The 288,358-nt window shown below is 37.5% G+C and overlaps 10 protein-coding genes across 17 annotated transcripts; 5 read left to right on the top strand and 5 right to left on the bottom strand.

Moving 5' to 3' along the window:
• Window positions 1-19,797: 19,797 nt before the first annotated feature.
• LOC109074718 (intermediate filament protein ON3) lies at window positions 19,798-24,522 on the bottom strand. The gene is made up of 9 exons (XM_042712867.1): window positions 24,028-24,522; window positions 22,654-22,862; window positions 21,979-22,039; window positions 21,780-21,875; window positions 21,517-21,681; window positions 21,271-21,396; window positions 20,950-21,170; window positions 20,789-20,832; window positions 19,798-20,605 (listed from the first exon to the last, which is right to left on the bottom strand). Exons 1-9 carry the CDS (start codon window positions 24,403-24,405, stop codon window positions 20,364-20,366), a joined length of 1,542 nt encoding a protein of 513 aa, XP_042568801.1. The 5' UTR covers window positions 24,406-24,522; the 3' UTR covers window positions 19,798-20,363.
• A 34,653-nt stretch (window positions 24,523-59,175) lies between these two features.
• LOC109047942 (keratin, type I cytoskeletal 18-like) lies at window positions 59,176-63,039 on the top strand. The gene is made up of 7 exons (XM_042712865.1): window positions 59,176-59,701; window positions 61,153-61,235; window positions 61,337-61,493; window positions 61,604-61,768; window positions 61,876-62,001; window positions 62,171-62,391; window positions 62,533-63,039. The coding sequence occupies exons 1-7, from the start codon at window positions 59,261-59,263 to the stop codon at window positions 62,645-62,647; spliced, it is 1,308 nt and encodes a 435-aa protein (XP_042568799.1). The 5' UTR covers window positions 59,176-59,260; the 3' UTR covers window positions 62,648-63,039.
• A 263-nt stretch (window positions 63,040-63,302) lies between these two features.
• Window positions 63,303-66,337, top strand: krt18a.2 (keratin 18a, tandem duplicate 2). The gene is given in 8 exon segments (XM_042712866.1): window positions 63,303-64,148; window positions 64,151-64,489; window positions 64,815-64,897; window positions 65,216-65,340; window positions 65,343-65,368; window positions 65,518-65,682; window positions 65,792-65,917; window positions 66,015-66,337. Coding segments are annotated over 8 exon segments (1,188 nt in total). The 5' UTR covers window positions 63,303-64,049; the 3' UTR covers window positions 66,240-66,337.
• A 21,508-nt stretch (window positions 66,338-87,845) lies between these two features.
• On the top strand, window positions 87,846-103,157 carry LOC109047945 (eukaryotic translation initiation factor 4Ba). Of its 3 annotated transcripts, XM_042712862.1 has the most exons (15): window positions 87,846-87,988; window positions 90,290-90,430; window positions 93,270-93,475; window positions 93,749-93,865; window positions 94,089-94,143; window positions 94,262-94,405; window positions 94,690-94,818; window positions 95,610-95,774; window positions 95,867-96,107; window positions 96,927-97,015; window positions 97,170-97,413; window positions 98,354-98,391; window positions 98,718-98,850; window positions 100,108-100,180; window positions 102,226-103,157. In XM_042712862.1, exons 1-15 carry the CDS (start codon window positions 87,892-87,894, stop codon window positions 102,301-102,303), a joined length of 1,950 nt encoding a protein of 649 aa, XP_042568796.1. In that variant the 5' UTR covers window positions 87,846-87,891; the 3' UTR covers window positions 102,304-103,157. The 3 variants fall into 3 exon arrangements, with proteins under 3 accessions (XP_042568796.1, XP_042568797.1, XP_042568798.1); XM_042712863.1 differs by lacking the exon at window positions 100,108-100,180; XM_042712864.1 differs by lacking the exons at window positions 98,718-98,850; window positions 100,108-100,180.
• Window positions 103,158-116,073: 12,916 nt separating this feature from the next.
• On the top strand, window positions 116,074-162,067 carry LOC109047946 (tensin-2-like). The gene is made up of 28 exons (XM_042712861.1): window positions 116,074-116,440; window positions 133,219-133,324; window positions 134,113-134,150; window positions 145,612-145,650; window positions 146,397-146,435; window positions 147,094-147,143; window positions 148,254-148,437; window positions 148,525-148,575; window positions 148,689-148,811; window positions 149,508-149,572; window positions 149,916-149,999; window positions 150,099-150,214; window positions 150,446-150,506; window positions 150,915-150,990; window positions 151,120-151,249; window positions 151,743-151,808; window positions 152,035-152,151; window positions 152,718-154,169; window positions 154,281-154,425; window positions 154,705-155,684; window positions 156,168-156,299; window positions 156,956-157,051; window positions 157,720-157,797; window positions 159,011-159,088; window positions 159,166-159,334; window positions 159,470-159,538; window positions 160,829-160,858; window positions 161,083-162,067. The coding sequence occupies exons 1-28, from the start codon at window positions 116,327-116,329 to the stop codon at window positions 161,222-161,224; spliced, it is 4,830 nt and encodes a 1,609-aa protein (XP_042568795.1). The 5' UTR covers window positions 116,074-116,326; the 3' UTR covers window positions 161,225-162,067.
• A 3,727-nt stretch (window positions 162,068-165,794) lies between these two features.
• LOC109047947 (forkhead box protein P1-B-like) lies at window positions 165,795-207,954 on the bottom strand. Of its 4 annotated transcripts, none has more exons than XM_042712856.1 (17): window positions 207,803-207,954; window positions 193,083-193,234; window positions 189,706-189,801; window positions 180,371-180,508; window positions 179,710-179,799; window positions 179,324-179,450; window positions 176,782-176,947; window positions 172,885-172,989; window positions 171,165-171,252; window positions 170,812-170,895; window positions 170,519-170,726; window positions 169,312-169,388; window positions 169,033-169,134; window positions 168,837-168,958; window positions 168,686-168,749; window positions 168,187-168,350; window positions 165,795-167,374 (listed from the first exon to the last, which is right to left on the bottom strand). In XM_042712856.1, the coding sequence occupies exons 2-17, from the start codon at window positions 193,218-193,220 to the stop codon at window positions 167,197-167,199; spliced, it is 1,947 nt and encodes a 648-aa protein (XP_042568790.1). In that variant the 5' UTR covers window positions 193,221-193,234; window positions 207,803-207,954; the 3' UTR covers window positions 165,795-167,196. The 4 variants fall into 4 exon arrangements, with proteins under 4 accessions (XP_042568790.1, XP_042568791.1, XP_042568789.1 ...); XM_042712857.1 differs by lacking the exon at window positions 207,803-207,954 and adding an exon at window positions 207,579-207,760 and having other exon boundaries at window positions 179,324-179,447; XM_042712855.1 differs by lacking the exon at window positions 207,803-207,954 and adding an exon at window positions 207,579-207,759.
• A 329-nt stretch (window positions 207,955-208,283) lies between these two features.
• Window positions 208,284-213,851, bottom strand: LOC109065495 (eukaryotic translation initiation factor 4E type 3-like). Its single transcript, XM_042712859.1, has 7 exons — window positions 213,480-213,851; window positions 212,196-212,268; window positions 211,470-211,564; window positions 210,845-210,905; window positions 210,623-210,689; window positions 210,359-210,514; window positions 208,284-210,112 (listed from the first exon to the last, which is right to left on the bottom strand). The coding sequence occupies exons 1-7, from the start codon at window positions 213,653-213,655 to the stop codon at window positions 210,066-210,068; spliced, it is 675 nt and encodes a 224-aa protein (XP_042568793.1). The 5' UTR covers window positions 213,656-213,851; the 3' UTR covers window positions 208,284-210,065.
• A 1,084-nt stretch (window positions 213,852-214,935) lies between these two features.
• Window positions 214,936-225,117, bottom strand: rybpa (RING1 and YY1 binding protein a). Of its 2 annotated transcripts, none has more exons than XM_042712852.1 (5): window positions 224,929-225,116; window positions 224,385-224,510; window positions 221,346-221,921; window positions 220,207-220,299; window positions 214,936-216,214 (listed from the first exon to the last, which is right to left on the bottom strand). In XM_042712852.1, exons 1-5 carry the CDS (start codon window positions 224,952-224,954, stop codon window positions 215,965-215,967), a joined length of 1,071 nt encoding a protein of 356 aa, XP_042568786.1. In that variant the 5' UTR covers window positions 224,955-225,116; the 3' UTR covers window positions 214,936-215,964. The 2 variants fall into 2 exon arrangements, with proteins under 2 accessions (XP_042568786.1, XP_042568787.1); XM_042712853.1 differs by lacking the exon at window positions 214,936-216,214 and adding an exon at window positions 219,731-220,080 and having other exon boundaries at window positions 224,929-225,117.
• An 870-nt stretch (window positions 225,118-225,987) lies between these two features.
• Window positions 225,988-235,622, top strand: ppp4r2a (protein phosphatase 4, regulatory subunit 2a). Of its 2 annotated transcripts, XM_042712850.1 has the most exons (10): window positions 225,989-226,145; window positions 226,917-227,114; window positions 227,250-227,299; window positions 227,999-228,169; window positions 228,247-228,340; window positions 228,466-228,503; window positions 228,643-228,717; window positions 228,895-229,032; window positions 232,259-232,557; window positions 234,137-235,622. In XM_042712850.1, exons 2-10 carry the CDS (start codon window positions 226,974-226,976, stop codon window positions 234,475-234,477), a joined length of 1,347 nt encoding a protein of 448 aa, XP_042568784.1. In that variant the 5' UTR covers window positions 225,989-226,145; window positions 226,917-226,973; the 3' UTR covers window positions 234,478-235,622. The 2 variants fall into 2 exon arrangements, with proteins under 2 accessions (XP_042568785.1, XP_042568784.1); XM_042712851.1 differs by lacking the exon at window positions 227,250-227,299 and having other exon boundaries at window positions 225,988-226,145; window positions 226,917-226,998.
• Window positions 234,801-267,540, bottom strand: pdzrn3a (PDZ domain containing RING finger 3a). The gene is made up of 10 exons (XM_042712854.1): window positions 266,675-267,540; window positions 263,776-263,862; window positions 262,015-262,122; window positions 241,203-241,465; window positions 240,984-241,074; window positions 240,608-240,703; window positions 240,374-240,436; window positions 240,185-240,286; window positions 239,859-239,969; window positions 234,801-237,546 (listed from the first exon to the last, which is right to left on the bottom strand). The coding sequence occupies exons 1-10, from the start codon at window positions 267,386-267,388 to the stop codon at window positions 236,056-236,058; spliced, it is 3,126 nt and encodes a 1,041-aa protein (XP_042568788.1). The 5' UTR covers window positions 267,389-267,540; the 3' UTR covers window positions 234,801-236,055.
• Window positions 267,541-288,358: the final 20,818 nt, after the last annotated feature.

Genomic DNA, 288,358 nt, shown 5'->3' with positions numbered 1-288,358 from the left:
ACAATATACGTTCTGTATTGAACTGTAAATTTCACTTTTCGCTGCATTCGTAAACTACAAGATACTCTCAATAACTAACAATATATTTGTACAGATCTTGCTTACTGTTGTTAATACTATGCATTTAGCATAATATTTGGCTTCAGAAAGATTCTCTTTTGGGTGTGCAATGCAATGCATGCTTGGTTTATTGTACTGAAAGATCTGCTACAGTATTACTACCACAGTTATCATGTCACTATCTGGGGCATAACGTCAATGAGATGTTCTACATTATTCACACATATCTTCAACACTACACAAAATAAAAATGGTAAACATGATTATTTTTAAGATTTGACATTATTGATCAGTGCAAATGAAGGCATGTCAACAAAAACACTGGAAAATATATACTATTTATATCATTACAGGGAACATGTCAGGAGTTATTTAATGAAGGACACAAATCTTTCTCTTTCTACACACATCTAGACTCCTACGTTGTATATGGTGTGATATAAACTCCAGTTCATGGTCTTAGGGGCAGCAGCTCTGAACACACCATCTCCGCTGGGATTCGAACCCACAACCATCTGTGTTCTTACAGCCTGAGCTAACATGCTGCTTACCAAAGGAGAACCCACAGGACTTTAAAGTCATCAGTGAGAATTCTTTGATAGTTAGATAGTTTGTTGGCACCAAAACGTAGTTGTCTGTACATGGAAATATAAACAAAATCCTGCATGGGGGCTTCTCAGTGGAGAAAATGGATGGTAATTCAAGATATTAATAAAAACTATAACAAAGTGTTTAAATAATACTAAGATAACACTGGTTATAACATGTATTTTTATGAATGCATGTGTATGTTTATTATCTTTTATAATTTTCTGTATACTATGGCTGGTCTTCATTACTGTATATTAAAAAAAAATAAAAAAAAGTTTAAAAATGTACCACTCCAACACATTAAGTTATCTAGCATTCTTGACACGGATCATAACTTGCCTTTGATAATTACTGTAAGCACTGTTTTGAGGGGCAAGGTCACAACAGTGCTTTTTACCTCTTGATACCAGATCAGACTGGCATGAGCCAGCTTGTAGTGAAAAATGCTAAACTAACAAGGGAGGCCTCTTTTTACTTTTCTGAATCATACTTTTGGCCTGAGCACCATAAGACTCACTAAACATCCTCAGTGAGAGTGTCAATTACCTCACAGTTGAGACATGTCCTCACAGAGTCATAAATGAATTGTTTGTTTTATGATGTATTTTGACTCTAAATATGTTGTTGCTTCTAGCTATTGGTGTATGAAGTGTCACTGACATCACCACATAATTCACAAAGTGTAAGTACATGCATAAAATTGCCGTTAAAATTAAACAGCGGTGTTTATTAAATTAGCTGTCTAGCTAGCTAATATTTATTAAATTGACAGATGGATGAATGAATGGCATTTTAAAACAATTAAATTACTGATGAATTAATTGAATTGTTCATAAACAATATATTGTTCATTTTCAGTTCATTGTTTATGCATTACGTGATACTAATCCTAACTATACTGTAAAAAACTATGTTTTACAGTATATACAACTTTTAGCATTAAAAAAGTATCAGTTTATGTAGAAATGAACATTTCTTAAAATAAAAAAAACAAACTGTAAATTATGTAAGCTTGTTGCTGCCACAGGATAAAAAAAATGTAACTGCTTCATTATTAAGTATTACCATTTTGTTTAATTTGAGTTCTTCAGTTTCACAGTAGGGCAGTGTCATAAAACTGCTGTCTGTGAAGTGATTTCTACCCTGCAGCACTTTTAGTACTCATACTACAATGACTGATTAGGATAACATGGATACACCTCTTCCACTTGGGCGTTTGAGTGTGTTTTCTGTCGGTGTGCTGTGTGAACATGTTGCCTTTTTATTGTAAGTGTAAGAGAATTTACTAGAATATTTAATTCACATAAAGAGCTTTAGTCAATAAAAACTAGGAATGATGTAGCTAGTGCTAAAAGACCATCTTGTGGATCTTGTCAAGTCTCGACAGATCAATCTTGATCTTGGCATCTTTGGTTCCATGAAGAGCCTTTAACATCCATGGAAACTTTTCTTTATATTGGAAAAAAGGCTGAACTGTTCACTGAATGGGGCTTTGGGAAACCCTAAATGGATTTTCTATGGCATGACTACGAAACCACTTTTATTAAAGAGTGTTTTTGAGTTGTTCACTGGCACTGGTTTCTGTAAAGCCACTCATTGAACAATATATTTTGTGAAAAGTGCTGCACAAATAAAAAAGCTGACAAACAAAAGCAGAGAATGTATGAATCAATGCAGGAGACATTAGCATAAACTGGAGTGGATGGGCTTGAAACTTGTTTTTAACCAGCATCGCTTCTCAATAGGTGTGGTCAGGATGATCTATGACATTGTTCTAATTCTTCATTATTATGTCCTGTGGGTAAGACTGAGAATGGACATCTGAGACTCTGGAAACCCTTGGGTCATATTGACCCTGAGGCGTGGTGGCCCGTATCTGTTCTGTGCTGGTTTTAGGATTCAGAAAGCATTCAAACCTGTAACTCTTGATGGTCCTGACAAGCACTTTTACTATGCAGAGAAAAGAGTGACAGGCAGATGTCCAAAAGGCATGTATGAACTCATACACTGCAGTATTACACCACTAACATCTGTTATATTTGTGTTTTTTGTGCATCTCACATTAGTCATATCACTCTGTAAAAGAATCGAAAATATGGATTCAAATATTTTGAGTTTCATCTTCTGGTTATGAGCTTGGTGGGCATGACTGAACCTGTGCAACAGCTGTATTGTTATATAAATTCTGTACTTTTCCCATGTTTCTGCGATGCATCTTTTTAATAATTGCAGTGACATGAGTGTTGATGCTGACCTAACAGCAGTGGCACAGCTTGACTTCTCAGTTTATGAGGGTGCAAGTGAGAAAGTAACATGATCTCATTAGTAAAACTACATAAAAAGTCATGCATTTGTGTAGATACTTATGTACATTATTATCGACAATGGTAAGACACCAGCATTTGACATATGAACAACTTTAGAAATTTACAAATGTTTACAGATCCCCTTTTGGGTCATAGTTTTATTTATTTTTATTTTTTTAATGTATATCAGATTTTGTCTGATTTTCACTGAAAAAAAAAAATGCTGTAAAAAAATTCCAGGAATTACTAGTAAATTTCACAAACAAGAACAAAGACACAAGTAACACATTGACTTAAATATCAAATTTTGAAGTAGAAAAACTGAAACAATATTTTCTTGTAAAACATCTTTAATTAAACCCTCAAAAAACTTTTTACACAGTACAGTAATGATTTTATTTCATTTATTGTATATATGACAGCTAAAAAGACAAATGCACTATAAAATTGTACAAAACTGCACAAAATATAAGTATAATGTAAAATATTCCAAAATATTTTTTACATTTCTAAAGCTGTGCATAATGGAAAACCGTCCACGTTTTAGATGCTGTTAATATGTTCATATCGTTTCAGTGCATATCCAAATATAAAAACACCTATAAATGCAGTAATAATGAGATCAGGCAGGAGAAAGTCTAAGCTTGAAAAATTGATTCTCTGAAATTATTAAAGCATTCATCCTGTACAATTGGAGAATTGGTCGTGCAAAGCTTTCTGTTGAACCTGTCTGGATGTTTGAAACATGAAGACATCACTTAGGAAGAGAAATGATATTTGCTGGAGCAAAGGGTTGTCTGGCTCCTGTTTGTTCTCAAACCTATCTGTGAAATATATAGACAGTGTGCAGAGAAAGTGTTATTTTCAGTGTTGGAGGAGGAGGAAATATCTCTCGATGTGTGAAATTTTAGCCTTAAGGCAAATGCTTATTTGGTAATATTTTTTTTTGCTGGAGACAATACATTAATTTTATTCAGATTAAATTGCATCTGTTCATTTGATCAGTGCCAAAGTGATTTATAGGTAGGCCATAACTTATCAGTGAATAGAAGTGGCTGTATTTTGGTTGATTTGGGATTGAGAAAGGTGTGTCAGTGTTTGTCCCACACCAAAAAGGATTTTAAAGGCACTAGTCTTATGGGTTTACACGATGGTTAATCATCTTACTAAAAGTAAACACAACATGCTTTAAACAGACAGAGGTGTTAAAAGGTTAATATTTAAGAATGTGGGTTGTGAATAGAGTTATTAAGCCATGTTCTGATTTGTTTGTTTTACATGAGAACGTGATTCATAGGTGGTTTTATGTTTTCTGTAATTGGAAATTGTCATTGTTTTCTCACACCAGAGAGAACATTTTCAGCAACACATGTGAACAAACATTTAAACGTGACATGAATTAATTTTTAACACTTTAAAATAAATTATTTAGTGAGTTACAGGATTCTGTATATCAAAATGTTCTCTTAATGTAAATGTATAGGGAACAGACAATGAGTTGTATTAGCAACACTTCAAAGTTTGAAAATACAACTTCCAACCGATCTTCATTACTTTGAATTAATTTTACAAAATGAAAAAAAAAATTGCTTAAGGCTTGAACAGCTCTGCTCCCAACCACTAGAATATGGAAATAAATTTTACTGTACTTCTGACTTCACTACAAAAAAAAAAAAAAACATGATTTATGATTAAGAAAGAACAAACATCTACCAACTGGCTCAGAAAAATCCACTTATATCAATAGGAAGACAAGTTTATTTCCCACTGACAGATAATCGTTCTTGTTTTAAGCATGAAATAAATTTTGTTTAATTTTTCAAGGCTTCATTTTACATATGCATCTCAAATAAATGTACCTTAAATATTTGTATTTGAATAAATGTAAATAAATGTATGTTTAAATATTTGCATTGGAAAACAAAACAATTATGAGGAAGATTTTTTTTTTTTTTGCAATGCATGCAATGTTTAATGCCATTTATGAATTAACATTTTTTTTTGAGTGTGTAAAGGCAAATTAAGACTTTTTTAAGACCCGCAAAAGCCCTACAATTTATTAGTGTCTATACATGCATATGACACAACTGCTATCTGAAAAGTGCTTAAGTTATTAAAAAAATATTTTTTTTTTAAACTGAAACTGTATTTATTAATTTATGAAGTATTTGTGTATTTAATCAAAAGAAATGAAATAAACTGAAATAAATGGTTGTTTTTGTGGTATCTGAAGTGTTTTTAGACGATAGTGGAGTCATCTGGTCTGTGTGTGCATATGGTGAAGCAACAGAGCGTGTGAAAACGGTTTGAGAGGTGTGCACAAATGACTCTTTATAGATGGATGGAGTACAGAAGATCTGACTGCATCACACCCAACACACACGATCAGTAAGCAGTGAAAAAAAAACTAAATAGTGTAGTTATCAATAATACACTGCAAAATAGCAAAATCAATAATAATGGGAGCTATTTTGTTTGGTTGAACTGCAAAACTGTTTAAACAGTAGAGCATCACACTAGTAAAACTAAGTTCAATTCCGGGGAAATGCATGAACTGGTAATCTTGAATGCAGTATATGTCACTTTGGATCAAAGCATCTGCTGCATGCATGAAATTACAAATATTTTAAGTATGGGTGATACAGGAACAACACACTTCAATCATAGGATTCTCAAGAGGCACACAGAAAAATGTCTTACTTGCACAACCTCAATTCTTCTAATAACATTATTAGTCTCAAGTTAAGTCCTGACATGAATCAGTTATCCCACCAATGTTACTGAGCGAAACTGTGAGGCCCAGAGGACATACATGAAAACCTGTGTGGCATAACCTGCCTGACAAGAAGCAGTTCCACTAGTTCCCTCTCTCACACTTTTCCACAGCTTTGCATGATATCTGTGTGCATGTTCTACTTTTGCATCATTTTAATCTGAATGTAAATGCACTGAATGCATTTGAATAAGGTGCTTCTATCAAGTACTCACTATATAAAAATAATGAACAGGAAAAAATATAGAATTTACCCTGAAAAGTCAAAATAAGTTAAAATGACAAAAACAGTTCAGTCCGACTACACTGCAGTTAAATAGCTGTAATTCATCAAACACAAGCAGATGCAAGAAGATTTTTCAAATCCCAGCATGTCAAATTAATGTATGTGTTGCTAGACACAAGTGTATTTCAAACATTTAGGTTCAAGCTTATTAGATGTAGTAGGTCATTCAAATAAAGAGCTAAAAATGAGCCATTCATTCCTATAATCCTTTAAAAGTGAATTCCCGTACTCACTGCGTTCCCCTCCCATCGTTTGCTCTCCTCCTTCTTTTCTCCACCTAATATTTCATTGTCCTGCCACATCCCAACCCTCTGGCTCTCTGCTCCTGTACCCAAGTGAGAGCCCTGTTGCCCAAGATATGCATCTGTGGCAGGCTTATCTCTGTTCATAACCAATGACCGCTTCATTTGAATGAATCCCCCTTTGGAATATTACTAATAATAAATACACGAATGCAGAGAAACACATTCATTCAAGGTACATTTACATCAGTGTGTTCCCTAGGAAGTAAACCCATGACCTTGTGATGAATTTGATGATAGACATACCATGATCTTTTTGTTTTGTAGACGATCACTTGCTTTGTCTGTTCAACTGTTTTTAATGATTATGCGGTCAAATTAAATTCTGTTATGAGTGGTTCTTGCTATTAATAGTGAGACTATTACTATTGCGCATAACTAGTTCAAAATTAGTATCACGCTTCAGCATTTAACTTATCCTACAAGATTTGTACAGTAGATAATAATAAGACCTCAAATTATGCAGTTTATTAAGGAGACATGCTATTACTGTTTTTTGTATTGATCATACTTATACACCATATACACTGAATATATGCACAATGCACAGTGAAAATGAATGTGAAACTTAAATTCAGCAATTACTCTTTATTTAGAAGACATGTTAGGGTTCTTAAGATATACAGTGGGTACGGAAAGTATTCAGACCCCCTTAAATTTTTCACTCTTTGTTATATTTCAGCCATTTGCTAAAATCATTTAAGTTCATTTTTTTTCCTCATTAATGTACACACAGCACCACATATTGACAGAAGAACACAGAATTGTTGACATTTTTGCAGATTTATTAAAAAAGAAAAACTGAAATATCACATGGTCCTAAGTATTCAGACCCTTTGCTGTGACACTCATATATTTAACGCAGGTGCTGTCCATTCCTTCTGATCATCCTTGAGATGGTTCTACACCTTCATTTGAGTCCAGCTGTGTTTGATTATACTGATTGGACTTGATTAGGAAAGCCACACACCTGTCTATATAAGACCTTACAGCTCACAGTGCATGTCAGAGCAAATGAGAATCATGAGGTCAAAGGAACTGCCTGAAGAGCTCAGAGACAGAATTGTGGCAAGGCACAGATCTGGCCAAGGTTACAAAAAAATTTCTGCTGCACTTAAGGTTCCTAAGAGTGGCCTCCATAATCCTTAAATGGAAGATGTTTGGGACGACCAGAACCCTTCCTAGAGCTGGCCGCCCGGCCAAACTGATCTATCGGGGGAGAAGAGCCTTGGTGAGAGAGGTAAAGAAGAACCCAAAGATCACTGTGGCTGAGCTCCAGAGATGCAATCGGGAGATGGGAGAAAGTTGTAGAAAGTCAACCATCACTGCCGCCCTCCACCAGTTGGGTGGTCTCAGTGCAAGACACATGAAAGCCCGCATGGAGTTTGCTAAAAAACAGAGAAATAAGATTCTCTGGTCTGATGAGACCAAGATAGAACTTTTTGGCCTTAATTCTAAGTGGTATGTGTGGAGATCAAGTCATGAGATCAAGTCAATCATCTAACAGGTGCTGCTAAAGGAGGAGTACACTGAGAAGTGCCTGGTTCCCACAGTGACGTTCAGTGGTAGTAAAGCTTTTATACGGGAAAGTATGAGTGCTGAAGGTGTGAGGGAGTTGTGCTTCATCAATGCTGTCATCAATTCATACACCACTGTGTGATGTAATACAAAAACCTGAAACAGAAGATGCTACCCTCTCCTTTTGTATTTATTCAGAGGGAGTGTACTCATTTATTTTTGCTTGATGGATGATAAAACATTTGAAACACCTTATAAATTAGTAAACACCCTGGTAAATGCATAGTAACATGATAACATAACTCAGAGCACAAGCAAATGTTGCACAAATCCTCTTTAGAATAAATGAAAATCTAGTTGATGTCCTTATAGAAAACTAGGACCAAACCTGATGAGGATCTAAAGGGGCCACCAATGGGTGAGATCTAATGCAAAGCTAATAAAAAAGGGTGAACTCAAAGAGGGTGTGTCCTTACTCCCTTGTTAAAAAGGAAACAAATAAAATACTTAATCTTCAAATCCACTGTGTTTAAACATATATTGCACAAGTACTATATAAAAACAACCATAGCATTCAAAATTACATCAACACTAGAACCTTTACTGGACATTTATAACAGTCATTGTTTCAGTGGCTGCAACAGATGCATAATGTACAATCAGTCTGAGACATGATCTGTTCAGAAACAGCAGCCTTATGTCTTGATTTAAGACCATGTGTCACTAACGTTTGTTATTCTAATGCTGGTGTCAGCAATGCAGCAACAACAACAGAGCTGTCAAGGTTTTGGCCTTTCTGAAACATATTTGGAAATAAAAGGTGTGTAGTTTCTCGAGCATGAAGCCCTGAGGATTTATGGCAGAGACTAACGCTTTTTAGTTTCCCACTGCCTAATTTGTGTGTTTGTAGCTACACAGGCACAGGCACATATCCATGATGGAATTTTCTCGTCCTTTAATAAAAGACCCCAGAGTACTGTAAGGTTAGGGTCTGTCATGTAAGAAGTGTGTGTGTATGTGGAAGCTTTTGCCTTAACCTGTCTTGCACTGCAGGGTATATGCTTCATCCTCTGCTTAATAAAAACATTTTTCCCCCTGTCTCTAACACTGACAGACTGCACTGTGCTTCATCACAGCTGTCAAACCTGCAAATCTGACTCCAGATCCATTTGCTCTCTTACATAGCATGAATGTTATATCATCACATATCTATGTAAACATGTCCTCAATGAATGCATGTATTCAGTGGGCCCATAATATGATTTCATCTTTATATGAGGTCAGTTATGTACATTAGCTCTAGTGTTAGAGGTCAAATTCATTGTGATTTTATTTAAATATTTTTATATTAAATGTTTTACATTAATTTAAATATTTTTAAATTAACTAAATAAAATTATACAATTAAATGAATGTAATTTATTTGTAATAATTTATTAATGTAAAAAATAAATTAATTTAAATTCCATCTGGATGTCTTCGGCTTCTGTCACAGCTTTTAGAAGTGCACTGAATGGAGAGGACCTGCCCACATCTCTAGTACAGGCTCCTGATAACCAGTGTAAAAAGAGGTCAAGTTAGTGGTGACCTTTGAGTGATAATCAATCAGCAGAACTTTTTTGAACAGCAGAGTTCTCCAATGGGACTGTAGCTCGTACAAGCAGTGCCACAGGCCAAATGTCAGTCATCTGTAACCAACAGCTTTCATCCCTACAGCATGACGCCAACAGCATTACGATCGAGTCTGCCAACTCAAATCCACCAGCAGTTATGGGAATCTGATAGTTTGAAGTTTGCATTTGATCTAAATATAAAATATTAAGACTTAATACATTTGTTAACAATTAAAGATATGGATGAAGTTCATAAACAATGTGTGTAATAGACAATTTTAAACATTTCTCATGCCGGTTTGCTATTGACTCTGTATGCTAAGCAAATGAACCACCAGATCTCACTGGTTATGAAAATAGACAACTGTTTGATGACAGACCGGTTTCAACTCATGAGATACAGTATGTGTAACAGTAAATTGGAGCTTGAACTGCTGATAGTGGGGGAAAAAAGCCAATAAAATACTGACATTTGTCATATGTCATTTATTATGAGATATTCTGGCATTCTGCCATTACAAATATTGCAGAGCACACACTTCTCCTCCAGGCTTGCACGCACCCCGTTTGGGAACCAGTGCAATTGAGTCCGAAGTCTTTTTGAAAGCAGTTACAATTGATAACAACACAGTCACTGAACACAAATGTTTTTTGTTGTAGTTGTTGTTGTTGTTTTTACAACATAGCATCTGTTCTAGTGTGAACAATTATTGTTGCTACAACTATGACTGAATAAATACATAAATTAATTAACATTAAGTTAATAACATTTATTTATCTGGGAGCTTTCATATAGATTATTCAACCACACAGAATTTTCATTGGAATAGAGTAAAAGCTTGACAGACAAGGATTTGTGGTCATTGACTTTTAAAATGAGGGTTAGCAAAGGGTAATTTGGCAAATTTAAAAGAATCACATTAAACATCATAAGCGTATTGATTTATGGAATTATTTATTTACACTTTATTAGGCCACTTTATTAGGTACACTTATTAAATTGCTTGGTAAAACAAATTGCTAATCAGCCAATCACATGGCAGCAACTCAATGCATTTAGGCATCTAGACGTGGTGAAGACGACTTGCTGAAGTGCAAACCGAGCATCAGAATGGGGAAGAAAGGGGATTTAAGTGACTTTGAACGTGGAATGGTTGTTGGTGCCAGACGGGCTGGTCTGAGTATTTCAAAAATTGCTGATCTACTGGGATTTTCACACACAACCATCTCTAGGGTTTAAAGAGAATGGTCCGAAAAAGAGAAAATATCCAGTGAGCAGCAGTTGTGTGGAAGAAAATGCCTTGTTGATGTCAGAGGACAGAGGAGAATGGGCAGACTGGTTAGAGATGATAGAAAGGCAACAGTATCTCAGTAACCACTCGTTACAACCAAGGTATGCAGAACACCATCTCTGAACACACAACACGTCGAACCCTGAAGCAGATGGGCTACAGCAGCAGAAGACCACACCGGGTGCCGCTCCTGTCAGCTAAGAACAGGAAACAGAGGCTACAATTCACACAGGCTCACCAAAATTGGACAATAGAAGATTGGAAAAACATTGTCTGGTCTGATGAGTCTCGATTTCTGCTGCAACATTCAGATGGTGGGGTCAGAATTTGGCGTAAAGAACATGAAAGCATGGATCCATCCTGCCTTGTCTCAACGGTTCAGGCTGCTGCTGGTGGTGTAATTGTGTGTGGGATATTTTCTTGGCACACTTTGGGCCCCTTAGTACCAACTGAGCATTGTTTAAATGCCACAGCCTACCTGAGTATTGTTGCTGATCATGTCCATCCCTTTATGACTACAGTGTATCCACCTTCTGATGGCTACTTCCAGCGGGATAATGCACCATGTCACAAAGCTCAAATAATCTCAGACTGGTTTCTTGAACATGACAATGAGTTCACTTTACTCAAAAGGCCTCCACAGTCACCAGATCTCAATCCAGTAGAGCAGCTTTGGGATGTGGTGGAACGGGAGACCATGGATGTGCAACCGACAAATCTGCAGCAACTGTGTGATGCTATCATGTCAATATGGACCAAAATCTCTAAAGAATGTTTCCAACACCTTGTTGAATCTATGAACGAAGAATTAAAGCAGTTCTGAAGGCAAAAGGGGGTCCAACCTGGTACTAGCAAGGTGTACCTAATAAAGTGGCCAGTGAGTGTATATATATATATATATATACTGTATATATATATATATATATATATATATATATATATAAAATGTATTTTTTTTGTTGGTTATAGCGCCCCCTAGAGCAAACTATAACAAAAATTTAGCATCTGTCCTACGTATGTCCTGGTTTAAAAGTTTAACAATTATAATCGAGCTTGGGCTTAGTGTTCAAAATTGGTCAAATGTTTTTTTTAGAGAATTCTATCCGTGAATAATAAATTGATGAACATGTTTTTGAGTATCTTTGCTAAATTATACACACTTTCTTTTAATTGTTCATGTGAAAAGACCTAAGACATGGGCGTCCTAGGCCATTTATAGGGGGGCTGACTACTCAGAGGCTTTGCTATTGGTTCCATAAACTGTACACGAATTCGTGATCACCTCAGTGCCCTTTAAATGTCTTATGAAAATGGCGGCAGACTAATATCGGCTCCTCCCTGTCTTTCAGCATATTCTTTTTCAGTCCGCAGCGCCGCAGACCGAGAAACAGAGAACAAGGTGTGTGTTTATCAATAGATTGTCATAATATCTGCATTGCATACAGTATGTGCAGTTCATTGTCATAAAAAACTTTATCTTTGACAATAAAGCAGACTTGTATTGACTTGATAAATACAGTTTACAAAATATCACCAGGGAGCAATCGGCTCCCCATCTACTGTAAGTTTCGCTGCGTTCACCCCTCATCACACAACAGGTTTATATACATTTTCTTTCTCTCTCTCTCTCTCTCTCTCTCTCTCTCTCTCTCTCTCTCTCTCTCTCTCTCTCTTTATATATATAATAGCTATATTATACCCTCATTGGGGGCTGAGCCCCCCTACAATAAAAATCCTGGAATCGCCCCTGACCTAAGACAAGTTAAAAAGAGACTTACTCAGACAACTTGCAATATCAGATATTATATTGACAGACAGAAAGCTTGTGATCATTGGATTCCATAGAAGTGATTTTTGAATTTTGATTTTAACCTTTACATTGCCAGAAAAAAAGGTATAGGCCTACAGCTGTCATGGGGGTGGAAAAACCAAAAGGTACATCTTTGTACCTTAAAGCTACATATTTGTATTTTAGAAGTGCATATTAGTTTCTAAAGTGTACATATCAGTACCTTTTTAAAGGGTACCTCCCCAGTGACAGTTTTGTACCATTTTTTTAAAAATAGAAATATAAATTGTTTTTATTATAGCACCACCTAGTGTCAGGTGGATGTCTGTTCACATTCATGAAAGTCACTCAAAGTTTGAATCTGTCCTAGTTATAGCATCTTAACAGAGAAACAGGAGCAGAGACTTTATTTAATAGAACTAGATTCAGGGCTGGATTGTGACTAAAAATCACTTTCCTGGTCTCCCTCGATTAAAATCTCTTTTCTGGATGGGGGATGTCATTCTCAGTTGAAATCGTGTCCTAGTCGAAGCGATATTTACCTTACCCCCTCTGGTTTGGTGCCCTGGGCACGTGCCCGGTAGGCCTGTGCGTTAATCCAGCCCTGATTGTAGGCCTATTTAATAAAATGTTAAAGTTGCTCTTTAGCCTATTAAGTTCGTGCTAACTCTTAAAAATAAAAATTCTGTATTGGCATCTGTGGTTTCATAAAGAATCTTTTACATTTATGTAATCTTTCCACTGCACAAACGTTCATAACAATGGAGAAAATGTACATTTTTAATAATTAAAAAAAAAATAATAATAATTAAATTATTAAAATAATGGTTCTTTAAAGAATGGATCACTGAAGTTCTCTGGGAAACCCAAAATTATTATTCTATGCCTATGGCATCACTGCAAAGCCCCCCTTCTAAACTATTGTTTTTAAAAAAGTGCATATTGTCCATCCATCCATTCCCCCAAATGATTATCCTCTGTAGGTTTGAGGGTACAATAGTTTTTGTGAGGAAGAGACTGAAATTTAAAGGGATAGTTCATGTTTATCTGCTTACCCCCAGGGCATCCAAGATGTAGGTGACTTTGTTTCTTCAGTAGAACACAAATGGAGATTTTTAACTCAAACCATTGCAGTCTATCAGTCTTATAATGTAAGTGGATGGGAATCACGGCTAAAACATACAATAAAAAAAAAAAAAAAAAAAAAAAAACACATACACAGACAAAACCAAATTAAAACCTGCGGCTCGTGACGATACATTGATATGTAAAGACACAAAACGATCGGTCTGTGCAAGAAACTGAACAGTTTTTACAGTATATCATTTTTTACCTTCACGCAATGTCCTTTTTGTTTGATCAGATGTTCTTTATTTCCTGTAGTTTCACGGTCCCTACGAGCTATGGTGATGTCATCCATATCATACACTCCCATCACATTTTTGAGCTTACAGGAGATGTGGCATGTGACGGAGAGCAACACTGTAGATTTTATGATAAAATATATATATATTTTCAGGAAAGAAAGTTATTTTTCATTAAGATAATTTTTTTGCCTAGCAATCATTGTGTTGTAGATTCAATAATTTTCTTACATAACCTAAAGTAGCTGTTTCTCTTGTTCAATTTGATGCTTTGCATTCATGCTAAATTCAAACCCACATGCTAAAACAGTTAGCTATGCTATGGTTGTAACATTTGTAACAGTTCATAAATACCCCTTATGATGATTCCAATGAGTCCAGTTATCACATCTTATGTTGAGGCACAGTAATTTGAGGTTTTTTGTTACGCATCGAGGGATAAAAAAAAGGAAAAATGGGTTTCTATCATAGTTTATGTGTACAAACCCGATTCCAAAAAAGTTGGGACTATTGTGAATAAAAACAAAATGCAATGATGTGGAAGTTTCGAATTTCAATATTTTTTTTTTCAGAAAACTACTTAGATGACATATCAAATGTTTTTAAGGGAAAAATAAGTTGATTTTAAATTTCATGGCATCAACACATCTCAAAAAAGTTGGGACACGGCCATGTTTACCACTGTGTGGCATCCCCTCTTCTTTTTATAACAGTCTGCAAACGTCTGGGGACTGAGGAGACAAGTTACTCAAGTTTAGGAATAGGAATGTTGTTCCATTCTTGTCTAATACAGGCTTCTAGTTGCTCAACAGTCTTAGGTCTTCTTTGTCGCATCTTCCTCTTTATGATGGCCAAATGTTTTCTATGGGTGAAAGATCTGGACTGCAGGCTGGCCATTTCAGTACCCGGATCCTTCATCTACACAGCGATGATGTTGTAATTGATGCAGTATGTGGTCTGGCATTGTCATGTTGGAAAATGCAAGGTCTTCCCTGAAAGAGACGACGTCTGGATGGGAGCATATATTGTTCTAGAACTTGGATATACCTTTCAGCATTGATGATGCCTTTCCAGATGTGTAAGCTGCCCATGCCACACGCACTCATGCATCCCCATACCATCAGAGATGCAGGCTTCTGAACTGAGTGCTGATAACAACTTGGGTTGTCCTTGTCCTCTTTAGTTGGATAACATGGTGTCCCAGTTTTCCAAAAAGAACTTCAAATTTTGATTTGTCTGACCACAGAACAGTTTTCCACTTTGCCACAGTCCATTTTAAATGAGCCTTGGCCCAGAGAAAACACCTGCGCTTCTGGATCATGTTTAGATATGGCTTCTTTATTGACCTATCGAGTTTTAGCCGGCAACGGCGAATGGCACGGTGGATTGTGTTCACCGACAATGTTTTCTGGAAGTATTCCTGAGCCCATGTTGTGATTTCCATTACAGTACCATTCCTGTATGTGATGCAGTGCCGTCTAAGGGCCCTAAGATCACGGGCATCCAGTATGGTTTTCCAGCCTTGACCCTTACGCACAGAGATTGTTCCAGATTCTCTGAATCTTTGGATGATATTATGCACTGTAGATGATGATAACTTCAAACTCTTTGAAATTTTTCTCTGAGAAACTCCTTTCTGATATTGCTCCACTATTTTTTCGCCGCAGCATTGGGGGAATTGGTGATCCTCTGCCCATCTTGACTTCTGAGAGACACTGCCACTGTGTTGTGCTGAAGATTACCCAAGAGTCTCCTGTTCATGGGTAATGTGTCCCGGCATTTGTACCCGGGTCGCTAGATTTTGCACTTTCACACTGCCAGTGATTACCCGGAATATGTGCGTGCGTTCACACACAACCCGTAAAGGTCCCGTAAAGACACATGACCTAAGGATGTTACGTGTAATGCGCGAGTCGAAAACGCTAGGCACTTTAACTTTCACTGAAGCTGGTGAACGATCTCAGCTTCAGCGCGGAAAGTGAGGAACTAACTGATCTCTGCTTCATTACAGTTTGCACATATTTGTTTCATCGCGAACATTGATCTGCCTTCAAAACACGCTAAAAGAGTCGCGCGATAACGCGTGTCATCCCTACGACACGGCATTAGTTCTGGCTTTTGTTCACACAGCGCTTGTTCCGGGACTGAACCCGGCAATTTTACTAGGTCCCCGACCCGGGTTCAATCCCGGAATCAATCCCGGGACGTGTTTGCTTTCACACAGAAGGCGACCCGGCAATGTTCCGGCAATTTGCCGGGTCCGACGTGCAGTGTGAAAGGGGCTTGAGAGGCTCTTTTTATACCCAATCATGTTGCCAATTGACCCAATAAGTTGCAAATTGGTCCTCCAGCTGTTCCTTATATGTACATTTAACTTTTCCGGCCTCTTATTGCTACCTGTCCCAACTTTTTTGGGATGTGTAGCTCTCATGAAATCCAAAATGAGCCAATATTTGGCATGACATTTCAAAATGTCTCACTTTCAACAGTGGAACTCTTTGTATTTGACATTAACTCACATAACCTGTAATTGTGTAGTACACGTCCAAGTGAGTTTTATTTGTAGTAGACAAATGTGGCTACTGGCTACCATTTATCAAAGTTTGAGAGATCAAACACAAACAATCACTGAATTACTAATGCTAAAAATGCTTCACAGCTACTAATACCAGGACAGCCAGGCAAAAGAACAGTTTCTTCCCCCAGGCAATCTACCCCATGAACAGTTAAATGTTCCCCATTAATGCAATAAAAATGTGCAATATCCTTATATTGTACCCCTCCATCCTAGCACTGTACATCCCTGCATCTCACTCTATTCTATTCCATTATCATCTATAGAACAACTGTTCATGCAATTTATTTATTTTCCGATTTATTTTGCAATATTTGTCTATTTTATTTAATTAATTAATTTATTTATTTTTTGTCTGTGTGTTGTTGATGTCTCTGTGTACTGGAAGCTTATGTCACTAAAACAAATTCCTCTAACTCAGATTAGACCTGAAAAACAAGGAATGTGTGTGAGTGAGTGAATGAATAAATAATATACATTAAACTGAGTAACAGTATAACCAATAATCTTTTATTCATAACTAATAAATAATAGGCTATTTTTCTGAGACTTTTTTTTTTTTTTTGGCCAGCTCTCCATAGAGACTTTAGGAGAAGATTTAGGAGAAGAGACATTATGAGAAACCTCCTCTGAAACTTGTTTTGGCTGGTTTTCCATTATGGAGACATAAGTGGAAGAGACTTAATGAGAACCCTATGAGAAGCCTTTTCTTTTGGTCAGTTTTCCACTATGCAGACCGTAGAAGAAGCCACTGATTGTTTTAATATAGTTTAGCTGGTGGTATTAGGCACTAAATAATTAGTGTGTAGACCCAATGAATCTATCTGAAATTGCTATCTTGGAACCGAAGGTTCTGGAGGTTATGTTGAGTGACATCAAACTGAATCAGCCTCCTCAAGCAGCTCCTCCGATCTTCCAGCTGAGTGAATCTGATGAAAATATTATGTCTGGGCATGTCGATGCTACTTGGGCTTCATTTAGTCTGTATAGATTTTCGTAGTTTTCTTATGTCACTTATTTTATTCGATTTTCTAACCATGTATGAATATTGTTTGTTTTGAATTTTCTATTTGTTTTAGTAGGGTTTTGTATAGCCATCAAAATCTAAATGTCGTCAATCATTCTCGTGCAGAAACGGTATATATCTTAAAGAAAAAAAAACAAAAGAAAAAAAAAAACGAAAGAAGCCTATTTTTAGGGGCATTATTTTTGTGACATAATCTTCCATTATATCTTATTCATGACAATTAAACAAATTACCACCCATATCCCATTATTTAACACGGTCAAGTTTTACTTTTTAACTCTGTAATTGTCATTATTCTTAAAATATAATTCTCTTTTTTTTTTGGTTCTTCATGATTCTTCACAAGCAATGTAGTTTATACCTATTATTTTAAAGAAATATATTACTAATTGTTTTAGTGAGTATAATTGGCACTAAGTAAAATTAACATTACATTTATAAATAAAATCTGTGATCCATCTATTTTAAACATATGCCCCAATCCTTTGACTTATTATATAGGAAAAGTTTGTATGAGCTTCATAAATGAATCATGGTATAACATTTTTTAAATTAATCACATTCAAAAAACTAATCAAGTTCCAATAATAATAATAATAATAATAATAATAATAATAATAATAATAATAATAATCATAATTTCAAGATAATGTTGGCTAGTTGAGTTTATGGTTTCATGCCATGCTTTTAAAACTCCTAAAAGGAAAAAAGAATAATATCTTACATTAATCCATAGACTTTTAACAACTGCAACCTCTTGATACAATACGTGCTTTTCATCCTTTTAACCACCAGATGTCCACAAAAGATTTGAATAATCAACACTTTTACCTTACAGTTGAAAGGAAAGCTTTATTGTTTCCCAACGCTTCACTTCACCAGAATTCCTCACTTTATTTTATTTTGTCAGCTAAGGACAGTTTTTTTTTTTTTATATTATATTATATTATATTATATTATATTATATTATATTATATTATATTATATTATATTATATTATATTATATTATATTATAGACATGCATTAGCTTATGCTGTTGAATAAACAAATTAATATATAAACTGATATATTACTCCATAATAAATTGTATTTAATAGTTATGATAGTAGACCTATAGTAATAATTATAAATTAGTTTATTTTAGCAATACAGATTTCTTAAAGCGATGAATGAATGCTATTGTTTGTTTAGATTTTTTTTTCAGTGGCAACCGTGCAGTAACTAGTTTTTGTTTAAGTACTTAGGTCACTACAGTTAACACAACTACACAAAAATGTGGTAATTTGGTATTAACCACCAGTTATAAAATGAAAATACAAATAAAGCAAAAAAGGGATCCTCAAAGTTTAAAATACAAATTTAATGTGTCTTATTGTAGTTGCAGAATCTTTGAAAGATATTAAAACGCTTTCATAATTAAACAACTGAATTCTTTTTTTTTTTTAATTTTTTTTTTTTTACTTAGGCTATTTTTAATCAGATGCTCTCTTGCCAAAATGTAGGCCCATCTGCTTTCCTGGAAATATACTGTGGCCTAATAGTGAGTCACTCTTTGAGTCAGACAGCACAAAGTCAAAATATCATGCATGAGTAAAAGGCGGCATTGCTGCACTAACTGAAAAAATGGTCCTGGGTTTCCCCAATTGTTGCCAGTTGAACCCTTATGATTTAAATTACTATCACAAGTAGACTAACTAACCTTCCAATACATATACTTAATAGCACATCTTGTATATAATGACAGTAAAAGGTTGGCTTGTTTTTACTAATTTTATTTGAAATATTATGCATTTCAGTTTAATTTTGCATTTGCATGTGTATCTGATTCTGCAGCTCACAAGCACCATGCAGTTCCGTCATGAATCTCTAGGGGTCACAAACGCATTGGGAATCAATTCCGTTTTTTTTTTTTAACAGGAACACTTGTATAAAGTACCTCATCCAGCAGAAAGACAATGTGAATCCTTGTGAGTTCTTGACAATGTGAGTTGTAAGCATTTTTTCCTCAGAATACCACACAAACCTTTTAATTTACTCAGAATAGTATTGACTGCTCGTTAATATTATTTCAGAGATATTTTGGTCTAGATGGTGTAGAGTAAGTAATCAGTCTATGATATCTGCCAGCAGGGACTAACTGAACCATGCTAACGAGCCAAATCGAGAGCCCTTAGCTTCCTGACATTTCTTTGAAGGGTGTGGGTTTTGTATAGAGGCTAGTTAGCTAACACACACACACACACACACACACACACACACACACACACAACCACACACACACACAAAGATATGACGACAAGTTTTAGGTAAAAACTTTATTTTTGGTAGCAAAAACAGCACCTCAGAAAACAGGATAAACAATGGACAACGTCTTTCTTCTTTGCCAGAGTACAATGAAATGACAGTCTCTACTAAATAGGCAAACCACATGGACCTGCCACTAACATGCTAGTAATTTAGCACAAACGCAAACATATCCCTTCATAGTTACTGTGGAAATCCGTTTCTTAGCATGTTGAGCAATTCAGCTAAATGGCTAGCTCATGTTAGTGGCACATCGAGGATTGTCCAGCCTACAGACGTGGCCATGTTGTGCAAGGTAAGATCTGAAGACAGTATTGTTGTGCAGTGGCCTGAGGGCGTGAGTTTTTAGTGATGTGGATTAAGGCACGACAAGAGCAGTGAGAGTATTTGGTCCCTCAGGATTTTTTTGTCAGAGTGAATGGTTTATTGCTTACAACCTGGTTTATGACTGCATTCCTCTCTAGTGCTTTGGACTGGCCGCAGTCATAATGGTTGAGAGGGAAGGGCAGGAATGCTTAAAAGGCGTGTGGTTTAGAGGACAGAATAGGGGAAGGGGACTCGCTCAATCTTGGACAACCTCAGAGGACTCAGACACAACTCTGCCATCCTTGGTCTCGATCATCTTAATCACAACGCTCTTCTTGGTCTGAGAGACGGTCTCACCGTAGCCGCTGCCAGAACTGTAGCCGCCACCAGAGCTGTAGCCGCCACCAGAGCTGTAGCCGCCACCGTAGCCGCTGGAATAACTAGAGTAGTTGCCGTAGCCGCTGCTTGCACTTTCCATGGGATAACCACCATAGCTCGCTATCAGGACAGAAACATGAAGATGTAAGATGAGGATCTCCTGATATCATATAGTTATAAGAATTGTCATGTGAAGAAAGAATCCTGAAAAGACCAGCACAAAATGTCCATGATACAAGAGCATACTAGAACCCCATGCTGGGCTTTTCAGTAGGGTTCTCTGTGATAAAGAGTCAAACTTACTGCTCTGTTTTGAGATATTGATGGACTTGATTCCACTTGCCATTCTGTTGGAAAAGAGCAAACAAGAAGTAATGAGACTCCTGCACAGAATGAGAAATCTGAACCTTGTCTCAAAAATAGAGTACTAGGTCTCACAGCAAGCATGCATTTCATTGCCTCACCTGTCCTCCTCTCCCTCCAGGAGCTTCCTGTATGTGGCGATCTCAATGTCCAGGGCGAGTTTGACGTTCATCAGGTCCTGATATTCTCTAATCTGGCGGGCCATATCCTGCTTGGCTCTCTGCAGGGCATCTTCCAGGTCCTTAATGCGGGCCTTGGCATCTCTCACGGCCAGCTCGCCACGTTCCTCTGCCTCTGCGATCTGGTTCTCCAGATTCGCGCGCTACCGAAACAAGAAATATTTGTGCTCAGTTTCACTCCTAATGTCTGTTGCCTACAAAACAAACTTTATATTCAAATATTTAGTTTGTGCAGTTGCATACCTGTCCTTTCACGGCATCGATCTCGGACTGCAGTCTCTGAATCATGCGGTTAAGATCAGCAATCTCTGTCTTTGTTGATCTAAGGTCATCACCGTATTTGGTTGCGGATGTCTGCATCTCTTCGTACTGAGGAATAGAACATACGATGTGTAAGATTTAATATCTCATGCACCTCAATAGTAAAATTTGCTTTGAACAACCAGATTAAGACTTTACAGTTTGGATGATACTCGAAAGATAACACACCTTGGACTTGTACCACATCTCAGCCTCAGCCCGGCTTCGGTTAGCGATGTCTTCATACTGAGCGCGGACCTCAGCGACGATGGCATCCATGTCGAGATTCCTGCTGTTGTCCATCTCCACAACAACTGATGTGTCCTTGATCTGAGACTGCAGCTCACGGATCTCCTACAAGTTCACAATGAGAGAGCAAAACATTATCAAAGTGTGTTTTGTCATACGTAAATGAACTATATGTTTAGTGGGAATCTCTAGCTGTAATTTACCTCCTCAAAGATCTGCCTGAGGAAATTGATCTCGTCAGTGAGGCTTTCCAGTCTGGCTTCCAGCTCAACCTTATTCATGTAGGCCTCATCGACATCCTACAAAAAGCAAACATAATTTAATCATCATTTAAGATAAAAGTAAGCGTTTGTGAATAGTTACATTGTTTTGAACTATGTGAGTAAAAGACAATCTACGAACCTTCTTGATAAGCACAAAATCATTCTCACACTCTGTGCGCTTGTTGATCTCATCCTCATACCTGAAGAGAAGTGAAGAAAATGACTTTGTTTAAAATCAGGAATGTTTTGAATTGTTTATGAATGGGTTTTGTACACTAGGGGGCAGCAATGCTCCATCTTTCGTATGAAACGCTTGTTCTTTTTCTGGATTCAGTTCAGTGTCACCCATGGGTTTTAGCATTAATCGGCCCATCAGATTTGAATGAATGAATGAATGGATGAATGATTTGTTTGGAGATCCATGAAAGGTGCTGCTTAGATGTTTGTTCAATAGCTGTAATCTATCTGACTCATGCTGATGCCCATTTAATCACTGAATTGCTGAAATTCTTATAATATGATTCAAATCTCAAAAAGGATGGACAATGGGCAAGTATACCAGGGAGAGACTAGAGCAACTATGCAGTTTCTGTATCAGTTACATAAGCAATGTTGGATAATGAATTGAGTTCATTCCCATCGGACCTTTAAAACATGTTTTCCCTCCATTTGAATTTATAGAGCCTCATTTATTCTGGGAAAACTTAAGTGCACCACAAAAGCCTCCTTTGAAAATACTTGGGCGCTGTCCATCCCCCAGACCAAACGTCCAGCCAAATTAAAATGAGGCTTTTGTGAAAGTCATTGTACGTACTTGTTTTTGAAGTCTTCAACAAGGCCTTGCATGTTGTGCAGGTCAGCCTCCAGCTTCATTTTGTCATTGCCAAGGCTGTCGAGCTGTCTGCGCAGATTGGTGATGTAGGCCTCGAACATGGCGTCAATGTTGGAGCGTGTGGCCGTCTGGTTCTGAAGGAGGCTCCATTTTGTCTCCAGCATCTTGTTTTGCTGCTCCAGGAAACGTACCTACATTGGCAAGATTAGAATAGAGGTTTTGTCTAAATCAAGGCACAAATGACAACCATACTTGGCAGCAAATGCAGCTTCGGAGAGCAACGCCCCCAGACCAATGTTGCAAAGTCATTTTGGAATCATGGTTCTGCGCCAGCTCACAGAAGTGAGACCATATGCCAACATAGTGCTTGTGGTTCATGATCTTCACAAAGGAAAGCACTGTTTTCCTTAAATAACGAGATAGGCACATGTTTTCAGTTTGTAACACTTTTTCCCCCTTGGAAATGATGACGCATATTCCAGTAGAACATCAGGAAGGGTGACTAGACCTGTACCTATCCTGTGGATGGGACTGTCTACATAGTTAATATTCAAGGGACGGCAGGAAGAGACCAGATCTGCTAGAGTCTCTTAAAAGAGTGTGCAAATGGTGGGCGGAGAGCAAATAATTCAGTGATAAAACTTTAACAGCTCAAGGTGAACATTGCACACACAATAAGGTTACAGTAAAGGTATCACTGAGCCAGCTGACATTACTAATCAGGTTTCTTATTCAAAACAGTGTGTTTTAAATAAATAATATAATGCAAAGCAGACTATTATAGTTAAGAGGAAGGGCACAAAGACTTAAAGGCTTTAAAGTGTGGCAGAATATTTCCTCTTCTCGTTGCTTTGAACGCTGTTACGTAACCTATCCAGTGCTATCCAGAACATGACCCCGGTTTTTGAAATTAAATATTAACTATCTAGATATGTGACTATCTTTTCTTCTGATATGGATATTTTTGTTTGGAAATGTAATAATACATAGTTTGTAATAATTTAACCAGGTTAATATGCAGATTACAGGTTTCATGTCCTTCAGCACATCCTTATTTGGGTGTGGACTCTCTACAAGGGTTTCAGAAGAGCTTCAAGGCATCCCATTCAAATGAAAAGCCATCACACTCTGACCATGTACACACCCTTTTCTCCACTTTCCATAAGACTCGTTTCTTTCCCTTTGATGAGAATGTATCCAACCCCATAAATATTTTCTGTGCCACACTAGATAAACTTCTAGAGATGTTTTATGCAAGAACATGCAGTCAGTTTCATCATCTTGTGGCATTTTTTTTGAGTTATTAGTTTGACTCTTCAACCAATAAAACTGCAAAGAAAGAAACTTTAAACCCACCTTATCAATGAAGGAAGCGAAACGGTTGTTGAGGGACTTCATCTGCTCCTTCTCCTGGGTGCGGACAACCTGGATGTTGGGGTCGATCTCCAGGTTCAGAGGTGCCAGGAGGCTCTTGTTGAAAGTGACCGCTTGAATGGGTGCTACGACACCGGTACCCATGCCCATGCCAAGACCATAGGCTGAAGAGCTGCTTAGGAAGCCACCACCTCCCATTCCAGCTCCCATGCCACGGTTGGCACCTCCATAGGAGCTGCGCACACTGTAGCTCTGCCGGCTGACGCTGGGGCCAGAGTAAGACATACTGCTGAAGCTGCGTGGAGCAGATCCAGAGGAAGAGGACTTCACAGTGTAGCTGGTTTTCTTGGTGAACGACATCCTGCTGATGTGTTTTCTGTCTTGTGCTGGTAGAGAATGACCTGGAGCAAGAGGGAGCAGCAGATTAAGCCTTGTCTGCTGTGCTGGAGAAACTCGAGCAGATAGAGAACAGCAGACTCTGCCTCCTACTATATGTGCTGCTGAGTGGGAGGAGCCAAAAGAAGGCTCTGATTGGCCGGTGCTTAGGTGTAGTAGGTGGGTGTGGTTGAAATTCAATGCTCATGTCCCTACATTCCTAGCCTAACCAGTACATGGATGTTTTTGTCATTTATTATGACTAGAAACAAAACAAAACAAAAAAAATATCTGGGAATATTAATGGTTTAAACAATAAAATTGCTTCTGTATTTCCCATTTTCTTTGTATATATTATTTGTTCTGTAAAAGAATGTGTCACTTTGATAAAAGCCAAAATACAGAGTGTGAACACACAATAATATGTCAATAATATTAAACACTAGTACTGAAGTACTCTAATGCAGCACAAGAATCTACAAGCCAATGTTTCACATCGAAACAGGTTGCAACTATGGATTTGCCTATACAAATAAGACATCTGGAAGGCTTTGAATTTCACTTTAAACCTGTGACAGCTGACATGTTTTATCTCTCAGCACTGGAAGCTACACAAAGTGGAGCATGTGAAGTCCCAGCTGTACTTTAGCATTACCAGCACCCAACTCACTTGTGATCTGATATAACGTTTAAATCCACACAAACGTTATATGGTGACCCAAACACTTGAAGTACTGTACATCTATAAATTTTAGCTGAACGTGGTGGAAATTAAGAATGCTACATACTATAATAGATACATCATAGAGGCCACCAACAGTTTCTCAGTTTCTCAATCTACCCCCTAAGGTCCTGAAACCCCCTGGAATCCAGAGACCTCCTAAAGTTAACCAGGTTTATAGTCTTTCTGGGTTTATGGTTAAATAACAAGAGGCCGGGTTTTATTTATTTATTTTTTTTTTACATGGCAATGGTAAGGTAATGAAGGTAATGGTAATGAAGGCTCTTTACAAAGCTTGAGTTTCGAGTTTTGGGAAATCCATAAGATAAGTTTAGGCTTTCTCCATTTTTAGTTTGTTATAAGTGATTTAATAGGTTTAAAATGGCACATTTTAAGATTTGGACTGTATCTTTACATACAGTATATGTGACTTTTTTTCTGTTACGATTCAATCGTTTTAGCCATTGGATATTCCAGATGCTTCTAGATGACCACACCAATGCACTGGAATTCTTGTAAATTCCCTAAGCTTTGCAGTAGCTGCTCAAACAAAAGTATATCTGCCTTGACCTGTTCCTCCAGCACAGTCCTTTCCATTGACCATCACCAGGTGTTTCGATGGTTGGGTCATAAGCTGAGGCTTGTGTTGTTACATTTAAAAGGCCTCATTACTGAAGTCAATAATGTTAGTCAGATAACAACTTAAAGCTCCTGAGCAGTTTCTGCTAAAGTGGGATGACCTGCTGTGGTGCACGTGTCAAATGTTCCTCTCTGGGTGACAAATCTTGGCATCTCAAACAATGTCTGCTGTCTTTCATTATTGGATAATGCTTAATGCAAGAGTGTTTAGAAAAGTTACTGATTTAATTAACAGTATCTTGAGATCCTGTCTGCTTTAATCTTCTTCACTGCTTTCCAGTCATAGAGTCATAATTTCTTTAGGTGCTAGCCTTTCCTAAGAATACAGAATCCCGGCTTTTGTTTTTGAGAGAAACCAGGGAAAACCTCATCAAATTTTCAAGTGGTTTCTAGCACCAGATTTTCAAAGTGACTTATTGAAGTTATTTAAAGAAAGCTCTGCAGGAAGCATTCATGCCACTAAAACTAAGATATTTTGTAAGGTTTGTAAACCAGCGTGCCTATGACTCACACTAGATGAAAATGCACATCAGAATTACAACAATGTCTCTCTCTATTGCAAAATGTGGTACATCTTTTGACTTGGACCCCCCTGAAATGAAATGAAATAAAATACACTTTATTGTCCCCAAAGGGAAATTTGTTTTGGACTCAAGGTGCATTGAACTAATGATGAACTAAGAACACAAAGTGGAGCATAACTAGCAGTTACTAGTGGAATGTTTTCTAACATTCTCTAAATGTAAAAACAGGTGTGTCAGTTCTGTTTTGAACTCTCCCAGGACATTTTGCTGCCATTCCCTGTATCTTATCTCATAATCAAGATGAAAACAAAACCAAGCTCAGAGTTATGAATCTGGAAGTCTCTGCCCAAAAGATTGGTTAATTATATGATTCCTCTTTTTACGCAGGTATGGTAGCGATGTCACCATTTGTGACAGCCAAACAAAAAACCGTCATTTAATGTCACATAGCGAACATGCCAACCCTTCCTCTAAGGCTCTTGTGTACATCTCTATGTGTTTGTGAATAATTATGGGGGTATCTTGCATGTTTTCATGCCGTTTAACAACAAGGGAGTGAACTAGAATTAAAGCTGTTAATTTCATCATGCACATTCTTTCTGCACAGAGTTAAGAGTTATGAATCATGTTGAATTAGGGTTTCATCACAGATTTGCAACCTGATATCCCTGCTGTACTTGACTCTGTATACACATTACAATTTAACTGAATCATATAATTTGAGCTTTGATTGTATCTGATCACATCAAGTGGTCACAAATCACTTCACACACCACCAGAGAACAAGTGTGAACTTTGTGTTCTGAGAATGTGATATTTGATGCTTACAAGGTTCAGATTTCAATGTTGTTTAATACTTTTAGTTTTGCTTCACTGGTAAATTGCTTTGCACATACTTTGATTATCTTTGTGAAATCAGAGACACCCCTCTACACCCAAAACACATACGCATATACGACCTGCTCACTGATCACGCCCTCAAGGTGTGTCACACTAGATTTCATGCTAAATAACTGACCCTGTGTTAAATGTGGTTGACAGGATATGATGCCACACTCTATGGCTTCTGTGTTAATAATTAGAATGAAGCACACAAGAAATAATGTTGCACTCTATAGCCTCTGTATAAGCAGCACAATTGTTTGATAATGCAATGTTGACAATAATAATAATTTAAAAAATGCTTCTTGAGCAGCAAATCAGTATATTAGAATGATTTCTGAAGGATCATGTGACGTAATGATGCTGAGAATTCAGCTTTTTTATTATTATTATAAAATATGTTTACAAAGAAAATAGTTATTTTAAATTGTAGTAATAGTAGTTTTCATTGATACTGATGTGTTAAAGAATATCGCAAGTTATTTTTGCAAATTTGATAAAACATCATCTATTCTTGCCCTCTATATAACATTATCTTGATGACGAATTAGCAATATACCACAGAAAACTAAATATGTGTCTGTCAGGTATTAAATTAAATAAAAAAATTGCAGAAAAGACAAATGACACATCTGTCAGCTGGCCCGAAACACTCTCGCCCGCTTACATGCCTGTGAATCGAAGTAAATGGGTACAAAGTCTCAGTGTGGCCACAGGTTCACTCGACATCGTGAAATGATTTTGGGTAAAAACTTATTCAGGCATATTTTCAGACAACCTCCAATCTCAGTGAGACTAAACAATTACAGCACAAAACATCTGCAGCATTTGTTCAAAAGCTGCAATCTGATAGCAGGACTGAGAAAGAATGGAGCGCAAGATTCCTCAGAGGTGAAATATTCTGTGGCTTTCAGTGGTTGAGTTCAGTGGTGTGTCTGCTCAGTACTTCCCCAATGACCGCCTGACCAGAGGCCACGCCCCTAGTTGTCATGGCAACAGGGTTACCACAGAACACAAAATACTACTGACACACATTCACATGTTTCCTGGCCCCTGCAACACAGTGGTCAGTTGTTGAAAGTTTGATACGTTACCATGGAGACTTTTAGAGACACCTTATGATTAGAAAGCTTATCATCAAGCAAAATATGTGTGGGAAGTGAGCAGTTCGTGCAAGTTTATCACGAGAATACGCTTGCATTACATGCTAAAAAGATACAAGAAAAGGCCATGATAATCACCATGAAATAACAATTCTTATCCTCTAAAAGAAAGTGTTTTTATTTTATTTTTAGTCTTTCTTTCTTTGCCAGTTTGTAAAACTAGACATGCATATTTACATAGTTATATATGTTGAAGTGTGCTGGTAAGAAAACGTTCAACACTCAACTCATAAATCTCGCACCTTGAATGTACTCTGCTATGTCAGATATGGCAAGAAGTTGCACTGAAATGTGCAAACCTTTAGGTAATTATTAATAGTAATTTTTTTTTATTCTTTTATACAGCTCTCTGAAATGCTTGATTCTGATTGGTCAGTCTTGACATTTTGAGGTTATTCCGAATAATGATCACGTCACCTATCCAACTATCCATCCTTACCTCCCTCCCTTTCACGCTCTTTTGCTCTGCACAGGGGGCGTATTACAGACTTTAAAATTTTATCTTGGTTATTTGGTAACCATGGTGATTTCAGTTAGGACCACATTTAGGGTAAAAGCTATAACAGAACAGCATTTCCTAAGTGTGTTATATTATCTTCAATACAGATAGGATGGGTGTGTTACAGAAACCTCCCAACTTGACAAAAAAATCTTAAAAACTGTCTTAACTTTAGGACAACCCCACAGCTGTCTTAACTTTAAAATATTTTGAAAGCTTACGGAAAAACTGCTTATAATGGTGCTGTCCAACAATGGTATTACATTTATTAATAATTGAAAATGAGGAACGGAGATGTTTAATGGTAGAAAGACTCTTGGATGACTCATTTTGATGTTAAAACACTTATAAGTAATTACAGGCTGCCGCACAACATTAGCACAGGAATGCAAACAGCATTACAGAGACCAACAAAAGCATCAGCATCACGTCAGCGTATATTTTTATAGTGCAAGTGACTAATGCCTTACGTTTTTTTTTGCAAAAGGCGATTTTCAAAGTGAAGTAGCTTCTGTGATTTTGTTTACCTCGTCAGCAGCTCACGCAGTGTTGGTTACTTGGTAACAGACCTGAGAGTGGATAGTTGAACTTGATTTCCTAACTAGATATAAGATACGATTTTGTAAGATAGGATAAGAATCCCAAATCAAGTTAAGAATTGCTTCTGTGATACGAATTTCTGAAAAATCCTAACTTAACATATCACATCTTAAGTTAGGACCTAAGATAAGAAACTTTCTATAATACACCCCCAGGTGCCCATTTTATCTCCTTCATCTCTCCCAAGCTTTGAGTGGTACATTGTGATCGTGCGAAGGGTTTAAGAGATTCCTTCCCTTAAGATTGAATTAAGGGCGCTTATGCTTGTTTTGAATGACACATACAGTACAACTGGATAAAAACGTTTGTAGAGACAAACATTGAAGTTGGCTTGAGAAAGCCAGCCAGGAAAGTTTTAAAAGTTTGACGGTTTTCAGTTTAAAATAGTTTAGATTAAAAGATTAAAGTCTGAATGGCAATACAGTTATATAGATAGATAGATAGATAGATAGATTGATAGATTGATTGATTCTAGGGTTGCTATGCCATTTCTAGGGTCCTCAGGGTGGTTACTAGGGTGTTGCTATGTGGTTGCTAGGGTACCCAAAGTGGTTTCTAGGGTGTTGCTATGCAGTTGCTAAGGCAACCGGGGCAGTTGCTAGGGTGTTGCTATGCGGTTGCTAGGGGACCCTGAGTGATTGCTAGGTTACCTGGGCTCATTGATAAGGTGTTACTATGCGGTTTGCTTTGTACCTGGGTGGTTGTTAGGGTGTTGCTATGTGGTACCTAGGGTCATTGCTAAGGTGTTGCTATGCAGTTGCTAGGGTACCCGGGCCAGTTGCTAGGGTATTGCTGTATGGTTGCTAGGGTTCCCAGGGTGGTTGCTAGGGTGTTGCTATGAGGTTGCGAGGGTACCCGGAGCGGTTGCTAGTGTGTTGTTATATGGTTGCTAAGGTACCCAGGGTGGTTGCTAGGGTACCTAGGGTCATTGCTAAGGTGTTGCTATGCAGTTGCTAGGGTACCTGGGCCAGTTGCTAGGGTGTTGCTATGTGGTTGCTAGGGTAGCCGGGCCAGTTGCTAGGGTGTTGCTATGCAGTTGCTAGGGTACCCAGGGTGGTTGCTAGGGTGTTGCTATGATGCAATGAATACCAAGCAAGTGCTTCAGATTAGGCAAAAGCTATGAAACGTAAGATGCAAAGTGCAATAGCGAAATGCATGGTTGGTGTCCACAGTAGTTTCTGTAAAGTTATGGAGGACATGTTAAGGAATAGAATATTACACATTTGTAATCAAGGGTGAACTGATTACTGCAAGACTTCATTTAAATGTGCTAATTTACTTATCTTGCAGATATCAATGACATATTTCCTATGGTTTTATTAAAAAATGAATTTTAATTTAGCCATCTATGAATTGTATTAGTGACAATTAAGAAAAAATATTTACTAAGACATTTTCCCTTTATGTAGCTTCAATGCAGTTACTTAAGCAACTATTTTAGCTGGTGTACTAACTACTTTTTCAAGAGACTAGCTTTGTTATTTATATTACTTAATTATGAGTAGTCTGTATTTTGGCAAGCTACACTGCAACTTTGATACAACTAACTGAAATATGTTTATACAAGGCCATTTTATGCAGTGTTTGGTTGTTGGGTGGAGATTTCTCACTCCTGACAATAGCAGACGTAATATCCTTCCCCTCTAAAATATCCTGCAGTGAATGTGACGGCAAATGCAGCCTCTCTCTGGTTAGGACCTGGATATTTTTGGATTGCATGGGAAATCCATGGAAGAATTTCGACCGTTGCATTATTATTGGAGCCTGTGTGTTCATGAATCAGAGTTTCTACAACTCAGAGCTATTTCTGCAGCCCATGCCTAGTTTGTGTGGGTGTGTCTAGAAAGAAAGAGGGGAAAAAGGTAAAAAAATCAAACAGAGTTGGAAGAGAAAAATCCATCTCTGTGGTATAATTGTTCAAATAAGTCCTCATAACTTAATTTAGTTCCAAACATAGGTTGTGACTTTTGTGAATTGCAGCTTTTTATTTCAGACTTCTTTCTTACAGTTCTGAGAAAAAAAATCTCAGAATTCAGAGATATAAAATCATAATTTTGAGAAAAAGTAGAAAATATAGAAAAGAAGAAAAGTCTAAAATCTGAAATATAATCTCTTTTTATTTTTTTATGTATAAGAGACAAAAAACTGAATCACGAAATGTAAACTTTGAATTCTGAGAAAAAATAATTATGAGATATACTGTAAAGTACAAAGTCCACTTTTTTTCTCAGAACTGTGAGTATATCTCACAATTCTGTGTTTATATCTGAGTTCTGACTTTTTTTTCTCAGAATTGCAAGAAACAAAGTCTGAATTGTGTGTTAAAAAGTCAAATTCAGTAGTGGAAACAGGCTTCCATACAAAATAGTGCAGAATACACCAATGTGCAATGGGACAAATTAACCGAATTGGCTATATTTTTTAAACTACAATTTCCTTCTTGACACTTTTTCAGACTGCAAAAATGTAAGACATTTTTACATAAAATAGGAATGAAAATGCTAAATAATAAAAAAAAAATGAATAACAAAGGCTGGAAATAATAATAATCGGGTCATGTGACAAAAACATATCATATTTTGTTTGAAATGTTTATTGTTCCATATTTTGTTGTTTAAAATGCTATTTTTTATTTTTTGAAAATAGCAAGCAGTATATGGAGTAAACAGTACATTAGTATTGCACAGCTAAAATGCCAGAACCTCCCTCAGCTCACAGTTGGAATGTTTCTCCTGTCATTTTTATCTTTGTCTTGTTCTTCATTCATCTCTGTATATCTCTCTGTCTCCTCCCTATTCACACAATCCACTCACACCTTCTGTAAATGAATCACCTGCTACTAACAGACAGGAATCTCTGGCAAACATCACACAAGTGTTTCCTACTGAGTGTATTCACTGTACCAACGCATCATAAGTTTTCAATTTCATAATTAACATATACACCCCTTTCTAACACTTAAGCAACACTTATCCTTTTACACTTTGATTAAGATCATTTAGATGTAGATTGCTGTTGTTGAGAATGCATATCTGTATTATGCCAGGTTATTTTGGTGGGCTTTCCCCAACCATTATGATTCAAATCAGTGAGCACACATCTGTCTGGCCACTAGTCAAACCTGTTTTGAGGGCGAGTGTAAAGCACTGTGTGTCCACCTCTTCCTGCGGGCTGCACCCTCCTGCTAATCAAACTGATATGCACCTGCATATCAGCTGGGCACATCATAGGTCACACCACACCTTCTGGACAGGTTTCTTAATAAATCAGTGCTAATTGGATTTAGTGACACTGGTCATAACCTGCTGAACCTGAATTCTTATCCTGCTGCTCATCAAGTGCTTTTAGAAAGTGAGTATTAAACTGAATTTCCAAATAATTGGGTTGGAGCTGAAGGAATGTGGGTGGGAGTGTTTTAGCACAGTAAAATCATATGACATCATGATCCACAGTGATTTGAGCCGTACCTCAGAGATGACCTCAGGCCTCATCTCTCCATTAAATATTTGTTTTTCTGCTTGCCAAGTCAAATGAAAGGATTTTTCTAAAGAAGTAACCTAATTCGTATTAATGTTGAAAGGCAGATGTCCTTAGATGTGTTCTCAATTAATAAATAAATATCTGAAAATTACTTAGGAGAGGTGCTCAATAATTTTGAGTAATCAGACCATGACCACACAGAATATGCTCACAAACCAGCAGATTTACGCAATGGATTTATTGGAGAAAAAGAAGAAAAAAAACAACTTTCACTCACAGTTGTGTAACACTCTCATATGATCTTCCCACACATTTTTCAAGACTTTACTAAAGACTTCTACAGAATCCACCCCCTCAAAACAAAACAAAACAAAACCCATTACCAGGTTCTATTTGGGCCAGAATGTTATCTTGAGAATTCAAAAAAAAATAAAAATTATCCAAAATCAGACCAGAAGAAACAAAGGAAAGCAAAGCAAAGCAAAAATAAATAAATAAATAAATAATAATAATAATAATAATAAAAACCCAGATTCTATCCAGGTCTGATTTTTCTCTTGAGAATTCTACAGTTTTTTTAATCTCCAAAACAATTTTGATTCCATTGGTGAAGAACTGCTTAACTTTAACCTACAGTAAATATAATTCCCTTCTCTTCCAGCTCATTTTCTCACACATTTCCAAGACTTTACCAAATAATTCTACAGATTTCTTCCCTAAAATCAGACCAGATGAGGCAACCAAAGCAAAGCAAACAAAAATATAAATCAAAAATCACCCACAGATTCCATTCGGGCCTGGATTTTGTCTTGACACCTTCATGTTGATTTTGAATCCATTGGTGATTATTAATTATTTAACTTTAACTTAAATATCACTCACTTTTTGAGGTAAAACAGCTCCAACAGCAGTCTAATTTAGTCCTGCTGTCATGGAGACCAAGAGACATCTTTATGGCCATGTAAGTTGGAGGAAAAAAAGCTGGGAGAAAATTATAAAACGGCTGGCAAAGTTTTGAACTTTCCTAAGAGCACTCTGACATCCAATGTAACCAAATGGAAAATACATAGCACAGCTCAGACCAGGCCATCCGACTAAATATGCAACTGTTCGAGAAGGGCTCAAATGTAAGAGAAATGATCATAAGGCCAGAAACTGATATGACTGTCCAGATGTCAACAATCTCTTTAGTTCTTGAGCTTTAGCTTCTAGAGTCACAGCTGGGTACAATCATAAGTGTATTGGATTTATTATGATATTGAAGGGAGAAACATTTGGATGTTTAACCGAAACAAAATGAAAAAAAGTAAGGGACTAAATCCTTTCTAAAGGCATTGTAACCTCAGTGTGCTATCCAGAAATACAGATATCCGCTTCTTTGTGTTTTGGTCATATAATTTATCCCACCTGCAGACATCAAACTATGACTGTTATAAAGGAACATATTAAGTAATTTTATGTGTTCCAGTCTTTGTGAATATGCACTTTGAAGCCCTGCAATTGTCTGGTACAAAATCAAAATATCCAGCGGCATTGTGACAGGTTTCCTGTTTCCACTCTAGCCAAACAGGTTACAAGGTGAATTACACGTCTACATGAATTAAAAGATGAACTCTAGTGACACCAGTACAGCTTTCATTTCATGATATATTTATAATTATTCTAATAAGGGTAATGAGTAACTCAAACTAATTCTCAAATTATTCACAGTATCTGTTTCTCTATACTTGTTTGAGCCTTATGCTCTTATCTGAAAAAGTAAAGAGGAACTTTAATTGGCTTTTTATCTAGATTGGACTAATCAGGTACAATTGTTTATAATTACAGTAATTAATCTAATTTAGTAGATGACTGTTTGACCATGTTTTGAACATTTAAGGCTTAAATTTAATACAAATTTGCTTAGTACAGTCTTTGCATGCATATATGATTCATGGCTCTCTCTCTCTCTCTCTCTCTCTCTCTCTCTCTCTCTCTCTCTCTCTCTATATATATATATATATAGTTATTTTACACTAAGCAATTTAGATGCCTTCAAAGCATATGTTCACACCAAAGCTGAATGTGACCCAGATTAGATATTTACCCACACAAACAGTATGGAACACTTGTGATACAGATTTTGGAAGAAAGTGTAGATAGTAAAAATCATATTAATTAATTAATTAATTTTAATTCTGATCTGATCTTTCATATGCCTTTTCCCCCTCCTTTTTCTTTCTTTTCTTTTCCTTTTTTTTTTTTTCTTTTTTTTTTTTTGCAGTGATGCAACAGAATGAATCAGCGTTTAATGCAATGTGGTCATGTGTTTTGAATATGGTTTGAAGGATGGAAACTCTGTTAATCTGTATTAAGAAATTGATTTTTGCAGTTTTACAGAGGCTGTTTACACATGATATTAACATTGTTTTTAGGTGATCCGATAACAAGTACATTACAACAAATGCTAATACTGTATTAGCTCTAAACAAAATCCTGTGAAAAATGTTCTTAACCATTATTTTGATGATAATTATGTTTTAGCTATTGATAATATTGTGTTAGATATGTTCTTAATCATTTTTTTGTTTTCTAATATAAAAAATAAAATATTATGATAAATGCTGATACTGTATTAGCTCTAAACAAAATCCTGTGAAAAATGTTCTTAACCATTATTTTGTTTTCTAATATAAAATTTAAATAAAAAAAAAACTATAGTAGATATATTATTTGAAAAAATATAATATAATTATTTATTGCATGTGATATTATTTATTTATTCATTTAAAGGATGAAAATGTTGATGAAGAATATATATATATATATATATATATATATATATATATATATATATATATATATATATATCATATATATATATATATATATATATATATATAAAATTTCAATGTAGGGTTTGAACCTACAGCGTTCTACTTACCAGCCCACCACACACACCCATGTGATTAAACTTGACAGATTTACTCAGTCAACTGATTTACAATATTTGCTAATATGCTGCTGAGATGAGCACAGACATGCAGCCTGTAAAAGTGTTATTGAAATCTTTATCACTTTGCACAGCCAAACTAAAAGTGTTATTGAAATCTTTATCACTTTGCACAGCCAAACGTGGTTTTGCTTCCACGTTTTACTTGCATATTAACTCTGAGACACTATTATGTGCTCTTGTTATAGTGGGCGGAGAGTGTTTGTCGGTGTATGTGTGTGCCAGGCAGCTCTAAAAGCACACATCCGTATTAGTGTGAGGTCTGTATACACAACTCGCAAGACAAAAACTATGTGTATCTGTGTGAGTGAGTGCACAACTGTTTGCCTGTATGTTGGCACAGTTTTAATACACTAGTGTTAAGTGAGTTGTAGCAGAGCAACTTGTTTGGTAGGACATCAACTGATATGCACTGAAAAGCAGTTTGGCACAGTGTTTTATCCCTCGTAAAAACCATGAGTGAAACATCTGAAGAATTTAAAGCTCACCTTTAAGAAGAAATATAAAAATGCTTGCTGTTTCCTCTCATTGTCTCTGCAGCCTTAGTGTCATCTTACAGTCATTATGCACATGATTAACGGCCGCAACATTTCCTAAGGCTATGTGCTATGCTATATGAGTTCACAAATATAGTCATTTAGTATAACTGTGCACATGGCAAAAACAAAGGAATGCTTGGGGTCATTTCTTACATAATCTAATACATCACTAATGTAGTAATCGTCAGATAGCAAACACCTCAGATGGACTCAGTGAGCTGTAGCTGGAGGATTTTATGACATTTCTGGTGTAGATTAGTAGCTTGTGGTTGGAAGTGAGTCAGTCTTCACCGAAGTGTGCACACATGTGGTTTCCGCACAGCCTATCACATTAGTATCTGCTGCTCTTGCTTCAATTAAATGTTCTCTTTGGGGAATGTAATCCTCACAGTGAATGCAGAACATAGTTGCTTACTTCTTTATGAACAGGAGAGACTGAGGATAAGAGGTTAGTCAACAAAATATTAAATCAGTTGAGCAATGCATCATTTACCATTCTTATTGTAAATGATCCTGCAAAGAACTCATCTTGCAGTGTTCATGCTAAGAACATGAATGAAACCTCAAATCAGGTTGATTATTTGTCGCATCGCATCGCTTTTTAATAAACAAGTAAACCGTGCAATAAATCACTCAGAAGTCCTTAGCAAATACATAACAATATGCAAAACAAAGAAAAAAAAAAAAACTAAGAATACCTTAGCAACTGTGTAGCAACATAAAAAAAAACTACAAACCTGATTCCAAAAAAGTTGGGACACTGTACAAATTGTAAGTAAAAAAGGAATGGAATAATTTACAAATCTCATAAACTTATATTTTATTCACAATAGAATATAGATAACATATCAAATGTTGAAAGTGAGTCATTTTGAAATGTCATGCCAAATATTGGCTCATTTTGGATTTAATGAGAGCTACACATTCCAAAAAAGTTGGGACAGGTAGCAATAAGAGGCTGGAAAAGTAAAATGTACATATAAGGAACAACTGGAGGACCATTTTGCAACTTATTAGGTCAATTGGCAACATGATTGGGTATAAAAAGAGCCTCTCAGAGTGGCAGTGCCTCTCAGAAGTCAAGATGGTCAGAGGATCACCAATTCCCCCAATGCTGCGGCGAAAATAAGTGGAGCAATATCAGAAAGGAGTTCCTCAGAGAAAAGTTGCAAAAAGTTTGAAGTTATCATCATCTACAGTGCATAATATCATCCAAAGATTCAGAGAATCTGGAACAATCTCTGTGCATAAGGGTCAAGGCGGGGAAAACCATACTGGATGCCTGTGATCTTCGGGCCCTTAGATGGCACTGCATCACATACAGGAATGCTACTGTAATGGAAATCACAACATGGGCTCAGGAATACTTCCAGAAAACATTGTCGGTGAACACAATCCACCGTGCCATTCGCCGTTGCCGGCTAAAACTTTATAGGTCAAAAAAGAAGCCATATCTATACATGATCCAGAAGCGCAGGCGTTTTCTCTGGGCCAAGGCTCATTTAAAATGGACTGTGGCAAAGTGGAAAACTGTTCTGTGGTCAGACAAATTAAAATTTGAAGTTCTTTTTGGAAAACTGGGACGCCATGTCATCCGGACTAAAGAGGACAAGGACAACCCAAGTTGTTATCAGCGCTCAGTTCAGAAGCCTGCATCTCTGATGGTATGGGGTTGAATGAGTGCGTGTGGCATGGGCAGCTTACTCATCTGGAAAGGCACCATCAATGCTGAAAGGTATATCCAAGTTCTAGAACAACATATGCTCCCATCCAGACGTCGTCTCTTTCAGTGAAGAACTTGCATTTTCCAACATGACAATGCCAGACCACATACTGCATCAATTACAACATCATCGCTGTGTAGAAGAAGGATCCGGGTACTGAAATGGCCAGCCTGCAGTCCAGATCTTTCACCCATAGAAAACATTTGGCGCATCATAAAGAGGAAGAAGCGACAAAGAAGACCTAAGACCGTTGAGCAACTAGAAGCCTGTATTAGACAAGAATGGGTCAACATTCCTATTCCTAAACTTGAGTAACTTGTCTCCTCAGTCCCCAGACTCAGTCTCACTGTTATAAAAAGAAGAGGGTATGCCACACAGTGGTAAACATGGCCTTGTCCCAACTTTTTTGAGATGTGTTGATGCCATGAAATTTAAAATCAACTTATTTTTCCCTTAAAATGATACATTTTCTCAGTTTAAACATTTGATATGTCATCTATGTTGTATTCTGAATAAAATATTGAAATTTGAAACTTCCACATCATTGCATTCTGTTTCACAATTTGTTCAGTGTCCTAACTTTTTTAGAATCGGGTTTGTAAACAACAACAACAAAAGACTGATTATCTTAGCAACTGCATAGCAATATGACAAACTGTTTAGAACACCTTAGCAACTACACAGTAACATGAAACAACATCTCAGAATACATTAGCAACTGCATAGCAACATTTAGAAAAACACTCCAATTATCTAAGCAACTGCATATCATCATGAAAAAACTACTCAGAACACCAAGCAACTGCATAGCAATGATAAAATACCCTGAACACCTTAGCAACTGCATAACAATATGAAAAAGAAATCACTCAGAATACCTTAGCAATTGATTGGCAACATACATAAAAACACACTGAATATCTTAGCAACTTGAAAAAATGCTCTGAACACCTTAGCATCTACGTAATAACATGAAATACATCTCATAATTCCTAGCAACTGCACAGCAATGTGAAAAACTACTCAGAATATCTAGCAACTGCATAACAATGCTAAAAACACATGGAACACCTCAGCAACTATATAGTAACATGAAATACATCTCAGAATACAATGCTAAAAACTACTCAGAACACCTAGCAACTGCATAGCAACCGTAAAATATCTTGAACACCTTAGCAACTGCATAGCAATGTGCAGGGGAAAAAAACACTCCTAACCACCTAGCAACTGCATAAAAATATAAGAAACAACACACACAGAATACCTAGCAACTGCATAGCAACGTGAAAAACTACTCACAACACCTAGCAACTGCATAGCAACGTGAAAAAACTACTAAGAACACCTAGCAACTGTATAAAAATGCTAAAAACACCCTGTTACTACATAGCAATAACGTGTTTAATTAGGGCTACTATGCTTAGTTAGCAACACTACCCAGCAACACATAGCAACTGCATAGCAACATACAGAAAGAACACCCTGAACACCAATTGCATAGCAATGCCCTGGTAACCATAAACAGCTCTCTACATGGGTAAGCAGTGCTCACTTTTTCTTCATCAAAAGTAAAACTCCAGTTTAAAACTTGCTGTGCTCTTCTCCTTTAAATGTGTACTGGAGCAGCATCAAAATCAACCAAAACTTTCAGTGGGCTGCATGAGTCACCACTTCTGATTATAGTGAACAAAAACAAGCCTTTTGTCTCGGACTCAGAAGGAAATGACAGATTTGGAGACCGCATGTGCATTATTAGTAGCCAGCAGATGTTGGAATGAGTTCCTCTTTTTTTGGTGTTTCCTTAATTTTGGTAACCATGGTGCCCATTTCGCTTGTTCCTGTGGCATGAATCATCTATCTGTCTGTTTTATCATGAGGGGAATTGAGTAGGGTGTGGACTCATCGTGAAAGTTGCACGTTTTGGGGCCTCAGGCTCTTATACAAGTGGATTGGTCCAGAGCCAACTTTACCAAAAAAATAAAACAAAAATTCCCTGATGGTCCAGAGAGAGGAAAACTCTGCCCCTTTCCCACTGTTTTCTTGTGTTAATATTTTCCTCCTGTTTTGAACATTGCCACCAATGTCCCCCCCTCCCCCCCAAAAAAAACCAGTGACAGCGAAGGTCTTTGTGAGCAGGTCTGCACATGATTGGTCAGCTCAGGAAGCGTGTGAAACAGCAGCAGGTATGATGGCATAGGATTGGAATGCTCTGGACAGGGCAAAAGAGTGGAGGAGTGGAGGAGGAAAGAGGAAGGCTTTGGGTGGGAAGCAATGGGTAAATCTAGAAGAAAATGAAGGGGTTTGATAGGAATCATGGGTGCTGGAAAATATACGGCACACCTCAAATGAGTTTAAACAACTTTTCTTTTTTTCTTTTTTTCTTTTTTTTAGAGAGAGAGAGCGAGAGAGAGAGAGAGAGAAGCTTTTGCCTTTGATTTCACCACAGGAACTGAGGTCTGAAAATGATTTTTTTTTTCAGTTCTGCTTCATTGGGCATCCAGTGGGGATCCTATTTAAAGAAACAGTTCACAAAAAAAAAAAAAAAAAAAAAAAAGACAATTCTGTCATTTACTCACCTTCATGTCATTCCAAACCTGTATGGCTTTCTTTCCTTTGTGAAACATGAAATAAGATAGTTTGAAGAATGTTGGTAACCAAGCAGGGTAACACTTTAGTTTAGGGAACAATTCTCACTACTAACCAGCTGCTTATTAGCATGCATATTACTAGCATATTGGCTGTTTATTATTGCTTAAAAAGCACAAATTAATGCCTCATTCGGCATGAACATATTTTAGATCCCTTAATCTGACCCCATATCTAAACTTAGCAACCATCTTACTAATTATTACTAAGCAAATTAAAAGTTTATTGAGACAAAGGTCATAATTAATAGTTAGTTAATAGTGAGAATTGGTCCCCAAACTAAAGTGTGAACCCAAACGGTTTTGGATCCTATTGACTTCCATTGTATTTTTTTGTCCATACAATGAAAGTCAATAGGAACCTGTTATCCTTTAATGTAGTCTCCTACATTCCTTTTCGAGGATGAGTGCATGTCACACAATGTCCTTGTTGGCATCTGCTTAATTTGACTAGCTTTTACCGAGTGACATATTTAGTTTCTGCCAAATACCAGCTGGACGCAAGGCCTTTAATGTCAAAAACAAAAGATATGTTAAGTATGTCCTCCATCCTTTTAAAAAGTTCATAAGCTTATTTTTGTTATCCAAACTATGCATGATTAAATACTTATCTGCAGTTTAATTTTTGCATTTAGCATTGTTTTCTTGATCAGAACAAATCTGTGATCCGTTTTTGGGTTGCGGCCCATCAGTGTAAATCACTGTGCTTAATTAAACAGTAATGTCATCTGTGTTTGGAAAAGAGAAGAGATGGAAACCCTCAAGTTGTATACATTCTAACATATGGAAAAGTTCAAATTAGTGTGCGTTGCATGGTAAGTATTAGTCAAAGTCGAGGGGTGTTTAGTAAATAATCATTGGGTTGCCAAATCCAGATTGTATGTTCCATCTTTTTTTATGCTGCTTAATCACTCTTTCTATTTTTTTTTTTTCATTGATTGCATAACAAGCCTTTTCTTTTCTGATTTGTCACCTAAAATCTTGTCAACCCCCTGATGAAAGGTTATCACAATAATATTATGGCCCCTGGTAACCAGTAATTATTTCCAATACATTGGGTATAAAATAAAATATTATATATAATCACTTTTTTTTTTGCTTTGCAGCCTGAAATGAAGATAGACACAGTTTTTGTTTTATCCAGCTGTATTTACTCAGTGCAACTTATAACATCCATGTAAAAGATATAACACCAACAATGTCAGCCACAAAATACCACCTTCCTAAGAATGACTTGTAAACTCAGTCAGTCAGGTGTAGCATCTTCTCAATGGCACACAAAGCCATTTGACTTTCACCTGTGATCTGCTGTGCTCATTTCAATTAGTTCAGCATGAAAAGAGCTTTCTTGGTGGATTTCAGTCCTTGGTAGTGCAGCTGAAGCAAACAATCATCTATGAGTGACAAGGCACTGTCAAAAGTTCTCCGGGATAAAACTGTGGACAGACACAAGTCAAGAGATGGATCCAAAACAATTCAAAGGCTTTATCTATGCCTAGAAGCACAGTGAAGTCTATTATTAAGAAGTGGAAGGTATTTGGTACAAAACAGACCCTCCCTGGATCAGGACGTCACTCCAAACTGGATGAATGAGCCAGAAAACCAACCAGAGGCCTACAGCAACTCTGAAGCAGATGGAGGAATTTATGACAAAGAGTGGTCATTGTGTGCATGTGACAACAATATCACAAATTATATGGGAGGGTTGCAAGAAAAAAGCCCCTCCTCAAGAAAGGCCACATGCAGTCACGATTGAGCTTTGCCAAAAGACACCTTGAAGATTCTGAGGCAGATGAGACTAAAACTGAATTATTTGGAGGTGGTAATGTCCTGTTATGGGGATGCTTCTCTGCAGCAGAGACTGGAGCACTTGTCAGGATAGAAGGAAAAATGGATGGGGCAAAATACCATACAAATCTTGAGGAAAATCTGCTGCCTTCTGCCAGAAAGTTGTCAATGAGAAGAAGGTTTTGGGGGGTTGATCCTTTTTACAACTCCGTGATTTTGTGTTTTTTATTTCTTTTCTTTTTTTTTACATGTTGGTGTTATAGCTTTCACTTGGGGTTCAACTGAATAAATAGAGCTGGCTAAAACAAAAACTGTGTCCATTTTCATTTCAGGTTGCAAAGCAGCAAAATGTGATTATTTTAAAGGGGTGATTCTTTTCTATACCCACTGTATATATATTATCCCTATTTAACCTTGTATTGGGCATTTGACAGCTTCTAAACCAGCAACCATAAAAGACAAAAGCTAAAAAAAAAAGTATAAAAACGACATTGAAGCCTTCTCTCTATAATAATATAATATAATATAACATATAATATAATAATTCAGCAAGGATGGATTAAATTGATAAATAGTGACAGTAAAAGACATTGTGACAAATTATTTCTATTTCAAATAAATGCTTTCCTTTTGAAACTTAACTAAAAACTATAAAGTATCACAGAGCCCACAAAAAAAAAAAAAAAAAAATTCAAGTAACTGTTTTAAACACTGATATTAAGAATCATCATATTAGAATGATTTCTGAACTGTCATGTGACAATAAAATTCAGCTTTCCATCACAGGAATAAATTATATTTTAAAATATATTTAAATAGAAAACAATTATTTTAAATTTTAATAATATTTCACAATATTGCTGATTTACAGTAACTGTATTTTATCCAATAAATGCAATCTTTGTGAGTATAAGAGTCTAATTTATGTATATATGTATATATGTATATATTAAGTTTCAAATGTGATAATATGCAATTATACACAGCCTACCCCATAGGTACATTTATGCATTTGGCAAATATTTGTAAAAAAATTAATTGGAGGGGAAAAAAACTACAGGCTACAAATACACTGATGACGCTGCACCCACTCTAAATGTCTGGCACATCGTTTACACTTGTAGCTCTGTCATTATTAATGGACCTTCATTATTAATAAAGCTGAATGTACTTGGATCCATGCTGTTGCCACCACACCTTTTACTGACACCTGTGAACTTCATCCAGTGATAACAGCACAATTCTAGCCTCATTTCTATTCATGCCGTGCCAAAACCACAATTCAGACAGCTGTGCCTCTGCTCTAATGATGACCGGACAGACAATGTTGATGAAACACTATTCCTGGCCCAGGTCTCTAATGCTGATAGTATTTACTCTAGTTTTACTCCCGTGGGATCCACCCAAGCAGAGCACACATGACAGTGCATTTGACTCTATGCCCCATGACTCAGAAACCATTTGCGAATTAGCTTCATTTTGTTTACATGAGGCATCTATGAGTAAGAGAAGATAATATTGTCAGGTTAAAGAGGGGTCGAAGGGGAGATTTGACTAAATATGCTGGTGTCCTTGAATCCCCAGCAGGAGACTGTGGGAGAAATGGGACAGAGAAGACACTGGGTTACGCAAGACAGAGTGAAAAAGTGCAAAAGTGTGTGAAAGACCTCTAGTGCATCTGAAAATATGATAAGCGGGAAGAGACATTTCAATCGCAATTTGTTTGTTTTAAGGCCAGGACAGAAAAAAAGACAGAGAAAAGGAGGGCGAGAAAGAGGAATGCAGATGGAAGTGGGTTGTGGCAGCAGGACTCTGTTATTTCCTCCACAGTAAGTGTTCATTGTTCCAATAACAGCTGTCTGGAGTGTTCGGGCCAGCATGGAGGATTGCCTTTCCTGCTGCCCCCTCCCTAACTTTCCCCGGTTGTTTTGGAAACCATACATGGTTTGTTAGGTATGCAGGGGGCATGAGTCCATACTGATGTGACAACAAAGAGGCGACACCATGATGAAAATCATCTCTCTGTGATATTGTGGACAAAAGAAAGGCAGAGGTGAAGGAGGAATGAAGAATATGAAAAAAGTACAAGAAGTCACCAAACCAGTTGCAATTACCTGAAGCTTACCTGCAAACTGTACTTCTGCCCTCTACTGAACTAAATGGGAAGTGTAAACAATTTACAGTAATAATGCATGCGTAAATGAATACCTTGATAAAGATATACAAACAATCAAAACATCAGCAAAACATGTTTAAAATATGTTCTATTCAGTGTATACATACATTATGTTCTAATATATCAATACATACTGATTAGAAGTCTACCAATATTTGGATTTTGCTGATATGTGTTAAAAACAAGGCAAGAAATAGATTATTGCTGATACTAGTAAAATCTATTTATTTAATTGTGTTAAATAATTTCTTTCCTTCCTGTGACAGGGCGGCCCAGAGATAAGCTACAAGAGTTTTTTTTTTTTTTTTTTTTTTTTTACAAGGGAGATAAAATAATTAACACTATATATAGAATAAAGTAAAGTAAACACTGTCAAACTGTAATTCATTTCAAGTAGATCATTAACAACTGCTTGGCATGAATGTGCAGTAATCATTGATTGCAAACTGCTCTGAAACCGAAAGCCTGTAGAATGTGTGCAGTGGTCACATTTAATTCAGTCGCTGCCTATTATATATATAATAATCATATAGGCAGCATCTAGCATGCTACATGTTACTTTTATAACTTTTATCTTTTTTTCACAATGGTAACCCCAAAAATTACACGTAACACTAAGACCTCTTAAAGTTCTCATCTTTCTCAAAATGCATAATACTTTTAATGCAACAAAAATGATTCCCAATGAGTCCCAAGAAAAATGTATTAAGTTAACTTCCATTTGAAAAATACAAGTGGACTGAAGGGAATGAAATTAAGTAAATTAAGTGATTAAAAAACAGTAAAAAGAATTTGAGTTTGAATATGGCAGTTTCTGTGGATCTAGAGGATGGCATCAGGTTGCAGATTGCCTTTTTGGTCCTACAGTAACTGAAACATTTATCTAACATTATAAGGTTTAAAAGTCTCCAAAATACTACTGTTTAATCAATGATGGAAAGACGGAGCAACTAATGACCCTGTTTCTGTTTTATCCACCAATCATCACCTGTTCATAATGCCTGCAGACCAATCAAGTGCTGGTAAACCAGCCTGCAAAATTGTCCTGCACAGGCACAGGAGCTGACATTGGTGATTTCGGAGGGTTGTTTTAGAGGTCACTGAGAATTTTAAGTAGTGTCTCATTTTGTTTACAAATGAAGCAGTTCAACTGAAATGGTGAGCACTCAATCATTGTGAGCACTATAGTCTGCCATTCCCAGAACACTCTAGTGATCTCTGGGTCACTGACTGACTGAGAACTGCCAAAAGCATACAGATTTTGTTTTACTTGGATGAAGTGTGACAAGGATCCTTTGGCCCATGTCATAAAATGTTCATTCACTGGTTTATGTCCATTCCTTGTGCAATAATTAAACTGTCATTTAGAGACCTAAAACAAGAAGGAGGGTTCACAGCACCAACTGTGCATTGTCACACAGAACAGCTTGATTAAATTATAGTCAGTAATGACTTTCACTGTTTAGAGAAAATATACTGCATGCGAAATAGTGTCAACATCGGTTAATAAAAGAATGGTTCAGCAAGTACTGCCAAGAGTGTGTGTCGGTTCAGGAAAATTCCTCTGCACTATCAATCAAAAGAGGGAAGGGAGTAGTGTGACGACTGGGTGAAGGAGGAGCTGGAAACAAGTGCGAGTATAAACAATTTAATGAAAAACCAAACAAAACCAACAAGAGTACAAACAATGCAGGGAAGACGACAATCCAAGATGGTGACGGTGAGTAATCCAGATGGTGATGGTGAGTGGGCAGCAGGAGAGGATGGCACAGGAACTGCGGGGAATCGAGCCGAAGGTAATGTAGTGATGCTTGTGCAGGTGCGAAGAGTGGATGTGGTTCCGGGGGAAGACACGGACATCCAACGCAGAACAACACAGAAGCAAAGAACATTACCAACATGCAACAACGCTCTCACAAACACAAGACATGAGACAAGCCATATATATAGGGAGAGGGTAATGAGTGACAGCTGCTGCTGATGACAATTAACGGAGACGCCCACAAGCTAATCAGTGCAGACGCGAAACACACAGACGTCACCACAAAGTGCAAAACCCAGAGATCACGGTTTACCAACCGTGACAGTACCCCCCCCTCTAAGAACGCCTCCTGGAGTTCCCAGAAGGTCCTACCTGCTGATTGTAATCATCAATAAGGGAGTGATCCAATATGTCCCTAGCAGGTACCCAACTCCTCTCCTCCTGACCGTAACCTTCCCAGTCCACCAAGTACTGGAATCCTCGCCCCCTCCGTCTCGAGTCCAGAATACGATTAACCGAATAGGTCGGTTCCCCATCTACGAGACGCGGTGGCGGGGGAACCGGAGTAGGCGGATTAATACGTGCATAAAACACGGGTTTAATTTTGGACACATGAAAGGCGGGGTGTATCCTCCTGTACGCTGGAGGTAGTTTGAGGCGGACGGTCACCGGACTAATGATCTTGGTGATAGTAAAACGGGCCAATAAATTTGGGAGCTAACTTGTTAGATACGGATCGCAGAGGAATGTTATTGGTAGAAAGCCACACTTTTTGACCCACGACGTAAACGGGAGGCTTTGACCGGTGGCGATCGGCCTTGGCCTTAGTGCGCTCCCTCATCCGGAGCAGAGTCTCGCGGGCTCTGGTCCAGGTGCGGTGGCACCTCTGGACAAACTCGTGAGCGGAGGGGACCGCGACTTCAGATTCCAGACTGGGAAAAAACTGGTGGCTGGTAACCTAAACTGCATTGGAACGGAGAGAAAGGCCCGTGGCTGACACTGGTAACGAATTGTGAGCGTACTCCACCATAGAGAGTTGTTGACTCCAGGAAGAAGGATTCTTGGAGACCAAACATCGCAATGTCCTCTCTAAATCTTGGTTGGCTCGCTCAGACTGTCCGTTACTTTGGGGATGATAACCCGAAGACAAGCTAACTGACGCTCCTAGCAATTTACAAAACTCTTTCCAAAATTTGGATATAAATTGAGATCCCCTGTCAGAAACCACGTCTACCGGGAGGCCATGAAGCCGAAAGACGTGATCTAGGGACAGTGACCGCTGTCTCCTTGGCTGTCGGTAATTTGGGCAAGGGAATGAAATCTGCCGCCTTCGAGAACCGGTCCACTACGGTCAAAACGACCTTCGACTCGACCTCCCATACGAGTGCTGAGACCACTACTTTCTCAGGTAAAATACACTCAGGAGTCACCGGGCGGGCGGAGGGATCAAAAAGACGTGATAAAGAATCGGGTTTGACATTTTTGGAACCCGGGCGGTACGATAAGGTAAAATCAAAGCGACCGAAAAAAAGTGCCCACCGAGCCTGCCTGGAATTGAGTCTTTTGGCAGTTTTAATGTATTCTAAGTTCTTATGATCGGTCCAAACCATGAAAGGTACCCCTGAGCCTTCCAGCCAGTGACGCCACTCCTCTAAAGCTAATTTGACGACCAACAACTCTCTGTTACCAATGTCATAATTGCGTTCTGCAGGAGATAAACGATGGGAAAAAAAACACGCAAGGATGTACCTTATCATCCGAGGCAGCACATTGGGACAACACTGCTCCTACCCCCACCTCTGATGCGTCGACCTCCACCACGAACTGCCGTGTCGGGTCAGGGGCCACAAGGATGGGAGCCGAAACAAAGCAGCTCTTGAGGTTAGTGAACGCAGCCTCAGCTGTGTCCGACCACCTGAACGGAGTACTGGGAGAGGTCAAGGCCGTCAGAGGTGAGGCTAGTTGGCTGAAATTGCGAATAAAACGGCGATAGAAATTGGCGAACCCCAGAAACCGCTGTAGGGCCTTACAGGAATCTGGAGATGGCCAATCTATCACAGCCTTAACCTTGTCAGGGTCCATACGTATTCCCTCGGACGAGACGATATACCCTAGGAAGGGAACAGACTGTGCATGGAATACGCATTTCTCCGCCTTGACAAAAAGACCATTCTCAAGTAACCTCTGGAGCACTTGTCTGACGTGTTGAACGTGTTGCTGGAGAGATGAAGAAAAAATCAGTATGTCATCCAGGTAAACATATATAAACTGATCTACCATATCTCTCAACACATCATTAACGAGTGCTTGGAAAACCCCGGGCGAGTTGGAGAGCCCGAACGGCATCACCAAGTGTTCAAAGTGCCCTCTAGGGGTATTAAAGGCGGTTTTCCATTCATCCCTCCTTCCTGATGCGGACCAAATGATAAGCATTACGTAAATCCAATTTTGTGAATACGGATGCTCCCTGTAACCTCTCAAAAGCTGAAGACATGAGTGGTAAAGGATAGGTGTTCTTTATCGTAATGTTGTTCAGCTCTCGGTAGTCAATACAAGGTCGCAGAGAACCATCCTTCTTACCCACAAAAAAGAATCCCGCCCCCGCTGGAGAAGAGGAAGGGCGGATGAACCCAGAGGCCAAGGAATCAGAAATGTATTTCTCCATGGCCTCCCTCTCTGGAATAGAAAGAGAGTATAACTTGCCTTTAAGCGGAGACTTCTCTGGCACTAAGTCTATGGCACAGTCGTAGGGACGATGCGGAGGAAGAGAAGCAGCACGGGACTTACTGAACACTTCCTTCAGGTCCAGGTACTCTTCGGGCACGTTTGATAATACCATGTTTTCTTTCTGAAAAACAGAGACAGGGACAACAGGACAAGCAGAAACCAGACAAGACTCATGACAACTTTCACTCCACAATGTGACAGTGTTGGAACCCCAATCAACTCGTGGATTATGATTATGTTTTATTAACCAGGGGTGACCTAAGACAATGGGAGCTATGGGGGAGTCCATGAGGAAAAAGGATATGGTTTCGCAATGATTGCCTGAGGTGAGCAGAGTGATGGGTTCAGTGTAGTGGGTGACATGAGGCAGTTCCTGGCCGTTGAGTGCGTTGACCTGGATGGGAAGAGACACAGGACGGACAGGAATCTTCAGGTGATGTGCAAGGAGTGAATCGATGAAATTACCTTCGGCCCCGGAGTCCAGAAGGGTGTGACAGTCATGTGTGTGATTCTCCCACCGCAGTTTCACCGGAAGGAGAGTCGAGGATGTTGTTGAGGACTTCCCAGCGGAGATCCCACCCGATAGTAGCCTCATCCTTACTACCGGGCTGGCTCTTTTACCGGGCAGGAATAGATGGTATGTCCTGAGCCTCCACAGTATAAGCACAGTCCTTGGGACCTCCGCCGCTCTCTCTCCCTCCGGGACAGCCGAGCTCTACCCACCTGCATGGGTTCGTGGTCGTCGACGGAACCGACCGCGTTCTCGCGACTCGAGCGGCCCCTCTCCGGAGAGATGGAATGGCGTGTAGGACTGGTCTGTTGACCCAGACGATTTTTCCGGGCATCAACTCGTAGAGCTAGGTCGATGAGACCGTTGAGTGTGGGGGGCAGCTCGAGGAGGTAGATTTCCTTTTGAACACGGTCGGCCAGCCCATGCAGGAATCGATCCCACTGCGCTGCCTCGTTCCACTGGCACGCAGCCGCCAGGGTGCGGAACTGGATGGAGTAATCCGTGACAGAGGAGGTCCCTTGATGTAGGTCTGAGAGCTGGTGGCCGGCTACCCTGCCGACCACGGCTCGATCGAAGACCCTCCTCATCTCCTCCGAGAGGGTGTGGAACGAGGCACAACACGGATGTTGGTTCTCCCACACCGCCGTCCCCCATAAGGCAGCCTTGCCGGAAAGTAGAGTCAGAGTGAACGCAACCTTCAATTCCTCGGTGGCGAAGGTGCGGGGCTGTAAGGCAAAGTGCATGGAACACTTATTAAGGAAAGTTCTGCAGAAAGTTGGCTCACCGGAGTAGTTCTCTGGCACCGGAAGTCGCGGCTCTGGCCGGAAGTGATCCTGGGGAATTTCCCGGGGGACGGGCGGCGCAGGCGGTGCGATGGGCGCAGTGGGAGAGGTGAGCTGGTGGATCTGCTGGGTGAGCTTGGACACCTGTGCCACCAGCGCTTGGATAGCGCGTCCGGTGTTCGTGATGCTCTCCTGCTGCTGATCCATACGGTTGGCGCTGTGGTGAATAAAGTCCGTTAAAGAGATGGTGCTCGCTGCTTCCATTTTAATGGTGAGAGCGTTCTGTGACGACTGGGTGAAGGAGGAGCTGGAAACAAGTGCGAGTATAAACAATTTAATGAAAAACCAAACAAAACCAACAAGAGTACAAACAATGCAGGGAAGACGACAATCTAAGATGGTGACGGTGAGTAATCCAGATGGTGATGGTGAGTGGGCAGCAGGAGAGGATGGCACAGGAACTGCGGGGAATCGAGCCGAAGGTAAGGTAGTGATGCTTGTGCAGGTGCGAAGAGTGGATGAGGTTCCGGGGGAAGACACGGACATCCAACGCAGAGCAACACAGAAGCAAAGAAGCAAAGAACATTACCAACATGCAACAACGCTCTCACAAACACAAGATGTGAGACAAGCCATATATATAGGGATAGGGTAATGAGTGACAGCTGCTGCTGATGACAATTAACGGAGACGCCCACAAGCTAATCAGTGCAGACGCGAAACACACAGACTTCACCACAAAGTGCAAAACCCAGAGATCACGGTTTACCAACCGTGACAAGTAGACTAAACTGATTTATAAAGAAGATAAAAAATAAAATAAAAATTAAATTATAATAAAATAACAAAAAATAAAATGAAGGAAGGAAGGGGAGAAATGTTGATATTATATTATATTATATTATATTATATTATATTATATTATATTATATTATATTATATTATATTATATTATATTATATTATAAAAACCATTCAGTTATATAATTAACATAATATAATAATAATTTTTGCATTCATTTTATAAAATGATATAAATTTTTATATTTTGACAATAACATTTAAGCATAATTCTATATTCTAAATAATTAGACAAAACTTAAAACTTATATATATATATATATATATATATATGTAATGGAACAATTCTGTTGATGTTAAAAAGTAATTCATGGAACCATAGATGGCAATAACATTTATTTTAGTAGTATTATGGCTGCCAAATTTACAATGAATTTTCCTGAAAGGTATATTGCTTAGCCATAGTTTATTTGGATGTTTGATTGTTTGGACATGTGTTGAGAAGGACATTAGAGACTGGACCCTCTAGGAGCTTTAATTGAATACTCCTGTTTTATTTTATTTTATTTCTCAGGCCACACAGCTGCCAAGTTATGTAAGAAGAACCCCATGATCTGACATCCTTCTGTCAACAGAAAAATGAAATACTCAAATAAATGCACCCAGCAGGAATGACCAAATGTGAACAAGATAGGGAAATAGACCCAGAAGGGGTTTATGGGCAGGAGTGCGGTTTAAAGCCTGTTAGTTTTAGCATAAGCTTGGGTAAGAATCTCATATCTCATAATTCTCTCATATTACATTAGCTTGCACACATTCAGGCACATTCCAGGGGTGAATAAAGTGACATAAAGAGAGAGTGGAAAGGATTTGAGAGAACGAGTGGGAGGCTTTGGGTTCTCTGTTCTAACACAATCCAGCCCTGTTGCTTGTCAGGAGCTGCCTCTCCCAGGTCAGAGGTCACCGCTGCTGAGAAAGCAAGTCTGGAAGTCTTGGTTGTGTCTTTGATCACTTCTGATGCAGACCGAACACTCACCTCCTCAAACAACCTAACAAAACACTGATAACAAAACCTGAACAAACATGTTTGAAATAACAACAGCTGGATTTACACAAAAACATTCCCATGTTTAAATTTTGTTGGGGCTAATGTTGCCAAAGTCGACAATCAAGCTTGATCTCATACACAGACGATGTTAAAGACCCTGTGAAATCACATTTGGAGCTTTGTGGCTTTTGGCCAATGTCTGTTAACTCATCTAAACAGCGTAATCAGTAGTAGAACAGTGGAGATTTCTGTTAACCTTGCAGTTTCACCCCAACATAGCGATCACGACTCACACGGCACAGCGGTCTTTGTGGTGTCACGAGGTCAAATTCCTGAGGAACTCCTCCGTGAAACCACTTGGATGAGTAGCAAAAAGTGTAATGAATGGAAAATAAGTCAATGTGCTCCAAAACAAATGCTAAAGAGACAGATATACCTTTCAGAAGTGTCTTTATGTATTATAATGTATTACAATATTAAACTGCACAGACTTCAAAGTGTTCATTCACTTTGGGTGGACGGATTGATCCTCATATGCAAATATTGATCCTAAGTGTTTTAATACTGGTCATTTTATATATATATATATATATATATATATATATATATATATATATATATATATATATATATATATATATATATATATATATATATATATATATCTTAAATTCCATAATTTAGCATCTATTAATTTGTTTAATTTATTTAAAAGTGCAACAAACCGATAAATATTAAACAAATGAATCATATTAGTCTATTAACACCAACTTTTATCTCATAAGCTTTCTTTTAAGCATTATTATATGCAGTACTGGCATTGATAGATTTTTATATCTGATCAAAAAGAAAAGAAAGGCATTGCCCCTCCCTATCACTGGCCCCAGAGCCCTCAAGACTCAGTCTGGATTGTCTTTTGCTGAGGTGGAACTTCCTGTAGAGCAGGACAAAAACATGAGCAGGAACCCAATTTCAGAGGTTACCCCCTGTCTTCCTGTATTTGTGGAAAAGTCAACAAGCACATACACACATAGAGAACCAGGAGCAGACTGAAACCTTGGCCTTGAATAGGAAAACAGTGATTGAGTGAATGAAAAAATACAATACAACTACTACAGCCTGGAGCCTAATACTACATCCTCAGCCACACACACATTGATCAAAAGTGCTCTGCCATGAGTCATGTGCAGTTTTCAGCTCATTCCTGACAACTAATACTTGAGACATACTCTGCTGATACATGGCCTTCACACTGTCCATCCACTTTCATACTGCTGTGCCACTCTCCACAAACATATGAGGTATTTCCCTAACCAGAGAAAGAGCCATGAGCAATGGAGGGAGAAGAGCGAGGTCAGGGGGTTGCCAGATCAAAGTAAAATCCCCACAATGGCTGGTTTCAAATGGTCTTCATGTTGCTTCTCTATTTGTTCTTGAGAGAGCATTTGAGGCTGGGCATTGTTTCGATGTTTCTCACAAGGACACAATCTAAAAGCACTATTGTGAGACAATTACTTAACTAAAACTATTAAAAATAGCTTGTAGCACTTACGATAAGGTCTCCATTAGTTGATGCACTTTCTAGCATGAACTAACAATGAGCAATATGTTTTTACAATATTTATTAATCATTGTTAATGTTTGTTTATGAAAAATACACTTGTTCATGGCCATATTATGCCACTGACTAATATTACCAGATATAACTTTTGATTTTAAAAATGTATTATTATATTCAGAAATTAACAGAAATTACATAAAATGTAGCAGGAACATTTCAGAAGTGGTAAAAGCAGCACAATGTGTGCTTGTTGTCACTGTCTGGGACCAAACGATGAATCATTCCAGCAAAATGAGAAAGGAGGCCATGTTCCTCCGGAGTCCCTCATGCCCTGCTGCTGTGAAACATCATTATGCAGTGGTCTCTCCAAGAATGCTGTCTAATAAGACTGTGGGGTCCCGGCCAGATGAATGCAACACTGAATCATCTGACATGATTTTTATGACCTTATAATAAGGGAAGAATCCAGACATGGTGAAGATACCACTGTTCGCCTAAATGTCACAGCCGTGCACGAAAAGTCCTTCCTAGTGTGCTTATAATTCATCATTCAACACAAAGGCTGAAAATGTTCTCTCACTCATAAGTCCACACTTCTTTCCATTCCTCCACACACACATAGTCTTCCCGTATTCCCTAATTTAAGAGCTACTGAGTGTGAGTGAGCTGCTGTGGGCCTTTGAGACGAACACAGTGTTCTTTTCATTCAGTGAGTGTTTCCACTGTATCACACCTCCCTTCATCTGTTCGGCCTATTGTACAAGCTCGGTCTCAGTACGCTGGACATTATAAATGAGCCAGCACCTCTGCGCTGCTGTTCTATGAGAAGTGCAGCTGTAGGGGCGACACCGTTGTGAAATGTGGTGTGTAAAATCCACAAGAACAAACCAAGAGTTCTTGAAGCTGTATGAAGGGGAAAGTTGTTTCCTGCTGTCCTGGGAATGTATTATTGGAGCTTGTTTTACGTAAGAGGGGGAATTCTTCACACTAATTGCTTTTCCATGCCTGAATTTGCACTTTGAACAAATTGCAGTGTTAAAGTCAATGGATGATTTCCGCTTGGTGGGTGATGAAAAAACCCCTACAGACTTATGCTGAAGGGGATTTCTGATGCATATCTATGGACTAGAATATCACAAAGACTTTGGATTGGGATCTTTGAACTTCAGCCAGTAAACAACCACCTAGAACATCCTAGCAACCATGGCCATAACCAGGCTTTGAAAATTTGTGAGCTCCCTGGGGGGGATAATTGTGCTATAAAACCCCCTACAAATACAACTCATTATATACACTATAAACACTTTAAAAGAGAGACATGCAGATGTTTGTGAAAGATGCTTTCTCTGTTTTGGAGGGATGATCATTTTTAAATCATACCCTATTTATTGCATCAACATTTGGTGGGGTGGTGGTGGTTGTGGGGGGGGGGGATTAGGTTTTGTATACACACATACACACACACATGACTAAACTATTTATTGTGCATACTGACAAACAGATCATCTTTTTTATATGTGAAAATGGGAATGTGCATGTGTTTTTTGGCATGTTATCTAATGTGCTCCAAGTTCAAAGGGATTTTATATGAGACAAAGGATTTTTAGCCACATACAAAGCATTTCCCCTCCCTCTCCTCCTCCCAAATTTGATCCTACTGAGAAGCAGAACAAAGAGTCAGTGGAATGTGCTTTGCAGGAATCGTTGCATCTTAGTCACACTATCAGACATCCAGTAAGTGCCCCCACCCTTTTTACTCCACCTTTCCCACCACCTCCCCTTCTTTTAATCTGTCTGCGCCCCCCATCTCTGACTGACTGCTGTCTGTTCTGCTGTGCTGTGTCAGATCTGAGGAATGTGTCAGACACCTGCTATGTGTTTTATCAGGTGCTGTCTCATCTGGGACATTCCGTGCACCTCAGTCTTGCGGTTTTTGTCCACGCCTGAATTTGTACGAAATAAAACCAGAGCAGGTCTCCAGCCCTAGTGACACCAAACTGCATGTGACATTTGTATTTTGGCACAAGGAAATATTTCATGCTTCAGGTTGCAAGATTGTTGCAGAACAAAACATCGTAATGGTACTTACCATGATTAAAATCATAGGAAAGTAGATAAAATCAAATAAAATGAAATAAAAAATATATAGGCAGACAAAATTGTTTTAAAAATAAGATGTGCCACACCTACCGGATTCAGCCTGACTCACTGTGTGACACTTGATGACTATGTCAATGTTTCAGGCAAACAATTTTTTTTTTTTTTTTTAAGTGCTGATAAGCCCGATAAACTATTTGGTTTCGCACATCTGCCTAGACAGGAAGAAATTATCTGATTTTAAGGTTAAATTATCCTGTTTTTTCAAACAACCAGCCTGGATGATGGCTCATATTGCTCATAAATGGTTATGACTATGGCTGGAGTTTTTTTTATGCACTGCTGCAAACAGAAATGTATGAAAGCCAGCATTGAGCCCAGCAGAGGCTTTGAGGACTGAACTGTCTCTGACCATCGTATGACTTATGAACCTAGTCTAAACCTTATGTCATCAAACCAAACATTATGTGCTGAACATGCAACTCCTTTGCTCTGGATAACAGCTTCCTTTAATCTAACCACTGCAAGGTCTTTCACATAATTTTGGAGCTGGAAGCTGAGAAAACATCTCACAAATTTTATAAACAACTACAAAAGTCTTTATTAAATCAACTAATTTGACGACAAACTTCTGGACCAAAATGAACAAAATGTTTATACGCATGTTTATCCAATCCGTGCATGACACTCAATCCCAGTTTTATCATTGCTCAGGTGACCCCTCAAATTATGAAGTCTTTCAACATTTAATATAACAGATTTATGAACTGGGAGAGGGTGCCTCCGTGTTTGTTTTTGCAAATGTTCTTTTTGTGAGGACACACCTCAAATATGTCCCAAATGAGTTATTTCTGGACCACCCACTTGTTTTGCCATGCCTCCATCATAGCTTTACAGCAATAATTTTACAATCCTCCACAAGGGTGGAGGATCTGGCAACCCACAGCACTGATTATATTGTTTAGGAAAAATGATTAAAATCTTTTGGAATGATCACACACACTCTGAATAGGAAAGAGAGCAACAATGGCATATAAAATGATTTAAATTCATTTAATGGTTGTACGTTATTAAATATTTGTAACATACAATAAGGTTCCATTTGTTAAGATTAGTTAAATACATTAGTTAACATGAACTACCAATGAAATATGCTTCTAAATCATTTATTATTCTTAGATAATGTTAATTTCTACATTCACCATTATTCATTATTGAATGGACCAGAGCTATCATGAAACTAACAATGAACAGTTTTTAAAACTAACGTTAAAAAAATATATATTTATAAATACTCATTAATGTAGGTTAATGCATTAATTATCATTAACTATCGGGAGCTTGATGTAAAATACCTAAATATTTCAAAGAAGTTACAAATTAAAGACACTACAGTATGATTAGATTTATGAATAATTCCATTAGAGTACCATACAAGAAGAGCCTGAATGTAAGTATTCAGAAAATAAATAAAGAAATAAATAAATAAAACTAAATACCTTCATAAAATAGTTCTACTTCATTCATTATTGAGTTTATGGCCTCTTTAAAAACTGATATAGCAAAAAGAATAATTTTCTTTATCAGTAAATAGACAATAGCAAACTGAGAGCCTGTGATTGTGAAATGGGCTAAACAACATCGATCTACATTCTTTCACATCAAATTCCTCTTGTGCCCTTCCAGCCTCAAACAAACACATTCTGACACAATGGATAAGGTAGGATCGCCACAGAACACATACACAGCCAGATACTCTCACATACTATAGCTTTGCTTTACTCAGACTTGCCTGGGACAGTTCAAGGGTCATTTGAGGCATTTGAGGCAGTTTTAGAGCTGTTTATGAGATCCCAAAGTTTCCACAGAATTAATTTATGTGAAAATGCCTTTCAAAAAACAAAAGGTCTGTTTGTCCTATATTTGAAAATGCACATCAAAGCCCTCATACCACTCTGACATATTTTTGAGCAGTTTAAATCTCTTGTGTTTTTCCAAAGTTATTTGGTAGTTTTTCTTTCGGTTGAAATAAACTAAAATAAACAACCTACAAATCCTTTAGGAATGTGGGCACAGTATCAGCTTTCTCATCTGAAACTCATCTTTGTGAAACTTATTTTAAACAGGTATGGGTCTAATCCAGTGTGCGAATGGTTTTAAAACTAAAGGGGGGTCCAGATAGGTTTCAGTGATTAGCTCATTTCTTTGTCCATACATATGTGTGTACTCAGGAACCAGACTAATTGTTCCTTTGTTCACACATCCTTTTACTGGCATGGCAGTCAGGAAAATCCTTTAGGTGATCAGATATCAAAACTAGAATATCTTGATAGGCTAAACCTATTTTTGCCAGTTTTTCCAGTGCACTGGTTAAGAGAGAAAGATGAGAAAGATAGGAAAGATTGACTGCCGAAACACGAAAAACTTTCTCCATTTACAGCATGTGCTGCAAAAAAAGAAAAAAGAAAAAGGAGTTGACAAATTGCAAAATATAACGATTTCTCAATATGAGTCTCTAAGAGGTTTGGATTCTCTGGAGGCAAGTTACTCAATAGAGCTTGTAAATTTCATCCTGAGTAATATTCATGTAGAACTATAACTTAAAATACATTTTAGTATAGTATACTTAACTTATAAAACTTTTTATAAATGAGTATATTTATAAATTCAACCTAAATTAATAAAAGTTTTGAAGTATTGTTCTTTGTTATTTCACGTTAGCTATAGGATTTACTCATGCTGATGTATAAGAACTTATTATAATGTTAATATTGTAATCTTATTTGTTTAGCATATCTGTATCAGAGATGTTCCATGTTCAGATTACATCATATTTTGTTAATAATAGGACTGTATGTTCTTTTGATTGAAAAAAAAACTCTCAAAAAGATCCAAATGTGAAGAACATTTCACTCTAATTCCAGAGAGGTAGAATGGAGCCACTTGTAATAACAAACTTCTTAAAGGAATCCAGTCACAGAACCCACAGAACCACACTCTAGACATGGAGGAATGTGATTGGCTGAAGGGAGGGGCTTTTGGGGGCAGGACTTCAAGAAGCAGTTTGTTCATAAAGCCTGAGAGCGTCCCTCATGCCCTGTACACTCTGACTGTGTTACTGAACTCTACATCTCTCCAGGCTTTCAATCACTCATCTGTTCATTCACTTCAGCGACCATGAGTTTGAGAACAAGCTACAGCGTGCGCTCCTCCCAGGTGCCGGTGTCCCAGATGTCCCAGATGTCCCAGATGTCAATCAAGCGTACCTCCAATGTGCCGACTTACCGGGCTGCGAGCATCTACGGCGGCGCCGGAGGTCAAGGAACCCGAATCTCCTCTGCCTCCTACTCAGGTGTCCGCAGTGGTGTGGGATTTCCCTCAATGTCCAGCTCCATCCAAATGAGTGCCACTGGAGCCACAGGTGAGATCATGGGCAATGAGAAGATGGCCATGCAGAACTTGAATGACCGTCTGGCATCCTACCTGGACAAAGTGAGGACCCTGGAGCAGGCCAACAGCAAGCTGGAGCTGAAGATCCGTGAGGCCCTGGAGAAGAAAGGTCCTGATGTCCACGACTGCAGCCGCTTCCATCCCATCGTTGACGATCTGCGCAAGAAGGTGAGTCTGAATGAGTTTGAATAGGAGAAAGGTAGAGAAAATTTATGGCATCTATAAAGAACTTAATGTGACAGTCTAATTGTGCTGCTTTGTGTTTATTAACAGTCTAGTGGACATTTATTGGGTTTCAGAACAGAAACTAACAAAACAGAGGCATTCCTTTGTAATTTAAAGCTTAAAAGAGCTGAATGAGAGTTTACTGATGGCCAGCACTGATAGGCAGAGATCCAAAAAAATAAACCATGGGTGAAAGCAAAAACAGGGGGAAGGCATGGGGGAGGGAGGCTCAGCCTTTGCGGGACGACAGTGGTAGCTTACAGACGGTATTCCGGTGAATAAGCATTTCCATCCTGTATTTATTCTTGTCCTGTTACACATCCAGATGCCTGATTATTCCCTGTGGATGGAAACTCTGGGGTCTGAGATGTTTTGCATCTCTCTGTGTCATAATGGAAATGGAAAAGTCGAGAGAGTTCAGACAGTGCAAAATGTGACCAGCTGTGAGACTTTTGCAGAGATATTCCTAGCAAAGTTAGCTTCATTCATAGTTGCATGTATATAGTCCTATTCTACATTTTCTGGAAAAGAAGTTCATAATCAGATGCTGTTAATGATAAAACACTGATTAGAGTCAATTTCACACCAACTGTATCTTGAAGCTGAACTTTATTGCTATAACCAGATAGTGTTATCAGAATGATAGATTTTAATTTCATCAGTGACTGTGCCGTAAAGTGACAGGTAGATTAAATTAAAAGAATTAAAGTCCTATTCATCAGGGTTTCTTACAGTCACAAAAGTAAATGGGATTAGCCTGATGAAAAGAGCACTGGAAGGAATATTTCAGTTTAAAAGCTCAGTGAAGTATGCAATATACATAATAAAATATAACTTATTTCAATTAAAACATAAAACACATTTAAGTAGGACTATTGATAGTATAGCCAACACCCATTAGCATATGGAAAATATGTTAAACAGTTAAACTGTTAAAGTATTATATGTCTCCACCCTTTTCCATGATGCCAGGAAATGCTGGCTTGCAAACATGGAAAGCATTTACAAAACAAAGCACTTTAGGATAAAAAAAAAAAAAAAAAAAAAGGAAATCCAACTTAACCCCTGCTCTTCCTGCTATACAACTTAATTTAAAACCGTCAAACAGACACCAGCTGCTTTTCCAATATTGCTGTTGGTTAATGATTATCTAACAAACTGTGAAATGAACTTTGTCCTCCAGTAACTCTTATCTAAGCAAACTAAGACATTAAAGCAGATGTTACTGCAGCTTGGTATACAGTGACCATGTGATTTACACATTATACATCACATTAAAACATTTGTAAAACAGTTAAGGTTAGGCGAGTTTTTTTGTGTCATAACCGCACATTGCATTGTTCAGTGCTGGTTTCTTGACTGATTCAATTAAATCATTTCTGTTTTGGTTTTAGATCTTTGATGCCACCGCAAACAATGCCCGTCTAGTGCTCCAGATTGATAATGCCCGCCTGGCAGCTGATGACTTCAGAGTCAAGTGAGTTAACCAAACTGTGAAACATAACGCATATTTTGACCTCATGGGAACTTTCCTAGTTTTCTAGAAGAGCAAACCATTGACCTTTGTTGTGCCTGCAGGTATGAATCTGAGTTGTCCATCCGCCAAGGTGTGGAGGCTGACATTGCTGGCCTGAGAAAGGTCATTGATGACACCAACCTAAACCGCATGAACCTTGAAAGCGAGATTGAGGCCCTTAAGGAAGAGCTCATCTTCCTTAAGAAGAACCATGACAATGTGAGTGCACACCTGGCACATTTGGACATTAGCACATATGGAAACATTTTTCTACCTCATAATTCATTATGGGTGTTGCTTTAAGATTTTATGGTCTCTCCACCCAACAGGAGGTAATGGAGCTTCGTAACCAGATCTCCCAGTCAGGAGTGCAGGTGGATGTTGATGCCCCTAAAGGACATGATCTGGCCCTGATCATGGAGGAGATAAGATCCAAGTACGAGAAGATGGCTCTGAAGAACCAGGAGGAGCTGAAGTCCTGGCACGAATCTCAGGTATATTCCAAAAGACAATTATTTTCTCGAAATCAAGTCTTGTTAAACAATGCTGCACGTCGATACCACTGTTTTGCGACTAAAGTGAAATTTTATGCTCTCTCCAGATCACAGAGATTCAGGTTCAAGTCACACAGAACACAGAGGCGCTCCAGGGTGCACGTACAGAAGTCAACGAACTTCGCAGACAAATTCAGACATTGGAGATCGAGCTGGAGTCACAGAAGAACATGGTGAGTTTGTTCACTTGTAGCCATTGTAGAAGCTGCAGTTTCCAACTGGTCTTTCCAATCCTTTTTATTAAATTAGCTGTATTCAAGTATCATGTCTTGAATTTGTCTCAAGGCTTGTTCTCAATGAAGTCTGCTCAAACTCTTGGGTTCTCTTTGTTTGATTCTCCAGAAAGGATCACTGGAGGCCACTCTGAGAGACACAGAAATGCGCTACAACATGGAGATTGAGAGTCTCAATGCTGTCACTATGCAACTGGAGGCTGAACTCACACAACTGCGCAACAATATCCAGCAACAGACGCATGAGTATGAGTCTCTGCTGAACATCAAGATGAAGCTGGAGGCAGAAATTGCCACCTACAGGAGGCTTCTGGACGGCGGGGACTTCAAGTAAGTTTTTTTCTGAACCATACAGAGATTTTTCACAGCTCTTCGCCATTTGTGTAGACATGTCATGTGGTTTTAAAACTTTGTGACTAGGTTTGCTAGTAACAAATATGTTGTTGGTAACAAGTATGATTTCTCCTGCAGGCTCCAGGATGCTCTTGAAGAGCAAAAGAGGGTGAAAGTAATGACGGTCACACAGACGATGGTGGATGGGAAGGTGGTGTCTTCAAGCACAGAAACCAAGGAGAGGAAACTTTGAACATCAAATTTCAGATCAACCTCCACAACACATCAGAAAAACCTCATGGGTCAATTATAAAATGATCTAAAGACAGGTTGGACTTAACACATTAGATATTTATCTAGTCCAGAGTACCTAAATGTAAGTATCTCAGAGCACATTTGCAATGAGATTTAACCAGCACATTTCAACACTAACTTAAAACAAAAAATCTTTATGTTTTATGTATTTTTAAACATTTTAATAACTACAACCAAAAAAAAACTGAAGGTCCAAAAACACTATAGAACTTTTTACATATTTTTGTAATGACAATGATTGGTTACGATCATTAATTGTCCCATTTTGGTTTTATGTTGTGTTGTTGTCATGATGTCTTTTCCTTTCAAATAAAAGACACTTTCATCAAATCTTTGCATTCTGCTTGTCATTAAAGTTATATGACAATAATCCAGTCAGTCTGATCAAAGGTAGTTTTAGGTCATCATTCTCGGCATGCACCCATTTTTAAGGAGAAAAAAAAGTTGCATAATATATATATATATATATATATATATATATATATATATATATATATATATATATATATATATATATATAATAAAAATATATAATTGATGGCTATGTGAACATTAGATAAAAATAAATAAAAAATAAATAAAACTAAAGAAATTACTAAATGCTACTTATATCTTCTCAAAAAAAAAGGGAAAAAAAGACACATTTTATAATGACTATTAAATAATGTCAGTTGTGATAAGACCTTTTGTTGTGGAAGTCAGTATATTTAATATTTATTTCAGCCACTTTGACTTGTGAGAGTTATTCATAGCTATTGTGAGAACAGAAAAATGGGCTTGATTATGTTATTTTATTCATGCAACATTCAAGGTGCTCCTGTAACATGACAATTTTACACCGGTAGTTCATGTTAGGACTTATTTTAAAATCCTGAAATGAATTCTAAAAGACATATTACTCAAAAAGTACTAAATGAGGTCAGTTAAGTAGTTAAAGGTATAGTTCACCCAAAAATAAAAAAAAGTCATCATTTACTCACCTCATGTTGTCCCAAAAATTGTGTGAATTTCTTCCTTCTTCAGAACACAAAAGATACTTTGAAGAAAGTTTCAACTGTATTTGTCCACACAATGAACATCAATGGGGTCCAGAATTGCACTGTTTAGTTCAAAGTTCCTTTGGACGCTGTAGCTCACAAATATGAGGGGGCCCACAATATAACCCTGTGAAGCCTCAGATTGAACTGACTTTAATTTTACGGACAAACAAACAAACAAACAATTTTTTTTTAATCTTCTTTTGTGTCCCATATAAAAAAGAAAGTTTCATTAACCGGTTAACACTACCATAACACTAAGCAGTGGGTGGGGTGGAAGTCCAGAGTCTAAGGATAATATAAATGTGTTTACTACTTGTGAACTGCAAAACCATAAAAATCTCATACCTTTCAGAACCAGCGGTCGCATCTGATCTCCTTTTCATTAAAGATCTCTTCTCTGCAGAAAACTGAGTAAATTGCAAACCTTCAGCACTCAGAATAAAAGAATATATAGAATGTCCTCAGAGGATCTCAGCATGCTAAGACCCACATTTTACCCTTGGTCCTATTCCAAGGACATCTTTGGATCTGCCACTGTACAAATGGGGCTTGTTGGAAATGAAAAGGTTACCATGCAAACCTTGAATGAACGTCTTGTTTCGTACTCGGAGAAAGTTAGGAGCTTGGAGGAGGCCAATAGTGAGCTGGAGGTGAAAATCCGCCAGGTTCTGGAAAAAAAAGATCCAGACACTAAGGACTACAGTCACTACCAAGCCACCCTTGATAAACTACGCAAAGAGGTAACTGGTACTTCTGTCCACTGAAATACTTTAACAATTTTGTCCTGTGCAGTAACTTAATATGCATAATTATTTATTTTTGCTTTAATTAAAAAAAAAAAAAAAGTCTAAAACATTAAAGTTTGCACATTACTATAGGGTGAAGTGGGTGTAATGCAAGGGTTGCAGGTTCAGTTCAAAGTATGGATGACTCAGAAACTGAACTTTGAATGTGCCCTTGAGTAAGGCATGTACTTAATTCTTGAGAAGCGGCTTCTCTATAGTGGGCTTAGATAATAAACTAACAATAGACTGTATTGTACCTTTTGTGGTTATGTCCATTTAGATTCTGGTGATGGTTAAGAGCAATGCAAATGTGAGTCTTCAAACTGACAATGCCAAGTTGGCTGCCAATGACTACAGGGTCAAGTAAGCTGGTTTTAAAGACTCCATGAAATCAAACTACATTTTGTGGCTTTTATGCCATGTGTATTAGCTTCGAGCCATTGTATATGTCAAGAAATATATGCATATGTGCAAGCTGGACAATATAAACTTGTTGCAGATATATTTTAAAATTTACAGTCTTTATTTTTGCAGGAAAATTAACCAAACATATCAATAATTCATTTTGGGTCAAATTTTTGTCCAGTGGCTAAACTGAGAACATCCCTCCCCATAATGCAACATGCCATTGACAAGCAATATTAAGAAACAATTATTCCCATTAATGTAATGTGTCTATAGGTATGAAAATGAACTGCATCTAAGACAAAATGTTGAAGCTGACATAAATGCATTGAAAAAGATGCTGGATGACACCAATGTGGCACGACTGCATCTGGAAAATGATGTTGTAGGAATGAAAGTGGAACTGAGTTAAAGAAACAACATCAAATGGTAAATATGCGATTATAGTACACATAAATAAAATGTATATTACATTACAATAGATCACAATGCTGACTTGCTCAGATAGTGCAGTAACTCACAATCAGGAGAGGTCCCAAGATATAACCCTGTGGAACCTCAAATCTTACATTTTTCAGGAAGTGTCAGAACTATATAGTCAAATCAACCAGTCAGGAGTGGAGGTGGATGTAGATGCTCTCAAGGGACAGGATGTGGCTAAGATCATGGAGGAGATGAGAGCCAAGTATGAAAATATCGTCCTAAAGAACCAGGAGGAACTGAAAATTTGGCATGAATCAAAAGTGGGGCATCATTTCTGATGGCAAATTTGACACAATATTTCTGTTTTTAAGACAACAGAGAATTACATTTCTTTCTTTCTTTCTTTTCTTTTTTTTTTTTCTTGCACAGATCTCCTTGATACAGGTTCAAGTGACCGAGAACACGGAAGCATTGAAAGAAGCCAAAACACAAGTCAGCGTGAGCCACAGGCAGATGCAGACTTTGGAAACAGAGCTGCAGACTCTGATTGGAAGTGTAAGAGATTCTGCCCGAACACCTTGATGCAGCTCTTCACTTTTGAACATTATGAGCATTTATTTATATATTTATTTATTTCTGAGTTTTCTTACAGAGAGCACCTCTGGAAGAAGCCCTTAATGAAACAAAGTTGTGATATGGGATGCAGGTGGAGCAATATAATGGCATAATTTTGCTGAGAGAGTCTGAGCTTAAACAAATGCGTGACAACATTCAAAGTCAGACACTGGAGTATCAGGCCCTGTTCAACATCAAGATGGTGCTGGAAGCTGAGATAGCCACCTACAGGAGACTTCTGGATGGAGAAGAACATGAGTGACCTTTATACTTTTTGTAACATACATTTCGACCATGCCTGTTTCTTCTTTAGAAACCTTCATATTGATGTTAATAAAATATTTTACAGATTAAGAATCCTTCAGCACAACATTCGAGACTGTCACCCAGACACTAGTGGATGGAAAAATAGTGTCCTCCAGCTCGAGTACTATCAAAAAGTGATATAAACAAACATGAGATCATTAATGTTAATGAAAGACAACAGCACAAGCCAATATCTCAAAACCACTATGAATATCTTAAATAAATTATAATTAAAACTTTTTCAGTAGTATTTCCTTTGAATCAGAATTTGAACACAGTATTGGAAAGCACCACTCTTAATTGAAAACATACAGTGTAACGCTACTCAAACTCTGTTGTTAGCAATTTCAGTTTCATTTTCATGTCATGAAAATGAAGTTGGACCCTTAGTTGGACCCTTAGGATCTAACATTTTCAACATGTCATCACAGAAAAAGAAAACAGTAAATGATGTCAGATTTCACAAAAACATTCCAACAGTCATTCATAATGAAAGAGAAAAATGAAAACAAAATTAAGGTCTTGTTTTGTACTTCATAGTAACAACAAATCAGCCTACTGACAATAAATACATAAACTATGTTCTCTTGTCATGACAGGTCTACTTACACTATACACTAATCTTAAAGATTTGTTTTCTAGTAAGCTGTTAAAAGAAATGAGTGATTACCCTTATCTTTTTGGAGCGAATACTTGACAGGTAATCTTTCCTGGAAATCTGTTTAAGTGAAAAACTAAAAATTGTCAAAATAAACAATGTTCTTTCTTGGAGCATTTTGCCCGCTAGGCATGATGGGTCAGATTTCCAAGGTAGCAATTTAGAAGAAACACAGAAAACAATTGTGATGTGTTTAGAATTTAGGCCTGAAGCTTTTTATCCACTGGCATCTTAATCTCACTATCTCACAATCACTCTCTATAGAAATATATTTTGTTTTTGTAATTTTTTTTTTTTTTAAGTATTTTTCAGTTTGTAAGATTTTTCCTACTGAAGTAATTAGCAAAGCAGGGTGGTATTACCAATACTGTGTTGCACTGCAATCAGTACTGAGAAACCCCAATCAGAAACCCAGGCTTCATGCCATGTTTTCCTACTTTTAAGTTAAATACCCACTTTTTTGGCATGTTAGTATCATTTTTATACAAATATATGGAGGCAAACCCCATGAACTGACTTGGAAATGAAAAGACCAAGTGGCAGTGAACATTGACTAAGTATAGAATGTTCTACTGTGGACCTGTAAAAGCGGGAATTTGTGGCTAACTGTGAAGCACTGTTTCCACTCAAATACTGGCTGGAGAAGCCAATTCAGAGGAAAAGACGGTTGGTTTTCAGATGACGATGTCAATGCCGACATTTGTGGATGGAAAAGTGGAGCTGGAGTGCAAAATGATTAATTTCCTGCTCAGTTATAAACTATACAAGAGTTTCTTCACATTTGAATCAATAGAGTATTAAAAAAAACTTTCTAAGCCTTTAAATCACAATCTACACTTCTAAAAATAGTAAGCTTAATTTACATGCACAGAGTCTAGGGTAATTCTTTGTACTTCAATGCACTGATGTCCTTCTTTTTAATGCCTTATTTAATAGATGAAAGAAAAAGACTTTGCTAAGGTCACATGCTACGACAAGAATCTCACTTCTGTGCATCCCACACAGCTCATTTTATTCTGTCCAGACTGTTACACAAAACGCTTTTGTTACCACTATATTTCAGGAAAACAGCAACTGAACAATACATTATATAATCAAAGCCAGTATAGTCATGGTATAGACATACTTCAGTGTGTTAAAATCTTGGTACCAACTCTAAACAGTAACACGACATTGCTTTTTTTCACTTTTGGTTTAGTCATCCTAATTGCACATCTTCCATTTTCCTATAATTCTGGGAAGGTCCTACATTCCTGCTGAACTGTGACTCACTACTGTACATCAATATTTTTGTTTTTTATGCTTCCCAGGGTGCATGTAAGTGCCCTTGTTTGGGTATTTTCTGTTTCCTTCCTGCCTCCTTAGATTTTCAAAATGGTCACTGCATAAATTATCTCTAAGATACTTATGCTACAAATTAACTGGGTAGTTTACTTTTTTTAAATAGAAACTGTGGTGCTTGGCAATGCAAAACTAGGTGCTAGTTTGTTGTGATGTCCTCACTTTCTTATTGCTTTTTGGTAATGGTGTTCAAACATATTGATATATCATTGTTAAGACATTTAGTTGGTTGCTAGGGATTTTGGGTAGTTGCTAGCTTGTTTCTTACTATCCCAAGTTAAAAGTACCCACAGCCGAGTCTCTATGTTATTTAGCCCCTAAAAATGGCTCTGGTCCTTCATTCAGTATAATTCAAGGAGATGTTTTTCACCCATTTTATTACCCTTAGCAAGCATCACTAATTAAAGATTTGATTTCACAAGTCCTGTTATGAGATATAACTCAGCTCACACAGCCTGTCGCTTAAAGTTTCAACAGTCTCCTATATTTGACTTTCCTTCCAACATACTCATACCTAGAAAAGGCTCCTGTCAAAAGAAGGAAACAACAACAGGATAGGGAAAGAGTTCATAGCATAAACAATAAAGAGAGAGAGAGAGAGGGCTATGATCCTTTGAATCCCACATAACATTCCTCATGTCTGCTCTCCTCAGACAGGAGATTACCTCCAGATATCCCTCACAAGTGAAGCTTTCATAAATCCTGAGCCACACTCCCCCTTCCCTCTCTTGCTCTCAACATATGCTTGCTTTTGTGTAATCGGGGTGGGCATTACCCCATTCTTATCCTATATAGCAATGTTTAAACTATTCTTAAAGATGCTGAGTACAGCTATGTGATGATACCATGTATATATGCAAACTTCATTTGTTAATGTCTCAGAACAATAATGCAGAATTATAAACAGTATAAAAAGTAGTTTATCAGAAATGTTCTTGAAGATCCATGTTTTTTTGGGAGTTTGGTCTGAAATCTATTGCATCCCATATTCACAGTAGTATTTTTGGTAAGACAGTGTTTATGTAACTGAGCAAGACCTTCAATCTTCCAGACATTTCTCTCAGCCAGTTGTACAGTAAGTATCAGGTCTGGGCAGCTCGAAATCTCCAAAAAGTATTTAAGAAAAAAGTAGTAAGGTAAGAAAAGATAGTTAATGAAAGACCACAAGATGGCCGTTAGATTTTCCCATGTGTGTTTAGGATTCAGAGTGTAATGTGGCAAACAGCATGCAGCCAACCATTTTGGCAACCTACGTTTTTAATTTAGTGGGAAAACCCAATGGAATTTTAACCAGTATAACCATGACAACCAAAAACAAATCAAAACCAGACTGTGGTGACATGGAAACAAAACTCTGGCCAGTGTATATAGGGGAATAAGAGCCAGCATATGCTGGTTTAGAAAGACTGAGCTCATTCAGTGAGCTATATATAAAATGGTAGTGGGAGGAGCCCTTCAGCTTAAATTACACATCATTCAAAATACACTTCATTTTCTTGAGATTATTATACAGCATTTTAGTAACCACACTCAAGGGAGTTGACAGTTACAAAACAAAATCACTGGGATAAACAAATGCCGGCTCTTGATTTGTATTCTTAGCTATAAGTCAAGTCAAGTCAAGTCAAATCTGCTTTATTGTCAATTCTTCCACATGCACAGTACATACATACAGAGAATTGACATTGCGTTACTCTCAGACACATGGTGCATACAGATAACACTAACAGTAGAGCCTAAAAATACAGATAGATACAGATCAAATCTAAAATATAAATACAACCATACAAATAAGGGCATGTAAAAAAAATAATAAAAATAAAGTTAAATAAAGCAGCGCAAGGCACATGGCAGATAGAGTGCAAACCAGTGAGGTGAACAAACAGTGCAGATAAAGAGATTGTAGTGCAAAAAAAAGCTTATTCAGTCTGATTAAAGTGACAAAGGGCTCAGAGAGCAGTTCTTTTATTTAAACTGACTGAAGAGGTAGTAGAATGACGTCAGTTCTGTGCTGAATGAGGTAGTGAGCAGAACAATGCTGCACAAAGTGACTGGTGCATGTCATCGTATGTTAGTGAGGGTTGTTACTTGGGGATGTGGGACCTGGTGTGGTGGGGGGTGGGGGTTCATAGTTCAATGGTGCCTGGGGCAGAAGGGGTGGGGGGGGGCAAGTCCGTGAGCGAGTTCAGCTTCCTGACAGCCTGATGAATGAAGCTGTCCTGCAGTCTGCTGGTCCTGGCCTGGTGACTCCTCCCTGATGGCAGCAGATTGAAGAAGCTGTGTGACGGGTGTGTGGGATCACCTGCAATGCAGAGGGCATTGCGAGTGAGATTAGGGATGGGCGATATATCGCATGTGATTGTCACACGCATTTCGTCAGTCGATGAATCGCCTTCGATAATGAACGCGATATTGCGTAGCTTGTCAGTGATCTATGGCTCTGTCTATTAAATGCCGCTCCATTTGAAAGCAGGTGATGGCGATTTAGCGGTAATCAGGGAACCGGCTTTACTGACGATATGCGCATGACAATCACATGCGATATATTGCCCATCCCTAAGTGAGATGGGTTCTGTTAATGTCCTGGAAGGAGGGGAGAGAGACACCAATGATCTTCTCAGTTGCTCTCACTGTGCGTTGAAGAGTCTTCCGACAGGATGCGTTGCAGGCGCCATACCACACAGTGATGCAGCTAGTCAGGATGCTCTCGATGGTGTCTCTGTAGAAGGTGCACAGAGCCAGGGCTCTGGCTCTTCTCAGTTTGCGGAGGAAGTAGAGACGCTGCTGTGCTTTCTTGGCCAGTGCTGCGGTGTTTTCAGTCCAGGAGAGATCCTCTGTGATGTGCACATCCAGGAACTTGGTGCTGCTCACTCTCTCCACAGTTTGTCTCATCTCTGTTGCTAATGAGACCCACCACAGTCGTCTCATCCGCAAACTTAATAAAGAGGTTGGAGTTGTGTGACGGTGTGCAATCGTGGGTCAACAGAGAGAAGAGGAGGGGGCTCAGCACACATCCTTGGGGGGCCCCAGTGTTCAGTGTGATGGTGCTGGATGTGTTGCTACCAACCCGTACTGCCTGAGGTCTTCTTCTATAAGCTGAATTATCACAAGAACACAAACTACCATTTTCTCATTTGTCTTACAGAGAAAATAAATGGAAATAGAAATAAATACACTAAAAAAAAAAACATGCTAGTAAATTTCACAGATAATTACAAAGTGACAAGTAACACATTGAAAAAAAATTTAAAAATATATATTTTTAAACATTTGAAGGATTCTTGAGTTTTTTTTTTTTTTTCAAATATAAATGATATAACTAAATATAATACTACTTTTTATTTCTACTTTTAATAAGACTAAATACTTGCATGCACACAGACAACACAGGTTACTCCAAACTTTCCTGCCCCCAAAATTAAGTGGAGGAATGCACTGTTACCTCTGATAAATCTGTGCTGTAACTTTATAGTTTGTTTTACCATTGCTTCTAACAATGGAAAAAGGGCTGAGATGGGTCTTTTTACTATATGAGGCCACAGAAGACTTACTTTGAAAGCGCGTGGGGAAGTTCCAGGTGCATCAATGAAAGAGCTTTAGAAAAACAGGGTTAATGAGGGGTAAACTGTAAAATCAGTGTCTTAAGTGACCAATTTGACCAGCTTCCTGCCGTTCTCATATACAGCTGCATATTTTTAAACCTGTTTAGAAAAGCGCTGTACAAATAATGCTCATTTGAAGAAAACTGAATGGACCATCCACATAGTACCCCAATTTAAGCTGCATAGTCTACATACACGCCCTAAACAAAAAACGGAGCTCTTCTTAATGTTTTGTACAGCCCAGGAAATCTCAAAATAACTAGTGGTGTTTGCAAAGGCATGCAACACTGTTTTATATAGCTCATATTTAGGGGTTAGGCATTCAGACCTACTGTAATTCAAATTTACTTCAGAAAATATATATTTAAAAAAAATAATTTTAATAAGCCTCCTGGGTCAAATATATAGTTTTACAAAAAGGCTAGATAAAATTATTCATCTTTCCAGGCTTATGTTTGTACAGCCCTCTTCTTATTATGATCATTTAGAGAGTAAAAAAGGAGGAGGATATTTGTGCAGTTTAGCAGAGAAATGTACAGCCACAGAGTCAACAATTAAGAAAGGTTAAGAGATTTAAATAATGTTAACACTAAATTTATTTAATAAGACATCTGACAAACAGGCATACATCAGTCAAATGTCCTTTTCAGTCCTTCTTCCTGATTCTTGTGACTGACATATAATAGCGTCATGTAATATGACTCACCTCTTTCAATATGAAGTTTAAAAAGAATTACGATTGTGGCATCACAGTACACTATTTACACCAAATATGGCCGTGGATGACAATACTAATTTAGCTGCCCATATTGATGGCATGGTGACAGAGTTGAACTACTGACTCTGTTTGCTTTACATCATTCATATCCATCACTCATCTTTAAAAAGCCTCTTACTTTGAATGGTTACAGAAAATTACCCTGTGAACTTCAAGTCACCTTTATATCGGTATAACAAAAAGTGCTAATTGAAAGAAAATGAGTTGATTAATCCAATTTAATTATATAGCAATAAATGTATTATAAATATATATATATATATATATATATATAAATGTATTATAAATATATATATATATATATTTTTTTTTTTTTTTTTTTTTTTTTTTTTTTTTTTGTAGTCTGGTCATTTTTGTCAAGTGTAGCAAAGTTGGAAAAAATCCCCCAAGTTAGATATCCTGTGTGAGCAAAATCAGGGTGTTTTAGTCCAATACAACTAGAATTTTCGGTAAAAAGAAAATCCTATCTGGGTCAAAATGTCGGGAACTCAACAGGGATAGTTTTCCCAAAGCAGGTTCTTCAAAATTTCACCATTTGTATTCCACAGACTGAAATAACAGCCTATGGGTTTGGAATGACATGAGCAGATAATGACAGAAATATAATTACTGGGTTATTTATTCCAATAACATTTACATTCGGCCCCCTTTCAGTCTTAAATATTTGGTGACATCCTTGGTGTTAATGTAAGTATAGCTGTCGTTCAGAGTTCCTCATATTTCTTCAAGTGTGTTTATGTCTCACAAGTGTCCATTACCTCACAGTGACCTCCTTTACAAATACTTGACCCATGACAGTCACGTTGAATTTCTTTGGTGCTGATAAGATGTCAGCACATCTTCACTTCCATATATTTCAGGCCATTATTGCAAATATCTTTTTATATGTCTGTCTTTTTTTACACATATGTATCTCTCTCTCTCTCTCTGGCTGTATATGACACCCTACAAAAAGGTTTCTGACATGTAAAAAAATATATTTTGTCATCTTTATAGACTCGACCAGGGTCATGAATCATGATAGGCCAAGATAAGCTACAAGAGTTACATTATGGAAGCAAAAAGGCCAATTCTGCTTTTTTTGTGCAGTGTTGTAGTTTTAGTCAAAATGTAATTAAAATCAGCCCTCTCAGAGGGGTTATAAAAAGATGTTCCGACCACACTTCAATTAGAAAATAACCTCTGGAAACCTTTACAGCAGCCTCATGACACAAATAACAAGCAGAAGCTTTGTAGGAAGTTTATTTCAGAAGTTTTATGCTTGGGCCAGATCTAAAATTCCAGCTGTACGGAGGCACTAGCCAAATAACACAGCATAAGGTTGGGGGTCAGACTGTTATAATGATTAGATGTGACTTCATAGTCATCACTGGCCTCTGATCTCGTCTAGCATAGATATGACCAAAAAAGGGATTTTGGTGCTACTGCAATTCCCTCTGCTCCGCCCACAGCACTCTGAGGCTAAATGAAATAACTTACTCCGTATGGGGCACAGGGGGAGAATGCTGCAGATACAGATTGGTATTATTACAAATACTGAGAAGAGCACAAATTCCCAGAGAGAGACCATCTAAGTCCTGAAGAAAAGAACGGAGAGTCTCTCCCTGTTTGACCTGGTATGATATGAACAGACTCCCTCACTCTTATCTGCACAGGCATTCTGGGATGTGCAGTATGACTGAAGGAATCATTATTAATGCAAAGATATCATCAAGTCTCCTAGGTTTTATTACCAATGACTGTTTTTAGACAGTGGGTGAAATACTGAGCAAATGCCTGTAGTCTATTTAAACACACAGTACATATGAATATTTGACAATAAATATGGGTATCTGACTAGTATAGAAACATTAAACTTCAAAAAAATGAAATAAAATAATAATAATAAATAAATAAATATAGATAGATAGATAGATAGATAGATAGATAGATAGATACATTACTTCACACTGTGCTATTTTTTTTTCTATACTGGTCAAATACCCATATAAAATACATGTATCATTTTATTTATATTTATCTATCTTTACTATATATAGATTTATATATTCTAGGCTATATTAAAAATATAATGTAGAATTAAGAAAATAATATAAAATGTAAAAAAATATAAGCAGTTGATTTATACACACACTGTTTATAAATTTGGGGTTGGTATGATTTTTTAAAAGAAATGAATATATTTATTCAGCAAGGACACATTAACATTATCAAAAGTAAAAGTAAAGAATGTAATGTTACAAAAATATAAAAATCTATTTATTTATTTACAATAACGTATTCCATTTAAAATAAATGCTTTGAATTTTCTATTCATCATAGAATCCTGGAAAAATTGATCATGATTTGTATCAAAATATTAATAAAATGTATCAAAAAATTTAACAAAATATTAAGCAGATTGAAAAAAAAAAAACTTGATAATAATAAGAAATGTTTCTTGAGCGGCTAATCACTATATTAGACTGATTTCTGAAGGATCGTGTGACACTGAAGACTGAAGAAGTTATGATGCTGAAAGGAAACAAAATATTCAAAATATTCACAGGAAACTAAATATTCATTTTATTTAGTTTTATTATTGCTTTTTATTAATTAAATAATAATGAGATACTGTTTCACAGTATATTTGTTTTACTATATTTTTGATACATAATTAAAAAAAAAATTTAATGGTCATATAAATATAGTACACAAACATATTGTCTCTTCAAGATTTGAACTACTATTGTGCAAAACATCAAACCCAGGTTGCTTAAAAAGAATGTCCCTATAATAAGTGTATTGCATGTTGTTTTGGGCAAAGTGATGCTAAAAATGTACTTATTACTTACTGAATATTATGACCATGATGACACTCTTCTGTAAGTACAGTGTGTCTGCTTACAAGCCGTCTAGCCGAATGACAAAGCTGTGCTGGCATGTCTCAGGCAAAACACTATCAACCTTAAGAGATACTCATTACATTCATTCACACTGTGCTACTTTCAGCTGAGAGGGCTTTTTTGTTGGAGGGTGGAGGCTTGGATGTATCAGTTACCATCAAGGACAAATCTCACTGCGATTGCGTATATGTGATTGCGTCAAACTCTTATATTTCAAAATCAGATGCAGAAGGAAAAAACTCATGGCCAGGTGGCTTTGGCTTCATGGACCATCTGACAAGTTAATGTGTGTCTTATTTCTGGTCATTGGGAATGTGCAAATGTGTAACTTTTAGGAGACAGAGACGTCTGTGCAAATGTTTACATAATAATGCTTTGATTGTGTAAAAGTCCATCGAACCCTGAGGAATATTTTGGAAAGCATCTGAGTTTCGATTATATCAAGTCGGCAAATACATGTCTCATTAACCAATTAATGTTTGACATTTCTCTTTCACCTCTGTGTTGTATAACAGGACTAAGGTAAGAGAGCGTTTCCCATGAAGAAATAATGTGGGCTGAAGATAGTGAGAGGCAGAAAAAATCTGACCGCAAAAATTTTACAGATAAAACAGATGAATATAAGAAAATATATATCTCAGTCATTTAAAAATTAGGATTACTGTAACCTGAAAGCATTTTTCCTTTTTTAGAAGCTACGCGTTTGTGCCTTATCTCAGTTTTGTCAGTCTTTTGGCCTGTTGTCAAAGGGTTAGGTTGAAGGTTGGGAAAGAAAAAATGGTGTGCCAATTTCAGTGCTCTGCGAAAGTAGCGGTTTGCATGAAAGAATTAGAAAACAGGTCATGACATCTTATCTTAAACATCTGTTAATGTTAAATAAACCATCTCAGGGCGAAGTCTCGGTTAATTTACAATTTGAAGTAGTGCTTAACTACATTTTCCTATCAGGGTGCTGTAGTTTAGAAATAGCTCTCCATGCAAGGTCAAATGAAAAAGAAAAAAAAATACACACTAAAACGATTTAGTTACAGCTTGCATTTATCAAATAAAGGAGGCAGAAGCTACTTTCAAGATCAGGGCATATGTGCATAAAGCAGTTTAACCCTTGTGCTGCACTGACTAATTTGGTTAATTTTGATCACTTGAAAACTGAGGTTCATAAGCTCAGATCATAAGGCCTACAATTAATCAGTTCCAAAAAGAAACACAAAACCTGTGCTACTTTAATGAAAACAATTGATAAAAAGGCTGAATACTATACTTTTACAACCATTTTGGCTTTTATAAAAGGAAGGACAAGTTGAAATTAATTTTTGTCATAATCAACAGTATGCCGCAAGTGCTGTCCTGAAATATTCCTTTAAGTGCTTTCGCTGTGTGGTTTTCAGCTCTCAGGTGAGGTGCCAAATCAATTATACGTGCATATAACTGTTTCCATTTGTATTCAGTAAACACCCATTAACCAAACATAAATCATTCAAATTGATATCCTGGGCTAGATTTACAATAATAGGACTTTTGGGGTTGACGACTTTCTTGCAAACAAAAGATTTTTTATGTGTTTCAATGAGATCATGCAAGTAGCATTTTGAAGTATGCTGTGTCAACATCTGATATCATGACATCATTGGTTTGTTCAAATCTGCCGGGCGGTAGACATGATTCATTGACTATTGAGACACAATTATGTAGTGGGAAGATCTTCAGTTTAAAGTTAAAAGAGTGAGAGCTACAATCGTCCTACTGTTAGGAATAAGGGTGTGAATTGTGATCTCACCGAATACATCCCTGCCTGTGTCATGACATCGGTGTCAGTGACATGTCGAAATTTGTCCTGTCTTTATCTACTGCAGTGCTCGGAAAGAAGTTCACTTCTTATTTCAAGACTTATGATGAGGATTCAATGGGTATAGCTGATGCATTATGATAAGATATCCTTCTCTTTTTTAAAAAAAATCAACATCATTTTAAGTTAAACTTGCTCCTTGCTTACACTAGTCAATTATACTTGGTGATATAGTGTACATTTTTACTTTAAGCACAAATATTACACATAAACTCATGTAATATTTAAACTGGAGTGTATACAGTCAGCAAACATACTGTACTGACAGTACACTGTGCCTTCTGTCTGCAGAGACAGAAGCTGTTTGGTGTGTGTGTGTGTGTGTGTGTGTGTGTGTGTGTGTGTGTGTGTAAGAGAGAGAGAGTGATGAGATGTGAGCATAATTAAGTTGACTTTTAACTTTTACAATGTTGACACAACATTACAAAGGCAAATAGCAGAGCATGGGAAAGGCATTGACAGAAAATAAAACATCTGGAGGTGAAAGACATTTCTTTAGCTTGTCAGTGTAGGACATTTTAAAGGAGTCATGTAATGCAATTTCAAGTTTTCCTTTCTCTGTGGAGTGTTACAAGCTGTTTGGAAATAGATAAGATCCCTAAAGTTGCAAAGACTAAAGTCTCAAACCCAAAGAGATATTCTTTATAAAAGTTAAGACTCGTCCACGCCCCCATGAAACACCTCGTTTAAACACGCCTCCACATGTCTACGTCACTGTGTGGGAAGATTTGCATAACACTGACCAAATGTTCACGCAAAGAAAGAAGGCGTAACCTTTTATTCTCGCTGTTGCTGCCTGCGCCATGTCGTGGAGATGCTGTTTCATTGTGAAAGTGAAAATACTTTGTTTGGCCTTCCAAAAGAGGACACAACTAGAAATCAGTGGTTAAGTTGTATTTACAACACTGTTCCAGAACAGTTCAACTCAAATATTCAGATGTGTGCAGTGCATTTTATGGAGGACTGTGTCCTGATCCTGGGAGGGAATACTACAATGCCATCTGTTCTGACTCTCAGTCTGTAAGTATGTTTACACATTTAAAGGATTTGCCACTGATGATTCAAACACCAGTTTTGAGCAGTGTAGAGTAGCGCTTGTTGTTTGTTGTTTCTCCGATCACAAATGCAGACATGGTTTTATGTTTACACGGCGCGATGCAATGCAACACATAAAAACACAGTATAAGTCATTATATTATGTAATTATGTCCCCACTGGATGCAACAAATGGCTCGTTTGTAATGGGTTTTATTGTTTTTGTCTTGTCTCGCTGGTGTTCTGACCGGGACAGGGCATCACAGTATAGTAAGGGCGTAACATTTCCATCACACACTTGAGGTATTCAGCCAATCACAACACACTGGATAGCTGGCCAATCAGCGTTTCAGAAAGGCGGGGCATAGAGGAGAAACGATAATCTACAGTATGTGGAAAATAATGTGTTTTTTGAACCTTAAACCACATAAACACATTTCATTACACCAAATACACAAAATAATGTTCTTTTTAGCAGCATCATATGACCCCTTTAATAAAAAAAAAAAAAACTAAAAATATCAGAAATATCAGAATCTTTTAGTTATTTTATAACTAAAAGAAAGATGTCTTTTATGCTCAACAAATCTGCATCAGTTTTTTATGGAAACTGTGCTATTTTATTTTATTTTATTTTTTTTGTCAATGTTCTTTGATGAATAGAAAGTTCAAAAGAAAAGCAATTATTTGTAAAATTATAAATCTCTTTACTGTCACTTCTGATAAATTTATAATTGTTGAATAAAATCTACATTTATTTCAAAATAAATAAATGTTACTGATCCAGAACGGTTGTGTATATCAGGAGCAGGTGATGGAGAAGTGAATAGTGCCACTCAGGACAAATACAAAAAGCACTTATGCCTCAGAAAAAGAAGGTTTGGATAATTTATAATGTAATTACATTTATCAACTGGCAAGGTAGATTTGAAGTAAAATGGTGAAATATGGTTTGTGTGAAGAAGAAGCTTAAGAAATTGCAGATTTACATCCTGACATTTTTAGAGGGTCCACTTGATCAGTCAAATAAATGATAGCCTAAAGCCAAAGTAACATCACTTCCACATGAAAACAATCAGTAAACACAATACACACTCATACCAGGGTTATAACATTTAACTAAAAATAAAACGAAAACCATTATAAGACAGTTTACATTTTCTTTACTTAAAATAAAATAAATGTTAACTGAAGTTATTAACTTTTTTACCTGATGTACTAAAATAGAGCAAAACTGAAATAGAAATGCAGACTACATAGACATTTAGAAACAAAAGCACACAATAAAAACTACTTCAAAATATTAATAAAAATAACAGTACATATCAATACTAAAATAATAGTGACAAAGATCACTTATCATGTACCAGTATTAACATTATCACTCAGGCATGTCATGTATCTGGTTGTTTTGAAGTCATTAATGTTTCATCATCCTCCAATACTACAGGTTTTGTGTCATTCTGCTACTGTAAAAAAAGGATGTAAGTAAAAAGGATCCAAAAGAGGGAGTGATATACAGTAGCATGCTTTTCCTTATGGAAGTCAAACAGACTCGCAGCTGTTTATACACACCGAGCTCATCAACCAGGTGAAACACACCTCATTCTCGTTAAAGGCTTCTGTTTTCGCCACAGCAATATGAGCGTTAATGATGAGGCTGTGATAGACAGGACTTTTATTTTCTGGTCTGTATAAAGCCTGTCATCTGTTCTAAAGGATCCGGTCTATAGTTCCCATCATCAGCGCTGATAAAGCACTCAGGTGGGCAAACAAACCCCAGAGAGTCAACAGTTGACTGACTCACCAGAACACAACCTGACAACCAAACATCCAACACAGCAGGTTGTGTTTTAATAGGAACAAGTTTGCACTTTTTTTCCAGATTTTCCATCAGCAACTCTAAGCTCATTAGGCTTGTTCTTTAATTATTTTATGCCTTTTGCACAACAAAAAAACTACTGCAACTATTATTCTCTACATCCGTGCTAGTGATGCTTCAAAATTTTGGCAACTGGAAATAATCAGGCAAAACAGCAAGAAAAAAATTATTTTATTTTCGGCTAAAGTAGTTTTAGAGGGCAGAAATCATTGACCGAAACAGTGATGTTTAAGAAAAGACACTACTCACAAAAAAAAAAACCTTTTTATTTATTTATTTGTCATTTTTTTCTCATGCGCTAGTCAATTCTTGTTTTATTCTGGAGTGGTTTCATTTTTTGTTGTTTTTTTTTTGTTGTTGTTTTTTTTTCAGAGGGGTTTGTTCATATATCATTTGTATGATTTTTTTACGACATTTAAGGAGTTACAAAAACAGATATCCAAAATCCCCTCTGTAAATACTCTAATATGTCAACAAAATAAAAGACTTTTGAACCTGGCTTTAACCAACGTTCAGATTTCTGTTCTGGAAATGTAGTAAAAACTATGTATTTGATTTGTGTTTACTGTGTACTGTATATATAGCCTTTAAGTGCCACCTGAAATTTTCTTCTAAAATTTTATCAGGCTCTTATGTTTAAGTTCAGTATTTTTACTTGAATAGCAATGTATGGGTCCTTCTCCATACCATTAAAGTGAAATGACTTAACATAGGCCTAAATATAGGAGCCTGATAAAAATTCTCATTTTATATTAAAATTTCAGATGGCACTTAAAGGGTTAGTTCACCCAAAAATGAAAATTAGTCCATAAATTACTCACCCTAAAGTCATCCTAGGTGTAGGCTATACGACTTTCTTCTTTCAGACGAATCCTGTCGGAGTTATATTAAAAATTGTCTTTGATCTTTCAAGCTGTTTAATCGCACTCAGCGGGTGTTGCAGTGCTTCACTCCAAAAGAAGTGAAATAAAAAGATCCCATCCATAATAAAAAAGTGTCTCACACGGCTCCGGGGGGTGAACATAGGCCTCCTGTAGCGAGTCGATGCGTTTTTGTAAGAAAAATATCCATATTCAAAATGTAATAATCACCTATAGCTTGTGCCAACAGTTGTACACAGAAGCAGTTCCAGGAGCATGACGTATGAGGTCAGCATTGCGCATGCGCTTGTGAGTCTCATGAAAACCAACGTTTGTTAACAGGAGCAAAGGAAGCAAAGGTTCCTTACTTTAGGAAAGGAAAACCAGTCTCTTCTTGGTTTATATTGAAATCCTCCGACATTCTTCTTTACAAATCCTCGTTTTAGTGACCATTGTTTTGTTTTGATCTCTCCCCTGCACTTCCCCGTTCGCCACTTCTGAGCGCCGCATGCACAAAGCCGACCTTATATGTGACCCTTATGACTGGATTTGTGGTCCAGGGTCACATATGTCATCCGCCCGGAACTGCTTCCGTGTACAACATTGAGTGCAAGCTAGATTAAACTGATTATTACGTTTTGAATAAGGTTATTTTTCTTACAAAAAAATGCATCAATTCGCTACAGGAGGACCTTTTTCACCCCCAGAGCTGTGTGAGACACTTTTTATTAAGGATGGGTGCTTTTTATTTCACTTCTTTTGGATTGATGCATGCACCACCCGCTGAGTGGCATTTAACAGCTTGAAAGATCAAAGACAATTTTTAATATAACTCTGACTGGATTTGTCTGAAAGAAGAAAGTCATATACATCTATAGGATGACTTAAGGGTGAGTAATTTATGGGCTAATTTTCATTTTTCGGTGACCTAATCCTTTAATAGGCTTTTGCATCTGAACTTTATATATATATATATATATATATATATATATATATATATATATATATATATATATATATATATATATATAAATATATATGGTGATGTTTAGTTAATTTTGTTACCCAGTTCACAACACGAAATTACAACAAGTAAACATGACAAAATTGCTGGAGCAGCAGCAATATGTATAAAATTTAGTCCGCTGAAATATTATGAATCGGCTTGTTGGTGAAGAACTTTACTATGACTGTTTTGTTACCTGACAACACAGCACCCTTGAAAAAAATAAATAAATTGGTGTAGAAACAAGTTTTACTCTAGCTAGTAAATTCTTGCTAGTAAATTTTACAAACAATTACAAAGAAATGGCAAGTAACACAATGAAGTAAATGTACAATTTTGAAGTAGAAATACTAAAATATCATTTTCTCTTAAACCATCCTTTATTAAACTTTGTTTTATTTACAGTTTTTACAGCATAAAAAGCTCAGTTACCCAAAATTGACTCCCGAAACTTTATTTTCGGTTTCAGTTTTTAGCTAAATGAAAGTTAATTTTGGTTTAGAGTTTTGGAAAGAAACTCTTTTGTATGAACCACTAATTACTGCCAATGACTTCACATGCCATTGCCAGGAAACCAAATGGCAGAGATGAGGCAGCACTGCGGACGATATGGAAATTAGAGCATTATTTGCATAGCTGCAGCTCCCCAAACTGCACATAATCACACAGAGATCACATAGATGGCTCTCTTATTTGAAAAGAATCCTCTTCCTGGCAACATAGTGGCATCAAAACAAACACAAACCAAAGATCCAAATCAAAACATAAACCTGAAACTCTTATTGCCCAAAACTAAACCAAAGTTTAAGAATGCAAGTGAAACCATCCAGCAGCCAGTCATAGTACACTATCTCTTCTGAAATCAATGATTCTGGAAGCACATGTGACGACTACTGGTGTGCAGTGTGAGGGGAGACTCCCTGTTGCCAAAACAAAGGCTGAGCTGTTTGGTCACCATCTTAGACACGGTCTCTGAGGTTATGCACTGAAAAAAGATGAATGCATAAGAGGTGGGTGTCACCTTTGCCTTCCACCGCCTCATCTCCGTTGAACTGTGGTATGTTCTCCGAAGCTTGGCGTGCTCCCAGTCCTCCCACGTGCCCCGGCCTTGCCCTTAAGTGACCTATTGGGCATGCAGAAGTTGTTTCTATGGTTACTGCTCTGAAGTTTGGGTGAAAACAAACCAATAAAATGGGGGAAAGCCTCAAAGACATGCCTGATGTTCCCTCGCTTTTTTCTACTCTCGAATGAGGCATAGTGTCATGTGGCAACAGCTTCCTGGTACAATAATTATAAAATATTAGCTGAATTAATTCCTTTTTCCATCATCTGAAAGACTTTTGAGTAGGTGAAATGATGAAAGAAGACTTCTGGTGTCATGATATAAAACTGGGTCGATTCAACACCCACCACGGGCACTTATTTCACTTTTTCACTCACTTGAGCATCTGGTTCACACTTCAATCATGAAACTATTTGCGTCACACGTGCTTTATAGCATCAGCTTTCCGGAAAGTACAAATGAGTTTCAAATGTGGGTTGTTTTCTGTCAGTGACAACACTGCCACCCTGTGTTTTATGCAGGCTTAAAATGCAGTTTAATGCGACATGCCACTGCATCCACCTAAAATCATTTAAAATAAACTTTTCTTGATTTTTTCAATAATTATTATGCCATATATCCTGATATTAATTGAGAGACTACATGGATTGTGTATTTACCTTGTGAATTGTCAAAAAGCTAAACAGAAACATAAGAGACTTGACAAAAAACATTAGACACCTTCACTCTTGTGCAATAAAGAACAGCAGCCTTCACCCTATGAACACTGTAAAAGAACTTGCATTGGACATTAACAATCAATGACAGTGATGTTATTGACTCAGGGAAGGGTCATCTGATCAAATAGTGATGTTACTGACTCGGGGAAGGGTCATCTGATCAAATAGTGATGTTACTGACTCAGGGAAGGGTCATCTGACCCAAACTGAACTGTGAAAGATTTCACAAAACAAAATAGTGATGTTACTGACTCAGGGAAGGGTCATCTGATCCAAACTAAACTGTGAAAGATTTCACAGATCATAACAGTGATGTTACTGACTCAGGGAAGCAGGGGCGTGTCTACGTGGTGGCCATGGGTGGCACCGGCCCCCCCCTGAAATTTGGCTGGCCACCCCAGATGCCCTTACGATAGGCTTGTTTTTAGTAAATTTTCTGAGCATTTGGCAGTGGCGGATCCTGGCATGTGCAGCTGCCTAGGGCTGCTTTCTTCTCCTCTTAATTCTTAATTTTAGGTGTTTTCTGTAGCGTGATATATGACAAATATTGAGAGGGCAGAATGTTACGCGATCCATGTAATGCGCCAGGACGAATCTCTCCACTCGCAAGCGGATTTCCTTCACTCACAAAAAACTGGACGTGTGCTTTTAAATATAGCCTACATTGTTCTTTTATGAATTGGCTCTGCTCTCGCTCAGATATTGTGTGTACATGCTCAAACGTTGACTTCGCATCACTGAAGACCAGAAGAGCTTTTTTTCTAATTCAGGTGAGGAGTAGGCTTATCTCACTAGATAGAAGCAAGCTGATTATAGTCAGCCTTCTCTAGTTATTTATTTTATTAATAGCCTACTTATTTTAGTTAAAGGGATACTCCTCCCCAAAATGAAAATGTTGTCATTAATCACTTACCCCCATGTCTTTTCAAACCCGTAAAAGCTCAGTTCGTCTTCGGAACACAATTTAAGATATTTTGGATGAAAACAGGGAGGCCTGTGACTCCCATAGACTGCCAAGTAAATTACACTGTTAAGGTCCAGAAAATTATGAAAGACATCGTCAGAATACTCCATCTGCCATCAGTGATTCAACCCTAACGTTATGAAGCGATGACAATACTTTATGTACGAGAAGAAAACAAAAATAACAACTTACTCAACAATTTGTCTTTGTGTCTCTTCGCATCACCGTAGTGCCATTTTGGATAATATCCACTGGACTCAAGCATTGTATGCTCTTCTGTGTCAGCAGCGCTGCACGGATGCGTTGTTTTCGTTCAAATCAAAGCATAAATACACATAGAAAACATATCCAGTTTGCATTCAGCAGATATTCTCCAAAATGGCACTACGGTGATGCGGAGAGACACAGAGGAGAAGAATTGTTGAATATAGTTGCTATTTTTGTTTTCTTCGCATACAAAAAGTATTCTTGTCGCTTCATAACGTTATGGTTGAATCACTGATGGCAGATGGACTATTCTGACGATGTCTTTCATACTTTTCTGGACCTTGACAGTGTAATTTACTTGGCAGTGAATGGGACAGTCACAAGCCTCCCGGTTTTCACCCAAAATATCTTTCCGAAGATGAACGTAGCTTTTACGGGTTTGAAAAGACATGGGGGTAAGTGATTAATGACAAAATTTTCATTTAGACATGCAAATAATACCGAATATCATTCTCCATGATTTGTGAATTCAGGTGACACTGTCCTCCGAAACGAAATCAGGTTTTTTTCATAGCGATTTCGTAGGAATGAAACCGGTGTCATCTTCACCAGCTTGATCTGTGAATTTTTTCACAGCAAAGCTCTTGACTGTAAGTCCACTAGTAAGGAATGTGAAAGAAAGGCATTCTTCATGTTTAACGTCTATTACCAATAAACACGCAGACTGCTGGAATACAAAAAAACATTGTTTTAGGTCAAGCTCGATTTGTGAAAACTTTCACAAAATTGCATTTTATCGCGTGGAAGTGTTTCTCTTTGCTCTGCCCCACGTTTTTTGTATAACATAATTACATAATTAATTAGAATATTATAATTAGAATATCATCAAAAAGTTGATTTATTTCACTAATTCCATTCAAAAAGTGAAACTTGTATATTATATTCATTCATTACACACAGACTGATATATTTCAAATGTTTATTTGTTTTAATTTTGATGATTATAACTGACAACTAAGGAAAATCCCAAATTCAGTATCTCAGAAAATTAGAATATTGTGGAAAAGGTTCAATATTGAAGATACCTGGTGCCACACTCTAATCAGCTAATTAACTCAAAACACCTGCAACGGCCTTTAAATGGTCTCTCAGTCTAGTTCTGTAGGCTACACAATCATGGGGAAGACTGCTGACTTGACACCTGTCCAAAAGACGACCATTGACACCTTGCACAAGGAGGGCAAGACACAAAAGATCATTGCAAAAGAGGCTGGCTGTTCACAGAGCTCTGTGTCCAAACACATTAATAGAGATGCGAAGGGAAGGAAAAGATGTGACAGAAAAAGTGTACAAGCAATAGGGATAACCGCACCCTGGAGAGGATTGTGAAACAAAACCCATTCAAAAATGTGGGGGAGATTCACAAAGAGGTGGACTGCAGCTGGAGTCAGTGCTTCAAGAACCACTACGCACAGACCCATGCAAGACATGGGTTTCAGCTGTCACATTCCTTGTGTCAAGCCACTCTTGAACAACAGACAGCGTCAGAAGCGTCTCGCTTCAAAAAGGACTGGACTGCTGCTGAGTGGTCCAAAGTTATGTTCTCTGAATGAAAGTACATTTTGCATTTCCTTTGGATATCAGGGTCCCAGAGTCTGGAGGAAGAGAGGAGAGGCACACAATCCACGTTGCTTGAGGTCCAGTGTAAAGTTTCCACAGTCGGTGATGGTTTGCGGTGCCATGTCATCTGCTGCTGTTGGTCCACTGTGTTTTCTGAGGTCCAAGGTCAACGCAGCTGTATACCAGGAAGTTTTAGAGCACTTCAGCACTTCCTGCTGCTGACCAGCTTTATGGAGATGCAGATTTCATTTTCCAACAGGACTTGGCACCTGCACACGATGCCAAAGCTAGTAGTTGGTTTTTTGAGCATGGTATCCCTGTTCTTAATTGGCCAGCAAACTCGCCTGACCCCATGGGGTATGGTAAGAGGAAGATGCGATATGCCAGACCCAAGAATGCAGAAGAGCTGAAGGCCACTATCAGAGCAACCTGGGCTCTCATAACACCTGAGCAGTGCCACAGACTGATCGACTCCATGCCACGCCGCATTGCTGCAGTAATTCAGGCAAAAGGAGCCCCAACTAAGTATTGAGTGCTGTACTTGCTCATACTTTTCATGGTTCATACTTTTCAGTTGGCCAAGATTTCTAAAAATCCTTTCTTTGTATTGGTCTTAAGTAATATTCTAATTTTCTGAGATACTGAATTTGGGATTTTCCTTAGTTGTCAGTTATAATCATCAAAATTAAAAGAAATAAACATTTGAAATATATCAGTCTGTGTGTAATGAAAGAATATAATACACAAGTTTCACTTTTTGAATGGAATTAATTAAATAAATCAACTTTTTGATGATATTCTAATTATATGACCAGCACCTGTAGACCACACTTGTACACTTTGTTTGACAATAAAGTTTTGTTTGTTGTACCTTTCCTTGAATTCTTGGCTTCAATATTCTGATTTGCAGTTAACCCTTTCTTGATCCCTTAACTTAACTTACAAGTACGTTACATGATCTGAAGCTCGCGATCAGCGCCCTCTACTGGTCAAAATACAACAAAATACAAGCTCTCAGTTATATAATTATCAAATGCAGTTGAACCCATTCATTTTAATTACGGTCTGTGTGACCAAATACTTTTGGGGAGCACTGCTTACAAGCTAACCCTAACCATAAAGACTACATTACCCAAGATCCCATGAGCGCGGTGCTGGATGCGCGCCGACGTTACGCGACAAGCCACGCCCCCATCCGGGGATATGACACGCTCTCCTTCTCCAGCATGGCGGCTTCAGGTGAGGATTTTTATAGATTTGTGCCTGGGCCGGTTGGGAAATATCGGGTGCGACGTGTCATTTGTGTCGGGGGAATTTAATCGAGCGGCAGATAAAGTGCGTCGCATTCGTGAAGGGATCGATGTAGCGGCGAGGGCTGATTGTAAAAGCTCGATCTTGAGTTCTGAAGAGACGCTGCGTAGAAACCGCACAAACAGCTGTGTGTGTGCACAAGAACATACTGATCAGTTTATTTAACGTTACCTTCTATTCCGACAACACGGAATAGAAATGTTTATATGTCCTAACAGCACATTTTTACTCTGCTCGTTTCTCAGGCAGAAAATGAAGCACATGCAGCGAAGCCCGTGTCTGTATGATTGCTGCTTTGTGTTGTTGTCGTTACATTTTAACTGTTTTGTTTTTCCACATATAAATGCAATACTGCTTTGCTTTGTTTACAAGACACGACCGAAATAAACAACTGGCTCGAGCGCGTGAATAGCTGTGGTTTTCAAACCTGTCCTGGAAGCACCCCTGCCCTGCACATTGTGCATGTCTCCCTTATCAGACACACCCAAATCAGGTCTTGCAGTCTCTACTAATGAGCTGATGAGTTGAATCAGGTGTGTTAGATGAGGGAGACATGCAAAATGTGCAGGGCAGGGGTGCCTCCAGGACAGGTTTGAAGACCACTGGTGCAAGGGCAGAGTTGAGGGAGGGGCTGCTGAAACTTCATTCCCGCGTTTATCTTACAAAATACATCGCCTTGTTTGAGCTGAGCATAAATGACTAACATATTTGGTGCAAAATGCATGTCCCTTGTATAATGGCAAACGTAATCACAATATTGCTTAAGCAACAATTATGTTAGTGCTGCTCTCATTGATCTCCTGTGCGGGACAAACGCTCAGTACAGCTCGATCAGAGATATTCTGCGCTGTCCCGGGACAAACCTTCAGTACAGCTCGATCAGAGATATTCTGCGCTGTCTCCTGCACTGTCCCGGGACAAACGCTCAGTACAGCTCGATCAGAGATCTTCTGCGCTGTCTCCTGCACTGTCCCGGGACAAACGCTCAGTACAGCTCGATCAGTGAGCTCCTGCTCTGTCCCAGCTGAACACTCTGTGTTGATTTATTAGAGGGGTGAATTTACATAATGGCCCTAATGCCAAATTGAACTTGATCTGTTAACAAAAATATATTGCGTTGTTTACTTAATTGTTATGTTAATTATTGTTATCCTTATTTTTACTTCATTGTTATTTTTTAGTTTTTTATATATTTTGACTTTTTATTATTAGTAGTATTATTAAATAGATTTTTTCTAATTTTTACTTTATTGTATTATTTTTATTTACTCTTTTTCTTTTTATTATTATTAGTAATAGTAATAGTATATTATCCTATTTGTTTTTTATTAATTCTTTTTTAAAACACTTAATTCTTATTTTTGTTTGTGACTGTTACCATGATTTTGTGGTAAACACTTGAGCAGATACTTGTGGAAGTTCTTTTTGCATTGTGTAGTTTCATGACCTCAAGCACAAGGCTTGCATTCTCACATGAAACTCTTAACCGTCAGCCATGTTACCGTGCTGACGGCACAACGCCATTTACTTTAAGACATTACGTTTTTCTGATAGTATTTTAAAATCGTACAGAACAAAGAACTCTCATATGCATTTATATGAATGCAGCACTCCTAGTTAGTGTGTTTTGTTTATATGTAGGTATAGGGGGGTAGTAAAATCATCATTCAGGAGGGATGTTGACTCTTCCTTCTATTTTCTCTAAAGCCAGTGTGCCTGAGTCATTGCACATGGATTGAGCTTTAGGATAATGTTGTCAGAACTTGGGGGCTTTGTTTTGGTTTTGCAGTGGGGTGTCGTAGTCCTACAGTAAACACAGATTCAGTTGCACCGAGCTGGAATGTCCTGACAGTGCAGTTTGTCACAAAGAGCTCAGAGATGTGTTGTAGCTCACAGCAATGCTTCTCTCCGCACCAGTCTGCAACAGATGAGAGTCAATCTGGCCTGGAGATAGATATTCTTGTTTTCTAAATGCAGCAGTTTGTCTATAGGAATTATGTAGGGCTGGTTAGTCTACATTTACTAAATTACATTAAATGCTAATTAAATACACCAACTTGATCTTCTGCTTTGTCATCCAACTGCAGTTGTAATTGCATATAGGCTATAAGCCACGACAGACTTTTATATTCACAATCCATTTGTTCTCATCGGTGATGCTAAGTCATGGTGAAGCACTGGAGACCTTTCATGCTGTTTTCAACGTGTACTCGTTGTTTTTTTTGACAGCTAAAAAGAATAAGAAAAAGGGTAAGACCCTTACCCTGACTGACTTCTTAGCGGAGGACAGCGGGGGAAATGCTCCACCGAGTTATGCACCCACAAAGCCCACAAGCTGGGCCGACGAGACCGATGACCTGGAGGGAGATGGTAAGATTCACATATGGGATTAAACATCTACCACATTTGAATTTTTGATGCTTGGCTTTCAAAATATGCTTTTACAATGTTGTTCATATTTCAATGACTTTTTTGTTGATTTGAAAATTGCACAGATAATGTATAAAGCACATAACAGTTTACTTCCCAAATGTATACAGAGGTATAATGTATGTATGACTGTATATCAGCATGGCTGTGATAGGTAATCAGAGCATGCTGAACTACAGCCATATCCCATGGCTACAAGTGTGATATTGTGTTTATGCAACAGTTTGTAAATAAAAAAAATAAAAAAAACAACGCAGTCCACTTTTGTGCAGAACTACTTCTAATCTTGAACTACTTCTAATGTGGAACTAATTCAAATCTCAGTTTAACAGCTGAGCTCAAACCTCTTACTAATTCAAACATCTCTTTAGGACTAGTAACGAAGGAACGTGGAGTTGCTTCATTATTGTATTACTGTATTAAAAGCTGACTGTATTATGTAGAGTATTATGAGAGAGAGGAGGACTGAGTGAGTGTGATTACCTGCGTGTGATACAGCATTCATTCTTCAGCTCAATCTCATATATAAAACATTAGTTTGAATGTCCGCTGAGGAAAGTGATGTTTTTTTTTTGTACTGTCCTTTCATCAGTTAAGGGTGATTTCAGTTGAGAGTGCTGCTCAGTGCATTTATTGGCTGCGTCTTACAAGCTGTTGTTGAAAGTAAAAAGACCTTCCCTCCCTGTTTACAATCCTGTTTCAGTCTCTTTCAACATGAAGTCTTTACTCCCAGCTTGTAAAAACAGTTTTTTGTCGCCATCTAATGGCAGAAGAATGTCACTAAAATCATCACAAACTTACATACCATTTTCCAGTGTTAAATACTATTATAAAACACTACTATTGTTGATAGTGGCTGAATTAGGTATTGCAGTCCAAATTCAAAATATTGGAGAGGGTTTTTTACACCCAGCCCCTCCTCCTCAGACTTGAGGCACAAGCAGGTTGTCAGATTGATGACACCAACAGGAATGAGTGCACTTGACAATGAATGAAATGAAATACGCTGTGTTTTCTGCCAACTTGCAACCCAGGGTGCCGAAATACAATTGGGTAAACTGGCATTGGGCGGGTTTCACAAACCAAAACAGAGACCGACATTCCATCCCGGAACGCACATTTACAAAGGAGAATAACTGACTGTAGCATTGTTTTTCAGATAAACATGTTAACTTAGCACATTTCTTAAATATCTGCAAACATATTATGGTATTTTTATGCTTTAGTAGAGTCAAAAACTTACATACAGCACCTTTAAAATTACATAAAATATACCATTATGAGACTTTGCCCTTAGCCAAAACTATTTGCTCTGGAACAAATAATAGATTAATGAGACCAAAGACTGCCCGTTAGATTTACCCAAAACGCCATGACACTCGCTGTGAGAAATACTGCAAGTGGAGGGATACAAATGGTGTAATGGTTCTGTTCTGTTATCACTAGAAAATTGCATGCATGGAAAAGGCTCTCAGTCAGTCATATTTGAGAACCAGAAAACAACCGTTGTATAAATAAATACAACACCAAGCTGATGGTCAGCCAACATCAGCCCATCGCTGAGCATCTGTCATCTTAGATTTGCATTGTGTTCTGTACTGTTGGCACCAGTCGGACCGTCTCTTTGATTGGCTGTTCAATTTAGTGAACGAGTCAGCACACAAGAATAAAAGCAAAAGTGATTAAAGTGAGCAAAGAAGTCGAGACGATACAGACAGAAGGCTGTTCTAGTTTTACATCATCTTACCTGAGCATTCCAGTACACTAGTATCCAGACATGAGCTGTCTGGAATAAAGAAAGTGATCAACATTATTCATATTCAGAATGGTAAGCAAGTGCTGCTTTGTTACAGGTTATATATATGCAGCCCTAGTTTTGGTTCCCCTTTTTGAATGATGAGTTGATACGTGCTGATAGAGACAGTTATTTCCTCTGACGCAGGTGCGTCTTAGCCTGGGCACTTGCAACGCGAGGCGACAACACAGTCAGCTTCCATTACCACTATTTCTTTGATTTTGGTTTGGTGTGTCACAACCTTTGGGGAAACACACATGCTTAAAAGATAAGGATTAAAAAATTTATATAAATCTGTCATTGGGGTGAAATAGGTTGAAAAGTTTTCATTTTCAGTTAAGTATAAAGGTCTTAGTTACTTAAGACTTTTTTTCTTTTGTATCATTTTGTATAGATTAAATTTATTAGAGATGGTTATTATGAAAAAAAGGGTAGGCAAAAATAAGAAAGGAACAGTTCACAAGAAAATTCTGACATTGCAACGCTTATGATGTTCCAACGTTCTGACTTTATTTCTTCCGTGAACAACAAAATGAGATGTTTTGCATAATGTTCATGCTGCTCTTTTCCATTCAATAAAGGCATCAAGTGACTACTGGCTGTGAAGCTCAAATAAAGTAGCATAAAAGTTGGACCTTATGACTTATTCCAGTTGTTAGGAATGATAATTATAATATTTGATAAGATCCCCCTCCACTGGAGCTATCAAATGTCATTTCCATTTCTGCTCATTCAATTCAAGAAGCAGCAGTGTTTTCAATGGCAAACCTGGCTGTACACCTTAATATTTCAAATTTTGTTGGATTACTTAAATGAATTTCAGTCTGTTCCTCAGACGTAGCTATCATATGGGTTCAGAAGACATGGAATGTAATGCTAGAGTTATTTGGATTATTATTATGATGCTTTTTATGGAGCTTGACAGCCTTTGGTCACTGTTACGTGTATTGTTTGGGCCCTTATCAAGCTTCTGTTCTTTTATAGTTACTACATCCTGGCACACTGAAGATGATGCGTACCGTGCGCCACCCATTGATCGGTCCATTTTGCCAACGGCTCCACGTGCCGCCCGTGAGCCCAACATCGACCGCTCCCGTCTGCCCCGCAGTCCCCCCTACACCGCCTTCCTGGGCAACCTCCCCTACGACGTCACTGAAGAATCCATCAAAAACTTCTTCCGTGGACTCAATGTGAGTTTCCTCTGTTCCTGTGAGTCTGCAGAAGGAATGCTCCTGTGAATTCTCCCATGCATTGTACTTTGTTAACATGGATTCTGCCAAACAGCATCGTCAAGGGTTTTCAGACTTGTGCTGTTTTGCATGACACCTTGTGGTGAATAGTGCATGAAGAAATCATTTTTCAAGATGTTTTCAGATCACGTGTGTTCAGTATAAAACTGAAACTTTTTGAGTTCTTAATTTTGGTGGTGATGAGTTTCACGTGTCATTATTTTATTCACACAGATCAGTGCTGTTCGCCTCCCGAGGGAGCCCAGTAACCCAGAACGGCTGAAAGGCTTCGGTTATGCAGAGTTTGATGACATAGAGTCTCTGTTGCGTGCACTCAGTCTCAATGAAGAGGTGAGATACAATTGTCAGTCATGTGAAAATTTAAATTCTTGCTGTCTGTATGTCTGCCAATAACATACAGACCTGTGTGCTTCTGAATTATAGACCTTACTGTTGGTGGTGTTGGTAGTTTCATTTTAGCCACATGGTGGCGCAAGTTATCTGTTACAGTGTCCAAAATGAAGACACAGGCTCTAGGCTCTGTAATTAACCCTTCCTCTTACTCGCTTTCTAGAACCTTGGAAACCGTAGGATCCGTGTGGACATTGCTGACCAGTCCAATGAGAAAGGTGTGGTTCTGAGAAACCAGTCTGTTTATATGCAGCATAATGCAGTTGTGAATCTATTATTGGAGGGGGAAAAAATTATTTCCATATTCGCAATAATGTTTGTTTTTTTCCTGATCAGAGAGAGACGAGCGCTCCTCATCCGGGCGGGATCGTAACCGTAGTGAGCGAGACTTGGGCCCGGACAAGACTGATTCTGACTGGCGGGCAAGGCCTAAATCTGACTCTGATGACGGTCCACGCAGGGACGAGGCCTTTGGAGAGCGTAAGCAGTTATTTCATCTGACAAGTATTTGTTGGAGAAAGAGTTTAGGAGGAAACAAGTAGTTGAGCTACAGTAAAGCTTTGGAGAAGTAGTAAGCCACATGACAAACTACTAAACATACGTATTATAAGATTATTATATTGTATTTGACGTTCTATTAAATATATGGTTATTGGTCAGCATTGAAGAGGGAGTAAAATAAAATAGTATATTAGAAATCAAATATTTTATATTTCAGATGTTGCAACGGAAAATGGTGTGAATTGTGTGATCCACTTTCTTAGGATCCCGAGATCGTTATGAATCAGACCGTTACCGTGACGGCCAGCGGTGGGACAGTGACCGCTATGACGGAGGAAGAGAACGATACCGGGAGCGTTATGATGACAGAGACCGCAGAGAATACGACAGAGGTATATAACACCTTCATATATTACAGATCACTTGGACTTGCAGCAATGTGTTTTAGTGATAGAGAAATGTGCCAGCATTAAATTTGTCACGTTGAGAGTGTTTGGGTCCTTTTTGTCCCGTAGTGTCAGCAATCTTGAGAATGGATAATGAACTCTTTATTTTCAGATACACTGTTCAAACGTTTGGGGTCAGTAAGGCTTTTTTATGTTTTTAAATAAATCTCATGCTCACTAAGACTTCATTTATGTGATCAAATATGCAATAAAACAGTCATATTCTGCATTAAAGCTTAAAATGAACAGGTTCTCATAAAACGTCATTTATTCTTGTGATGCAGAGCTTACTCCAGTCTTCACTGTCAGATCCTTCAGAAATCATTCTAATATGCTGATTTCCTCATGAAATATGTTTTATTATTAGCATTTTTGAAGGCAGTTGTGCTGCCTAATATTTTTGTGGAAATAAAATTATTTGATTAAAAGGATTCTTCGATTAAAAACAATAAAACAAAATCCTACTGACCTCCAACTTTTGAACAATGTTTTTGAATAAGTTCTGAATAAATATTGTGTAAAATTAGCATTTTTTTGCCCATTTGTCAGCGCTCTATAATTATTATTGATAAATGATAATATTGTTTCCCCTCGGTTCAAAAAGATGAAATAACTTGACAAATATGGTGCCTTATGTCAAAATTACAGAAATAAAATCCAACTCTGTTATCCATGTGCAACAGAACAGGGCCTTGCTCCTTAGAAATGCTTCTTAATCTTACCGAACCTTATTTCAGGCTATGATTCTCGCGGTGGGGGTCGTCGACCATTTGGAAGTGGTTTTCGGCGCGACTATGACGACCGACGGGATGACGTTCGGGGCAGCGGGGAGCGCTATGGAGATCGCTACAGTGATCGTGAAGAGAGATACGAGAGACGGGATGAGAAGCGCGAGGACAGAGGTGGGACGGTGCATTTACATTTATCTGGGTCACTCCAGGAACCAAACCTTGAATCAGATCATCTAAACAGTCTCTACTGCTTCTGTGTTTAGGTCCCCTTCAGAGGCCCAAGCTGAACCTGAAGCCCCGCAGTGTTCCCAAAGAGGAAGAACAGAGCACCGGCCCTATAGTCTCATCGGGACGAGCTGCGTCCATCTTCGGAGGAGCCAAACCGGTGGACACTGCAGCTAAAGAGAGAGAGGTGGAGGAGAGGCTTAAGAAAGAGCAGGAGAGACTGCAGAGGCAGCTGGAGGAGGACAAGAACAGAGGACCTGAACGCAAGCCCAGAGAGAGGTACAGCACATAGATGGACACTTTTTATTCAATTTTCTTAACATTGAATTTTATAGTTAAAGGGATAGTTCACCCACAAAATGGAAATTCTGTCATCATTTACTCACCTGCATGTTGAAGTTCTGTATGAGTTTCTTTCTTCTGAACACAAAATAATATATTTTGAAGAATGTTGGTGACCAAATAGTTTTGGTTCCCATTGACTTTCATTTGTATGAAAAAAAACAAACGATGGAAATTGGGACTGAAAATGTTTTCCTACCAGCATTATCTAAAATATATTTTTTTGTGTTTCACAAAAGAAGGAAGATAAGACATGTTTTGAACTGCATGATGGAGAATAAATGTTGACAGAATTTCTATTTTTGGCTGAACTAACTAACAGGATTTTTTTTTTGTTATATATTTTATAATTTTTAAAAATAAATTACTTTTTTTTTTAATGTGTTGCATTTGGTTAAAGCTAGAGGATGAACTATTCATAAACTGGAGTTAATCTGGAATAACATTATATAAATATTAACAAGTTTGTGTTAAAAATGAATGTAACTATGTTCTCTTCTCATGGATATGAATTTTTGTGACGTTAATTATATTTAAATTAATTAATGCATTATTAACTCAGAATACATAATTAATTTGCATATTAATCTAAGTTTGTGAATGGATAATGTATAATTAAATCATACACCAAAAAAAAAATAATGCGATGTTATCAAGTCCCTGAAATTTAGTAACAAACCAAAAGAGAACTTTATTTTTCACATGCTTTCTCTTTTTCTAAACAGTATTTTCACTCTTGTTTTCTAATACACTCAGGCATCCCAGCTGGCGTAGTGAGGACCAAGCAACCGAGCGCTCACGAACAGGAAGTGAGTCATCACAAACAGGAAACACATCGAGCAGGGGTAAGTGATCACTGACTGGTCCTTATGCACAGGTCTGATGCAAACAAGACATGAATTGACACATGTAAAAAAAATCTACCATCATACTGTCACTATATGCAATGATTTATTAAAAAGAAACTTTCAGAGTCCAATCCGTCTCCTCTCTGTACAGCGCCGAGGCGTCGGGAGAGTGAGCGCTCTGTAGAAAACGAGGTTTTCAGCAGCCGTGATGAGGATTCATCCTCACATGGAAACCAGACTACTACTTCCAAGCAGGAAGGGCTGCCGCTGAAAGTTGTCCCAGCGCCGCCACCTAAGGAGAACGTCTGGGCGAAGAGGAGTGCCATGAGTACAGGATCCAGCGAGAGTGATAGTAGACCTGTTGTCTCTCCCAGCAGTAGCACGCCACCCAAAAGGTTTCTTTCTGGATTGATATGCTATATATAGATAGCTATTATTCAAAGACTATAAGAATTATTTCAGTATAATATATTATATAATATCTAAAATACTCTACGTCAAAAGTTTGGGGTCTGTAGGTTTTTAATTTTTTTGTGTTTGACTTAGTTTTAAAAGAATAAATTCAAAATAGTTACACTTCATGTTACGATGTCCTTATTACAGTGTAATTATATGTTTAAGTACTGAGTAATATTAATTAACTACATGTACTTACTGTATGGTTAGGGTTAGGATGGGGGTTTGGTTTAGGGTTAGTTGCATGTAATTATGCATCATTTATTGTTATTATTATAGAAAGTACATGCAATGTGTAACAAGGACATCGTAAAAATGTTACCATAAAAATATTAACATTTTGAAATGGTATTACTGTTGAAAATAAATGTTTCCTATTTAAGTATACTTTAAAATGTAATTTATTCCTGTGATGCAAAGCTGAATTGTCAGCATCATTACTTCAGTTTTCAGTGTCACATGATTCTTCAGAAATCATTCTAATGTGCTGATTTGCTGCTCAAGAAACATTTCTTAATAATCTCAATGATTTAAACAGTTGTGCTGCTTAATATCTGTGTTGAAACAGTAATATTTTTCTTTTAGGATTCTTTGAACAAAGTTTGAAGAACAGCATTTATTTAAAATAATTTAGTTAAAATAAGTTGTTTTTGTCACTTTTGATTCATTTAATGCAGCTTTGCTGAATTAAAGTATTAATTTCTTTAAAAAAAAATCTTTCTGACCCCGAACTTTCGGAAGTTCATATAAATATATATATATAGAGAGAGAGAGAGAGAGAGAGAGAGAGAGAGAGAGAGAGAGCTCTTTATAATTATTCAGACTTTCTGACTAGAATTATTCAGTTTATTATTATTTTTTATGTACTTTATTTTTCAGTGCACCAAGCTCAGCTGATGCTCCTCAAAGAAATAAAGGTAAGCTTGTAAGTGTCCTGGTCCACTGAGACATGAAATAACGGTGGAAGGTGTAAAAGAAGTCAGTGCATATACTCCATTTTCACTCACAAGTCACAACTGGAAACTCTTAAAATATTATAGTGGATTGACAACAGGGGTTTATATTTCTTTTCCAGTTGTTGAGCAAGAGATAATGTCCACTAGCGTCCCTTCCTAAAAACAGCCTCTTCCAAATGTTCAGTTAAGAAGCAGTAAAGTGCTCTTGAACCTACAGCCTAATGCAGCTCCTTTATTAGTAGAGTTGTCCATAGTGTCCTCTGCTGAACACTGGGCTCTCCTTACAGATGAAAACAAAGCAGATGGGGTGCGCCGGGACCGGGGCCCCTCTCGGGGGCGTGGGGGGTCCTCGGGCTCTGGAACAGGCAGGGGGCGTGGAGAAGCAGCGAGCCGAGACCGAAGGAAGGAGACAGGAGACAGGTTAGCTGCTCTCTGGCACCCCTACTGCTCAAAAGTGTAGAGAGCTTTCTTCCTTCTGGAAATAATATTTACTAGATTCTTGTTAGTATTTTTGAATTATGGGTGGTGGTTGGATAAATGTTTATTTTCTAGTTTGGGCACTGTGTCCATTCGCATCTTTCCAGTCTCAACAACAAAAGAAATGATTTACTAATTTTTTTTTAAATCAGTTGAATTATAATTTGGTGACTCAATCATAAAATCAATCACTTGTGGTGAAAAAGAGTCACTTGAGAAATCCACCAACACAGAGATTGACAAGCTGCTTTAAGACAAATGGAGTGATACAAACAGTGAAAACCCATTATATTTAATGACTAAAACTAACTGTTGTATAAAACAACAGTTGAAACATATTTCAGCTCAACAGTAATAGCAGATATCGCTGGGCAAGATGCATTTGGCCTCAGGAACGAGAGAACGAACAGAGCAGGGACTTCGATCTCATTTCAACAACAAATAAAAGGAGTTTTTACATACTGGATTTTACAGTGTCGATTTAGGGCTGAGCGATTTAATCGAATTTTATTTAGATTTCAATTTTGGATTTGATCATCTATGAAAACAGGATAAAACAATTATTGTGGCAAGTTCCCGTTTTGCAGTGATGCTCTGGTTTTGTCTCCAGACCACTTTCCTTTCCTTTACAATGGTGCTTTTTAGAGGTCGGCTGATAGTGGATTTCACTGATACCGACAGCTAGGTTGGACCACACTCTCATACAGTGTAATGACAGCAGAGCCTTCTCAGCCACTCCAGCACAATCCCGAAAAACTATCAGCATGGATTTTTGCAGATAGTTCCAGCAATCAACTAAAGGTGCTGATTAATCAGCAAAGCCGATACATCTGTCGACCTCTAGTGCTTTTTATCCTGCTTCTGAAAAGCTCAAACTTAACATCCTAATCATGTAATGTGACTGCCGTAAAATGCAGTTTCCTGCGAATCGTGCTTGATATTAAAAAGTTAGAAAAGGCTCATTAAGAGATTTCACACTATTTTCTAGACGTCTTTGTGCGCGCACTCAGATAGCAAGCATATATTGACCAAAAAAGTTGTGATTACGATTTTGCCATAATCAAGCAACTTTGTTTTTTGAAATATTGCCAATTGGATTTTTTCCTCCTGGGATCGAAATCTCTGCTCTTGAGTGTTTTTCTGAATGAGTGTAGACGTCCTTGTGAGACTCCGTCTCACTGTGTTGTGCGTTACTTGTAGAAAGGACGCGAGAAGGGAACGAGATCTCAGACCAGCACCAGAGCCAAAGAAATTTGAGGAGCCTCCCAGCCCTGTGAGTGACAGAGCTAACGCTCTCTCTGGGTGTGATCCCATGATCCCTGCTCCCTCTGCTTTTACTTCTGGCTTTCTTTGCTCACCAGTCCTTCAATGAAAGTTTTCTCTAGTGGCTTTTTTAGATGCTTCATTCACTGTAATGGAAATTACAATGTTGCTCACAGACTGTAATTGTGGGCCTCTTTTGGAAGATATGTGATTTGAAAAATATGAATATTTATTTGAGTCTAGACACATAATTCTGATCCAAGCACTGAATTATAGCTGTAGTATAGAAAGGAAAAGATGGTACATTGAGAATATTCATGCAAACCTCTCCAATACGTGTATGTATGTGAAAACATTACATTTGACACCACCTTATCTCATGAAGTTTAGATCAGTCCTAAAGATGTAAATGTTTTTCCATGTGTTTTTACCAAATGTGTGTGGCATCTATAACTGGATGAGGTTCTCAGTACGAGTTATGCAGGAATTTCCTGTGGTCTGTTGCATCATTTGCAGCTTCTGAATGAAGAAAAATACTTGCGTAATTGACATCCACTCAGGTCTGTTTTCACACTGGAGTCCATCTGGATTTTCACCGTGACAGAACTTTTCAAACAAACACATAGAGTCTGAACTCCATTTGGAAGGGGTTTTCATGGTAAGTGAAATGAACCAAATAAATGGACCAGATGGAACAGACTTAAAATAAACCAGGTGTTAAAGGACCAGTATTTGAGTTAACTGGTGAACAGTGTCTTCTTCAGGACGTTTAGACTGTCTAACCTCCCGATAGTCCTGGATTTATCCAGTATAACATGGAATAGCAAATTAGAGGTTAAAAATGTGTCTAGCCCTGTATAGCTCAGAGGCACTGTTTACACCTGGTATTAAGCTTTGGTGGACTGGATCACAAGTAGATGAGGGAGATACCTTTCCATTTACGCCTACAAACAGGGCTAAAGATATTCAGCTATCCACACACCTGATATTTTATTTATTTTAAACTGCATTTTTTATCTAACATATCTTTTAGGGCCTTCCTGAGTCTATCCTCCCTTTTTTCTGTATTTTTTTTTTCATCTGTAATTGATTTTCTTTAAGATAACACATGACAAAAAATTGCAGACCCTAATTGTAATTGTGCTATTCACCTTTAAATCAACATAAAATAAGAGACATTCATGTTGTAAGCATAGATTTTCATGCCTGCCTACTTGTTTTATTTGTAATATTTTTTATTATTTACTTCTTCTGAAAAATAAGGTGGATGGTGGCATCTGGTTGGGAAGTTGCTAATTGTTAGTTAAGAAGCAGGGTTTTTATATATATATTTTTTTTTCCTCATATGTTGCCTCAAGACTTTTATATATAAAAATATATATTATATAGGCTATTTTATTTATCATAATTTTTTTGGACCCACTTATATTAAGTGCCTTTAACTACTGTTTACATGCATTTAAATCAATTATTTGATGCATTGCATTTATTGTTTGCATAGCCTAAATGATATGATACTTAATTAAACTGATATTTAAAAATACATCTCTATTTCATTTCTGTGGTTGCATCTATAATTACACTGTTGACCCTACCCCTACACCTTAACCCACATACCACCAAATCTGCCCCTAACCTGAACCATATCCCACCTCAATAGCAGCAAAAGTGATTTGCAGTACAAAATAATAAGTACATTGTACCAAACAATTTATTATTATTGATGTGTGGACATTTTTTTCACAAAAGAAATAGTCTCTGAAAGGCACTAAATCACTTAAAAATTCATTTTGTAGAAAAGAAAGGCTTTCATATCCTTGATATATATTCAGAGGGTCTAAATGCTGATTACTTCCAGTTACACTGGTTGCACCAATCAAAGGCACAAACCATCACTAACATAAGTTTGATTCCTAAAACCTCAGTATCTCACATTGTCAGAGCAGTCAAAACAACAGTTCAACTGAAAATCACCTGAGACTGTAAAGTACATATTAACCTCAAATACCAGTAATGATTTGGTTACATCTCACTATCCCCTTTTTGTTTTAACAGAAATTCAGCTCAGCCAGTAAATACGCAGCCTTGCTGATGGACGGGGAGCAGGGAGACGAAGAGCAGGGTGGAGACTAAGAGGAGGACGGACTGCACAGACGACGGTCTCAATTGAATTACAAATTAAACCTACAGCTTTTGTTTCATGCAGCACTGAAGGACCCAGATGAGCTCTCTGAGAGCAAAAAAATACATTTTTAGAGCAACCCCCCCTCTTCGAGACTGAACTGAAAACCTAGTGGGAAAATACAGGACTTCTTTTAAAGTAAAAAAAAAAAAGAGAGTGTGGAAGGATGAATGCTTATGACTAATACATTTTTTGTGGGGGGTTACAATACTCATGAAAGGGATCCTGCTCTTGTATACATCAAGTTGAGTGCATTTCTCGTTAGCTTGATTGCACATTGAGTGTCGGGAAAGTGTAGAATTAAAAAAAAAAAAAAAATGCCACAAGATGAATGATTTTCCTGAACTTTAGGGCTCCCTGAGCTTTCTGAAAGAACATTTACCGCAATTGCTTTACCGAGATCTCTGGTCAAGTACAGCGGTCCATGACCTGCTTTGTCCACCCATCAGTTATAAATCTCACAGCCTTGGTTTTGTGTCTTAAGCTGGCATTGGCTGACGGGTATGATGATTTGTATTCAGGCTTAACAGCCACTGAATAACGGCCAGCAAGTTAGTTTCGGATTGATATTTCTCTGTGCTGCTTTAAGCCAGAGTCTCCCATTTTCTCACTTATCCTTTTGAGGACTTTTTAAAGCCACTTCTTTGGACTGATGTGCAATAGGAATTAACATATTCCTCAGATTCTACAAAAGAGACTGCTGCAGCTTTGGGTTGAGCCTATATCTAAAGGTAGTGGCATGAAATTGCTTATTGATTTAAACTGTGTACCATCTTAAAAAACAATAAAAGACTACATTGAGTCAGTTATGCTTTGGAGGACATTGTGAATTAAAATGCATCCCAGAAGATTGTAGTTTTATTAGTTTTATTATTTGCCATATGGAGAAATGTCACAGAAAGGTATAGATAAAATGAGGCTATATATATATATATATATATATATATATATATAGAAATATGTAGTCTATTATTTATATATATATATATATATATATATATATATATATATATATATATATATATATATGGCAATATTAAAAATATATAGTATTTTGTCTACATTAAAAATAAAATGGATATTAATAGATATTTGCTAAATATTATAATTAAGCGTTAAATATGCATGTTTTTATAGATGAACTTAAAGTGTGCTTTATACACTACTATTTGCAGTTAGTAAGATTTTTTTTTTTTTTTTTGAAAGAAGCCTAGTGTCCAAAAATTTAGCTGTGGGTTAAATATTTGTGACAAAAATTAGTGGCATATTTGAATGTTAAATCCATATTTGAAGAATATTCCATGTGTATCACCCGGACTTCAGAGTTAAGTGTATTTCTATTCATCTGGCACTTAGGGAGTATTCATTTTGGACCCTAATGCCAGTTCCCCCCTGAAGCTCTGTCTCCTGGACCATTGGTATACTTTGAGGTCAAAGGTCACTAGTCGTTCAGTCTGCCTTTGGTCTGCCACTATGTTCAAAGGATCCAGAGCCTTGATACTGCAAGGCATAACATCGGCAACAACACCAACACTTAGAGTTTGTGTGTATATCCTGGATACATGCTTGGAGGGCTGGAGTTTCGGTCTATTCTCATTTCCCATGAAAATTCCAGTGGAACGAGGTTTCTTTTTTTTTCGAGCATTATGAGGATGTTATTAAAGAGGGAATGCTTAAAAAAAAAAAAAAAAAAGTTCACCCTGAAGCATAACTGAGTACTTCATTCAAAATAGGTTGGGAGGTCGGTGCAGGTTTACACTGGCTAATTAGTTAAAGTAAAATTACTAAAGTGAGTTAAAACAGGAAGCAAGTTATGCTGAAAGAATGTTTTTGGACAGATTGTTTCTCGGAACCATTTGACGTCACGCATCAAACTATGATAAATACTACTCTGCTCATGCTGTGCATCCTTTTAACACCCCCTTCATCCTGTGACCTTCTGCTGGACGGAGGCCAGAGAATGTGCCCTTAACCCCAGCCTCTCAGGCCTCATAAACTGAGCCCAGGCCCCAAAGGGTCGTCTCTGTTTCTAGTACAGCAACCCTGACAGGAAGCAGACAGGGCCGTGGGATGCGGACCACAGAACAGGAACCCAATGTTCTCAGAACATCTGCGCATGTGGTGTATCTCTTTGACATTTTCTCAGCATCTTTGGGTTTCTGCCTTTCATATTCTATTCTGATCTGTGAAGTTTCTCCTGTGGTTAACATCTGCCTGGTTCTCTTTCAGTAGCTGTGTTTATTGGGCCAGATTGAAGCCAGCATGAAATTAAAATTAAACCTTGTACATATTCCTGGTTTTATTGTGATGATTCTTCTTTGTACATTATTCCAAAGGTAGAAACTCTGTCTTTGCAATATTTCATCATAATGTAACAACTTGCCCCAACCCTGAAATTCCTTTTTTTTTTTCTGATGACATCAACAAGGCCACGTGGTTACTAGTGAAATCCTGTTTCACTTTGAATTATCAAGGTAAAATGGGTTCCAGTCATTGTTTCATTGCTGACTTTAATGCTGAAAAAAAGATTGACTTTTACATTAGCAATTCTTTTATACTTTTTAAATGTCGGACTTGAGTATTTGAATGTATATATAAATAGATTTGAGTAATAGAAATGTGTTAGTGTCTTATGTGTAAGCCAGGTTAAAGAGATAGGTCTTTAATCTAGATTTAAACTGACAGAGTGTGTCTGCCTCCCGAACAGTGTTAGGTAGATTATTCCAGAGTTTGGGCGCTAAATAGGAAAAGGATCTGCCGCCCTCAGTTGATTTTGAAATTCCAGGCATTCTCAAATTGCCAGACTTTTTAGAGCGCAGCAGACGTGGAGGACTATAATGCAATAAGAGCTTGCTCAAGTACTGAGGTGCTTAACCATTCAGGGCTTTATACGTAATTAGCAGGGGTTTAAAATCTATACGATGTTTAATAGGGGGCAAGTGCAGTGTTGACAGAACAGGGCTAATATGGTCATACTTACTGGTTCTATTAAGAACTCTAGCTGCTGCATTTTGAATCAGCTGGAGTTTGTTTATTAAGCATGCAGAACAACCACCCAATAAAGCATTACATTAATCTAACCTTGATGTCACGAACGCATAAATTAGCGTTTCTGCATTTAACATTGAGAGCATAGGTCACAACCCTGCTGAAAAAAACAGCATATGCTGGTTAGGTATGTTTTGACACTGGGATGCTGGTTTATGTTGGTCCTTTGCTGGTTTATGCTGGTCCTTTGCTTTTTACGCTGGTCCTTTTGCTGGTTTATGCTGTTCCTTTGCTGGTTTGAGCTGGTCCTATGCTGGTCCTTTTGCTGGTTTATGCTGTTCCTTTGCTGGTTTGAGCTGGTCCTTTGCTGGTTTAAGCTGGTCCTATGCTGGTTTATGCTGGTCCTTTTGCTGGTTTATGCTGGTCCTTTTGCTGGTTTATGCTGGTCCTTTGCCAGCAAAGGAACAGCTCAAACCAGCAAAGGACCAGCATAGACCAGCATCCCAGCGTCAAAACATACCTAAACAGCATATGCTGTTTTTTCAACAGGGAATTTAGATATATTTTTGAGATGGAAAAATGCAGTTTTACAAATGCTAGAAACGTGGCTGTCGCAGGAAAGATTGCTATCAAATCTTTTGAAGTCTGATTGCTCTTGTCCTATGACAAACCCCAAGGTTAATCAGGTGAAGTTGGTCTCCATAAATATGGAAACCATTTTTGTGGCCCCAAATTGACAACAGCACATAGCCTATCACAGAAACCAAGTAGTCACAAACACTTCTGTAGCCCAGATATATATTTTTTTAATATATTGTTCTTGGCAGAGCTACTTCAAACCGAAGGTAAACAAACAATTGGTGAAGTAACATAAAATACGATTTACTTCTGTTGCATTTAAGACTGTTTTATTGTTGTGTGGTCAGATGCCGGACGAGTTTTGCTTTATTTGGCATTGGTGTGTGGTGCAACATTTCTTAGAACTTGGCAAGATTTCCCAGTCTCTCCTGTTTATGAAAAAGTGACTAAATTATGGTCCTTGAGATCTCGCACACACCCTAGTTTCGACACAATTGCTTTCATTCTCAGTCAGCTTGCTCAAGAGTGTCGAGGTCTAAAAATAAAGAACCAACCCAAGCCCTGGAAGATTGCAGGACAGTATGTGAAAACTGACCACTTATTTAGGAGGAGACTGTGAAAAACACTGTGGTAAACTTGGAAATTTTCTTGTAAACTCTGAGGGTGTTGAGGTCATGGCTTTGTATAAACAATAGTTGGCCTTTTCAGTCTCTTACACACCCTCTGTAGGTGAGATGTGTTGTGAGATCATCCACGTCTAATGGATTAGTTCAAGCACTGAAGCACATACTGAGGGTTAAATGACTGCTTTAAAAGTTAAAGAACCATTGTAAGCAGCTTGGTGTTTTACTTTCAAAGATTTCTAAGGATACGATTGAGGACGCCTGTCCTGCAGAGTTTAGCTCCAATTCAAATTAAACACACTTAAACCAGCAAATCAAAGTCTTCAGAATTGCTAGAAACCTCCTAGCAAGTTTATTGGAGCAGCTTTGAGTTAAACTGCAGGACACTGTCCCTTCAGGAGCAGGTTTGGACAGCCTTGGCTTAGTGCAGGGGTGTGCAGACTCATTCATGGAGGGCCACTGTCCTCCAGAGTTTAGCTCCAATTTGTCTCAACACACCTGCCTGGACGTTTCTAGTATGTCTAGTAAGCCCTTAATTAGTTGGTTTAGGTGTGTTTACTTGGGGTTAGAGCTGAACTCTGCAGGACAGTAGCCCACTAGGACTGAGTTTAGACACCCCTGGCTTAGTGAGACAACCAGTTTTGACACTTTTGTTCTGGCAAGTCTGGCTATTCCAGGGATGTCTAGTCCTTCTCCTGGAAGGGATACTCCACCCCAAAATGAAAATTTTGTCATTAATCACTTACCCCCATGTTGTTCCAAACCCGTAAAAGCTTTGTTCGCCTTCGGAAAACAATTTAAGATATTTTGGATGAAAACCGGGAGGCTTGAGACTGTCCCATAGACTGCCAAATAAATAACAGTGTCAAGGTCCAGAAAAGATATGAAAGTCATCGTCAGAATACTCCATCTGCCATCATCCTTGTGGCATGGATGACACAAATGAGCATGCTCAGCATATGGTGATATGGATAGACACAGAGGAGATTGTTGTCAAAGGAATTATTGAATAAAGTCATTATTTTTGTTTTCTTCACTTACAAAAAGTGTTCCCGTCGCTTCATATAACCCAGATTGCACGTCTGATGACAGATGGAGTATTCTGAAGACGACTTTCATACCTTTTCTGGACCTTGACACTGTTTACTGTTTACAGTCTATGGGACAGTCTCAAGCCTCCCGGTTTTCATTTAAAATATATTAAATTGTGTTCAGAAGATGAACAGAGCTTTTACGGGTTTGGAACGACATGGGGGTAAGTAATTAATGGTAAACTTTTCATTTTGGGGTGGAGTATCCCTTTAATGTCCTGCAGTGCTTATCTCCAGCTTGCCCCAACACACTTGCATTGGACGTTTGTATTATATCCTAAAAACCTTGATTAGCAGGTTCAGTTGTATTTTATTAAGGTTGGAGAAACCGTGCAAGATAATAATCTTCCAGAAGTTATAGTTAACATCTTCTTAGTCAGTTTTTTTTTTTAACATAGTCAAAAATAGTGTTTTCCTCCCTGTGCAGCAGTCTAAGCCTGTTGGCCAGATGCGGGTGCACCCTAGAGTTCAATAGTCATGACCACAAGGCTCTTAGGAATTGCTATAAACTGGAAGAAAGTGAAAGGAGCTGCCATAAACAATCTAAAAAGATTAATAACAAATTGGGATGGTGACTTCCATTCATTACCTTTCCTTCTGACAGGTAAAAGTCTAAATGTCCAGATATTCAGAAAAATTTGTGCATCAAGATTTTGTACTGACATGCCTTCTTTTTTTATTTCTGCTATGGTAATCTTCATTATTTCTGTTGATTGTATGGTTAGTTCAAATCCCTAACTCTAAGTCTTAGGTCTTCAACCCTGTTCCTTGAGACCCATTGTCCTGCAAATTTTATTTCCAACCTGCTTCAGCACACCTGCCCATCCTGAAGTGATCCTGTAGACCTTGATTGACAGTTTCAGAAGTATTTAGTTAGGGTTGTAGCTAAACCTCAGGAGCAGGGTTGAAGACTATGCTCCAAGTAGTAGACTTCAGGACTTAGTCTCATACTATTTGTGCCTGGGCATGAATACTTAAAACTGTACAGCTTATTAAGTCCTATAAACCTACATATCTAGAGACCATTGGCTGGTTGCATAAACTGATTAGACTAGTCTTGAAAGATAGACAAGTATTATATATATATATATATATATATATATATATATATATATATATATATATATATACACAAGGACCAGCTGTATTTTCTTGGGAAAATGTACCAATATTTGTTACATATATTGCATGTTGTGAGCACTTTAACAGCAGGACTGTGGGATTTGTTGTTTGTTGTTTTTAAGCATTTCAGTTAATTTGTCTTCATCTGAAATTGCTTGTACTATCTTTGCTTAGTGGTCAATCCAGGACCATTTGTTAAAAAAACACTGTCTCGAGTGTTCACTTAGATTCTCATCTTCCCGTCTCTCTGTCTATTTATCTTTCCTTTTTTGGACTGTCCACTCTTTGTTTTCTTGTTCTATTTTTAGTAGTCTCTTCAGCTTTTCTCATACGACTCCTTATATTTTTCCCCTCTTCCGTTCCATTTTGTTGCAGCAATCAGAATGAAAAAAACAAGGTTCAAAAGTCCAGACAGACATCTGTAGACTCCTACGTAAATCCTTTCATTTTCACTCAGTTCATAATTAATCTGGTCAGTGTGTTGTCTCTCTGTCCTCTGTTTTCCTGCTTGAAAAGCCTCCCCGCACCATTACTGTTGGCAGCTGGCTGTTTTTTAGATGATAGCATTTTGGAGCATTTTCCTGCTGCTGTCACTTCAGGTGTTGAAAGATGCATCTCACTGAAAACTGCATGGTAGGCTCATCAACTTCATGAAGTGCCAAAATCTGTGTATCAGACAAACACATTTTATTAGTATCAGTCCATAGATCATTCCATTCTCTATTTGCGTATGGTGACATATTACTCTTAAAAATGCCTGGGTTTGCTTTTTTTTTTTATTTATGTTAGTTTTCCTTGCACTTAGTTTTATGGAAAAAGTGCTTGCGCAGCCATAGATTTATCTGAGCTTATCTTGATGAAATGAGACTGTCTGAATTTAAAGGTGAAATGTGCAATTGTAAATTCTTCCAATTGTTTTTTTTTTTGAGTAGGCCCATATAGCAACATTGGTGATTTTGATCGGAGCAGGACTGCCTGTTTGGATGAATACTGGAATTGGGGGAGTGTTTGGAAACCTGTTTTGAGAAAGCCATTGACCACATTCATCAAAGTACATTTACATTTACATTTAGTCATTTAGCAGACGCTTTTATCCAAAGCGACTTACAAATGAGGACAATGGAAGCAATCAAAAACAACAAAAGAGCAATGATATAAAAGTGCTATAACAAGTCTCAGTTAGCCTAAACACAGTATATGTAGCAAGGGCTTTTAAATAATATAATAAATAAAAAGAAAACAGATAGAATAGAAAAAGAATAGAGCAAGCTAGTGATAGAGGTCTTTTTTATAATTGTATAATAAATGAAAAGAAAAATAGATAGGATACAAAAAGATTAGAAAGGTAGTTACATTTTTTTTTTTTTTTTTTTTTTTTTTAGAATTAGAATAGTGAGGGAAAAAGTTAGAGGGTCAAATAAAGATGGAAGAGATGTGTTTTAAGCCGATTCTTGAAGATGGCTAAGGACTCAGCTGCTCGGATTGAGTTGGGCAGGTCATTCCACCAGGAGGGAACATTTAATTTAAAAGTCCGTAAAAGTGACTTTGTGCTTCTTTGGGATGGCACAATCAAGCGATGTTCACTTGCAGAACGCAAGCTTCTAGAGGGCACATAAGTCTGAAGTAATGAATTTAGGTAAAGGGGTGCAGAGCCAGTGGTGGTTTTTGTATGCAAACATCAATGCCTTGAATTTTATGCGAGCAGCTATTGGTAGCCAGTGCAAATTGATAAATAGAGGTGTGACATATTCTTTTTGGCTCATTAAAAATTAATCTTGCTGCCGCGTTTTGGATTAATTGTAAAGGCTTGATAGAACTGGCTGGAAGACCTGCCAAGAGAGCGTTGCAATAGTCTAGCCTGGACAGAACAAGAGCTTGAACAAGGAGTTGTGCAGCATGTTCGGAAAGAAAGGGCCTGATCTTCTTAATGTTGAATAAAGCAAATCTGCAGGAACGGACAGTTTTAGCAATGTGGTCTGAGAAAGTTAGCTGATCATCAATCATAACTCCAAGGTTTCTGGCTGTTTTTGAAGGAGTTATGGTTGATGTGCCTAACTTGATGGTGAAATTGTGATGAAACGATGGGTTTGTTGGAACCACAAGCAGTTCTGTCTTGGCAAGGTTGAGTTGAAGGTGATGGTCCTTCATCCAGCAAGAAATGTCTGTTAGACAAGCTGAGATGCGAGCAGCTACAGATGGATCATCAGGATGGAATGAGAGGTGGAGTTGAGTGTCATCAGCATAGCAATGGTATGAAAAGCCATGTTTCTGAATGACAGAACCTAATGATGCCATGTAGACAGAGAAGAGAAGTGGTCCAAGAACTGAGCCCTGAGGCACCCCAGTAGTTTAGATGTTGCGACTTGGACACCTCACCTCTCCAAGATACTTTGAAGGACCTATCTGATAGGTAAGACTCAAACCACTGGAGTGCGGTTCCTGAGATGCCCTTTGTCAGTAGGGTTGACAGGAGGATCTGTTGATTAACCGTGTCAAAAGCAGCAGATAGATCAAGCAAGATAAGTATTGAAGATTTGGATTCCGCTCTTGCCAGTCTTAGGGCTTCAACAACTGAGAGCAAGGCAGTCTCAGTTGAATGTCCACTTCTGAAGTCAGATTGGTTGCTGTCAAGGAGGTTGTTCTGTGTGAGAAAGGTAGAGACTTGGTTGAATACAGCTCGTTCAAGTGTTTTTGCAATGAAAAGGAAGAAGGGAAACTGGTCTGTAGTTCTCTAAAAGAGATGGGTTGAGGGTGGGTTTCTTAAGGAGTGGAGTTATACGAGCCTGTCTAAATGATGAGGGGGAAAACACCTGTATGAAGGGATGTGTTAATGATGTTAGTAAGTGCAGGTACAACTGCAGGAGAAATGGCTTGAAGGAGATGAGATGGAATAGGATCAAGTGGACAAGTCGTAGGATGATTAGAAAGGATGAGTTATTAGAGACTTCTGCCTCAGAGAGTGAAGAGAAGGATGTGAATAAGTGTATGTTTGTTTGTGAGATGTGCTTGATGGATTGTGGTGTGGAAAATTGTGCACTGATGTTTGTTATTTTATTAATGAAAATTGTGGCAAAGTAAAATATAGTAAAATAAAGTAAAATCTGAATTATTAAAAAGGACTTTTCTGGTACAAACCCGATACCAAAAAAGTTGGGACACTTTACAAATTATGAGTAAAAAAGGAATGGAATAATTTACAAATCTCATAAACATATTTTATTCACAATAGAATATAGATAACATATCAAATGTTGAAATTGAGACATTTTGAAATGTCATGCCAAATATTGGCTCATTTTGGATTTCATGAGAGCTAAACATTCCAAAAAAGTTGGGACAGGTAGCAATAAGGGGCTGGAAAGGTTAAATGTAATATAAGGAACAGCTGGAGGACCAATTTGAAACTTATTAGGTCAATTGGCAACATGATTGGGTATAAAAAGAGCCTCTCAAAGTGGCAGTGTCTCTCAGAAGTCAAGATGGGCAGAGGATCACCAATTCCCCCAATGCTGCGGCGAAAAATAGTGAAGCAATATCAGAAAGGAGTTTCTCAGAGAGAAATTGCAAAGATTTTGAAGTTATCATCATCTACAGTGCATAATATCATCCAAAGATTCAGAGAATCTGGAACAATCTCTGTGCATAAGGGTCAAGGCCGGAAAACCATACTGGATGCCCGTGATCTTCGGGCCCTTAGACAGCACTGCATCACATACAGGAATGCTACTGTAATGGAAATCACAACATGGGCTCAGGAATACTTCCAGAAAACATTGTCGGTGAACACAATCCACCGTGCCATTCGCCGTTGCCGGCTAAAACTTATTAGATCAAAAAAGACATATCTAAACATGATCCAGAAGCGCAGGCGTTTTCTCTGGGCCAAGGCTCATTTAAAATGGACTGTGGCAAAGTGGAAAACTGTTCTGTGGTCAGACAAATTAAAATTTGAAGTTCTTTTTGGAAAACTGGGACGCCGTGTCATGCGGACTAAAGAGGACAAGGACAACCCAAGTTGTTATCAGCGCTCAGTTCAGAAGCCTGCATCTCTGATGGTATGGGGTTGCATGAGTGCGTGTGGCATGGGCAGCTTACTCATCTGGAAAGACACCATCAATGCTGAAAGGTATATCCAAGTTCTAGAAAAACATATACTCCCATCCAGACGTTGTCTCTTTCAGGGAAGACCTTGCATTTTCCAACATGACAATGCCAGACCACATACTGCATCAGTTACAACATCATCGCTGTGTAGAAGAACGATCCGGGTACTGAAATGGCCAGCCTGCAGTCCAGATCTTTCACCAACAGAAAACATTTGGCGCATCATAAAGAGGAAGATGCGACAAAGAAGACCTAAGACCGTTGAGCAACTAGAAGCCTGTATTAGACAAGAATGGGACAACATTCCTATTCCTAAACTTGAGCAACTTGTCTCCTCAGTCCCCAGACGTTGGCAGACTGTTATAAAAAGAAGAGGGGATGCCACACAGTGGTAAACATAGCCTTGTCCCAGCTTTTTTGAGATGTGTTGATGCCATAAAATATAAAATCAATTTATTTTTCCCTTAAAATGATACATTTCTCAGTTTAAACATTTGGTATGTCATCTATGTTGTATTCTGAATAAAATATTGAAATTTGAAACTTCCACATCATTGCATTCTGTTTTTATTCACAATTTGTTCAGTGTCCCAACTTTTTTGGAATCGGGTTTGTAAATGTTGTTTTGGACCCCATTGACTTTAACTGTGTGGACAAAACCAGTTTAAACAATCATCAGAATATATTCTGTTGTGTTCTGCAGAATTATTAAAGTCATACAGGTTTGGAATGACATGAGGTAATAAACAATACTTTTCAAGTTTTTTTTCTTTTAAAATTGCCTCTTTCACTCAGGTTGAAATTTCATTTGGATCAAGTCCTAACAGATTACTAGGCTCCATGTAAACATGCCTAGTGTTACGTGACTGATCTGGTAATATTAGTTTCTAGAATTTTTAACTGATGATGTTTTCAGGCAGGTCTCATGGGGACCTGTAAACTCTGAGTCACAACAACATGGAGGACAGGCAGAAAAGTGTTTTAAAGAAGGGAAATATATTTCTCTGTACCTGAGGAAGTTGTTAAAGGGACATTGGCATTTAGAGAGTTGGCCTGTGTGTGCATTCAGAGAAAGAGAGAGAACAGGAAAAGAGGGGGGAGGGAGGCTAGAGGGGCCAAAGAGGCACGAGTGGAATTTGCCTTAAAAGGGGTACGATTTAATAGTCCCACAGGCCACCCTGTCACCCCCACCCCCTCCTCTCCTCTCCATCTACATCTCTTATCGTCCTTCAAGAAAAGAAAAAAAGGTCCTCTGGAAAACTGAAAACACGCAGCTAAAAAGAGTCTTGAGAGGCAGAGATAGAGAGTTTGACTCTAGGAGGCCTTGTCAGGGTAAATCGACTCCGAAGGGCCGATTCTGTTCACACAGGTTCTCAGTTGCACAGCCTAAGCCCAGCCGCTACACATCAATGCTGCCAACTCACATACCAACTCAGTCCAAAGCCCTGCAGAGCTGTGGCTTGCCAGCAATGCCTGTTGTGGTTCGATATGCCATTTAATTTCCTGGTGGATAATCGTGGTTTCAGCTGGCCTGCAATATGAGAATACTGGGAAAATATGCGGGGAAAAATGAGTAAATGGATGAGTGAAGGCAAGAGAAATTAAGCATTAAGCATGCTCTTTGAGGTTGGAAGATCTGTAGGAGGTGCATGTTCCTCACTGTGGCTCCTGGAGACTATTTATTTATTTATTTATCTCAATTTCAAAGCTTCATACTTTGATTCTGATTCTAACAAGAGGTCACGTTTAGATGATGTGGTGCAAACTGGTGGAGAACAGAACATTTTCTGATTCAACAGAAGTTTTAAGTGTTTTTTAGCACTTTGATATGCAATAAATCGGGTGTTGCCAGCTGATAGCTAGAGTGTTTAGGGAGGTTACAAGGTGTTGCTAAGTGATCACTTGAGTGTTCTGTAGATTGAATGGGGCATTGCTAAGTGATCACTAGGGTTTTCTGGGTGGATGACAGGGTGTTGCTAAGTAATTACATGGGCATCTTGGGTGGATTGTATGGGGTGTTGCAAAGTGTTTCTAAGTGTTTTCTTGGGTGTCCTGGGTCGATGATAGAGTGTTCCTAAGTGATTACTTGGGTGTCCTGGGTGGATGATAGGGCGTTGCTAAGTGATTACATGGGTGTTCTGGGTGGATTATATGGGGTGTTGCTAAGTGATTACATGGGTGTTCTGGGTGGATTATATGGGGTGTTGCTAAGTGATTACATGGGTGTTCTGGGTGGATTATATGGGGTGTTGCTAAGTGATTACATGGGTGTTCTGGGTGTTGCTAAGTGATTACTTGGGTGTTCTGGGTGGATTGTATTGTGGCGTAGCTATAGTGATTACTTGGGTGTCCTGGGTGGATAAAACATTGTTGCTAAGTGATTACCTGGGTGTCCTCTGTGGATAAAAGGGTGTTGATAAGTGATTACTTGGGTGTCCTGGGTGGATGATAGGGCGTTGTTAAAGGGATACTCCACCCCAAAATGAAAATTTTTGTCATTTTGTCATTAATCACTTATCCCCATGTCATTCCAAACCTGTAAAAGCTTTGTTCATCTTCGGAACACAATTTAAGATATTTTGGATGAAAACCGGGAGGCCTGTGACTGTCCCATAAAAGGGAACAACATGGGGGTAAGTGATTAATGACAAAATTTTCATTTTGGGGTGGAGTAACTCTTTAAGTGATTACCTGGGTGTCCTGGGTGGATTGTATCACGGCATTGGTAAGTGATTACTCAGGTGTTCTGGGAGGATGATAGGGTGTTGCTAAGTGATTACTTGTTGCTCTGGGTGGATGATAGGATGGTTGCTAGGGGATTGCTAGGGTTCAAAATCTCTGTAATATTATGGTCTCTATATATGGCTCAGATTCCTCATTTAATGTACATATATGGGATGTTTTTCCTATTTTATTGTCCACCTGATGAAAATCATAAATCTTATTCTTTAGAAAAGTACTAGCACACCTATCCCCCACAACCTGCATGATTTAAGGCATCATTTGATGTTCTCCTAACATTAAAACTGAGCAATCACTGACAAAATGCATAGCATAATCTCAGTTAAGATGGTAAAAAAAGTCAGCATATGTCTGTTTACAGTACGAGAGACAGAACTTGAGCACAATGGAGTGTGTGTTTCTGGGAAAAGTAGGGGGTGGGGGCTGATATCCTCTGGATGTTGGCTTGTGAGTTGTGTATATTTGGCTGACCGTATGCGTGCTGCTTTCAGAGTGCTAATAGATTTTGATATAATGGACATATTCTCACCTTTGTTTACGTATGTGTGCTCACAAGAGACAGATGAGTGTGAACTGGTGAACATGCGTGTGTGTTTGAATGAGAGCCAGGAAAAGGGGAAGGGCCTCAAGTGAGCAGACAAAAACAGCTGCTCTTGTTTGCTCGGGAAACCTCATCCAGAGAGAGCGAGCGTGGAGAGACGGACCAGCAGGGTCCAGATCTCTATATGGGTTGTGCCCTGAGTGTGGATAGCTGTGGGGACGAGCCAGATCCGGTACCCGTGAGAGGGTCTTTAAGGAAGGAAAGTGGAAAGTCCAGGGGAAACATGAGGCTGACCAAGGTGGGTACTTTCAAATTTGCTTATAGGTGATGAGTTCAGAGAACATGTATACTTGTGTGTTGCGATGTCAGATGATCAAGAGTCTGTGGTGAAACCCATGTGATGAACTGGGTTTGCTGATGTCTTAAGGGTCAGTTAGAAGTTTCGCAAGCTGTTAAAGTAACTTTCTTTTAGTGAAAACAGCATCAAATAGGATGCATTTGCTGTTTGCCTACATATATGTTGTGCACTTACGTGCTTGTTATGTATAGAGGGTCTAGAACTGTGTTTTATGCTTGCCTTGTTTTTTCATATATTTATCACATTATTGAAAATGGATTTGTTCATATTTTTTAAGAAACTGTGATGCTTGCCTATGCAAAACTTGCCACCACAATGTCAGGGTGTTGCTGTGTGGTTGCTAGGGTATTTAGCATGGTTGCTCTGGTGGTTGCTAGGGTATTCTCAGAGGTTACTAAGGTGTTCTGGGTGGTTGCTATGCTATTTTGGATTGTTGCTTTTTGAAAGCCAGTGTCTGTTCCCTGTTATTTATTTATTTATTCATAATTTAAAAAGAATGAAAGATATGTCTGTTGGGCCAGCTCTCCAAAGACTGGTGAGTCCTCATCTGACCGAATATGTTTATTAATAATATTTTGTTTGCTAGGGTACTTTGGATATTTCCTCTGGTACTCTAGTGGTTGCTGAAGTTCTGATGGTTGCTAGGGTATTCTTTATGGTTACTAAGGTGTTCTGTGTGGTTGCTGCAGTGTTCTGGATGACAGATCAAGTGTCTTTGAATTTTTCTTTGCTAGATATAACTTAGATCCCTCCTTTAGTTTATACAAAGTCTATGAGACATTTTTCACCAATTTTATTGCACACAATATGAAAATCATAATTTTGTAACACTTTATTTTAGGAAACCAATTCTCACTATTAGCTAGCATGCATATTAAATCATGTTCATTAGTACTTATAAAACAATGCCCTATTCTGCACAACCATATTTAAGATCCCTTAATCCTACCCCATACCTAAACTTAACTACCTTACTAACTATTAGTAAGCAGCAAATCAATAGTTTATTGATGCAGTTGTTAACAGTGAGATCTGGACCTTAAAATAAAGTGTGACCCATAAGTACGATCGCTTAGAAAAGTCACACCTTTCCTCAAAAAACTGCAAGATTTGACATATCATTCATATCCGTAGCACAAACAGTGTGGGAAAAGGTTACACGCTGAAGTTGAGTACTTAAGATTAGGGGCTTGTTCAGATCTTTGTGTGAGGATGAGTGCGTGTGTTTAGGAGTAACAATGTCTCCCTGATTGTTGACACTGACAAAGAAGGCCTGGAAAACTTGAGGAGGGCTTGATTGTGTGTTTACATGCCTGAGAGTTAAAGTCTAAAATGGTCTTGTCCCCGAGACTCGTTCACGTGTAGTGCAGCGTGGGAACTTTGAGCCCTCCGTATGAAGTCACAAAGTTGTAGCTGATCCCGCGAAGCAGGCCTGGGAATCATTATGTCTCTCTCAGCATTTATTAAGTCATGCCACTTTCATATTTTGCCGCATGTCCGTCATCTGTGCCCAACTCACATATTTTAGTCTTGTCACTGTGGGGCTGCAAAATACTCCATCCACTGTCCTGTTGATATTTTAATAGCAAACTTGCATAAGGCTGTGGTTTATTTTGAATGCTTCCTCCTACTACTGCAACCATAATGTTTGCTTTTACAGACATTTTTTTTATTTTAATACCAGGCTAGTTTCTTTTATTTTGCTGTGGTTGCAGAGTTTAATGGTAATACTCCTAAATCAGTATATGATCATGTCACATAGAGGAGGATTTTGGTCTGCTGATGAGACTATAATGAAACACTGTGTAATGCAATCATATAGCCCATTTATGGTGCTATCTAACTAGGCAATCTGACATTCAGCTGATGCTTTCTAAGCCCCAGTGGAGCAACCAAAGTTTTGGTGTCCAAAAGTCTAGGGCTTCATAGATCAACCCTCACAGGATCTGAACCTACGATCCTTCAAATCCTTAACCACTAAGCTGCACAATGTATAACTTACTCGTCACACCAAATCAATCATTGTGCCCTTTCATTACAGATTGCATTATTCGTAGCCCTTGGCTGTTTATTGTATTTTAGTAATTTAACATAGAAAGGCTTTAGCCTCTCAGAATCTTGCTATTAAGAGCTGGTATTGCCTTAGTGTGATGAATACCAAGGCTTCATTCCAGTCTCTCTCTTAAAAGTCTGTGAGGTCTGCAAGCTGTCTTACGTTGTGTATCATTCTTCTTTGTCTCTGAGAGAGAGCTATACATCTGGATGGTCACTTTGACCTGGAACAGAATTTTATTTTATTTTATTTTTTATTATTTTTTATTTTATTAACTTTTGTTTTATTATCCTTCATTTTTTTTTATTTTACTTTATTGTTTCATTTTATTTATTTTGATTTTGTCTTTTGCTCTTCCTTGTTTTTTGTTTGTTTTATCTGTTGTTTTGTTTTATTATTTGTAATTTTGTTTTGGTTTTATTTTATTTTATCTTATCTTATTTTGTTTTGTTTCATTTTATTTGTTTTATTTTGTTTTTGTTTGTTGTTCAAAAGTTGTGATAGGCTCCTTTGAGCTAAATTTTTTTAAACACTAGTCCTTGACTAACAAAATATTTTTTATTTCTGAATTTCTGTTGAGATCATTTCAGTCGCTTTCGCTAGTTCTAATCAATATCCAGCAAACTGCTGTGCATTATGGTTTCATGAGTTTCCTTTGCAATCTGAAAACACAGCTGTTCTCAAACTATGCTCTTTGTTTATCTTTTCTCTTTGGGACTTATGGTATATTCCTAGAATATGCATGGAATGACAGAAACTTTAACAAGTGCTAGTTTACAGCAGCCATAATCCACAGTCATCCACTTTAAACACCACACAGGAAAATGCCTGGTTAATGTATAAATAGGCTCTGTTTCCCCAGGAACACACACTCATGCATTTCGTTGGTATAAAGCACATAGAGGGACATAAACATGTTTTTATTTCTTCTTCCACTGATCCCAACATGCACATAAATATCAACACAAACATACAAATGAATAAAAAATGTGCTATGAATAAAAACTATTACATTTCTGAGCAATTGGAATTACAATTTAGGCAATAGAAACCACCCAGTACGCCCTAGTAACTGCATAGCAATATGTTTTCAATCATTTGGAACACCCTAGCAACCACTTAACAACACCATCAGGTCAGACATCAGGGTGTTGCTCTGACAGAAGAGGATGTGTGTGTAGTGAGGGAACATGAGAAAAATTGTGTGCACAATGAAGAATGTGAACTGGAAACACTTGAAAGGAAAAGGAAAGCCATCCCTGCCCTTTTAGTGCCACTTCATCAAAGCATTAGTGTGCTGGGGTCATAAAAACACGTTTTCTCTGAAATCTCTCTGTGCTCTGTTTGCTTTCCTTCACCATTCAGAATACGACCCTGACATTTGCCCGCTGCAGAGTTTGTGTGGTACTGTAAATGTTTTAGGAATCAGTTGGAAAATGGGCAGAGAATGAGAAATAGGATATGATTCAGCTTTTCATAAAACATATGAAAATCAGTGTAAATATTGGGTGTTTCTTCTGCCTTATAGTCATTTTTATATAAAAATTTTAGCTTTTTTTCATGGCAAAAAAATACCAAAATTTATCATTGTATCATTAGTAGTTTTAAAATGCTGTTATTCATAGATATTTTTACTTTGTCTCAATTCCAGACTTCTTAAAATGTATTGTATTAATATTGTAAATATATAAATAAATGTAATATAAAATGTTAAAATCCATTATAAAATATTACATTTTTTAACTTTTTTTTTTAAATAATGGAAACAGAGTGAAATAATCTAATATTTATAATCTGAAAGTTGGAAGTTTTATTTGATTATTTATTCCCTCTGTTCTATTTCCAACATAACAAACAAATTTGCCCAAAAAAGTTTTATCAAAACAATAGAAACTGAACATAATATTTTGTGCCATTGCCACTCATACTGTAAGTTTGTCAAATTAAAAATGTGCTACAAATTAAAAATGTTATTTCCACCACATAAATCTATTAAACACAAGACATGAGTGTGATGGAAATGACACTGGTGGAAATTATCATGGCTTTCATAAAAAAACAAAACCTGACAGCATTCATGTTATTGTCCGCTTTCACGTTAATAAACAATTTAATGTTTTTATTTTCTAAAAGTCCACAAAAGTGGACCCATTGCTGCATCTTCATATTTCCTCTCTCCCCGTCTTTTTCTAATTTCTAGCACGCCCCTTTGAATCCCCCCCCCCCCCACAACACATTCAGCCCATCCCCTTTTCTCACCATCCTGCCTCAGTCTCTCTCTCTCTCTCTCTTTCTCCATCATCTATTTCCCTCCATACCTCCACAGCTGTATTTAATCAGCCCCTGGCTCTTTCATACCCAATCATTCCTGCACTCACCCCTCCCTCCATTTCCTCTTTCTGCATGTTCTCATCTATCTCTCTCTCTCTCTCTCTCTCTCTCTCTCTCTCTCAGCATCCTCCTCTTTTTTAAATAATGTTGTGTAGTGTTCTCCCTCAAACATTCCATCCAAAACTGTTGGTTAATATTACATCACCATGCACAAATATGTGCTTCCAAAGTGCATTCATTTGAAAAGGGCATAAGATGTAAAAGTGGATGTGTTGACTTGGCCACAGGTGTTTCTAAATATCCGGGACTTCCTGTTTTATTATTTTGAATAATTTTAGGTGCTACGGTAAGTAACACAGGTCTCCTCTGTGCCGCAGAAACATGGCTTCATTGAAACACAGTTTCACCTCCACAGCTGGGGGTTGCTGTCTGCGAGTAATGATCCTGCTCTATTTCCAGTTCACCTTTTTTCACTCTATTTTTTTTTTTTCATTTTTGTCCCCTGGCTATAATTACAAGATACAGTTTTACATTTTACAAAACCAGTCATTATGATGCTATAGTGTTGTGGGTGTTTTCCAGAGCATTACTATTAATTTGCCAAAGTTTCCATGATATTCTGCTTTCTAGATATGACTCCAGTCCCTCCTTCAATATACACTATCACTCAAAAACATTATAAAATGTAATGTTTTTGAGTGTCTCTTATGCTCACTAAAGCTGCATTTATTTGGCAAAAAATGCATTAAAGACTAATACTGTAAAATATTATTACAAATTAAAATAACTCAAGTTATTCAGTGAGTAAGTCACCAAACTCAGTCCTGGGGGGCCGGTGTCCTGCAGAGTTTAGCTCCTGCTTGAAATTTAGCTCCTGCTTGAAATTTTAAATCATAAAAAAAATGACATTTCTTTTGATGCTAAAACTCATCATCAAAGCAGAGTGAAATAATCACAAAAATCATTTGTATAATCGTTTAAATTATTTGTTTCAAATACTGAGAATTATTTACTGTTCAGGTAAATATCATCTGAGAACAGTTTTTTTCCCCCCACTCAAGCTGTAATGACATAAAAATCCGAGTACATATTGGGTGTTTCTTCTATTACAGACATTTTTATATAACCAGGTGTTGATTATTATTATTTGTTTGAATAAATAATAATATACTCATGCTATATAAATATAACTGATAATAATACAACTCCCAGTTTATCATATATGCCATGTGAAAATCATATTTCTGATTGCTTATAAAAGTTCTAACACCTCTCCTCCACAAGCCACATGATTTAAGGCATCTCTCGTGTCCATAGCATAAACATATGGGATGAGTTCCTTGCCAAAATGTAATGTGCTGTGGGTTTGTTTAAATCCCTGACCTTAAATATGAGAGCGAGAACAGGGAGAGATGGAAAAGCAAGAGGATGTTCTGTACATAGGAACTGCAGAAGAATATAGTTCAATTTTGAATTATTAACATGAATTCTAGATAAAGAAGACTCTCTCCTCTGGTTCTGTAAACAGTATAAATTTGTATGCACATGGCTTGGCGAGTGGGACAGGACATGTTTCTCTAATGTTCACAGTCTGCCTGCTGGAGGGCCCCTTTCTCCCCAACCATGTGCCTTCCACATCCTGTCTGCACACTCTCCCATGGCCTGTGTGTCCTACACACATCTATCTTTAACGTTTCTCATCAAGCCTTACTCACTCACCCTCTCTTCTTAATTGGATTGTATAATTTCCCCTTCCCACTTGATACTCATGCTTTCTTTGTCTTTCTCTCTTTCTTCCCTTGCCCTCCCTTATCCCTTTCCTTCTCATATTGTTCCCCATGTACTTTGTTTTCTTGTATTTTATCTCAGTGATTAACTTCAAACAACTCTTATCTTCTCTTTTTATATACTGTGATATTGCAGTATATCTAGAAGTGGACTAGTAAAAAGTCAAAATATATTTATAATCTCATAATCATTCTCCTATAAGATCTCTGGTTTTCTCTCCTGGTCTTGATTTTAATAAACTAATTTCAAGATATATAATTTACTGGAATTTCCACATCTGTTTTTAAACAGCTCAGTACATCTCAGTATAATCAAGAACAGACAAACAAATAAATAAAATAACATATATATATAAAAAAAAAAATCAAATTCTGACTATTCACAAACATTCCTTAATTCTAATAAACACTGAATAATGCATTGCTATTTGTTGATTTAAGTTCGTTTGGATATTTAATATATCAGTCCTACTGTTTTCTGTGTTTATACGGAGCTTATTTCATAAATGCATTAATAATTGGCACATATCACATGGTGTTTGTATGGGGCTTCAGTGCTGGAAGCCACATTTGCTTGACTGTGTCGATTCCACAAAGCACATTACTGTTTATTCTGCTCGTGGACTGATGGACTGCATTCATCTCTTAGATTTGAGGCCATTCATTTTAATCATGTAGTGTTTGAAAATGTTTCTTAATTGGCGCAAACAAAACCCAATGAGGAACAAATTTGTCTGTTTCACCATTAAGTCTGGGATGTTTGCTATGAGGCCTAGTTGAAGGTGCTTTATCATTTTTTTATTGTGTGTCTGGAACTTCCATTTTTTAAGAAATGTATCAAAAGCTACATTTTTTGTTACAATTTTGTGCGTTTTACATGCTGCACCTCTAGAAAACGCCACATGTGACCAGTTGATGTCGCTATTGTGTTTTTAATAGTTCTTTAAAGGGCCATACTTGCATTACACAGATTTTCAGACTAATTTCTGGCGAATAATTCACCTTTGTATATACATCCGTACTGTAGAGACAATGATGTATGTAATATTAAAAATAAATAAATAACTGTCTAATGCAGACCAGCCACAAAATAATACAAGATTTAATTTCATAACAAACTTGTTATTTGCAAAGTTGTTTAAACTTTATTTGTTTGTTTATTTATTGGTGTTAATACCACAATTTCCTGTTGAATAAGGGAGAACATCATGATATAATATAATAATAGTATAATATAATATATGATATAAAATGTAGATGATAGAATTCCTTCATAAATAAACAATTAAATATAAGTTGAATTATTTTAAGCAGAAATGTCTCAATGAAAGTGATGCTATAGTGAAAGATGTGTTGTAGAACAGCGCTACATTCATTAAGGCAAGCGCTCCTAATTTGCATGGCATCCAATCAGCTATCGATTCGTCAGGATGCCGCCAATCAGGAACGTTTGCTTCCAGTAACAACATTCCACAGTGTTCTTTTCCCGCTGTAACTCCTCCCACTGCAGGACTGTGAGTCTAGTGAGAGCTCCATCAGTAGTCGAGTGCCACTAACATTGACTCATTGGGAATGTAGCCCGTGAAATCTTTAAGGAAACATTTTTTTTAGCTGGAATATTCTCCGAGAACATGAATAAGGTAAAGTATTTTCGTTTAGTACACGTGTCTAGAGTGCCTGAATGTAAAGAAATGGGCATAAAATGGTTGAAATGAGATGTGATTAAATGGATTGAAATTTTTTCAGTTAAAAGTTTTTTATGCATGTTATGCAAATATTATGTTAGGAGCAACATAGGTCTGATATGTAGTTTCCCTGTGTTGTGTGTTAGTTAGAGCATCCTATAGTGAGTGTTTGTGAGAAAAGCGACTCTAGTTTGTGTTTTTAACTGTAATTAAGATACAGTAGTATCATCACTGTTGTCCCATATGGTAAATAATACGCTTGTGTAAGAAGTACAATGTGGTTTTTAATGGAAGATCGCTGGTATTGGTTCTGCTCAGTGTGCACTCTTTCCATGTTCACTATCAAGGCATGAAACATGTCAGATGCGTAACAGCAGCACGAGCAAGTCTCTCGTTCTCTTTCTGTAGGGACAATTATTACACGCCTTACATAACCACAAATGAAAACCTCATAAAACTCTTAGAAGTTTCATCACTCTGCTAATTAAGTCTTGCAAGAACTAATTTGAACCCAGCGTGTTTGTCTGTAAGTTATTGCGTATGTCGTCGCTGAAAGTCTAATGAAACGCGCACCTTTGGGTTCCCACTCTTTACCAGGAGTGAAACTACACTGAAAACTGGAGCAGAAAGAAAGAGTCATCATATGACTTCACGAGATGGTAACTAATAGCTACTGCGTCATCGTGCATTAAACGCCTCGCTAGAGACATCGGCTGTGTCTCAAAACAGTGAGCTTTCTACATAGACAGCATTTGTGGGTGTCGCAAGCGACTGATATAATCTATTAACCTGTACTATTAAATATTTTTAATTCAATTATATATATTATTTTAAAATAAACTTTCCTTTCAGTAATGTAAAGGAATACTCTCGTGTTGTCTCCAAAATACTATAGTTGCTTCAGTAAAACAGTAAGGTTGACATTTAATTTAATGTTTGAAGTGTGAAATAGAAAAAAATAAATAAATAATAATTAATTAATTATGTCAGGATTATGTCATTACATTGCTTGGAGCATAAGAAACAAATGGAGAACAAACTTTTTTTGGAAAAAAAAAAATCATATTTTATTCTAAGTCCCTTGTAGAGGACACAAGGACTAAGTTATTAAAAAATAAATAAATAAAATAAATGAATAAATAGACATGGAAAGGCACGTATGGGCCAAAACAATGATTTATTTTTTCATTCATCAGTCAGGCTGAATGGGTTCAGGCTATTTTTAGCTTTTTAACAAACTTTGTACAAAGATGATTCTCAACTATGTTATGAAAGATAACAGAATGATTTGATATACTATTTTACTTTATGCAATATGTGCGTAAAATGTCCATAGATTGGTATTCCCATTCAATACAATGTGTCTATACATTGCATCTTATTGTATCTACTGAAGACATGTATGAAAATTATGCCCCGTTTCGTAACAAAAAGTCATATTCTGATTTGAAACCCCATGTTTTTTTTTTGTTTTTTTTTTTTTCGATAGTTTTTTTAAAAACTTAAATTTTTGGTATCGCTTTTTTTTTTGTTTTTTTTTTTTTCGACAAACAATTTGAAAAATAGATTTAAATGATAATTACAAAATATTATCATATTTCCCTAAGAGTGCTACATTTTATAATTCTGTCAATATCAGTCATATTTCAAGACCAAGGAGAGGGAGTGTTTATGATCAAACCTTTAAACATTTGATATCTCTAAATAGCCCTGAATGTGCTCTGTACAGGACATCCAGACTGTGACATGTATACGGACTCAGAGAAATTCACTAAAATATAATGTCCTCTACAGAGAACAAAGATCTGTGCCTGGGTCCCAGGAGGCTATGGTAGTATTATTGTATGTTTTGAAGAATAGTCATGTAAAATATCTTGAACATCAGTGTGATATCAATATTGTGAGAAGAAAGGCAATGCAAAAATATAAGACAGTGAAAAACATGTTCTGTTATGTGAACACAACATGCAGACATTTATTTCTTAGTTAACCTTGTGTGATGTTCCTCAAACCCTTTAAAGCATCTTGGGACATTGCACACGTAGTAGGTGCAATTTAGCCAACATCGCATAGCTTCCACAGGCACACAGTGACGTGCAGAATGGTGTAGAAGTCCTTAAAAGAAGGTTCTTGAAGATGTCTTTGACTTTGCTGAGGATGTAATGCTGCAAGTCAGTAGATTGTGTGTGAGATCATCAGTGAAGGATGCTCTTCTGCCATACAGCTCCGAATACAGCTAAACAGCCATTTAATATGACCACAGTTTGGAGAATATAAGAAAACCTTTCATTTTAAGTGGGCTGGTTGCTTGTTAGTAGCTCAGTAAATAGTTGATATGATTTGCTACCTACATGATAATTACTTCTCTCTCTCATGCTCTTTCTATGAGCTGTCAATTCGTATCGGACCTCGCATGGACTATTTCAGCTTAGTGTATCCAACTGAATACACAAAGCAGATGTAACGCAAACTTCATTGTATCACACTCGTCTATGAAGTGGTCTACTTGAAGAGAATCATATACTGTTTACACTATAGAAGAATCCAGAGAGAGAGTTATAGATGTGTAAGAAAGCAGTGCAATAGAAGTGTTACTAAGCAACACTCAGTAATAATTCTTGCTGTTGATTTTAGAGCAGTTAAAAAGTTGCAAGTAATTACTATGTGATATTAGCCATAATCAGGGGGATTTCTTTAAAAGCATATTGGGCCATTTATATATAGTCATAAAATGAGTGTGGTTACTGATTAGTGTGTTTTACTTGGTTCTTTCTGAAGTTTCAAGTTTCACATCATATTGAAATGCTCAATCATAACAGTCTGAAACTGACCGCCACGGTTAGATTATAGTGTGTGAACGTTTACTGACATGAAGGTTCATGTAAGAGTCATGCCACAAGAATTCTTCATGTGTAATCGGACATAAGTGTGCTTGATTGTGTTTTATCTATATGTTTGAATTGGACTTTCCCTTGGCTTTCTCTTGGGTTATATATAGTAACATGACAACATTGTGCGGTAGAGTAAGTTCTTGATAAGAGTCAGACACTAATAGACTGCTGTGTGATTTAGTGTGTGAAGTCTCAGTGATGGCTTATAGGAGGAAGTGCAAATAATAGCTCAAACACAATAGGATGGGCAGATTAGCCCGTCATTTCCTGAGGATGCAGGGCTGTAACCATCATGGAAGGGGACACGTCCCTCCAGTATTCAATATTCGATTTTTGATGACCAATTCTAGTAGTTGAATAGTTTGCATGCTTATTATGAATACAGATAGTATGCTGTGAATGCTGCGTGTGTTGTGTTTTGGCCATTGTGCGTTTGTTTGTCATGGAGACATATTTGATTAGCGCAGGAAGTATGTAATGGCTCTACGCTGACTTCATCACTGGAACAGGCAGTCTCTGTTCTTTCACTGCCTGTCCCACCCTACAAAACACACACACTACACTATTGTATTAAAATTGTATTCTCACTTGCGTTTCCCTTTATTTCCCTTCCCCTCAGTGAGGAAAAAGGCCTGGAACACTTTTTTTAAGCTTCCCAGTTGAGATACTCATTCTTTATTAACCCTAAATGTTTGGACATACTAGGACATATATGGTGAAAAATAGTTTTAACATTGCATTGTGTGTGATTATACTTTAAAATACTGTTAAATTTATGTTAAGTAAAAACTATGAACTACCATATAATTTCCAGGGAAAAACAGTAAAATGTCACATTGTCATTTCTGGCAGCCACAGCTGCGTTTATTGGCATAAATTTAACTGGATATTTTTAACAGTGTAGAACATCCTAGCAACTACATAGCAACCACCCTCTAGTATTGTGGCTGTGAGTTTGGCACCGGCAGAACAATCTGCAAAAATGGCAGGATTTTAGTGCCATTGCATCGAACGCCACTATAAACATTTAGTTTGAATTGTTTGGGCAGGAAAGTGAATTCCTCTGCCATTAAAAGCACTTTTTCAGTAAGTGTAGGTTATAGCAGCAGTTAATCCGGCGCTCACATATTCCCTTACTGGCTCATCACATTAGGAAAGTTTGATGTCCAAGATCTCCGTTCCCTTCATCCAGCCCCACTGATGTTAATTCTTCTGAATAGTCTGTTCATATTGTTTTTTCTTGAATTGTTGTTTGTGCCAGCTTACCAGAGTTTCTATGTCTGATTTGAAAACGTAATGGGTAGCATCTGTTGGTAGACCACCGTGGTTGCGGGCACTATTTTGTGATTGATAACTTGGTTATTCGCAGATGCTTTTTGTTTATCGCGACCTACAGGAGATGGATGGCAGGGACGGTCTCCTTGGGGCACCCTGGGCATTAATGCTGTGCTGATTGGAGAACATTTGTGGCTGAGGCAGGATGGAGGTCTGAGCAACTCTCCAGTTTGTGGGCTGCTTCTACTTGGATTTGTACCTTAAGAGGCCCAAATCCTAGAGGCTCCACCACCAAATCTGCAGTGGTTTCTCTTTCTTAAGTTAAATCTACTAACTACAGTGACAGGAAGTTTGTGGCACATTTAATTAGTCTAACAATCTGTTAGTGATTCTTATTTGTTCAGTTTGTGAATTCAAAAATACCTAAAAAAATTATAAAATTAAAAATCAATTCCTACATACAGTGACTTGAATATTTATTTTTATTAAAACATATTTTACTTTTTTGGGGAGGAGCATAAAATTTTAAATGATTTCATATAATAATGAATAAGAATTGGAGAAATTATATAATGAAAAAGCCTCATTAAAGATTAAATTCTTGGCAAAAAAAAAAAAGAAGTGAAATTACATAGAGTTTCCCTGTATCAAGGTCAAAATGTCATTACAGGTTATATTTTTATGATTAGACAAGGTTAGTTCAGTTCACAAAATGTCATGTGATATTTTAATAAAATAATAATTAAAAATAAAAATGTATATAAAGTTGTAGTATGTGTGTGACTATATCTATATCTATATCTATATATATATATATATATATATATATATATATATATATATATATATATAATATTAATAATAGAATAGAATAGAATGTAAATTTTTTAAATGTTTTGAAAATTCAAGATGTAAGAAGCATGCATTATTATAGTTAACTAAACTACACCCTATAAGCATTTTTGTTACTCGAAATAAAACATTAACTAAAATTAACATTGAAATGGAAATATTTATATATATATATATATATATATATATATATATATATATATATATATATTATATATATATATATATATATATATATATATATATATATATATATATATATATATATATATATATATCTATATATATATATATATATATATATATATATATATAAATTCTAAATATTTATAAAAACTGTATTAGTATCTTAATGATACTAAAATAACACTGGTAAGAAGAATATTTAATTACATTTACAATTATATCACATCACATTTTTATTACTTTCACATTGTTTTCATTGAAACTTTTTTTGAAAATGTTGTTTTTCAAAACCATATAAAACCAACATGAATACAAAGAGTACATTTCTACCAACTTAGCACATGTGTTTTAAGGTAAATTTAATTTTTGTGGGCACTCTTATATGTCTTTTTCCCCCTTAAATGTCAGTTGGTGTTTATGTTCTTGTTGGGCTTCCATTCATAGCTTGCATGTACTGAATTGAGCTGGAACACAAAGTTTGGTTCATTGCAGGATATTGCACACAATGTGAGGATCTGTTGAAGCTGGAGCTATTTATGGAATAGAAGAGAGTGCAAGAGGTGAAGAATCATGGGAAAATTGGTACGTGGGTGTGTGTTTTGCCCAAAATATGGACTTGCCTGTCGCTTTCTGTCGTTTCTCTGTCTGTTTATATCCAGATTGTCTGTTCAATTCCTCTTCTGTTCTTTCATTTGAGTTTGAAGGGGAGGGTTTTCTCTCTATCAAAGGCCGTTCTTTTTGCTATAGAGCTTTGGCATACTGTTCTGGATGTCTAAAATTAAGTGAACAGTCCCTCCTTGTCTCTGCTCCGTGGCATGGGGGCTGTCCCTACCCTGACTACCCGCTCTTGGCACACTGTTGGCTGGGCAGTAGGTTAGATTGTTGAAGGGTGTTGCAGTCACACCTCAGAGAGCGCCGGACCTGTGAGACGTGATTTTGCACACTCGGTTAAAGGGGGTGGGGTTACTTAGTGCAGGTAATGGCCTGCTGATTATTTTTTCATTCGGGTTCTTGACCCTTGTGGACTTTAGGAGTGGAAAGGTAAGCTTTATAATGCATGTTCTGTGCTCACCTAATTAGGGTGCACAGAAAGGTCACTTTTATGCTTTGCTTAATAGGGCTTTATTACAAAAACACTGACCTGTAGGCCAGAATTAGAGGACAGGTACATTTTGGTTCTCTCAGGTGGCATTAATGATTTATTTTTAAGCTTTAAAAGTGTAATTATGTAGTTGAAGGACCTTTTTTAGAGCTTTCAAATTATTTTTTTTATTTTTTATTTTTAGCAAACATCGATATATGTGATTAACTGCCCATTTATTATTTATTATTCATTTATCATTCATCAGAACATAACTAAAACGTTTTGACAGCCCTATTGTTTTTTATATTTTCAGTAGTTTGTAGTATATTTGGATCTCCAGTTGAACTTGGTCAAATAATTTGACATGCATTTCCATTATTATTTATTAAACACACACACACATACATATATATGTATGTCATATATATATATTATTTCACAATCATTTAACAAAACTGCTTTACTGATTTATTAATATTTCAAAAATATTTGAAAAAAGTGTGCCATTAAATGTAATTAAAATGTCACTAAAAGAGCTAATAAATGTAGATGATATATTAGAAAAGTTTTTCAAAACCACGTGAAACCAGCGTGAATACAGAGTACATCTGGAAGCTTGGCACATGTGTTTTTATTTTCTTTATCGTGGACACTTTTATATGTCATTGACCCTTGGCTAAAGGTAAGGAAAATGAAAAACTAGAAGCTGAAATTAGAAGAAAGAGAGGAAATCCGAGCATTAAGGAGCTGTAAAAGAGAGAGGGAAAAGCAGCAGATGATTTTCATTTGGGTGGGCAAACTGAACTCCTGGAGCAGCCAAGCAAATCACCGGGATCTGGCTGAGATCTCTGAGAGGGGTAAACGAGACGATCCAGTTTGATTAACCCAGAAAGAGGGCGTTCTTAGTAACCATGGATGTTTAAATGGGACAGTTTAATGCATAACACGTAACGTTTGTCTTGGGGCACTTGCTTGCTTACAGGGCATTTGCAAACATCTGAAGCAGCTGATCCTGATGTTTGTTCATAGCGAATGAAAGACGTGCTCTGATTAAGCAATTATAGTCAGCTTATTATAGTTCTCAACCTTAGTCATACTAAAGAAGTCTTGTGTCACAGTACAGTCAAAGAGGACAGACTGCTGTTGCTCTGCTTCTTCTCACTTGCTTTTGCTTCAGGACCCAGATTTTATATATATATATATTATGAATATATAAGTCAAATATGCTAATGTTCTATGGTGTTTTTAGAAGTTTGTAATGTATTTCTAGGTGATTTTGAAAGTGTTCTAGTGTTCTGAATGGTTGCTAGGGTGTTGCTATGTGGCTGTTATGATGTTCTATGTAGGTAGTTGCTAGGGCTATTTTGTGGGAAGTGGAGTATTTTATGCGGTTGCTAGGGTGTTACTATGTGTTATGATGCTATGGGTGGTTGCTAGGATGTTACTATGTGTTATGATGTTATGGATGGTTGCTAGGGATATTATGTGGGTAGTGGAATATTCTGGGTGGTTGCTATGGTGTTACTATGTGTTATGATGTTTTAGGTGGTTACTAGGGTGTTACTATGTATTATGATGTAATGGGTGGTTGCTAGGGTGTTTCTATGTGGGTGACAGGGTTTTCTAGGTGGTTTCTTGCCTAGACCTCACCTGTTTTGTTTGTTTAATCATCCAGAGGCAGATTTAATTAGTAATTAGTACTTCTAACATTAAACTGGGCTTTAAAATAAAATGATATTAACATTTATTAAAAGACTCTTCAGCTTCACAAACATTGTGTTGTGCAGGATGATATTCACAGGTGATCGCTGGAGATGCCCATTGTGCCTGAAGACAATGACTGTGGAGTGAGGGACTCCAGTGGCTTTATGTGATGGTGCCAGCTTACTGAAGCTGTGGCTATGGCACCTAACGGGCACATGCTGCATTTCTCGCCAGCTGTCCAAACATGGTCCAGAGAGAGAGCCAAAGAGAGTGGAAAAGAGTGCTAAACTCCTCTACCTCTCTGCCAAATGGAAAAACGCACATCCAAACACAAAGCTGCATTATGCTCCTCTGCTGTGGGACGTCATACACAGTTAAAACCAAAGCAAACATGCTGCATAATGAGTTTGTGCTGTATGTTAGTCTTGAGCCTCATCAGAAGTGATAACATACAAATTAGTATTTGAGGAGGACATGTGGCTGTCAGATATTTTGTAGTCAAGCGCTACACGGTGGGCTTGCTATGTAGAGTTGTTTGTGTGAACCAAAGTGTCCTCATCAAGTTTCTCACCGCAAGATGTGCCACTTTCAGATAAAAGGTTTGTCGGGTTTTTGTTTTTGTTCTCAGCATTGAAAAATGAGCTGCTGTACATAGAAAGAGAGACAGATGGCTGACATCCAGAGGAGAGTTCAGGTCAGTGAAGGGAATCGGCAGGAGCAGAACGCAAGAGAAGATTTATTTGGAATAATAGTGAACTAATGACAAAATGACAGGATTACAGATGGTGACTGAGAGAGAAGCGTTTAAGAGTTTAGAAACAAATACAGTACAAAGCCTTTATTTTTTTTAAATGTGTTTGTGTTTTCCAGGTGGGGAAGGGCGAGCCCCACATCTTTAAAGAAAAGACCTTCAAAAAGAAGCGGCAGTGTGGGGTGTGCAAGCAGAGTGTGGAGAATCTGGGCTCTTTTTGTCGAGGTGAGTGACATCTGACCATTTTAGCCAAGGTCCCATAAATAATGTTGTGACTTTTTTAATGTATGAACATTTATTTTTGTCTCATAATTTATACTGAGAAGAAGCAAATTTTTTGATTGTGAAATTAAATAATTGGCTTTAATATTACTGTACTGAATAAAAATCTAATTATGTTAGTATAGAACTGAAGAGAAAATGACCTATTTAAAATGTACAGTGTATTAGCATTATTTTTTAATTTTCATACTCAGTCCCGTTCCAGTTTTGCAGTTAACTTTGACAGCCCTAAAAATATTTTTTGTAAATCTTTCCATGCCAGTGATGTTATTGGAAATAAAGCTAAAAAACTTCTAATAAATAAATGAAAATGAAATAAGTTTGTTGAAGTACTAAAATTACTTAAGATAAAACTGAAATAAAAATAAATCTATATAGAAATATTAAAAAAAAAAAAAAAAAAAAAGCACATTACAAAATAACTAAAATTAAAATTAGTTAAAATTTTAATAAATACTATGATAGTATATAAATAACACTATTGCGCTTTTTTTTTCTGAAGTAATTTTTTACTGGAATTTTGTAATAATCATAAGGGAAACGATTTAGAAGAAAAATTTTAGATGCTATTTTGATCCCTGATAAAAACTCCCATAAATTATGTTACATCTCATTGTTCACTAGTGCGGTTCCCCACTAGAGGGTATGCCACAGATGCCTAATGAAACCATATCAGACTTATTCAGTATTCCTCCCTAACCAACACTTTTCCCTCTCTTTACCGCCCACAGTCTGCAAAACAGCTACTCATAAGAAATGCGAAGCCAAGGTAAGAACATTTCTCCCATTTCTCACCAGGTCATAATGAATTTATCAATGTCTCTTTCACTCCCTCTTCAGATTAACATGGGCGCATTAAATGGGAGTTTGTGTATTTAAAGGCAAGCTCTCTCTCTGTGTTTCCTTCACTGAAGGCGTCCCTGTGTTGGGGCGGCAGTGTTGGCAGCCGCACCCCCGCACCACACAGCTGTAGTGAAAGACTCATTGATAAGACCAATGGATGCCAGCACTGGCACACCCATATGAGACACGTCTCCAGAGGAGCACCCTGGGATCTAGAGTCCCAAGCTAATCTGTAAAGCTATTTGCTTTATTCACAGTTGCTGACATTGTATAGAGTAACTACTGTGATACCCAGTTTTATATAACCTTATTCGTCACTCCTTGGCACTGGCAAAAGTTTGGTCAATGTGCAAAGAAACAGTGAGTGGTTTAACATGCCACATTGTTATTCAGTCAGCAAATCACCAACCCACTGAAACACTCTTTACGACACAGAGAGCGTGCAGTTTGTCTAGAGCTGTATCATGCTAGGAGTTGAGCTCTACAATGACTAGGTTAAATGATTATGTGAACTCAAGAGCAGCATGGGAACTGTATGGATATAGCAACCTGTTTTCCCAGAATCCTCCTCTCTAATTTTCCAGGGTACTACACCACATGTATTTTGTTACCCATCTAAAGCCTGTTTAAAGGGGTCATATGATGCGATTTCAAATTTTCCTTTCTCTTTGGAATGTTACAAGCTCTTGGTGAATAAAGAAGATCTGTAAAGTTGCAAAGACTAAAGTTTCAAATCCAAAGAGATATTCTTTATAAAAGTTGAGACTCGTCCACGCCCCCCTGAAACGGCTCTTTCTAACACGCCCCCACAAAGCTACCTCAGTATGTGGGAAGATTGCATAACGCCGCCCAGATGTTCACGCAAAGAAAGAAGGCGTACCTTTAATTCTTGTTGTAGTATTGTTGTTGCTGTGCCACCATGTTGTATAGACGCTGTGTGTTTCACTGTGAAAGAGAAACTACTTTGTTTGGCCTTCCAAAAGAGGACGATATCCGCTTCGTCATGCCTGGGGCTGATCCGTGCTGGTCGCTGAGAAAATACATCAACTTTGCACTGTGGATCGCCGAATCGGCTTTCAGCCTGGGGTCGTCACATGTGGTTGCTGCAAGACCAAGGTATGCTCCTTCGTAGAATCCGCCTCAAGCCACCTGCTGTGACTCACTCTAGACCACGGCTCACTCTAGGCCTCCGGCCTCTGCTCACTTCATTGAGAAAGTGAAACTATTTTGTTTTTGCCTTCCAAAAGAAAACATGACTAGAAATCATGTTTATATCACGTTTATAATGGGTTTTATGTTTATGTCACGTCGCTCCGACCGGACAAGGCTTCACAGTATGTTAAGAGGCGTAACATTTCCGTCTCACGCTTGAGGCATTCGGCCAATCACAGCATACCTCGCTTTTCAGAGAGATGAGCCTTGTGAAAATCGACGCCTTTCAGAAAGGCGGGGCATAGAGGACAAACAATAATGTACAGTATGTGGAAAATAATGTTTTTTTAACCTTATTAAACCGCATAAACACATTTCATTACACCAAATACACAAAATAATGTTCTTTTTAGCAGCATCATATGACCCCTTTAAGTAATCTTTTGATTAACCTGGTTTATGTATGTTCAGTGACAAGTTCATGTACCAGTCATGACCATTCAAAACCCTCGATGTTGGCTGTGATATTCATCAGCTTTGCCCTAGTAGGGAGTGGCCACCCTCTCTAGAGAACATGAGCTTTAAAAAAAACTGAAAAGCTTATCGGCCCTCTAGAGCGTCAACCAGCCCCCCCACTCTTAACACCTCCCAAGACAGAGCAAAGACAAATTTCAAGAACACTTAAGCCCTCTTATGTAAGAATGCCATGGCATAGGTCCAAGTTATGGGTCCAAGAAGTGTCCGGCAAACTCTTGCTCCATATTAAAGTGCTATCGCAAAAATGTAAGACAGCATTGAGTTCAAAAATCAAAACACTGAGCACTCCTGCAATGCAAACCTCACTTTTAAAATGATTATAGCCTGTTTTTGACCCTAAACAGTACTTCATTTCTGAGTATAACCTGCAGATGTTTTATTTGGCGCAGCAGAAATCAATATAAGCCCTTCTCCTCTGCTCTTTAATATAGAAAATCCACTTAAACACCATTCAGCTGTTTCATGTCACTCTCTTAAGCTTTTGTCCCCTCCCAGGGCTCTGTCGGATTATTCGATGTGAATGGTTTTTTTATTCACCTCCTCATAGCACTGGCCTTATTGGATTTTACACAGATTTAGAGTTGCAAACTTAGATGGCTTCATCTGTGAATTGAATAGGAATGTCCATATGTTGAAAGCTAACAGTTCTGTTAGAAATACAGATATGTGGACCATAGAGAATAGGTAAGGAGCCAAATACTTTATGGAGGAAGCACTCTCAGACACGAATGGCTAGTTAACTTCATCAGCCATTGAGGAGTTATTAAACTCCAAACACTTGAGTTGTAGAAGTCCTTATAGAGTTCCTTATGAAGTAGAGTGTGATGACAGTTTGAGATGTGATGTCAGGCCATGTTTTACCTGTTTATGGCAGCTTCTCAATAAACAGTGTTGTAGTTTGTTGCTTGGGTAACGTAGGGATTGGTCAGGGTGGTCATCCACCAATCTATACTCATTGTTCTTTTGACTGAAGATAATTATATCCATCATTGTTTGGATCAAACATTCCCTTGAATTGTACAGTAGAGATGAGCTGGCTGTGTCTGCTCTATAACCAATAAACATAGTTTAACAAAAGTCTCAGACCTCACTGGTCTGTTAATGTTTTTTTACTTTTACCCACTTACATGGAAAAACCCCAGTTTATTTTTCCCGAAATGCATTTCCTGAAAACAGAGATGAAAGGGAATTATCGTCAGTACCGCTCTCTTTGTTTGTGTGCCTGTCGGGTGTGATACAACCTCGTCTACAACCTTAAACCACAGGATATAACCTCCAGCCCACTAACAAGCAACTGATTCATCTTTAACTTGTTTTTAGCATTTAAGATGAAGCGTAGCTGTCACTGAGTCAAGCTGACTCTGCATGACAAATCACAGTTCAAGAGTCACAGTTTGTCACAACTGTGGAGGATATCTTGAAGCTTTTGCATAATTCATTTCAGCAGGTTCAAAATAATTCAAGATGGCAGAAGAGACGGCCTTCACTCAATACCGAAAACATTGATAAAAATATTAGAAAAAAATTTTTTTGTGCCTATTAGAGTATTAAGGCTTTAACTTAGTAACATGCTAACAAAAACTCTATTATTTAAGACTATTACTAGTCAAGTTTCCCAATGCAGAGCGCTAGTAGTGTGGCAAGTGAAGTTGCTGTTTATGTTCCAAATCATTCACTCTTGAGTGTCCATAACAGTTAGCATGCTGTCTTACCACATAAAGTCAAAACTCTGTATTTTTGTTTTTTTCCATGCATCCTGTGAGCGGTATGATCTTATCTATGTGCCAGAGTGGAAAATTCAGTCCATGGAGAAAAAGAGACAGGAGGGGGGGATTTAGGAGGCCAGAAAGAGGAAAAAAAGAGAGGAATAGATGGCAGAGAAGACCGTAAGAAGAAAAATCATTTCCGCCACTTTTCAAGGCAAAAGGGATCCTGTTTCTTATGGTGCTGGTGGCTGAAGTGGGATATGAACTGGTATAAGTGAGGGAAGTGAATGGGTGGGCTCTTCCAGTAAATCATTCATCACCCCTCTTTATGAGCTCATCAATGTCATGTGTTTCCCAAACTTCGCTCAGGCCAGTGTGTGTATAAATATGACTCTGTGTGTCTCAGCTTTGTCCTGCAGTTCTAGTTTCGTTTTGCATCATTTAGAGGTTGCTGTTATGACTCAGAGGTCTGGATTATATCCGACTCCTAATGTTGGGTAACAAGGAGAGGTATGTGCCAAAAAACAGAGCGAAAACGGTATAAAACCATGAAGGAATCGAATACGGATGTAGTCTAGGATGCTGTATACAGATCTATCTATCTATCTATCTATCTATCTATCTATCTATCTATCTATCTATCTATCTATCTATCTGTCTATCTGTCTATCTGTCTATCTATCTATCTGTCTATCTGTCTATCTATCTGTCTGTCTGTCTGTCTGTCTGTCTATCTAATCTGATTATTTATTTCTATCTATCTATCTATCTATCTATCTATCTATCTATCTATCTATCTATCTATCTATCTATCTATCTATCTATCTATCTATCTATCTATCTATCTATCTATCTATCTATCTGTCTCATCTGATTATTTCTATCTATAATCTGATTATTTCTATCTATCTATCTATCTATCTATCTATCTATCTATCTATCTATCTATCTATCTATCTATCTATCTATCTATCTATCTATCTATCTATCTATCTATCTGAGCATCTATCTATTTGTCCGTCCGTTCATCCGTCCATCTATATACACTGCCTATAGATTAATTAATATAGAAGCTTATCTAAATATGTACTGTATATTTTTAATTAATTAATAGATAGGACTCGAAAAAGATAAGCTTATTGTCAGATAAGCTTAAGAGAACTAATTAAGTTAGTGTTTCTTATTATAGCAAAAAAAAAAAAAAAAAAAAAAACACTCAAGCTGCCATAAATTTCCCATTGCATTTTGTCATCAGTTTAATTGGCATCATATGGAAACTATCCATATGCATAACTTTCAAGTGAAGAAAGATGTCTATAACATCAGTACATTCTCCAATATGTCCACGTCTTTGTATTTATAGCGTCCATAAAGGATTGTATAAACACATGAGATCAGAACAACTGCAGCATGTCGTTGTCTAATTAAAGAAGCCATGCCAGCAGAGGTGGGATTTTTCCATTGCTGATATCTGCTGATTGTGTTCTGTTAATTGTTTAGATTTGTTTCCATTTGCAGAGAATGTATTTACTTATGTTTATTCATATCTAATCTCTTTGATTGGCCTCTTCACTCTAGAGGTTTCTGATTCCTGTTTAGTTTGGCAATAAGACAATAGAAGGGATTGATATAATACCGAAACTCCTGTTAAAGAGGCTGAAGGAGAAAGATAGTGAGTTAATTAGAGAATGATTACAGCTCTGGTCTGTGTATACACATGTTGTCTGCTGGAGTTTGGAGGATATCTCAGTTATGGATCTCCATGTAGGGAATCAATCCAAATAAAAAGATGTGATCTTGTTGTGTGAAAGCAGACCTCTGTGTATTCCCAGCCTCTCCCGCGGGATCTGCTCAAAGCTGAGTGTGTGTTAACATGCTCACAGCTGCTCGAGGCTTGAGATCATGTTAACACACTAAATCACAGCGAATTAAGGAATAGAGAAGGGTTTGACATCTGTCTCATGCTAATGTCTAATAGTTAATTAGCTGGTTTGGTTGGGTTGCAACATACCGTGTTTTGGTTGAATGACCTTTTTGTAGAAGTATGCATTGCATGACCTTTTTATTTTATTTTAGTGTAAGTTATTTAGGTGCTTCTGTAAGATAATCTACAAAAGAGCAGTTCTATGTTCCTATATTATTATACACAGTTATTCCTGCCCCCTGTCAGTATACATCCATACTGGCTGCATTTTGTTTCAGTTTGATGCTCCTTTAGGGATAATTATGACATCACTCACATATACAAAAAATATTATACTATAATGATATTATTATTATTATTATAGAAATGACCCTGTTGTTATCATAAATTAATAATAATTATTATATTTTTATTCATATATAATTTATTTTATATATATATATATATATATATATATATATATATATATATATATATATATATATATATATAATTACCATGCTATTGTTAGAATTGAATATTTATTCATTGTTATCTATTTTTTTTCTATATATTATTATTATTCATCTTCTTATATTTTTGTATAAATCTCCCTTTCATTGTTATGAATTATTAATAATAAAATATTATAATTAAATTATTAGAATAATAAATTATTTTCCAGATATTTTATTTCAAACAATAGTAATAATATTAGTAGTTGTATAATAATATATACTATAATAATAATAATAATAATAATAATAATAATAATAATAATAATAATAATTATTATTATTATTATTGTTATTATTATTGTTATTATTATTATTTAGTACTGTTGTTATTGTTTGTCTAGAATTGTTTTTACCATTTGGACATTTTATCACAGTCAAGTTAATTTTTTCTCATTACTGTAATGTGTCCAGACATACACATGAATTCATTTATAGTTCTCATTATTCTTATAAATCTTATTACTGTAATATAATTTTTACAATAATAAACAATTTTTTTTAAAAATATATTTTTATTCTTAATTGTTTACAATGCAATAATGTGTATGGTTCTTTATTGTCATAAAAAAAGAACATCTTGCGAAAAAACAAAAAAAAACAAAAAAAACCTCAAAGGTCCAAGACTAGGCTTCATTTTCTTAAAGATTCATTTAAGGCTTTTCTGTTCATCAGTAGTGAAGTATTTGCTCCTCCTGGGACTCTTGCATTCTGCTCGGACTAATCTCAATAATTACACTTGTGGCGAGTCAGCTGCCTCCTCCCTGATAATCACCGGCACCCCGTCCTAAATCGCCGCCCTTCACCAGGCTCCCGATAGGAGTGGGTGTGGGAGAGAGGAGGGGCGCTGGACGAGTCAGGGCTGGCGGCGTGTGATGGGGCACACCTGAAGGAAATGGAGCCTCATCACCGCCGCTGTTTAAAAGCCCAACGCGCCTCTCCTCGGGAGACCGGTCTCTTTCCCCGTGCATGCACACTGGTGTCCTCGTGGGTCCAGGAAGGGTGCGTTGAGGGACTCCCGCGCCACCAGAGACGTGAGCTGCCGGACCCGCGGTCCGGTCGAGAACCGCACCTGTCTACACGGCCGTCGGGCCAGGATGCCGGGCCGTCCATCCCCTGCAAGCGCCGCGGCCAGCGAGGAGGATGAAGCCGCTAGAAGAAGCCGCCGCCCCTCGCGCCCCGGACCGAAGAGGGGAGCGCGTGCGGCCACCGGACTCCGCCCCTTACCTGGACCCTTCCCTCCGTGAACACTGCCAGACCCCCCACGAACCCCGCAGCACGACGAGGACACCAGATTCCCTGTTGTTTTGGACACTCTTCCCCTTTTGGACACTTTATTCCCTCTCTTTTTGTTTTTTTCTGTTAAATAAAAACCTCTCCGAGGCCTGACGCCACGCCCACTGTGTCTGTCGTTGGCTCGTCCCGTCACACACTGTTTACACCCGAGCCCACCGTCCAGCCTCGCTCTCCTCCCACGCTTCCTCCACTGCTCTGACATCCCTCCATCTCTCTCTCCCTCCTTCCTCCATTCCCTCTGCTCTCATGATCATCTCCACCCTTCTTGTATTTGTACTGGTTACAGTATGACTGCTTATTACATATCTGTCTCTTGCCATCCTCTGATCTGCACTTCCTCTCTCTAGCCTTGTTTTTATCGTTACATGCATCTCTAGACCCCAACACATATGTGTAAGGAACATTTCCTCTCTGCCTCTGAGGAACTCTTTAAAAAGCCTCACACCTCTACGAACAGGAAACGAGTGCAGAGCGGATGAAGCAGCTGCTACTGAGATGACAGTATCAAAGTCCATATCAGGAGAAATCAGTCCAGAAACTTCCTAGATGCTGAGCCTACAAAAATATTAAGTCCTGTTAATCTCTGTGGAAAACCTACACATACACTACTCTTCAAAACTTTGTGCTCACCAAGGCTGCATTTATTTGATAAAAAAAACAGTAAAAACTGTAACATTATGAAATATTATTAAAATTCAAACAGTTTTCTATTTGAATAGATTTTAATTTTTTTTTTTTTAAAATATATGCTCATATTCACTCTTATTTATATGCCTAATATGCAGAAAATGCTAAACGTTTCTTGTCTTGTAACATTCAATTAGGAATTCCATAAATCACATATAATACAGTACCATATTTTCAATTATTAATTTTTTTTTTTTTTAATTGGCTATTATGTGCATCACTACTTTAAACATCCTACAGGTTGTGTAAGGTTGTTGTGTGAACAAGCAAACAGCATTTCTTACTCCAAGCATGATTCATTGGAGATTTGATTTGGTAGAGTCACTCTAGAGTCAAAACACATCCCTGTCACGTAAATAGCCTTCTTTACTACTGCTGTGGTATTGCACTTGGCACGTGTACTCGCCTGTGGACCACTCCTCACCCTAAACGTCCCATTACACGTGGGAACATGTTCCTTGGAGCTCGCAGCAGAACACAAGGGCACAGAACAGGGGGCTGCTGTTACTTCAGAGACAGATGGAGGGAGGGGAAAAATAAGAAGAAGAATGGATAAAAAAAAGCGGGATGAAAGGCTGCTGCAGGGGTTGTGCGTAAGATTTGGCCCTACAGATGGGATTCAGAGTTTGTTCTGGCTGCAGGCCGGCCGGTCGGTCTGAGGGAGGTGGAGCGGATTGGCGTTTTGTTAAATGAGGGAAAAATGAAAGCGGAAAGTGTGGATTGGCTAAGGAGAAAGAAAGTCAGAGCGAGTGATGTAGATAGAGAAAGAAGGTTACATGCTGGAAGAAACAAAAGAGTGTTGGCGTTGAGGGGAGGAAAAAGATTAGCGAGAGGAAAGTGAGAAGTATTTTGGATGCGGCAACAAAAATTCACCATGGTAACCATAGATTCACCGAAATAGCATGGTAGCTACTCTTATTAGTGGCTGTTGCTCATTCTTCGGGATCTGAACAAACCCATAATCCTTTGTATTAAACTTTGGCACATAGCTCGTCCAACTTTTTGTGCTACTATGGACACATGAGTGATACATCAAATATTGTTTGGAAGAGATGTGATATTACTTTTTTTCAGCAGACAGACTGTTGGACAATGAAATAAAAAATAAAAAAAATCCCATAAGAACACATATCTATACTTGGGTGGAGGCCTCTTTTGATTTGGTCTGTAAGCAACCACCAAGAGCATCCTACCCAGTATCTACAGCAGTAACATGCTAAAAAACACCTTAGTGACCCGACAAATGGCACATTTCCTTTAGAAAAAAATTAAAAATAAAATCTGGTAACACTGTATTAGTCACCAATGTCACAAAATAATAATTCAGTAAAACTACTTACACTACTACTATGACCGAAGTTAAAACGTTAAATGCTGTTCCGTTGAACTTTCTATTCATTAAAAACCTTGAAAAAATGTCAGTTTCCACAGAAATAATTAAGCATCACACTTGTTAATAATAAGAAATATTTATTCAAATCAGCATATTATGATGATTTCTGAAGGATAGTGTGACACTGAAGACTGGAGTAATGATGCTGCACATTAAATATAAATAAACAAAATATATTAAAATATATTAAACTCTTGTAATGTTACATTGTAATAATATTACTGTTTTTACTGTATTTTAATCAAATAAATGCATCTTTTTTGAGCATAAGGTATTTATTAAAAAAATAATAATAATAAAAAATTCTTACCAACCTCAATCTTTTGAAGGATACTGTATTTTGGTGGAAACTGTGCTGCATTTTTGTAAGTGAAGCCCAAACTACAGTTATAGAGGAAGAGAAAGGGTGAACAAGTGCTGCATGAAAACATGAACAGGATGAGTTAGGAAATTTTTATGGAATGATTGACATGCAGAGAAAAAATGAATGGTTAGATGGAAGCAGGGGGAAAAATTACCAGAGGAAGCAGGAAAATGTTCCCAGGGAATAAAAAAAAAAAAAGAGCGAGAGGGGCATTGAATTGCTCATAGCAACAGAGCATAGGAGAGTGTGAGGGTCAGTAATTGGCTCTCAGCAGCTGATGTCTTTAACACAGAGGCAGTGATATCTTTTACACCTGGTAAAAATAGTTACACCGTGTTTCACTTCCCTTACAGCATTACAGGCAGGTTGTGCAGGAAGAAATAGAGAGAGATTTCTTGTCTTTATATACCATGGGGAAGATGTTCTTTTCCACTGGAGTGAAATGTTATCTTCTGAGTTCTGTCCACACTGCGTTTTGAGACATAATCGTTCACTTTCTTCAAATGTGACGGCAGCTTTTTTAGCCAAGAAGAAAGGAAACGTGATATTATAATGGGATCCCACCTAGCAACACACAAAAACATCACTGTGAACAAACACGGCCTGTTGGGGTAGTAGTGCACTGTTTACTGCACAGTATGCACCGGATACCCCTTAAAAATGGTTATTTTACATTTTGAATGAAATACTGTCAGAGTCAAGGAAGAAATGTTAACAATTCCTGATGATATATCAGATGCATTCATCAAACTGAAAATCGAGGGTCAAATTTAATGCAAAGTTTAACATTATGTTCAAAAGTTGAACTATGTATGTGAGCAACTAAAACTCGTTCTGTACATATAATCATGAATTTGATTGGACAAAGGGACACGCCCATGAGTGCACGATGAGTCATCAGTACTTTTGGACCATTTTTGGTCAAATGGTTAAATGTTAACTTTTAACAAAAAGTTTACTTTTCGGCCATGCTAGCATGTAGCTACTTTAGCTTATAGATAACCTCAATGCTAACAGACATGCAAAGAGCCACAGAACTCAGTGTTGGCATTTATTTGGAGACACAAATACCCAAACACCCAAGTCCCTCCATCCTCCAGAGCCTCATAAGTTGTGGTTGTGTTGAACAAAAACATACAGTCTTTTAATAACTCTCTTTCTCACTCCCAAGACTCACACACACACACACAAACACACACACACACACAGGCAGTCGTAGGTCAAGGCCTAGTGTAGCGTCTGTGCGCTTCTCCCTGCCTCAGCCCTTTTCCTGAGGCCAAACAAACAGGGCAGGACTGGGCAGGGGATCGGATGTGTGGGGAGGGGAGGGGGATGCTTCATGTTACGTAAGCGTGAATGTCATTGCACACACACACACGTTTTCCCGCCTGCTGTAAGCACTCTAATGACACCTCCGCCCCCTTTACCCTGTGCGGCAAAACATGTAGACATGTAAACATGTCTGTGTGTCTGTCGGTTGCCCCTCATAAACACACTGTACCACAATTTATGTTGTTGTGTCCTGTTATTTTGTACGAGATCATGCGAGAGGAATGTGCATACTAATGTGTTTGGTTACTGCCCATCACCCACAATCCCTTGCAGCTCACTTGTTCTCCAGTCTCAGTGTTATCAGCAGATAGTTAGCTTATCTGTTGTTTTGGGGAAGCATTTCCTTCTCCCGATCCCGACAGATCCCTCTTCACCACTCCCTTCCCCTCGTCCCGGGACGGAGCGGGGAATGACAACAGGGTTATGAGTAAATGTGCCCGCGTTGGACGGTGGAGGAGATACAGAATTTGTGTTTGAGTCATGTTCCTTTTCTCTGTTTCAGATCAACACAGCCTGCATCCCAGCACAGCCCTCCGAGGTGGTAAGACTTTTTCTGTCCTTCCTTTTATCTGTTACATTTTCATTCAATGCATCTCAACATTTATCATTTTTATCATATTTTGTTCTTCTTATATTTATACTATCTCTTTCCCTCTCATTGGATAACTCACTGATTACTTTCTTGTTCTTATTAGTTTATTAACTTTTTCACTCCATTTTTCATTCCCACTATCATTCACTCACATGCTAGTGGTAAAAATTACTTTACTGGTATACTTGTTGTTTGAAAAGCTTTGTTCAAAACTTTTATCGCACTACTGTTCAAAAGTATGGGGTTGGTACAATTTTTTTTATGTTTTTGAAAGAAATCTATTATGCTTACCAAGACAAGGCTGTTTTTTTTTAAATAAAAATGTATTCCTGTGATGTAAAGCTGAATTTTCAGCATCATTACTCCAGTCTTCAGTCTCACATGATTCTTCAGAAATCACTCTAATATGCAGATTTGATGCTCAAGAAACACTTTTTATCATTATCAATGTTGAACATGGTTATTCTGCTAAATATTTTTGTGAGACTGTGATATATTTTTAAATTGAAATATTGTAACATTATAACTGAGTTGTAAAGTTAGGTTGTTAGTGAGTTTCATTCTTTTCTTTTAGTTGAGTTGTGTTGACAGTACACACTGCATGATGCTTCTGGAAGTACTGATGATAAAACAGGACACATGTTTGTGTTGTTGCTCTGTTCATGGTGTTATATCTGTGTTCTCATCTGCTGCAGCGAAGGGGAACGTCCTCCTCTAGACACATTCAGCATCTGGTAAGATGAAAAACTTTTTCCTCTCTTTCATTGTCTCTCACTCTTACTGGCACGTGGCTGTTCCTCTAGATCAGGGATTTTTGGTCAGCCCCTTTGACCTGAAATATCGATTGATATTCGAAGTACCCCCTGAGATTAATATTTCAGTAATATTTAATATTCACATGTGTTCCTCTACACATCTGAGTGGCTTCTTCAGTTCATGAGCTCATTAGTAGTGAATGAAGTCAATGGCAAACATCTTTGAACAGCAATACTTGTGCTCATTTGTTACAAGTGTGATGTCAGAAGTCATAGAGTCAGTATTTAATTTTCTGTATCCAGAGATGATCTTTCTGTGGCTCTGACTCAAGTCCACTGTTTAATCAGAAACATTAGTTTTCACTGTCTAAAGAATAAGAAGGTCTATTCTTTATTTTCTTTTGCTGTTAGGCCTCATACAATGCTTTAGTTCTTACAGTGGCATTTAATTTGTTTACATATCGCACATATGCATTTTCTTAAGAGTAGAACAGAAATTAAGAACAAACATTTCTTAAATAAACCGAAAAGACATCTTTTGTAACAAGAGCTGGCACTGTCGTGTCAACTAGACAAAAGTTTATTTAGTTTATTGTGTCCAAACACAATGGTATAATATTATTTTGTCTTTTTCCAGGGCTCAACCAAGTCTCTGACCTACAACAAACAGAGAAACACTCTCCCGAGGTACGTTTGGCTGAAAAGAATCAAAGCTTTTAAAGCATCAAATCTCAAACCATGAAGTTGAGTGATGGCTGCAGAAGTGGTTGAGCATGCTTGAGTTCTGAGACTTTATTTCCTCAGCTAATCTCTACTTATCTCAGATAAGTTACCTCATCTCAGCAGGGTTTTATCCCTTTTGGATTTGATGTGAAAAGTCCAAAATCCCTTTTGGCTGCAGTGTGGTGAGAAGCAGAGAGCTAATATGTGTCAGGGTGTGTGGTTAGTTCAGCTGCACAGCACTGACAGCTCAGCTGTGCTCAATCAAAACCCAGCTGTCCAGTAAAATATCATTTACTGGACTTTCACATGATTCTTTATGATGATTCTAGTGGCTTTGTTTTGGAGAAGCTTTGAAATTCTGGTCAATGCGATAAACCAATAATTAACTTAATTTTAAATTATAAATTGTAAATATAAAATATTGATTGAATTTTTTTTAAATGCTAATTTAGCTGATTTCAGGCATCACAACTTTATAATGGACAGAATAGAAATTAATATTTATTTAGATATTTCCTAATTATTACATTTAACAAATTTAAATCATAAATATTTAACTAAATAACTATAACTACAATAACTAAATATTGTAGAAACTTAATTTTCTGTAAAGTTGCTTTGTAATGATTTGTATCGTAAAAAGCGCTATACAAATAAACTTGAATTGAATAAATGTTAAATGTCAAATATTCAAATTTTGTGTTATTTTATGTGGAACAATAAGACAACAATATGCAGTATAGCATCAGTGTTATTGTTCATCCCTTTTTCTCAGCTGTTTTTCAGTCATCCCTTCTGGTAGCTTTTTCTCTATCTGGTCAAAGCAATTCCAGATGCTTAATTATCTGGGCTAAAAGCTAGTGGACATGGTTTTCGACTTGGTAGACCATCTTGGTCAATGTCGATGTTTGTAGATCATCTTGGACCAGCAACAAACCAGCTACTATATTCCAAAAAACAGCTTAACCACCTTAAACACTCATGAAATTGAAGTTTTGTGGCTTTCAATTGATGTCTATTAGCTTCTCAAGCCATTTCACAGGATATTTAAGCTGGTTTCCCCCTCTCTCTCAGGAGCTTCAGCGTGGATCGGGTGATGGACAGAGTGATGGAGAGGCAATATGATTTCGACCTCACATACATCACGGAGAGGATCATCTCTGTCTTTTTCCCTCCTCTGCTGGAAGAACAGCAGTACCGCCTCAACCTCAGGGAGGTGGCGGCCATGCTCAAGTCCAAACACCAGGACAAGTTTCTGGTAAGTGAATCAGCGTGTATGTACTGCATCTAAGGGAAGTTTACTTAGTTTCATTGTATTAGAAGCATTTTCATTTTCCTCCCACAGTTATTCAATCTGTCTGAGCAAAGGCATGACATCACCCGTTTAAACCCTAAGGTAGGGGCTCCGCTTTTACGGTTTTATGTGTTTATATTGATAGTTGCTTTGCAGCTGAACTTTTAAAGATCTGTTTACACCACCCAAGATTAAAAAGTCTCTGTCTCTCTCAGGTTCATGACTTCGGCTGGCCAGATATGCACGCTCCGCCTCTGGATAAGATCTGTGCCATGTGCAAAGCCATGGAGAACTGGCTGAACTCCGACCCCCAGCATGTGGTCGTTCTGCACTGTAAGGTCAGAGGTCATTGTAGTCTTAGGACAGTTCATGTCATGTCACAGGAATTGACAGAGTACTAAAGAGTGCTGACGAGACCCTTAAGGACCACCCTGCAGAGCTTCACCACAGATGATAACATGAAGCCAGACCTGAGAGGATGTCTAATTTGACAAGCCTTTAGTTTTATGTGAAAAGGAAAAAAAAAACAAAGACTAAGAGATGAGAAAGCACTGATACATATAGAATTGTTTTGGATGTACAGCTGGACTTAAAAGTTTGGGATTTAAATACAGTTTAAACCTGGAAATAAACACAGATTTAAGACTTTTTGTATTTTAAAACAAAGAAATGTTCTTCCACTGAAGCTCAAGATGGATCAGCATCATCAGGTTTTACACAAACCTGCTGTCATTGAAACAAGAAGGGAATATGTCAAAATATATAAGCAACCACGCTTAACACCCTAGCAGCTGCTTGAAAACAAGCTAAAAAAACGATTTATTATGAAAAACCCCAAGATATTGTGAAATGCATTTTCATTTTTCAAAATAACATTCACTCAAACTGTTTGTCTATTCAACAGTGGTCTCAGACTTTCTTACCCAGCGGTGTAGGAAGATCCTGACTGTCTAAATGTCATCATCATTGCAACAGATTTAAAAAGCAAATCATAGCTATAGCAGTTTTATTAATTAGTATTGGTTGTATTTCAGGGCAACAAAGGAAAGACAGGCGTTATCATTGCTGCCTACATGCATTACAGCAAGATATCAGCAGGGTAAGTTCAGCCGTTCTATTTAAATAATTCAACTGAATCTAAATGTTAAAACTGCGATCATATTTATATACTTTTTATTTTTTCCTCTCAATAGCAGTTGTTTTTATTGAAGAACATACAGTTCTTGAAACTTCTGTAATATAAATTGCATTGTGGTTGGTAGAAGTAATATGTCTCTAGGTTTGTGTTTGTCCAAACAAGGAGCTTTGTCATACATAATTACAACAGAAATACTGCAAGAAATATTTGAGTAATTATGGAGAGCCTTCTGGTTAATTAACAAGCATGTCTCTTTGATGTATTTTTTGTTTTCTTATATCTTCAACTGTATTTGTGCACACAGGGCAGATCAGGCCCTCAGCACATTGGCCATGAGGAAGTTTTGTGAAGATAAAGTGTCATCCTCTCTCCAACCCTCTCAGAACAGGTACATCCCTTTTGATTTTTGTCTTTTTGTTCTTTGTAGATCTTTGTGCTCTTTATATACTTTTTGCATGACTCTTCTTTTGCAACATTAACTCTACAGGTATATCTATTACTTTGGAGGGCTGCTCTCGGGGGCCATCAAAATGAACAGCAGTCCACTCTTCCTCCATCATGTCCTCATTATTACTACCATCCTTTATTTGAAGGAGGGGGTTGGTTAGTATTTGTTTGAATTAATTCATTGACTTCATTCATACATAAGCCCTCGATAAGGTCACTGAGGTAATATGTGTCTGTATAAGCACATATGTATTCATTAAAAAAACCTCCCTCACATTCACAAACATTTCAGGTTTGTTTTTAATCTTTTGCAGCGGAGGAGAGAGACACAGGGAGTTTGCCAATTCCTCCTTCATATCTCACTTTTTTTCCTCACTCTCTTGACAGGTTTCTTCCCTTTCCTGAAGATCTATCAGTCCATGCAGCTGGTCTACACATCTGGCATATAGTGAGTGAGGTTTCATTGGAGACATTCACATAATTTAAAGCATAATTAGAGGTGTCTGCTAGGACAGGTATCACTATTACTGCTGCTTAATACTAATAATAAAAGTATTAAGATTTGGCACATAGCTTGGCTCGCAATGTTTGTGCTGCAACTTCTCTAAGCAATCAGACGTATGGTTTTCATAAACCTAGATTATAGAAGGGACCTGGGGCCATATCTAGAGACCAGAATATCATAGAGATTCTGGACTGGACTCTTTTTTCTTTTTTTTTTTACTTTAGTTAGCAACCACCTAGAATGGCCTAGCAATACCTTAGCATTAAGAAGTGGAGTTTTAACCCTTCATATGTTCTTCAGGAAATAAAAAAAAACCTAGTTTAAAGAGTATGTTTGCTATCTTTTTTGTAGTGACCTGCAGGGCTCTGGGAGCAGACGGCTGATTGTTACTATTGAGCCTGCACTGCTGCTGAAAGGAGACATCATGGTATGTGGGGCTATTTTTATCTGACCCTGATATATCACAACTGTCAAAACCATAGGCATTTCCATCACTTTAATCTCTTTCTCTCCCTCTCTGTCACTTTTATGGCCTCCTTTTCTGTCTTTCTTGTAGGTAAAATGTTATCACAGGCAGGTTCAGTCTGCTGAGAGGGACTCTGTGTTTCGACTGCAGTTTCATACGTGCACCATTCATGGAGCTCAGCTCTGGTTCGGCAAAGGGGAACTGGATGAAGCTTGTTCAGGTACATTCTTAGGGGGACAAGTCAAGAATCATATGCCAAGCTCATATATTTTTACAATAAAACCAGAGCCGTCTGTCCAACTCTGACTGCCGTGAGCTGAAATGGCCTTGGGATATCAGCTGAGCTTGGTTTTTTAAGATGTGCTTTTTTATTTCGGTGGTCGGTCTGTGTTCTTTTAGCTGTGCCATAAATTATCACCCTCGTTCCCATTGGGTAACACCTGTGCACCACAGCTGCGTGATTGAGAAGAGATACAGACTTTCATTTGATAATTGATTCTCTATGGGCTTACATACAAGCATGGGAGGCAACTTCAATTGCTTGTAAAACTCTGGGAAAATTCCTAGATATTAATCATCATTATAATCAGAAACATATTTATAAAGTGTGTAGTATGGAGAGGATATTATTATTAATGACAAATATTATTAGCTGGAAAGCGTCTTCTGTTTTCTTAACGATTAACACTCTCAATTCCCATTGTTTCCTGTAGATGACAGATTTCCCTCAGATGCCACAGTGGAGTTTGTGTTTTCATCTGGGCCTGAGATAATCAAAGGTAAACCTTATTTAAACTGCAGATTTAGTTCTTACTAACTGTTTAATTACAGTTTTAGGGACCATGAAATTGTTTGACAAGAACAATTATCTTTCTTGAGCTGACACATAGCATTTCCCATTGAAACAGCAGGTTTCTATCATATCGTGAGGTCTTTAACTGTGTTATAATGCAGATGTACTACTTGGTTGTAATTTTATTGTGTGTGTGTGTCTGTTTGACTCAGGGAGGGCAAGCCAGAGGAATGATCCAGCTGTCAGCGTGGACTATAACACGAATGATCCTGTGGTGCGCTGGGATTCTTATGAGAACTTCAATCAGAGACATCAGGACAGCCTAGAGGGTACAACTATTCATTCATACAACCACATACTGGTGTTTATTCAAGCCTTCAGAGGGAACATACTGAATTTTCCTTTTTTCTTTAGAAATAATGGAGGTTGATACTACTCTTTACAACGTTTACAGTGTATTGTCAGATCAGATTATTGAAACTAAGCGGCAAAAACGAGATTCAGAAATAACCATGGTTATGACATCACAACCATGAGCACATTAATAATTGGTCAGGTTTACATATTAACACCTTGGCAGATGTGTTTTTTTTTTTTATCATAACCAGTGTTGGATTAACAGCATACAAGTGTCACTTTAGTTAATAACTTGAATACTTGAGTTACTTTATCAAATAAATAATGTATTATGTCCTTTAATGTTGTAAAAAAAATAATAATAAAAATAATGTTGTAATATATGTAACTTGTAGCAGGAAAAAAGAATGTGAATTTGCAACCTTGAATAATATTTTAAGTGGGCTTTAGGGTAATATAAACGTGCAGAATGTAAACCTCTAAATTCTTTCTTGCAATAAACACTGATTAAAAAAACAACTCTCATACATCCCTCTAGATATCGCACACACACGTGGGCCTCTAGATGGCAGCCTGTATGCACAGGTGAAAAAGCCTCATGTCGCAGGCTCCACCTCCCTGCCGTCCACCAATGGGAGCCCAGCAAGGATCTCTGAGGAGCGTCCAAGTCAGCTTCTGTCTGTTAGTACTGATTCTGGACACTCATCTGTGCCACCTGGCCGGCTCGATGAACCGACTCGACAGGCCCCGCCTACTCAGCAAGAGAGGGAGGAGCTTGAGCGTATGCTGGGTGGGATTGAAGGGGATGGAGGGAGGGATCGTGACCGAGAGACAGCCATTTTGGATGACGGTGATTCCTTGCCTCCTGAAAGGACTGGGTCACTGAGGTTAGGCCGTTCATGCTCATGTCGGGTGGGCTACCGATCCCAGCGTTGTGCTGAGCCTGGGTGCGATGGACTCCACCACTTACCCAATGGGTACTGCCTTGATCGTCCCACCACCACTAATGGACACACAGGGGCTCCTTCTTCAGGGATGCCATCCGTCATAGGGCTTTACCAACACCACAGTGCCCATCCTCACCAATCCCTGCCGCCACCAGATCTGCTTTGGGACCGTCAACAAGGTTCACAGCACTATCTTCATCGCACTTGCACAGAGGGACCATCACGCCACCTGTGTCCATATCCATCTCAAGAGATCAGTCCACCTCCACATAGTCTGTCTCCCCGACTGCTCTGTAGGGCGGACGAGTACATTCCATACCCCCACCATCACCACAGTCATCCACACCACCCAAAACCCAGCGGACACTACCACGATGTCATGATGATAGATGGCCTAGTACCACCCGGCTGCCCCTGTCGGGACTGCTGTCTACGGCGAGAAGATTTCCACACCCTCCGTTTGGACAGAGAGGAGGGAATACACTGGGAAAGGGAGGCAGAGCTTCACCGGGATACTGGATTAAGACGGGGCAGAGAGGCTGATATGCAAAGAGGGGCGGAGATATGGGACCGGGAGTCGGGGCTAAGAAGGGGCAGAGAAATTCCTCTGCAGTGGGACAGAGACCGAGAAGTAGAACTACAGTGGGAGAGAGAACGAGAGGCAGAATACTGGCACAGAAGGGCTACCGTATCCCCCTACGGGCCTCACGGTCATGAATTACCAGCATTTAACGTCGATCCACTTCCTGCAGGCCATCCTGCATACCCCGAACCCTCCCGGTCCCACTCTCATGCCCATCTGGATCTCAAGTACAGCAGCAGTTCCAGTGGATATCAGACACCACACCAGATGTGCCCCTGCTCCCCCTACCAGCCTTCACCCTCAGAGAGTCGTGGCTATGCCTCAGATTACCAGTCTGAGTCCACGTCCCCTCTTCCACCTCCCTCCACCTCGTGCCCTGGCCCAGTGCACCATGCCAGCGGACCTATAGATAACCAAACAGACTCCCACCCTCAGCAGTACACCTCTGAAACAAATACAGGTGACAAATGACCTTTCTTATTACAGTGTATTGGACTGTCTTTAAATTTGAAGCTTTTGCAAACATGTTGTGATTATCTTATATTAAATTATATTATGCTTTCCCTATCAGACAGCATAGGCTGGCGTAGTCACATTACCCATGGTTCCCTACGGCGGACACATCAAGATCCACATGCCCCTTGTTCAACACCCTCTGATATTTCAGGACCTCCAACACCAGTCCACACAAGCAGCCCTTTGCAATTCCAGGAGAGGTAACTGCATTTATCAATAGATCTGGGGATGCTCCTGCAGAGTTTAGCTCCGACCCTAATGCAACACATCTAAACCACCTGAACCTGAATATCCAACCCTTAAAACACAACTGGGTCAGGGTTACTTGAAAATAACAGCAGGTGTGTTGGAGCAGGGTTGGAACTGACATCTGCAGTCAGGTAGCCCCCCAAGACCACAGATGGCTACTCCTACAGTAGATGAAAATGTTATCTGCTGACTTTTTTCAATATTGTGTTGAATTCTTCTTCCTTTCTCAGTCCTAGCCTGAGTGTCCGTGAGTATGACTCAAGAGAGGTGAACAGTGAAAGCAGCTCGGCCCACTCCCACAACAGGACACATCCACTTGCCCTACAGTCAAACAGTACCAGTCCGGGGTCTCGGCAAACTGTACTTTCTTCCAGTCAAGAGATTCCTGAGATAAACTCCTTTCCTGCCACACCCACCACTGCCCAACAACTCTCTGCCCTGCTTACTACACCTCCCACCCCACAAAGCTCACCAGAGCACTCCGCCCCTTTAACACCTCCATCAGAATCTATCCAACCACAGACAAACAGCTCGCCTACTGCTGCTACAGTGCCACCCAGAGGGGAAATGGTACCACATTCAACTGTTAAACCAGCACCTTCACCAGATCCCTCTTCTCATATCCTGTCCAAGTCCATCCTAGCTCATTCACAGAGCAACGGAGTATCACCATCTCCTGAACCAGACACCACTTCTGCTTCTTCAGTCCCTGCGTCCCCTCAACCACCCACTGGCGAACACGAGAGCTCATCCTCCCCTGAACCCCCAGTCCCCGGATTCGCCACGCTGGGCAGGAAGCTGATGTTGGGCTCTGAAACCTCACTTCCCCCAGGACACAGTACGGACGGCAGCCCCAGCTCCACTCCCACCTTCCCTGTCTCTCCCGCCTGCTGCACCCCATCTCCTCCACCAGGTCTCCACTTAGGGTGCCCAGCCAACTCCGTCCCACAGCCTCCCCTCCCTGAGAAACGCCGCCCATCCGGCCTGCCAGGATCACCCAACGGGAGGTCTGGAATGCTGAGGGGGTCCATGAGTCATCAGCCCTCTGGGCAACACCATGTTACATTCTCACCTTCAGTAGGAGAGCTGACCATGCCCGCTGGACAGGGAGAAGTTGGTGTAGAGGGTGAGATGGGCAGCCGTGTCAGTGTGAAATTTGTGCAGGACAGCTCTCGGTTTTGGTATAAACCTGGCATCTCTAGAGAGCAAGGTGAGAAAACCACTGTTGTCTTTTAACTATATAAAACTAAATGCAGTTTAGAGATATCTTCATAGCCAGCTTCTAATTAGGGCTGGGTAAAGATACTGATTTTCCATTTAATTTTCATTTGAGCAATCTCCATTTGTAAAACTGAAGTGCAGTGTACTGCAAAATAATGTCCAGAGGTGGCTTTCTTTTGAGTTCCCTCCAAAAATATACCCAAATGAATTGGAATCAAATCAGAATTTAACTAGATCAGGAAATGTCTGTCAATACCCAGCATTATTGCTGATTGCTGTATGCAAATGCAGCCATGTCTTATTAGTGGTCCTTGCACTTTTCATAACCCTTAGTATGAGCAAGACTAACAGTGATGCTTACTTTTGTGCTGTAGTGTTTTTGCACATGCTGCAACAGATTGTTGTTCCATATGTTTGGATCTATTTTTTAAATGGCAATGTCTCATTAAACTGTCCTGTCTCTGTTCAACAGCTATTGCAGCACTGAAGGAAAGAGAGCCAGGGACCTTCCTCATCCGAGACAGTAACTCTTTCCAGGGGGCCTACGGTCTGGCCCTGAAAGTTGCCAGCCCACCCCCCAACATCAATAACCATAGCAGCAAAGGTACGCCACATCTGCAGACATTTCCTCACACAAACATTTATCTTGCCTCAGTGTTGCTCCCAAAGCTCTCTGTCTGCACAGGAAACACACGACTGCACCTGAAGTACTCTACCAGAGCTAAACATCGCAGGAATTTAGAGCTAAAGCGGAAGTGTGTCATTTCTGCACCAAACAGAATTACAGTAATAATGACAATTGTCTTTGACTGGACAAACAGATAGTCCTATCCCAGATTCACAGCCTTGGTTGATAAGGTTGTGCTCCATTCAGATTTGAACTGAGAATGTCATTGCCAATTTGAATTTAGGCGGCAAACAGAAAGTAGAAGTGCAATTCAAATTTAAATGTAAATAGAATTAGTGAAATTCAGTGAAATTCATGTGACTAATTTTTAGCTACAAAACCAAAGTCATGACAAACTTTAAATTTTAGCTCTCATTGTCTTGAAAATTTTATAGTCATAATTAATACTGGACCAAGTGCAGTTTATTTTTGTACAATTCAACTAAATGTTTAATTGAGAAAGCATTGAGAATTGCTTCGAAAATGTTTTGTATGACTTTTGCCTTTAAACACTGATGTATGTTTATCTAAATTCAATCAATCACAAATGAAATGCAATATTTCTAAATGTTATCATGTTTTCACATTAGCAGGAGGAGACCCTCTGGAACAGCTGGTTCGACACTTCCTGATTGAGACAGGGCCTCGAGGAGTGAAGATTAAGGGCTGTCAAAATGAGCCCTACTTTGGTGAGCACTTCAGGAATCCTCTATAAAACTCTACAGGGTGGCTCGCCAGACACTGATTAAGCTTAGTCCTGGTTTAAATCAGAGCTTAAATCAATAATTCAACCAGGAATGATAATTGTGTCATCATTTACTTATTCTCGAGTCATTCCAAACCCGTATGACATTTTATTATGAAGATGTTAGACAGAAATTTCTTGCGGTCCTAAACCAAAGTTGGAGTTAATAGAACAGCCAGGCTGAATAAAGTTGTATGCAAGTTGAGCTATGGTTATTGTGAAAATGAGTTTGAACTTTTCTGTGATAACTGAGGGGAGATCGGTTTGCTCTATGCATGCAAGGTATTCAGACAGCAATACTATCCAATCTCCATTATATCTCCATCATGTACTCTAGCAGAGCACTGAATATGCCAAATAGTTCAGAACACTGCTTCATAAAAAGACAGCGTATAACCTTGAGTTGTAGAAGTTGAGATAATGCTCATTTCTTTGATGTAGTGTTGTTTTTCTATAATAGAAAGCCACAAAGTTTTTTATGCTCGTGATCAGTTGCCGTCTGGCTACATTCGGGTGCTTTTGCAATCTGGCACATCAGTTTTAAAGGTAAATAATGTTGAAGTGTTATGAAAGCGAAGTATTGAGGTCCTGTATGTGTTTTGTCATTGGTAGGGAGTCTTTCAGCACTGGTGTATCAGCATTCCATTACACCAATCTCTCTGCCCTGTGACCTCCGCATCCCAGATAAAGGTAAACAGAACGGCACACGTCAACACACCACGCTGAGATATCACTGAATGATGAAAGCACAGACACAACATACACTCACTCTGAGGTTAGAGTTAATGAGGAGTTGTAAGGCAAGATATTAATGCTTTAAAACAAAAAATGACTACAACACAGTATTTTAAGCAGTATTCTGTACTATAGATCCTTACTACATGCTAAACAAAACAGTGCAAATTTTTATGAAGTTTAATTTTTTTCTTTAATTTATTGACTTTACTTCTTTGTGACTGTATTTAATTACACTTTGCCAGATATTTAATTGCTCTGAAAATTAGACTGATTAAAACTGTCAAATATCTTTATCAAAAGAACTGCTCATTAGAATCATGTTTGTGAATCAGACAACACTGTTTGGATGTTGTACATAATTTATAAGTTACAGATGATATACATAATGCATCATCTATTTTTTGTCTTTTTGTCTATTGTATTATTTTGCAGTAGCAGTTATTTTTATTCAAATCAGACTCACAGCTCAACTCAAAAAATATTTACTTTATAATATGCAATATTATACATAGACAAAATGGTAGTGAATGTATATTTTATAATGCAAAATATTATACATACACTGCTATTTAGTACTGTATTATACATACAGTTTCAAAATGTTATATAGAGCTGAATATTATACATACAGCTCCCATTTTTAAAATTCTTTTGAACTTTTGAACTTTCTGTTCATTAAACTATCCTGAAAAATGTTTCACAGTTTCCATAAACATATCAAACAGCACAACTGTTTTCAACATTGATAATAATAATAATAATAATAATAATAATTCTTCAGTAGCAAATTAGTATATTAGAATGGTTTCTAAAGGATCATGTGACACTGAAAACTGGAGTAATGATGCTGAATAAATTTCATTTTAAAATATAATAAAATAGAAAATAATGATTATTTAAATTATTTATGTATTATTTAATATAATATATATTATTTATTATTTAAATTATAATTTATAATAATATTTCACAATATTATTGTTTTACTGTATTTTGGATCAAATAATGCAGCATTGTTGAGTTTAAGAGACTTCTTTCAAAAAAAAAAAAAAAAAAAAACTTTTACTGTAGTGCAAACAGATATGATCACAAGATTTGTATTTAAGCAACTGCCAGTGTTTGAATCTCAGAGACTGGTCTATAAATCATGATGTCACACTCTCAGACCCAATAGGTGAATTCGTGGAGGTTCAGCCTGTGAGTAACATGAGCACAGCTGCAGACCTTCTGAAACAGGGAGCAGGTGAGTGTGAACCAGCACATCTGTCCTCATGTGTTACGTCTTACTGTAACGTCGATAACCTCTGAGTCTCTCCTCAGCCTGCAATGTGCTGTACCTGAACTCAGTTGAGACCGAGTCTCTCACGGGACCCCAAGCTATCACTAAGGCCACAGTAGCCACAATGTCACGCAGCCCTCGGCCCTCTGCGACAGTGGTTCACTTTAAGGTGTCTGCCCAGGGCATTACACTGACAGACAGTCAGCGCAGGTACGCCCACTCATCCCACTTTTTGCCTTTGAAAGTATAATTATATTATTTTTCAGTTTTCTCTGAGCAATAGAAATGTAAGGACAGACTGTTACTGTCACATTGAGTTTGACTATGAGAGGTTTGGGTTTTCAGGGTGTTTTTCAGGAGACATTATCCAATCAACAGCGTGACTTTCAGCAGTGTGGACCCACAAGACAAGAGGTGAGATAGTGGGGGCAAAAATGCGAACTGGAGCATAAGGACTGGTGTACAAGAGTGGCTTAAATATCTACTCTAAAACATGGTTATTTTGTTATAACATTGTTATATTACAATCTGTGTGACTGTTGTTGATCTACCCATGACCGTCCACGCACTTGTTACAACAATATTGGCACATCTTACAACAATATTTAAAGTGTGCAGTGCATTCCACAAACAAAAAAATTACAAACCATTAAGCTTAATGCAAATATACAAAGGAAAATGTGGATATAGGAGGATTTTGTTTTTGTTTTGTTTTTTGTTTTTATTTCGTTTTGTTTTAGATGAAGTTTTGTTTGTTATATATATATATATACATAGTAGCACTGAAATCTAATCAGGTAGTGCATGACTCTGTGTGGGCTGCTCTGTCTGTGTGTGCAGTATGTGCATACATTTTTTTTTTACTCATTTATGTGTGTATATTTTCACCTGTATGTACAACACAGGCTTTGGGGCTTTGTTTGAAATGCAAACCCACCCTGTTCACCAAAACACTTGTCTTTTCTTAAACCATCACTTTGAACCCTGTAAAATTTTGTAAATGCTCTTTCATGCCACACAGCAACCAGTCTTGCATCTAAAGAATTTGAGGTAATAACATTAAACCAGAAGTTACAGAAAAAGAGCATTTTTCATTTGCATGAGCCAAACTTCATTTGCATGAGCCTATGGGCAAACTTAAAGGAATAGTTAACCCAAAAATTTAAATTTGCTGAAAATACTCACCCTTAGGCCAATATTATAGATTGAGTACTCATATTTTAGCCAGAAGCAATGGTTTGAAGTTGTTCTGTTTTAATTATGGATTCATTACACAAACTTGTCATTTATGGGTTAACTATTCCTTTAAAAACAAGGTACAAAATGTGATTTGACAGAGCTCCAAAATGAAGCCCCAAAGCAATGTGTGTGTTACATCCACAGCATACTCTACACAAGTATGTGAATGCAAATACTTCTAGCCACACAAGCTCGATTTGACGCATCATTGCAATTGGAAATGTATCAGAACGGAATTCACGTGCAGCACAAATATGTTACAACCACAAGATTACAATAAATATGCACAATACTGGTGTAGAGCATGTGTTTGTCCTCAGATTGAGAGCATGTTCGTGTGTGGCTGCAGTGTCCCGTGTGTGTGTGTGTGTGTGTGTGTGTGTGTGTGTGTGTGTGTGTGTGTGTGTGAGAGAGAGAGAGAGTCTGTTCCTCAGTCTTGTCTCTGTCTCCCTCTTGCTGCCGTAGGTGGACTAACTCAGACAGCACGACCTCTAAGTAAGTCTAAGTGATATGTGTGTTTTGTCTGGACTGTCCAGACTTGTTTCCTGTGTTGCTCCTGATAGGAAACTGATTAGGTGCTTATGCGCATGTTAATTAACTCTTATATTACCATAGTACTGATCCTCCTGTCTGTCCGTTCGCTCCTTATTTGGATTGCAAGTCTGACTGATATTTTATCCGCAGTCGCTCATTCTCGTATCTCTCTTGTCTCCTCTCAGAGTATTTGGTTTTGTTGCCAAGAAGCACGGCAGTGTGGCGGAAAATGTGTGCCATCTTTTTGCAGAGCTGGATCCCGAACAGCCCGCGACTGCCATCGTCAACTTCATTAACAAAGTAATGCTGGCACCACAGAAACGCTAGAGCCTGGGGACGAGGAGGATGCTTTATCTTCACATACACTGCCACACATCACAAGACTGTAAAGTTGCACCTTCTGTCAAGTTTAAGGGTTTCATAACATAAGACTGTTCGGCAAAGACAACGGCTTTACTGTTGACTAACATGATGCCAAAACACATTAAAACCAAAATATACAGAATGTAACCAAACTAAAGCCAGCAGTCTGTTGTGTTGGTTTTGCCTTTTTAGAGCTGTTTGGTGTTCATGGGATTGTAAATGACTTGTAAATGAAGATTGTTAAATATCTCTGGCAGCAGAGCAGAAGCACTGTTATTGACCCCTGAATAAAATAAATCTGTTAAATGCACTCAAACTTACAAATTGCACAGAGAACAGTCTCTGCAGTATGACAATCATCAGTTTATAAATAGTGATGTCAGTTTGGTTTTAGGGTTTTGACATACACTAAATTATGGTCGAAAATGTTTATTTTATTCAAAAGCCAAATTTCAAATTTGTATTTTTTTTTTTTTCTTTTTTTTGGTCCTTTTAACTAGAAAGGAGGTGCCATTGTTTCTATTGGAACTTATTTCAGCCACAGTAAAAAAAAAAAAAATTATAAATAAATGTTATTGTGACTTTTTATCTCACAATTCTGACATTTTTCTCACAATTTTGAGTTCATATCTAGCAGCTCAGAGAAAGGAAAAAAAAAACAATTGTGAGATGTTAACAGAATTCTGACTTCTCATAATTCTGTTTATATCTTGCACTTCTTCCTTTTTTTCCCCCTTGTGATTCTGTTTTTGTCTCACATTTCTTGCAGCTCTAACTATTTCTCAGAACTGTGAGAAAAAGTCCAAATTGAAAAACTCACAATTACCTTTTTTTTTTTTTTTTTAAATCCTCTGGTGGAAACAAGCTTCCATAGTTTCTGAATCTGGCCCGGTGTCTGCGAATGATAGGGAAAGTTAGGGAGCGTTTGAGATGGAGAGACGGATGGAGGACCAGACGTGGTGTAGTCATGATGCTGAGCAGCTGTTGTGCTCTGCTGGAGTTCCAGATGTAAATGTCATGTAGTATGATGTCATAATGGAAGGCTGATGGTCATGTGATTATTACCCAGAGAGAATTTGGTTACCTTTAGAGTAGGAAGGAACTTTAGTTTGTCCCCTTTTGTTGTGTATTTCATGCACTGTTTGTAAACAGAATATAAAATAAGGCAGACTGTGGTACATAATCATCCACATTAGCACAAGACATCATATATGAACGATAGCTTTGTCAACTGACCGTCACGCATCATGCTGTATCATTGCCTACCATACCGTGTAGCAAAAACATTATATTGGAATGTAACAAGACTTTAAACTGATTGGACAGGTGGACGTTTCTGCGTTCATTCTTTGCATAATGATCTCCTGAAGCTGTTTATAACCAAAGACATGTGGCCATGTACTCAATCAGTTACTTTAAGCTGTGCCATTTATTTTACTAGCCTGTATCAGCTGTTTTTGACAGATAGTAAGACGCGTCTATGACAACTCTAATATATTGGATTCTGTATTTTCTTATTGATCTTTTTATGTAGTAATATATTCTCACACATGCAGCTGACTTTTGAAAGTAAATAAAAAGACTACATGGAAGGATTTTGATAAGTTTTTTTTTTATTATTATTACCATATGTAATTTTTTCAGTGTATGCACAAGTGAAAAATATAATAAATGTAAAGTCATGGTACCAAATCTGAATTCATGATGCGAATTATTTCAATTCCAACGTACTATACTATTCATATATACACACATTTTTGTGTTGTTTACATACATTTTCATACAGCTTTCTCAGTTAATGTTTAACATTTTGTCCCCTTTTGTAATGCATTTAACGCACTGTTCATAAACTCTAATTAATATATTTATATTTGTATAAATGAAAATACTTATACTTTGTAAATTTAGATATTTAAAATTATTTATAATGGAAAAAACTGACACCATATAATTTTTTTCACATTTTTATACAAGAATTTATTAATCATAAGGCCATTTATTCAGATGTATTGAACAAACTGACAAAGTTGATTTGAAATAGATGTCATCTACTTCTTTTGGACATGTGTAACAAGTTATTCAGTCAAAAATTATGCATTATTTCCTTGTCATTTACGCTTTTCTCTGTGGTACAATAACGAGTTGTCCAGATCAAATGATTAGAGTAACAAAATGCTCAAAATGTCCAGGAGTGTGACATTAAACGCATCCTATACTTATCGAATCCATTCAAGTGAAGACTTCTTAGTCTTGACCATATCAAAAGGGACAATGTAAACGGTACACAACATTAAAAAAAAATCTTTGCGCTCTTATTTGGATTGCAAGTCTGACTGATATTTTATCCGCAGTCGCTCATTCTCGTACTCTCTTTGTCTCCTCTCAGAGTATTTGGTTTTGTTGCCAAGAAGCACGGCAGTGTGGCGGAAAATGTGTGCCATCTTTTTGCAGAGCTGGATCCCGAACAGCCCGCGACTGCCATCGTCAACTTCATTAACAAAAGTAATGCTGGCACCACAGAAACGCTAGAGCCTGGGGACGAGGAGGATGCTTTATCTTCACATACACTGCCACACATCACAAGGACTGTAAAGTTGCACCTTCTGTCAAGTTTAAGGGGTTTCATAAAACATAAGACTGTTCGGCAAAGACAACGGCTTTACTGTTGACTAACATGATGCCAAAACACATTAAAACCAAAATATACAGAATGTAACCAAACTAAAGCCAGCAGTCTGTTGTGTTGGTTTTGCCTTTTTAGAGCTGTTTTGGTGTTCATGGGATTGTAAATGACTTGTAAATGAAGATTGTTAAATATCTCTGGCAGCAGAGCAGAAGCACTGTTATTGACCCCTGAATAAAATAAATCTGTTAAATGCACTCAAACTTACAAATTGCACAGAGAACAGTCTCTGCAGTATGACAATCATCAGTTTATAAATAGTGATGTCAGTTTGGTTTTAGGGTTTTGACATACACTAAATTATGGTCGAAAATGTTTATTTTATTCAAAAGCCAAATTTCAAATTTGTATTTTTTTTTTCTTTTTTTTTGTCCTTTTAACTAGAAAGGAGGTGCCATTGTTTCTATTGGAACTTATTTCAGCACAGATTGAGTAACACAGTAAAAAAAAAAAAAATTATAAATAAATGTTATTGTGACTTCTCACAATTCTGACATTTTTTCACAATTTTGAGTTCATATCTAGCAGCTCAGAGAAAAGGAAAAAAAAAAAAACAATTGTGAGATGTTAACAGAATTCTGACTTCTCATAATTCTGTTTATATCTTGCACTTCTTCCTTTTTTTCCCCCTTGTGATTCTGTTTTTGTCTCACATTTCTTGCAGCTCTAACTATTTCTCAGAACTGTGAGAAAAAGTCCAAATTGAAAAACTCACAATTACCCCTTTTTTTTTTTTTTTTAAAATCCTCTGGTGGAAACAAGCTTCCATAGTTTCTGAATCTGGCCCGGTGTCTGCGAATGATAGGGAAAGTTAGGGAGCGTTTGAGATGGGGAGAGACGGATGGAGGACCAGACGTGGTGTAGTCATGATGCTGAGCAGCTGTTGTGCTCTGCTGGAGTTCCAGATGTAAATGTCATGTAGTATGATGTCATAATGGAAGGCTGATGGTCATGTGATTATTACCCAGAGAGAATTTGGTTACCTTTAGAGTAGGAAGGAACTTTAGTTTGTCCCCTTTTGTTGTGTATTTCATGCACTGTTTGTAAACAGAATATAAAATAAGGCAGACTGTGGTACATAATCATCCACATTAGCACAAGACATCATATATGAACGATAGCTTTGTCAACTGACCGTCACGCATCATGCTGTATCATTGCCTACCATACCGTGTAGCAAAACATTATATTGGAATGTAACCAGACTTTAAACTGATTGGACAGGTGGACGTTTCTGCGTTCATTCTTTGCATAATGATCTCCTGAAGCTGTTTATAACCAAAGACATGTGGCCATGTACTCAATCAGTTACTTTAAGCTGTGCCATTTATTTTTACTAGCCTGTATCAGCTGTTTTTGACAGATAGTAAGACGCGTCTATGACAACTCTAATATATTGGATTCTGTATTTTCTTATTGATCTTTTTATGTAGTAATATATTTTCACACATGCAGCTGACTTTGAAAGTAAATAAAAAGACTACATGGAAGGATTTTGATAAGTTTTTTTTTTATTATTATTACCATATGTAATTTTTTCAGTGTATGCACAAGTGAAAAATATAATAAATGTAAAGTCATGGTACCAAATCTGAATTCATGATGCGAATTATTTCAATTCCAACGTACTATACTATTCATATATACACACATTTTTGTGTTGTTTACATACATTTTCATACAGCTTTCTCAGTTAATGTTTAACATTTTGTCCCCTTTTGTAATGCATTTAACGCACTGTTCATAAACTCTAATTAATATATTTATATTTTTGTATAAATGAAAATACTTATACTTTGTAAATTTAGATATTTAAAATTATTTATAATGGAAAAAACTGACACCATATAATTTTTTTCACATTTTTATACAAGAATTTATTAATCATAAGGCCATTTATTCAGATGTATTGAACAAACTTACAAAGTTGATTTGAAATAGATGTCATCTACTTCTTTTGGACATGTGTAACAAGTTATTCAGTCAAAAATTATGCATTATTTCCTTGTCATTTACGCTTTTCTCTGTGGTACAATAACGAGTTGTCAGATCAAATGATTAGAGTAACAAAATGCTCAAAATGTCAGGAGTGTGACATTAAACGCATCCTATACTTATCGAATCCATTCAAGTGAAGACTTCTTAGTCTTGACCATATCAAAAGGGACAATGTAAACGGTACACAACATTAAAAAAAAATCTTTGATAATCTTTGGTAACTGTTGATTCTTTCTACCAAGGAAAAAAAAATAGAAAAAAGTATATATATATATATATATATATATATATATATATATATATATATATATATATATAATATATATATATATATATATATATATATATATAAAATTCACAACTCAAATATGGAAGAAAATGTTTGGTTCAGCTTTACTTGTAATCAGATGATTGGGACTTTTGTTTGCGTACATGTTTTGGATAATGAAAATACAGTAACCTTCTGTACACACTAAGTGAAAAACAAATCAAAAACTACGATTGAAAAAAACATTCATCATCAAGTGCTGGTTATAAAATGTTCCCCTTTGGTTTTGTTTTTATCTTGAAAAAACAGAGGTAAAAAAGATAGACATTCACAATTTCATTTTTCCATTCTACCAATAAGCAGCCCAAAATTTAAGGCCACACGTTACCGTCACGGCAACCGGGGCCGTCGTCAGGACCTCTATGTTACAGCCTCACTGGGCAGCCCATCAAAATATTGTCAGCTCCCCGTGAACTTAAGCGACGCCCCGATGGTGACTAACCCTACAGTATTTGAGGCAGAGGTGATTCAAACTTGCATTTACAATAAAGAGCTTTTCATTCAGCATTCACAGCTGCACTGAACAGATTTTGCGGAAAGCTAAATATATCTCATCATAGACAGCTTAAAAATTCATAGGCATGAATCTTTCTCAGTTGACAGGGAAACCATCTTCCCTTTCAGGTAAGTGGCTGATTTGAGTTCAGGTGCCGTAGTGTTTAATATAAAAACCAAAGATGATGTGCAGCCTACAGCGCCCTCTTATGTCCTCTGCAAGCGGATGGGCGACTTTTTTAAACACAGAGGAGCTCTTTAGTACCAGTGAGGTCAAACCATTGCATACAACAGAAACAGGTATATCGAAACAATAAATAAACGGTTGTTCCCAAAGGGAAAAGTTGCAGCTGTAAGTTTTCTGCGTCAGGATTCTCAGAGTTTGATGGTGCACTGGTCAGATGAAGGAGGGCTGATGGATGGGTGAGGATCTCAGCAGTGGAGTGAGTGAGGTGACGAGGAGAATCCCGGCTGGCAGGCAGAGTCGTGCTCCTCCGTGTACTTCTTGTTGTGGTTGGTGTCTGGACTGTGCTGGTCTTCTGTCTCTGGAGACATGGAGCCATTGTAGTCTTCGGCCTCCATCTGCTCCTCTTTAATTTGAGACTGATGCCTGGGAACACAGACCGCTCACATCAACCAGGACCAAACTGAAAACCAGAGGCTGCTATCATGTTGCTAACACTTGTTGCTATCATGACATACACACATTTGCATAACACACTGGCTAATGCATCATTCTAATCACCCACTAATGCGTCACTCAACTGCATATTCTAAACGTAAATGCACGTTGTTCTTAACTCTTTCCCCTGCAAGTTTTTTTTTTTTAAGCTGTCAGCCACTTCCAGCATTTTTGATCATTTTTACAAAACTTTCATGGCCTACAAATATTTCGTCAAAAGAAAGAACAGAGCCTGCTGCTTAACATTTCTGAATAAAAAGCTGAGAAAATCATGTTTTTGTCAAAATATACGTCTGAATTCAAAATGGTGATCAAAACATAGATGGAGTAGATCAACATCCCGAAAACTTGCACAGTCCCGAACCACTTCCTGGTTCGTCACTTCATTCGGTAACGTTAGGCAGTTTTGATTTATATGCTGTTTAATGTTTAATAATCGTGTTATTTTACATATGCCATCACTTGTTTCTGCTGCTGCTTTGCTTTCTTTCTGTATTTTAATCAGGAGATTCTGTCCTCTCTCAGAAGATGTGTAATAGCGCCCCCTACTGTATAACAGTGAAAACAGGGAATGCCAGAAAATTCTATCAATGGTGGGTAAAGAGTTAAAGGGGGAATCTACCCTCATCTTACCCTACTCAAAATAACTAAATTGCCTTTTTTAATCTTTGAATAAGCCAGTCAGTGACTGATTAGATGTTCTCAGTGTTAGTATCAGACAGGCGGGAGAGTGGACTCACAGTGTGTGCACAGGAGAGAGCTCCAGGCTGGAGTCGCTGTGGGAGCCTTCGTCATGATCGTGAGAACTCATGTCCTCATGCAGTGCACTGGCCAAAGCCTTCAGAGTGGACGCTCCCATGGACGCTGAGCCATATAGGGGCAGACTGCTGTCCACCATCGCTGCCTGAGGAGAAGCAATGTTTTAAGGCCATGGAAAATAACACTGACATTACAAACAAGTTAAATACACTACAATTCCGAAGTATGGAGAATGGATGCATTAAATTAAAGTGAGAGAAAAGAGATTTCTATTTCAAATAAATACTGTTCCTCTGAACCTTCTATTTAAGAATCCTGGGAAAAAGTATCAGAGTTTCCACAAACATTTTAAGCAGCACAAATATTTTCAACATTAATGATAAAGCCTCACAGGAATAAATGACATTTTATAATATATTTTAAAAAATCTTACCGACCCTAAACTATTTAACAGTAGTGTATGTATGAATGAATCCATACCTGCAGAGCAGACAGGGAAGGACTCTGACCCAGACCGGACTGGATGTTCTTCACCAGAGGTGATCTGAAGAAACAGACATCAGCATCATTAGCAACAATGACCTCAGTAGAATGAAAACTTTGCAACGAGATTTGCAAACCCAGTGCATACCCAGTGATCTTTTGCGGCCTTCTTTTCTGAAACTCCAGCTCGTCCACAGTCCAAACGGTAAAATTTAATTTATGGAATTGTTGGATATTTTTGTGTTGTTTTTGGTTGTGGCGAACTGCATTCTGAGATCACAGAATAAATTAACAAACATATCCAAGGCAGAGGAAACCATTCAAGACCGTTTCTTTTCAGGTACCTTCCACGTTGCTGCATTGCGTCTGAAATACGCAAATGTTCGAGTGAACCAGTTGTAGATTTCATTTAGTGTTAGCTGCTTTTCAGGAGACTCCAAAATGGCCTATCAATTAAAAAAGGGAACACAATTGTTTAAGATCAACACGTGTCTCTAATATGACAACTGATGAAAGATAAAAGTAAAGGTTTAACTAAAATTCATCTCCAGTTTGTTCAGACAGCCTGGATGATGGCCATCTCATCAGAAATGATGGTGCAGACCTAGGTGATAGTTTCTTACCTGCCTGATCAAAGCTGCATATGTAAATGGAGGCCTGACCTCAGCACTCAGGTAGAACTCCTTATTCTGCACAATATCTATGGGACACAGGAAAAAAGGTGCTGTCGGTTACACTTCATGTATCAAAGCAATTTTCTAATTTTGTATTTGAAATGGGGTTTTAAATCTATTAGCGCTTTTCCACTGCATGGTACAGCACACCACGGCTCGCTTTTGGAGTGTTTTCCACTGTGCACAGTACCTTGTACTTTTTTCAGTACCACCTCGGCCGAGGTTCCAAGTGAGCCGTACCGATACCAAAATGTGACGTGTAAACCCTGCTGATCACTGATTTGCTGGAGAGATTCGTCACTACCCGCGTCACTGAACTTACAACACTCGACACGCTAGATTAAATCAGCACAGCCAGCGAGGTCTACTAAAGTGCAGTGGAAACACAAACTGAGTCAGGCCGTACCATGCAGTGGAAAAGCACCATATAGTAGTAATAGTATAGTATAGTAGCCAATAGAAGTTAGGCGTTACAAAACATTAGAAAAAGAAAAACAGAAGAAAAGAAAATCTAGATGTTTCAACTGTAGTTTCGGATTTTTATATGCTATAATGATATTTTCACTGGCTTTGAGAAAATATATGGAGATTTTATATATAAAAGACATATTTATTAGTTATAAAATTTAAGTCCATGCAAAAAAATATCATGCAAAAAAATATTAAAGTTATTAATCAGACTTTAATGTGGCAAAATGGCAGCATAAACCCAGTTACAAAGAAATAATCAATGCATGAATGTTGAAATAAAGTATTAAAAAAAAAAGATACAATTTCAATACTTGAATTATTACATGGCGAGATGCTAGCAATCTTATTTTTATTATAACAAAGTGCAAAAAATAAAGTGCTCAGTGCATATTTAAAATCTAAAACAAACGTTACAGTCATGCAGGACCTATCCTTTTTTGCATACACAGCAACATTTTTGTACCGAATTTTTACTCTTTTTGGAAAATGTTAATTATGACTTGAAATCATGCTACATAATGGATTGAAGAAAGTGCAAGGGCCTCGAAAGGTGACGGTTCCACTGAGCCACATTTCTCTCACACTGGTCTCGGGTCATTCTTACTGCAGAGCCCTGATCACTGCACTACAGTGACTGCACTGATGTCTCTGACACTGACTGTGGGTCAGAGGTCACGGATCTCACCTTGGTCCATGGCTATGTTGTATTTGTCAGAGTAGCGTTTGCGGATGGGACCCATGCTGTGCAGGCTGGTGGGTATGATGACGGAGGGCATCTGGGGGAGTGATGTGAGGGGTGTAGACGGGGCTGTGGCACTCTGGGAAAGACTCATAGAGGAAGTGGTTTTGGGAATGGTTGCCTTGGCAAGCGTGAAGTTGGACACCAGATTCACCTAACAACAACAGACAAAGTTTAATATTTAGCCAGCAATCTTAAGTGTATCTTCACAACTACAGAAATGTGTTTAAGTGACATACTGGCTGAGGGGCAGGTTTGGGCTCAGTAGACTTGACATGGAGGTGGGCCATCATGGCCTGAAGGCGTTCTTTGTCTTTAGCGAGCTGTTTGACAAACACAAACACAACAGATATGTACCACTGATAAACCTGGAGTTTCTGTTGTCTAGCGTTCACGTGGTTTTTCTTAATGTTTACATACAGTACATACAGAACAGGAAAACGATTAGAGCTCAGATTAGAGCAGGATGTTCATTTACATGCAAAACAGAAAACAAACATTTCTTTCGTCTAATCAGAATTAAATATACCACATCAAGAGCCAGTTCAGTTTGGAGCAAAAACAAGTGTGTTGAATGTTTGTAAAGCTTTACCTGCAGTTCCAGCTGCTGAACCACCTGCATCTGAACTCTGCACTGCGCTGTGCTCTTGTCATCCAGAGCATGTTCACTGTTCAAATGCCTGAAAAACAAACACATAGAGACATTCAGTATAAGGACAAGACCTGTCATTAAAATTTTTTTTTTTATTGATCGTTCTTAAATTGATTTTAAAAGATATTTGTCTTATTTTTCTCTCTTGTACTTTGAATTACCACTTTGTATGAAATATGGTATCTAAATAAATTAGCTGTCTTGCCCAAGGTTGACTCAGAAAATAAGTCTAGTTTGATTTGCAAACAACAATTTTAAACAAGAGAATAATACATTACAATTGTGTAGTTTTGATTCATTTGAGCAAATTATTCAAACTGGTAAAAAGAAAGTGTTTATTAAATTTTTGTTTAATGTTCTTTAGTGAGAACATTAAACAAAAAAAAATAGTGAAATATTTATTTTTAGCAATGTAGAACATTTTTTTTAATTTTTTGTGGAAACCTTGAAACTCTTGTTCAAGAGTTTTTGCTGAATAGAAAGTTCGAAAGAACAGCATTTATTGGAAATAAAGATCTCCTGAAACGTTATAAATGCCATTACTGTCAGTTTTGATCAGTGTAATGCATCACTGCTGAATAAAAGTATTCATTTCTTTTAAAAAATGCACTCTCTCTAAGCTTTTAAAACTTTTTAGTGCATAATGTTGCTACGATTATTATTTCACTTTTTACTCCCAGACATGCAATGTGAATGGGAGTTTTAATAAATATTTAAAAACAGTACATTTAAAATTATCTGTTTGTAAATCATACATTACTAATCAAAATGAATGTTCAGGATGCAATACTACTATTGAGATATAGAGGGTGCTGTATTCAAAGAAAAGGCTTTCATCCAACCAACTTCCTCAAACAACTCCTCTAACAAACAAAAATATCAACAAAAATTAATTTCTTTAACACTTCAACCAGTAACTAGTTTATAAGTACATATATACATGAAATAGTCTTCTCGACAATACAGTATTGAATTTGCTATTTTGACATTCTGAAAATATTGGAGTATGGCAATTTCCATGATTACAGCATCATAATATTTGTGAATGAAGAATGCTTATTATGCAGGCTAAGCACCTTATTCTCAGGTACAGTATGTGAATCTCAGTGTGAAGTGATCGTTTGGAACTTGTTTTTAATAGTGGAACTGTGCCTGAGCTGTGGGACAAAGGCAGTGTTGTGGCAACAGACAGGGCGGAGCCTCGGACTGGGATCAGGGGTCAGGGTCAGTGAAAGGGGCACAGATAAACATCCTCCTGTTGTTTGTTTTGGGAGGGATGGCCAGGATCACCGTGGGTACTCTGTTTATCAGTGAACTTAGCTCAACCCTGAGGGGCCCCACGGCTGCACCGCCGCAGGGAAGAGAGAGAGGGAGGGAAAGAAAGAAGAAAACGGAAAGAAAAAAAAAGAGACATGGGTGGAATATACATATATACATGTAAATGGAGGTTAGAGACAGTGGAAGGAGTGAATAAGGACAGAACATAAAACAAGTAAACAAGAGTAAAAGGGACAGAACCACATAAAAAGAGCTGTAAAAAAGGCAGCAGGCACATTTAGAAATGATAATTAAATTACAGCTGCATACGGCTCCTCCTCACAGATCTGCAAACAGGACAAACAGCATAATAAAACACAGAGGATGAGGGCTCTTGACTTACTTGAGGAATGACTGGAAGTCTCCGTACACGGCATCACAGCCTGGCCACTTACATACGCCGTGGCTGTATAAAGGATGGGCGCTCTGGGAATGACTCTCCTGAGAACTGAAGCAAAAACAGACAATAAATACATAATCTGAAACTTATTTTGAGTTCTGGGTACCTGTCAAGTACTTCTTACAGGTTAATAATAAAGGATTGCACTGGACAATGCCACTGTTGTGTAGTATGTTGCATCCATGTGACCCACTCAAATCACATTTTCATTTGTTCTTGATCAATATCTCAAATATTTGGGATATCTGATGTCAAGAGGTTGTGCATCTCACAAAACCTGTCCAGAACATGTTTGTCATCTTTCACTTCAAAATCCAAAGAAAAAAATATAAATTAGACCATTAAAGTTTCAATATAATTTTCATTTTGCATCAATACTTTAATATGGCAATAAAGATTTTAGGTATTTGCAATCATTTAATTTCCTATAGTTCATTAAAAAAAAAAAAAAAAAAAAAAGCATAACTTCTGAAACCAGAGTTTCTCAATGTGGTCAGAGGTGCATTTAAGAGTAAGGCATGGAAAAAGTGCTGATGCAAACTGCTCGAGAAAGACTGAAACTGATACTGCAGATTCATGCTTTCCACCAAGTGTCTTTCCACTCGACTGGCACGTTTCAAATACAATATTTCGATATTGTGATGCATCTTGTGATGGATGATTCTCAGTGTGTTCAGTATCTTGAGATAACTGATCATGTCAAGCTCCATTTAAGATTGTTTGCATAATGATTTCATTTTTTTTCTCAGAATTTGCCCCACCTAAATTCTCATCATTAATGCAGCACCATTACCATAATGTGACAAATATATATATATATATAATATTGGTTCTACTGCTATTTTATTGTAAATTTGAAGTATTTTTCTCTACCTTTTGGGGTCAGCAAGATGCAATGTTTTCAAAAGAAACCTCTCATGCTCAACAAGGTTGCATTTATATGATCAAAAAAGTTGTAATTTAGAAATGGCCATTTATCCTTGTGACTCCAGTATTCAGTGTCACATAATCCTTTAGAAAACATTCTGATAACCTGATTTCTTATCAATGCTGAAAACAGCTGTGCTGTTTAATATTTTTGTGGAAACCTCGATAAAGTCTTTCCAGGATGAACAGAGTCCCAAAGAACAGCATTTATTTGAAATAGAAATCTTTTGTAACATTATAAATATATTTACTGTCACTTTTGATCTGTCCTTGCAGAATAAAAGTATTCATTTTGACCCCACATTTTTAAACCGTATTTTAGCACAGTATTTCTTATGCATTTATTTATTTTTTATTTTTTTGGTAACCCAGACAGCATTTTGTCAGATGTTTTCATATAGCTCTATTCTTCGCCTCAGAGCCAGCTGACAAAGTAGCCGGACATGTTTAGAATTTTGTATCAAACAGTGGACTGTTTGAGAAAGTGATTCAGTTTTGTATTTTAAAAAATGCCAAAAATGCTTTATTTGTTTGGGATCAAGCGAGGTTGTGTCCTTTGACCGATGACCTTCTCCTTTTCTCGCCTAATAGAGCCCTGTGTGTCTTTGCCAGCGGATTCCTTCCCTAACACCAAACAAAGAGAGAAAGCATCTACAGCGGGCATCTTTTCTTTTTCAGTGCTTGAGCACAACCCCAGCCTAGGCAGATGACTCACACTTGACAAATTAAAACAGACTTTGTTATTTCCGTCCTTGTAACACACTGAACAATCAAATAAGCCAGCAAGCAGACACAATAAAACAAATACATGCAAATGACCGGTTTGTTCTTACATATGTGGCTCTGAAGATCCCAGCCCAATGTCAAACGCTCGTCTCTCAGGAAAAGCGCACTCGGCAGGGAACATGACAGTAGTACACGGATAAAGATGGAGCAGGACAGATTTTAAAGGATTGATTACATTTCATCCCTCACTCCATTAGCGGGAGAGTTTATTTGCATGTCACTCAGTAAACCAGAAAGAGAGATGGATAGACAATGCCCGCATGTTGAGGTCTTCTGAAAAGGGTGAAGGATTTGCTCTCTGGTGCCAGCGGCTGCACTTAAGGTTTTAGTTGCAGGCGTCTCTCTGGCGGCCAGGAGTTTACATGACACATGAAACTGACCACACAGTCCTTGAGCTCTCACCCTCTACCAATATCATGCAAACAATCACAGGCGGCTCATAAGAGGGCTTTGCTGACAATACAGACCACATCAATGCAACACTAAGACACAATGGCACCTACTGTAATCTGAGCATTTACTGTTAACAGGGTAGTGTGGTGTAGCAGTTAAGACTCAGGGCTGGGCAACCAGAAGGTTGCCGGTTCTTAACCACAGTTTCTCCAGTAATGGGTTCACACACTTGTGGAAACAAGTTCAAGCATGTCCACATGCAGCGACACATTATATAGGCAATGTTCACGCAGTCAGTGTTTTAAGACTGACAACAGTCAAGTGCTTCTGACAAACACATTCCTAAAACATACAGACAAACAGGTTTAGACCTCAGCAAACAAGGAGATGGAGGTGTGTTCATGTGTGTACAGGCCCACAGGGAACGCATTGACAGACTGTCAACTTTCACACTGCCACAAAGACAAATGTCAGGTGTTTTAAAAGGCATTTGTCTTTGTGGCAGTGTGAAAGTTGACAGCCTGTGAACAGCTTTCTTCCAATACATACTGTATAAGGCAACCTCACACAACCTGTCTGGTTGCCAAATACTACAAAATAAATACAATAAGAAATAATTATAATCTTGTCATTTTAAGACTAATATTATATTGACAAGTATATTTTGATTTTAATACACTTTAAATGTAATTTATTCTTGTGATGCAAACCTGAATTTTCAGCAGCTATTAACCATGCGTCTTCAGTGTCACAAGATGTCATGCAGAAATCATTCTAATATGCTGATTTGCTGCTCAAGAAACATTTTGGTAACACTTTAGAATAAGGTTCCATTAGTTAATGTTAGTTAATGTATTAACTAACATGAACAAACAATAAACAATACATTTATTACAACATGTATTAATCTTTGTTAAATGTTAATGAAAATAGTCATTCATTGTTAGTTCATGTTAATTCACAGAGCATTAACTAATGTTAACAAGCACAACTTTTGATTTTAATAATGCATTAGTAAATGTTGAAATTAACATTAGCTAAGATTAAAAAATGGTGTAGAAGTATTGTTCATGCTTAGTTCACGTGAACTAAAGTAGTTAACTAATGAACCTTATTGTAAAGTGTTACCAACATTTCTTATAATCAGTGTTGAAAACAGTCATGCTCCTAAATATTTCTGTGGAAACACTGATCAATTTTTGAACAAAGTTCAAAAGAAGAGCATTATTTGTTTTGTAACATTATAAATGTCTGCTGTCTTTTTTGATTGATTTTTAATATTTTAAAAGCATTAGTCTGTAATATAACATTATAAAGAGAACACTACTGAAAGAGAATGTTGTAAATTATTTGTGACTTTTGTTGCCGGTGTTTCACTGTGCTGTTATGGAAAGAGTGCATCAACAACTACATTCTGACTAGCATTGTCAAGTTAACTTGTGCATTTGCATTTTTTGTGCAGATGCATGTTGTAATATGTTTATGTAATATGTTTATGTTGTGTACATATCTGTGTTTGGTGAGTTAATTAACCTGCTACCAAAGTGCTTCAGTTTCCTGTTGTTCTTTCACCACTCAGCACTTAATTTTAACATTTTGAGCGAGAGAGCATTAAGTGCAAATATTAACACAGTATTCTTAAGAACAACACACATGTGATTTCAGGCTAAATCTAAATAAACAGCACATGCTTGAATGTAATTTAAAAAAAAAAGTTTAATGATGATTAAGTACCTGTCTCTCCAGCTGGGCCGGTGCACATGGTGTCCATTAGTGCTGGAGTGGTGGTTGAGCATCTGAGTTTTGGGAGGAGAGGGGGATTTGTCTCCTCTACTCTTCTCCTCCTGCCTTGCATCTGCCGTCTCTTTCCACAGCTGCTGAAGCTCAGCAGGGATTAAACCTGTGAGTGAGACACTGCCTTCATTAGCTCACTAGAAACTAATAAGACCTCTACAGTGGGGGAAATATTTATTTGATCCCCTGCTGATTTTATAAGTTTGCCCACTTACAAAGAAATGAAGGGTCTGTAATTTTTATGGTAGGTTTATTTTAACGGACAAAGACAGAATATCAACCTAAAAAAAATTGAGAAAAAACATCATATAAAGGTTAGAAATTGATTTGCATTCAGTGAGTGAAACGCAGACCTCATACATCATCTGCCCAGAACTGCTTCTGGGTACAACTGTGAGTGCAAGCTAGATTAAACTGATTATTATGTTTTAAATATGGTTATTTTTCTTACAAAAATGCATCGATTTGCCACAGGGGGCCTTTGTTCATCCCCCGGAGCCATGTGAGACACTTTTTTTTTAACCTGTTAGCCAGCACCCTCCATTATAGGACTCACAGCTGAAAGTACCCTACCTAACTTAAAATTGCAACAGTTCCTTACTTCAGTGTGTTACACATTTTGGTGCCTTTGGAAAGAAGACCCTTTGGGCTTTACTTTTCATCATACAGAGTTGATAATGCTCAAAAAGATTACAATTTATAGACACTGAAGTGCCTTGGAAAAAATTGTACCACACTGATTTTTTTTTTTTTCATATAAAAATACATGAAATCAGTCCTGGAGCAATCTAGAAAAGTAATGGGTTGAAAGTTACATGTCTCATGAGTTTCTATTTCAAATCTGAAGAAGATACCATGAAAAATGAGATTCCTGCAACTATTTTTCTGATACTATGTCTAGTCCAACCCCCGCCCCCCCATATAAAAAATATTTATCAAATGTATTGAAGGGTTCTACAAACTATTTTAGTCATTAAACATACCACTGCATAGTTTTTCAATTATAAAACAATAGACAGAATCTATCTGAGCACTAGAAAAATACAGTAAGAATAATTTGAGTAATAAAAATAAAATAAAAAAGAATTAACTATGTATGCCAATTACAGTACATCCTGAGATTGCTAGAAATACAGCATTTACACTGATTTCTGCTCATATAGTCAATTATCACGTGCTGATGTGCTGATGGCCAGTTATAGATATGGTAATCATACAAAAGCGCCATAAAGTCAATAATCACACTCTATCCATATAGATGGCGTTCACATTAATAGCTGTGATTACACAGTAATAGCGAGCTGATTTGCACTCAAACAGATGGTAATCATGCAGATACAGCCACATTCCCCACAAAACACACTCACACGTACATGAAAAATGTTGAAAAAGAAAAAAATGACAATTTTATTTGTGCAAAAGCCGATCGCTAAATTATTCCCCCATCAGATGACAGGGGCATCACAGCGCGCATCACGAGAGAGCACCAGAATTCAAAAATAAACAATCTACCGCCTATCTTTCACTTATTTTTTTTGTGGATCATCTCATACTGTTTGTGACACTGTATGCTACAAAACCTGTAGCTGTTTTTTTTAGAGCGTGAGTTATTCCATAACCGACACAAACAATACTGTCCCTGAAGAACTGAAACGTAAACAAAGGAATTATCATCCATATTACAATGTTATTGCTTCGCTGGACTAAACGTGCTCTATGAGATGTCGTTCAGTGGACCCTTACCTTTCTACTTTTAGAGAAACTGAATCTTAGAACTGCTTCAAATGAATCATTGAAAAATTAGGTTATATTAAATTCATATTTTGGTAAAACTTTTTTTTTGACCTTGCATGCATGTAAACCTATTGTAGGAGACTCCAAAACAATATTAGGAACCTTAAAAATTGCATAATGGGGCACTTTAAAAAATAAACTATTTCTGTGATGGCAAAGCTAAATTTTCAGCATCATCACTCCAGTCATCAGTGTCACATGATCCTTCAGAAATTATTCTACCATGCTGATTTGCTGCTCAAGAAACATTTCTTAATAATCTCAATGTTGAAAACAGCTATGCAATACTTTTGTACAAACAGTGATGCATTTAAGTATTTAGAAAGCCATATTTCAAGTCATATTTCACAATTTATATACTGGCTTTCACAATACACACAGTTTCAAAGCAGCTTCACAATAAAGTTATATTGCAGTGTTTATAATGTTAACCAAAGGTGTTCATCTTCAAAGAAAACTGGCATATCAACAGGATAAATGACTGAGACCATTGACGACGCAATAGTTGAGTGGACTGAATGCCGCATAAATCTGACACAATACTGCAACTGAATAGGAACGCCTACTAGCAACAAGACTACAGTGACTTGGTGTCCTCCAGTATCCTTACGATGCATTCTTTAAGGGGGCACAATTCCACTGGTCTTATACTGCTATATTATGTCTTGTGGCAGTGAGGTGTTCTTACCTTGAGCCAGTGTACCAGTGAGAGCCGATGGGACAGACAAAAGACCTTGTCTCTGCAGGTTGAGCAGGTGCTGCTGTTGAACGGAGAGTAACTGCTGCTGTATAGCCATCTGCTGGGCCATCATCTGCTGTTAGAAATACAGAGACAGACACTTGACACTCACAGTACAGTCAATGCTGATGTCTTCATTCACTCGTAGTATCATCGCACAGCTGGCGTTTTCACTCAAGTGAGTAAAGCTGCAGACACCACAGCCGCTGTCTTCACTCACTCACAGTTCAGTCACACAAAGCCAACAAAAGACAGAAATGTGTCAAGTGGAAAGCTGGCGCAGATTGCAATAAACTGCTCTGATGGTCCTCTAGGATGTACTGTGATGCTTTTACCTCTTTATTGGGTTTCCCGGCATGATGTTGCTGCAGGATCTGCAGGTGGAGTTCTTCCTGCTGTTTCTTATAGAACTCCTGAAGCTGTTGCTGAGAAAACATTAACACCGAAAAGAAAAGTCACTTATCAATCCAAGGTACTTTACACATTAGCGAAAGACCGATATCTTGACCAGGTCAATAAATAAGCTGAAATTGTGGCATTCTGAGATCACCACATCAGCAGAAATAACCAGAATGCTTGGCTGATGAACAGAAGTGGCAGTCAATTCTGCCATTGGCACATTTTCTGTTTTCAAATAAGATTAAGTAAATATTTTGTAAAATAACTGCTCGTTAATTTCATTGGCATTGTATTGGCCACTTTGCTCTCTAGGTATCAGTATGTGGCAGAGCAAAACAAACCGGTTGACCACAATTACACAAAGCTATAATGTGAGACAGTAGTTCCTGAAACTTCTGGAATTACAAAATAAACCATGGTTAATTTAATAAAGCAACACTCCCAGTTTCTGTTAATATAAAAAGGAGGGGGCCTGTAAATAGGCTGAGGACCACAGCCCTGAGTCTCTTTTAGTAAGCAACTACACTAAATTATACTTGTTTGGTTGTTGTTGTGTTGCTGCAGATGCAGAGCTGCACCGCACTGACGTGTATGTACCTGCTGTAACATGAGGGCCTGTTGTTGCTGCAGTAACAGTTGGAGCTGCTGGGGGCTCAGGACCTGCTGCTGAAGGATCTGCTGCATCTGCTGAAGGGTGATGGCCTGAGGAGTTATCATCCCCACTGATACAGCCACCTACAGACACACACACACACAACCACTCCATTATTTCGCATACAGTAGCTGTTTACTAGGCTTGTCATAATTGCAAAAATGTAGTAGCCGATACTAATATCAGTGAAATTTCATGACTGTCATGATACCATAACAAAATCTAATACGCTTTTTACTACATTTTAAAATAATTAAAATATTTATTAAAAAAAAACAATGATTCAAGTTTTTCCAATTAAACAGTCTGTAGTAGAAGATAAATAAACAAATTTAAGTAAACCGCACTTGCAGATCTAACAAAATCAAATAAACATTTACAAATTAAAAACTTAAAAAGTAATCAATTGTGAAAAGCTACTAAAATTATCGCAGAAATCTTGGTTATTAGTGACAATATTATCACTAATAATAACTAGGGCTGCACGATAAATCGCATATTTTTCAGCCCTGTGTCATTAGATGCAAATGAGCTGCTGCTCACCGCCCTCTTTTCCAGAATAGACCTGCGTCAGGACAGCTCAGACCTGCTAAAAACATCTGTTTTGGTTCTGATTATCATGTTTATCATGATGAAATCATGAGTTTTAAACCATATGAGTTTAAACTTCTTATATACAGTTTTCTGAGAGCACACATCCAAAGCACACGGATAGAAAACGGCTGTCACAGCTTATGAGTACTAAACTAAGTTCTCTTTTACACAGAAGTTTGTTAAAAACACTAGGGCTGGGCCAGAATATTCGATTAATTGAATATTCGCTCTGTGGGTTGGCATTCGATTTTCAATTTTGAGGTTTGAATATTCTTTTTTTTTTTTTCTCCACCCCTGGCATCCCCCACGAAACGGTTCTCATTTGCTTGAATATGAACTGCCCATGAGTGAACGTCATGATTCAGTTCATCTGGAAGAGAACACAAAAATGCTGAGGACCTCAGCTGTGTAGGAGCACTTTAAATTGAACGAGGACAAGACAAAGGCAATGTGCCAAACATGCGATTTGAAACTGGCCTATCACAACAGCACATCAAGTTTGAAAAATCACCCAAGTTCTGTAAGTAGTACACCTATAGAGTATATTGTTGGTGTAAAAAAAAAAAAAAAAAAAAACCCGAACTGCTATGTTATTCAGTAATTTTACACATGATAAAGACGTGCACCAAATTTGCTTGGAAAATAGGCCTGCTTGCGAATATGGCAGTCATAAAAAAAACGTACAGCAGCCCAGCCTAATAATAATTTGTCTATATTAAAATAATTCCTCTTAACAGACCTGAAAACGATCCTCGTCTACACTGGCATTTCCGCTGCGTTTCAGAAACGATCTCCGTTCACACTACACAACCTAAAACGCATGTCACGTGACCATTCATGCAGGTGCAGCCATTGATATGAACAGGTAGATTCCCTATTATTTAGATCGTGGACGCGTCTACGTGCTTGGTGCGATTGAATGGGGAATCTACGTATACATCTATGGGTACAACAATGCGCATGATATTATTTTTTACACGGTCGTCAAGGATACGCAGCATGAATGTGGGCAGCCACACATTTTTCTCTCAACAGTTTACTTTCACTTTAGACATAACTAACTGTTTTTATATGTAGACCTTGTGCGTTTTTGACAGTATTAGCAGCACAAATCAGACGATAATTAAGATTAAGTAATCAGTGCTGTTTGACTGGCCTTTTAGTGTACGCATGCTTCGGGTGTAAGCACTCTGAATGAGCACATGTCAGAATTGCACGCGAATTAAATGTTTAATTTGCCAAGGCTATAAAGCACATGCAAATAATGTACTTTTGTGATTGCGAATAAGTGCTGTGTCTAGTGAGTGTAACTCCACCGCTGAATTAACACTTGATGTGAATGTGTCTCGTGAGTTGCAGTTGGAGCTGGAGCCAGGAGACATGGTACAGAGCATTGCTTGAGGTAGATGTTGTGTTTTGTTAGTAAATGTTTCATTATATTACTAGTGTTGCCTCCATTGTTCACTATTACATTACTGCATATATTGCATCTGACACTGGTGTCGCTTAGTTTTGTAACACGAGTCAACACTTTCGAACGTTTCACTCTTTCCGCGATGACTGATTGCACGCAAACACACACCGCACATGCGCCTGGATATCACACACACGGCGAGCAAACGTCGGCCACATCATTCAGTGAAGGAAAATGACAAGCAGCAGCTTCTAATTCGCCATTAACATTGAAGTATACCGAGATAAGACAACGCAAGTATTGATAACCGTATCGCTTGTCCTGAAGCTTATCGGTGACCCAGTTACGTACCGGTCCAAAAAAAATCCAGTTCTCAGGAACCCTCCCTAGCTTTCACTAATAACAAGACACGCATTTTAATCAAACACACAGCCAGATCCTCACAAGGCATGAGTGTGCATCTGGAAATAGTCAGAGGTGGGTACTGAATTAAGTCAGATCCTCTATAAGATTTTTTTAGGCATCATTACATCTTTTTATTTGCAGTTCTGATTTGTTACCAAAGTCACTGCATTTATGAAACTGATGCAATACGTACAATATGTCAACCTTTAGGATGAAGAGACATTTATTAGCATCTTCAAAATGGTTGACTGATTTCATCAAGTTGAACATGACTTGAAACATTTCCTGCACACCTTGTGATGTAAAAAAGCACATCACAAACTCCAAGAACAAAGGCCTCTCCAATAAACCTAATTTCAATCCTCTTCCCCAAGGATGGTAAACACTTTGAAGCTAAAAAGAGATACCAGATTAAGACTATGCCAGACCTCTTTGTATATTTTATTGTTTAGACATTCAGGGAATAGTTTCCAAGTCCTCTGGGTCTTAACGGTCAACATCAACAAGACCAAGTAAACAAATACACAAACAACTTTGAAAACCACAATGCTTACGGTCCTCAATAATATGCAAGGACAAACGCCTCAGCCTACGATTGGAAAAATGTCTCTTACAAGCATTCATTTCAGTTATCTCAGTTTAATTTGCCCATAAACCGAGACAAACAACCAGTCAAGATTAAAAAGACAAATACATTATTCATTTGTTGACAGCAGCTCAAAGACTGACATTAAAAATGCTACCAACGAAAACAGACAAACAAAAATACCCACAACAGAGGCGAGTGTTTTAAATGTAAATGCACTGGATTCACAATGACTTAGCCCATGCTTCACTTGGCCTCAAGCAATTACCACATCTCAAACCACACACACACACGCACTCTTTCTCGCTGCTTTTAAGATGTTTACAATAAACATAAACAGAATAATTAAAGTCACATTTACAGATTCGTATAAATAATACATACTGGGGTACACAGCAACTGTAAAAACAAAACTGGAGATCGCATTTTAATTAAGTCTGTGAAACACAAACAAACACAAATTTCCAGTAAAGAAGTCTGTGTTCAGACTCGTATAAACATATTGCTGGACTGAGATACTGGAACTATGAGAGAACAATAACAGCCGACTGTTGTACTCACAAGATTCCCATACAGTGTGTGTGTGTGTGTGTGTGTGTGTGTGTGTGTGTGTGTGTGTGTGTGTGTGTGTGTTTTGTGTGTGTGTGTGCATACAGAGGGGCTGATCATGGCCCAAAACCCTTAAAATTGAAATAGTTCATCCAAAAATGTAAAATTTAGACATTGTTTACTTTTATAACCTTCTCTTTGATGGAACACAAACGGAGATATCCGGCAGAATGTTTATGCTGTTCTTTTTGTGCTTGGCACTACGATTTTACACTGACCTTAGATATTAACACATATTCAGTTCACAGGGAAATGGTAATTGTAAGGAATTTAAAATGATTTGTTCTATAATGACTAAATTCTATTAAATAATGTAGAACAGCATTTATTTCCAAATATTTTCTCCTCAAAAGTACTAAAATACCTAGCAGTCTGTTGCCAAATGAGATCATTTCAGGTATCATGCACTGATACGTATTGTAACCACTGTATTGCAATACATTGTGGCATGATATACTGTTACAACCCTAGTTTACAGACTTTTTAATGCAGCACAGAGGTGACAAAACGTAATGCAAATACTGGTCTTAAAAATTATTTCATTACATTTATAAAAGCTAAATATTATTTATGGTAAGATATTTTATTAAAGGGGTCATATGATGTTGCTAAAAAGAACATTATTTTGTGTATTTGGTGTAATGAAACGTGTTTATGCAGTTTAAGGTAAAAAAAAAAAATAATATGATCGTATTTTCCACATACTGTACATTATTGTTTCTCCTCTATGCCCCACCTTTCTGAAACAAGTAATTTTTTTACAAGGCTCACTGGTCTGAAAAGTCAGATGTGCTGTGATTGGCCAGCTATCCAGTGTGTTGTGATTGGCCGAATACCTCTAGCATGTGACGGAAATGTTATGCCCCTTACCACACTGTGATGTGTGTCCCGGTCAGAACACCGGTGCCACAAGACAAAAACAATAAAACCCATTACAAACAAGCCAGTTATTGCATCCAGTGGGGACATAATTACAGATTATAATGACTTATACTGTGTTTTTACGCGTTGCAACGCGCCGTGTTAAAAAAACTATGTCTGCATTTGTGATCGGAGAACGACAAACAACAAGCCCTACATTACACCAGCGGTTCACAATTCCAGTCCTTGTGCCCCCCAGACATCATATACCTCTGTAAATAAATACAATTTAAATTCATGTCTCGCTCACTTCAATGCACTTTGAATGGAACATATACGTTCGCTTCGAACTGGAATCATGGTGAAATATCCTGTGATGTCCACTTCAGGGCACTTACGTTCGAATAGAACAGATGTCTGAAGCGATAAGAGAAAGATACAAAAACCGCTGCACACTGCTCAAAACTCGAGTTTGAATCCTCAGTTGTAAATCTTTTACATATGTAAACAGAATAGCCAGCATTGTAGTCTTCTCTCCCAGGATCAGGAAACAGTCCTCCATAAAATGTGCTGCACACTAAATATTTGGGTTGAACTGTTCTGGAACAATGTTGTAAATACAACTTAACCACTGATTTCTAGTTGTGTCCTCTTTTGGAAAGCCACACAATGTATTTTCGCTTTCACATCTTTTCACATCATGGCTCCGGCGGCAACAGCGAGAATCAAAGTTACACCTTCTTTCTTTGTGTGTACATTTGGGTGGTGTTATGCAAATCTTTCCACATCTTGACGTAGACATGTGGAGACGTGTTAGAACGAGTCATTTTTTTTTTTGGGGGGGGGGGGGGGGGGACTCTTAACTTTTATAAAGAATATCTCTTTGGATATGAGACTTTAGTCTTTGCAACTTTACAGATCTTCTTTATGCACCAAGAGGTTGTAACACTCCAAAGAGAAAGGAAAACTTGAAATCGCATCATATGACCCCTTTAATTATAACTATTTGTATTTTTTTTTTTTAAAAATGTTTTGGAATGTATTTTTAATTACATGCTGTCATAACAACTATTCTGATTTTGCCTCATGAAAAACACAAAACCCAGTAGGCTCTAGCATCTCTTGGTTCAGTTAAGAATCAGACATGACTAAAATTAATGACTTGCGGTTCAGCGAGCGAGGCAGAATATTTCAGTAACAGCTGCAGCTGATTCATGGGTGCTTTCCTGGTTGGCTGTGTGTTGCATGCAACAAAAAAAGTGTTTATTTTTTATTGTTTATTGTTGTTATTGTAATATTTCATACCACAAACTCACCAGTCAGCTGTAATATGACTGTCATGGTACTTTGGATTCAGATGCGACCCACTGCCAGCCACTGCAAAGTAGTGCAGGAAACGTAGTGCTCTCTCTTTTCATCAGCAGAAGAATACACTTTTAAGAAGCATTAATGCAGCCTATGCTGTATACATGCCATATATCTATATTGTATACATGATAGTGTTGGGCGATATGGTCATTTTTCAAATTGTCATATCGTCAGCCCGTGAGATCGACGATACACAATATTATTGTGCATGGGTGGAGCATAACTATTTGGTGTTTTAAACCCCGCAGGTGCGTGAGAGTGAGCCTATGGAATCACCAATAATCGAAAAAATATACTTTCAAACATACTGATAATAATTATTATTATTTTAATTTAATAGATTAATAAGAGAATGAGCCTAATATCGTCTTGACTATCGACAGAGACATCTGCTATCATCGATATCTCTGACTATCGTGGATACACAATACTATCGTCTATCGGCACAACCCTAATACATGACCACTAGGGATATGCCGGTATCAAATTTTCATGTTGCGATTAATTGCTAATGCTTTTATCAAGGTATAAGGTATTACCGCGGTATTGAAATTAAGTTAAAAAAAAGTGCTCATAATACAGTATAACAGGTTAAATAACTTTTTTTCTTATAACAGGAATAACTGAACACTTAAATACAATAAAGCAATACAGAAAAATATATAAAGTTATTAACAGATTAAAGTGCAAAAGATCTATAAAGACTCATAGGTATCACTTTACAATAAGACCTCATTAGTTAACCTTCGTTAATGCATTCACAATGAGCGATAGCTACATTTGCTACAGAAGTTACCAATCTTTGTTAAAAAAATACAAGTCTTAGTTCATGTTAGCTCATTAAATAACACAGTTGCAACTTTCGATTTTAACAACGTGTTATTAAATATTGGAATACCTGTTCAATATTAACATTCATATTGGAATGAATGTTCAGAAGAATTTTTCAGTGGCAGTTTATGTTAACTAATGCATTAACTAATGTTAACTAATGAAGCCCTAATGTAAAGTGTGAATGAACGATAAAGAATCAAAACACTTTCAAACAATATCTAGGGCATGTTGTAGTACTGATTAAAATGAAAATAAAAAGTTTGAAAATAAATAGTCTATTAAGTCTACATATTTAAGTATTTGGCGCTGTGATGAACACCATAGCGAATACAATAATCTGAATGGCTATTTAAAACTATTTAAATATTTTTTAGAATGTAGCGCAGCTGCTTTATTTATGGGGTTTCCAGGGTGAGGGCTGCATTTTCTGCAGTTTGGCGCCATCTGCTGTCAGAGATTGAATGTGCTTTCATTCAGCGCGTTTCTCACATGTTCCCACCTGTGCTTCTCATGCGTGCTTGTTCAAATCAGAGCGCACAAGCTCTTTCAAGCAGCATACAGTGGTGTTGTGCATTTTGACCAGTTGATGGGAATAATATTCTTAAAATGCATTCCAAATTCAGAATAATTTATAATATATAATTATTCACGGTATTTAGAAGTGCCTGTGATAACAATATCGTGCATATTCATTACCGTGATATAGCGCATTACCGAATACCGGCACATGACTAATGACCACACATCACAGGGAAATATTTTCCATAAAAATAACTAATAATAAATAATAATAAATTTTTAATCATATTTTTTTAATTGATTAAAAATAATAAATAGAAGCAGTGCATTTTACAAGTTAACACAAACTGAGCTTCAGAAGTACTGCCAAAAAAAAAAAAAAAAAAAATAAAACGCCTAACAACAAATTAAACATTTGCTTGTGAAAGAGCTCCAAAAAGACAAACAACTATGCCTTTGAGTCTCAACACAGAAATATTTTAAATGTCAAAGCCTAAGAAGAACATAAGCATACCAGCAAATTAATGTAAATATTCTCTCTCGGGGGCACAGTAAGCACTGATGAGTGTTGTCTCCATGACAACAGACAAGTCCAAACATTGTTTTGTTGTTGTTATTGTTCTTGCCAGTCTGTCAGAGAACCAACTCCCCATGAGTGAGTACATGTCAACAAGCGATTGCTTCTGAAAACACAACCCATAAATCAACAAGCTTCAGCAGCCCAAAAACAAACAGAGCCCGTTGTTATTCCCCTTCAATACCTTGAACAATTTTGGTGTGGTTCCCCGCCCAAAGTAAAAATAACATTCTTTCCTGCACTGTGCATCTGGGTAAATATAAATTGCAAAGGCAAAGGAGAAGAAAAAAAAAAAAGGAGGGGAAAAAGGCTCAGTTCTGTGAACACAGCCTTTAAAAAGACAAAGAGAAGTAATTCAGGGAATAAAATTACAGCCCAAAGACAGTGAGTCACAGAAATAAGGTTCCAGTGACCATTCAAAGCTTTTAGCCTTTTATCAGATCGGATATCATGGACCCTAGTGGTCATTCACTTCATTAATCACTCCCTCTTAAGATCAAAAACAGAGTCTGGAACAATTCTGAAACACTTCTACAATGACAGCAACAAATTCTCAAAATCCACACCCACAATTAAAAATGAATTTTCAACAAATGAATACACCTAACTGCTTTTTAAATTTATGATCTCAAAGTTAAAAATTAAAATGTGAGTGAGATTTCAAAATCAAGACAATCCTTTGGGTAAAATGCCTTAATTTCATATAAAAGCACAGTGGGGAAACAGAATGCATATTCATTTAATAAACTGCCTGAAAAACGCTCATAAAACTCAAACAGACATCAAATACCTGAACACACTAAAGCAAACATTATATATTTTGCCCTCTCCGGCTAAACTAGCAGAGCTTGTCTCAATACTCACAGACCTTGATAACTCCATGAGCAGCAGGAACAGAGAGCTGCGCCGAATGTTTAAAGACAAGTGAGAATACAAGTACCCTCCTACTCTTCTTTCAACTACCCAACCCTGCTGACCAACCCACCATCTCCAAGAACACTCTTACTAGGATCTCAAACCTAATGTTACCATCCTGTCACATAGCTCGGGTTAGTAATCCCGCCCCTTGCACTTGCCATAGTGGCATGTTGACTTGAACTATTGACTATCAGAACCCTTGTTTCATCACTTGCATGTACATTCACAAGAGACGCATGCAAAACGCATTCAATTCATGATGAATAAATAAAGGCAGCTGTGCACTGGGTAACATACATTGGGTCTGTTTGCAGCTAAAGCTCTACAGTGGTCTAATTCTCTACAGGAGTTTAGCCTTATCTGTTAACTGACAAGACAGAAAATACTCGTTTTACAATAGGCTACATGCACAATAAAAGTGAACTTGTAATCTTCCATCGCAACAATATGTAATAATAAAACACACCCTGATTGCCCCATCCCTTTATGATCTGCTGAAGGCAGCATAAACAAGTCTGTTTGTGTAATATTGTAAACAACACGGTTCTCTGGAGGTCTATGTGTGTGCTGTGGGTGGAGGAGGGTACAGCTCTACCTGCGTGTCTGCCTCCTTTTCTGTGCTCTTGGGGGACTTCTCACCACTCGTTTGCTGCTGTTGCTGCTGCTGTTGTTGTTGTTGAGCAACTTGTGCCTGAAGATGCCAAAAAAACAATAACAAGTTTCTGATTGGTTTCTGAGCTGCTCTGCTCTCCCAGGACTACTCACATTGTTTTCAAGAACACAGATGCAAAGACAACACATTTCATAATCTAGATTGGTGGATAATAAAGTGAAAGTTTTATTTTTTTTGTCAGACTGTTAAAGAAAAAAAAAAAGGAAATTCTGTCATCATTTACTGACTCTTGTGTCACTCCAAACCTGTATACTATACTTTCAAATAAAAATAAAGAAAAAAAAAATATTCTAACTACTACAAGCAACAGCACAAATAAATACAAAAGAGTAAAGATACAAATAAAATAAACAGTGATTTTTCAGGTTTTTAGGTAGGTCTAGCATTAGTTTTTAGGTACAGAAATTGAATAAGTTATCAAATGTTATACAGCATTGCACATTTGACTGTATAAATTAAAGAATCTTTATAATTTTTTTATTTAATAATAAATTAACAAAAGCTATTACAAAATAAACTAAACAAATAAACAAATACTTATTAACAAAAGCTATTAAATCAAGAGCAGTGAGTGATTTATTTGTTGTTGCTGTTTGATTAATATTAAGACTGATACAGTACTTTGAGCCGGCTATGTCTGCTATAGGATACTTGCCAAGACGGGCATTTTGACAATTTTTGTGTGAATTTGTCCATTCAAACACAATACTCCAGAGAGAGCTTTATATTTGCTTTTTGAGACGCGGGTTTGCGCGCTTCGGATGAGCGCATACACAAATCTTCGCACTACTCGCACAAGCTCGCGTCCACTGGCTCTTAAATGTTTAAACTGGCAAAGCTTAAATGAGTTTAGTTTAAACACAGATATCAATGTGTGCTGTTCAGGTCTCACCTGTGCGCGCGCTATCAGCACCCGGGTGATGACGGAATAAATGAAAAGTATAACCGTTTCCACAAAAATATTAAAAGCAGCACTGATAACAAGAAATGTTTGAGCAGCAAATCAACATATTAAAATGATTTCTGAAGCATCATGTGACACTGAAGACTGGAATAATGTTGAAAATTCAGCTTAACTGAGAATAAATTACATTTTCAAACATATTAATATACAAAATTATCTTACAGTTACAGTTTATATTATATTTTGATCAAATAAATGCACCTTTGGTGAGATTTTTCAAACTCATTAAAAAAAAAAAAACATACAGGAAGTTTGGAATGACTAGATGGTGAGTAAATGGTGACAGAATTTAGATTTTTAGGTTAAATATTTCTGTAAGAACAACAACACTACATATCCAAGCAAAAAAAAATATATATATTATAAGATTGATTTGGGTTTGATAAAAAAAATATCACAGTCATATAATATAAGTCTCTTGACAAATCCTCACAGAACGAATAAAGTGATGATTGTGCAACATTTTCATTTAATACCCTGTGAACATCCTGCTATAAGAGTCCCATACGGTCTGTGCATAAAGTGCAGAGGATTCAACCTTTGGCTCTATTAACAGCAACAGTCCCTTGGTGATTGGATCCTATCACACATTCCTCTGAAGACTATCACATTTGAAAAAAGCATTAGCATAAGTCTTTGCATGAGACATGCATGCTTTTTTATCTAAACCAGAACATTATATACCTTCTGAAATGAAAAAAAAACAGTTGTCAGGAAACAGCCACAAAGTAAACACCCCAGCTGTGCCAAAGCAATGAGAGGTCTCCAGAAGTCGTTGAAAGGACGTCTCTCTCACTCTCTGTTGCTTTTGTCTTATTTTCCATTGTGAGGCCCTCCAGATAGAAATCAAGGAAAGAGAAATGCAAATAGTGCAAGCAAACAATATCCACAGTGGTGGGAGCATCCTCTCGGATCTGACCTCTTACACCTCTGAAGGGTCAAACATCTGGCCCTGTGGAACTCCCCTTTTTAAAAAGAAGGGTGGAGAGACGAGCAAACGGATATGGGAGACTTCAATAGAAAAGCATGAATAGAAAAGGGAAAGCAGACAGATCATGACACGGTAATCCTTGGAAGAGAAAACAACATGGGAAAGCATTTACAGGAGCGTTTTAGAGACTTCTCTCATTGTTTTAATATAGGACGGTGCCCTGAACCCACAGCTGTCTGGCCGATATTCCAGAGGTGATATCACACATCTGGAATCTGAACATGGGGCGACGGGGCAATGTGTGGGTCTTTCTCAGCATTAATCTGCAGTACTTAGTCACTGCTGTCACAATTTTAGCATGTGCATTCTTTTCAACACACACACAAACACAGATAAAATCATGCATAAAGATTTTTTATTGACAACAGGACTATTTCTGAGAGACAGAACTACAATCACACAGCCTCCGATTCACACAAGACATGTCAATGATTTAAATGAAGAAGGGTGTGTCATACAATTGCTCAATTTATTTAATAAGCAACAAGGCTACTGTGTGACAAATGTTGACATACCAATAAAAGCTTCATTACTTTGAGAATGCATTTCCTGGAACGCTTTTAACATGTCAGTCTCATGTAAAGGCTGGGTACCGGCACAGATTTCACAATTCGTTTCCGATTAATCTCCAATTTTGATTCAATTCATTCAATATAGATCTCTTTGTGACTTGACTCACCTATATGACTTCCTTTGAAACATTCATGAAGATGGTTTTAATATTCTCCCATTCCGTTGAACTACGTAAATCAACATAATACCATGTTTACCATTAAAGCTTTATACAAGATTTACCATATTTGATGAGCTGTATGTTTGCACATTGATCACTGTTTATGCGTGAATAAAAGCCTACATGAAATCTGTACATATAAAGTGATTGTGTCTCTACAGAAGACATGGATTAAACTGACATTAAAATTACATGAGGGTGAGTAAATTATTTTACATTTTTGGGTGAACTAACATACCAAGTATAACACTACCATAGGAGACAACAGTACGTGTACTCTTTAAAACTCTGTTTAGCTGGTTTAGTGGTATGAATCACACACTAAAAGTGGAGCGTTACATGTTCATGCCCCATACTATTATTTAACATACTAGGTTTACAATTTAGCAAATCAAGTATCAATTAATTACATTTTATTTTGTCATTTCAATGACTCGATGAACCTGTAACTGTACAGTTAGCACTGGCTCACAATCCTTTTGGAAAACGCAGCCCAGAGCTATCAACACTGAACTTTGGCTTTTGAAATTTTAGAAATCTAGACTTACAAAAGAAAAAAAAGCAATGACAACAGACTGGCAGCAAATGTATTTAGTTATTAAGATGCTTACCTGTGTTTGAAGGGTCTGAGCTGTGGCTGACGGTGATGAAGATGTTTCTCTGGTCACTCTCTTCTCACTCTCTGAGCTCTGACCTCCCTGCCCAGCTGGACCGCTATTGGTTGTTTGATCGGTCTTGGACTCCTGCATGTCGATATGACAACCTGAAATACAGGAGGTGAAAAAATAAGACACCTGCCAGCAAAACAAATGACTTTTGACCTAGAAGCCTCTTCCTTTCTTTCTCCCCCCACATAAGCCCAGAGACTAGATCATGTCACAACATGCGCGCCAGCAGAGTTGACATCACAACAAAACATTTATGTTTGTACAGTTCACTAATATGATAGCTGCATTATAAACAAACAGTTCTGAGAATAAGGCATTTGATGCCAACAGACATGTTAAAGCCAATAACAGACAATCACTCTCTAAGGCAAATCTTATATGGTGCTGCTGAGGAAATAATTGTTTATAGTTAGTACTGTATAGGTTAGGATTGTATAGTATCATGGGACCAAATGGAAATTAAAAAGAAAGCATTTCTTCTATGCACCTTGTCTTTGTATGGGGCCTTCTGAAAGACTAAAACCATATAAATATCTGTTTTGCCCTTGAACAATCAATATCCCGCATCTTCCTCCTTAAAGTCGACAAACATCTGTGTGAAACAGCCAGATCACATCAGTGTGTTTACAAAAAAACTGACACGAACAAAGACAATATTCCTTACAGCCTGATACAATCAGCAAAGAGAAAGGCCAGACTTCACTTTCAGTATCAGAGATGCTGATGCTGGTTTAGTAATTAAAATGTTAGTTTGTGTGTTAATTATTGTGATTAATTATGATAACATAACTAATTGTGCCTCCTGACTCACTTTGAAAATTCCATAAGAGATTGTTCTGTGCCAGATCAAGTTCCACTGTCATGGTTAGGGTTATTATATATATATATATATATATATATATATATATATATATATATATATATATATATATATATAAAATAAAACAAACTAAATAGTTATAATATACAATATTGACAATACAGCATTCTAAAGCTGCTTTCTCAGCAAATACTAGAGATGCACCAATGTTTCGGCCAGTAATGCAGTAGCACGCCTCCCATCCTATAATCGCAAAGAGCTTTGTGCTTTCTTACTTCTGATAAAAAACAAAGTTTCTTAATATTATAGTAATGTGCCAAATGATAGGGTTCCCTGTGTAGTTAACAGCATCGGTTAGGAGAGATTTTTTTCCTTAAGAAAATCAAACTATTGGTATCGGCAGATATCATTCAGAAAAATCGGCTATCACTATCGGCAGAGAAATTCAGTATTGGTTAGGGATGCACCGATACGGCCCGGTACAGTGTGTGAACAGAGCTGTGTCCAGAAAAAGAAACACTGACAACAGAACAACAGAGAGTAGAATGGAGTTATTAGAGATTAAGGATGTCTATGAAGTACATGTAAGTAATTAATATAACGTTAAACATTCAATATTCATGCCTGTATAGCGGATGTGTGCGGGAGCTGATAAGCAGAGCACGCTGAGTGGATTGAGCGTGGGGCTGCACAGATGTGCGATCTTGTCGAGTGAATATCTCACAGACATCACTGGAAAGTTTGTAGTTCAATCGGATATGTCAAGAGCAAGAAAGGAAAACCGTGCACAAGTTACTAAAGTTGACGGTAAAGAGAGCGAGAGATGCGTGTGAGAGAAAGAGAGAGAGAGAGAGCGAGAGAGAGAGAGCGAGAGCGAAACGTGCACTTCTGTTGCATGATCGTGATTGCTGTTCATTCCATTAGCGCATACATTTGGATTAAAACTAAATCGTAAATATAAAACAAACAAAAATTATAGGGGCCTTCACTATAAACAACATTTATTTTAAATGTCAATCATACACAATTAAAGCAAAAGTGAAACTAGCAGACTGTGTGAAATGCGCTAGGCTATAAGTGTCTCTCTCATTCTGCACCAATGCAAACATGTTCACGCTGCGCATGTTTAGCGTACTTTAAAATTCTGTTTTTTATCTGAACGCGAGGGTCCTCGTACAGTGCGCGTGATGCAAATTACATCACCAAAATATTACGTGGGTACTCGTATGATGTATAACGAGTGGTTCCCTGCATTATTTTAGAAAAATGTTTTGTGATTACAGTATTGAGCTGCTGCAATGGAGCAGCTCTAATGCGCCATTAAAATAAACAGTGAAAGTAACAAAAGCTTATACAATACATTTGAACACGTATAATTAAGTGTGGAGATAACTGAAGGAAATATATGTTTGCTAAATGAATCCATCTAACATGATTCTTCTTTTTATTATTTTGTCTCTGTACCCAATATCTGTAAAAAAAAAAAAAAAAAAATTATAATTTTGACCAATGCTGTGACAATATTGGTATCGGCGAGTACCAAAAATGAAAGTATTGGTATCGGACTCTTTCTGAAAAAGTGGTATCGGTGCAACCCTAGTATTGGTGCATCTCTAGTAAATACTGACATAAAATAGAAATACAGAAAACAAAAAGTTAAAGCATGTCTGTTTCAGGAAACACCATTGTAAGTAAGTTCTTATGAATATTTGTATAACCTGTCTGCCTGCCTTCCACGAAGCTTAAAATTAACCATTTAAGACAATGCAGCTGCGTGGGCTGTGTACAGTTGAAAAATGTTGACATTTACAGTTCTCTTTTTATCCTATCCTCACGATGGCAAGAAACCACTTGTTTAAAGATGAACTGGTCAACCAAAAACTCAAGAGTTACAAAATAATTTAGATCTTAACTTCATAAAAACTAATTTCTTTCAGCACCAAGAGCTTTGTACAGCTCTGCCTTGTCTGGCTGAACATTTTCTCTGGTTCTTACATAGTTAAACACTCTCCCACACAAGGAAGCAGGGGCCGATATTTGTTAAATAACTGATTGCCACCATGACTACTGTAAACACTGGGGCCCTGGGTTTGGTGTTTATTAACAAACACATCTTCCTTCTGGAGCAATTTAACATTAACCAGGTGGTACGATCTGCAGATCTGGCAGGTGCCATAATACACAGGGAGGGCCTTATGTAAACAGCTGAGAAGGGCGGGGGAACGGCTCAAAAAGCAACACAGCTAGAGTAAACAGCGAAGAAAATCTCTAGACAAACAAGCAACCCCTCTCTTGACTGAATGTGAACCAGAACAGAGCCTGTGGGATTTGAGTGCTTGTTATTTAGTGGTGCTAACGCAGCCGCTGTTTCGGCTGGCAGAGACACAGAGTTGTACTTTCACTGAGAATGAAGGACAAATTTCAGATTGGTGTGCATACATGGTGTTGGTAGTTGTGGGATATGGATGGATAATTTGTATTTTTTATTATTTGTTAAGCGTTAGATGGAAGTTTGAGACTGTGACCAAATGGACGCATTTTGTGACCATTTTTTCTGCCTGTGTGACTAAATTGTGCGAGCAGTCACACTGGTAAGACCACAGCATTGCCCAACTCAAAAGAGATGCCAATTCTGTTGCATATGAGACACAGCAAACAAAACAAAAGCGTAACAAAACCGCACTACTCAGTTGAGTTGCACAGCGTGGACCGTTTATCAGCTCGGACCAATAATTGAGCGCAGTGCAGCACAAGCAAACTGAGAACTTTTCACAGAATTCTCTGTTATAAACAGATCAAACAGATGATGTAGAAACCCAGAAATAGTAAGGATGACTATAACCATGATGTTGTGGCAGAAACAGTCGAATGTTATGACTTTATTTATTTCAGGTTTTGTACAACATTTTGAGAGACGTTCAAACACTTTTCAATGACTTTCAAGTATTTCACACAACTATTTACAGCACTTTAAAACTGAAAAAAAAAGCTCTATTGTAAAATCAAGAAATCAAATTTTGTCAAAGTTTTGCACTTTTTGTGTATGAAGAAAGAAAAGTCACAAAGTGCCTTGAAAAACACAAACTTTTCTCGAACTTGTGAACTTCTACAATCACTCAAGTTGTTGTTCAGTTCCGTATAATACTATAGAAGAATAATACATTTAATAAGAGTAGTATATATTAATTTTCCATATAAAATTTAGATTTTGCACATTACTGTTGTTAATAAAAGTAAATGTTGTATGCTTCCCAACTCAACCTCACTGCTTTACAGTCAAATGTGTATTACCAAGAAATAAGCGCATTTATTACATATAATATTGTTAGTAACTGCACTTATTATTGCAAAACAATAGTAATTTTGTGATTAAACTATCTTTATTTTTAAAACCCCCACATACCACCCCTCCAGCGCTACCAAATCTTCTTCTGGCGTCACCATCTGTAGACCTTAGTGGCGCTGGTGCCACTGCTCTCAACCGTTAGTCTGGAGCTCTGGAACTGATCCAAAGTATTAAAGCTAAAATAATGCCACATGTACCGAAGAGGCGGAGCCACTACTCTGTCACTCATTTAAATTAAGATGATCTAACAAAACATTCTAATTAGCTCAAAGGTTTAATAAGCACCAGAGGCATTCTACATTATAAACAAAAACAAGGGACTACGTTAAGTAAGATTCAAAGTGTCTGCAACCCCTTTAACTCAGTTTATTTTCTTAATTTTTAGTGACTTATTAATTTTATAAAACTGTCACTACATAATAACGTGTTATCACTGCAAATAGGCATAGGCAAATTTACCCATTTCATAAATGCATGTTATTGATCTTATTGTGAATGGTTCATCCATGCATGTTTCCATTCTTTAATTATCAAAATGTCAACCAAAACTTAATCTTCCAGTGAAACGCCAGACTTCTCTCTGATGACATACTCACCCATTCCTTACTACTGACTGAAAGGTCACGTGAAGATGTGCCTCCATCAAATATACAAATTGATGGATAGTCTAGTGCCCTATGACTTCTGTGATGCAGAATACTCGGACAGAATCGGGGAATCCAGTTATAAAAATGGAATTTACTGAATAATGCGTAATGTCACGGAATTTGTCAAATTTTGAATTAGTAGGACATTACGCTTAATTCAAACCGCTATATGGACTAGTATCTGTAAATATTAAGCCGCAAAAATACTATTTAAATATGAATCCTGCATGTTCTGTGTGTCTGTGTGTGTGTGTGTGCGTATGCATAGGGCCCTAAACGTAAAAAAAAAATGAATAGGGCCCTAAACGTAAATTTTTAAACTTTTAATAAATTGATGTGAATTTTTTTCAAAGATTTTAATTAATTAGACATGTTTTTTGATTAATAAAATTCTATTTAACCATTAAAAAGGAGTCCAGAAAAAAAAAAAAAAAAAAAAACGGAATCCAGAAAAATTAAAATGGAAAAAAAATAATAATTTTGGAAAAAATAAAACGGATTTCATAGGGCCCTAACAGTCCCCGCCCTACATAAATTTTCGACAAACCATTTCACTCAGATCACAATATGAAAGAAAAGATCTGTCACTACTTCCATTTCATCATGACTTTAACCAATTTATTAAGTGCCATCCTTCCGTGGAATTAAGTTGGCATCTATGGGTGCTGCACAGCGACAACAGGTAGGTGAACTAGGCCTGGGACGGTATTGAATTTTTCTTACCGCGGTTGAAAAGCAATAAATTCCCGCGGTATTGCGGTTTTACCTTCAGATTAGGCTACAGTCGTCGTCATCAAACAATCACTTAAACTATAACGACTTTTGCGCACACAGAGGCTAAGGAACACGTTTATTTAACATTTATTATTTCACATTTAGAATAAGAACATTTAGAACAGAAATTATGTCTGAAAAAAAAGGTGCTGGCAAACGAAAGGCACTATGGTTTACATCCCCAGCCTTCATATTTTTGCTAGCTAAAAAACTAGCATGTTCACTTTGTCAGGTTTAAGGGAGGCCCTGAAAGACGTAACGACGTTACCTGCAGCACTGAACACACGTTCTGAGGGAATGCTTGTAGCGCAAATGGTCATATATTTTTCGGGCTACTTTGGAAAGCAGAGGGAATCGGACACTATTGTCCCGCCACCAGATAAGAGGGTCTGCGTGGGAATCCAGGGCTTCCCCCTGCAAATACCTTCTGATCTCTGTCTACACGAATTCTCTTGGGGGTCGGAGTAGAAGTTTTTGATGAAACCTATATGAATTATATTTAATATGATTTATATTTTATATTACATATTTGTACATGTTTAGCTATATTAATATTTATATAGATATTACGTGTGCGCTTTTTTGTCTCAGTGGTTAATGAAGGCTATTTAACGAAGGCATATAGAGTAATATAAATATTTATATTACATATTAAATTAATATAAATATTTAAAAATCTATAATATATATACATATTTATATTATATAATTTTTACATATTTATATTTATTTTAGCCTATATCTCGTGTGCGCTTTGGTCTCAGTGTGGTTCAAGGCTATATTTGACGAATGCTATTTAATTTTAACAAAGTGTCGCTGCTCACAATATTGTGGTTGTTTTTTACTTATAAATAAGATAAATATAAATAATATTTATAAATAAGATAAATATAAATAATATTTATAAGTTTAAAAAAAAAACAATGACAGTATGTGAGCAGCGACACTTTGTTAAATTAAATAGCATTCGTTAAATTATAGCCTTGAACCACACTGAGACCAAAGCGCACACGAGATATAGGCTAAGTTCATATAAATACTATGTAAAAATATATAATATAAATAATATTTATATATATTATAGATTTTTAAATATTTATATTAATTTAGCCTGTATGTCTACATATTTATATATTATACATATAAATGCCATGTTTCGATGGAATAGTAGCTTAAATGCGCAATTGTCGGCTGCGCAACCACGTGAGAGAATTGTGTTAAGCAGAATAAGCACGTGCAATTAAAAACTGAGGTCCTGCTTTTTTGGCTTTCTCATGAGTCATCCGCCTGTATTTTATGCTTTAGTAAAATGAAATGAAATTCAATATATAGGCTCAAGACATTACACAGGTACTCTATGCCTAATAGTCAATACAAATGGAATGCTATTAGCCTATTAGAGGTGCATAGATAAATTTTTTAATCTAGATTAATCTCACTGTAATCTTGGAATTAATCTAGATTAAAATGGCTCATTTGACTTCTGCCGAAGGCAATCAGATGTGCAGGCCAAGGTTTTTTTTTTTTTTTTTTTTTTTGTGCGGTGATGACGGTTACAGGTTTAGACCCGCGGTAGGCGTCACGTGACCGCGGTATTGCGGTAATGCGGTAACCGTCCCAGGCCTAAGGTGAACAGATGTTTCATGTCATGAATTGACCAATCAGCATCCAGGACCAGAACTTCTATCCGTTTATATGAGAAAAAATGTGGCACTTGCAGTAAAATGCATGCAGGGACAAAATGGCACAAAGGAGGAAATCGGGAGCAAAACATCCAACATAGACTGCACAAATATTCAAAAACTGGCAGAACATTAGTGTAAAAAACATGACAAACATGCACCAAAACATACACTGTAGATTATGAGAGCATAACACTGTAATGCAACCGGTCCACAAATGTGGAAAAAAACAGGCCTACATATGAATCATGCACAAATCTGTGAGTTACACCATGTCATTCTGTCATAAACCGTCAACAGGCATGTTTGCTCTAAATAGATGTTTTAGAAATAACTACAAAATGCCAATCTGAACCAGTATTGGCCTGTTTGACTGTTTAAAAGAACGCTAATGCACATTTGTTTGGGTTAAACATTCTTACATGGTCAGAAACATGAAAAGGGAACAAAAGCTCATCAACAGTGTAACAGCTAAAGAATGTTTTGCGCGTGTTTATTTGACTTACACTGGCATCGGTCTATTTGCACAGATGATAGGCCTTCATCTCATGAACATTTCTCTGCATTCCTAATGCCTTATTTTCCCATAGACACAAACTTTAGCCGACAAGCAACACAAACATGAGGATTTTAGGGGAGAGGTGAAGCCTCTGAGGACATCAACTGTCAGGAAGGAAAAACATACACCAACCTGAAGGAATGCCTTTGAAGTCTCAATGAGGAGATATTGATACATAACACAAAGAGGGAGTAAAGTCATAAACGCACACACTCGAGCTCTAAAGGTGCTTAATATGACACAGCCTCAAGACAAAGCTGAAACTGGAGTAATAAAATTAGCAAGAACATCAAAGAAAGGTGGTTTGTTTTGTAATTATGATAGGTCTGAGGATGGTGGGGTTTATTACCCATAATGCAACAGAACTGGACAATTAATATGCCCAGGCACGGCTGACTAATGTTGTTTACTTCTAGGTATTGATTGTATATTAATCAATTCACTAGACCAAGTAATGATACAAAGAAATCAAATTCATCAGACTCCGTCTACCTATTAATTCTCCATAACAGCACGTATGTGTGTTTTTCACCTCAGCTATGAAAAATAAAAAACAGTTCAGTTCATCAATAGACAGCCTCAGGCTATTCTGTTACAGAAATTTAAACTGAACATGAAACAAGTCAGATAAAAAATAAATTAAAGAAACACCTTGTGTGCAGTCTAGGAATGACTATATCACTACAATCACTAGATAAGTAAATATTTTAAAAGAGGGAGCAATATGTGGAGGAAAGCATGCTCCTATTTCAGGAAGATGTTGTAAAAAAGACTCCAAGGAAAGAAATAATGTTTGACTAGATAAATACATTCGCTAATTATTCTCAATATGATATTTGTACTTCTTCCACCAGATGAGGCATGACTGACACCACACCATCAGACTGAATGGAATGTTATATTTACTGTTATATGCTCTGAACAAAAGTCTAATAAAAAGGAAATGAATGCAGTTGAAAGTAGTGAACTTCACAGGGCACGAGTCCACACAATCTTTACAAATTCTTTCTCCTCAAATGTCCTTCAGTCATTCAGGCTAAAATAGCGATGACTTCTCCAACGATGTGTTTTGACTGTGTCTGTGCCTATTTCATGCAGACAATGTGGATAAGTTACAACAGTTTCTATTTTCTTTATTTTGTTTAACTTTTTAGTTAAATGAAAACCTTCATTTTGGTTTCAGCAAAAAATTTAGGTGAATCACAAATTTAAAGGGATAGTCCTCCAGAAAATGAACATTTTGTCATCATTTACTCTCCCTCGTTTCTTAACACAAAATCTATGAATCCCAAAGAAGTGATTTTTAAAGAAATATCTTTTTTCTTGACTTTCATTGTATGAACAAAAACAGTTTCTTCAAAATATCTTCAGTGTTCCACAGTTTGGAACAACATAAGGGTGAGTAAGTGATGACAATTTAGTTTTGGGAGAACTGTCTCTTTAAGACAAGCAAGTAAGAAACATACATGATGACTCAAGCAGGTGCCTGCTAGCATTAATACCTGAGTGTTTCACTTTACATTCGTATTCCATGAAGTTAATGAACCAATCAATCATTTACCTGTAACCTGTACAGACTTATTTTTGAAGGCTAAATTCAAACACTCATGAAAATTGTGGATTATGAAAATTGTGTACAGTCTCACTTCATTCACAAGGCACTTCAATACTCCTGAACCGGTCTAAAATGATTATTGAATGTGCAGACAGCTAAAAATCAGCATCATGAGTTCATTCAACCAGGGTCTGACAGCCAGACGGGGCTGATGGGAGCAGTTGGCAGAAAGACGGGGCTAATGGCACTTTGTAGTAGGCTACAGCATGGTGTCTGGATGCATGGGTCTATTTTTAGTGAGGTTTCTGAGATAATGGAAGAGGCAGCCCTCGTAGAATATCACATTTCATAGCCGGGATACCAACACATGACAAATTACACAGATACACAAAACCACACTGTACGGATACAAGCCAAGAAAAAGATAGGCAGGCTGCATCAGTAAAATTACAGGCCAGACAATATTATCTTGAAAAAGTGTGACAGGCTTAGTACAGAGAGCAGTTTGCTATAGTGCCTGCTTTTCATTCAGGTGTACTACTATGTAAATACACTTTACTGAGATGGAAATGATGTGGTTTCTACAGAGAGACTGAACATCAGGGTGATGAAGGCTTGTCAAACATTAGACTTTGAGTTCATTCAAACTTTTTAAACTTCACTAACAGTGTGTGCAGATTACAAACAAAAGTCAAGGCAGAATTTTTTGTATTTTTTTTTGGTCAAGAAAATAAAAAAAGATGAGAATTGCAGTTTGGTGATATTATCTTTTAATACACTTTTTTTTTTTTTTTTTTTTTAAAGAAGAAATTACCTTAAAGACAAACTGTGCATAATGAGACTTCTGCTTGATTTCTGAACAACAACAACAAGGTTCTTGTGTGTCCTATAGGATTTGTTCTTGAATGTACAATATTACAGATGCACAAACATGAAAAATCTATTATACTGATAAGCCAATAATTATTTCACATTATGGCCTATAATGGATTTTTTTTTTTTTTTTTTTTTTTTTTTTTTTTTTTTTTTAGAAATTAATACTTTTCAGCAAATATAAATTCAATTGATTGATAGATTGAAATTAAATTGATAAATGCAGCCTTCGTGAGAAAGAGACATTTTCGTTCCCAAATCTTTTTGTACAGTAGTGTAAATAAAAATAAGACTAAACTCATTTGTTAACAACTGAATTTAGGCACCATGACATTATGAAAAATTTTATTTATTTTAAGACTGGCTAAAGATTAACTTGATGATGGCAAAATATGTATAAAAAAAAAAAGTCTTGTTGCCACCTACAGTATTTCCAATAACCCACTGGTAACCTCAAACAAAAAAAAAAAATCATAAATGAAAGAGGCCTGTGGCATACGCTTCTCTACAGATCACATCAGTTGCACACAAAGTGCTCCAACTCTCCAGGATGGCAAACACCGATAGCACAACCACACTTTACTGTTCCGGAAGATTTGAATAGGTGTGCGAGTCAGTTGAGATAGGGCAGCAGAATTATCCCTATTTCCATATAGATTACACCGATAGACAGCATGGTGTGACAGGCAACTCTTCAGCAACACCTTCCCAGTCCACAAAGTAAACTTGTGCTTATTTACCAGAAACTGATTACTATGTACACTTATCACGAACTATTAGTTTCGTTTACTACAAAAAATTAACCCACACAGATGACTAGGCTTATTCACTACCCCAAATGTTAACGGGAAAAGGTAGTGACTGAATAACACTAACCAAGAACGAACCTGTCACCTTGTCCAGTCAAGCAACCAGCCATCACGCTTCCTCACCACAACAAGGTTTGCTCAGTGTTAGTGCACTCATCTGAAACCCCTTCACCTGAGGGGAAACCCTTGGTGAAGCCAGAACATAAGAAAGGGGAAACAGAATCTAAAAGTCCCACCTAAAAAGGAAATATCTGTCACGTTCATCTACACATCCACGCCTAGGAGCACCACACATGCCGCTTCCTCAGAACAAACTGCATCACACTTACTCCTACATTCTCTCATGCTCGTGGCACTCCTTTCAGCTATCACATCAGTCATCTCACAAGTGCAATATAGCAATTTATGTACTATAGATTGTTGTTTATTAGGCAGTCAGCCATCGCAGCAGGACGTCCAAGTATATGCCATAAAGGTGTTTATCTAGACATGTCAAGAAAACTGTTAATCATAAATCGGATTATGACATTGCCATTACAGGTTCCTGACCATTTTATTCACTGTGTAGCAGGAGGTGGGGAAAGTTATGTCATTTAGAAATAAGAAATCACCTTTGCGCAAGTCATTAAAGCGGTTATTGCGCAAGCATGGCAAAATCTGTCAATCGTCGCATTATTCAGTCACACACTAAGAGTGACAGACAGAAACAGGCAGCATGCCGTTTATAAACACTATTTAAAGTACAATAACTCTTTATCAATTACACAATTGTGAAACACAAGACAGGCCGTCACAGGTTTGTTAGCAATATGACGAAGCTCCAGGAACAAAAAAATGCCTGGAGGAGAAAGATATGAAAGAAGAATGTACTAACACAGGGTTTCCCAAACATGGGGTTCATGAGTTGAATCCTGATATTAATTCAATAAAATGTAACATTAAAAAATAAACAAATGGGGTTGCACAATTAATAAAGTTGAAACTGCAATACATCTTTTATTTATTTGAAGTGAAGGCTTCTGAATGAAGAGTGGCACTGTGTTCATTTATACGTGTGCAGCTCATATCATAATACCGTGTTTCCAGAGCTGGAAAACTGCCAACATTTCTGTGGACAGAGGTTCACCGATATTATAACAAAATAAAAGCTTGAGAGCTTGAACATCTTGACAGATATTTGTATTGCTACTTGTGGTGTTGTTCTTGAAAGGAGTGAATGTAAGCAAGGGTGGGCGATCTGACAAATTTGTATCACGATCGATCTTGAAGACATCCACAATCTACTTTTCAAATGAATCAGAGATTGTGACCGAAAATCTTGACGGAACAATTTTTGTAGCTGTATTAAAAATCTATTTATATTTCATTCATACGTTCAAGTTCTTTTTTTCATATATACAGTTAACATGTTGGAAGTTACAATATATTTCATATGTTTACTTGCATGCCACTAACTGACACCAGAGAAGTGTGGAAATGCAAATGTGTTGATAAATTATTGAAACTTAAAATCTCAGGTGCTTCAGGTAAATATTTTAAGTGTAATGGGTTTGGCATTTAAAAAAAAAAAAAAAAAAAAAAGCAATTGGAAATTGGAACCTTCTGTACTAATAAATGAATCCTCTTGAATGCTCTACTGAAGTTGTGCTGAATGGACAGATCTTCACAATGGACCATAAAGTGAGCGAACCAGATCCTAAGGGCAGGTAACACCTGGTTTAAGAACAGACAACTGCAGTAAAAAAGACAGAGTGGGATGCCTGTAAAGAGCTCCAACAAATGATTAACTGAATTGTAAACGCTCAGAGGCAAAAAGGAGAAATGAAACCTGTCAATGGGCGTAGCTTTTCTGTTTGTTGTAGTTTCAACAGCTTCACAATCAAACAATGAAACTCAAAGAGAATTTTTTAACTCTTTAGTACATCCATGAAGTACTTAATGAAACTCAGCAAACCGTGTAGACCTAGTGATCTGCCAACCTAGGCAGCACTTTTGTGCATCACACACAGGTGGCTAAAAATACAGTCCAGGTAGGCACTTTACTAGGCTGTGAGACACAACCAGTAACACTCCCCTATGAGAGGATGCATGTGAGTCCCTGTTTAAACCTGCTGATCCAAAATCAAACCACCCAGTTAGGATTAACACTCAATCGAATGAGATTTGACTAATGCCCACTGACAAACATTATAATATAGGCTGCATAATTACAGTGTGGAGCTTTTGCTGGTGTTAGTAAGAAATATCAGTTTACATTTCTTTTAACATTAATTGGACTAAAACTGAGATTTCTGTATGCACAAGGAGTTTGACAACAGATCTGTTGATCAGAGATCTGATCTCACCGTCATCCAGTCCGTCTGGAAACACTGAAACGGGCTAAATCCAGAAGAACTGTGGCAATGTCTCGAAGACGTTTCAAGAACACTACCTGAAAAACTATGCACAAGTGTGCCTTGTACAAAAGCTGTTTCAAAAGCAAAGGTTGGTCACACCAAATGTTGACTTGATTTAGTTAACAGAAGTAATGTACACTATTTTTGAAAGCATCCTCACTTTACAGCATTTTTACACAAGTGCCTAAACCTGTAAACACTGTAGCTTGGTGTCTTGAGGTGTCTTGCCACAGTTCTTCTGGATGTGGTCTGTTTCGGTTTCTTCGTGTAATGCCAGACAGACTGATGATGCTGAGATCAGATCTCTGTGTGGAGCACTGGCTGCTGTCAGACTCCTCGTGCATGCAAAAATCTCAGTTTTATCACAATTAATGGAAATGTTTGGAAATGTAAGCTGATATTTCCTACAGTAAAAGATAAAAAAAGAACTGACTTTTCAAGACTTTTGCATGTATTATGTATATTTTGCATGACTGATAGTCCAATAATGTAAGTAACGTTACGTATATATGTACAGTACGTGTATCTTTTTTGTATATGCTGTGCTAAGAACAGTTTTATAATCGTAACAGTTTAATAAAATACATACATAAATAAAAACAGTGGAGATTTGGAGGTTAGACGTGATTCACGACAGATTGCACGCAGTGTCTTTAACTGAAGTTACTCGGGCTGTTTTTGTTCTCCACACGAACTGATCCAAAGGCACATGTTAGCCAGCTAACACACACACTTGAGGGGGTTAAAGAGGATGCTACGACGATTACCAAGTGTAATGAGAACCACCGACTTCGTTCAAGGTAAATTCCCTGTTATAAAATACTAAATAAATTGTGATAAAAGTGTGTAGAGCTTTGAATTAGCTGCTCCTCGGAGCTGCCGTTAGTTCTGATAAGGCTAATAACTAGCAAATCAACCTCGCATGTAAATTACGAATAAACACCGAGAAGGAAACTTGATTAAAAAAAAGAAACTCACCGGGGATGAAGTGGACTCTCAACGGACAGAAATGAAAACTTTAACGGCGACACTGGAACGAACTTTTGCGAGCTGGAAAGCGCAGTGTGTCGGTCTCCCATGAAGCTCGCGCAGCCGAGCGCTCGCCACACTGCCGCGTGCTGCACAATGTAAACAAGTGTGCTCATCCGCGCTGCGCGTCCCGGGGACTACTTTACGGACACGCGCCTTGATTTTGCACTTACCGTTGACCGTTTACAGCGAGGGTCGAATTATACACGATGATCGAGATTAACTGAATAAAGCTGTGGTGTGAGTCGTGTCAAAACCGAGTTTTTGAAGCGAGTTCGAGAGCAGATTAGTTGTTGGGGCGTGACGTCACGTCCACCTGCTGAGGGCTGTAATGCGTCGCCGCGCAAGATGCGAGGAATAAATACTGTTGCGCACTATATATAGGATTCATTTCATGAGGCATTAATCAATAACACATTAAACACGAGCTGGTGGGAAAGATATGTGGAGCTAATCTGGCGAGATGTGAATTAAATAAAGGTATTGGAGATGCAGACAAGTGAAGACGTTAAACATTGCGTTAAAGGGTGTACAGCGCCACCTAGTGGTTATAGTGTGCAGCACCGCAGACATAACAGCATTTCATTCATCATAAATGCATGCATTTGAAATGAAAGACGCTACATTTTTTTTTAAATAACTGCAATAGTCATATTTCGAATTCTGCTTTGTATTTATTCAATAGTTCAAAACCTATAAGCAAAAGAAAAGAAAGACAAAATACTAATATAACTGATTAAATACATAGAGATAAACAGAACATTCTAAGAGTGAAACCCTGGGAGAACACAAGGCACCGTTCCAGAAGATTGACAATCAGTTTGAGGTTTCAGATCCTGATTGGGAGCCAGGAAAACCGACACAAATGCTCCGAAAATAAAGCCAAAAATCCATGTTAGCACTGGCATCTCAATGAGAGATCAGTGGTAGGTAGGAAAAGGCTGAAATATTAAAGGTCAGCTGCATGTACAGGTTATTTTGCACATCCCTGCCCATAGGAAGGACAAAATCATAATTGTGCTTTTTAGTGCATTAAGGGACCTGGATCATGATGCAGGTCTTTTTGGGCTTTATGTTTCCGACTTGACAAACCTAAGTAAAAACTGCCACTCAACAGAAAGTGAGCTACTGAAAAGACATCAGCAAAGACAAACATGATCTTAACTCGCTCTGTGCAAGTTCAGAAGGACGCAGACATGTGCAGATCTCAGACGACGGTGAATTATAACACAGGAGAACAGAAAGGAAGTCTCTTTGGTACTGAAAAACTAAAAAAATATTTGCTCTGATGATTACACAGGTCCTTTTCAGTTTCATAATTGGACAATATCTACACTAGCTCCCCTCGACTCAAGTTGTCCAACATAAGCATCCATCCAAACACAATAAAACAAACTACAATAAGCACTCTGAAACAAGACACAGTGTGATTACAGTGAATAAAAAGGCAGTTAGAAGCAAATGCATAAGTTAAAAAAAAAAAAACAGACTTAATGATTTGGACTATTTTGACAAAGACGAGACACTAAGCGCCTACAGCAACACATAGAACAAAATGCAGGATATCAACCAAAAGGCAGTACCCAAAAAAGAAAAGAGAAGTTCAACAGTGCTTTGACGCCATTCTAAAACAGCTTTCATATACATAAAATACTACAGGAGGAGGTCTGGATACAGTTTTCTAAATCATAGAAGCAAAGCTGTTTGCAAGATGTAAGAATTTACCCTCATGTGATTAATACAGGATTCTTTCAATTTACTTAAATGTTAAGTTTAGGGTGAAAACGAGGAATTGCATATGCATTTTGCTGTATACTTACAGTTATAACCAAGGTTGTTACACCCACTTACATTTGCTCTGAAATCATTAATAACCTCCGAGCCAGACAGTTGAGAAATGTGCAATACTTTTGCATAAAAGATAGTTCCCAGAAGCAGATTAAGCTTAGCCTTAGACTTTTTTTAGTCTAAGGTTATGCCTAATGTGCGTCTATGGAAAAACAGCCCTAAAGAGTTCGATCCTAATGGACGCTCTAACTCTGTAAAGGAAATTTCTAACACAATGTGTATATACTTTGACAAGCAGCAGCAACTGTCACCGGACTGCACATTTAATCAATAAACCTAGGGGTGAAACGATAACGATTGGCAACATCGCTCTCTTGTGAGGATTTATATTACATATACTACTGGCTATGTGATCTTTATTGATATCACCTAAATATCTGTAATGAGAAAACTCCTCACGAAAAGCGTGGAGGGATCATCTGCGATGCTTACTACTTAAAAACAGGGCTGTAACATTCCCTATGATATGAAACCACTGCAAAAACCCGAGTTCTGTTCAACCAGGAGGGATTCTCTTTTTCCGTTTTCAGTCCATTTTCAAGGATCAGTCCAAAAACAGGGAAAACTGTGGTGAATGTGCAAAGCTTGCTAATGCCTTGAGCGACCACCTTCAAATGCATGGTGCTCCTCGTGTGCTACAAAAAAAAAAAAAAAAAAAAGTTTTGAATTAATCACGAACAATTTTACAATATCCTTGCACTTAAACTGTGTTAATAAACTGAACCAAATCTATAAATACAATTAATTTGAATGAAAAATGTGTAACGTTGTATCAAGCCATTATAGGGTTTCATAGGAATACTGTTACAATAATAAAATATGAACCCTCAGCACGGACAGTGTGACATGCAATGAGAAGAATGCAAAGCGCGGACACTTACGTTTATAAAATACTGCTTTAAAAGATATCTGTGGAAGAAGTTCGTAGATTCTTCCTAAAACGTTTGCCTCGTTGGCAAAAGAGGCGTTTCCATTCCAGACCTGAACCACATCTTCTCGTTCTCTCACACTGACACTTACTCCTACCACCTCATCCTCTAAAAGACGAACAGATATGGAATTATTTCATTGGATTTAAATGCTATTGATAAAATAAACAAATCATGCAAATCATTTAATACAACATATTTATATACAACACTCACCTGATGCACAGTAATCTGTGAACTGTTCACCGATTGTAGCCAATAGCAGCTCTTTCCACACAGCTGACTGTTAGAAAAAAGGATCATTTGACAGCGATTTAACAAACCAGAATGTATAGGAAAATACTGTATTTGCATATGAATTTAATGTATTTAAATTAAGCAGTCTACAAGTCAAAGTTCTAGGCCTGAACTGACACCATTAATAAACTACAAACTTACTGTGCTCTCCTTTGGCACTTTCATTTTCCAAACACCTCCCTTGGCATTGCTTTCCTCTTCCCTGTGTAGACACAGAAAAAAAAAACAAATACATATATATAATCAAACCAAATGGTTTATGTGAATCGTTTCAAAGGCATTTCCCAAGCTAAGGACAGATATGCATTCCAGGGTCTGTAAGATTTTGTTTTTGAAAGAAGTCTCTTATGCTCACCAAGGCTGCATTTATTTGATCAGAAACACAGTAAAACAGTCATATTGTGAAATATTATTACAATTTAATATAATTTCTATCTGATTATATTTTAAAATGTAGTTTATTCCCGTGATGTCAAAGCATCATTACTCCAGTTTTGCATGACTCTTCAGAAACCATTCTAATATGTTGATTTGCTGCTCAAGATACATTTTTATTAACAGATTTACTTTATTAAGACTTTTTTTGATGAATAGAAAGTCTAAAAGAACAGCATTTATTTTGAAATAGAAAAGTTTAGTAGCATTATAAATGTCTTCTTCTGATCAATTTAACACCTTGATAACAAGTGTTGTTTTTGAACAAAAGTCCTACTGACCCGAACAGCTGAGTATGTTGATAATTGGCTGAATATGATGAAAGACTAACCATAGCGGTCTTCTTTCTCCTCGCATTAAGTGGTAGCTACACCTCAGAGGGAGGCAGGACACAGAAGGGATGTTGTTGTACACACTCCAGAAACTCTTTATGTTATGAAAAAGAGGGGATGCACAATATATTAGCAACAATATTTTTTTTCTTCCATTTTAAACAGTAAACCTCTTTCTGCTAGTTTACAAAACTATTAAACACCATTACTGTCCATTATAATTTTTTAGTGCCTGATTTCATTTAAGGCATATACAAATATAATTAGAAGCTATGATGACTGGAGAAAATGATCACGCAAAATATTGATTTTCATTCCTAACATAAAAATTATGTTTTATTAGCATCTGTTAAATTTGGACTTCATGTCACAATAAAAATTCCACAAAAACAGAAATTTAACCACACCTTCAATAATATCAACGAACTAGTTTTTCAGGTGGATCAGGCAAAAATTATAATTATGTCAATTAGAAAAGGTGCATCAATCACTCTTGAAGAAATCCATCTTTATTGGTTAAAATTCATGTGATGTTTACCAATAAAGTTGGATTTCTTCAAAAGTGAGTGTTGCACCTTTTCTAATTGACATGACTTTTTGATTTTTGGTTACGCCTCCTCTTCTGTTGGTAGAGTACCTTTTTTTCAGCAATTTTTGTAAAACTTAGCTAGAATTATAAAATTACAATTATACAAATGCTCAAATAATAATAGCGCAGCACCTACCTGTACAGTTTGGACGGTGTATATCTTTTTCAGATTTGATTCACATTCTGCTGCCGTTGTACCTGGTAATGACCTAAAATAAATAAAGAATTATGTACACTAATAAATAGCTTTAATAATAATAATAATAATTCACTATAAATAAAAACTCTTGTCATCATTTACTCGCCCTCATATCATTCCAAACCTGCATGACTTTCTGTCTTCTGTGGAACAAGGGTGAATTTCTGAGTAATATAATCAAAAGAGTGGCCAAGATAATGAAAGTGAATGAGAACTGTTGCTGTAAAGCTTCAAAATGACAGATGGTTGCTTAAAGTGCTGTGCTTTTTTGTCATTTTGGAACTTGTCTGCCTTATATTATGTGCTAAAGGACGGTCAGGACATTCTTTAGAAATGTACCTCGTGTTCCACGGACAAAGGAATATCATAAGCTTTTGCAAAGACGTGGGTGAATAAATAAAGACTTATATTTAGACATTTTTTGTTGGACTATACCTTTAAACAAGACATTTTTGCTACACTAAGCTTGGCATATCAACCATATCTGTGTCATAAATCATACATTCAAAGAGATGTTATCTTCTGTCTTATGTCAAGTGCAATTCAGAGCTTGTGATAATGCCATGAGACACAGAACAAAAAAAGCATTTCACAACCATTATGGCAACCAAATGTCAGTTGGACAGTAAACAGGACTTCAACCTTTTGAAAATCATTACCAAAATAATTGGAGAGAACTTTAAGCAAGAGAAGCTTAAGGAAAAAGCTATATATATATATATATATATATATATATATATATATATATATATATATATATATAATGAACAATCAGCTTAGATGTGGTCAGTTCACTATCTGAAAAGTTAATTTGCACTAACAGTGTCCTAAATTTTAAAAACTAAAACAAACAAACAAAAAAAAACTTAAATAGGCTCACGACAAAGCCTTGAGGTACACACTTACCATATTACACTCTATCACACAGAGCTTCAGAAAGAACATGACATCTGATATTAAATAACAACCATGACCTACAGGTGACTCGACCTACTTACCAAGTTAATATATCAGCTGTTCGTTATGACACTCATAGAGCTTAAAAACACCAAATAAAGGCGCCTGACCCATCTATTAGTGTTACCGGTGTTCATCTCGAAACTGAAAATAGTAAGGATAGCTATAAAAAATGAGAAATATCAGTCTTGGGCCTTTGATCACAGGCTTTGTGAATATAAAATCTCGAGTCATGATAACAGTTTCATGCCAACATCAGCCTACCGATCCAGCCAGAAGGTCCAGGGGGAGTGCAGCGGCAGCGAGGTGCCGTCCTCGATGTGGTTGGTGATGTTTTCCAGCTCTCTCTCGTCGATGTGGATGTCGTTTTCCGTAGAGTTCACAGGGCTGCTTTGTCCCGCCGTGTTCAGCTGCTGATTTGGGGTGGCAGGAACCGCCATTTTTGCTTTATTAGAGCTAATCGATGTGCGAGGGTTTTGTTGGGAGATCGGTATTAATTTCCGCGTCCACAGATGGGTAGATTATTGATGCTGACTCATTTGCCGATCGGCCGGCTGGACTTGCCGCGTCACCGACACAACAACAACAACAGAGTCGGACTGGAGAGATGACGTCAGACGCAGCGCCTCGGCCTCCACCGCACTTCAAAATAAAAGCATTCAGACAGGTTTTAAAATAAGAGGTCTAATTTGAAAAGTTTAAGCGCTTAAGGCAAACCCATGTTGGAAAAACAATCCAAACCTGACACCTGTCTTATACTTGGTCTATTTTCTGCCGTTAGCTGGTACGTTAGACCATTTTGAACCGGCGATAAACCAGTATTATTGTTAAAAACTTAATAAATAAATCCAAAAAATAAATCCAAAAAACAATAAAATACGAATATTAGATGAAAAACGTAAATTGACAATTAAAAAGATTTTAAAAATTAGATTAGATTACTTAGAATTAGTTAATGATTATATCGTCTTGGCAGCGATGTTAAAGTTAAACTAAAATAAAATTACTAAAATAAAATAAAGCTAAATAGAAATGTGTAAAAATAGACAAAAGCACATAATAAAATTACTAAAATCGTGAAAATATAAAAGCTTATTCAAATTGATAACTACTTTATTACAGTAATTATTTATATTTTGATTTAGTTTTTTTTTTCTCAGTTTTAATCTTATGGTATAATAGTGTAATGTTAGATTAGAGTGCTAAAGTTGATTTTTGAAGCATGGTAGCAGCTAATAACCAGTTCAGACTAGCTAGAAACCAGCTATTATGTTCCAAAACAGCTAAAACCAGAGGGTGGATAGGACATGTTACTGTATCAACATCCTTTGTTTGCCCTCTGATTTAAGAGTTAATGGGGTGGGACTGAGACCTACAACAATTCATTGATGTTCCAGTAACAAAAGGAACAGCAAGAGATGTTGATCGAATAATATATGTCTTCACACTGTGCAGGTTTGCTAAGATGGTGGGAAATTCAATTGATTTGTGCACAAAAAATAAATAATAATAATAATCAACATTAAAGGTCCAGTTATGACATTGTGATTTAACATCATGATGTCAAAAAAAAAAAAAAAACCTATGGATGAATTGTTCACAATAAGACCAATAACATGCATTTACAAAACAGATTTTTTTTTTATATATAAAAGAAAAAACTGGTTGTAGAAAATGTAGATGATCACATCAAAGTGCCCCAGATGCTTTGAGACCGTAATGAGTTTCAGAAGGATTTTATTAGCCTTGTAAGCTTCTAGATTTTTAACAAAGGTCAGAGTGAATGGGTTAATCTGTGCAAAACGTCCTTATGGGCGAGACGAAGCCAATTTTTACTACACAGTGCTATATTGGGAGTATTTTCCAAATGTTCAGTAGAGATCTTGGTAAACTGTAAATATACTGTATGAAATCTCACAAATAGATAAGCTGCTTCATATTCCAACAACTGCCGTTTTCTCTCTCTCCACACTTTCATTGCCATGAAGTTGAATAATAGACAGTACTGTGAATCTCGATATAATTTTACAAGAAATATGCAAAGGTTTAAAGTCTAAAAACAGAGCAAGATAAAGAACAATATTCTAAATACTCTCTTATCATCTTGTGAACCACAAAACATGTCTACATGGTACACCGTATGGATTTCAAAGTTGGCCTTGTATTTATAATACTGTAAACTCACATCATCACAGTTTGTGTTTCCACCATGTAAACACACAAGAGTCATATGAAACAATAAGGGAACAAATCTCCCTGTACACGGTGGTCTAGCGTGATCTTACGGTTGAGAACTCACTTTCTACAAATAGCCGCAGCAACGGATCATTGACACGGAGCGGTCTGAGAGATGGAGGATTGAGCTCAGATACTGTACATTTAGCATAAACGATTCTACATTCTAAACACAAAGTCAAAACAGCCGTCTGCACGATTTAATGACAATGAACAATAATGCAAACTTGGGAGCGCTGATTTCCGTGGTGCACGAACATGGATTATATCTGGTAGGAGTAGGGCACAGAATATACAGTGGGTCTCGGCCTGACAGTGACTCACGTGAACATCAACACATCAATCTACAAGGTGCTCCACGAGGGTTTCCGACAGGTACACTTCTGCCGATGTGTCAAGATGGACATTGTCTGAATGGGTTGAAAAGATCCCTCTTCCATGTACAGTTACAAGATTGGCTATAGGAGCTCCGGGCCTTGCCAAGTGAGATTACGGTTTCTGAATCTCTTGCTCTTTACATGGTCTCATTGTGGCCGGAAGAATGGTCTCTTCTGGGGGTGGAGGCGCGGGACGACCCCTTGTCCGTGCTCTCTGAGCTGGAGCTCAGGTGCTGCTGCTCAGAGCCAGCGCTGGAGGTGACAGTGGAGGAGGAGGTGGAGGTGGAGCGGGTCTTCTCCTTAAAGTCTGTGATGATGACAGTCACATTGCCCACCGTTATAGCGAGCTGCTGAGCCGAGCTCCTGTCCACGTTCTTCAGTTTAGGTCTGAAGTGTAACAAGGGGATAAAGAAGAAATTTATACATCAACTGTATTACTGCATGTTCATTGCATAAAGACTATTAACTCTTTCCCCACCATTGATGAGTTATCTCATCATTTAGAAGACCACGCTTCTCCGCCAATGACGAGGTTTTACAGCTTTTAGTGTTTTCACTGTTATACACTCGGGGGCGCTATTACACATCTTCTGAACGAGTACAAAACCTCCCGAACAAAAACACACATGAACAGGATGGAGAAACAAGCAATCTCTTTTGTAAACAGATGCATATGATAAATAATGCGATCATCAGCAATAGACAGTATATGAATGAAAACTGCATAATGTTATGGAGTAAAATGTTGATCCAGGAAGTGGTATATGGCTGTGAAAGCTTTAGAGGTGTTGATGGAAGCGATTTACTGGATTTATGCTTTGATAATCGTACTGAATATTATCCAGATGTAGTTTTTGATAAAAATGTGATTTTCTCACCTTTTTGCTCAAAATTATACATTTTTATGAAACCTACGTGTATTCAAGAGTTGATTAAAAAACAATGCTTTAAAGGGATAGTTCACCCAAAAATCAAAATTATGTCATTAATGACTCACCCTCATGTCGTTCCAAACCCGTGAGACCTCCGTTCATCTTCGGAACACAGTATAAGATATTTTAGATTTAGTCCGAGAGCTTTCTGTCCCTCCATTGAGAATGTATGTACGGTATACTGTCCACGTCCAGAAAGGTAATAAAAACATCTTCAAAGTAGTCCATGTGACATCAGAGGGTCCGTTAGAATTTTTTGAAGCATCGAAAATACATTTTGGTCCAAAAAATATCAAAAACTACGACTTTATTCAGCATTGACTTCTCTCCCGGGTCTGTTATGAGCGCGTTCACAGGACATCCGGTTCGCGTACGAATCACTCGATGTAACCGGATCTTCTTGAACCAGTTCACCAAATCGAACTGAATCGTTTGAAACGGTTCGCGTCAACAATAAGCATTAATCCACAAATGACTTAAGCTGTTAACTTTTTTAACATGGCTGACACTCCCTCTGAGTTCAAATAAACCAATATCCCGGAGTAATTCATTTACTCAAACTGTGTTCTGACTGAACTGATGACCGAGCCAGATAACGAACGAAACATTGACTCGTTCTCGAGTCAAGAACTGGTTGCATCGGTTTTCGGATCACCGGTAGTGATGGGAAGTTCTGTTCTTCTCCGCGAACCGGTTCTTTCGGACAGTTTGATTCAATAAACCGGTTGCCGGAAACGTTTCACCAGTTCTTTTGCGCTCGACGTAATGACTTCATTGGCGATGATTGCACTTGATTTAAGCCTTCGGTTTACCCGCGCTCATAACATTAGCACAGAATCAGTTCAGAATCAATCACCAAAAGAACCAGTTCGGTTCAGACGCACTGTGTGTCAGTATGAATCACGCATTCGCAGTATCATCAGCTCCTCGGTTCTCGAACCGGACGCGTCCGACAGAAACGGTTCTTGACTCGAGAACGAGTCAATGTTTCGTTCGTTATCTGGCTCGGTCATCAGTTCAGTCAGTGTACTGTTTGAGTAAATGAATTACTCCGGGATATTGGTTTATTTGAACTCAGAGGGAGTGTCAGCCATGTTAAAAAAGTTAACAGCTTAAGTCATTTGTGGATTAATGCTTATTGTTGACGCGAACCGTTTCAAACGATTCAGTTCGATTTGGTGAACTGGTTCAAGAAGATCCGGTTACATCGAGTGATTCGTACGCGAACCGGATGTGCTGTGAACGCGCTCATAACAGACCCGGGAGAGAAGTCAATGCTGAATAAAGTCGTAGTTTTTGATATTTTTGGACCCAAAATGTATTTTCGATGCTTCTAAAAATTCTAACGGACCCTCTGATGTCACATGGACTACTTTGAAGATGTATTTATTACCCTTTTGGACGTGGACAGTATACGGTACATACATTCTCAATGGAGGGACAGAAAGCTCTCGGACTAAATCTAAAATATCTTATACTGTGTTCCGAAGATGAACGGAGGTCTCACGGGTTTGGAACGACATGAGGGTGAGTCATTAATGACATAATTTTGATTTTTGGGTGAACTATCCCTTTAAGCTAGAATAAAACTTATTTTTTTGTTTAAAAGTAGAGGCTCTGATCTTTAACATATTCAAATATTCACCCAGCAAAATATACTGTAGGCAATCAAATTTTAGTGAAAATCATCAAAAATGCTGGCGGTGGCTGGAAACTTTTTTCAAAAATGCTGGCGGGAAAAGAGTTAAATAGATAGTTCACCCTGAAATGTAACTGTCATCAGATACTAACCCTCATTTCATTCAATTATTTAAGAATTATTATTATTATTATTATTAATGAAAACAAAAATGAAAACCACACACACACAAAAAAAAAAACATCATTTGAAATTTAAAAAAAAAAATCAAATATAAAATTCAAATACCAAAAAAAATTTTTTTTAGCTAGCTACCGAGGCATAATTTCTCATATAATTTAGTTTAACTTAACAAGTACTAAAATAGTACAAAAATAACAAAACTGAAATAAAAAATTACTATTTAGACATGTTATATATATATATATATATATATATCCTTATTAATCAAGGAGAAAATCGCTTTACACAATGAACAGATTTAGTTTAGGTTTTTATTCACATATAACCATTTATCAACACACATACATAGAGCACATCAAATACGGTACACTGAGACTCAAGCGTGCTTGATTGATGCACAAGATCCTGAGATGTTTGTTCTTGTATGTACAGTTGAGTTTCTGTTCTTTTGAGTTTCATATTTGATGTTCTTTATGTATGTGCGATGATCAATGTTTATTGATCGTGCCTCTTTAGAAGTCTTGCATTAAGTCACCCGATTCATATGGGCTAATGTTTTTATGTCTTTTGAACCATCATATTGGAATGGACATTCAATGGAGGAACATAAATCTCTCAGAATTCTTTGTGTTTTGAAGATAAACAAAAGTCTTATGAGTTTGATAAGTAATTATTAACAATAATTTTGGGTGAACTAACCCTTTAAATATAAAACAAGTCAGCAACATTAAAAGGTGCACCAAGTAACTTCTGCTTGTTTTGGCTGCAGATGCAGTATTTGCTGTAACTACATCATTCTGAGACCAAAAAGGATCTTTCCAAAAAGCACTGGCAGCCATTCAGAAGTGTGATGCAGCATCATGCAAAAGCAAATGTTTTTGTAGCCAATCCTTAATTTACTCTGCAAATAAACGTGTTTTTTAATAAGAGGATAAAGAGTATTAAGCTTCATGTGATGACATCCATTATAAGTAGTTTCTTATGTACAATAAAACTACTTTTTCTAGGCAACTACTTTCATATGCTTTTGTCAGAAGTACTTTTCATTTCATTGAATAAACTACTGAGTGTATCTTTAGTTTCATTCAGCCAAAAGTTCTGAATATGATAATCTGATTTTAGCTGTCTACATTGCAACAAGTTAAAGAGCCCTTGGATTATGCAGCCACTCATTGGATTTCCTCTTAATAACTCAAAGCAGTAACAGTATAAATTGAATATGAAGTCATTAGTAGGAATCAAAAATATTCTAATGCAGGTAAAACCTGACTTAAAATTACAATGTATGAGACATAACAACAGATCTTTTTTCAACGTATTGTGATGCAGATGTAATGGATTATTGAAAAATAAAAATGTAAGGTGGGGCTTGGTTCTGTCCATTAGTTGCTGACTGGATGGAGGCAAATCTGAATGCAAGCTTGCAATCTACTGTGGAGGGCCAGGTTTAAATGGACTAAATGACAGGAGAAATCCAGCATACGCCACCAGAGAGAAGCCTCCCATTTCAGAAAAAAATTAAATAAAAAAGTCAATCACGACAAGCTCATTAAGATGCATTTAGAAAATATAGAGTATTTCCTCTTGATGCCAACTGCTGAAGAGCAGATCAGTTCTGAACTTACCGTGAAATTATAGATTTAGTATTCTTCGTGACAGACTTGCCAGCCTTCATGCCGTTACTTTCCCCAGCTGGACCTTTCTGAATGAGTTTGGGTCTGTAAATGTTGATTCAATATGCCATTAGTAACAGACTATTACCATACAACATTCCCCACACTTCATCTTCTGGACTTAATCATGCATGTATAAATATATTTTTGTAGCTGGCCTGCAATTCTAACATTTACATTTACATTTATTTATTTAGTAGACGCTTTACCCAAAGTGATTTACAAATGAGAAATCTCAAAAATGGGTGCTTTTCTCATTGAAGATTAGCAAATGAAATATCACCAACTGAGTTATTCATTTATTAAATTATCCAATAAATGAATACTTGTGTGATACTTGAACAGCTCCTGTTTTAATCAGCTCTGAATAGAAATTACAGAAATAACAGCCATCCACTTCTCAGTGGCTTTGGTTCCAGAAGTTTTTTTTTTTCCCCCATCCATAAATTTTTCTCATTAGGGATATTAAAAATATGTTTGTTTTTGTTGTTAAAGAATTGCAAGGCATGAACCAAACCAACCAGCTACAAAGTGTATCACAGCATTACAAAAAAAAATTAAAATTAAATTAAATCGAACAAAAAGACAGGTCTTAATTCCTTTGATGACGGAAATAACTACAATCCCATGAAGCATTGCAAATGACAATCAAATTACAAATGGAAAAACTATAGATTTTAATGGTGCTTATGGATACAGAAACAATGTATTTTATGTTTATAGCAAAATATGCATATCTATTCAAATATTTTAGTAGTTTGAGAGGACAGAGAGCATACCAACTCAATTACATGATTTGCAGTGCTTCATGGGAGTGGGCGGACACTAAAGTGTTTTTTAGACATTATTTGCTCATTTTAACTCTTTGATTGGTGGAGATTTATTTGTATAATCATGGGCAATGTTGTTTTTTTTACTGCCAGAAATTCCACTGTTAAACAAGATTTAATAAAAAGGTGAAATAATGTGGACTGATGGCTTCAACAAAAGCATATAGCATCTATTAACAACCTCACAGCACAATTATCTGATTAGAACTGACTAGAAGTAAAAAGACCACTTGCAGAGCATGGCTGCATAACAACACTCACTTCATCTTCTTAGCAGTGGGTTTTTTACTGGGCGTGAGGCTTTTAGGTCTCTCTTTGTGTTTCTCCATCATGGCTCTCTCTATTTTTCCTTTTTTGAGTTCCTCTCTCTCTGCACCCATCCTCTCTGCCGGCTGCATCCCAGAGCCTGCTGTGTGCGGATGATCTTTATCCATGTGCTCTCTGTGAGGCTGAAGTTTGTCCAGCATTGCTCTGTCCGTGTGCTCTCTGTCTGTTCTGTTGTGCTGCTGCTGCAGCAGGTCCGGGGTCAGTCCTGCTCTCTCAGGCCTCCTGTCTGTATGGAGCGGCTGCGGTTTGTCTAGACCACGTTCCTGTCTCCGATCCTTGTGAGAATGTCCACGGTCCAGCTGACCTCCATCCAGACCTAATCTCTCGGGATGGTCGGAGTCAGGGTGGAGACTGCTGAGTCTATCCGAGTCGGAGTTGTCCATGTCGAAGTGGTCGTCGTCAGGCAGGTCTCTGTCTGTCCTTTCCCTTCTTTCTTTCTTGGCTGGAGGTGGGCCGGCGTACTGTTGAGCGACCTGCTGTGCCACGAGTTGAGAGTTTATCCTAGGTTTCCTGGAAGAGAAAACGTTACCAGAAATCAAGTGCATTGTCAACACTGATACCAATATATAAAGAACAGGGCAACAGATGACCAGAAAATGCCAATATTTATATATGCAAGTAAAATGGGACAATTTCTGCTAATTTTTCACTGGTGTTTTAAAATATTATGAATTTTTAAAATTCATAATTCATGATTGGAAAGAAATTAATACTTTTATTCAGCAAGGATGCATTAAATTAGGACAGTAAAGTCATTTATACTGTTACAAAATATTTCTATTTCAAATAAATGCTGTTCTTTATAACTTTGATCATCAAAAAACTTTGAAAAAAAAAAAATGTATTACAGTTTCCACAAAAAATTGTTCAACAATAATAATAATAAATATTTTAGCAACAAATCAGCATATTAAAATGATTTCTAAATGATCATGTGACACTGATAATTCAGCTTTGCATCACAAATAAATTTCATTTTAAATATATATTACCATAAAAAAGTTAATTAAATTGTAATAATTTCTCACAATATAACAGTTTTTGCTGCTTTTTTGATCGAATAAATGCAAATAATCAAATAAATATATTTGGTAAACAAGAAAATCCTTTCAAAAAAAAAATATATATATATATATATATATATATATATAAAGAATTACCTTTACCTGTAGTGTATTATATGGGGTATAATTAAAATATTTGAAAATGTATATTTTCCATTGTTAAAGGCAAGTGAGACCTTTTTTTAAATGCCAAGCTTATTGACAAATGCAGATGCTTTTAAAATTGCAATTACTTGCCTGAAACATTGGTCTATCAATAATTCCAACACATGTGAAATTTGTGTCTCGGTATTCTCAATAATTGTTCATACTGGCACAGCAGAAAGCATTGAGAGATTCACTCTGTGCAACCAAGTTATGTGTTAATGATATGAGTGAGGACATACTGACAGCACATAATCACCATCCCCTAATCTTATTAAAGAACAAAATTGTGTTAACTTTGCTTAATAAATACAAATGAACATTCTCTTTGCTGCAACATCATAAACACCAATTACCATAAACCCTTTCCTACAACACCTAGACTGGAAACATTGCATTTTTTTGCACTACTTAACTGTGATTATGGAGTATAACCACAGTTTGAGTTATGCAAAAATCCTCTTTGACCAGTGAAAAACATTTTTTTGCTTTATTATAAGTGTGTGGTCCACTTCACAGCATGAGAATGGCTTAAAAACGAGCGAGTTTGTTTGTGTGGTACCCTGCTGATCCCCTCAGCTGTTGCTACTCTGGTGTGTAACAGTGGCCAGACACAGACGACCCTCACTCAAGTCAGCAGAAGCACATCTCAGAACGGCATAATAAACCCGGCCTCATCAAACAACCTCTCTGAGAGAGAGCAGGGACTGATCCTGTTGCTTCAACAAAGCCAGAAAATCAACATTCAAGCATGCAATTTACGCCGAGAGGAGATGCCTGCATACTTCACACCGTACACAATACATGAAAAGACTGTCACTTTGGCAGAGACATGAACACCTGCGATACAGCCACTGAGCACTCGCCACATTCACCCCACTAGAATATTTGACTGAAAACAGGTAATGGACTGAAACTTCAAAAGGATATGGGGTTTCTTTCATGATCTGTCAATTTTAAGAGCAAACCATCTGACAATATGAAAGATGAAATACTTTGCATATACATAGGGGTCCAAACGTCTAAGAAAATTATTCGCCGAAATTTGTACGTTTTTTTTTTTTTTTTATGTTAACAATTTAATGCAACATTTTTCATTTGAATTACTAGCATTAAAATGAGTTTTGCAAATTTGCAAAACAATTATGCACATACTGAATATCAACTACAAAAAAATGTTTAATTTGACAGACAGACCCTTTCCTCATCTAATCCACTTAAATATCATTTCAGAGACCATGGTTGCATGCCATAGGCGCCAATAATACCCTAAATTCTAGAACATATCATCAATAGGATAACATCAGTGCATTATGACTCATTTCCACCAAGTGACCACAGCAATTCATCAAGCTGCAAAAAATAAATAAATAAATAAATAAATAAATAAATGGCCATGTGTTTCATATTTTACACAGTATTGAACAAATAGCATGGCGTGCATAACAAAACAACAACACTGCACTAGCAAATCTGAGCTGTTTAAAGCCTTCATCTTGCAGTTTCCCATTTCCTATAGGATCACGTAATGGGGCCCTGCGCACAGACCCAGGATACTTCCACAGCAGCCGGATCCCGCCGCCTGTCCTAGTGTGACATTGAAATTCTACAGGAATCACATGACGTCAGTATGGATAAAGACACAATCCACAATCAACAAGACTAAATATCAGTGTTGATGACATCTTCACTGCATGCACGTGCAATGTGTTAGTGATGGCTATGAATGCATGACTCCCTCTGTTAAGCTGCAGTGTCACTTTACCTTGTAGATGTACCTTTCCGCACATCACATATACTGCATTTGAATGCCTCTGCACTGTTTTTGAAGGTGCAGACGCTACAGTCCCAAAATCCGTTGTCTGCAGAGGGCTTGGCTTGTCTTTTTGGCCTGCAAGATTTAAAGGGAGAATTGGTTAGGGTATTTAAATAGCATGCTGCACCCTAATTAGTGCAAGTGTCATCATGTGCACTGATTCTACGTGCTGTATTCAGACGCCCGTGCTCCACAACCACACTAATACACTCGCAATCTGACGATTTTGCATGCCTAAAGGGCAAACGGGCTTTAGCTGGTGAAAAAAGGCGAAGAGAAAAGAAGAGAGGAGGCGTTTCCTAAATTCCCTTTGTCTAAAGCTGGATACCGGGAGTCAGGCAAGGCTCCGTATCCGCCATGGCTGCGCTTTTTATCGTTATATCCAACCAGGAAAAATAAGTAGACCTCAACCGCATTCCGCGGATATTCGCCAGTGTACACAAACGCGCAAGATGCTTTATGAAAAGACAGAGCGAATCAGATGTTTCTATACCTGGATGGGCTTTTCTTGTCGCCCATAATGGGAGAAACACCGTCTTCCAGAGGAGGGGGCTTCTGTAATGTACAGTGTGAGCTCCAGACAGAGCCGCTGCTGCTGTTATTGCACACTTGCACTCGCTGACCGCTGCAGCGCGAGGCGTCGCTCCGTCACGTGCCCTCGTCCCGAGCCAATCACAACTCGCGCAGGTTTAAAAGTCTAAATGGTTTATACAGAAGTGTGCACATTTGAAACTGTGAGTGATCGCTGCAATGTGCATAGCTTTACTGTAACCTATGAAGAAAAACTGTATAAAAAAAAAAAAAAATGATGGCATGTTTCACAGGATTTCATAAACAAAGACTGTCTTAAGAACTAGTTTGACCAAGCAGCTTGCCAAGAGGCCCATTAGACCATTCTCCCTTTTATAACTGACTTTAAGTAGTTATGACAAGTCTTAAAGAAAAAAAAATTAATAGTTATTAAATTATATTATTAAAAAAAAAAAGATGTATTTGTGGAATCAAAAGGGAACAAATTACAGAAAGACTTTAAGGTTAGCACTAACTGAGAGGAGAAAACTTTATTCGTCGTGCATACACTGCCTCCCTCTGGATAGCTTTTAATTTACAGTGCCTTGAAAATATATTCAGACATATTTAAGCATATTTCATTTTACTGAATTACATATCTGTTCATGTTGACCACCATGCTCTTCATTTTCCTATTATTAAGCTCCGAGTTCTAAAATTCCTTGGTTATTATTCTGTTATTCTTTAGTCATATGTATTTATTGATAAGTGCTATTTTAATGCAACCTCATAAGCAAGACATAAAACATCTAAATCAACCAGAATTGTTTTATTATGCGTTTTCTGGACTCACTGCGTCTGCCTAAACAACTAAATATCTGTACACATAAATGTTACTTGTACTTTTACCTTCAAAGCGGTTTTTTAAGTAGACAGAAGCACAAGTATTACAGATTAATATATAAATGAACAAACTCGATTGTTCCTTGCTCGTCTATGCAGAGTGAAGAGTCTTCATCAACACGGCGCATGCGCAGCAGCACCAGCCCAGGCAGGTAGTGACGTCACCGGCGCCATATTAAAGATTTGCTGCTGTTTTCTCCGCGTCGTTGTTGCCATCTTTCTGTTTCCAGCTGGACTCAGAGAGTAGCAAACATACCTCCACAATGGAAATCGACGCACTTCTGGGAGCATTCAGAGGTACCGCAAGCACCATCTGACCAATAACGCTTAACAGAAAAGGTTTGGTAAATTCGTTAGCTTGGAAGCTAAGCTAGGATATCAAGCTAGCAGCCGATGCTAGGCGCTGACACAGCGGGGGAAACCGTTAAATATCACGAGTAATCGATATCGATTGGTTCTCAGCGGTACACAGAAAATGTGTTTGAGTTGATTTTGTTGATGTTCCCGGTCGGAAGTTGTTAAAGTGCCCTGCAACCCAGGAACAGACGGAAAGCCGGTTAGCTCTGCGCTACACTGCTGTTACTACGAGAGCACTGGATACACTGACTGGTGTTGTCGCTTATTTACTTTCAGAAACTTCTTAACTTTACTTGCACGAACTTCGCTGCGTAGTTAGTCAGCGAAAAAGTTTCTCGGGCGCTTAATTAGTGTCTCTTAAATTTAAATGCTAGTGGATTATGGTATTAAAGAAGAGCCAGAGTTACTGAGTTATATAATGAGTTGCTGATTTTGTTTATAATCTCGGGGTATGAGATTGTATACAAAGCTTTTTCCGTGACCATATTTTGAATTCTCCAATTCAAGCACTATTATGTCTGCAGCAGAAATTTCGATTTCAAAGTGCTGCATAGGCATTCTTCATTCAAAAAGCATGAATTAAGCATGAATGCACATTAAAAGCAATTACAATCAAATAAGTTGTCAATACTCTTATTAAACAGAATGTGCGATATAATAAAAGGAAATTTCCACAAGAAGCATTATGATTTTCTTTGTTGTTCATTGTAGATTTCGAGAAGAAAGGGGAAAAGGAAACCTGCCCGGTTTTGGATCAGTTTCTATCGCATGTTGCAAAAACAGGAGAGACCATGTAAGTTCAGCACTCTCAGACTAATTCTACAACAGCTGCTGTTGTTGAGGGAATATTGCTTTTATAGGCAAGTACTTTCAAGGACACTAGTCTGGTTTAATCCTCGGAATAAAAAGGTAATTGTGACTTTTCATCACATAAATTGAGTGTATTTTTCATAATTCTGAGTATGTGTTTCTCACAGTTCGTTTATATCTTGTGATTCTGAGCTTTTAACATTTCGCAATTCTGATTTATTTTTTTCTTCTCAGAATTGTACATTTATATCGAAAGGACATGCATGGATCATAAAATATATTCTGTGAGCAAAATGTTCATTTCATAGATGTAAATATGTGAATTTGACATTTTAGTGCATAAATATGGAAATTAAATAATGTTTACAAACATTTAGTGATCCAGACAGACCCTTTTATCCACAAAACAATCGCGCTGATTGAGAATTCAGAGAAAAACGTCAGTACACAAAGTCAGAATTGTGTGATTAAAAAGTCATGAGTACCTTTTTTTCGCCCCACGAGGCAGAAATTGGCTTCTGCAAGGCTTCTTGAAACCACTAAACAAACTAGATTAGTTTTCTCCCGAGTGGATGGTGTTCATTGCAGTGTACAGGTCTTTAAGATCACCATTAAATCAATCACAAATATTTGCAGTGTTAATTATAAATGGTTTATCCATGCACATCAATGTTTTTTCCATGCACTCTTTAAATCTCACTTCAAAAACATTAACTTCCCTCCACAAAGATATCTTTTCTCTGATATAATAATCCCTCCCTTTCAGCAAAATTTCACTCACATGAGATCGCAGTAATTAGACCCTTGGATATACGTCACAATAGAGAAGAAAAGATGATCACAATTTTAAAAGCAATTTTTGCCTATTCAGAGTGTGCTATTTGTGTAAACATTACTGTATTACTGTACTTTATTTCCATAATAGAATTGCCTTTTTCATCATAACTATCTTCATTTTAAACCGTTCTTTTCTACATCATCAGGATTCAGTGGTCTCAGTTTAAAGGTTACTTCCTCTTTAAACTGGAGAAAGTGATGGATGATTTTAAAGCCTCATGTCCAGAGCAACGGGGACCTGCCAATCCAAACGTTGAGTACATTCCCTTTGAGGAGATGAAGCAGAGGATTCTCAAAATCGTCAGTGGATACAACGGGTAAGGGTCAACAAACACATTCCACAGTGACATTGTCAAAATATTTAGATTAAAAGAATTAGTTTTTTTTTCTTCAGGATTCCTTTCACTATTCAGCGTCTGTGTGAGCTTCTTACTGAGCCGAAAAGAAACTACACAGGAACAGACAAGTTCCTCAGGGGTGTGGAGAAGGTATGTTGCGTTTAAGGAAAATAAGCAGTTCTTTGGGAACAGGTTTTATTTGTGCTGTGTTTTCTGAAGGTCTTAAAGCAGCTGCTGTTTCTGTTCAGTTAAAATGAAATCTTTTTCATTTTTAGAACGTGATGGTGGTCAGTTGTGTGTATCCTACCTCAGAGTGAGTTAAACTCTTTTTCTGCTCCATTTTACTGTTTTGTGTTTGGGAAGCTTTCAATACCAGTTTAGAGTGATGCTTATAATGTGTTTAAAACCGTTCTGATGTTCTTAATACTTTAATTCATCTTTTACTTTTAAAGGAAAAAAGGTTCAGGTTGTGTGAACAGAATGAATGGTGTCATGTTCCCTGGCAACACTTCAGCGTTTCCAGATAGGTGGGTTTATCACTTTAACCAGCATTGTAGAAACTTTAATAATAGCCTCATGGGTCACTAAACGGATTCAGTAATTGAATCGATTCAGCTTGAAATGTTCATGCACACTGTAAAGAGAGACTAGTTGGACCTAATTTTACTGTCTGTTGGCTTGATGTGTCTTTGATTGTCTGATAGAAATGTGAATGGTCCAGGAACACCCAGGCCACTGAACAGACCAAAACTCTCCCTGTCCAGCAGTGTAGCTACCAACGGCCTTCCTGACAGCACAGCAAGCAAAGAACAAGCATCAGAGCGATCGGACAGAACAGTCAAGTAAGTCTGAAATGCCAGGATGAGACACTCTTGTTCAAACCATGTAGCCCTACTGTTGATGAATGCACTTTTTCTTTTATATTCACTACTGAAGCATTTTTGGAAGAACTCATTGGTCTTCACTGGTGTTTTACATATCTAAATTCATAAAAGTGTCCTATTATGCGATTTCAAATTGTCGTTTCTCTTTGGAGTGTTACAAGCTCTAGGTGAATAAAGAAGATCTGTGAAGTTGCAAAGACTAAAGTCTCAAATCCAAAGAGATATTCTTTATCAAAGTTCAGACTCATCCACTCCCCCTGAAACGGCTCGTTCTAACACGCCCCCACATATCTACGTCAGTATGTGGGAAGATTTGCATAACGCCGCTAGACATGTGCCGGTATTCGGTAATGAGCTATATCACGGTAATGAATATGCACGATATTGTTATCGCGGGCACTTCTAAATACCGTGAATAATTATATATTACAAATTATTCAGAATTTGGAATGCATTTTAACGTGCCGTTCTGATGTAAACAAGCACGCATAAGAAGCACATGGGGGAACATGTGAGAAACGCGCTGAATGAAAGCACATTCAATCTCTGACAGCAGATGGCGCTAAACTGCAGAAAATGCAGCCCTCACCCTGGAAAACCCATAAATAAAGCAGCTGCGCTACATTCTAAAACATATTTAAATAATTTTAAATAGCCATACAAATTATTGTATTCGCCGCCCAGATGTTCACGCAAAGAAAGAAGGCGTAACTTTTATTCTCGCTGTAATATTGTTGTTGCCGCCGCCGCTATGTCGTATAAACGCTGTATGTTTCACTCTGAAAGCGAAAGTTGTTTGTTTGGCCTTCCAAAAGACTAAGATATTAACTTCGTCGTGCCTGGGATTGAGCCGTGCTGGTTGCTGAGGAAATACATCAACTTTGCACTGTGGATCGCCGAATCGGCTTTCAGCATGGACGAAGCGGCGTCCAGCCCGGGGTCGTCACATGTGGTTGCTTCAAGACCAAGGTATGCTTCTTCGTAGAATCCGCCTCAAGCCGCCCGCCTCTGCTCTCTCAAGCTGGCCGCGGCTCACTCTAGGCCTCCGGCCTCCGCTCACTCAAGGCCGCGGTGTGTGACGTTGTTTCGTTGAGAAAGCGAAACTACTTTGTTTTTGCCTTAAAAAAAAACACGACTAGAAATCATGTTTATATCACGTTTATAATGGGTTTTATGTTCTTGGCTCGTCGCTCCGGCCGGACAAGGCTTCACAATATGTTAAGAGGCGTAACATTTCCGTCTCACGCTTGAGGCATTTAACCAATTACAACGTGCTTCATAGCTGGCCAATCACAGCACACCTCGCTTTTCAGAGAGATGAACCTTGTGAAAATCGACAAGTTTCAGAAGGCAGGGCATAGAGGAGAAACAATAATGTACAGTATGTGGAAAATGTTTTTTTTTTTTAACCTTAAACCGCATAAACACATTTCATTACACCAAATACACAAAATAATGTTCTTTTTAGCAGCATCATATGACCCCTTTAAAATGTTCAATATTTTTTTTTTTTTTTTTTTTGCATAAATTGCATAAAGTATCATACAATAAATTCAGTTTACAAGTGATTTACCTTAATTTCGTTTTCTTCCCCCAACACATTTCATAATTTCTCTTTTCATTTAAAGCTCCTCATTGAAACTGTTGTCTCCTGGTAAAGAAGTATTGTGTCCATTTTTCAGAAGTGACACCACAATTTATTGATAATTTTCACATAATGAGTATTAAATGGTTTATTTCACTATTTGTTTAGATTAGTATAGTTTAAAGGGGTCCTGTTATGCTCTTTCACAAAGTCTTGATTTTGTTTTGGGGTGTACTAGAACAGGATCTCATACTAGGTTTTTCAAAAAACACATTATTTTTCACATATTTTACATTATTACAACACCTCTCTCCCAGGTCTGACATGAACGGCTCGATTAGTTCCTGTATCAAATGAAGGCCTGCCCTCTGAAATATGAAATGTGCTGTGATTGGTTCGCTGCGGCAGTCTGTGTTGTGATTGGCAGCACTCGGCGCCTGGTCGGGAAATGTCCTGCCCTTTACCATTACCACCTGCTGCGAGCTTCAGTGTAAATATTTCATCAAAATCAAAACAATCTGAGCGCGATTTAAACCCGGATGATTGTAACCACTCTAAGCTCCTCTGAGTTGGGAAAGCTAGCGTGTCTCCAACACAGTGATAACACTCGTTGCCTTCTGTAGTGCAGCTCAACCAGGTCTCGTCCCATTCGTCAATCTTTGTGATATCACAAATCCCGGAAAATATCCATTGTTGTCCGAACGAGTCGTTCGTTGTAGTTTTTGAAAAGTGATTTCTGTTAAATAAAATCTACTTTTGAATTGGACTTTGAGCTTTGTAACTTTGCAGATCTTTTTTATGCTCCAACAGCAGCATTACAGACTAACTAAAAGTGAAAAAGGCATAAAAGCTTTAATGTGTAATAATTCATTCATATGATGGATTTTCATAGTTTAAGATCAAAGTGTGGTCAAACAAAGCTATAACTAAGTCTATACTTTTCATCTCCAAGGATCTTCCAGACTTGGGCTGCTATGTTGTCAGGGCTGGTCCCCTTACTGTTTTTAATTTTTCCATGGCTAGATTGTGATTCGGGGTACAGGGCTGAGGGGATGCGGTGGGCTTGGTATTGGCAGATGCTGAAATTCCTCATTACAGATGCTGGAAAAATACTCTGACCACCATCATTAAATGGATGAAGGGTCTCACAGGTCTTTTGACTTGCATGACATGGCAATGTCTTGGGTTGAGTGATGGCGGAAATATTATTTGCCTCCTCTGGCGTGTCCAGCTGATTATACAAATCCGGGTAAGGGTGGCTCTTTGTGGTGCCCACTGCCGGCTTCGCTGCTGATTTCGATATCGGTCCAAATAGGCACTAAGCCGAGTGTTCCTCCAGTCCTTGAAAGACAGCTGTTTCTCTCAAATTGCCCATTGCACTTCTTCATTCCACCACTATGTTTGCTTGTCAATGATTTTCCAACCTGGTTTGGTCTTGCCCATAATCGTTTCTCCTGCACAGTGAATATTTTAATTATACATAGAGGACTTTAAAACTTACATGGTATAAAGGTCCACAAAACTCAAATTATGATTTCATGGTCTATAAAAGTGTGTATTTGGAGTCTAAAAAGTGTCTTTTTTTTTCTTTTATTTAAGTGAGACTTCAGATTCAGAAGCAGAAGGTTCACATAGTGGTCCAGTGAAGAGTAAACATCGCGAAGAAGATGATGATGATGATGATGCTACAAACACTGAGATGCACGAAGCAAAGAGACTAAAGTTTGAAAAAGAGGAAGAGGATGACAATGAGGATGGAAGGGAGAAAGAGCTGGATGAAAAGCAGTCACCCTGCACATCGGTGGCAGAGAGCTCATCAGATGTACTGCAGTCCTCATCAGACGTCACTGCGGAGGCAAAGGATAATAAACCTGATGAATTAGTCACTGAAGACCAAGGTACGTTCTTTTACAGTGCACTGACTACCAGCAGAACTATCTTGATAGCATATTGGCATACACATAAAGAGATTTTGCTTCTAACATCCTGTATGGACAGAGTAAGTGAATATCAGATCAGTTTTAATTGTAGCATCTGGACCTTGCCCATTCATTGAAGGTTATTTTGCCTATCATCAAAGTGGCTTCATCTGTTGTCTGGGACAGTCATCTGCTTGTTTTAGGCTTTTCTCACATTTGGTTTGCTTGTTTGGTCCAAACCTGAGGCTCATTCCCCCCAAAGGTCTTTTTAATATTGTATTATGTGGCTCAGTTTGTGGTATCAACATGAGTACCACCACAAACACTAGCGGCAGCTGTTTACCACTGTAGCTAGGTAACCGTTCAGTGGAACATGCCAAAAATGGAAAGTGCTGTTTGGTTCACTTCCTCCCACCCCCCACTCGTGTTTTTGTTCCTTTGCTGGCAAAACTAAATCCTAACATGCACGGCGAAGGCAGTTTCTGCAGACATGAGGAGCAATGAAAAATGCATTATACTCTAATAGGCTTCCCCATAATAAACCAGATTACTTTCATGCCATTTGCTAACCGTCCTGGAGTTCACTTAAACCCTATCCCACAATCCTATTTTGAAGGTTTGGGGTGTAAAAAGCCTCATTCAGGAAATGTACTTGTCCTCCTCTGCCAGTCGGGTCTGGTGTTTAAACTGGAGATTTAGTATGTCTTTATAAAGTGTGTATCTGGGTAATCACAGGGTTTTAGAGCTTTTTTTTTTTTATGTCTAGTCTTCGTTTACTCAGGAGTTCTAAAAGCAGGGAAGTTTCCACTATCTGATAGATGAAGTCAACTGGATGAACAGTGAATGTCTTTAAAGGGACAGTCCACCCCAAAATGAAATTTTTGTCATTAATCACTTACCCCCATGTCGTTCCAAACCCGTAAAAGCTCAGTTCGTCTTCGGAACACAATTTAAGATATTTTAGATGAAAACCGGGAGGCCTGTGACTGTCCCATAGACTGCCAAATAAATAACACTGTCAAGGTCAGGTATGAAAGTCGTCTTCAGAACACTCCATCTGTCATCAGACGTGCAATCTGGGTTATATGAAGCAACGGGAACACTTTTTGTAAGCGAAGAAAACAAAAATAACGACTTTATTCAATAATTCCTTTGTCAACGGTCTCCTCTGTCTCTCCATATCACCGTATGCTGCGTATGCTCTTCTGTGTCAGCCGTGCCACAAAAAAAAGTGTTCCCGTCGCTTCATATAACCCAGATTGCACGTCTGATGGCAGATGGAGTATTCTGAAGACCACTTTTCATACCTTTTATGGACCTTGACACTGTTATTTACTTGGCAGTCTATGGGACAGTCACAAGCCTCCAGGGTTTCATTTAAAATATCTTAAATAATCATCATAGACCATATTATTTGGGTTCAGTCAATTTTATTTTTTTCAAAAAAAAAATTTGTCAACCAGCTTGGTCATGTGAGAAATATCTTTGCTGTGCTAATATCTTTGCAGCTGTTGAGCATCTCTTTGCATACATTTACATTTTCTTCTCCTGTCTGCAGAACCCTCTAGTACACAGTCAGAGGTCTTAGAAAACAGGGTTGAGAAATCTGCTTCGGACGATTCACCCGACCCTTCCCACAATCAGGCGACTGGCAGCGAATCAGATCTACCAGAGCAGCGGTCGGGGAGGGAAGAGAGAGCCGAGGCTCAGGAAACGGACGAGAGAAATGACCCAGTCAGCAGTAGCAGCAATAACAGCAGTGATGAGGAAGTGTCCAGTGCAGAGACTCCATCTGCAAGTCCCAGCAGTTCCACAGAGCTGACAGCAGAGGGCAGTACCACTGCAGAAATCAGTTCGGACAGCTCAGAGACTGCAGATGACACCATGGAGCAAGACTGAAGTTCAGCTGCACATTATTGATTTTTACACTCTACTGTACAAACCCCCAAAAATCACTTATCCTGCAAGTTTAGCAGATCCTTTATAGACCAGGAGAGGAGGGCATTCTGGTGACGTCCCCAAAGACCTCTATTCCTTATGACCCTTCTTAAGGCGGCATCTCCTACGGACAACTAAAACAACTGGAAGCTCATCTTTCTTTTGGTTGAGCAAAGCGTTTGCTATTGAATAACTCAAAAGCCTTGTGTCCTTGGCAGTTTTCTGTAATCCTGTTCTAATCATGGGCGTTCATCAACATGTTCTAAAACACCTTTCATTTCACATCAATCTCTCTCCTGCTATACTAAGAGCGAACACGTGGCAAATCTTTGGTTTGTGTGAATGTGTGCATATGTTTGTAGGGGTGAGGGGTGTGTGCGCTTCCTTTAGTTTAGTCCAGTCAGCGGATGATCTCAGGATTCCCGTTGGCTGGCAGACCAGTGTCTAAACATTCCAGGAGAACACCCCTTTCCCCTCATATTGCCTTCTGTATTCATCTGCTGGCTTGTAGCACAAAGTGCTCAATAGCAGCATTAGACCGATTTCCTTTCTTTGCTATTTTTTCTTTTATTTTTAGGTCCTTTGATTTTAACTGCCTTCCCAGCATAGCACCGACATGTATTAATCCACTGATGCTGGTAAATAGATTCTAAAACGGACTAATGTGATTTTCCATGCACTAGATACTCGAGTGCTGTTGGTTGCAATGTGTAACTTAATATAGTGAGCCTGTCTTTTCAACTGACATAATATGCTTAACCACTATTTGAGTCATCCTTATTTGTTATAAGATTTTCATTTTGTTTCAAACAATGGCAAACTCTTGTATAAAGGTTAAAATGAGCAACACTGTCAACACCAACATCTCTTAAACTCTACTTTTCATGCTTCCTGCAGACATGTATACAGGCTGTTCTACCCATACCAATTTCCACAGCTCCTTTTTGATATGTAGAATTTTTAAATTAGATTTTGTAGATTATAAGTGTTCACTGCTTTTGTGAAAAGTGAAATTGTATGATCTCAATGTGAACTGAATGCTTGGGCTTTCAACAGTATTCCTGAAGAGCAATAAATGTTCACAATAAAAGCAGTGATATGCTTAATCTCTGACAACCGGAGCCATTTCTAACCTTTTATCTGAATAAAACTCTTTGGAATATCAGGTCACACACAATTCATTTTCACCACAATGTTTAAGTGAAACCTAAAACTGTTATATGCAAGTAATGGGCACTAACTGCAAATAAGAGCTAGAATTTAATCTGTTTTTACATTAAACTATGATGAGTTGTTTAATAAAATATTTCAGTACAAACTGCAATGTTAGTGCACCCTCAAGTTCTATAAAGCATTAAGTTTGTTTGAATTCATCATCACTGTTATGTACTCCAACTGTTGTGTCTCACAAATCTCTGTAGATTTTCATACTAAAGTCCATAAATGACCCACCTCCTTAAATGAGGCAAGATTTCCCACACCAACCCTATCTTAATTTTACACAGTAAACTAGTAAAGTGCCCTAAACCAAGCAATCCCTTACACTGTAGTCACAGAAAGAAAGGAATTGTATAGTCTTTTATCATCTGTGGACATTGTGCCATGTGTCAGCAGCTCCTGAATGGTCATCCAGTTGTCAAATATCTTCTTGTTCCTCCTCTTCATCATCTTTTTACGGCTAAGCTGGATAATATCAGGCTCCTTCTTGTTGTCCATTGCTCCTGCTTGTTCTTTGCTCTCTATGCGGCACTGCTTCATGAGCTCCCGCCGCTGACGCTGTTCTTTGGCTCGTGCCGCATGCTGTTTGCGCTCCTCTTTGTTCCAGTATCGACCCAGTTTTAGTTCGCTTGCTGCATCGTCATCTGTAGTTGCACTGCAGCGTTCTTCTCGAATGTGTAGAGCTCGCTCCTTCAGAAGCTGGTCCCTGATGGGCCTTTTGGTGATGTATCTTGTTCCATCGCTACGGATCTTTACCTTCCACCCCGTTTTGGGCTTGGACTCAGTGGGGGTGGTTTCTGCATTCTTGCACAGGCTGGCTAAGCTGGCTTGACTCTGGGCATATTCCACAGCTGACTTCTGCTGGATAAGTTGCATGTAGCTTTGATAATGTTGTGCATGAGCTGGGATGTAGGTGTTCTTGTATGAGGAATGACGTAAGGAAGTCAAAAGACTCTTCCTTGGGTTCTTTTTCTTACTCTGCTTCCCTTTCCCATGATTTATGACCTCTGGATCTCCAGGTAAACTCTTGGTGGGACTGATCTCTTGAATGGGAGAAAGGTGATGTTTGGAGCATCCTGCTGTTGAGTTGCGTCTATGCATGGGAGAACCTTTACCCTTGTCTCCAGCAACCATCCTTTGGGAGTTAGGAGAATCTGACTCCAGAGCAGGACGTAAGCTCCAACAGCTCTCTCCAGTGTTGTAAGCACTAGTAGAGCCTTCATTGTCCACGTGGTTATTGATGAGGTCCTGATGGACTTGTTCAATAAAGTGCTCTGTACTAGGATTTTTGGCTTGCAGATCACCAACTTCAGCCTGAAGCCTGTGTGCTTGTATGATACTCAGGCACTCAAGCTCAATGTTCAGTAACTCCTCATTAAGCATCTGAATCTCTTGATCTTCACAGTCAACACTACGCTCTTTGCCAAATAGTGTGGCATCGTGCTCCAGAAATCCCTGAAGACAGTTACCATTCACCAGAGATTTAAGTTCAAGCAGTTTCTGGAAATGTTCACATGCCGTGCCAGGTATACCAAAGAAGTTTCCACTGTCTCCATTGTCAACTGAAAGAAAAGAGTCATTGCTTAAGTGCATGTCCCCACTTTCAACAGTGTCCGGATTATTGTTGTACTTCTTGTGGTTTTCTGGGAGAGTGTCACAGAGGGAATTCTGGTCATCCCCCAAGATGTCCTGCTCTGAGCTTTCATCATTACGAGTGCTTTCATCTGTGCGGCCTACGCCGCTGTCTTTCTCATGCTGGTTGGATAGTAAAGTAGCTGTATCTGTAGTGCCTCCATCTTCTTCATTTGTGCTCTGTTAAATTGAGTGGATAGAACTTTTTTAATAGCTTGAAAATCACTTTTATAGTGAGGATAGCACCTTTTTAATTGAAAAAAGTGAGCAATTCACTGTTGACTTGACATCTATTAACTTGCCTGCTGCAGCATACTTGCGGGGAACTCCTTGACCTTGTGATGTTGCTGCTCCAGTGTGCCCATGTGCAAATCATCTAAGTTGTATCTATCTTCCTCCAACCAGCCAACATCCTGCAACCCATACCGAAATGCAATGTCATTCTTTAACTTAAATAATGAATGTCCAAACCTGCTACAAAATTGGTCCTGTTGGTTGAGGTGTGTTTAAATGGGGTTTGAGCTAAACTCTGCAAAAAGGTGGTCCTACAGGAGCAGGATTGGAAAACGCTGACAATAATCAAATGTAATTTACCAAAATCTGCAAGTACACAGAACAGTAATCAGACCTGACTTTCTGGTCGAGCCACTAGAAGGGTCACATTCTTACTCTCCACCTTGGTCAGAAGTGTCACTGCCGCTTCATGGCTCTGGATGTCCATTCCATTGATCTTCAACATGTGAAGGATAAATAAGATTAGTTTTGATTCATGTTTTAGCCAAAATATATATATATAAAACAATGGAATAAATTCTACCTGGATAATTTGGTCTCCTTCCTGAACTCTGCCATCTTTTGCAGCAATTCCTTCTGGATCAATCTAAGCAGGGTAAGAACAGTGTATTAAGACTTAACATTTGAGATGTGAGGACACTGGAATACCTAAAGCTGCACTTAGCAAGTCTGATACACACACTAAATCAAAGGTGTAATGGTTGAAAAACTGCCTGAACAATTACTGTCCTGAGAAATCCCCACTGTAGAACTCTACCTCGCTAATATACATGGCAGACTTCTCGTCATCCGTCTTGTAACATAACTTCAGGCCAAAGCTTATCCTGAGTGGTTTTTCCTCTGCAAATCGCTGTTTGCGCTCCTCTTTGTTCCAGTATCGACCAGTTTTTAGTTCGCTTGCTGCATCGTCATCTGTAGTTGCACTGCAGCGTTCTTCTCGAATGTGTAGAGCTCGCTCCTTCAGAAGCTGGTCCCTGATGGGCCTTTTGGTGATGTATCTTGTTCCATCGCTACGGATCTTTACCTTCACCCCCGTTTTGGGCTTGGACTCAGTGGGGGTGGTTTCTGCATTCTTGCACAGGCTGGCTAAGCTGGCTTGACTCTGGGCATATTCCACAGCTGACTTCTGCTGGATAAGTTGCATGTAGCTTTGATAATGTTGTGCATGAGCTGGGATGTAGGTGTTCTTGTATGAGGAATGACGTAAGGAAGTCAAAAGACTCTTCCTTGGGTTCTTTTTCTTACTCTGCTTCCCTTTCCCATGATTTATGACCTCTGGATCTCCAGGTAAACTCTTGGTGGGACTGATCTCTTGAATGGGAGAAAGGTGATGTTTGGAGCATCCTGCTGTTGAGTTGCGTCTATGCATGAAACCTTTACCCTTGTCTCCAGCAACCATCCTTTGGGAGTTAGGAGAATCTGACTCCAGAGCAGGACGTAAGCTCCAACAGCTCTCTCCAGTGTTGTAAGCACTAGTAGAGCCTTCATTGTCCACGTGGTTCTTGATGAGGTCCTGATTGACTTGTTCAATAAAGTGCTCTGTACTAGGATTTTTGGCTTGCAGATCACCAACTTCAGCCTGAAGCCTGTGTGCTTGTATGATACTCAGGCACTCAAGCTCAATGTTCAGTAACTCCTCATTAAGCATCTGAATCTCTTGATCTTCACAGTCAACACTAACGCTCTTTGCAAATAGTGTGGCATCGTGCTCCAGAAATCCCTGAAGACAGTTACCATTCACCAGAGATTTAAGTTCAAGCAGTTTCTGGAAATGTTCACATGCCGTGCCAGGTATACCCAAGAAGTTTCCACTGTCTCCATTGTCAACTGAAAGAAAAGAGTCATTGCTTAAGTGCATGTCCCCACTTTCAACAGTGTCCGGATTATTGTTGTACTTATTGTGGTTTTCTGGGAGAGTGTCACAGAGGGAATTCTGGTCATCCCCCAAGATGTCCTGCTCTGAGCTTTCATCATTACGAGTGCTTTCATCTGTGCGGCCTACGCCGCTGTCTTTCTCATGCTGGTTGGATAGTAAAGTAGCTGTATCTGTAGTGCCTCCATCTTCTTCATTTGTGCTCTGTTAAATTGAGTGGATAGAACTTTTTAATAGCTTGAAAATCACTTTTATAGTGAGGATAGCACCTTTTTAATTGAATAAAGTGAGCAATTCACTGTTGACTTGACATCTATTAACTTGCCTGCTGCAGCATACTTGCGGGGAACTCCTTGACCTTGTGATGTTGCTGCTCCAGTGTGCCCATGTGCAAATCATCTAAGTTGTATCTATCTTCCTCCAACCAGCCAACATCCTGCAACCCATACCGAAATGCAATGTCATTCTTTAACTTAAATAATGAATGTCCAAACCTGCTACAAAATTGGTCCTGTTGGTTGAGGTGTGTTTAAATGGGGTTTGAGCTAAACTCTGCAAAAAGGTGGTCCTACAGGAGCAGGATTGGAAAACGCTGACAATAATCAAATGTAATTTACCAAAATCTGCAAGTACACAGAACAGTAATCAGACCTGACTTTCTGGTCGAGCCACTAGAAGGGTCACATTCTTACTCTCCACCTTGGTCAGAAGTGTCACGGCCGCTTCATGGCTCTGGATGTCCATTCCATTGATCTTCAACATGTGAAGGATAAATAAGATTAGTTTTGATTCATGTTTTAGCCAAAATATATATATATAAAACAATGGAATAAATTCTACCTGGATAATTTGGTCTCCTTCCTGAACTCTGCCATCTTTTGCAGCAATTCCTTCTGGATCAATCTAAGCAGGGTAAGAACAGTGTATTAAGACTTAACATTTGAGATGTGAGGACACTGGAATACCTAAAGCTGCACTTAGCAAGTCTGATACACACACTAAATCAAAGGTGTAATGGTTGAAAAACTGCCTGAACAATTACTGTCCTGAGAAATCCCCACTGTAGAACTCTACCTCGCTAATATACATGGCAGACTTCTCGTCATCCGTCTTGTAACATAACTTCAGGCCAAGCTTATCCTGAGTGGTTTTCCTCTGCAAATCCACCTCCTATAAAACACAGGTAATTGAGTTTGATAAAAAAAGATTAAGCATTTTAGGCATTGTTAACATAAGCCAAAGCCAGTCTTGAGAATTTGTAGTGCTTGCTGCACCATAGATCTCGATTCATTTGCATGGTAAATCCATGTGCAATTAAAGTAGTCTTTGGAAAATATTAGCAGGTAAATGAAATCAAAATTAAAATGACCTCAGAAGACATGCAGATTAAACATGATTTGAACGTGCATTGCGGTAGAGTGAGTGAATACAGTCTATGCAAACACAATACCTCATATTCCAGTCCTCCACTCTCAATGTCTTTCTGTACACCATCATGGAAGTCCAAGGGGTAAGCTAAGTCACAACTTGCCAATTGATACCTTTAACACAATGAAAAATTAGCATTAACTGACGCCTCATTCACAGAAAATCTCATTTTAAAATGAAAATTAAAACTGAAAAGTGATTGATATGATACAGTTGGTGACAAACACTTATTAGCACTTACTGTGAGGGTGAATGGAAACTGTCCAGCAAAGCCATACATGGTGTTGAAGGTGATGCCAAGTTGGCCAAAGTCTCTATTTGTTGCAAAGTTTTAAGCGTAATGTTGGTCTGAGTACTGTTGTCCATTCCTCGGGTTGGTTTAAGAGTCCTGCAAGTCTTTTGTGCCATCCTGCGCAGTACCTGAACCTCAATAGGGTCTTTGGCAGTTTGGAAAGCCTCTACTGCTTGATCATGGGTGGCGAAAGAAAGGGTTCTTCCATTTACCTACAGAAAAAAAAAGTTTGAATGATTAAAAAAAATCACATTTACTTTTACTAACAATAGTAAATTGGAACCTTGTTAGTGATATTGTAACAACTTTTGTGGGTCAGTTTATGTGCAAACTTGGCAAAGAAACATCCTCTCACATGCAATTATTTTAATGTTAACAGGTATTAACATAAAAAAGATTCAACTGAGCCCTAACCTGAACAAGTTTCACAGATATTTAACAAACAGAAATGGAATACCAAGTCCCTGAACAAATGGGGGTTAATATCAAAAGTCACAATGAGTGTCTTGTGTGTCCACCAGATGCTTTAGGTCAGGGGTGCCCAACCCTGCTCCTGGCGATCGACTGTCCTGCATTGTTTAGCTTCAACCCTAAACAAACACACCTGCCTTTAATTTTTAAGTGAGCCTGAAGACCTTAATTAGTTGCTTCAGGTGTGTTTGATTAGGGTTGGAACTGAACTTTGCAGGACAGTCGATCGCCAGGAGCAGGGTTGGGCACCCCTGCTTTAGGTACTACTTTTACATATCATCCTCGTGGACTGAGCCAGATTGGCTAGTTCTTGCTTCACGATGTTACTCCACTCTTCTACCAAGGAACTTGCAGGTTCTCAAACATGTCTGGGGGGACACATGGTAACATGTGGTTTGCCACTGCAACGACGATCAGCTGTCCTTCCTTAGGCCTCGTACATTAGGGGCATTGCAGTATATTTCTCTGGGCACATCTGCAGTTCTCAAGCCTCCCTGTTGCAGAACTATGGCATGCTCACACAGGTGATCAGGGACTATGGGCATCTTTCTTCAGCTGTTTTTCAGTAGAAAGGTCTCTTTAATATCATAAGTTACTTGTGATCTTAGTTGCCTGTCGCCTGTAAACTGCAAGTGTCTTATTGACTGTTCCACAGGTGCATGAACAAGCATGAAAAATATTGTTTAAACCCTTTACAATAAATATTTGTAAAACGTATTCGGATTGTACAAAATTATCTTCAAAATGTACTATCCTGAATAAGGATTTTTGATAAGATTTCTATGTGTATATAAATTTAATCCAATCCATATCTGTATGCATTTTCTTTGGGATTCGAACCCATGACCTTAACATTGCTTGTATCATGCTCTACCAGTTTGCATTCTACATGAGCTCTGCTTTTGAAAGGTTCACTTAGTCTTCAACAGCCTGCAGATCTGCATGCACATAATGTAAGGAACAAAACCCTTATATACTTCTATGAAATGCATTCTGAGCAGAGATTTTCAAGAATGCACTTAAAATGGCACTTTAATTGTATGCATTGTACTTGTATGCATTGTCATTCCAACTCTAGGATGTATACCGAACTTGAGTGCCATGTGTGGCTCGCTGTACATTAACCCTAAATCCAGATGTGAGGTCAAAATCCAAAAACCTGCTGATTTCTGAGGAGGGGATTCAGCATTCCAGATAATGTACAGCAAGTGGGACAGCTGAGGATTGTTTTATGCGTTTAACAAACTTAAAAAAAAAAATGTATAATAAAAATGCTCTGGTATAAATCTGAATATAAAAAAATGAACAAACACAAACAGGTGTATGGTACAAAAAGACAAAGCAGGTCTAATTCCATCCATTTGACTCTGTTAATTCAGTTAATAGGCTTCCAGCTGACTGGAATGAGAAATAACATATAGACACATAAGAACAGAACCTGCAAGACACAAGTTAATGATTTGGTGACCAAGAATGAAAGACTCAAGGCAAATGTTGTCATATGAAAGACTGACTTTTTGACCTAAAAACAGTTAAATTGGCTAAACATTGCAAAGCCAGTCCTGAATGTGAAGGACTAATTCACAGGGATATTTATGACCGGAAGTTCGGTTTTAACATTATCACACAGTTAGTGAGATTTCATTTATTGACCGAAGTCCAACATGGGTGTATAAAAGCTTTTGAATTACACAAGGAAATGGCTATGTGCCAGTAAGCTAATGGGAGAGAACTTCATTTATCAAAGTGCTGTAAGACTCAAATCTCAAACCTAATGTCCTCAGGGACCTCTTCTGGAATCTCGCAGTGGCAATAACACACATGTGCTCATTGATGTGTGAACTGACAAACTACTTTAAATTCAATCACTCACACGGTTTCTCTTATGCCTTTTGGCACACAGGGCAAAAAATTCACTGCATATACTTGAGTTTCATTCAATGAGACATCTGCCTGACTACAGGTCTGACTACCAATTAACCTTTTTTTGACAGATGAATTAATCAAATAAAGAAACTTTATTTTCATTTTTTTTTTATTGAAAAGCACGACATTTGGTATTTTGCCCACTTCTAAAATGTAGGCCATTTAAAAAAAGAAAAAATTAAATGAAATACACTGTATGCAAAAAAAATAAACATTTTTTACTTAGAAACTGCTAGTAAATTGCACAAATTATTATACATAAATTTTTTTTTTACACAGGCAACACAATACCCAAATTGCCTTCCATACAAAAAATAAAATAAAAAATACACTGAAATGTAATGTATACATATTAATATTACCCTAATTTAGCTAGTTTCTAAGTGATGAATTAAAATAAAATAGAGTTTGATTGGATGGAATTTAATAAGCCTATTTATTTCACTGTTCAAAATGCACAAATATATAACTTTTTGCATTTTAATATTTGCATTTAGCATTTTCCTTTTTAGCCTCTTTTAAAGACTTCATTTCACATTTTCAACCATACAGGAGTTCATCTGGAGGTTAAATTACAGTGGGAGCTAATTACACGAGGATTGTGGGAACGTCACTGATCTAGTAAACCAATAAACCAAACCACATAAACAAACAAACAAACACACACACATTCATTAAGTATTTTGATGAGACGCCAAACATTTCTCGCTCTTCTTCAGTAGAGTGTGACCCTCTCATGACCCTGTCAAATGTACACAGTCTCCAAAACACATTCCTTCCTTCGGCAAAATAACCTTTCACAACCTTTTTAGCATGCAAACAACCTCCAGAGACAAACAGCCTAACCTCAAAAGCATTCAAAATGTGTTCATTCAATGCTCTTAATCAAATTATGATTAATTCAATAAAAATGAATGGCATTTCTTAATCAATTTGAATTTAATCATGAAGCCGTTACTCCCAGCGTACGTTAATGAGGAATAAACAAACCAAAATGACACTGACAAGTCAACCAAAACACAACAACTTCACACCTGCACATTTTTTTTACCGGACATTTGCCTTTGTAGTGCTCATCTGACCGCTGTATAGTACAGAGACTGCAGCCCATGATGGAAACACATCAGCAAATAGTACACCGACTCCAAAATGTGATCATAAAAAGAGAGAGTGTCTACAGAGCCTGAAGCTTACAGACACAACAACTTCAGCGTGAGTCTGTGTTTGTGAATGTAAGCCACGCATGTGAGAGCTTGTTCCCTCCTCCCATTCACTGCAGCCATCTCTTCCTCTCTCATTAAAGAAAAGTGTTGTCTATATCCTCAACTATGTTGTTTTTATAACCATAAAAACAATTCAAACCCATAATCAACAATCCACCACATTACCAAAGATTATAATAACCACGTTCCTCAGGTGTAGCGCAACAGAGGTGGTTTCGTAATGTTTGGAAACAAGGCGTGAAAATGCTTTGTTGGGGACCAATTAAAAAGCTCACATCTCCAATTACTGGCGCGAGTACATCGATAGGAAAATAAAACGAGCAGTTTCTGTTGTGCTCACCAGTGGTATAACAATAACTGGAGGGTGCTGTTATTTGTTATTCCTCCAAAAGTACATGAATGCTCAGCCTATGGGCTCCAGCTTTTGATGTAATCTGGCATGTCACAGATAGGTTAAAGGCTACTGAGGAACATCATGTGTTCATTGATTTCATTGTACTATAAAAACAACTGTACTTGTAAGTTTCAGTATTCTTAAAGTATCCACTAATGCCCTTTTGATAATCTATCTATCCAAGCTGTAAAAAGTAGAGCCAGTAAGATTTTCTATTTTAAAAATAAATTATTACTTTTATACATCTATTAAACTGATCAAAAGTGACAGTAAATAATTTTATAATGTAATAAAAGATTTCTATTTCAAATAAATGCTGTTCTTTTGAACCTTCTATTCAGAATCCTTAAAAAAAAAAAAAAAAAAAAAAAAACAATTTCATGATTTCCACAAAAACATTAAGCAGCACAACCATTTTTATCATTGATAATAATAAGAAGAAATGTTTATTGAGCAGCAAATCAGCTGCTGAATTGATTTAGAATGATTTCTGAAGGATCGTGTGACACTGAAGACTGGAGTAATGATGCTGAACATTCAGTTTAGGAATAAATTACATCCTAAAATACATTTAAAAGGAAACCTTTTAAATATATCCGGGCCTGGACAGATGGCAACCCCCTCCTTGTCGATCTTGACTTTGCCGATGATATCATTGTTTTCGGCCCAACCAAAACTACCCCACGAGATCTCACTACAGCCCCAGAAAATTAAGCGGCCAGTGCTGGACTCCGAATCAGTGGACAAAAGACCAAAGTTATTTGCATCGGTTACAAAACTTGAGAGTCTTGATTACCATCAGTGGACAACAGGTTAAAGAAATGGCGAACTTCACTTATACTGGCAGCGTCATCTCCTCGCACAGATCGCTATGTCATCTGTCGCATCAACAAGGCGTCTGCCTGTTGGACGTTTTCCACCTCTGATGTCTGCGACGCATCCTCAAGATCACTGGGACCACGTTACGAATGTGGAAGTATACCGTCACGCTGTGACTCTGTGCTTAGCCCACATGCTCTGACACACTGAGCTCTGGTGCTCATGCGGGTAATGTAAGTTTGAATCTAACATGTGATCTTTACAGATTCTGTTCCCTCCTTCTTATCATTTCCTGTCCTATCTCCATTATACTACAAATAAAAAGGGTGAAAATACATATTTACACATGAAAACACCAAGTTAAGTTTGGTGAAAGGGAAGAAAACAGTATGGCAGATGCTGTGTAATATTGGTGGCTGTCAGCCATGCAAACACACATGTCAACCAGACACATGGGGCCTCATTTATCAGTTTTAATGTAGAAATGAGTGTAGATCATGCGCACAAAACAACTTAATTGCAAACAATTAGGCTACATTAATTTATGTAATATATATATATATAATTACTGGTAAATATAAACATTATAGCCTTTTTTGTTCTCCATTCAGTCTACAACAAATATTTAAAATTTAATGGTATTCAGGATGGATATTAGAACGTGAGTTAAGTATAAAGCCTTTTTTAGGCTACATTATGAATAATAGTTTAGCAACCAAATGTTACAAATATCGTAGCCCATGTCCATATTGATAATTTCCACCCAATTTTGTGTCATACGTTCATTTCGTAAATGAGGCCCATGAAAATGCAACATTTCCTCCTTCTGGATCAGTGACTGCATACAGTATATATTGGGCATATACTTAATATGTATGCAAACACTAAAGGAAGCACATGGTAAAAGCAGAGGTAAAGAGTTGAAAGTCCCTTTACACTTACGTATGCTGATATCCAGATATCATTAAGCTGTTCCTCGGGGTCTATATAATCCTCTCATATGGCTCAGTGCTCCATCAGGCTAATGAAAATCTCTGCTTGAGGTTGTGCATCACTGAGCTGCAGTGTCTGCCACAGTGCATACAGCCAACTTAAAGGTGAAGAGTGGCTTTTTACTTGTACTTTCTCAACCAATGGCATGAGTCATTATTTTTGCAATTATGCTTGCTAATGCAAGTGGTGCAGAAATTAAACACTTCTAATAATAATTTAAATGCAGGAACCTCCAGTGTGGAATCAATATTATACATTTGTCAAGAAATTTGTAGCACTGGTGATTAATTGAACAAATTTATTACAGAAACAAAGAGCCTTATCAGTTCTGTGCTTTGTAGAGATTCATAACATCTTTGGACAGCTGTGCTGTAGTTCATTGTGGTCATATCTTCTATTTCTGCCTGTAAACTGAGGAGAGATGAGTCAGTTTGTGGAAGAACACAGTGTCAGGACTGAGTCACCTTTTGTGACTGTGCTGAAAGCTGCTCTGTCTTTTTTGAACATCTCAGGAAAACCATGACTCACTCTTCTGTTCTATTCTGTTGTTCTGTTCTAATCCATCTGGACTGTTATATGAAAAAATTACAAACCCTGCTCTATTCTATACACTACTAATCATACACTACTGTTCAAATTGTAATGTGAAATTTTATTACAATTTTAAAAAATAAAATAAAATTTAAAATAACCTAATATTCCTGTGATGGTAAAGCTAAATTTTCAGCATCATTACTCCAGTCTTTAGTGTCACATGATCTTTAAATTATTAAATTGTGATGATTTGGTGCTCAAACATTTCTTTTTAATATTTTTGTAGAAAGCACAATACATACGTTTTGATAAATAGAAAGTTCAAAAAAACAATATTTATTTGAAATACAAATACTTTGTAACATTATGTCTTTACCTTTACTTTATCAAATGAATGCACTAGCTAAATAAACGTTTCCAGGCCAAGAAAAGGCAGAAATGACGTGTGCAAGAACCAGGGCAGAACTGACAGAAACAGAAGCCAGGGAGGAGTTGAAGGCAGGAGAAGTCAGGGCAAAGACAGAGGCAGGACAAGCCAAGGTGGAGCCGCCAGCAGAAAGTCCAGGACGCAGGCCAACAAGAGAAGGAGGAGCCATGGTGGAGCCCTACCAGGCAAAACCAGGAAGATGACAGACTGAGATGGAGCCAAAGGAAGTAGAGACTCAGGCGGAGCCGAGGAGACAAAGACCTGGGGTGATGGTGAAAGCCTGGAGGACCAGTTGGAGCAGAGCTGGAGGGAGAGAGGGTGGTGGTGGAGCAGGAGGGTAGGAGGAGCAAGGTGGGGATTAGGGGGTTTAGGGTTGAGGCATAGCCATAGAAGTGAAAGACCATATTGGAGGCAGGTCGACGACTGACCAAGGCGGAGCTGGGGGGACGAGGGAGCCCGGTGGAGTCCGAGGACTGACAGAGATCTGAGGCTCCTCCACATTGCAAAGGTGAGAACATAGAGGAAGAACCGATGAGCTGGAGGGAACCATCAGAGACAGAGCCAAAAGACTGGGTGGTTTTGGAAAAGGAGGCAGAAGAGGGAGGCTGGGCGGGAGCATCATCGATGACACAGACAGGGTAGAACCAGCAGAGACACAGGACATTCAGGGCAGGGCAGAAACACAGACTCTAAAAGTGTGGTGCTGGCAAAAAACAGACTCGGTGCAGGGAAATTAAACCGGCAGAAAACACTTACTCTCCCAGTCAATTAGTGCTTCATCATCAGCCATTATTGAAGGGGTAGGGCTCCACGACATCCCTTCACAATCCACCAGTAATCCAGGGAGATTATTAATCCATGGAGTCTCCAGGGAGATCTGTGGCTCTTGTGTTGCCTCTGGCTCTTGCTTGGGCTCACCTGTGATGGGCTCAGGCATCGCTGGTGCTGGGCTGGTGGTAGTGGCTGGAGCGCTAACTTCCTCCTCACTTTCACAGATGGTGAAGGGGGAACCCTTTTGGAGGAGTAATCACTTCACATACTCCATTAAAGTCCCTAGAGTTAGTTTCCGGGCAAGCACAGTCTTGTTTTGGCATTAAGGCTTGTCCGGAAAAGCACACACAGGCCTCTCTAGGGACTGGTTCCCCTGCGAGAGGAGGATTTTATTTACTATATATTATTTATTTTATTTGCTAAATCCATTTTGAGGTCAGTTCTTCTGTCACAAACAGTTGCAAATAAAGTTGAGATGAGGATCTAAGGATAACAGCAATTTAATTTTGTTTACACAATCTCAAAACTGGAAACAGGAACTGAACAGACAACTGGGTTAAATGCGACAAGAACTGACAATGAACAGAAGAAAACACAGTACTTAAATACACAGAAACAAACCAATCAAACAGGTGCAGTAGGGGTGTGTGATAACACAATTTTTGATTGTGGATGATTAAAATGTCTCCACGATCTGCTTTTGAGGAAATATCGTAGTATTGTGTTACAGCGCACATTCTATCAGCTGCAGTTATGGCGCCTTTGTCTGAATATACTGTACAACACGACATACAGTACATTCACATTAAATGTTCATTCAGGGGTACAGTTACACTCACGGGATACTACACTGATTTGCAATAACAAATGTACAGTATTTGCATGTGCTTTAAAGCCTTGCCGGTTAAAAGTTTAATTTCCGTGCTGTTTTGACATGCACTTTTTCTTAAAGCATACACCTAAAGCTTGTGCACGCTAAAAAGCCTGCCGCGCCTGGACTAAAATATCTTTAGCGTCTGATTGCACTAATTCTGTCAAAAACATGCAAGGTTTACATATAAACACAGTTGGTTATGTCTAAAGTGAAAGTAAACAGTTAAGCGAAAAACTGAACACAACAAAACAAAAAGAGAAAAATCACTCTAGACTGCAGAACTTTAATACAGTTGCTTTAATAAGAATCAATGTATAATTTATACAGTGAAGTGTATATAGTGTTTGTGAAATTCAATTTCATGAATGCTACTGCTAAATAACACCTACTGTACCTGAAAAATATAGCACTGTTTGTTTAATTGTGTATTTGTAATGTGTACCTTTGTTCTTATTTTTTAATAACAAAAATAAAATAATGACAAAGATTTTTATCTTCGCCCCTAACTGTCTGCCATTCTTTTTTATTTTATATTTTGTTACCTTGTAAGGCTTTGTTTTTAAAATATGGAAATTAGTTTGGCTGTACTGCTCAACTTGCAAAATAGTAAAAACCAACACGACAACAAATTGTGATAAAATTAGCTGTGCAATAATGGCTTATTTTGATTATCATTATTCATTACTGACTTTGTTTATTAAACACTGGTGTCTGCAACTGGCCATTTTATAGAAAAATACAGTATATAACTAAAGGCTGTGCATTATTACTATCCATGTAGTGTTCCTGTATTTCAAATAGTAACACATGGCACTAGCAACAACAAGGTCATGCATTTGCATCCTAGGGAATGCATGAACTAATAAATGTACTCCTGAATGTGTAAATATGAACAGATTTTATCATTTCTCTTCACTCTGATAATAAAATCATTGTAACGTTGTGGTTTATTGCTTTTATTCTAATGAATCATGATTCAGTGACTACTCTTGCTTACAAAGGAGCTGTAGTCTCCACAATGACTTTCTCCCTCATCATGTGATACTCTCTCCACGCATCAACACAATTATCATAATAACACAGTCGCACTGCACTCACTCAGGATTTCCACAGAAGACAAAACTGTAAACCTGTTTTCAACATCATGACATGAAAGCACTTGCCACATTGACACTTTGGTGTTCACTTTAAGGACAACTTGTACAAAAGCAAGCACAAATAAACCCATTATGCTTCCAGGATACTTTTAAACATAGTACACAACATGCCTTGCAGAATTAAGCATTAATGTTTCTGGAATTTAAACATGGAGTCTATTAAATTAAAATAAACATGTTCAAACACTGACAGCTCACTCCTCACTTTAGTACCTCACAGACATGAAAAACAAACTGCTCTTTGCATTTGTCTTTTATCAAGGGTACATTTCAAATGCTAACTGTACTTCTGTTAAAGGAAATATTATCTTCAGCAAATGAAAAGTAGCAGTTGAGATGTAGAGCACTCGGATATGAGTGATCCTGTGAAGCATAAGTCACAAAAAAGACTTGTAGAAGTAATCTAAAATGGCATGGTTGCTTCAGCAAATGTGCTTTTATCTCATTCCTTTTAACACTATCAGTTAGGTTATGGTAGGGTATAGTGTAGGTGGTACATTTTTTTCAATGTGATAAAACATTTACCTTCTAGCAGCATTCACTGGAGATTTCATTTCTGAAATGATTCAATATGTACAAAAGCGTAATAAAACATTGCCAGATTCACATTCATATCTTCGGATAAAAATGAATGTGCTTTTAGTGAAACATGCAAGAAGCAATGCAATATCATTTTAGAAATGTCACCACAGGCACGTTTTTCATATGAGCCTGGATTTGTTTATTAGGGTTGGTTTAGATTGTTGTTGTTTAGAAATCACAAAGATGTAAATTACAAGGCATTTTGTGGTACAGTAACTGTCATGAATGAATGAACATCAGGTTAAAGAAGTTGCTGTCTAAAATACTCCTCCAGATTCATGAATGGCAAATTTGCAGCTTAGGAGCTGTCTATCACTTTTTTGTTTGTCCCTCTTCACTATTGATTACAAACAAAAAGTCATAAAGATTAACTCAGAACAACATGATGGAGAGTAAATAATGAATTTTCATCCCTTTAATGTACTATGTACACATAACATGTACTGTACACAGCCAGTATGTGCATTATGCTCCAGTCATCATTTGTTAACACCAGTGAATTCACATAATGCTGTAGTTAAACAGGTCTGGTCTGTTTTCTGGCTGTTTAAATAAGATGACCTTACAAGATGTGAGAAGGAAAAGAGGTGCTGCATGTCTTTCTTAAGCCATGCAAACATGGCTTTATTACTTGAAATAACCTGCAAAGGAGCGCTGTAGCGGTTTGCTTTGCAAAGACATGCCTTTCAGTTCAGTGCTCCTAAAATAACACACATTCACAGAATTCAAGAGAAGGTACTTCCTTTGAGACTAATCGCGCTTTCAAGTTGTAAAATGGCCTGAAAGGAACAATGGGAATAAACAATTGTACAAAAGAGCCGTTCAGCCTTCTTTCCACAAGAGAACAGAGGATGCCAAGAAAAGCATGGGTGAACTTAAGACCAGAGTCCCATTTCACTGGAGGTGAATACAGAGGAAATTCTGGGCACTTTAACCTGTAGCAAATGGATGAATCTACAAAAGACCTTAACTTGCTAGAGTATAAAACTGAGAAAAATGACTTTTATTTGTCCAGACAGATTAATTATAGGTAGGACACTGGAAATCTGGCAGTTAGATGTTTTGGTAATGAAAATTATCTACATTAAAAATGTTGAGCTCATATTTGATTTTTACTCCTATTTTGAAGTTAGTGTACTCTGCCTTTGCATTGTCGGCAAAAAGTGAGAAGTTGCTGATCTCCATTTACAAAATCATTAGTAATACCTATATAAAATCTAGCGATCACAGGCTGTTTCATAGGCTATAACACAAATTAAATTTTTTATGATCGTAACAACCAGACAAAATGTTAAACATGTGAGTGGATACGGTTTTGCAACCAATTTATTTGCAATGTTCACTAACGTTAAAGGATGCAAGACATACTTAGCCTATTGTTTTTACATCGACTTGAATGAAAATAGCCTAAACTAAAAGAACGACTTGTGGACTGATGTGAACGCCAGTAAGTAGGAATAATGCTCAGAATGCTTGTGGATTAAACATCTCTGACGACGATCATTGCCATGGATTTTACTGAGTTACAAGAGAAAGTAGGATATGGATTTAATTGCTAACTGTTACTACTAATTTTGTGTGGTCATGGTACGCTGTCACGGCATTCGAGTCCACGCATGTGCAGAAGTGGGCAACCCCGTACTGACAGGCTGGCACTGAGAGAATAATCTGCGTTATAAAAAGAAAGAAAAAGTTTAAAGATTTATTATTGTTGCCAAGTTATCTAGTTTTAGTTGTTAACAGTACTTTGTTATATGAAGCAGTCTGACAGATCGCAATCTGTCTGCAATTTTTTAGACAAACGAATTAGATGTATGAAATAACACAAGCTACACCGTAATTTAAACACGGCAGGCTTTAATGGAAAGTAAAACAAAGGCAGATTACCGTAACTCAATTTGAGCGCTCCAAAACAAATTTAAAGAGCGTTACTGGTGTTATACGGTCTTCTGCCTTGGTTTCTCCTGGACTTTTTGAAGTTACTGTTATGATAACCCATTATTTTCTCAAAAAAAAAAGAACGAAATTGACTCAAGATACTTATTCAACGAAGTTACAGTCTTTTGCCTTTGCACGGTAGAACGGGGTCTGCATTTACAATTCTTTATACCTCTATTTATCCATTTCTGTAACAGAAAACAGACTTATAACGCCTGTATTATACTTTCCGCATGAGCAATCCGAAAGCGTACATGGATAGCGTGGATGCGGACTAGTTGTATTTATACTTCCGAAAGCATACGCTGATGGTCCGCTCCGCAACAAATGTGAACAAACAATTGCCCAGAATTATTGCACATCTGGCTGTCTTTATATTGTTTTATCGACAGATTGTACAGGTTCAAGTAGCAACGGGCTTCTTCAAACAGCCTGCACATGTGCAACTGCTTTTGAAGCCTACTGACCACGCGGTAACAAAAAATGGGATGTCCACGCAAATCCTTCGCACATCCTTCGATTTTTATGTCACACATACCATAGCGGACACTAGCGGACTCGCGCATGTGAAAGGTATAACACAGGCTTAAGACTCACCTGAGGAGAGTTGCAAAACACAGTGATTCAATATTTTTCTGGAAGGAACAGGAACTTAAATACTTACTTAAATACATATTCAAAGCACAAACCTGTATTCTGTTTGCCAGCTCAGTCCAGATTCCTCAAATGGAATTTTAAAATAATTCCCTATTCATTTCAAAATGAATGAATAGATTCAGAATTCCATACTGTTTGTGCAATCAGTGAAATAGCCTTTAATTAGCCTTCATCATATATCGCCACATAATTTTTTGCATATATTTTCTGGACAAAAATCCATAACAGCCAACCATTATTAATCTTTCAAACATGTCTTAGTGTGTCATAATCTATATTTAATAAAAGCAAAGACTTACATTCTACATGACACGTCATGTATTCTGAGTCTTTTTTTTTTAGGTTTCTAGGATAATTTTAAGTGTAAAACATTGCACTGCAGGCCACTGAGGAGGTTTCTCACATTTTTCCTTCTCTGAGAGGCACAAGCAGTCAAATCTGTGGAGCACAAGAGCTTCTCTGTTCCAAACTTTTCAAAGTGAGCTTGCCAAGCCAACAGTTCTGGCACTATAAACGCATGTCTAAATTTAACACCATACCACCAAGTTTTTTAATATCTAGGTATAAAGTTGTGTGGCTATATGGTTAAAGCTGCGTGAATCATCATAATTTCACTCCTGTATGTTATACACATACAGAACAATACTTTAGGGCAACGTATAGGTCACAAACAATAAAATAATGGCTACCATGGTAATTTTCTGATGGAAATATACAAAGTTAACTTCAGTTTAATTAATTTCAGTTCAATTTGGTTTAATCAGTTCCAACATACACTTTTATCTTCATATCCATGATTTCATAACCAGCATATGTGTGTGCATGTGCAAATGTTTAATTTTAGTTCAAAAGTCATTTTGTTGAGTCTGTGAAAGAAGGAAGCAATTTCAATTGCTTTAGACATTCAGAGCAAAGAAATTAACCTACATAGTAATTATAGCATATTTCACAATTTGTAATTGTGGATCCCAGATGAGCACAAAATGGCCAAGAAAGACTTAAAACCCCCTGATATACAGAGATACACTCTGGCATTAAACGTGATGCCTCTCCTAAGGTCAATGACACATAATATTTACTGCTAATCTCTTACACAAGACAGCATAAACACAACACATGAATCATTTGATGATAAATTACAAGAATGTTTATAGATCTGCATGAAAGATCATGTGGAATGCTGACTGATGGTAAACTCATCCCTCTGGTTTTGTTTATGGATGTTTTGAGATTACTATATCAAATTAATCATCTAATGTCAATTATGATCTTCATTCCATCTTATTGTTTTATGATGTAGATAAACAGCCAATACATACATATATATATATTAATCATTTATGACCAAAAATGCACCACATGACCATTTTCAGGTGTGGTGAGATCTGCACTTAGACACAGTAAAAATGCCTGCTGCCAATACTTCACAGCTCAAAAATAACTCTGCTTTCAAGTGAGATGCTTACTAAGCAGATATCAGCATGCTAAAACATAAGATAGTATGTCATAAGATATAGTCATGAGATATGCAGTTCAGACCTCAAAGTCTCAGACTTCTTGAGGTTGTTTCCAGTGTAAATGCTGGTGTTAAATGCACTGTACAAATTATGTCTGCCCTCAGTAAATATGGCTCATTAAAATAACCAGATTTTACATAAGAAATTTAGTTTTGTTACATAACTGTTACATAACATATTGAGTTCATGGTTTACTTTAATTAATAAAGAAACACAACTAGTAATTTTGAGTAAAATGAAATCAACAATACTCAAAAATTTAGTAAAATTAACACAATTTTTTAGGATCCAAGCAGATACCACGTGACGAACTGGATTAACTTTGAAACGCGCAATTTGTGGTGGCCATTTTAGAAAACCAGATCTCAGAGGACTGCTCATCCACTGTGAAGGTAAGTGGCTGTTATGTGAAAAAAGTAGAGCTTTTCTTTATCATATATTTTACTAGATATCAAATGAACATTTAAACATGAGCGTGCACGCCAGAGTCACAACTTTTGTGAGACTAAAATACACATTGTGGTTACTTTTATGAGATGAATGTTAAATAATGGTGAATGGCAGATTGTTTGGTTTGTGCAAAAATAGGATAGTCCGCAGTAGTTATATTTCACCGTCTGACACACCCCAAACGCATGAAATTACAGTGCGGTATTAGATCATGAAAAAATAAATAAATAAATACAATTCTACACAGTCTGCCTTTGATCATAATCGTGCTACAGTTAACGTTGTAAAGTTACCAGAGGCAGTTCAACATACTGCATGATATGCGACATACACATCAAATGTTACCATTGTAGCGGTAGTTCTGGGGCATATATATCGGTAAACAGAAGTTTTATAGCCATTCCAGTTATAACCTTCAAATGATTTAAATGATTTTTATAAGCATTTCTGCGCGTGCACGCAAAGTTACAGCACGAATAGAGAACCAAGACCTTGATGGCTAATTGCTCTTAAACTGTCGAATTCACTCAATGTTTACATAAACAGTCGTTTATGTCCTAAGTGAATGTAAACAGAAAACTGGATGTAAGTACATTAAATCTGTGCAATTTCATTAATGTAAATAAACACAAAAAAAATCACTCTCTGCTCTTGATTGATTAACTTTAACTTTGATTATAATCAGTCTATACTGAATTCATACAGTAAAGTCTACTGAAGTTTACTGAAAACCCTGCTTATTTTAGCATTTAAATCTTAGATGATTACTATCATGCATTTTATTTTATTTTTAATATTAATATGAATTTCTATTTCTGTTTGTACTCAGGATCACAGCTCAATTGTCTTCCTATCAAGAGAACACTGACAATCTGATTGTACATTACCACATTACCAGGTGAGTGAATATGGTAAATTTTGTGTTTGCTCTGAAATTACTTTAATAGGAAGTGGAAAGTGCAAATTTGAAAATACAATGACTAATCTTAAAATAAATAAAATGTAAAGTTTTTTTTTTTGTTTGTTTGTTTGTTTAAATTAAATTATGTCTCCATCAGTGAGCTTCATACATGTTTTAAAGTTGAGCCTGACAACCAAAAAAGCACTATAGGCATTTTATTGTTTAATTGTTTTGTGTTATAGGACACTGATCGGGAAATAGCCAAAGAAGACCATACAAAGGGGCTCTCCAGATGGCAGTCCTTCAGAGGCAGAAATAGTCTTGAAAGGTGTTGAGGTTCTGTCAGGATTGTCCAGTGTTGTAATGCATGTGTTGGTCTATTTCTGAATTTTACTGTATCTGCACCCCTATATTTATGTCGTATACTGTAACAAACATTGATTAGCAAAATGATTCCTATTTCCCAAAAGGAGGTTTTTGTAACAGTGTTTTGAATTGATCTCAATAGCATTTTTAATGCCACAGAACATTGCAAAACTCACATGCAAGTCAACAAGCATACAACACCACACATTACATACTCAGTACTTCACTGCACTCAAACACACAAGCATACAACACCACAAACATTATGTAAACAACATATTTCACTCTATACCACACACACACAAACATACAACAACACAAATATTTTAAAAAGCATGTTGATACTTCCTGTTATTTGTTACAGAATGTTTACTGTTATTCAGTAATCTGTATTTTTAGTCATTTTCAAAAATGTTTTAAGAGATTTTTAAGTTGCATTTGTAAAAAATAAAGAAGTCATTTAATATTCACCAGTTGTCTGTTATGCCTTTCACTCGTTGTAATATATAACTAATTTTAAGTACTGAGCAGTACCTAGGTATTTTAAAATACAAAAACTTAAAATTTTCATGAGCTTAAATGTTATAATGGGATAATCAAGACTTTTATTGTAGAAATAACTTAAAATCTACTTAAAATATTGTGTTACACCAACTAATAAATCTGTTCATTGGGATATTCAAATATTTAAGCACTGCCAACTAAAGATTTTTAGGTAACACTGCTTAAAATTCAATATGAAATTTGCTTAAGAAGAGGGATGCAAAAATGATGCACTATATTTTTAAGTAAATCTAGCATATTATTATTTTAATTTGTGTGCTGCCATCAACATTTGACAGAATAGAGGGTGAAATAGGTCAAAGCTACTGCATGTCCTCATTCGGCCCATCAGGGCATCCACATTTAACATCCCTGTGATTTTTCTAATCATATAACTCCAAAACATGTTTGAACTCAATGAATTGCTGTTTGTTCCTTTTTTCAGGGTCTAATGAATCTTTTGCTGCAGCTGAGTGGAGTTGTACATCAGTTTTCAAGAAAAACCATCATGTAATGTGCCTTTGCTGAAACACATTCTTCAATTTAATCTCATTAGTTTCATACGCACTTAACTATAATTACTGTAAATGCATTGCATGTGAATATGATAAAAACATTTCACAGTCATCATGACCTGACTAGAAACGGCTTAAATATGGTATATGGTGTGTGTGTGTGTGTGTGTGTGTGTGTGTGTGTATATATATGGCTTTGAATTTTTCTGCCATAAAACATCAGATGATGCCACAAGAATTACCATATGAAAGTACATTATTCTTCAATTACAACCTAAAATCATAACCATCAGATAAAAACCCATGATATTTAATATCATGAGCAAACATACTGATACTAACATGTTAACTAACAAACTTTAAATGCTGTTCTTCTGAACATTCAATTTTTCTAAAAATCCTGAAAAAAAAGTATTAAGCAATTTTTAACATCGATAATAATAAGAAATGTTTCTTAAGCAGCAAATCAGCATATTAGAATGATTTCTGAAGGATCGCATGACACTTGATTTGAGTAATGACTGCTGAAAATTCAGCTTTGCAATAAATTACATTATAAAATATAATAAAATAGAAAACAGTTACTTTAAATTGTAATAATATTTGACAATATTACTGTATACTTGATCAGATAAATGCAGATTTGATAAACTTAAGAGACTTATTTAAAAAACATTAAAAAGAACCAAATGTCTGAACAAAAACAAAAAAAGAACAAGAGGCACAATCTAAAAAATAAAAAATGAACAATGTGGCAAGACCACTCATGTGAAATAAGAACAGCAACTACATTATGTAACTTACAAGCTGTACAACAGCACAGTTTTCCGTCCTAAGGCATTACCTTCATTCACTGAGCTTGCTTTCGGCTCAGTGACCATTGTCAGAGCCCTGTTTCCTCATTTCTCTAATCTTTCCATGATCCTTTCTGATGTTTTTCTCTGTATCTTTAATCTAATTTACCACGTGTTGTGATTATTCTCAGCAGCAGTTGGAGATTTGAAGTCGAGAAAGGCGGTGTCAGGGTTTAACTCGCATAAACAGCACACCGAGATCAAAGAAGTCTGTCTCAACACTGTTTCTCAGATGAATAGAGTGAAACTGAGGTAGACCTTTACATAAAGCACCCAGGTCATAAACGAACATTAGACAATTAGACAAGGACACATCCTTGTCTCAGTGTCCTTTTGGTCCCACAGGCTTTTCGCTGATGGATCATAATCTGAGTTTTCTGAGAACATAGGAGTGATTTTCTTCTGAATCTCTTTTGTTGAAGGGGGTTATTTTGTGGTCTGTCAGGTTCAGAGACAAGGCCTGAGAATGACTGTTTTCTTCAAGAAAAACAAAAAATCAAGTTCTAGAAAGAATTTCACTTTGAACATATTTCTTATTTCTTCCAAACCCGCTCCGACTCGGATCACTGCCTTCTACCCTAGATTTCCTGTAAGATGCAACAGACCACCTAACGCAAGATGTAAGTCCAAAGCACATTTTATAAACTTTGCAGGCTAAAATATCATCGCTATCCTGCTGACACTGACCTCCCAAGCTAGTGGTCTTAACCTCTGAATTGGCTCACAGCAATTGTTTTCGCCACACACCAGTGCGCTTAATGAAAGTATCAGCGAAGGAATGCTTTCGTAACCCCAGAACCTGAAGGAGGAAAATAATGTGCTTGCAGCTGTCCTGCCAGTGCATATTAACTCAGCAGAAAAACATTCCAATAGTTTGTTTTTCCAGATTTACAAGATGTCACAAACATAGTTAATGTATGTGATTCACCTGGGTATGTCTTTTAGCATATGCAGGAAAGCCTTTAGGTAATCTGTCCACAAACACATCGAAATGTCAGTGCAACGTGACAGGGCAAGCAGATTTTACTGCTATACCACACACCTGATTAACAAACAAACAAACAATTGTTAATCAGAGATCAACAAAAAAGATAGCTATATTAGGCCGGCATTATAGCTCACATTTTTGGATTATGTTAATGCTATTTTATGCCTTAAATTTTTGGTCTTATTTGACATTTGGTCAGAAATTCTGCTGTCAACTTTTTTTAAATTGTCAGCTAGGTTAAATTATTTGTGCATTGATGAGGTTTTATCTGGAAGATTCAGTTATAAATTAATTATGACTTTATGGCTATTTTTGTAAGGAAACCTAAAAACTTGTTAAAAATACTATTTAAGAAAATAATTAATGTGCGAGAAAATGCATAGTAATAAATCATATAAATGTTAAATATACTCCATATGTTATATTAGATGTAAATATCTAATTCAATGATGAAACTAGCTGGTGCTGATAGTTCCTTTACATGCAGTCTGCTAGAAATCACATTGTTTACTACATGGCACAATCTGATTGGACTTTCCGGATTCTGAAGCAAATTAAATTGCTTGCTCAACATTTAAATAGTTTGGTTCGGTTTTCAGCGAATGCTGGTCTTGCAGCAAGTTCCTCTAAAACCTTCCACCTCCGCCAGCACCACTTGTCTAGATTTGCTAGGGGGTTTATATGCTGTATGCCTTTTCATTCAGCAGCAGCATATCTTACATGGTCACAGCAACATGCCTGTATACTGTATGTACTGGCAGTAGCAAACTGGGAAAAAAAGGGGGGGGGCATAAAAGAAGAAATTTGATTTTGTTAGCTATATTCCAAGTATGTACCACAACAACTTTGTATGAGTAAAAGATTACATTCAAGTCATTATTCACAAAAAATCCGAACTCATGATTTCAGAAAACCTGCAATACACCACAGGAGCCATATGAATTACTTTTATTATAATTGTTAATTTCTCTTTTTGTGCATCACAAAAAAAAAAAGTAATAACAACATACATGTTTAAAACGTCATCTCTGAACAAGTTGTACCTTCTCTGTTTATAAAAGAGAGCCCTGAGACCACCACAAAAGCTACATGGCTGACTTCCTCTTTGAAACCATCAGTTGTATCATGCACTCTCTGGGGAACAAATCGAGTGTGATGTGCAGATTTCAAAAGGCACTGCTGCCATTGTTATGTTCATCATGTCAGACAAACAGCAAAGAGCCCACATGAGACAAAGTGAGTCAAGAAAGAAATCATCATACTCTGCTCTGCTCCGCTCTGCTTGTATAAGAGGCCACTCAATGAAAACATGTTTTTTTTCTTAGACATTCAATGACAAAGCCGATGTTCTAACAGCATTCTGGATGGGCACAGATGTCACATTTTGTAGATATTATTATACTACTACTACTATATCTTGATGTTGTGTTGTCATTGTTATGTGCCCTAATAGAAAACATTCTCTTTTATAAATGAAACACTTTGTTCCTATTAGATATGAATATGTGAAACAGTACTGCTGAATGAACAGACTAACACCCATTTTAAAGAAGTCCACCCAGTGTGAAATCAACCTACAATGGCGCCAACATTGTTAGTCTGACTGGATCCGACAAATCTAACAGACAGACTGTGAAAACATTGGCACCAGTTGAGCAGCTCAGACTAGCGGTATGATGTCTATCTCATTTGGCTTTCATCTGTCTAGCGGTTGTCTTGGTGACCTTTTTCTTCCAGTTTGAGTGCATCCAGTATTTTGGCCTTCATCCTGTCTAAGAAAAAACTTTCTAAACTTTGCAAAGGACTTACACTACCTGCCATTTAAAAGCAAATCCTGCATTCATAAAATCAACTGACGAACCTCAACGATCCTGTCATGAACATGCAGTCCAGCCTTGTCAGCTGCTCCGTTCTCCACTATCTTGGATACATAGATGCCATCACTGAAATCCCAAGGCTGCTCTGGTTCTTAGATAGAAGCAAATGTTGAAAATTAGACTAGTTAATTAAAATAAAGCTTAGCTGAATTAGTTTAAATTCAGTTTGTATAAAGAAATCAATAAATTGTTAGATATTCTTCCATTTATGACAAGAGTTTCTCAATCAGGGGGCCTCAGCAGATTCACAAGGTGGCTCTAGAATTACTAAAAAGTATTTAAGTTTTAATAAAACTTATTATTGATATATTTAAATAATCTAATTCATATCTGAATGTTAAAAGTACCATAAACTATCAATAACTAATAACAAAAGATCCATAACTATGTTTGTTATCAAAGAACATACTAAATGAATAATGCTAAATGCAGAAAAGTAAAAGTTTGAAATAAAGCAGCTTTGTCATTATTACATAATGACTGCAGAAATACAATATATTAAATATAAAATATATTAGCCAATATGGATGGCTTCGAACATAAACCTTTGTAATAACAAATAAAATATTATAATAAAATAAAAATAAATTATTCATTAAATATTAAAATGTAATAAAAAATAAAATAAAATCATAAAATCATAAAATAAAATTAGGAATGTCAATAAGTGGAATTTGCTGAATTGTAAATCAATGACATTTAAAACTTTAAAATTTAAAATTAATTCAACAAAAGAAGAACAGATACTCTTCTGTTATCTCGTAAGCCCTTTCATTGTTTGGCTCCATTCTAGAAATTAAATTGAAATATAAAAGGCACTCTCAACAAATTCTGAATGGAGCATGAGCCTGACTCAAGGGCATGCTCTCTATGCATAAATTTATGTACAGCATGCATAAACTTGCATGGCAAAAAAGGTTAACTATGGCTGTCCATTAAGACTGAACAGGTGGTAAACAGCCTGTGGTGATTCTCCACTAGATTAGAGAAGAGAATGCGATGCGAGTGAAAGCCAAACCCACAGCTTGCTCTCTCCTCTCCACTTGGACACAATCTATGTGAGAATTTAATGGCTCCCACGCTCGCATTTCACACAATGTACTCGAGAGAACTGTGTGGAGCTCAAACTGTGCAATCTGCAATTATCTTTTTACATGTGGCTCAGTTGCTGATTTTGTTTTTCGTTCTTACAATGGAAGGGTTGGTTGAGTTAGGAAAGACTGCACAAAAGCCTTCTGTGCCTAGAGGACAAACTAACCCACTTTTTAAATGTCTCCCATAGCATGATGTTTTTATTTCTGTCATTTATATACAGTATATATAAACGGTGAATTCAGGTTGATTGGGATACTTTTCCCCAGTCATTTCAATGGCAAAAAGTTTCCCAGTCAAACTGAATTCAATTACATAATGTACATTTTAGAACTTTCTTTTGCCATTATTATTCAAAATTTGTTAATTATAGCACTAACTATAGAGTGTCCAAGCTGATTATTTCCATATCATGTTTTTCAAAGATTATCAGTAAATAACAACCTAAATTTCAATCTTTTTCTCACACAAAGCTATTAAATGGCTTCAGAAGACTTGAAATATAGTGTATGTAAGTGACATGGACTACTTTTTTTTTTTTTTTTTTTTTTTTTGGATAATTTTCAGGTGCTTTTGTGTCCTTTTTGGTGCTTAATGATTGAAAAATGTACATTTTTGATCTAAATACATCTTCACACAGTTAGATTACATACCCCACACAATCTTCCTCCAATGATACTGAATCCAAGAGATCCTGATGTTCTGTGGAGCGTGACTTTGAGGCTCCTTGTTTCTTCACCCTGTGTTAGAGAGATAGGATAGAAAGAGATATACAGAAAGGAGAAATTACATATTTCAGATGCTGCAACAGAATGCTACAGCAGGTTTCAACACAGCTTCACTGACCCTACTAACCATCTCTCCCCTAAGAAGCAGGGCTCTCTCCATTAGCTACCTAATGAAACGGCAAAGCCACATGAGATTTAGAGGATTATCATATATCAAGCAGTTGAGACAAATCACAACCTCAGAGACACCTGGCAAAATCACAGTCAAGGTAATGTAAATGTCTGAAAATAATTTATGAATATGTGGCCAGGTGTTCACCACACTCAGGACAGAGTGAAGTGTGTAGAAGAAATTACAGAGGAATTAAATCACACTGCTTTCCTTCAGATTAGGGAAAACATATAAATATTTATGGCTGGTAAGTGAATTTTCGGCCTGTAAATTCACTCGCCATTAGCAAAAAAAGGTTTTATTTTACATCTTATGTATTGCTAAACTCAATTTTATTGTATTATTTAATAATATTTGTTATCTACAAGGGAAAGGTGAGTAAAGTTGAATCCATATTTGTAATACTGCTTTATGACAGATGTTAGAAGTCTGCAAGTCAAGTTAAATCCATATTTATAACACTACTTTATGACAGACGGGTGGGTTTGATCAGCTGTCATGAGGCAGATGTGGCCGAGAGAAAATCAAGGCAGGGCCTGTGACTTATCAAGAATGACAGATTTAAGATAGCCTTAAAATATCTTAACTTAAGTGAGCTGTCTGTCAAACAGTCCTAGCAGTGGCATCCCCGCTGAAATGGCAGCTGCAGGCGGAAATCTGTCACAATGAGAGAGACGAGCATCATGAGCTCTTGATTAGTGTCTGTCTCAACCACAGCGCGGAGAGAACAGGAAGGGACTCTTTTGTTTACATATTATGTCCTTGAAGTCCACAAGACATGCCTGCTGTCAAATCAATTAGACTTAAGTCTTAATTTTGTTGGTTTCACAGACCATTCACTCACTATCAGATTGCTTGAATAAGATGGGAGGCAGTGTAATTACGTGAAAGCATCTGAATGCAGAATGAGGACGTTCAAGTTCTGTTTCTCTTGTTCAGATCTAGATCATTCAAGTGTGAATGCTTTAAACTGACATGAAAATGAACTGATGATGCTGGCTTGGTGGCAGTGAATTGTTTTCAGTTAAGAGAGAGTCTTGAGAGAGGTCTCCGTGTGGATCAATCTCCAGTAAAATCGTATTATATAAAAGTACTTAATGTAAACGATTCTTCACATAGGTGCAGATTTAAACAACAACAACAAGTGGATTCCAACAACCATTTAATTATGATGGAAGATCGGGGCTAGTTGTAACATAAAGAAGTTGTCACAAGAGTTATATCAGCTATACACTGCTAGAAAAATTGTGCAAAATGTTTGCTTGTCACTGGGACAGTACCATTAAAAAGACATTTGGTGTACCTTATCTACCTCTAAAAGTTGCATATTAGTATATTTAGAGTAGTAGTAAGCAATAGTTCACCCCGAAATCAAAATTCTGTTATCATTTACTCACCCTCATGTTGTTCCAACCCTGTATGACTTTCTTCTGCGGAAAACAAAAGAAGATATTTTGAAGCATGTTGGTAACCAAACAGTTTCAGGTCCTGTTGACTTCCATTGTATAGTCAAAAAATATAATGGAAGTCAATGGGAATGGAAACCGTTTGGTTGCTTACCAACATTCTTTCTAATATCTTCTCTCAAGTTTCACAGAGGAAAGCCAGTCATAGTGGATTGGAACAATGACGACAGAATTTGCTTTTTTTGAGTCGACTATCGCTTTTAGGCACTGCTATGAACCTTTTAGGTGTGAACACAGTACAAAGATGTCCCTCTGGCACTGTGACAACATGTACAGTATGTATAATTTTTGCATTTTTGTCTTACAAATCTATCTGCCATGTGCCTTGTGCTACTTTATCTATCCTTTTTTGCATGTCCTTATTTGTATATTTGTTTTTATATTATATTTTAATCTGTATTTATTTGCATTTTATATTCTACCGTTAGTGTTTAGTGTTATCTATATGCACCAAGGGTCTGAGAATAACGCAGTTTCAATTCTCTGTATGTGCCGTACATGTGGCAGAATTGACTTTTGACTTTGACTAAAGTGTACAAGTTTTAGTAAAAAGTAAAATGTTTGTTTTCCAATCGTATCATATAGGCCTAAGTGTTGTAGATTAAGATTGTTGTTGTTTTTTTGGAAAATCTTCATATTTTTGTTATATCTGCTCTTGGGTGAACAAGACAACACAAAACCACTTGAAGTAAATGTCAACAATACAATAAGAACTTTATACAGTATAGTATACAGTACAGTAATTTCCAATGGTTTAACAATTTCTGTATGTTTCCATGCTTTCAAGAGTGGTATGAGGGATATTAATTAGCCTATAATATTCCATATTTCAAAAGAGTTACTATGCTCAAAGTTACAGCTTGTACTCAGTCACATCATGCCCCACAACATTTCAATGTTAAATGAAGTCCATTTTATCCACCCTTTATCGTTGTTTTCCACAAAACATTCATAGTAGGCCTAATCGGCACTTTTGAGTAAAATGTTTTGACAATACCTTTTGTTCCCAACTTGCCACAATAATTTCAGGTCTGCTCGAGTTCCCAAATCTCAACTTGATCAGTAATTAAATTCAGAGTTCAAGGTAATTAACTTCGCTGGAGGTTGTCACTTTGATTTGATTTATAGTTTTAGAGGGTTGATTTCGGTTACATTGTTCACTCAGTTCACAACGGGACATACTGACCTTATCGAGAGGCACCCAGCTGCTTGACAGCGCGTCAATCCTGCTCTTGTACTCGGTGATTTTCTTCTGAAATGTGAGCGCTGTGATGTGCAGCTCGCAGTGGAGCGCGGAGAGTTTGGAGAAGAGGGATCTCTCCCTCTTACTGAAGCTCAGCGACTGGCGCTTCAGCTCCTTCTCCAGACTCAGCACTTTGGTTTGGAGGAGACCGCTGTGTGTCCTGAGAGCTTGGAGACAGCTGTGGTCCTCCTCCGACCTCTCCTTGAGGGTCAGCGCGAGTCCACATCCATCCTTACAGAAATCCACCGCCCTGTGCTCGCATCTCTCCTGCATGTGCGAAGCCACATCCCTCAAGTTGAGCATAGCGCCGCATCCTTCATTCCCGCATCTCACCGGAGAGAATTCGCAGGTCTCCGCGTGCTCTGGCAGATGCTGGAGCTTCATCACCCGGTTGCAGCCTCGTGCACGGTGGTCGCATTTGATGTCCAGCTTGAGAATGAGGTTTTTTAGGGGCAGGACGTGGTTCAGCTCTTTGGTGGAGATCTTCTGGCACTGGACAGGGCAGGTGCTGACTTTGGCGAGCCACTGGAGCACGCACGCGGCGCAGAAGACATGTCCGCACGGAGTGCTGAGAGGATCTTCTATAACTTTCCCACACAGTTTACAGATCAAGTCCGGATCCACGGGACCTTCGAAACGGTCTAGATCAAAGCCCATAATCTTGACGTGAAGTACCGGGGCGACTCAGCAACAAGGAGAGAGCTGTCAACCTACGCTCACGAAATGAGCGATTAAACTACTAGTTTCACTCAGAACGAGAGGCGCGAGCTACCGTAAACACTCAACGAGCGGAGCAGTGTGCGCGCGTGCGCGTGATGAGTGCCCGATTAAAGAATGTAGATGACGTTGTGTAGCTTCTAAAACTATAATTAACTAGTAATGAAAAACTTTACTTAACTTATTTATTGAAAATAGCTGTGCTGCTTCATATTTTTGAAGAAACTGTGATACATTTTTTTACTGGATTATGTAGGCTAATGAATACAAAGTTCAAAAGAAAAGCATTTATTTGAAATATAAATATTTTGTGGCATTTATAATGTCTTTACTGTCACTTTTGATCAATTTAATCTGTCCTTGCTGAATAAATGTATTTATTTATTTCATTTATGTATTTAAAAAAGAAAGTCTTACGAACTTTTAAATATGTTTGAGGAAAACATTAACTGCCTTGTGTATTTTGATATTTTTTTATTTAGTAATTCTCATTAATCACAATATTGATTCAGTTATCTCTTTAAAAGTTTTTATCATTATTTTAATTACAGACGATAAAAATCATTGCCATGATGCATTTTACAATTTAAAATTTTACGGTTCATTTAATATAGCATTTTTTTTTATGTATCACCGTAATTCGAAGGTGCAAATATGTTTACTTGTCATGAAAGCCCAACTGTATAAATGCTTGTATTTAAACGTGTCTTAATTAAGAAAACTTAACTGGATTTAATTACATATTACCTTATCTCTCTGACAGAGCAATTCAGTTCATGCATCTCTCTGCTAATGAGCTGATGAATTCAAGCATTATGTGCAAACACATCTTACATTTTTAGGACAATGGTGATATTTCATTAGTGTCAGGTTCTCACATTTCTATCACAATGCAATGTAGTTATTTATACAGTTGATTATTATCAATATCGGTTTGCCAAAAATAATGTATAATTTTTGTAGGTTAATGTGTAAAATTTTTTCCATGTTTCATTAATGTTGCTGTTTAACACATCTCGAAGTCAAGTCACTGTTATTCACATAGTGTTTTTTTACAACACTGTGTCAATTGTGTCAGCTTTACAGTGTTTTCTTCGTGTAAAAAGATAAAGCTACACACACTTTATCTCAGCATCACATCCCCACTGAATAATATGGAGCATATTTAAGCCAGCTGCAAGTTTGTGGCCTGCTCATGTCAAGCATGCACTGCTTCTTATCAGGCCTACATTTCCAAAGCATCAGCACTTGCTTGATCCCCCTGTGCAGATACAGCAGTGTTAATATATTTCCCAGCACAGGTTCAAATGGTAGAAAAGTGTTGTGAGAGTGGTGGATTACAGCTTTATCAAACTCCTGATGACTGGGAGGTAAATCTTCAGCATCTTACATGACAGCTGGCTGTTTTACTGGAGGAAAGGAAGACGGAAGAGTGCGGAATAATTAAAGGTTATCTGTTAGGCATAGGATATGAGGAACAATTCATTAACATCTCATTATTTTTCAGCACCTAATTAAAGGGGAAGTAAAGGGCACTGTTTAAAGGCATGTGTGGGTAAACAGAATTTATCTCAGCCTATTAGGTTTATGTGATTCTCAAACAGGCCATTTGACACTTCACCTTGTACATGAACGATACTGAGGTACAAAACACCTGTCTGGATCTAGTTTGCTGCATTGTTACAGTGACATCTGGTATGATTTATAAAAGAGGCAAGGTTGGGCAAACCAAATATACACACTATTAAGAAGGTGTCTGTCTCATTCAACACAAGTGCTCATAAGAAATAGCTAATGTATCCTGGAGACAAAGGCAAAAAGCTAAATGAAAAAAATAAATTGAATTATGTGATCATGTGCCTGTCTGACATTAAAAGAAATTAATTGTTTGAATAAACAATGACCTTTTTTTTAAATATTTGCTTGATCTTAACTGGTTAAAAAGCTAGTGTGTAGAGACTGCAGATGTTGCTTCATGTTCTCATGTTCTTGTCAGCGCTTGTGATAAATGAAGTTTAGGAAAGATGAAAAATATGAAAAACTCCCAACAGACCACGTCTGACAGCTAACAGGCATCGTATAAGTCACTGTCTGCATGAAGCCTTCATGACAGGACAGACAAAAATGGAAACATGTAACAACTTAAATTGTCACCTCATTAGTGTGATTTGATGCCTAAAAGGAATCGTTAACGCAAAAGAAAAAAAAAGAAAAATCTGTCATTATTTTCTCACACTCAGGTTCTAAACCCATATGAATTTCTGTGAAGTACAAAAAGAGAAGTCTTGTTTAAAAAAAAAAGAAAAAAAGATCAATATTAAGTTAGTTCATAATAAAACAAGAAAGAATATTTACCAATGTGGTAAGAAAAGTAAATGAAAGGGAAAGCCTTTTTTGAGCATACATTTTCAGAAAACAAGACATAATATGTAAAAGTCATTTTGGATCTGCAGTAAATGTAATGTTTTTACATATTTGTACCGGCAAACAAGACAAAAAATAAGTAAGAAAGTCCTTTTCTGCAGTGCATGTTCATTAAAACACCAGCTTATACATTCTGAGAATTATCATATTTTTGGTTAAACTTTTAATAATGAACAGACACACTGGAAATAAAGTAAAGACGTTAAGACAACATATTGGTTCCTACTCTCTCAAAAGAGTATGTAATGCTCCTCTGTATAAAGCCATTATTAATATGACAACTGTAACATATGAATACAGAGATGTAAGCAGTCGAGGAGAGATTGCCGCAGGCTAATGTTTGGCAACCTATTTACATCTGCAAGAGGAAACAGCTGCTGAATTATTGTGTGACCTGATGACTCACACGCCGCTTCCACACATTAAATCCTCTGCCTTGAATTACAGCCAAACCAATATATCCATCACATCCACAGGCAATCACTCACTCATGACCGATGCTTTGTGTGAAACGACAAAGACAGAGAAAGAATATGAATGTATGAAGAACACGAATCTGTGTGTGAAAGGAGATTTTCTAACACACTCTCTCTCTTTCTTTAAACTCCATTTCTCAGCAGATGAAAAACTGCTAACCGCATCTCCGGTTATCTGAAGCGGCGGGCTTGATTTAGGTCTTATAGAGCTTCAAGATCCAATTAGTTCCCTAAAGGCCCATTAGAATGAGTAAATCATGCTAAAAATCTGCAGAGCTCACACTGCACTTCTTAAATTAACAGTTTCAAATGCTTGAGGATGGTATTTTTTCTCTTATGGCTCTTATCTCCTGATTACACGGCAAACTCTTCAGATTAGCTATACTGGGTGCTTGAATTAAACCGAGATAACCAATTTTCCTTTCTTTCACAAAACACATATAGAGGTCTCTAAAAGACTGCTGATGAGATCATTTCAGTCCACCTCCAGAGCTCAAGATGTCTTACAGTAACTGACCTGATACTTCGTACAATAGCGCCATCTATTGATGCAGCAACAGCAGGTGTAAATCCCATCAAACACTCCGGGTGGCACTGTTTTGCTAAATATAAGCACGAATAACATTCACCTGTACTCATGCTGCAGAAAATAACATTTGCTTTGTTTTAATCCGACAGCAAATCATTGGCTCACATACCAAGAATCCACAGGCTTTTATTGGAAACATGAAATCAGTGCAGTCTTTCTCTTTGCACATATGGCAGTGACAGTCTTTCTATAATTCCACTATTATTTATTCAACCAACTGTCCGTCCACAGTTATGATTAAAATGCAAGCATGCAAAAGTTCTCCCTCAGTGAGATTTAATCTCAGAAATTTTGTTTTCATCAACATGACTTTTAAACCAAATGCAAATGATGCAAATGCTTTCAAAATACTCTGACAAGATTGTCTGTGTGGCTTTGCAGAACTACATTTTAGAATATTTCAAACATAACAGTTTTTTTTTTCATAAATCCCAGAGAACTCAGCCCAGCTAGCAAAGCATCTCGTCTGTGTCTCTTTGCTGTCTCATCGCTGTCTCTCTTTCAGAGCACGGCCAGACCTTCAGGCCATGAAGGCTGACATTCACGAGCTATAAATCATGAAGTTTTAGCTTCACTGCAACACGTCAGAGCAGATTTCAAAAGTGTAGGCTATTGATTTTTTTGGGCAATGGCAAAGTACCGTCATGCTGTCATCCATTTGAGGTGGGACTGAAGTGTCAGGGTAAGCAGAAACCCCCCCAAAGAGGCGCCATTTCAAGATGAGGCCTCTTGAACTGAAACCCATCATAGCATATTACTTGCTGAGGTTATAGGATTTATCGGTGAGTTCGGTTAACACAGTTCACATCGCTGTTTTTACTCAGACACTAAGCATGATCAAAGTGAGAGTGGCTTCTTAACTGAACCAAATATGCCTGATGCTCAGCCTAATTCATTGTAGAAAAATATAGCACACTTAAACCTCCTGTAATTGAGCTGATTAATCAGCCTGGGTTCAAATTTAGCTTCATTAATAAGAACTAATCTCCAAATAAGTACTTGATTAGACTAAAAACCTTCAAAATCCACGAGTTGGCTAAAGAGTGGAGTGACTAACAGCAACAGAGAGGTAATCATATATGCCCGACACTGAATGAAGTGTTGTTAATTGCAATTAAAACTAAATTGCTTAAACATGTAGTAACTAAAGGCAGCTGTTTTAGGATTGCAAAACAAATAAGAACTTCCTATTCACAGATTTTGATTGACATATATATATATATATATATATATATATATACACACACATATTATCTGAGCACTATCTGAGAGTTTATCCAATAATCTTGTGCTTCAGTGGAAGTAAGAACATCTGACCACCTATACAAAAAGTCAATGTCATCGAGTTACTTTATTGATTAGTGAACTAGAAATATTCTGCATTCATGCCATGCTGTAATTACTGAAATTACTAGATGACAACCCAGATGGAGCATTCCATGTCCTTGGACTTGTAAGTACACGTTTCCATGGCAACACTATATGGCAAAATTAATCTGTGTAATTTGAGTAATTAATGGACAAATCCACAATGTCGTTATGAAAATGCCATTAGAAAGTTATTCAATTTTGTGCTAGTCTAGATAAAAATATTTTATGTCTATATATTATTTTCAGATTATTCTTGCATTATTAAGACATTAAAAATAATCAGTTGAATTATTAAACAGAAAAAAACTACTTAACTAGAATTTACTTCTAAAGCGAATTCCATTTTAAATGTTTTTTTGGTACAAATCGGAGCTCTCAGAAAATTTAGAGATTACAAATTGTGTTTGAGAATTTCTACAAGAACATGAATGCTTTTCTCATAATTACGGTATTTCTGATATAGCGTGAATGCACCTTATTTGCACCTTAAATATGGTACATTTTAGAACAATTTGTGCTCTTATTTACACCCTCAAAAAAAATTTATTTGAATGATAAACTTAAAAATCTCAAAACACTGTTTATTCCCCCCAAAAATTAAAAATGAAACAAACAATAAAATCACATTTTCAGTGTGTACTGCTAGGTTTTCTGGCCCTCCTGGACAATGGTGAAATTGTGTTCCGGGCTGATCAGGGTCCTTGGAACCGTCCTAACCTTTCCCCATGTTTCGGCTCCTCAGCTTGACCCCCCTGTATAGAGTTTGAGTGTCAGTACAGTGAATACATGCAGTGAATGCACATGTTTCTAGGTAAATACTAGGTTATAGTCATGTGAATTTAATGATTGATGCTTCTTTATTTAGTAGTAATTTCTGTTGACAGGTGAAAATGAAGTGTAATTTTCTCTCCACTGTGTCCACTAATTAACTTGCTGTCAAGCTTATATTGTTTAAGCGACTGTAAAAATTAGTCCATGCTCTCTGGGTTACAGAAACTGATTTCAGATAAGTAGGCTAATTACATACCAAACGTGTTGAAAGCAACATTGAACAAAGCTTATCTAGACTGTAACTGTTCAACTATGCACATCAATTTATATATTTTATGTCGTGTTGTGTATGATTTAATGTTTACACCCAATCAACTGCCAGCATAAGGGATTTGCTCCATTCAAGTAAATAAGCCAACTGCCATTAAATATTTTTGTATGCTTCTGGTTTACCTGTTTTAAGTCTTTAGAAGTGTTTTGTTTAATAACTTTGCCAAAATGTATCTATTGTGATATAATAAAGTTCCTGTTGTGTTTAGCCAGGGCCGTTTCTTAACCAATTGCTTGGTTGGTAAATAATTTCAAAAAGACTTTAATATTAAATGAAAGCTGAATGTTTTTACATGCATTAACAGGAGCAGTCTGTTTACATTTCCAATCTTTTTCCACCAAAACGATTGATCACAACGCACTATGCATTTTAGAGATCATGCATTTTGCTGAATAAAGAAAACAGCTGATTCTGTGCCAAAAATTTATTCACAAATCAAAAGACGTGACAAAGAGTTGTTTATTATGTCACCATAGATACATTTTGTCAAAGTTATCAAGCAATACAGATGTAGAAATACAGAAAGTAAAAAAAAGAAGAAAAAAATTAAGTGGCTGTTGGCTCATTTACTTGGAGTGTATCAACAATTTTATCACACATGAAACACAACAGATCTATAAATTATTATAGAATACTGTTTCAATTTATAAACCTTTCTGAAAAGGGTTTTTGCGGTCCAGAAGATCAATTTTTTCAGAGCTTTAATGCATTAACATGAAAAACAAAAAATCATGAATGTTAGACAAAGTCTCTAATAATTAATTGTCTTTGGATTGTTGTTGAATTGCCCATAGTTAGGACATCTTGTTACATGTCCTTAGACTCTGAATGCACCCATTTCTACCTGCCCCAAAAATGTATTAGCCAACACTAGAAACTTCTAAATCAATGAAGACTCTCCTAGTCTCTACAGATGAAGATCTAACTTACGTCTCCCATCCAGTGTCCTTATATTGGCCTTCACATAAAACCATCATTTCAGCTTTTGTGTCTGCAGGATAATCAATTATTTACTTTTCATCACCGTCTATTGTCCAAAACTGATCATCGCTATTACAGCATGCTGGGGAAAAATCTCATTAAACAGTTTTCTCATCAGCAAGAACATCATTCTGTCACCTGCCTGAACGGAGTGTAGGCTGCAGGAAATTGGACACATGGCCACATTTCCTCCTAACTATTTGAGACTTCACTTTGCAGAACACCTTAATGGACAAGAAAGTCTGTCCTTCAGAGGTGAACCTGAGGCAAGGAGGGTCCTTCTGTGCTGCAACATCTAACTGAGGTAAGAAAAAGCAATTGATCGCCTTGGCTTTTTTGATCTGAATACAGTACTTTATTTCAAGCAGACATGCTTTTTGCTCTGCAAAACCTCCAAACTTTAGTAAAGTCCAAAGCTGTGTTATCCTGGTTGACTTGCCTCTGTTTAGATCTTGATGTCCATCTCATTGAATTTTTTCAGCGGGCTGTGACACCATGCTTTAGTTATGAAGCCATTGATAGGGCGAGTGTCTCCTGAATTAAAGAAGCAGTGTTAGAGGAGCTATCGGTCCAGAGCTCATTAGAGAGGATGTGATCTGACAGTGTGTGTCAAAGCGTGAAAAACCGCACACAAATAAAAAAGTGAATGTGCTGTCTCAGCAGCCCTCGTGATCTCTCCTCTCTGAAAGCGGGCTGACTCAGTCAGAAGAAGAGCCATGGGTGGAATTAAAGGCCTTGTATTTATCTTCCAGGCAGGTGGACATAAAGACCAGCAGCCATACACATTTCAGCCATTAACCACAGTGTACTGTGTGTGTAAAAGAAGTAATTAAGACAAAAGAGATGCCGGAGGTCCTAAAGTTGTCACAGGGGAATCATTTCCTTTTTGGGGAAGCAGAATGTTGTGTAAATTAACTAAAACACAAAGTTTTGTGAATTTTGGAGCTATCAAAACAATTATCTTACCCACAGGGTAGTGTATAATACATTTTAAAGATCTCTCATTGTCATTTAATTATTTGTTAGGCTGCTAAATTATTAAATTAAAGGGGGCATAACACACACAGTTTCTGCCAATCTCATGTTAATCTTGAGTACTGTACCTATAGAGTAGTATTGCATCCTTTCTATCTCTGAAGAGTCTTTAGTTTTATCAGATTTATAAAACAGATACAGCTTTACGATTCTCTCTGAAAATAGCCACGTTCCCGGAGGGCTTACCGTGGGCGGAGCTAAAGAGTCACAAGCTGTGACATGCCCATACAAGGAATTCTGCCCTTTATGACATCATACAGGGCCATACTTTTAAAAATAGCTTTTCGAGACTTATACGAACCCTGAAGGAGTGTATCTGGCACAGAAATACTCCATTATACATCCAACTCGGTTTTTTGAAGCTTCGGTCATGTTTAGCATGAGAATCCAACTCGTTAACCGTGTAAATAAGTCAGAATGCATGAAATAGCTCCCCTTTAAATTTCAAATCATTAAATTATTTGTTAGTTTAGTAGGCTATTTATTAATAATTTATGCCACTTATTGCAAAGCTGCAGATAACACAAGTCATGTTTTAACTGCAAATGCAAAACTGTACAATCTGAAATTCAATGCAAACATGCACATTGTACAAATACTTTTTTCAATTACTTTCTGTCTGTCAATACATTCATACTTGTGTATGTTTTACAACACACAACACAACACAACACAACACAACACAACACAACACACTTTTTTATTTAATTTTTTTACAATGACATTTTGCATTAAAACAGATATAATCACCTGTGCATTTGTGATTATCCCACAATATACAATGGCCCCAAAAAGTATTTGGAGACTTAAGCAGCAATCAAAATCAATATATAAAACAAATATAGCAAAAGCACACGTTTGTATTAAAACATTTCCTAAAATTAAGCTTGTTAGGTTTCAAAATATGAACCAATATGTAGGCTATTTACATGTATGCATTTAACAAAGGTTTTTATAAGCGACTTAAAAAAAAGAGGAATAAAAGCAATTTGTTAAAGAGCCAACAATATTCGTATTATACCATGCCAGGTTTATTAGAGAACTAAATTATGAAGCAAGCTAGAAAAGAAGAGAAATATTTCTTAGTATAGATATTCAACATATGAACATGTTCATATAATGAACTACACCAGTGGATATCCTCCTAGGACACATATGTGAACTTGAGAGGAAATTACTTCATTCATCCACGAAAAATGACCTTGAGATCATTTGATTAAAAATAATTGAAAAAATGTCTCAGTAAATTTAAGCTATTTGAGAGAAAAGCTTTTTTCCAGATGCCACATATTTTTATCTAATGCAATGTAATTAAGGCATTATACGAGTTCCAAGATGGCGCCTGTGTGTTTGGCTGGCCGTCTGCTGCTCTCTCGTTTATTTGTATGGATGTTTGCCTGGCTTTCTAATTGCTGCACACTCCTGGTTAATGACAGACAGTCTCTCCTGTATATTCGTACCTCATTTATAGACATTTGTAAGCCGGACATGCAACACGTTTTTAACCAAGCGCATGGGACCTTTCCTACAAACATCCTGGAGTGTATCTGCCAGTGGCCTCTCAATATAACACAAACGCGGGAGCCGGGGAGGATTCATTATCAAACTGAAAGCACATCTTCAGGCTGGTTTCTCGCTGAACCCTTCCCCTGTGTCGTTTAATGGTGGCTCTGTTGCCTGGCGGCCACGCGACTTGGCTTACCGGTGGCTTTGACCTGTTCTTTCCCTGTGCCTGTCTCCTGTCTCCCTGGATGGTTTCCCTCGGGTTGGCCTCTGTAGTTAACGAAATTGCATGATTCCTGGTAACCTGCGCTCACTGAGAAGAGCTTTGTTCTCTCTGGATCTCTCTGATCAATGCTCGATCTTTGGTGAACAAGACCTTTTTGTTAAATGACTTCTTCTCCAGTCATAGTCTGGATTTTATGTTTATTACTGAATCCTGGACAAAGGTTGGTGATCTTACCCCTAGCTCTGAATTAAATCCAACTGACTTTACATTTTTTAACTCTCCCCGTCCAAACAGACAAGGGGGTGAATTAGTGACTATTTTAAAAATTTTGTTCCTTGTGTGATGCCGGTCAGTTCTTGTTAGTGTGTTTACTATCTTTAAAGCTCAGCTTTTACACTTAGACTGGAATGGCCCTGTTTTGTTAGGGGTGATTTATCATTCTCCTCACTCAGTCAATGACTTCATACAACAATTTACTGAATTTATTGGTAATAACGCTACAAACTGTGACTTTTTTTTATTGGTGGGTGATTTTAACATCCACATATGTTGTCAGTCTAACCCTTTATCCAAGGAGTTCCTCGGCCTCATTGAGTCTTTTAGCCTGGGCCAGTGGATAAAAGACATCCAGTGACATACCTTGGACCTAGTACTCTCTCATGGGTTTGCAATTAGCGATATTGTTGTATCTGACTATATGCTTTTGTACCATAAGCCAATTTTATTCTCTATTTCTCGCTTTAATCTTTCTCAGTCCACTTCAAAAGCTTTAACATTGTCTCGGTCCTGTTCTCCTCAGTTTGTTTAAAATTTTAATCAGCACTTCATGAAACCCTGTTCTCATCTGCTCTTGGATTCACCATTAACTGACTTGGATGTTGATCAACATCTTTGCCTTTTAAACTCTGCCTGGCTGGATACTCTAAATGTCACTGCTCCGCTCAAGCCTTATAAGCCTAAGCCTAAACCTAAACCATAACCATGGCTCAATTCTAAGATTCAACTTTTAAGACAAGCTTGTAGAAAGGCCGAGCGTAAATGGAAAAAGGACAAATTACATATTTCATTCCAGTTGTTTAAAGAAAGTTTATTGGTTTATCAGAGTGCTGTTAAGTCTTCCAAAGCTACATATGTTTCTAATCTAATCATGGAAAATCACTCTAGACCCATGGTTTTATTTTCAGTTATTAATTCTATTGTGAATCCCCCGGTTAATACAATGTCTACTGCTTCTGAGGCTCTATGTGAAAGCTTCTTGAGATTTTTCATTGATAAAATCTCTCATTTGAAACCCGACATAAGCCCTTCTCATACTGAACCCTCTATCCCGTCGTTGCATTTTGCTTCCTGGGATGTTTTTGAACCTATTTCTCTGCAACTACTTAAAGATACCATTGTTAATATCAAATCATCTTTTTGTTCTTTTGATATCATACACCCTAAATTTTTAAAATTAACTATTGATTCTATTGGGCCAGGATTGATGTCTCTTTTTAATAAGTGTCTTTGTACTGGCTCTGTCCCTGCTACTGCCACTGCGATACTCAAGAAGCCTTCACTGGATTATTCTGTTCTGAATAACTTTCGTCCTATTTCTGTATTACCACATATCTCGAAGGTATTAGGAAAAAAAATGTGTTTTATCCACTCCAGTCTTTTCTCAGTTGCAACAGTATTTCTGGAATGAAGTCTGCACATAGCACCGAATCAGCCATCTTAAGAGTACTAAACAATTTTGTATCTTTTTTTATCTACGGACTCTGGTGACTCTGTGGTCCTCGTGCTTTTAGATCTATCAGCAGCATTTGACACTGTTGACCACTCTACTTTGATATCTAGATTAGATATGTGGGGATAAAAGGAACTGTCCTTATGTGGTTTCAGTCATACCTCACTAACAGAAAATTCTTAGTCAAGTTAAGTAACTTTTCTTCTTCTGTTTCTTATCTAACCTGCGGTCTTCCTCAAGGCTCTATCTTGGCGCCCTCTCTTTTCTCTTTGTACAAGCTACCTCTAGGATCCATTCTAATAAGACATGGGGTGTCTTTTCATTTTTACACAGACGATACCCATATTAATGTTTTTGGGCCCTCTGACAATTATCAGGCAACCAGCTTAGACCTGGGTAGTTTATCAGTGTTCAGATATTCACGTGTACAGAACCTGGGTGTTTTGTTAGATGATTCCTTAAATCTTGACAAACATATCTCCTCTGTTATAAGTTCTAGTTTTTATCAACTTTGCCTGCTATCAAAAATCAAACCTTTCTTAAATCATAAAACTTTAGAGATGGCTGTTCATGCTGTTCATGCTTTTATCACCTCATGCCTAGACTACTGCAATTCACTATGCTGTGGTAGTTCTAAGTTTTTAATTGATCTTCTTCAACTAGTTCAAAATGCTTCTGCCAGATTCCTTCACAATAGCCACAAAAGCGCTCACATTACTCCAATCCTGTGGACCCTTTATTGGCTGCCTATTAAATTCAGAATTGACTTTAAAATTATTTTATTGTGTATAAATCTTTACATGATCTAGCTCCTATCCATTTATCTGAATTGCTGTATCCATATACTCTCTCCAGACGTTTAAGTTTCAGTGATCAGAATCTTCTTCTAGTCCCACAATCCAGACTCAAACGTAGAGGGGTTCGAGCTTTCTCTGTGGTTGGGCCGCGTTTGTGGAATAACCTCCCTTTAGAGATTAAACTTGCCCCTTCTCTGTCTACTTTAAAATCTCTCCTAAAAACATATCTGTTTCCTTTGGCTTATAAATAATTTTCTATTATGGTCTTTACTTAGTCTTCTAAGGGTTTATACTTTGATTCTCTTGTGTTGTGCTTATTATATTTACTTATTTTATTATTAGGGCAAGACCCTGTTTTAATTGTTTATTTGTGCTGATTTTTATATTCTTTTACTCTGAATCTCTGTACAGCACTTTGGTCAGCCATGTGGCTGTTTTATATGTGCTATATAAATAAAATGAAACTTGAAACTTATACATACCTGCATACATACATATATAACTTTATATATATTTTTAGTAACACTAAGGGTAATTTATAATAAAATAGATAATACAGTTAACAGCATTTGTAGAGCATGTTCATGTATTAATCTTTTTAAAAATGTATTTATTTTATGTGTGTGTGTGTGTGTGCGTGCGCGCATGTCCCCTTTATATGAGAGTGCATATGAAAATGTATGCATATTTGTTTAAAGTTTTGACACTGCCTTACTGACAAAGTTGGCAGCTCTTGGCCAGAATAAGCTGCAAAGAGGACCAGACTTTGTGTCAATACTCAAAAATCTGGTTCTACAAGGCCCTGATATAGGAATAGAGATGATCAGGCCTACTTATGCGGCTCTACAATAGCACTTACAGTCTGTGACATCTGAATAGTGCTCCTGCGATGCAACAAAGGAGTTTCTAAGCTTCTCTCTTCTCTGCGTCCCACTGCTTGATCTGAAGTTGTTGTCATCTCTGATAGTACAAATTAACTGCTGCATCTGGAACAAAGACTTGAAATGTGGTATACGGAAAGGTGATAAAGCGACAGACTAGTAGAACAAGATGCTCGGCTCAGATTTAATCCACCAGGCATCTCATGCTGCCAGAAAATCACACCTCATAGTGAGAGAGAGAGAGAGCAAGAGCGAGAGATTGGTTGCATGTACTAAAAATAACTTGAATGCTAAAATGTAGCCTATTTATTTATTAATTTCTCTCCTGATTCAAACATCTGTTAGTTTATTCTTCAATAGACAAATGCTAAAAAGGAAAAGAGAGCAGCAATCAATAGTAATTTAGCATGGACCTTGAGGTTGCCCTCAGTTTAATCTGAAAACATTTCAGGATGCTAGACTGTGAATTTACCGGCGCACACATGCGATGAAGTCTATTATTATTCTGAATCACAGGATCAACGCTGCATTGAGACTGAATATTATATATTATGACTCAAAGATCAATTTTAGTCCCTGTTATAGCGAAACCTCCAGCGGGACATTATCTTAGAATCTGTGGTTGGTGTTAAAATGCTGGCCATTTCTCAAGTATGATTATTATCTTCAGCAAAGGGCAAACGATGAATTTATATATCAAATTGTGTTTTCTTCTGCTGCAGAATCTTGACAGTGAAGCGCTTATCTAAACAACAACGTTCACCAGTTTGTGAGATATACATTGGTAGCGTAATATGTTGTCTGATGAAACAAAACATCAATCATGCTTTATAGTCGTGATTTATTGCTTGTGGGAATTACAGTATTTATTTCATGTAATAAAATCAGCCTAAGAAGTAATTATTATTTTGTCAAAAACAAATTTGGACTTAAAATTTTAATTATTATATATATATATATATATATATATATATATATATATATAAATCAGATTTTAAACCAGGTGTCATGCAGGCTTTTGGATTTTGTTTCTTGTTTAGGTTTTCTTGTCTTTTATTTTACATTTTCTTGTTTTGGTTCCTGCCTTGTCGTGTGTTTCCCTGACCTTGTCATGTGATCCTGCAATGTGGTCTTTTTGTTCATGTGTCTTGTTCTCATCGGTTCCTGTATGTGTCACATTCTCTTTGGTTGGATTGTATCTTCTGATCCCTTTGTTTGCTATATATGGCACTCGTGTTTCTAGCTGTGTTTGTTTAATCCACTGTTTGGTGAGTTTGTTCATGTTTTTGCCAAGCCAAGTCTTGTTCATTGTGTTTCTGCTCACTTTTGAATTTGATTAAACTGCACCCGTGTTCTCATTCAACTTGCCTCCAGTGGTTGTTCACTACAGAAAGCTAGACCAGAATATGAACCCAGCAGTTCGCCTCTTGTGCCTTTGCCAAGTCCATCGAACTATTGAGGACTATGTGGCAGAATTTGTGAACTTGATCACCTGGTGGACTTTAATGCAGTTGCATTAAAGGACATTTTTCGAGTGGGTTAAAATGAACCCATTTGTTCAAGGCTACCTGGAGGGAAAATCCATTGGTCTCTGGAGCAATATATTTATCATGCCCTTCTCTGTAGAGGATCCTCTTTTATTGTGGGGGTTGTGGATGAAGAACGCCCCAATCCCACAGTACCACACAGTTCTTCCATGCCCGAACCATCTTGTCAGGATTTATTCACGCCACAACCACCAAGCCAGGGCCTTCAATTGTCACGCCAGAGTCTACAGAGTCTGTCCATGTCATGCCTGCCATGCCAGAGCCTCAACCCAACCCGTCATGGCCGCCATGCTTGAGTCTCCAGCCATCAGGTACACCACTCCAGTGTTTCCAGGTATCATATACGTCACATTTGAGGCTACAGGGCCATTTTGTGTGTATAGGCTGCATACTGCTCTCAAGTCCATGAATTCGCTCCAGAGCCTGCATAAGCCGTAGAGCTCAGTCCAGTGCTGGCACCAACCTGTGAGTTTCCTGCCTGTCCTGTTCTGACCACAGTGGTCACGTAAACCCTCTGACAGCCCTGTCACAGCTAAAGAGGCTGTCCCTGAACTCACAGTCTGCCCTATCATAGCCAAAGAGGCCTGTCACAGCCAAGGAGGTGGTCCCTGAACCCCTTGCCTGTCCTGTCATGGCCATGGAGGATATCTCTGAACACTCTGCTTGTCATGTCATGGCCACTGAGACCGTTCAAGGTTACTCTGCTTGTTCTGGCATGACCACATGGTCTGTCCATGTCTCTGTTTCACCATGGCCTCCTGACCTGTGGTGGTCTTCTGCTCCGCAGGCTTCATCTTGGTCACCTGCTCCACTGGCTCCACCCTGGTTGTCTTCAGCTCCACCATGGTCTCTGCCACTGCTCCACGGTCCAGGCCCACCACTGCTCCATAGTCCATGTCATGCCATGTTCAGGTCCTGTTTCCCTTCATGGGCTTGGCCCTCCATCCCTCCCCCTGTTCCGCCTCTGCTCCACCGCCCTCCATGCAATGACGTGCCATTAATTGATATGTACAATAACATGTAAAACGGGAACATGAAAGGAATATTCTAAAAGCAACTCACGTAAACACCTTAATCATAACATTTTCTTATTCAGAATAAGGTAAATAATTAGATTACTGATGTCCATGTAAACGTACTCAATGATCATTACATTTTACAAGAAAATACACATTTTCTACTTCAAATTTTCATGTTTAATTTAATGTATTACTTGCTGTTTCTCTGTAATTGTTGGTGAAATTTATTAGCAAATTCTAAGTGAAGAGAGTTTCTATACTATTTTTTGTTGCGTTATTACCATATTTCACTCATAATTTCACATATAATTAAAAGAAATGGCAAGTTACACACTGAAATTTTGAGGTAGAAAGAATGACATAATATTTTCTTGTAAAATGCACTCCAGTAATCTTTATTTAAAAATATATATTTTATTTACAGTTTTCAGAATCACAAAATTACATAATATATTAGTATTACCTCTGCAAAAATAAACTGAAATAGTTAGAAAATTTTAAATACAACAAAAGCACCATTAAGGTGAACATTTTAGTGTTTTTCCAATTGTGAGTTACAAGACGGAGTGCATGAACCAGACATTTTAATATGTCTCTGCATTGATTTGGAAGATAAAGAGTGGCTCTTCATTACAAGCAGAGACCCTGAGGGTCTGTGCACTGTTAACTTCAGACAGAGAGAGATATGGATTTCCGTGCCTCTTCTCACACTGGTCACTCAGCTCAGATATGTTTCAGGTTTAATATATTTTAGGACCTCTGTTAATGATGTGCCCCAAACCCGACTAATTCATTTCCTTATCTTGCAGCCGAGAAGGAATGCACGTTGCATTCAAATAAAAATGCATTAACTGGCATCATAATGGAACACTGGCTCTGATAAAGCAAGAATATCCCTGTCCGACAACAACATTGATACGTCGAATTATCAGCACTGTTTGCAGTGATGTCAAATAAAAATAACTGCTGCATGGTGAGACAGTGTTATTGTGCAGGATAATTGGTGGTTCTTGCTACGGCAGACATCTCTATTTGCTCAAAAATGCACAATAGAATTAAACTTCCCACAACATTTGTTTTACAAACATGAATGTTACCTCAGATCATGTGGTTTATTGAGGAGAGGAATTGATTTCAGTTCAGTCTGGAATCAAGTCTGGCATTAGCATGTTGCTAAGCTAATGGCATTGTACTCTAGTAAGTACAAATACTGACTAACTTTATCACATTATTAGTAGTGTTTTATAGGAGTGGGTGGATGCTAAAGAGCTCTTTTGGTATGATTTCAGTTCTCTGGTGGATAACATGACATGACATGACATGACATGACATAACATATATAAAAAAAAATCAGAAATCAAGAAAATTGTATTATACCATGATTGCTTGAATATCCACTGATTGATTTGTTGTGGTAGTGTTAGGGGCTCACGTGTAGAATATGGGACAGTAAAGATGTGCCTAAGATGCCTCTGGCTAATAGGCAGTGAGTTGTCACAGCCGCTGTCAGACAGTGTAATCATAAAGAGCTCCCAGATGTTTAAAGAGCAAGGAGCTCAGGCCCTGCTTGTTCCTGATTGCATCGGGGCATCATGCATTGATTGCATCGACCCCCCAATTCAGACAGCCGGATTAGCTGGAACTCTGCAGTCAGAAAGAGATGGAGAAATCTCTCTTCCCCTCTGTTTCCCATCCTTTTGTTTTTACAGTGAGTGTCATTAGTGCATTACTGGCCAATTGTGTCTGCTCTGAACACGTGCCAGGCCTCTCGCTTATTTAGAGAGATTTTTGGCATAGTGTGAGCATATTATTTAGAGAGGGCAACAATTTATATTACATTCATCTTACGCTGCGTGAGAGCCATAAAACTCAACTGTTGTCAGTACTCAAAATCAGATGTCAAAATAAGCCAAGAGGAATCTAGAATCTAGAAATGAATTGATAAATAAGCACAATACTGTAATTAAGCCAAATTAAGCATGCTACAGGAATTAAACCAAATTAAATGTATTTTGGCTTCAAATATCCTACAAGATTCTGTGAGAGTCTAAATTGGAATTCTGGGATTCAATATTCGAATGAATAAAACAGAGAAATCTTCTGATGTAAAATTAATTTACAAATAAAATAAGTGCTGCTAAAATTCATAAGGATATTTAAACTTTTTACTGAAGTTATGCAAATAATACTTTTTTTTATCATCAAAAGAGTGTATTAGATTAGAGATTACTAGTGGTGTCAAACTTTTGGACCTCCTCTCACCACATTCACTGTGATAATAAATGATTTGATAATGGATTCAGTCACATTAAAATTCTGTGATCATAATTCCAGAAAATTATGTGTAACAATTGCATATTTCAGTTGTCATATTTATTATGCTCACAAATATCTTTAACTCAAATGATTAGATATTGCACATAAAACTACAGACTTTAAAAAAAGATTTCATTTATTTATATATGCCTTAGGCATCATCAGAAGCTATGGTGCCATTCATCTCATTTGCTCTGGTGTGAATTTTTGGTCACAGTTTTGCTGGTTTCATAAAGTGTGAAATATGTTAAACTTTTAACACCCTCACAACATTAGAGGCAATTAATCTAAAACACCTCTTGTGTATAAATTTAATGGAAATGACTGCTATTAAATGCTTGGCTATGCTCCAGAAGAAAAGATACAAAACAGTGCATAATTTATCCATCTTTTCTTTAATTCATATATCTGTATTTGGCCTTGTTGTTATCATGAAACAAATATTAAAACCTTCTTTGACACTTAATATTAAAACTGTGTTTTAGTGTTCAGCCCTCAATTTCTTTTCCATTTTGACAGATACAGATAAAGATGAGACCAGCACATCCCAGCTGATAGAATATAGAATACTAATAGAAAAAAAGAAAAGGAAAAAAACAACAACAACAACAAAACAACAACAACAAAACTTTTTTTTTGTAACAAATGATGCTTGTCCATGCAAAACTAGTGCAATAGGTTGCCAAATGTTGCTGATGAAAGCAGCTTAACTAGAGTAGAAGAACGCATCTACAGCTTAAAAATTTCATTGTTTTGGCTAAAACCACACTGTAACCAATTTTTGTAATTTTAAACAGTAAAATACAGTTAGATACTTTAAAATGTGTATACAGTATTTACTGTAGGCAGCAAATATACAGTCACTACTGTTTTTCTTCAATACTGTGAATCCATTTACAGTAATAAACTTGCCAGTAAAAAAACTGACCAATGGCAAAGGAGGTTTCTTTTGAAGTGTTGTTTTTAACTGTTTGGTGCAAGTGGCGGTAAAAGGACAAGGAAATTTACCATTAACTCAACAAAGAGGTTAGTATATTATTTCTATTTTATGCAAAACTGAGATATTTTAAGATGTTTTCACTTGTTAAAAGCAAGCTAACATTGTGTCCAAACTAACTGGCTGCTGTTCTCCACTAACTCACAGAATGGGTTGATGTTTCAAAGAGGAGGAATGGGCTAGCAATATATTAATATAGTAAGTTTTGCTAAAAAAAGTAAACTATGAATATAAATTCAAAAATAATAATATGATGAATGAATAATATGATAAATGAATGGATAATATGAATTAAAGGGGTCATATGATGTTGCTAAAAAGAACATTATTTTGTGTATTTGGTGTAATGAAATGTGTTTATGTGGTTTAAGGTTCAAAAAATAAATTATTTTCCACATACTGTACATTATTGTTTCTCCTCTATGCCCTGCCTTTCTGAAATGCATCGCTTTTTACAAAGCTCATTGTTCTGAAAAGTGAGGTGTGCTCTGATTGGCCAGCTATCAAGTGCATTGTTATTGGCCAAATACCTCTAGCGTGTGACGGAAATGTTACGCCCCTTACCCGGCACCACAAGACAAAAACAATAAAACCCATTACAAACGAGCCATTTATTGCATCCAGTGGGGACATAATTACGGATTAAAATTACTTATACAGTGTTTTTACGTGTAAGTGTTACATCGAGCCACGTAAACATAAAACCATGTCTGCATTTGTGATTGGAGAAGCGACAAACAACACGAGCTACTCTACACCAGCGGTTCTCAATTCCAGTCCTCGCGCCCACCAGCTCTGCATATTTTGGATGTATGTCTTTGTTAACACAACTGATTCAGATAATCAGCTCATTAGAAGTTAGCTCCGTCCATGAACTGTGTTCCCATTGACATGGTCCCTACACAGTGTTCATTGCTCCCTACTCCCTGAGCAGGGGAATCTGTTGAAGTTTACCTCACTTCCGAACATTCACGGATTTGCGCTACGCAATGTCTTCACACATGGACAAGTGTGACATCATATACCTCTGTTAATAAATACAATTTAAATTCACGTCTCGCACTCTTTAATGCACTTTTAATGGAACATATATGTTCGCTTCGAACTGGAATCATGGTGAAATATCCTGTGATGTCCACTTCAGGGCACTTACGTTCGAATAGAACAGACGTCTAAAGCGATAAGAGAAAGATACAAAATGTGCAGAGCAGGGGGGCGTGAGGACTGGAATTGAGAACCGCTGCACACTGCTCAAAACTCATGTTTGAATCATCAGTTCTGGAACAATGTTGTAAATACAACTTAACCACTGATTTCATGTTGTGTCCTCTTTTGGAATGCCAAACAAAGTATTTTCGCTTTCAATGAAACAGCGTCTCCACGACATGGTGCCACTGGCAACAGTGAGAATCAAAGTTACGCCTTCTTTCTTTGCATGAACATTTGTGCGGTGTTATGCAAATCGTGCTAGAATAAGCCATTTTAGGGGGATGTGGTTGACTCTTATCTTTTATAAAGAATAACTCTTTGGATATGAGACTTTAGTCTTTGCAACTTTACAGATCTTCTTTATGCACCAAGAGCTTGTAACACTCTAAAGAGAAAGGAAAACTTGAAATCGCATCATATGACCCCTTTAAATTAAAATACAGTAAAGGCATTCATGTACTGTAAATGACAATATAGTAATAATAATGTAAACATTTTGGATACAGTAAGTGACTGTAGAATTTACACCAGTCTCTTTACAGTGCAGAGTTAGTTTTCAAACCTCACCATGATGCCTAGATGTACTGTAGCAGTTGAGTCAGGCGATGGAGGTCTGAACCATGAGCACTGACTGTGCAGACAGATAACAAGTTTTAGCAGGGTGCTGCTAAGGCACTTACAACCCTCAAGATGAGAGGAGATACATTC

Source organism: Cyprinus carpio, chromosome A23 (assembly GCF_018340385.1).
Source record: "Cyprinus carpio isolate SPL01 chromosome A23, ASM1834038v1, whole genome shotgun sequence".
In the NCBI taxonomy this organism is placed as follows: Eukaryota; Metazoa; Chordata; class Actinopteri; order Cypriniformes; family Cyprinidae; genus Cyprinus; species Cyprinus carpio.
The sequence above is the reverse complement of the archived record's forward strand: the minus strand, read 5'-3'. Positions and strand labels throughout refer to the sequence as shown.

What these genes read in the sequence shown, in the direction of transcription:
- LOC109074718 (XM_042712867.1), bottom strand. Translation starts at nt 24,405, where the DNA reads ATGTCGTTCACCAAGAAAACCAGCTACACTGTGAAGTCCTCTTCCTCT. An exon ending in ATTTTGTGCTTATCAAGAAG is followed by an intron (nt 21,876 to 21,978) that starts GTTCGTAGATTG and finishes TGCTTTTTGTAG; the next exon opens with GATGTCGATGAGGCCTACAT. An exon ending in TCAGGCAGATCTTTGAGGAG is followed by an intron (nt 21,682 to 21,779) that starts GTAAATTACAGC and finishes GTGAACTTGTAG; the next exon opens with GAGATCCGTGAGCTGCAGTC.
- LOC109047942 (XM_042712865.1), top strand. Translation starts at nt 59,261, where the DNA reads ATGAGTTTGAGAACAAGCTACAGCGTGCGCTCCTCCCAGGTGCCGGTG. An exon ending in TTAAGAAGAACCATGACAAT is followed by an intron (nt 61,494 to 61,603) that starts GTGAGTGCACAC and finishes TCCACCCAACAG; the next exon opens with GAGGTAATGGAGCTTCGTAA. An exon ending in CTGGACGGCGGGGACTTCAA is followed by an intron (nt 62,392 to 62,532) that starts GTAAGTTTTTTT and finishes TTTCTCCTGCAG; the next exon opens with GCTCCAGGATGCTCTTGAAG.
- LOC109047945 (XM_042712862.1), top strand. Translation starts at nt 87,892, where the DNA reads ATGAGCGCGGTGCTGGATGCGCGCCGACGTTACGCGACAAGCCACGCC. An exon ending in CGATGACCTGGAGGGAGATG is followed by an intron (nt 90,431 to 93,269) that starts GTAAGATTCACA and finishes GTTCTTTTATAG; the next exon opens with TTACTACATCCTGGCACACT. An exon ending in TGACCAGTCCAATGAGAAAG is followed by an intron (nt 94,144 to 94,261) that starts GTGTGGTTCTGA and finishes TTTCCTGATCAG; the next exon opens with AGAGAGACGAGCGCTCCTCA.
- LOC109047946 (XM_042712861.1), top strand. Translation starts at nt 116,327, where the DNA reads ATGGGTTGTGCCCTGAGTGTGGATAGCTGTGGGGACGAGCCAGATCCG. An exon ending in CTGACAGACAGTCAGCGCAG is followed by an intron (nt 159,335 to 159,469) that starts GTACGCCCACTC and finishes TTGGGTTTTCAG; the next exon opens with GGTGTTTTTCAGGAGACATT. An exon ending in TCAGACAGCACGACCTCTAA is followed by an intron (nt 160,859 to 161,082) that starts GTAAGTCTAAGT and finishes GTCTCCTCTCAG; the next exon opens with AGTATTTGGTTTTGTTGCCA.
- LOC109047947 (XM_042712856.1), bottom strand. Translation starts at nt 193,220, where the DNA reads ATGCAGGAGTCCAAGACCGATCAAACAACCAATAGCGGTCCAGCTGGG. An exon ending in AAAAGGAGGCAGACACGCAG is followed by an intron (nt 180,509 to 189,705) that starts GTAGAGCTGTAC and finishes GTGTGTCTGTAG; the next exon opens with GTGGCTGTATCAGTGGGGAT. An exon ending in CTCTCTCCTGTGCACACACT is followed by an intron (nt 167,375 to 168,186) that starts GTGAGTCCACTC and finishes CTGTGTTCCCAG; the next exon opens with GCATCAGTCTCAAATTAAAG.
- LOC109065495 (XM_042712859.1), bottom strand. Translation starts at nt 213,655, where the DNA reads ATGGCGGTTCCTGCCACCCCAAATCAGCAGCTGAACACGGCGGGACAA. An exon ending in ACACCGTCCAAACTGTACAG is followed by an intron (nt 211,565 to 212,195) that starts GTAGGTGCTGCG and finishes CATAACATAAAG; the next exon opens with AGTTTCTGGAGTGTGTACAA. An exon ending in AAGTGCCAAAGGAGAGCACA is followed by an intron (nt 210,690 to 210,844) that starts GTAAGTTTGTAG and finishes TTTTTCTAACAG; the next exon opens with TCAGCTGTGTGGAAAGAGCT.
- rybpa (XM_042712852.1), bottom strand. Translation starts at nt 224,954, where the DNA reads ATGGGCGACAAGAAAAGCCCATCCAG. An exon ending in GACAAGAAAAGCCCATCCAG is followed by an intron (nt 224,511 to 224,928) that starts GTATAGAAACAT and finishes TAAATCTTGCAG; the next exon opens with GCCAAAAAGACAAGCCAAGC. An exon ending in CGGAAAGGTACATCTACAAG is followed by an intron (nt 221,922 to 224,384) that starts GTAAAGTGACAC and finishes TTTCTCTTCCAG; the next exon opens with GAAACCTAGGATAAACTCTC.
- ppp4r2a (XM_042712850.1), top strand. Translation starts at nt 226,974, where the DNA reads ATGTTGCAAAAACAGGAGAGACCATGTAAGTTCAGCACTCTCAGACTA. An exon ending in TCCTCAGGGGTGTGGAGAAG is followed by an intron (nt 228,341 to 228,465) that starts GTATGTTGCGTT and finishes TTTCATTTTTAG; the next exon opens with AACGTGATGGTGGTCAGTTG. An exon ending in TGTGTGTATCCTACCTCAGA is followed by an intron (nt 228,504 to 228,642) that starts GTGAGTTAAACT and finishes TTACTTTTAAAG; the next exon opens with GAAAAAAGGTTCAGGTTGTG.
- pdzrn3a (XM_042712854.1), bottom strand. Translation starts at nt 267,388, where the DNA reads ATGGGCTTTGATCTAGACCGTTTCGAAGGTCCCGTGGATCCGGACTTG. An exon ending in GCTGGGTGCCTCTCGATAAG is followed by an intron (nt 263,863 to 266,674) that starts GTCAGTATGTCC and finishes TCTCTAACACAG; the next exon opens with GGTGAAGAAACAAGGAGCCT. An exon ending in AGTTTCCATTCACCCTCACA is followed by an intron (nt 241,075 to 241,202) that starts GTAAGTGCTAAT and finishes ATTGTGTTAAAG; the next exon opens with GTATCAATTGGCAAGTTGTG.